This window comes from Oncorhynchus gorbuscha, linkage group LG08 (genome assembly GCF_021184085.1).
Source record: "Oncorhynchus gorbuscha isolate QuinsamMale2020 ecotype Even-year linkage group LG08, OgorEven_v1.0, whole genome shotgun sequence".
Taxonomy (NCBI): Eukaryota; Metazoa; Chordata; class Actinopteri; order Salmoniformes; family Salmonidae; genus Oncorhynchus; species Oncorhynchus gorbuscha.
In genome coordinates, this window is record NC_060180.1 from 30,574,994 (window position 1) to 30,818,786 (window position 243,793).

Genomic DNA, 243,793 nt, shown 5'->3' on the forward strand with positions numbered 1-243,793 from the left:
CTTATTAGGTTCTTTCCCTCTTTCTATCCCTCTCTCTCCCCCTCCCTCTCTCGCTCTCTCGCTCTCTCTCTCTATCGTTCCGTTCCTGCTCCCAGCTGTTCCTCATTCTCCTAACTACCTCATTTACTCTTTCACACCTGTCCCCTATTTTGCCCTCTGATTAGAGTCCCTATTTCTCCCTCTGTTTGCCGCTTCTGTCCTTGTCGGATCCTTGTTTGATGTTCGCTGTTCTTGTCCTCGTTCCGTCCTGTCATGTTTTTTGCCTTCTTCAGATGCTGCGTGTGAGCAGGTGTCTAGATCAGCTACGGCCTGCGCCTTCCCGAAGCGACCTGCAGTCTGTGGTCGCATCTTCAGTTGTTCCCCCTCTACTGTCTAGAGGGTTTCAGTATTCCTGTTTTGACTTGGAATAAACTCTGTTTCTGTAAAGTCGCTTTTGGGTCCTCATTCACCTGCATAACAGAAGGATCCGACCAAGAATGGACCCAGCGACTACGGATTCTCGCAACACTGCCGTCGAGATCCAGGGAACTATGCTCGGCAGACACGAGCAGGAATTGTCTGCTGCTCGTCATGCCGTTGAGACCCTGGCCGCTCAGGTCTCCGACCTCTCAGGACAGTTTCAGAGTCTTCGTCTCGTGCCACCAGCTACTTCCTGGTCTTCCGAGTCTCCGGAACCTAGGGTTAATAACCCACCATGTTACTCTGGGCAGCCCACTGAGTGCTGCTCCTTTCTCACCCAGTGTGATATTGTGTTCTCTCTCCAGCCCAACACATACTCTAGAGAGAGAGCTCGGATCGCCTACGTCATATCACTCCTTACTGGTCGGGCTCGGGAGTGGGGCACAGCTATCTGGGAGGCAAGGGCTGAGTGTACTGACGATTATCAGAACTTTAAAGAGGAGATTATACGGGTTTTTGATCGTTCAGTTTTTGGGAAGGAGGCTTCCAGGGCCCTGGCTTCCCTATGTCAAGGTGATCGATCCATAACGGATTACTCTATAGAGTTTCGCACTCTTGCTGCCTCCAGTGACTGGAACGAGCCGGCGTTGCTCGCTCGTTTTCTGGAGGGACTCCACGCTGAGGTTAAAGATGAGATTCTCTCCCTGGAGGTTCCTTCCAGCGTGGACTCTTTGATTGCACTCGCCATCCGCATAGAACGACGGGTAGATCTTCGTCACCGAGCTCGTGGAAGAGAGCTCGCGTTAACGGTGTTCCCCCTCTCCGCATCTCAACCATCTCCTCCCTCCGGCTCAGAGACTGAGCCCATGCAGCTGGGAGGTATTCGCATCTCGACTAAGGAGAGGGAACGGAGAATCACCAACCGCCTTTGCCTCTATTGCGGTTCTGCTGGATATTTTGTCATTTCATGTCCAGTTAAAGGCCAGAGCTCATCAGTAAGCGGAGGGCTACTGGTGAGCGCTACTACTCAGGTCTCTCCATCAAGATCCTGTACTACCTTGTCGGTCCATCTACGCTGGACCAGTTCGGCAGCTTCCTGCAGTGCCTTGATAGACTCTGGGGCTGAGGGTTGTTTTATGGACGAAGCATGGGCTCGGAAACATGACATTCCTCTCAGACAGTTAGGGGAGCCCACGCCCATGTTCGCCTTAGATGGTAGTCTTCTCCCCAGTATCAGATGTGAGACATTACCTTTAACCCTCACAGTATCTGGTAACCACAGTGAGACCATTTCCTTTTTGATTTTTCGTTCACCTTTTACACCTGTTGTTTTGGGTCATCCCTGGCTAGTATGTCATAATCCTTCTATTAATTGGTCTAGTAATTCTATCCTATCCTGGAACGTTTCTTGTCATGTGAAGTGTTTAATGTCTGCTATCCCTCCTGTTTCTTCTGTCCCCTCTTCTCAGGAGGAACCTGGTGATTTGACAGGAGTGCCGGAGGAATATCATGATCTGCGCACGGTCTTCAGTCGGTCCAGAGCCAACTCCCTTCCTCCTCACCGGTCGTATGATTGTTGTATTGATCTCCTTCCGGGGACCACTCCCCCTCGGGGTAGACTATATTCTCTGTCGGCTCCCGAACGTAAGGCTCTCGAGGATTATCTGTCTTTTTCTCTCGACGCCGGTACCGTGGTGCCTTCTTCCTCTCCCGCCGGAGCGGGGTTTTTTTTTGTTAAGAAGAAGGACGGTACTCTGCGCCCCTGCGTGGATTATCGAGGGCTGAATGACATAACGGTTAAGAATCGTTATCCGCTTCCCCTTATGTCGTCAGCCTTCGAGATTCTGCAGGGAGCCAGGTTCTTTACTAAGTTGGACCTTCGTAACGCTTACCATCTCGTGCGCATCAGAGAGGGGGACGAGTGGAAAACGGCGTTTAACACTCCGTTAGGGCATTTTGAATACCGGGTTCTGCCGTTCGGTCTCGCTAATGCTCCAGCTGTCTTTCAGGCATTAGTTAATGATGTACTGAGAGACATGCTGAACATCTTTGTTTTCGTTTACCTTGACGATATCCTGATTTTTTCTCTGTCACTCGAGATTCATGTTCAGCACGTTCGATGTGTACTCCAGCGCCTTTTAGAGAATTGTCTCTACGTGAAGGCTGAGAAGTGCGCCTTTCATGTCTCCTCTGTCACATTTCTCGGTTCTGTTATTTCCGCTGAAGGCATTCAGATGGATCCCGCTAAGGTCCAGGCTGTCAGCGATTGGCCCGTTCCTAAGTCACGTGTCGAGTTGCAGCGCTTTCTCGGTTTCGCTAATTTCTATCGGCGTTTCATTCGTAATTTCGGTCAAGTGGCTACCCCTCTCACAGCTCTTACTTCTGTCAAGACGTGCTTTAAGTGGTCCGGTTCCGCCCAGGGAGCTTTTGATCTCCTCAAGAAGCGTTTTACATCCGCTCCTATCCTTGTTACTCCTGACGTCACTAAACAATTCATTGTCGAGGTTGACGCTTCAGAGGTGGGCGTAGGAGCCATTCTGTCCCAGCGCTTCCATTCTGACGATAAGGTCCATCCTTGCGCTTATTTTTCTCATCGCCTGTCGCCATCGGAACGCAACTATGATGTGGGTAACCGCGAACTGCTCGCCATCCGCTTAGCCCTAGGCGAATGGCGACAGTGGTTGGAGGGGGCGACCGTTCCTTTTGTCGTTTGGACTGACCATAAGAACCTTGAGTACATCCGTTCTGCCAAACGACTTAATGCACGTCAAGCTCGTTGGGCGTTGTTTTTCGCTCATTTCGAGTTCGTGATTTCTTATCGCCCGGGAAATAAGAACACCAAGCCTGATGCCTTATCCCGTCTCTTTAGTTCTTCTGTGGCTTCTACCGACCCCGAGGGGATTCTCCCTGAAGGGCGTGTTGTCGGGTTGACTGTCGGGTTGACTGTCTGGGGAATTGAGAGGCAGGTAAAGCAAGCACTCACGCACACTGCGTCGCCGCGCGCTTGTCCTAGTAACCTTCTTTTCGTTCCTGTCTCTACTCATCTGGCTGTTCTTCAGTGGGCTCACTCTGCCAAGTTAGCTGGCCACCCCGGCGTTCGGGGCACGCTTGCTTCTATTCGCCAGCGGTTTTGGTGGCCTACTCAGGAGCGTGACACGCGCTGTTTCGTGGCTGCTTGTTCGGACTGCGCGCAGACTAAGTCAGGTAACTATTACACTCAACTGAACGACTTGATTAGTTTAGTGTTAGCTAGCTACATAGCTGTCTTTGCTGTCTTCGTATCATCGTATCCAAGATAATTGTGTTGTTTAGGTTTAGAGTGTGTAGTCTTAGAGTGATTATCTTAATTTACCGAGGTTAGCTAGCCAGCTATTTGTCGTCCTTAACGTAGGTGACTCTGCTAGCTAGCCAACAGCTAGCCAACGCTAGCCAACGTCTTCTGTATAGAACTCAACTACCCGGTCGCATTCACAGGTTGTATCACATTTTCACTTCATTTCATTACAGTACAACGGTTTGATTTGTTTGATCGTAGCTAGCTACTTAGCTAGCTACATAGCCGTCTTTGTATCAAAGATAATTGTGTAGTCTAGAGCGATTTTCTAGGTTCGCTAGCCATCTATTGTCGTTCTTTTAACGCAACGTAACGTAAACAACACTGCTAGCTAGCCTGCTAGCCCCCGAATAGCAACACTGCAGAAACTATTACACTCAACGGAACGACTTGATTAGTGTAGTGTCAACAACGCACCCACTGCCAGCTGGCCTACTTCAGCAGTACTGTATCATTTTAATCATTTTAGTCAATAAGATTCTTGCTACGTAGCTTAACTTTCTGAACATTCGAGACGTGTAGTCCACTTGTCATTCCAATCTCCTTTGCATTAGCGTAGCCTCTTCTGTAGCCTGTCAACTATGTGTCTGTTTATCCCTGTTCTCTCCTCTCTGCACAGACCATACAAACGCTCCTCACCGCGTGGCCGCGGCCACCCTACTCTGGTGGTCCCAGCGCGCACGACCCACGTGGAGTTCCAGGTCTCCGGTAGCCTCTGGAACTGCCAATCTGCGGTCAACAAGGCAGAGATCATCTCAGCCTATGCCTCCCTCCAGTCCCTCGACTTCTTGGCACTGACGGAAACATGGATCACCACAGACAACACTGCTACTCCTACTGCTCTCTCTTCGTCCGCCCACGTGTTCTCGCACACCCCGAGAGCGTCTGGTCAGCGGGGTGGTGGCACCGGGATCCTCATCTCTCCCAAGTGGTCATTCTCTCTTTCTCCCCTTACCCATCTGTCTATCGCCTCCTTTGAATTCCATGCTGTCACAGTTACTAGCCCTTTCAAGCTTAACATCCTTATCATTTATCGCCCTCCAGGTTCCCTCGGAGAGTTCATCAATGAGCTTGATGCCTTGATAAGCTCCTTTCCTGAGGACGGCTCACCTCTCACAGTTCTGGGCGACTTTAATCTCCCCACGTCTACCTTTGACTCTTTCCTCTCTGCCTCCTTCTTTCCACTCCTCTCCTCTTTTGACCTCACCCTCTCACCTTCCCCCTACTCACAAGGCAGGCAATACGCTCGACCTCATCTTTACTAGATGCTGTTCTTCCACTAACCTCATTGCAACTCCCCTCCAAGTCTCCGACCACTGCCTTGTATCCTTTTCCCTCTCGCTCTCATCCAACACCTCCCACACTGCCCCTACTCGGATGGTATCGCGCCGTCCCAACCTTCGCTCTCTCTCCCCCCGCTACTCTCTCCTCTTCCATCCTATCATCTCTTCCCTCCGCTCAAACCTTCTCCCACCTATCTCCTGATTCTGCCTCCTCAACCCTCCTCTCCTCCCTCTCTGCATCCCTTGACTCTCTATGTCCCCTATCCTCCAGGCCGGCTCGGTCCTCCCCTCCCGCTCCGTGGCTCGATGACTCATTGCGAGCTCACAGAACAGGGCTCCGGGCAGCCGAGCGGAAATGGAGGAAAACTCGCCTCCCTGCGGACCTGGCATCCTTTCACTCCCTCCTCTCTACATTTTCCTCCTCTGTCTCTGCTGCTAAAGCCACTTTCTACCACGCTAAATTCCAAGCATCTGCCTCTAACCCTAGGAAGCTCTTTGCCACCTTCTCCTCCCTCCTGAATCCTCCGCCCCCTCCCCCCTCCTCCCTCTCTGCAGATGACTTCGTCAACCATTTTGAAAAGAAGGTCGACGACATCCGATCCTCGTTTGCTAAGTCAAACGACACCGCTGGTTCTGCTCACACTGCCCTACCCTGTGCTCTGACCTCTTTCTCCCCTCTCTCTCCAGATGAAATCTCGCGTCTTGTGACGGCCGGCCGCCCAACAACCTGCCCGCTTGACCCTATCCCCTCCTCTCTTCTCCAGACCATTTCCGGAGACCTTCTCCCTTACCTCACCTCGCTCATCAACTCATCCCTGACCGTTGGCTACGTCCCTTCCGTCTTCAAGAGAGCGAGAGTTGCACCCCTTCTGAAAAAACCTACACTCGATCCCTCCGATGTCAACAATTACAGACCAGTATCCCTTCTTTCTTTTCTCTCCAAAACTCTTGAACGTGCCGTCCTTGGCCAGCTCTCCCGCTATCTCTCTCTGAATGACCTTCTTGATCCAAATCAGTCAGGTTTCAAGACTAGTCATTCAACTGAGACTGCTCTCCTCTGTATCACGGAGGCGCTCCGCACTGCTAAAGCTAACTCTCTCTCCTCTGCTCTCATCCTTCTAGATCTATCGGCTGCCTTCGATACTGTGAACCATCAGATCCTCCTCTCCACCCTCTCCGAGTTGGGCATCTCCGGCGCGGCCCACGCTTGGATTGCGTCCTACCTGACAGGTCGCTCCTACCAGGTGGCGTGGCGAGAATCTGTCTCCTCACCACGCGCTCTCACCACTGGTGTCCCCCAGGGCTCTGTTCTTGGCCCTCTCCTATTCTCGCTATACACCAAGTCACTTGGCTCTGTCATAACCTCACATGGTCTCTCTTATCATTGCTATGCAGACGACACACAATTAATCTTCTCCTTTCCCCCTCTGATGACCAGGTGGCGAATCGCATCTCTGCATGTCTGGCAGACATATCAGTGTGGATGACGGATCACCACCTCAAGCTGAACCTCGGCAAGACGGAGCTGCTCTTCCTCCCGGGGAAGGACTGCCCGTTCCATGATCTCGCCATCACGGTTGACAACTCCATTGTGTCCTCCTCCCAGAGCGCCAAGAACCTTGGCGTGATCCTGGACAACACCCTGTCGTTCTCAACTAACATCAAGGCGGTGGCCCGTTCCTGTAGGTTCATGCTCTACAACATCCGCAGAGTACGACCCTGCCTCACACAGGAAGCGGCGCAGGTCCTAATCCAGGCACTTGTCATCTCCCGTCTGGATTACTGCAACTCGCTGTTGGCTGGGCTCCCTGCCTGTGCCATTAAACCCTTCAACTCATCCAGAACGCCGCAGCCCGTCTGGTGTTCAACCTTCCCAAGTTCTCTCACGTCACCCCGCTCCTCCGTTCTCTCCACTGGCTTCCAGTTGAAGCTCGCATCCGCTACAAGACCATGGTGCTTGCCTACGGAGCTGTGAGGGGAACGGCACCTCAGTACCTCCAGGCTCTGATCAGGCCCTACACCCAAACAAGGGCACTGCGTTCATCCACCTCTGGCCTGCTCGCCTCCCTACCACTGAGGAAGTACAGCTCCCGCTCAGCCCAGTCAAAACTGTTCGCTGCCCTGGCCCCCAATGGTGGAACAAACTCCCTCACGACGCCAGGACAGCGGAGTCAATCACCACCTTCCGGAGACACCTGAAACCCCACCTCTTTAAGGAATACCTAGGATAGGTTAAGTAATCCCTCTCACCCCACCCCCCCTAAGTTTTAGATGCACTATTGTTAAGTGACTGTCCCACTGGATGTCATAAGGTGAATGCACCAATTTGTAAGTCGCTCTGGATAAGAGCGTCTGCTAAATTACTTAAATGTAAATGTAAATGTAGGTAACTCTCCTCCTGCCGGTCGTCTCAGACCGCTTCCCATTCCTTCTCGACCATGGTCTCACATCGCCTTAGACTTTATTACCGGTCTGCCTTCGTCTGCGGGGAAGACTGTGATTCTTACGGTTGTCGATAGGTTCTCTAAGGCGGCACATTTCATTCCCCTCGCTAAGCTTCCTTCCGCTAAGGAGACGGCACAAATCATCATTGAGAATGTGTTCAGAATTCATGGCCTCCCGTTAGACGCCGTTTCAGACAGAGGTCCGCAATTCACGTCACAGTTTTGGAGGGAGTTCTGTCGTTTGATTGGTGCTTCCGTCAGTCTCTCTTCCGGGTTTCATCCCCAGTCTAACGGTCAAGCAGAAAGGGCCAATCAGACGATTGGTCGCATATTACGCAGCCTTTCTTTTCGTAACCCTGCGTCTTGGGCAGAACAGCTCCCCTGGGCAGAATACGCTCACAACTCGCTTCCTTCGTCTGCTACCGGGCTATCTCCGTTTCAGAGTAGTCTTGGGTACCAGCCTCCTCTGTTCTCATCCCAGCTTGCCGAGTCCAGCGTTCCCTCCGCTCAGGCTTTTGTCCAACGTTGTGAGCGCACCTGGAGGAGGGTCAGGTCTGCACTTTGCCGTTACAGGGCGCAGACTGTGAGAGCCGCCAATAGACGTAGGATTAAGAGTCCTAGGTATTGTCGCGGTCAGAGAGTGTGGCTTTCCACTCGTAACCTTCCCCTTACGACAGCTTCTCGCAAGTTGACTCCGCGGTTCATTGGTCCGTTCCGTGTCTCTCAGGTCGTCAATCCTGTCGCTGTGCGACTGCTTCTTCCGCGACATCTTCGTCGCGTCCACCCTGTCTTCCATGTCTCCTGTGTCAAGCCTTTTCTTCGCGCCCCGTTCGTCTCCCCCCCCCCCCCCCCCCCCGTCCTTGTCGAGGGCGCTCCTATTTACAAGGTACGGAAGATCATGGACATGCGTTCTCGGGGACGTGGTCACCAGTACTTAGTGGATTGGGAGGGTTACGGTCCTGAGGAGAGGAGTTGGGTTCCATCTCGGGACGTGCTGGACCGTTCGTTGATTGATGATTTCCTCCGTTGCCGCCAGGGTTCCTCCTCGAGTGCGCCAGGAGGCGCTCGGTGAGTGGGGGGGGTACTGTCATGTTTTGTCATTGATTATCATGTCTTGTCCCTGTGCTTCCTCTTCTATTCGTTTCCCTTTGCTGGTCTTATTAGGTTCTTTCCCTCTTTCTATCCCTCTCTCTCCCCCTCCCTCTCTCGCTCTCTCGCTCTCTCTCTCTATCGTTCCGTTCCTGCTCCCAGCTTTTCCTCATTCTCCTAACTACCTCATTTACTCTTTCACACCTGTCCCCTATTTTGCCCTCTGATTAGAGTCCCTATTTCTCCCCCTGTTTGCCGCTTCTGTCCTTGTCGGATCCTTGTTTGATGTTCGCTGTTCTTGTCCTCGTTCCGTCCTGTCATGTTTTTTGCCTTCTTCAGATGCTGCGTGTGAGCAGGTGTCTAGATCAGCTACGGCCTGCGCCTTCCCGAAGCGACCTGCAGTCTGTGGTCGCATCTTCAGTTGTTCCCCTCTACTGTCTAGAGGGTTTCAGTATTCCTGTTTTGACTTGGAATAAACTCTGTTTCTGTAAAGTCGCTTTTGGGTCCTCATTCACCTGCATAACATAGTCCTTGCCAATGACAAGCATACCCATAACATGATGTAGCCACCACCAAGTTTGAAAATATTAAGAGTGTTGTGTTGGATTTACATTTCTGTTTTACTTTAGTGCCTTATTACAAACAAGATGCATGTTTTCGAATATCTTTATTCTGTACAGGCTTCCTTCTTTTCACTCTGTCATTTAGGTTCGTATTGTGGAGTAACTACAATGTTCATCCATCCAAAGTTTTCTATCACAGCCATTAACCTCTTACAGCTACCCCCTACTTCTTTCTATTTCCGCCTGAAGACATACCCAAATCTAACTGCCTGTAGCTCAGGCCCAGAACCAAGGATATGCATATTCTTGGTTTCATTTGAAAGAAAAGTTTGTGTAAATGTGAATTGAATGTAGGAGAATATAACACAATAGATCTGGTTTAGATAATACCATACATTTTTTCTTTTTATTGTTGTATCATCATCTTTAAAATGAACAAGACAAAACAAACATTCAGATAGGATGATGGGGACAATTTCAGTGAAAAACATAAGAGGGCAACAGTACTTGTGCAACGTTTCAGAATGATAACTTCCAAAATGAGTGTGCTACATGACATTTATCATGAAGTCACAAAGGTGTCCCACACAAGTAGCCCAAATGTACCCAAGTAGCCAAATTGGTGAAGTTATACATTTTGAATGGAATAACTATATACAAAATACCAAAATGGTATTCTAACACACCCCCCAAAAAATGGAGAAAAAACATGAAAAATAATATATACACATTTACAAAATAACACTTTCAATATTTGGAAGACCCTCAGTCCTCTAAACAATATTGTGCTGCTAATGTCAGGAGCCATAGCAGTCTCTTTCTGCTGTAAAGCAGAGGGTTACCAAGCATGTGGTGCAGGTGATGGGGGACTTTATTTTGCAAAGAACACAGCGACGCCTCCATGCCTGCAGAAATACATTTGGGCAGATGAACACCTCTTCTGGCAGGAGCAGAAGGGACAGAGGTAGAGGGGCCAGCACGTGGTACAGTGGTGCTGTGGTGCTGTTGCTAGCAAGCTCCTTGATTTTTTAAATTTTTTAATAAAATAAAAAAAATCACAAATAATATTTTAAATTATTAATTTCAAACAAAAGCATTAGCATGAGAAAAATGTACCAGTCCAAAACGATGTCCTCTCCGTTCAAAAAATATTCCTCCATTTGGGATTCAAAGCTATGCTAGGTAAATGAATCGTCCTCCAACAATCTCTGTCTCACTTTCCCAATCAATTTCTTCTAACATTGTGTGTACATCTGTATATCTAGACTTAGATTTAGCTTTCCCTGACTTAGTCACCATACTGATTGATATAGAAACAGCTGAAGATGCACTTTACCAAATAGTGCTGTGTGTAACATGCGTGGCTCCTTCCAGTATGAATTTTCAATGGCGAATGACCCTCTTTACGCCAGAGTTTACTACATGGGTTGGTCTTCCAACACATAACCATTACATATTGCTGTTTACCTCAGCTCATTGGCTATCGACCAAGCTAGATTTCAAGACGATCAGTGGTCATTGGGTTAAAATACAGTCAAAATGTTTTGTGTTAGGCTATAAAAATTGATTTTATCAAACAAAAGACAAACAGAGGAAGATCGTCAAAGGTAAACAATTAATTTTATTGCAATTTGTGATTTTGTTATGCCTGTGCTGGTTGAAATAGTTTTGGGGCTCTGTCCCAGAGCATCGTATTATTTCGCAGTAAATCCTTTTTTAAATCGGACAACGCAGTTGGATTAGCAAGATTCTAGGCCATGTGAGACACTTGTATTTTCATGAATGTTTAATACGACTATTTATGTAGCGATCACCGTATGTTGTCGAATTTAATCCCGCTAAGGGGTTCGGTGAACAGATAGGTTATTATGTTGCAGAAATGCCCAATTGACTGACCCGTTGAACTCGGGATGGCCGGGCAGTGATAGTGGTTCCTCTCCATCGCTCGTTGGTGTTGATTTAAGCCTGTCCGTTTGGTGATGGTTCATCACTGTTGAAACCTATTACAAACGGACAAAAGTCAGCCGTCAAGTCAGCATCCATCAGCCAAGAAGATAGCATTCTGACACCAAATTGATACATACTGACACCAAACCCACTTTGTCCAACACATTTAGAAGCCAACTATCACATATTTCAGAGTAGGCCCAAAATTCACAGCGCCTTCTGTTTAAAACTTATTTCGGCTGAAATCCCGCTAATAGCATCGATATGACAACAGCCAGTGAAAGTGCAGGGCGCCAAATTCAAACAACAGAAATCTCATAATTAAAATGATTTTTAAAAGTATTTTACACCATTTTAAAGATACATTTGTTGTTAATCCCACCACAGTGTCCGATTTCAAAAAGGCTTCACGACGAAAGCACACCAAACGATTATGTTAGGTCAGCACCTAGTCACAGAAAAACACAATTTTTCCAGCCAAAGAGAGGAGTCACAAAAAGCAGAAATAGAGATCAAATTAATCACTAACCTTTGATGATCTTCATCAGATGACACTCATAGGACTTCATGTTACACAATACATGTATGTTTTGTTTGATAAAGTTCATAATTTATGTCCAAATACCTCCTTTTTGTTTGCGCGTTTAGTTCACAAATCCAAATTCATGAGGCGCGAGCACTAGGTCCAGACAAAAAGTCAAAAAAGTATCATTACAGTTCATAGAAACATGTCAAACGATGTATATAATCAATCTTTAGGACGTTTTTAACATAAATCTTCCAACCGGATAATTCCTTTGTCTTTAGAAATGCAATGGAACACAGGTCGCTCTCACGGGCGCATGCGTGATCAGCTCATGGCCTTCTGCCAGACCTCTGGTTGAAACAGCTCTCATTCTCTCCTCCTTTACAATACAAGCCTCAGACAAGGTTCTAAAGACTGTTGACGTCTAGTGGAAGCCTTCGGAAGTGCAATCGGACCACATTTACACTGTATCTTGGATAGGCAAAGAGTTGAAAAACTACAAACCTCAGATTTCCCACTTCCTGGTTGATTTCTCTCTTTGTCATGCAGGTGAAAGAGGACCCAAAAGCGACTTGGCGAAAACAGAGTCTTTAATCCAGTAAAGTAAATACAAACAAAAAAACACAACTTTCACTCGAAATGACGAGGACAAACTGGAGACTCGATCTTGAACAGCAGGTGAACAGCAGGTTGCCTCGGGAAGGCACTTGAACCAGACAGACTCAGACACCTGCTCACCACGCAGCATCTGAGGAAAACACGACACGACAGGGCGATACACAAACACAGCACGGTGAATTCTAGACAAGGAACCGACAGGACAGGAACGGAACACAAAGGAAAAAATAGGGACTCTAATCAGGGAAAGGATCGGGAACAGGTGTGGGAAGACTAAATGATTGATTAGGGGAATAGGAACAGCTGGGAGCAGGAACGGAACGATAGAGAGAAGAGAGCGAGAGAGTGAGAGAGGGAGGGGGAGAGAGGGGATAGAAAGAGGAAAGAACCTAATAAGACCAGCAGAGGAAACGAATAGAATGGGAAGCACAGGGACAAGACAAGATAATAAATGACAAAACATGACAGTACCCCCCCACTCACCGAGCGCCTCCTGGCGCACTCGAGGAGGAATCCTGGCGGCAACGGAGGAAATCATCAATGAGTGAACGGTCCAGCACGTCCCGAGACGGAACCCAACTCCTCTCCTCAGGACCGTAACCCTCCCAATCCACTAAGTATTGGTGACCCCGTCCCGAGAACGCATGTCCATGATCTTATGTACCTTGTAAATAGGTGCGCTCTCGACAAGGACGGGAGGGGAGGGAAGACGAACGGGGGTGCGAAGAAAGGGCTTGACACAGGAGACATGGAAGACAGGATGGACGCGACGAAGATGTCGCGGAAGAAGCAGTCGCACAGCGACAGGATTGACGACCTGGGAGACACGGAACGGACCAATGAACCGCGGAGTCAACTTACGAGAAGCTGTCGTAAGAGGAAGGTTGCGAGTGGAAAGCCACACTCTCTGGCCGCAACAATACCTTGGACTCTTAATCCTGCGTTTATTGGCGGCTCTCACAGTCTGTGCCCTGTAACGGCAAAGTGCAGACCTCACCCTCCTCCAGGTGCGCTCACAACGTTGGACAAACGCTTGAGCGGAGGGAACGCTGGACTCGGCAAGCTGGGATGAGAACAGAGGAGGCTGGTAACCCAGACTACTCTGAAACGGAGATAACCCGGTAGCAGACGAAGGAAGCGAATTGTGAGCGTATTCTGCCCAGGGGAGCTGTTCTGCCCAAGACGCAGGGTTTCTGAAAGAAAGGCTGCGTAGTATGCGACCAATCGTCTGATTGGCCCTCTCTGCTTGACCGTTAGACTGGGGATGAAACCCGGAAGAGAGACTGACGGACGCACCAATCAAACGACAGAACTCCCTCCAAAACTGTGACGTGAATTGCGGGCCTCTGTCTGAAACGGCGTCTAACGGGAGGCCATGAATTCTGAATACATTCTCGATAATGATTTGTGCCGTCTCCTTAGCGGAAGGAAGTTTAGCGAGGGAATGAAATGTGCCGCCTTAGAGAACCTATCGACAACCGTAAGAATCACAGTCTTCCCCGCAGACAAAGGCAGACCGGTAATGAAGTCTAGGGCGATGTGAGACCATGGTCGAGAAGGAATGGGGAGCGGTCTGAGACGACCGGCAGGAGGAGAGTTACCCGACTTAGTCTGCGCGCAGTCCGAACAAGCAGCCACGAAACGGCGCGTGTCACGCTCCTGAGTCGGCCACCAAAAGCGCTGGCGAATAGACGCAAGAGTGCCTCGAACACCGGGATGACCAGCTAACTTGGCAGAGTGAGCCCACTGAAGAACAGCCAGACGAGTGGAAACAGGAACGAAAAGGAGGTTACTAGGACAAGCGCGGCGACGCAGTGTGCGTGAGTGCTTGCTTAACCTGTCTTTCAATTCCCCAGACTGTTAACCCGACAACACGCCCATAAGGAAGAATCCCCTCGGGATCAGTAGAAGCCACAGAAGAACTAAACAGACGGGATAAGGCATCAGGCTTGGTGTTCTTGCTACCCGGACGGTAAGAAATCACAAACTCGAAACGAGCGAAAAACAACGCCCAACGAGCTTGACGGGCATTAAGTCGTTTGGCAGAACGGATGTACTCAAGGTTCTTATGGTCTGTCCAAACGACAAAAGGAACGTCGCCCCCTCCAACCACTGTCGCCATTCGCCTAGGGCTAAGCGGATGGCGAGCAGTTCACGGTTACCCACATCATAGTTGCGCTCAGATGGCGACAGGCGATGAGAAAAATAAGCGCAAGGATGAACCTTATCGTCAGACTGGAAGCGCTGGGATAGAATGGCTCCCACGCCTACCTCTGAAGCGTCAACCTCGACAATGAATTGTCTAGTGACGTCAGGAGTAACGAGGATAGGAGCGGACGTAAAACGTTCTTTTAGAAGATCAAAAGCTCCCTGGGCGGAACCGGACCACTTAAAACACGTCTTGACAGAAGTAAGAGCTGTGAGAGGGGCAGCAACTTGACCGAAATTACGAATGAAACGCCGATAGAAATTAGCGAAACCTAAAAAGCGCTGCAACTCGACACGTGACCTTGGAACGGGCCAATCACTGACAGCTTGGACCTTAGCGGAATCCATCTGAATGCCTTCAGCGGAAATAACGGAACCGAGAAAAAGTAACGGAGGAGACATGAAAAGAGCACTTCTCAGACTTTACGTAGAGACAATTCTCTAAAAGGCGCTGTAGAACACGTCGAACGTGCTGAACATGAATCTCGAGTGACGGAGAAAAAATCAGGATATCGTCAAGATAGACAAAAACAAAGATGTTCAGCATGTCTCTCAGAACATCATTAACTAATGCCTGAAAAACAGCTGGCGCATTGGCGAGACCAAACGGCAGAACCCGGTACTCAAAATGCCCTAACGGAGTGTTAAACGCCGTTTTCCACTCGTCCCCCTCTCTGATGCGCACGAGATGGTAAGCGTTACGAAGGTCCAACTTAGTAAAGCACCTGGCTCCCTGCAGATTCTCGAAGGCTGATGACATAAGGGGAAGCGGATAACGATTCTTAACCGTTATGTCATTCAGCCCTCGATAATCCACGCAGGGGCGCAGAGTACCGTCCTTCTTCTTAACAAAAAGAACCCCGCCCCGGCCGGAGAGGAAGAAGGCACTATGGTACCGGCGTCAAGAGACACAGACAAATAATCCTCGAGAGCCTTACGTTCGGGAGCCGACAGAGAGTATAGTCTACCCCGAGGAGGAGTGGTCCCCGGAAGGAGATCAATACTACAATCATACGACCGGTGAGGAGGAAGGGAGTTGGCTCGGGACCGACTGAAGACCGTGCGCAGATCATGATATTCCTCCGGCACTCCTGTCAAATCGCCAGGTTCCTCCTGAGAAGTAGGGACAGAAGAAACGGGAGGGATGGCAGACATTAAACACTTCACATGACAAGAAACGTTCCAGGATAGGATAGAATTACTAGACCAATTAATAGAAGGATTATGACATACTAGCCAGGGATGACCCAAAACAACAGGTGTAAACGGTGAACGAAAAATCAAAAAAGAAATAGTCTCACTGTGGTTACCAGATACTGTGAGGGTTAAAGGTAGTGTCTCAAATCTGATACTGGGAAGATGACTACCATCTAAGGCGAACATGGGCGTAGGCTTCTCTAACTCTCTGAAAGGAATGTCATGTTTCCGAACCCATGCTTCGTCCATGAAACAACCCTCAGCCCCAGAGTCTATCAAGGCACTACATGTAGCACCGAACCGGTCCAGCGTAGATGGACCGACAAAGTAGTACAGGATTTTGATGGAGAGACTTGAGTAGTTGCACTCACCTGTAGCCCTCCGCTTACAGATGAGCTCTGGCTTTTACTGGACATGAATTAACAAAATGTCCAGCAACTCCGCAATAGAGGCACAGGCGGTTGGTGATCCTCCGTTCCCTCTCCTTAGTCGAGATGCGAATCCCTCCCAGCTGCATGGGCTCAGACTCTGAGCCAGAGGAGGGAGATGGTTGCGATGCGGAGCAGGGAAACACCGTTGATGCGAGCTCTCTTCCACGAGCCCGGTGACGAAGATCTACCCGTCGTTCTATGCGGATGGCGAGAGCAATCAAAGAGTCCACATCTGAAGGAACCTCCCGGAGAGAATCTCATCCTTAACCACTGCGTGGAGTCCCTCCAGAAAACGAGCGAGCAGCGCCGGCTCGTTCCACTCACTAGAGGCAGCAAGAGTGCGAAACTCAATAGAATAATCCGTTATGGACCGTTCACCTTGGCATAAGGAAGCCAGGGCCCTAGAAGCCTCCCTACCAAAAACTGAACGGTCAAAAACCCGAATCATCTCCTCTTTAAAGTTCTGGAACTTGTTAGAGCAATCAGCCCTTGCCTCCCAGATAGCTGTGCCCCATTCTCGAGCCCGGCCAGTAAGGAGTGAAATGACGTAAGCAACCCGAGCTCTCTCTCTAGAGTATGTGTTGGGTTGGAGAGAGAACACAATCTCACACTGCGTGAGAAAGGAGCGGCACTCAGTGGGCTGCCCGGAGTAGCAAGGTGGGTTATTAACCCTAGGTTCTGGAGGCTCGGCAGGCCAGGAAGTAACAGGTGGCACGAGACGTAGACTCTGGAACTGTCCAGAGAGGTCGGAAACCTGAGCGGCCAGGTTCTCCACGGCATGGCGAGCAGCAGACAATTCCTGCTCGTGTCTGCCGAGCATGGCTCCTTGGATCTCGACGGCAGTGTAACGAGCGTCTGAAGTCGCTGGGTCCATTCCTTGGTCGGTTCCTTCTGTCATGCAGGTGAAAGAGGACCCAAAAGCGACTTGGCGAAAACAGAGTCTTTAATCCAGTAAAGTAAATACAAACAAAAAAACACAACTTTCACTCGAAATGACGAGGACAAACTGGAGACTCGATCTTGAACAGCAGGTGAACAGCAGGTTGCCTCGGGAAGGCACTTGAACCAGACAGACTCAGACACCTGCTCACCACGCAGCATCTGAGGAAAACACGACACGACAGGGCGATACACAAACACAGCACGGTGAATTCTAGACAAGGAACCGACAGGACAGGAACGGAACACAAAGGAAAAAATAGGGACTCTAATCAGGGGAAAGGATCGGGAACAGGTGTGGGAAGACTAAATGATTGATTAGGGGAATAGGAACAGCTGGGAGCAGGAACGGAACGATAGAGAGAAGAGAGAGCGAGAGAGTGAGAGAGGGAGGGGGAGAGAGAGGGATAGAAAGAGGGAAAGAACCTAATAAGACCAGCAGAGGGAAACGAATAGAATGGGAAGCACAGGGACAAGACAAGATAATAAATGACAAAACATGACACTCTTATTAAAACAAGACCCAGATGGCAAATATAAAGACCCAGTCTATCTAAAAAAACTGGAGACCCCTTACACTTCAATGTTATTATACAAAAATACTAGCGAAATGCATAGCACTCAGAATTAAAAGGGTTTTACCAGGTATTGTTCATCCATGTCAGACAGGTTTTTTACATGGACGATACATTGGAGATAATATACGACAACTACTAGAAATAATAGAACATTACGAAACATATATGAAGCCAGGAATGGCATTTATAGCGGAAAAGCCATTTGATAAAGTAAGACTGGATTTTATTTATAAATACCTGGATTTTTTTCAATTTCGGTAATTCTCTTATAAAATGGGTAAAAATAATGTATAGCAATCCCAGGTGTAAAATAGTCAATAACGGCTACTTCTCAGAGAGTTTTGAATTGTCAAGAGGAGTTAAACAAGGGTGTCCGCTATTTGTTATAGCCATCAAAATGCTAGCTATAAAAATCAGATCCAATAACAACATTTAGAGGATTAGAAATCCAAAGCTTAAAAACAAAGGTATGCTGATGACTCAAGTTTTATATCAAGGCCACAAGCTAGATCCCTGCAATGTCTCATTGAAGATCTAGATAACTTTTCTGTACTCTCTGGACTAAAACCTAATTATGATAAGTGTACAGTATTACGTATTGGATCTTTAAAAAATACAACTTTACATTACCCTGCAGTTTACCTATAAAATGGGCTGATGGTGAAGTAGACTTACTCGGTATTCATATCACAAAATATATAAATAAGCTCTCCACAATGAATTTCAATAGAACACTTGTGAAAATAGACAAGCTCCTGCAACCATGGAGAGGTAAATACCTTTCTATTTATGGGAAAATTGCTCTGATTAACTCCTTAGTCATATCTCAGTTTACTCACTTACTTATGGCGCTGCGTACTCCTGATGATTAATTTAGCTTTATCTGGGATGCTAAACCAGACAAAATAAAACGTGCCTATCTATATCATGAATATGAATTGAGAGGGTTGAGATTATTAAATATAAAAGCACTAAACCTCTCTCTAAAAGCGTCACTCATTCAAAAGTTTTATTTGAACCCTATATGGTTCTCAAGTAGAATACTAAGAAAAGCTCATCCATTGTTTAAAAATGTCCTTTTTGCCTTTGTGCAGATTGCCATGTCTCATTTTCGATTAATTGAAAATTATACTTTTTTCAAAGTATCTGTCTTTTTCAAACAAGCATTGCAGAGCTGGCTACAATTTCTATTACATCCCCCAGAAAAGATAGAACAAATATTATGGCTGAACTTAAATGTGCTGGTTGATAAAATACCTGTATTTATGGGAAAGATGTTTGAAAAGGGTATTTTAGAATTATGTCCTTCATGAAGTTATCTGAGTTGTATGGGAAGGTCTGCTCAGTCTAACAGTACAACCAATTGATTGCAGCGTTACCCCCAAAATGGAGGAGGCAGGTGGCAGCGGGAGGAGGTAGGGAACTGGTCTGTCTGCCCAATATAAAGGATCAAAATTGGCGGAGGAATAAAAATAGCATAAATAGGAAAGTATACCAGTTTCATTTGAGGACCAGGATGTTGACAACTGTGCCATACAGATTGCAAAATAGTTGGCAAGAGATTTTTGATGTACCGATTCCATGGTACAGATTCAAGACTTCGTGCTTTTCAGCTAAAATTATTATATTGAATTCTTGCCACCAACAAAATGTTGAATATTTGGGGCATAAATACATCGAGGCTCTGCAGATTTTGTTGTGAGGATACAGAATCAAAAGACCATTTATTTTGGTATTGCCCTCAGGTAGCCTCTTTCTGGTCTCAGGTTCAGGAATGATTGAAAATGCATAGCATTAATCTAAAATTGACCCTAAAAATAGTACTGTTAGGAGATCTGGAGAGACCGGGTCAGTCAATTACTAATATACTAATACTCTTAGTAAAAATATTTATCTTCAACTTGTGGATTCTATTCGATTAGATAGATTGAAATTGTACGTTAAACATCACAGCATAGTTATAGGCTCTGATCAGGCCCTACACCCAAACAAGGGCACTGCGTTCATCCACCTTTGGCCTGCTCGCCTCCCTACCACTGAGGAAGTACAGTTCCCGCTCAGCCCAGTCAAAACTGTTCGCTGCTCTGGCCCCCCAATGGTGGAACAAACTCCCTCACGACGCCAGGACAGCGGAGTCAATCACCACCTTCCGGAGACACCTGAAACCCCACCTCTTTAAGGAATACCTAGGATAGGATAAAGTAATCCTTCTACCCCCCCCCCCTTAAAAGATTTAGATGCACTATTGTAAAGTGGCTGTTCCACTGGATGTCATAAGGTGAATGCACCAATTTGTAAGTCGCTCTGGATAAGAGCGTCTGCTAAATGACTTAAATGTAATGTAAATGTAAATGTAAATAGTTGAAAGATCTATGTTACGTAGAAACCCGAAGAGGGTGGCCAGCAGAGATAGATGGGATGGGTTGAGGGAAGCTGAGAGTCGGGATGAAGAATTAGAGACAGGTGGGAGTGGAGTTGCTGTGTGGGAGATAGAATGATGGTCAAAGAAGTTTGAATGACACTGAGGGGCAGTGTTTTTACATCTAATGCCCGTTTGCCTGAGGCTGATGCCGTGCAGGTGTTTGTACGCATGCATATAAACACACATATAAACACGCTCTCATTCAAATAAACACATACAAGAACACATACATACATGTAATAGTGCCAAACATGCACACAAACATATACAGTTGGCCTTGCTGTTATAATGTTAGTTGTTCTTGATGTCCTTTGTTTTAAATTTATTATTTTGTGTTATTATTTTTGGGGCATTGTTGTTTGCTGTTTTCTTCTATCTTTTCGTTTTCTCTTTAGTTCATTCTCTTGGTTGTTGGTGCATTGGAGGTTTCTTGGGGGTGGGGAATGGGATTAATTGTATTTTTTATTTTCCTCCCTGTGGGAGGGGTCTCGAATGGTTGAGGGACAGCTATTGGGGAACTGTGGGGTGATCTTGGAAGGTTCGGGTTCACGTTTTTTGGCCTGGTGCTAGATTTTTCAACGTGCCCTTGAGCAGGGCATTGACCCTGGATGCTTCTGTGTGTCACTCTGAATGGGAATCTGTTGGATGACTGGTATGGTGTAGTTGTTGAGCGGCTTCACTGCAAGTATATTGTATGTTTCGGGCATTCAATAATAAATTAAAAATTTAATTTAAAAAAACGTATTAAACAGCATGATCATTACACAGATGCACCCTGTGCTGTGAACAATAAAAGGCCACTCTAAAATGTGCAGTTTTGTCACACAACACAATGTCAAAGATGTCAAAAGTTTTGAGGGAGCATGCACTTGGCATGCTGACTGCAGGAATGTCCACCAGAGCTGTTGCCAGGGAATTGAATGTTCATTGCTCTACCATAAACTGCCTCCGACATTGTTTTAGAACATTTGGAAGTACTTCCAACCGGCCTCACAAACGCAGACCACGTGTAACTACGCCAGCCCAGGACATCCACACCCGGCTTCTTCAACTGCGACTAGCCCCCCGGACAGCTGATGAAACTGAGGAGTATTTCTGTCTGTAATAAAGCCCTTTTGTGGGGAAAAACAAATGCTGATTGGCTGGGCCTGGCTCCCCAGTGGGTGGGCCTGGCTCCCCAGTGGGTGGGCCTGGCTCCCAAATGGTTGAACCTATGCCCTCTCAGGCCCACCCATGGCTGCTCCCCTGCCCAGTCACGTGAAATCCATAGATTAGGGCCTAATGAATTTATTTCAATTGACTGATTTACTTATATGAACTCTAATTCAATAACATCATTGAAATTGTTGCATGTTACATTTATATTTTTGTTCAGTACAGTAACTGTAACAAATTACATTTCGAAAGTAACCCAGCCAAACCTGCAGAGAGGCATGTTTGTTCTACATAGTGTATTTCTATCTAGACGTGGCCCTTTGTAGCTCAGTTGGTAAGGCATGGCACGCGTAATGCCAGGGTAGTGGGTTTGATTCCTGCGACCACCCATATGTAAAATGTATGCATGCATGACTATATGTCTCTTTGGATAAAAGACATACTGTATATATTATTAAAATGTTGCATCCTGCTGAACGAACCCAGGGTGAAGGATAGGGAGGAATAGGTGGGGTCTAAGGGTCCATTTGGACCACTATGGTTAATCTTGTCATTATTAAAATGTTCAAACTTATTTTACTGTTGGTGTATGATGACTGTATGTATGATGTTGATTGTAATGTTTTGAAGGGTCTATGCATTCTGCTTTGCATCTCAGTGCACATTTTATACCATACAAAAACTTGACAACGAATGTGTAGACATGCTATTTATTGGAAAATATGTTATCTATTATAAAATAATAATATGTCTACACTTTTCAGTGTGTTGTTCTTTCTCTCCCCACTGTCTCGAGCTCACTCCCCCCACTATCTCGAGCTATCTCCCCCCACTGTCTGTAGCTCACTCATTACTGATGAGGCTTGTCTTTTCTCAGATTCCATACTTGGATATTAGTTACCTAGCAACGAGTTAAACAAACAACCTGTTTCCACTAGATAGCACACTCACAAAGTTAAAGTTGGCCATATCGTATATATATATATTATTTTGCTTTTTGGTCTTAATTTTAGATTAGGGTTAGTGATACGGTTATCAGTGAGGTTACGGTTAGGTTTCAAATCAGATTTTAAGAAGAGAAATTGTAGAAATGGGCGGGGTTTATGACTGTGGCTATGGTAACTAATGACGACCATCGTGGGACGCTAGCTAGCTAACGATACAGGCTAGCTGCAAATCGAAGTGCAAAGTTGTCCGATGAAGGACCGGTATACAGAATGGACAAAGAATTAAACGAAGAAATATTGCAAGACTTGTTTGCCTGGATAGACAAAATACCACTGTCCAGACCTAAGAGGAATATAACAAGAGACTTCAGCGACGGAGGTAGGATATCTAAATGAACGACGTCGTCAGAGAGGGGGAGACCCAGTAACACGAAATGAATCTGCTCTGGCTCCTACTCTGATCTCTAGTTCAACGATGGAAGGCAAATGTAGCTGGGAGGTATGGGAGGATTCTACACGGGGTAGTGATCACTCCCCAATCAAGTGTACTGTAAGAATGAGGGTGCAGTAGGAAATGGGATGAGGAGATATTTTTCAAATTATATTTTCAGGAGTTGAGGGCTGTTGCAGGTGAATTCAAATCAAATTGTATTTGTCACATGCCACTGAATACAACAGGTGTAGTAGACCTTACAGTGAAATACTTACTTACAAGCCCATAACCAAAAATGCTTTAATAAGTTAAGTAAATAAAAAAAAAGTGTTAAAGTTAAAAATAGATTTTAAAAAGTAGTAATGTGCAGGGGCACCGATTAGTTGAGGTAATTGTGGTAATATGTACATGTAGGTAGAGTTAAAGTGACTATGCATAGATTATAAACAGAGTTGCAGCCGCGCAAAAGAGGGGTCTGGGTAGCCCTTTGATAAGCTGTTCAGGAGTCTTATTGCTTGGAGGTAGAAGCTGTTAAGAAGCCTTTTGGACCTCGACTTGGCGCTCCGGTACCGCTTGAGGTACGGTAGCAGAAAGAACAGTCTATGACTAGGGTGGCTGGAGTCTTTGACAGTTTCCTCTGACACCGTCTGATATAGAGGTCCTGGATGGCAGGAAGCTTGGCCCCAGTGATGTACTGGGCCGTACGCACTACCCTTTGTAATGCCTTGCGGTCAGAGGCAGAGCAGTTGCCATACCAGGCAGCGATGCAACCATGCTCTCGATGGTGCAACTGTAGAACCTTTTGAAGAACTGGGGAACCATGCCAAATCTTTTCAGTCTTCTGAGGGGGAATAGGCTTTTTCACTTCACGACTGTCTTAGTGTGTTTGGACCATGATAGTTTGTTGGTGATGTGGACACCAAGGAACTTGAAGCTCTCAACTTGTTCCACTACAGCCCCGTCAATGAGAATGGGGGTGTGCTCGGTCCTCATTTTCCTGTGGTCCACAATAGAATTCAGTGCAGATATAGAAACAGTGAATGATGTAGTAAGAGGATCAATAGTAGGGGCTGCAAGGCAGGTGATGGGTACAGGTGGGAGAATGAGGAATGCAGTTCCCTGGTGGACTGAAGAGTGCAGAGAAGGAAGCTGTGAGTAGGAACGGTGCTTTAAGGATGTTTAAAGGGTCCTATAACTACCAGCACATGATATAGTATAAACAAGCCTAAGCTGTCGTAAGTAGGACCATTAGAACAGTTAAGAGGGAGTATTGGCGTTGGTTTTGTGGAAACATAGGCAGGACTACTCCTCTGGGAGAGGTATGGGGGATGATTAAGGGGATGAGTGGGGTCAGACGAGAATGCGATCTCCCTGTGCTGAAAAGTGGGGAGTGTTGCAGTGAAAGACATGGAGAATATATAGATATTAGCCCAGGCATTTGTGAAGGTGCACAGTTTGGTTCCGCTTTAAATGATGTTCAGCTTTTAAAGGCTTCATAAAGCCTTCACAATGCCTTCATAAGCACTACATAAATGTGTTACAACGCATCTATAACTGTATGCCATGCTTTATAAAGGATTCATAAATGTGGCATAACTGTGTCACATAATCACCAATATGACATAACCCACTACGTCAAATATGATATAATCATGTGCTTTATAAAGGGTGAAATGTTGTGCTGAAGGATGGCATACGCTCTAAAGTGATGTCATGTTAGTCACATTACACCTAATATTGTTCCCAGACACTTCTGCCCAAATGCACGGAAGATCTGGTGGACCAACGCATCAAACTTGGCCATCATTAGTTAGGGTAAGGTTTAAAATCACATTTTAAATAAAGATAAATTGTGGAAATGGGAGGGTTTATAAATAATTAAGAATTTTTGACTGTGTTAAGAAGTGACGATAACAATTTTTTAATTTTTTTTATTTCACCTTTATTTAACCAGGTAGGCTAGTTGAGAACAAGTTCTCATTTGCAACTGCAACCTGGCCAAGATAAAGCATAGCAGTGTGAACAGACAACACAGAGTTACACATGGAGTAAACAATTAACAAGTCAATAACACAGTAGAAAAAAAGGGGAGTCTATATACAATGTGTGCAAAAGGCATGAGGAGGTAGGCGAATAATTACAATTTTGCATATTAACACTGGAGTGATAAATGATCAGATGGCCATGTACAGGTAGAGATATTGGTGTGCAAAAGAGCAGAAAAGTAAATAAATAAAAACAGTGTGGGGATGAGTTAGGTGAAAATGGGTGGGCTATTTACCAATAGACTATGTACAGCTGCAGCGATCGGTTAGCTGCTCAGATAGCTGACTTTACTCAGTAAGGTCACTCCTATAGAATTCTATGGGCAACTTTGACTGGTTGATATTCCAGGCTTATATGTGCTGTGTGTGCAATAGCCTGAGGATAACGTTATCCCAGGAAACACTTACCTTGATAAAAGCCCCTAACCTAAAGAAATTGAAAGTGTCTTTCTAATGAAACCAAGTTACATATTCCTCAGTACACAAACATGCACACAACAAAAACAAGCCATACCGCACGGTGCTGGGCCAGGTTAGGTCTTTGACACATTCACCCACTCCCCAGCTGAAAGATCAGCCACAAAATGTTGGCATCATTGTAACAGGTTGTAATCAACCCCTGGTACAGTGGGTTCAGGTTGGACTACTCCCAAGTCATTTTGGTTCTGACACACAAAAACGCTTTGCGGGTCCATCAATCAATTTAAATACCTTTCACACATTACAGTAACCTTCATATTTTACCTTTATTTAACTAGGCAAGTCAGTTAAGAACAAATTCTTATTTACAATGACGGCCTAGGAACAGTGGGTTAACTGCCTTGTTCAGGGGCAGAACAATAGATTTTTACCTTGTCAGCTCGGGGATTCGATCAAGCAACCGTTCAGTTTACTGGCCCAACACTCTAACCACCTGCCGGCCCTTCATAAATCGGCAGAACGTTAGTAACCTATTTATTGACACTTTATGTATTTTCCTGTAATACGTACAGTGGTTTGTGAAAGTATTCCCCTTGGCATTCTTCCTATTTTGTTGCCTTACAACCTGGAATTAAAATTGATTTTTTGGAGGTTTGTATCATCTGATTTACACAACATGCCTACCACCTTGAAGATGCAAAATAAATACAAATTGTGAAACAAACTAGAAATAAGACAAAAAATTAAGACACTGGTATTTTTGCCCATTCTTCAAGGCAAAAAGGTCTTGGCTTTAACTAAGCCATTCCAAGATATTTAATAGTTTCCCCTGAAACCATTCGAGTGTTGCCTTAGCAGTATGCTTAGGGTCATTGTCATGCTGGAAGGTGAACCTCTGTCTCAGTCTCAAATCTCTAGAAGACTGAAACAGGTTTCCCTCAATAATTTCCCTGTATTTAGCACCATCCATCATTCCTTCAAGTCTGACCAGTTTCTCAGTCCCTGCCGATGAAAAAACTCTAGGGGTGATGAGAGGTGTTGGGTTTGTACCAGACATAGCGTATTACAAAAATATCAATTTTAATCTCATCTAACCGGTGTACCTTCTTCCATATGTTTGGGGAGTCTCCCACATGCCTTTTAGCGAAAACTAAACGTGTTTGCTTATTTTTTCTTCTAAGCAATGCCTTTTTTTCTGGCCACTCTTCTGTAAAGCCCAGCTCTGTGGAGTGTACGGCTTAAAGTGGTCCTATGGACAGATACTCTAATCTCCGCTGTGGAGCTTTGCAGCTCCTTCAGGGTTATCTTTGGTCTCTTTGTTGCTTCTCTGATTAATGCCCTCCTTGCCTGGTCCGTGAGTTTTGGTTGGTGGCTCACTCTTAGCAGGTTTGTTGTGGTGCCATATTCTTTAAATTTTTTAATCATGGATTTAATGGTGCTCTGTGGGATGTTCAAAGTTTCTGATGTTTTTGATAACCCAACCCTTATCTGTACTTCTCCACAACTCTGTCCCTGACCCGTTTGGAGAGCTCCTTGGTCTTCATGGTGCAGCTTGCTTGGTGGTGTCCCTTGCTTAATGGTGTTGCAGACTCTGGGGCCTTTCAGAACAGGTGTATATATACTGAGATCATGTGACAGATCATGTGACACTTAGATTGTACACAGGTGGACTTTATTTAACTAATTATGTGACTTGTGAAGGTAATTGGTTGCATCAGATCTTATTTAGGGGCTTCATAGCAAAGGGAGTGAATGCATGCACCACTTTTCCATTATTTTATTATTTTAAAGTTATTTTTTTCATTTCACTTCACCAATTTGGACTATTTTGTGTATGTCCATTACATGAAATACAAATAAAAAGTATATTTAAATTACAGGTTGTAATAAATAGAAATACACCAAGGGGGATGAATACTTTTGCAAGGCGCTGTAGTTTGAAGTGAGACAACTTTCGTCATTCATAACACATCCATAAAGACTATATTGCATGACCCTGTACTTACAAAAAACTCTTGCTTCTCTTCCTGCTGGAGGCATTGCATGTTGGTTCCAACATTAAAGTAACTACAAAGAAAGTTAGCAACTCTGTTAGGAAAAGCATTTGTCATACCATCTGGATAAAGGCATTTCTGTGCTGCACCAGAAACTCTAAATGGGAAGATGGGGAAACTCCGTTCAATTCATATTACTAAATTCCTCTGGGACACACAAGGCTCAACAGTACATTAAAATTGGTTGGAAAATGTCTGACTGGGAGGTGTGATCATGAGGAGATGGAGACGGTGGAACACATGTTATTTCAGTGTCAGTAATATGGGAGGGAAAGGGAGAGATTGTTATCAGATTTGAGGAGTAATGGTGTTGAAAAGCCAAGCATAGGTGAACTGCTGAGAAAATCTTCAGGGCATGTAATATTTCATTATGTATTTAGTTTCCTTAATTTCCTTGAGGAGATGAGAATAATGGATAGGAGCTATACCTTCCCTGTTTCTGGTCCACACTCCAGTCCAGTTGGTGGCGGTAAAGCATCTTAAAGTTGGTTGCAAATTGCCATGTAAAAACCACAGAAGAAGAAGCAGCAGCAGTGGAGCGAGATGGAGGCGGGGTGTGGGCTAACAATGATTAGGCCGAGGGTAGAGTTTCCTGAACTCGGTCCTCTGGACCCCAAGGGATGCACATTTTTTGCCCTAACACTACACAGCTGATTCAAATGATAAAAGCTTGATCATTAGTTGATTATTTGAATCAGCTGTGTAGTGCTAGGGCAAAAAAAACAATATATGCACCCCTTGGGGTTCTGAGGACAGAGGGAAACCCTGACCTAGGGGCTAATTTAGGTACTTGAGTTAACCAACAGCTTTGGTGCTGATCATTTATAAATGATTCATCTATTATAAATAAATTATTTATTCAATGTTTAAATGAATAACTTTTCTTTCTGTTGTCAGTTTCACTGAGCACTGTCCTGTGGTTGTCAACTAAGAAAAGTTAGTCCAGACAGAAACATGTCATAGCAGTGTTGTTTATATCGGCCCTTGTTCCAGTTATGGCTGCTGAGGTCGTCAAGTATTTCTTTCCCAAACTGGTGGAACTTCACAACTACACCCCAGCCAACTCTATACAGCAAAAACTCAGCAACTGGGGCACTCTCAACAGGCAAGTGTGTGTGTGTGTGTGTGTGTGTGTGTGTGTGTGTGTGTGTGTGTGTGTGTGTGTGTGTGTGTGTGTGTGTGTGTGTGTGTGTGTGTGTGTGTGTGTGTGTGTGTGTGTGTGTGTGTGTGTGTGTGTGTGTGTGTCAATGTACTGAGCAGGTTCCTCTGGGAATCGTAGAGAATTTGATGCTGTATTCTACTTCTAAGCAACTACACAGGGCTGTGAGAACTCCTACTCACTGACCACTGGGTTGGACCACAGCCATTTTGGATCCAGCCATATGCAGTTGAAGTTGGAAGTTTACATACACTTAGGTTGGAGTCATTAAAACTAGTTTTTCAACCACTTTTTTTGTTAACAAACTATAGTTTTGGCAAGCCGTTTAGGACATCTACTTTGTAATCTGACAGACAGATTATTTATCTTTTAATTCACTGTATCACAATTCCAGTGGGTCAGAGGTTTACATACAGTAAGTTGACTGTGCCTTTAAACAGCTTGGATAATTCCAGGAAATGATGTCATGGCTTTAGAAGCTTCTGATAGGCTAATTGACATCATTTGAGTCATTTGGAGGTGTACCTGTGGATGTATTTCAAGGCCTACCTTCAAACTCAGTGCCTCTTTGCTTGACATCATTGGAAAATCAAAAGAAATCAACCAAGACAACAACAACAAAAAAGACAACAACAACAAAAAATTGTAGACCTTCACAAGTCTGGTTCATCTGTACAAACTATAGTACGCAAGTATAAACACCATGGGACCACGCATCCGTCATACCGCTTGGGAAGGAGGCATGTTCTGTCTCCTAGACATGAACGTACTTTGGTGCGAAAAGTGCAAATACATTCCAGAACAACAGCAAAGGACCTTGTGAAAATGCTGGAGGAAACAGGTACAAAGATATCTATATGCACAGTAAAATGAGTCCTATATTGACATATCCTGAAAGGCTGCTCAGCAAGGAAGAAGCCACTGCTCCAAAACCGCCATAAAAAATCCAGACTACGGTTTGCAACTGCACATGGGGACAAAGATTTTGAGAATTGTCCTCTGGTCTGATGAAACAAAAAGAAAACTGTTTGGCCATAATGACCATTGTTATGTTTGGAGGAAAAGGGGAGGCTTGCAACCTGAAGAATACCATCCCAACCGTGAAGCACGGGGGTGGCAGCATCATGTTGTGGGGATGCTTTGCTGCATTAGGGACTGGTGCACTTCACAAAATAGATGGCATCATGAGGAAGGAAAATTATGTGGATATATTGAAGCAACATCTCAAGGCATCAGTCAAGTTAAAGCTTGGTCGTATAAATGGGTCTTCCAAATGGACAATGACCCCAAGCATAGCCTAGTGGTTAGAGCGTTGGACTAGCAACCGGAAGGTTGCGAGTTCAAACCCCTGAGCTGACAAGGTACAAATCTGTCATTCTGCCCCTGAACAGGCAGTTAACCCACTGTTCCCAGGCCGTCATTGAAAATAAGAATATGTTCTTAACTGACTTGCCTGGTTGAATAAAGGTCAAATTTTAAAAAAAATTGTGGCAAAATGGCTTAAAGACAACAAAGTCAAGGTATTGGAGTGGCCATCACAAAGCCCTGACATCAATCCTATAGAAAATTTGTGGGCAGTACCCGAAATGTTAAACAATTTAAAAGTAATGCTACCAAATACTAATTGAGTGTATGTAAACTTCTGACCCACTGGGAATGTGATGAAAGAAATAAAAGCTGAAATAAATCATTCTCTCTACTATTATTCTGACATTTAACATTCTTAAAATAAAGTGATGATCCTAACTGACCTAAGAAAGGGAATTTTTAAAATGTCAGGAATTGTGCAAAAACTGAGTTTAAATGTATTTGGCTAAGGTGTATGTAAACTTTCGACTTCAACTGTGTATCCATAGCATAGCGCTAATTGCACACATTAACATATGCTTCCTCTACTCTCGCACCGGGGGGGGTTTCCTTAGCTACAGATCTAGGTACAGCACCCCCTCCCCCAATCAAACCTAACCATTAGTGGGAGAAATACAAAACTCACCCAAAATCAGCGTGTTTCCATGTTAACAGGAAGGTGTTCTCCAAGCTGAACTTCCACATCCCAGAGGAGACAGTGAAGAGGATAGTGGTGAGCACTGCTGGAGTAATAGAGCCTGTCCTGTGTTCGCTCCGAGAAAGGATTGACGACAAGAGACAGCAATGCACTGAAGACACACTACTGGTGTGTGTGTGTGTGTGTGTGTGTGTGTGTGTGTGTGTGTGTGTGTGTGTGTGTGTGTGTGTGTGTGTGTGTGTGTGTGTGTGTGTGTGTGTGTGTGTGTGTGTGTGTGTGACCATCTAACTTTCGATCAAACAACCTTTGCTGATCAAAAATTTCATTCTCATCATGCACACATCCAGTCCCTGTTCATAGGGTAGAGCATAGAATAGAACAGAGGTGTAAAATAAAAACACACTAACTATTCTTCTGTCTCCTAGGATGTGGAATACTACAACAACAGGAACCGAGAGAAACCTCTCACCGGTACAGAAACCTGACCCCTGACCTAACACCTGACTCAGGCAGTGTGTACAGAGCTGTTGGTTTTCTCTCTGCAGTGAAGGCAAACACTTGTATAATGTGACTCAGTTCTGCATAGGGTGACTCCTCTGCTGACCCAGATATACTCAGCACCTTCAGTTAGCTGGTAGTTAGAGGAGGTGACTGAGTCAGAACTTGGTCAGCTGCACACACACACAGAGACAAAGACACACACACACACAAAAGTGGGTCAGGAGCCGCTGCGGTCAGTAATGACCTTTAAAGGGCTGAGAATGTATGGGAGCATCCAACAACATCACTGTCTCCATTAGAAGTATCCATGTAACTCTGTCTGTTGTCTGTAAGCAAACCCTAACCCCCCAGACCTCCCATTCAGTCCATAGGATGCCCAGGCTGTGTCCTCTCAGCCCAAAGCCAGTAGTCTCACTGTTCTATCTACCTTCTCCTGCTGACGTACAGATAGACACACGGATAGAGAGGCATCCTTCTACTGTTGACGGACGGGCAGACAGACAGACAGACAAGATAGACAGATTAGATTTGTGGTGCAAATGTAACATCACTCAGTGGATTGTCTCTGTTTCTCTATCTTCTGTGTCCCTCAGAGCCACCTCCCAAGAAGAAAGAGGAGAGGGCAGACGTACACCAACACACAGACAAGACTAGGTACTTCTAGCACTCACGGTGTGTCAGTCTTTAAATGTAATGGATGTGTTCCAGGTCATCCTACCGTAGTCATGCTGCACAAATTATCAGACCTCAGACATCTGGAGGAGGAACCATGTTCATTTGTTATAGTAATCCTCTGAGATGTGCAGCACAACAGCAAAAAAATATTGTACAATCTGGACTTTTCTATAATGTGTGTGTGTGTGTGTGTAGCACTGTGCTAGGTTCTCAGGTGGACCCAACCATCCGTCTTGTGCTGGAGGAGAAGGAGCAAGCTCTACTTGCCCTACAGGAGACTGTGGAGGTACACACACACACACACACTTTGGGCGGCAGGGTTACAGGTGTAATCTGGCCTCTTGAGTGACACTTTCTGAGTGTGTAGTGTAGTGGGAGTGTGTCACTATCCGTGTGTGTGTGTGTGTAGATCCTGCAGATCAAGGTGAACAGACTGGAACACTTGGTTCAGCTAAAGGACATGAGACTTGAAGACCTGACACGCCATCTGGAGAGATACAAGGCCAGGGCTAACGTGCCTTGATACACACCGAAGCGGACCCACTCAGAAACACACACTTAATTCTCAGACACAACTAGAAACAACAAACACACCTCTCCTTTTTATAAACTCAATTTTTCTAACAACAAGTGCTTGTTTTGCTATCAGCCTGTACTTTTCTATAAACTAGCACTGAATGTTTTGTGAAGCATTTTTTAAATTTGTTGCATTTATTCGATCATAACAGATGATATTGTATTGAGAATGTGTGTGTGTTTTCTTTCTATAATCTGCTAGATTGAGTGGACTACTAGACGATAAGGTTTGTTGTGTGGATCTGATGTGTGTCTTTCGCTGTGCCTTTATAACAGCCATGTGACCACTAACCTCTGAAGCTGTCTAAATAAAACACTGACAACTCAATCTGTCCAGTCTCTTTTCTGATCCATGCGTATGCTGTGTTAACAGGAGAGAAGTTAGGAGAGGGGAAATAAACTAAACTATCACTCAGTCATCTGACATGTCCAAATGTCTCATGTGGATTTAAAATCAGATTAAATTCTCACTCAATTTAATGGGTCAAATCTGACAGCAGTATTTAGTGCAGCAGATAAGTTATTTCATCAGAACGGTCGAACATCTACCCACATCCAGCCCTAGCCACACGCCACAGCCGCACACAAATTGTATCGGCTCTAGCAGTTGAGCCTGGGGAAGACGTTAGTGTGTTTTTGTGACTGGGCTCTCATAGGATTATTCATGATTCTTTGAAACTCAGGTTTATTCTAATGATTAGCAACAGTCTAAAACGGGAGAAGTGGTTGATGTGCTCCTGTAACATGCAAGGACATGAGTGTAGGGGAGCCAGTGATCTCACTCCTACCAAAGGCTAATGCTGGGAACAAGGTTAGGGGAGTCGGTAGCATTGACCATTGTCGTATAACTAACAAACTTATTCCTAGTTGAATTTTAGGGGGAGTGGAGGCAACATTGCTCATATTCACTGTTGCGAATAACTTGGTTCAGCAGGGTAGCCTAGTGGTTAGAGCGTTGGACTAGTAACCGTCAGATTCTTAAGCCTTGTTCACACTGCAGGCCTTGATCCTCCAGTCAGTTTTGGAAAAGTGACTGTCTATACAGTAAGTTACAAGTGACCAAATCGGATTTGTGTTTGTTCAGGCAGCATCCTTTGCTGAAATGGCTACACTAGTTGTCATAGTAACGATAGGTGTGTGCGCAGTGGTAGACTGAAGCTAAGATGATAACCATGCCTGCCATGGACGTTTCCAGTTGCTTTGAATGTTCAAAATCATAGTGTCAAAACCCTTTTAAAGCCTCAAAGGATAAGATGATCCAACTTTGAAAACAAGTCCTTTTTGGCTAGCCACCACAGAAGTCAACTAGCTAGCTAGGTAGCTGTTTACGCTTGCTAGCACATTCACAATTTTTTGTTGGTGTTCTTGTCAAGCTACCACATATCTTGTCAAACTGTCAACAGATTAATAATACTACTATTCCATGTGCTTTTAGTCTGTTCAGATTGCAGGAAAAAGAACAGAACCGGATTTGCAATAAACAATTATTTGAGTCATTTCAAACTGCCTGTGTGCACAAGGCTTTAGGCAGATTTTCTTCATCATCCCAGTGTTAAGATTCTGACATTTCTAGCATTCAGACTCATGAAAAAGGCGTCTTATTTTGGTTGAAATCTAATTACACTACTGACCAGTTATCTAAATGCTACTCAATTAATAGACACCAATCTATATAAACATGTGTATAGTGTTTTGGGCCATGCACCCATTGGATATAAGTCACGAGAAACATTACAATGATACAAATTGGAGTGTTTTTTTTCAGCAGGGTTTGCATGATTCAGCTTAACACTGTTGGCAAACAACAGCTGGCAGAGACGCACCAAAAGGTGTTCGTACTGTACCCAGTCAACACGCTGAATTTGGGCCTATTCCGATTGAGACTAAGGGACTCGGACTCGGGGGGGCTTCATCCTGGCCGAGCTGTTCCCGAGTCAGTAAAATGAGTCCGGCAGAATCATATCACTCTGGGCCACGGCTAATAGTACTCCACCTCAGTTTATCTGGCCCGATTAACTTTTTCAGGAGTAGGGCCATTTGAGGTTTTTAATTCGGCAGGTGATGAAATACCTATTTTAAAAATAAATGTGATATATTTAACCTCCCAAGTCATATGTCATTACAAGCAGAAAATGACCTACAGCTATCATAGAGGGTCCCTAATTTAAAGAATCTCTGATGCTATTCATGTTTGGCTTTTATTACCCAGTTAGCAAAATTACTCCGGTGCAGCTGTGGGCCACATACTTTATTTTTTCTGGCCCAGTATACACCTGGGTCCTCGGCCCAAAGCTGCTGCACATATTGCATCACCATCAGATGCACAGATCTGGCCCACACACTGCAGTCCGGTCAAATGAGAAAGTGTGGCCTAGCTCTGGCCCACACACTGCAGTCCGGTCAAATGAGAAAGTGTGGCCTAGCTCTGGCCCACACACTGCAGTCCGGTCAAATGAGAAAGTGTGGCCTAGCTCTGGCCCACACACTGCAGTCCGGTCAAATGAGAAAGTGTGGCCTAGCTCTGGCCCACATACGGTAAAATGATTCATTCTAAAAGATGTGGCCCGATCTGGGCCATAAAGTGCAAAATAATTGTAAAATAAAAATGTTTGGCCAAAGTAACAACATCGGTTACCTATAACTACAAACATAGTTATGTTTTTGTGTTTTTACATATTTATGAACTTATTTCCAGATATCTTCAGAACTTCCCACAATGCACTATTTCTCAACGTCAAATGGAGAACCGGCGCGACATAGCTAGTTCCAGCTGGCTATCATGCTAGCATGTCATTACATTCCAAACCAATTTTTGGCGCTGCGCTATGTACCATGAAGAGACCATGTAGCTAAATTCATGCGAAATCCTGCATCTGAATCCGATGGTCCTGTCGGTCCCGTTGGCCAATGTCATTGCATTGCATACCAAAAATTGTCCTCCAAAAGTTGAGCGCCAAAAATTGTCCACCAAATATGTCCACCCAATTAATCTGCCAAAAGTGGGCTGGCTAGCTAGTTAGGACAATTGGCAGCCTAGCTAGCTAATTATTTTAGCCAATTAGGTAATAACCAGAGCCATCTAGATAATAAAACGTTATTAGCGATATAAGAAATGTTATATAATATTGTATGATGTGATAAATGATAGGTAGTCTTTATAAATACATTATGTGTTAGGCTGATATATTAGTCTGTGAGATAAGATATGCTTTATTGATCCCCCAAGGAGAAAAAATGGCCTAAGCCTAAATAAAAACATTCACATTAACATAAATAAGACCATAATAAATAATATGTTTACTTTGTATTGTGCTTTTCATGAGAATGTCCAGTGAGACTATTCAAACCATCGACTCATTGATGGTTGAAGACGATGGGCGATCGGCAAATGCAGTCTGGAATCATCAATATCACTCTAATCGCAGTCAGTCAGAAAAAACTTGAGTGGAGTTATGGAAAGGCTCTGTAAGACATATTATGTATTTATTTTATTTTATTTAACCTTTATTTAACTAGGCAAGTGAGTTAAGGACAAATTCTTATTTACAATGAAGGCCTACCCCAGCCTAAACCTATAACCCGGACAACGCTGGGCCAATGGTGCACCACCCTATGGGACTCCCAATCACAGCCGGTTGTGATACAGCCTGGAATCGAACCAGGGATGGCAGTAATGCCTCTAGCACTGAGATGCAGTGCATTAGACCACTGCGCCATTCGGGAGGCCAGGTGGCGACAGCTAGTCTTACTGGGGTCCGACACATAAGGAAAAAGACATTACAGACAAAATAATTTACAATTTACATACACTACCGTTCAAAAGTTTGGGGTCACTTATAAATGTCCTTGTTTTCCATGAAAACATACATGAGATTAGTTGCAAAATGAATAGGAAATATAGTCAAGACGTAGACAAGGTTACAAATAATGTGTTTTAATTGAAATAATATTTGTGTCCTTCAAACTTAGCTTTTGTCAAAGAATCCTCCATTTGCAGCAAAAACAGCTTGCAGACCTTTGGCATTCTAGTTGTCAATTTGTTGAGGTGATCTGAAGAGATTTCACCCCATGCTTCCTGAAGCACCTCCCACAAGGTGGATTGTCTTGATAGCACTTCTTACGTACCATACGGTCAAACTGCTCCCACAACAGCTCAATAGGGTTGAGATCCGGTGACGGTGCTGGCCACTCCATTATAGACAGAATACCAGCTGACTGCTTCTTCCCTAAATATAGTTCTTGCATCGTTTGGAGCTGTGCTTCGGGTCATTGTGTTGTTGTAGGATGTAATTGGCTCAAATTAAGCGCCGTCCACAGGGTATGGCATGGCGTTGCAAAATGGAGTGATAAAAAAAGCCTTCCTTTTTCAAGATCCCTTTAACCCTGTACAAATATCCCATTTTACTTCCACCAAAGCACCTCCAGACCATCACATTGCCTCCACCATGCTTGACAGATGGCGTCAAGCACTCCTCCATGATCTTTTCATTTTTTCTGCGTCTCACAAATGTTCTTCTTTGTGATCTGAACACCTCAAACTTAGATTCGTCTGTCCATAACACTTTTTTCCAATCTTCCTCTGTCCAGTGTCTGTGATCTTTTGCCCGTCATAATCTTTCCCTTTTTATTGGCCAGTCCGAGATATGTCTTTTTCTTTGCAACTCTGCCTAGAAGGCCAGCATCCCGGCGTCGCCTTTTCACTGTTGACATTGAGACTGGCGTTTTGTGGGTACTATTTAATGAAGCGGCCAGTTAATCCATTTTAGAATAAGGCTGTAACGTAACAAAATGTGGAAATAGTCAAGGGGTCTGAATACTTTCCGAAGGCACCCTAGTCATTCTCTGCTACCGCAAGGCAAGCGGTACCGAAGCGCCAAGTCTAGGTCCAAGAGGCTTTTAAACAGCTTCTACCGCCAAGTCATAAGACTCCTGAGCACCTAATCAAATGGCTACCCGGACTATTTGCATTGCCCCTCCCTCTTTTACACCGCTGCTACTCTCTGTTGTTATCATCGATGCATAGCCACTTTAATAACTCTACCCACATGTACATATTACCTCAGCTAACCGGTGCCCCTGCACATTGACTCTCTACTGGTACCCCCCCTGTAAATATTGTTATTTACTGCTCCTCTTTAATTATTTGTTTTTCTTATCTCTGACTTTAAAAAAAAAAATTCTAGGGGGGGGGGGGGGTTTCTTAAAACTACATCGTTGGTTAAGGGCATGTATAAAGTGAGCATTTCACCTGTTGTATTCGGCGCATGTGACAAATACAATTTGATTTGATTTGATTTTATATATTTTATATACAGTATCATTCAAAAGTTTGGACACTCCTACATTTCTTCATTTTTACTATTTTCTACATTGTAAAATAATAGTGAAGACATCAAAACTATCAAATAACACACATAGAATCATGTAGTGTTAAACAAATCAAAATATATTTTATATTTGAGATTCTTCAAAGTAGCCACCCATTGTCTTGATGACAGCTTTTCACACTCTTGGCATTCTCTCAAACAAGCTTCATGAGGTAGTCACCTGGAATGCATTTCAATTAACAGGTGTACCTTGTTAAAAGTTCATTTGAGGAATTTCTTTCCTTCGTATTGCGTTTGAGCAAATCAGTTGTGTTGTGAAAAGGTAGGGGTGGTATACAGAAACATCACTTTTTTGGTAAAAGACCAAGTCCATTTATATAATATATGCCATTTAGCAGACGCTTTTATCCAAAGCGACTTACAGTCATGTGTGCATACATTCTACGTATGGGTGGTCCCGGGGATCGAACCCACTACCCTGGCGTTACAAGCGCCATGCTCTACCAACTGAGCTACAGAAGGCAAGAACAGCTCAAATAAGCAAAGAGAAACGACAGTCCTAAGACATGAAGGTCAGTCAATAGGAAAAATGTCTTCAGTGCAGTCGCAAAAACCATCTAGAGCTATGATGGAACTGGCTCTCATGAGGACCGCCACAGGAAAGGAAGACCCAGAGTTACCTCTGCTGTAGAGGATAAGTTCATTAGAGTTACCAGCCTCAGAAATTGCAGCCCAAATAAATGCTTCACAGTAAAAGACACATCTCAACATCAACTGTTCAGAGAAGACTGCATGAATCAGGCCTTCATGGTCGAATTGTGGCAAAGAAACCACTACTAAAAGACACATATAAGAAGAAGAGACTTGCTTGGGCCAAGAAACACGAGCAATGGACATTAGACCAGTGGAAATCTTTCCTTTTTGGTTCCTACTGCCATGTCATTCTGAGATGCAGAGTAGGTGAACTCCGTAGAGTAGGAGGTGTGATGGTGTGGGGGTGCTTTGATTGTGACACTGTCAGTAATTTATTTAGAATTCAAGGCACACTTAACCAGCATTGCTACCACAGTGTTCTGCAGCGATACACCATCCCATCTGATTTGCGCTTAGTTGGAAGATAATTTGTTTTTCAACAGGCCAATGGCCCAAAACACACCTCCAGGCTGTGTAAGGGAAATTTTACCAAGAAGGAGAGTGATGGAGTGCTGCATCAGATGACATGGCCTCCACAATCACCCAACCTCAACCCAATTGAGATGGTTTGGAATGAGTTGGAACGCAGAGTGGAGGAAAAGCAGCCTACAAGTGCTCAGCTTGTGTGGGAACTGCTTCAAGAATGTTGGAAAAACATTCCAGGTGAAGCTGGTTGAGAGAATGCCAACTAGAGCCCTACAGAATCAAGCTCATGTTAGCTAACTAGCTAGCTAGCTACCTTAAAATAGCTTGCAAATGAACTTTACCTAATCGATTTTGGTAGCTAGTATCAGACTACAACACAGGAGTTACAAACTCTTAATAACAATGACTTCCAAAAATATATTACAAAGAATAAAAAAGCTTGCTACTTAGCAATTAAGGAAAGACGAACTTTACAAGCCATGACAGCTAACAGCTGGGATCCATTGGGGAACATGTTTTTGTATTTAAAGAAAATATATATTATTATATATTTTTTGTACAATAATAAATAAATACAAAATAAGATGGGGAAGAATATACAAATGGGCCAGGGGGTGCATTAACACATTACACAAAGACCTTAAGGGATATACACACACATTTATAATTCTTGGTGAGAGAATGCCAAGAGTATGCAAAGCTGTCATCCAGGCAAAAGGTAGCTACTTTGAAGAATCTCAATATAAAATGTATTTGGATTTGTTCAACACTTTTTTGGTTACTACATCATTCCATATGTGTTATTTTATAGTTTTGATGTATTCACTATTATTCGGCAATGTAGAAAATAGTACAAAATAAAAGAAAGACCCTTGAATGAGTAGGTGTGTCCAAGCTTTTGACTGGTACTGTTGTGGCACGGTTCGCTGGCCCTTGACTTAATCTCGGGCCTAAATATTATCAAAATACCAGCTTCGAGGGTATTATCACTTTTATACAAGGGTTACTAGCCTTTCTCTAAATAGCCCATCCAACTACCTCATCCCCATACTGTATTTATTTATTTTTCACCCCAGTGTCTCTACTTGCACATTCATCTTCTGCACAGCTGTCGCTCCAGTGTTTAATTGCTATATTGTAATTATCTCCCACTATGGCCTATTTTATTGCCTTTACCTCCCTTATCTTACCTAATTTGCACACACTGTACATATACTTTTTTTCTCTACTGTATTATTGACTGTATGTTTGTGTCACGCCCTGGTCCAAGTATTTTGTGTTTTTCTTCATGTATTGGGTCAGGCCAGGGTGTGGCATGGAGTTTTTGTATTGTGGTGTGTTTTGTCTTGGGGTTTTGGTGTGTATGTATTTGGGATTGTAGCTAGTTGAGTTATCTAGCAAAGTCTATGGCTGTCTGGAGTGGTTCTCAATCAGAGGCAGGTGCTTATCGTTGTCTCTGATTGGGAACCATATTTAGGCAGCCATATTCTTTGAGTTTGTCGTGGGTGATTGTCCTTAGTGTCCTGATGTCCTTGGTCTGTGTTAGTTGACACAAGTATAGGCTGTTTTCGGTTTTCGTTACGTTTTTAGTGTTTTGTATTGATTCGTGTTTACGTGTGTTTTTTCCATTAAACATGGATCGCAATCTACATGCTGCATTTTGGTCCGACTCTCCTTCACCATATGAAAACCGTTAGTTTGTTTATTCCATGTGTAACTCTGTGCTGTTGTATGTGTCGAACTGCTTTGCTTTATCTTGGCCAGGTCGCATGAGAACTTGTTGTCAACTAGCCTACCTGGTTAAATAAAGGTGAAAAAATGGACTAAATATTAGGAAAGTTGATAAATAAAATGTTGGAAGCCTATAGAAAGCTGATGGAATCCTCCTATTTTTAATAGAGGCCATCAAAACTCACACAATTGCATAGCCTATAGAAATATTGCTCAACATGAGCTTATGGACACTTTATTCGATTTTTGATTACACTTACATTGATGTCAGAGTGATTAGAGGGACAACAGAGTGCTGAGTACCAGGCAGTTAGCAAGTTTGGTAGGCTACTAATGACCAGTAGCAGCATCAGAGCTTGGAGAAGCCTAATTACCATGACTAAATGGTCACATGGAATTTGACTGCCGTCATCAAATCGAATTTTATTGGTCACATACACATAATTAGCAGATGTTAATGCAAGTGTAGCGAAATGCTTGTGCTTCTCGTAATGACCATGCAGTAATATCTAACAAGCAATCTAACAATTTCACAACAACTACCTTTTACACACAAGTGTAAAGGAATGAATAAGACTATGTATATATAAATATATGGATGAGCGATGGCAGAACGGCATAGGCAAGATGCAGTAGCTGGTATAGAGTACAGTATATACATATGAGATGAGTAATGTAGGGTATGTAAACATTATATAAAGTGGCATTGTTTAATGTGACTAGTGATACGTTTATTACATCCAATGTTTAATTATTAAAGTGGCTAGAGATTTGAGTTGGCAGCAGCCACTCAATGTTAGTGATAGCTGTTTAACAGTCTGATGGCCTTGAGATAGAAGCTGTTTTTCAGTCTCTCGGTCCCAGCTTTGATGCACCTGTACTGAACTTGCCTTCTGGATGATAGCGCGGTGAACAGGCAGTGGCTCGGGTGGTTGTTGTCCTTGATGATCTTTTTGGCCTTCCTGTGACATCGGGTGGTGTAGGTGTCCTGGAGGGCAGGTAGTTTGCCCCCGGTGATGCGTTGTGCAGACCTCATTACCCTCTGGAGAGCCTTACGGTTGTGTGCGGAACAGTTGCCGTACCAGGCGGTGATACAGCGAGACAGGATGCTCTCGATTGTGCATCTGTAAAAGTTCGTGAGTGTTTTTGGTGACAAGCCAAATTTCTTCAGCCTCCTGAGGTTGAAAAGGCGCTGTTGCTCCTTCTTCACCACGCTGTCTGTGTGGGTGGACCATTTCAGTTTGTCCGTGATGTGTACGCCGAGGAACTTAAAACTTTCCACCTTCTCCTACTGTCCCGTCAATGTGGATAGGGGGGTGCTCCCTCTGCTGTTTCCTGAAGTCCACGATCATCTCCTTTGTTTTGTTGACGCTGAGTGTGAGGTTATTTTCCTAACACCACACTCCGAGGGCCCTCACCTCCTCCCTGTAGGCCGTCTCGTCATTGTTGGTAATCAAGCCTACCACTGTAGTGTCATCTGCAAACTTGATTGAGTTGGAGGCGTGCATGGCCACGCAGTTATGACCCCGTGACCTCCGGTGTATCAGTAATAGGGTCACCGTAACAGCCCTAGCAGTGACATACCCATGGGTTGGACGATACTTTTCTCGTCAATCATCTTGAATAAAATGTACACTTAAAAACATAAAATAAACCAATCCTCCATTGTTAACACAATGGAAATGTCAAATGCTTTATCATCTAAATGTTGAACGTTTGTGCATGATAGAGAGAAACATCAAAAGTGATGTGGGCGCTGGGTGTGAGCAGGTGGGTCTGGGCAGGGGCGATGTTGTGGATGTTTGTGTGTCTCTGTAGATTGTCGTTTGAATGTGTATGTTTTGTATTGTTAAAATAAAATTTAAAAAATCTTACAATTTTGTGGGGGATTTTATCATGCAGAATAAACATGACAAAATTATTATTAATCAAAACTATATTTAATTATATTTAATTAGTTCTTTTTAGCCTAACCTGCCTGCACATCACTGGCTGAGTCCAAAGTTTCTTCATAAATGTAATTGACTAGTTTTCTTTTAAAATCTGAACTTGATCAAATTTTAATGCACTGATTGTCTTCACTGCAGATCTGACCCATCACACCAAGAGGACCACTACGCTCCAGATCGTTTTCTGTGCTCAGAAGTCCTTGGTTTGTTTTTGCCATTGCTTGATCTATTTTAAATGTAAGAATATGTTGCAGATTGAAACTTTAATTGGTGCCTATGGAAACAAATAGAAATGTAATGAACGTTGTTTGCCCACCCAGAAAATCTGGAAACTTCATGAATAAGATGTCATTGTGGGAAGGGGCTGTTTTTTTAAAGGGGAATAACTACAAACAGATATCAGCTAAATCAGGCCTGAAATGTCAAGAATAAAACAAATAAAATAAATGTGATATAAAAAAGAAACATCCTCTCACTGTCAACTGCATTTATTTTCAGCAAATTTAACATGTAAATATTTGTGTGAACATAAGATTCAACTTTCCAACAGAAATGGAATAATGTGTCACTGAACAAAGGAGGGGGGGTCAAAATCAAAAGTAACAGTCAGTGGCTGGTGTGGCCACCAGCTGCATTAAGTATTGCAGTGCATCTCCTCCTCGTTGACTGCACCAGATTTGCCAGTTCTTGCTGTGAGATGTTACCCCACTCTTCCACCAAGGCACCTGCAAGTCCTCTGACATTTCTGGGGTAATTGCCCTAGCCCTCACCCTCTGATCCAACAGGTCCCAGACGTGCTCAATGGGATCTTCGCTGGCCATGGCAGAACACTGATATTCCTGTCTTGCAGGAAATCACGCACAGAACGAGCAGTATTGCTGGTGGCATTGTCATGCTGGAGGGTCATGTCAGGATGAACCTGCAGTAATTGTACCATATGAGTGAGGATGTCTTCCCTTTTTTGAGATCTGGCTGCGGACCACAGCTATGTATGAGGACACAGGTCTCGACCTCTGTAATAAATCAAATATAATAACTAATTTACAGTGTATTCAGAAAGTATTCAGACCCCTTGACCTTTTCCACATTGTTACGTTACAGCCTTATTCTAAAATGGATTACATTAATTGATTTCCTCAATCTACACATAACCCATATTAACAAAGCGAAAACAGGTTTAGAACTGTTTACAAATTATTATTTTTTAAAGTAAATAAACTGAAATACCTTATTTACATAAATATTCAGACTCTTTACTATGAGAATAGAAATTGAGCTAAGGTGCATCTTTTTCCCATTGATCATCCTTGAGATGTTTCTACAACTTGATTGAAGTCCACCTGTAGTTTTATTCAATTGACTGGACATGATTTGGAAAGAAACACACCCGTCTACAGCCGTGGCCAAAAGTTGAGAATGACACAAATATTAATTTTCAAAGTCTGCTACCTCAGTTTGTATGATGGCAATTTGCATATACTCCAGAATGTTATGAAGAGTGATCAGATGAATTGCATTTAATTGCAAAGTCCCGCTTTGCCATGCAAATGAACTGAATCCCCCAAAAACATTTCCACTGCATTTCAGCCCTGCCACAAAAGGACCAGCTGACATGTCAGTGATTCTCTCGTTAACACAGGTGTGAGTGTTGATGAGGACAAGGCTGGAGATCACTCTGTCATGCTGATTGAGTTCAAAACAGACTGGAAGCTTCAAAAGGAGGGTGGTGCTTGGAATCATTGTTCTTCCTCTGTCAGCCATGGTTACCTGCAAGGAAATACGTGCCGTCATCATTGCTTTGCACAAAAAGGGCTTCACAGGCAAGGATATTGCTGCCAGTAAGATTGCACCTAAATCAACCACTTATCGGATCACCAAGAACTTCAAGGAGAGCGGTTCAATTGTTGTGAAGAAGGCTCCAGGGCGCCCAAGAAAGTCCAGCAAGCACCAGGACCATCTCCCAAAGTTGATTCAGCAGCGGGATCGGGGCCACCACCAGTACAGAGCTTGCTCAGGAAGGGCAGCAGGCAGGTGTGAGTGCATCTGCACGCACAGTGAGGCGAAGACTTTGAGGATGGCCTGGTGGGCACCAAAGAAGCCACTTCTCGCCAGAAAAACCATCAGGGACAGACTGATGATATTCTGCAAAAGGCACAGGGATTGGACTGGGGTAAAAGTCATTTTCTCTGATGAATCCCCTTTCCAATTGTTTGGCGCATCCAGAAAAAAAGCTTGTCCGGACAAGACAAGGTGAGAGCTACAGGACTGATGTCCTGTGTCATGCCAACAGTAAAGCATCCTGAGAACATTCATGTGTGGGGTTGCTTCTCAGCCAAGGGAGTGGGCTCACTCACAATTTTGCCTAAGAACACAGCCATGAATAAAGAATGGTACCAACACATCCTCTGAGAGCAACTTCTCCCAACCATCCAGGAACAGTTTGGTGATGAACAATGCCTTTTCCAGCATGATGGAGCACCTTGCCATAAGGCAAAAGTGATAACTAAGGCTCGGGAAACAAAACATTGATATTTTGTGTCCATGGCCAGGAAACTCCCCAGACCTTAATCCAATTGAGAACATGTGGTCAATCCTCAAGAGGCGGGTAGACAAACAAAACCCCACAAATTCTGACAAACTCAAAGCATCGATTATGCAAGAATGGGCTGCCATCAGTCAGGATGTGGCCCAGAAGTCAATTGACAGCATGTCAGGGCAGATTGCAGAGGTCTTGAAAAAGAAGGGTCAACACTGCAAATATTGACTCTTTGCATCAACTTCATGTAATTGTCAATAAAAGCCTTTGACACTTATAAAATGCTTGTAATTATACTTCAGTATTCCATAGTAACATCTGACAAAAATATCTAGACACTGAAGCAGCAAACTTTGTGGGAATTAATATTCGTGTCATTCTCAAAACTTTTGGCCACGACTGTATATAAAAAGGTCCCACAGTTGACAGTGCATGTCAGAGCAAAAAACAAGCCCTGAGGTCAAAGGAATTGTCCGTAGAGCTCAGAGACAGGATTGTGTCGCGACACAGATCTGGGGAAGAAGCATTGAAGGTCCCCAAGAAAACAGTGGCCTCCATCAATTCTTAAATGGAAGAAGTTTGGAACCACCCAAACTCATTCTAGAACCGAGCCGGTTCAGGGAGGTGACCAAGAACCCGATGGTCAATCTGACAGCGCTCCATAGTTCCTCTGTGGAGATGGGAGAACCTTCCAGAAAGACAACCATCTCTGCAGCACTCCACCAATCAGGTCTTTATGGTAGACTGGCCAGACAGATGTCACTCCTCAGTAAATGGCACGACAGCCACTTGGAGTTGCTTCGGGATAAGTCTCTGAATGTTTGCGAGTGGCCCAGCCAGAACCCGGACTTTAACATCTCTGGAGAGACCTGAAAATAGCTGTGCAGCAACGCTCCCTATCCAACCTGACAGAGCTTGAGAAGGTCTGTAAAAAAAAACATTGGAGAAACTCCCCAAATACAGGTTGTCCCAAGCTTGTAGCATCAGACCAAAAGAAGACTTAAGGCTGTAATCACTGACAAAGGTGCTTCAACAAAGTACTGAATAAAGAGTCTGAATACTTATGTAAATGTGATATTTTAATACAATTGCAAAAATGTCTAAAAACCCATGTTTGCTTTATAATCATGGGGTATGGTTTGTATATTTATGGGAGGAAAAAATATTAAATCCATTTTAGAATAAAGCTGTAACAAAGTGTGGAAAGTCAAGAGGTCTCAATACTTTCAAAATTAACTGTAATTTATAAATGAAGCATTCGTGTTTCGTGAGTCCACCAGATCAGAGGCAGTAGGGATGACCAGGGATGTTCCCTTGTTAAGTGTATGAAGTGGACAATTATCCTGTCCTGCTAAGCATTCAAAATGTAATGAGTACTATTGGGTGTCAGGGAAAATGTATGGAGTAAAAAGTACATTATTTTAGTTTAGTAAAAGTTCATATACCTTCAAAAATGACTTAAGTAGTACTTTAACATTTTTACTTCACTGGCACTAGGGCACACTGTTTTTAAAATGTACAACGTAAAATGAAAACCAGCATTTTCAGGATGTAGGTTACCTCGTTTCACTCACTCCGTTTCCCGACTATTTTCATCCATTTTGTGCCTAGACAAAACCCAGCATCAGGCTGCAGTCTTAAATCACACACAGACACACATTGTGGTATCAAAATAGGTTTTATTTTACATATTCGAACATTGTCAAAACTTGAACTTTTTTTTTGCATATAAATCTTTTAAAATTAAGACAGTTCAAATTATGAAAATTGTACAAAAGTAACATTCACAAAAACGTGTTAATTATTTCCATGACAAATTGAATTTCATCCTTTTCCGCATTTTCTAATTTACACCCACCACCAATGCCATAGGAGAACGACGATTGGTGAGATCAAGTACAGTAAACAGCAGCACGGTAGCGTGATGTCACAGGGCAGGATTGAAGGAGTTCGCCAGCTAACTCCTAAATATTCTGGATTCATATGTTCAAGTTTATATACACTTGAAATTGGCACAGTAACTGACTCACTCAACATTCCAAACTACTGATAGAGTTTCTTTCTTAACAAACCAGAAATTCAAGAGCTAGCCTACATCTGAGCGTTTCTCAAAGTTCGCTGGCTAACTCTGTGAACCCACTGTGTTACACTCCTCCAGAGTAGTTTCCCTGTAAATGGTGGTTAATCTACTGAAGTGCCCGAGTAGCTTTACTGAACTGAAGTCTATCTCTGTAAGCCTGTCAATTCCTACGCCTGTCATTTCTGAGCCTGAAGGTGGCACTACAGCCATTCTGTATAAAGAACCATATAGGGATATACAAGCCATATAGTTATACACGTATATATAGATATACACGTGTGTGTGATATATATATATATATATATATATATATATATATATATATATAAATACAGTATGACGCTGTCTGCCCAAGTCACTAGTCACCTCAAGCTCTTTCCTGAGAGTTAACACTAAACGCTACCTCTCTACCTACTAAATACAAAACTAAAAACTACTGAGCTGAACTGAGTGAAGTAAAATCAAGATGTACTGAGCTGGCCTGGTTACACAACCATAGTTGTTGGCCTGGAATTATGCTGAAAACTTTGAAATGGACCATGTGAAAATAAAATATTAGAGCCAGCTCAGTTTGAACGGAACGATGGCGCAAGAAAAGCATCGGCCTTCCGCTCTACCTGTGTCAATGTAGTCGGAGCCGGTTTGTCTGGTTTTGCATTCAATAGCCACACATGGCCGACATACAGTGTAGTGGTTCCAGGCAAACCATCAACAGCCCTTGTATTAGTAGCCCTGTATTCTCTACTGGAGGTGTTTCACAGTAAACAGAAAGAAAATAAAGGGCAAGTCTAACTTCAGTGTCCTTCTGCCAGCCAGTTTAACTTATCCTAGATCATTCGTTTAACCTCAGCCTCAAACAGAGAATCAACCCATCTAACTACAACTATTCCACTGACACTAGATTCCCGACTGAAAATACACACCAAGACTACACTACCCAGAAGCCCTTTAGCTAAGAATGGCATTACAAGCCAGTCCTCTCGCAGCCCTTAGGCCCACTACAGAAAAACAACTATTTTTACTCAGGCTCAGCCCCCCCCCCATACATAAGTTCTAAGAAGAGTTCTAAGGAGTTCCACCGGGTGTTTCTGCGCTTACGAGAAGTCCAACCCATGTGTGCCGACAGACAGTCTGAAGGTTTGTAGTGTCTCATTGTCCTGGCTCAGATCTGCTCTGGGGTAAGAATGGAGTATGGGCTCACAAACAATTTCTCGTTTCCTTTCGCTCTCCCTCAGTCTCACACACACATACCCCTTTCTTGCTCTCTCACACGTGCAAACACACAAACTGTGGATGACTAGAAAGAGACCGGAGTACCAATACACCCAACCCCATTTAGAATCAGAACCAGAAACCCTTTAGTTCAGAATTAGTGTTGCCTTCTTTACATTCTAGTTAAGCTAAAAAAAATTAGACAGTAAGGCTGAACTTAATGTTCAAGTTCAATTTAAATTCATTATTTTGCATAAAGCATCAAACAACAACAACAAAAATCATACAATTCCAAAAAACAAAGCCAAGAGTTGCATCCGATGCAAAGCTGCACATGAAGAGCAGGGCGACTGAGAGCCACCTGCCTAACACTCAACCCAGGCCAGATATCAGTATTAATACCTCTACTGATCCTTCCCACCGATTGCCTGCTCAACACGGATGTAGACAGACCCGCTCGCCCTCGCCCTGCGACCCCCCCCCCCACCCCTCTCACTTTTTTCTGAATTTCTCTTTCCATGCATCTCGCTCACTCCTTCCTCTCCCCATCCTTCTTTACCAATCCCCCTTCTCCCTCCCCCTCTCTGGCCGATAGAATTAAAACTAAAGCCTTTACGCACCCCAATTAGGGGAATGACTCCTCACACATTCCTTTGTCCCTCAAACCCTTCAACTGACAGACAGACAGACAGCTAGTCTCGGATCTTAGTGTCTGGCCTGTTCAGAGGCTTTCGGGGGCTCAGGGTCCTGGGTAGGGCTGTGTCCCTCGACAAACATGTTAGGGATGTCCTGGCCGAAGTAGATCTTACTGTTGGCTGCTATCGCCTGGTACTTCATCAACTCAAGGTACTCGGGTGTTAACTTCAACTGGAAAGATGGGAGAGAGATTATGTCAGTGTGTGTGTGTGTGTGTGTGTGTGTGTGTGTGTGTGTGTGTGTGTGTGTGTGTGTGTGTGTGTGTGTGTGTGTGTGTGTGTGATATATATATATATTTATATATAGACATGTCTTACCCTGTTAGCTTCAGCAAACTTAGCGGCTGTATAATACTCTGCATCAGCCCTGGCCTTCATTTTTGCCAAGAAAGCAGTGTCTGAAATAGACACAGAGTTCATTAATATGCACACACACACCACATACCACACACACACACAACACACACACACACACACACCCTCTATTTCAGAGATCCTCTTCTCAGTCTCTTTCTCCATCACCTTCTGTTGGAAATGAATCTGTGCTACTTCAGCCACCTTCTGAGCCTCTGAGAGAAAGAGAGCGGTGTGCGGTGGGGAAAAGAAGAGTATATAGTGTTACGGTTTAGCTCTCCAGTTATTTCAGATACACAACTGGTTGTGTACTGTAAGTGTGTATACTAATGAGATGGAGTGTTGCTACGTTACCGATGACGGCTTTCTTCCTCTCAGTCTCAGCTTCTTTCTCCACAACCTTCTGAGTCTGAACTGTTACCAACAGACGAGTCTTCTCCCCCTCCCTACACACACAGTGAGAGAGAGAGAGAGGTTACACACACACACAAAGTAAGGTTTATAGAAAGAACTAAAAAATAGAGTGAGACACTGGACAAATGATAGAGAGAGAACTGAAGAGAAAAAGAAAGAGTGAGAACACTCACATGAGCTCAAAGTTTCTCCTGATGGCCTCTGGGATTTTGGGCTTGGTGACTCGGACAGCCTGGGACATAAGAGACACACTCAGTATATACAAACCTGAGCCCCGTTCAGTAGCCGAACGCAGGGCATAACATTACATTTTTGGACCACCAGCCACTCAGATTTTTAACCAGCCAAACATCCCTCCCCCTACAATTACACGAACAAAACAGGAAAGAACATGCTTTGTAATGTTTCTAAAACAATACATGTATTACTAGTAAGAAGAATTGTGGTATACTGTTTAATTTCATTTTTTGTGACTAGAGTCTTTTAACCAAAAGAACACAGAAGAGACGAAACATGGCACCTGCCCCTTTAAGGGTGGGAGATTACCATGGTAACGTGACTTGAGTCATGTCTATGCAATCTGGTTTCAGAGCTGGTCATGGGTGCACCTCAGCCACGCTCAAGGTCCTAAACGACATCATAACCGCCATCGATAAGAGACATTACTGTGCAGCCGTATTCATCGGCCTGGCCAAGGCTTTCGACTCTGTCAATCACCATATTCTTATTGGCAGACTCGACAGCCTTGGTTTCTCAAATGATTGCCTCGCCTGGTTTACCAACTACTTCTCTGATAGAGTTCAGTGTGTCAAATCGGAGGGCCTGTTGTCCGGACCTCTGGCAGTCGCTATGGGGGTGCCACAGGGTTCAATTCTCGGGCCGACTCTCTTCTCTGTATACGTCAATGATGTCGCTCTTGCTGCTGGTGATTCTCTGATCCACCTCTACGCAGACGACACCATTCTGTATACTTCTGGCCCCTCTTTGGACAGTGTTAACTTACCTCCAGACGAGGTATACAACTCTCCTTCCGTGGCCTCCAACTGCTCTTAAACGCAAGTAAAACTAAATGCATACTACTCAAATCGATCACTGCCCGCACCTGTCTATCACAGTGCCATCCGTTTTGTCACCAAAGCCCCATACACTAACCACCACTGCGACCTGTATGCTCTCGTTGGTTGGCCCTCGCTTCATACTCGTCGCCAAACCCACTGGCTACAGGTTATATACAAGTCTCTGCTAGGTAAAGCCCTGCCTTATCTCAACTCACTGGCCACCATAGCAGCACCCACTCATAGCATGCGCTCCAGCAGGTATAGCTCACTGGTCACCCCCGAAGCCAATTCCTCCTTTAGTTGTCTTTCCTTCCAGTTCTCTGTTGCCAATGACTGGAACGAACTGCAAAAATCTCTGAAGCTAGAGACTCATATCTCCCTCACTTGCTTTAAGCACCAGCTGTCAGAGCAGCTCACAGATCACTGCACCTGTACATAGCCCATCTGTAAACAGCCCATCTACCTACCTACCTCATCCCCATACTGTATTTATTTATTTATCTTGCTACTATGCAGCCCAGTATCTCTAATTGCACATTCATCTTGTGCACATCTACCATTCCAGTGTTTAATTGCTATATTGTAATTACTTCGCCATCATGGCCTATTTATTGCCTTAACTCCCTTATCTTACTTAATTTACACTCACTGTATATAGACTTTGTTTTCTTTTGTTCTACTGTATTATTGACTATGTTTTATTTAATCCATGTGTAACTCTGTGTTGTTGTATGTGTCGAACTGCTTTGCTTCATCTTGGCCAGGTCGCAGTTGCAAATGAGAACTTGTTCTCATCTAGCCTACCTGGTTAAATAAAGGTGAAATAAAAAAATACGTTTGTGCCTGTGAGAATGAGTCTGACTAGTAGCTGCTTTATCTTCTCAAATGTAAATAGCCAAGAAACACATTGACAGTCTCACTTTCGTAGACTTTCTTTTCAAGTCAATGAGACCAACTTTTATATGTGTGCAGCACTTCTAAAAATGAATATTTCACTCAGCTCTTTACATGCACACAGACCCAACCCAGGCAATGTTGCAGAGCGAGGTGGGATAGGCCATTGTAAAATTCGTACACTGAACAACATTCAACAATTTCAAATATTTTACTGATATACAGTTCATATAAAGCAACTAAGCCAATTGAAATAAATTCATTAGACCCTAATCTATGGATTTCACATGACAGGGCGGGGGTGCAGCCATGGGTGGCATGGTTACACGTAGTCTGTGGTTGTGAGGTTGGTTGGATGTACTGCCAAATTCGTTGAAGGCCGTTTACAGTAGAGAAATTAACATTCATTCAATTCTCTGGCAACAGCTCTTGTGGACATTCCTGCAGTCAGCGTGCCAATTCCACATTCTCCCTCAAAACTTGAGACATCTGTGGCATTATTTTGTGTGACAAAACTGCACCTTTTAAGGTGGCCTTTTATTGTCCCAGCACAAGGTGCACCTGTGTAATGAGCATGCTGTTTAACAAGCTTCTTGATATGCCACATCTGCCAGGTGGATGGATTAACTTGGCAAAGGAGAATTGCTCACTAACAGGGTTGTAAACAAATTTGTGCACAAAATTTGAGAGTATTGACTACCTCTATATGGTCAAAGTAGATTATATTTTTGTTCAGTGGAGTGCTTTGACTTTGTGTGATTAATTTACCAGCTATGAAACTAAAACGCCAGATACTTTGAAAACAGCTACTGCAGCATTTATTTTTGCTATAAATGTGATCATACTTGGGCACTGTGGAACACAGACCACCCGCCAACGTGGCTGGTGAAATAGAGATATTACCTGCCAATGACAAAATCTACCCGCATTTGGCAGGTGTTAATTTTAGGCCCTGATTGTCAAATGCTGCAGATAGAAGTGCCACAAATAGCAATGATGCGATTCCTTATTCTACATGTCAGAGAGGCATTATTGTTCTACATAACATATTATTAACTGAATGTTCCAAAACAGTGCTTCCTGCTGAATGCACCCGACCACTCAGGTGAGTGTGTGTTTGTGTCAGGGTTGGGGTCAATTCCCATTTAATTCAGTCAATTCAGGAAGTAAACTTGGCGCAAAGTGGTAATTTCACTTTACTTCCTGAATTGACTGACTTAAATGGGAATTGACCCCAACCCTGACACAAACTCACCTGAGTTGGAATGGAATCAACCCCAATCCTGGTGTGTGTGTACCTGTATCGTCAGTCCAGGCGCCATAGAGTTTAGGTCTTTCTGCAGAGCGATTTTCAGGTTCTCATCAATGATGTCTGACAAACCAAAAAAAATAAGAGTTATTAGACTGATGTATAGAAAGTGTCTCAGCAGATATACAAGTGAGTGAGTGAGTGCTCACCAAACAGCTCAATGTAGACCTCCTGTAAAGTGTGTACGCTGCAGAATTGGTTGAGTTCGTGGTGAATCTTGTTGAAAATTAGAGTTTTGTCATAATCAGCTGTATAGTTCTTCACTGTGTCCACCACTGTGAAGAGAGAGAGAGGTTAGTATACACTAGGAAAGTAGAAACGTCACCCCCCCCCTTTCCAACTACATAGCAACGGGGACAACGTAGGTGTCCTAGGGATCCACTCTGTTAGCTAGTAGTTCTGAAGGTCTTACCAGATGAGGGCACCAGCATGTTGACCACCTCTATACGGTCAAAGTAGATCATCACTCCCCCACTGTGGAGAGAACACATCAGAAACATGGTCACGAACATGGTCAATATCCTCCACCACACAAACACATCAGAAACATGGTCACGAACATGGTCAACATCCTCCACCACACAAACACATCAGAAACATGGTCACGAACATGGTCAACGTCCTCCACCACACAAACACACACACAAACACGCGTCTGCTAAATGGCATATTATTATTATTATTATTATTACAAACACATCAGAAACATGGTCACGAACATGGTCAACGTCCTCCACCACACAAACACATCAGAAACATGGTCACGAACATGGTCAACGTCCTCCACCACACAAACACACACACAAACACATGGTCACGAACATGGTCAACGTCCTCCACCACACAAACACATCAGAAACATGGTCACGAACATGGTCAACGTCCTCCACCACACAAACACATCAGAAACATGGTCACGAACATGGTCAATGTCCTCCACCACACAAACACATCAGAAACATGGTCACGAACATGGTCAACGTCCTCCACCACACAAGCACACACACAAACACATCAGAAACATGGTCACAAACATGGTCAACGTCCTCCACCACACACACAAACACATCAGAAACATGGTCACGAACATGGTCAACGTCCTCCACCACACAAGCACACACACAAACACATCAGAAACATGGTCACGAACATGGTCAATGTCCTCCACCACACAAACACATCAGAAACATGGTCACGAACATGGTCAACGTCCTCCACCACACAAACACATCAGAAACATGGTCACGAACATGGTCAATGTCCTCCACCACACAAACACATCAGAAACATGGTCACGAACATGGTCAATGTCCTCCACCACACAAACACATCAGAAACATGGTCACGAACATGGTCAACGTCCTCCACCACACAAACACATCAGAAACATGGTCACGAACATGGTCAACGTCCTCCACCACACAAACACACACACAAACACATCAGAAACATGGTCACGAACATGGTCAACGTCCTCCACCACACAAGCACACACACAAACACATGGTCACGAACATGGTCAACGTCCTCCACCACACAAACACATCAGAAACATGGTCACGAACACGGTCAATGTCCTCCACCACACAAACACATCAGAAACATGGTCACGAACATGGTCAACGTCCTCAACCACACAAACACATCAGAAACATGGTCACGAACATGGTCAACGTCCTCCACCACACAAGCACACACACAAACACATCAGAAACATGGTCACGAACATGGTCAACGTCCTCCACCACACAAGCACACACACAAACACATCAGAAACATGGTCACGAACATGGTCAACGTCCTCCACCACACAAGCACACACACAAACACATCAGAAACATGGTCACGAACATGGTCAATGTCCTCCACCACACAAACACATCAGAAACATGGTCACGAACATGGTCAACGTCCTCCACCACACAAACACATCAGAAACATGGTCACGAACATGGTCAATGTCCTCCACCACACAAACACATCAGAAACATGGTCACGAACATGGTCAATGTCCTCCACCACACAAGCACACACACAAACACATGGTCACGAACATGGTCAACGTCCTCCACCACACAAACACATCAGAAACATGGTCACGAACATGGTCAACGTCCACCACACAAACACATCAGAAACATGGTCACGAACATGGTCAATGTCCTCCACCACACAAACACATCAGAAACATGGTCACGAACATGGTCAATGTCCTCCACCACACAAACACATCAGAAACATGGTCACGAACATGGTCAACGTCCTCAACCACACAAACACATCAGAAACATGGTCACGAACATGGTCAACGTCCTCCACCACACAAGCACACACACAAACACATCAGAAACATGGTCACGAACATGGTCAACGTCCTCCACCACACAAGCACACACACAAACACATCAGAAACATGGTCACGAACATGGTCAACGTCCTCCACCACACAAGCACACACACAAACACATCAGAAACATGGTCACGAACATGGTCAATGTCCTCCACCACACAAACACATCAGAAACATGGTCACGAACATGGTCAACGTCCTCCACCACACAAACACATCAGAAACATGGTCACGAACATGGTCAATGTCCTCCACCACACAAACACATCAGAAACATGGTCACGAACATGGTCAATGTCCTCCACCACACAAACACATCAGAAACATGGTCACGAACATGGTCAACGTCCTCCACCACACAAGCACACACACAAACACATCAGAAACATGGTCACAAACATGGTCAACGTCCTCCACCACACACACAAACACATCAGAAACATGGTCACGAACATGGTCAACGTCCTCCACCACACAAGCACACACACAAACACATCAGAAACATGGTCACAAACATGGTCAACGTCCTCCACCACACAAACACACACACAAACACATCAGAAACATGGTCACGAACATGGTCAATGTCCTCCACCACACAAACACATCAGAAACATGGTCACGAACATGGTCAACGTCCTCCACCACACAAGCACACACACAAACACATCAGAAACATGGTCACAAACATGGTCAACGTCCTCCACCACACACACAAACACATCAGAAACATGGTCACGAACATGGTCAACGTCCTCCACCACACAAGCACACACACAAACACATCAGAAACATGGTCACGAACATGGTCAATGTCCTCCACCACACAAACACATCAGAAACATGGTCACGAACATGGTCAACGTCCTCCACCACACAAACACATCAGAAACATGGTCACGAACATGGTCAATGTCCTCCACCACACAAACACATCAGAAACATGGTCACGAACATGGTCAATGTCCTCCACCACACAAACACATCAGAAACATGGTCACGAACATGGTCAACGTCCTCCACCACACAAGCACACACACAAACACATCAGAAACATGGTCACGAACATGGTCAATGTCCTCCACCACACAAACACATCAGAAACATGGTCACGAACATGGTCAACGTCCTCCACCACACAAACACATCAGAAACATGGTCACGAACATGGTCAATGTCCTCCACCACACAAACATGGTCACGAACATGGTCAATGTCCTCCACCACACAAACACATCAGAAACATGGTCACGAACATGGTCAATGTCCTCCACCACACAAACACATCAGAAACATGGTCACGAACATGGTCAATGTCCTCCACCACACAAACACATCAGAAACATGGTCACGAACATGGTCAATGTCCTCCACCACACAAACACATCAGAAACATGGTCACGAACATGGTCAATGTCCTCCACCACACAAACACATCAGAAACATGGTCACGAACATGGTCAACGTCCTCCACCACACAAGCACGCACACAAACACATCAGAAACATGGTCACGAACATGGTCAACGTCCTCCACCACACAAGCACGCACACAAACACATCAGAAACATGCTCACGAACATGGTCAACGTCCTCCACCACACAAGCACACACACAAACACATCAGAAACATGGTCACGAACATGGTCAATGTCCTCCACCACACAAACACATCGGAAACATGGTCACGAACATGGTCAATGTCCTCCACCACACAAACACACACACAAACACATCAGAAACATGGTCACGAACATGGTCAATGTCCTCCACCACACAAACACATCAGAAACATGGTCACGAACATGGTCAACGTCCTCCACCACACAAGCACACACACAAACACATCAGAAACATGGTCACGAACATGGTCAACGTCCTCCACCACACAAGCACACACACAAACACATCAGAAACATGGTCACGAACATGGTCAACGTCCTCCACCACACAAGCACACACACAAACACATCAGAAACATGGTCACGAACATGGTCAACGTCCTCCACCACACAAGCACACACACAAACACATCAGAAACATGGTCACGAACATGGTCAATGTCCTCCACCACACAAACACATCAGAAACATGGTCACAAACATGGTCAATGTCCTCCACCACACAAACACATCAGAAACATGGTCACGAACATGGTCAATGTCCTCCACCACACAAACACATCAGAAACATGGTCACGAACATGGTCAACATCCTCCACCACACAAGCACACACACAAACACATCAGAAACATGGTCACGAACATGGTCAACGTCCTCCACCACACAAGCACACACACAAACACATCAGAAACATGGTCACGAACATGGTCAATGTCCTCCACCACACAAAAAACATCAGAAACATGGTCACGAACATGGTCAATGTCCTTCACCACACAAACACATCAGAAACATGGTCACGAACATGGTCAATGTCCTCCACCACACAAGCACACACACAAACACATCAGAAACATGGTCACGAACATGGTCAACGTCCTCAACCACACAAGCACACACACACAAACACATCAGAAACATGGTCACGAACATGGTCAACGTCCTCCACCACACAAGCACACACACAAACACATCAGAAACATGGTCACGAACATGGTCAATGTCCTCCACCACACAAACACACACACAAACACATCAGAAACATGGTCACAAACATGGTCAACGTCCTCCACCACACAAACACACACACAAACACATCAGAAACATGGTCACGAACATGGTCAATGTCCTCCACCACACAAACACATCAGAAACATGGTCACGAACATGGTCAACGTCCTCCACCACACAAGCACACACACAAACACATCAGAAACATGGTCACAAACATGGTCAACGTCCTCCACCACACACACAAACACATCAGAAACATGGTCACGAACATGGTCAACGTCCTCCACCACACAAACACATCAGAAACATGGTCACGAACATGGTCAATGTCCTCCACCACACAAACACATCAGAAACATGGTCACGAACATGGTCAATGTCCTCCACCACACAAACACATCAGAAACATGGTCACGAACATGGTCAACGTCCTCCACCACACACACAAACACATCAGAAACATGGTCACGAACATGGTCAACGTCCTCAACCACACAAGCACACACACACAAACACATCAGAAACATGGTCACGAACATGGTCAACGTCCTCCACCACACAAGCACACACACAAACACATCAGAAACATGGTCACGAACATGGTCAATGTCCTCCACCACACAAACACATCAGAAACATGGTCACAAACATGGTCAACGTCCTCCACCACACAAACACACACACAAACACATCAGAAACATGGTCACGAACATGGTCAATGTCCTCCACCACACAAACACATCAGAAACATGGTCACGAACATGGTCAACGTCCTCCACCACACAAGCACACACACAAACACATCAGAAACATGGTCACAAACATGGTCAACGTCCTCCACCACACACACAAACACATCAGAAACATGGTCACGAACATGGTCAATGTCCTCCACCACCCAAGCACACACACAAACACATCAGAAACATGGTCACGAACATGGTCAATGTCCTCCACCACACAAACACATCAGAAACATGGTCACGAACATGGTCAATGTCCTCCACCACACAAACATGGTCACGAACATGGTCAATGTCCTCCACCACACAAACACATCAGAAACATGGTCACGAACATGGTCAATGTCCTCCACCACACAAACACATCAGAAACATGGTCACGAACATGGTCAATGTCCTCCACCACACAAACACATCAGAAACATGGTCACGAACATGGTCAATGTCCTCCACCACACAAACACATCAGAAACATGGTCACGAACATGGTCAACGTCCTCCACCACACAAGCACACACACAAACACATCAGAAACATGGTCACGAACATGGTCAACGTCCTCCACCACACAAGCACGCACACAAACACATCAGAAACATGGTCACGAACATGGTCAACGTCCTCCACCACACAAGCACGCACACAAACACATCAGAAACATGCTCACGAACATGGTCAACGTCCTCCACCACACAAGCACACACACAAACACATCAGAAACATGGTCACGAACATGGTCAATGTCCTCCACCACACAAACACATCGGAAACATGGTCACGAACATGGTCAATGTCCTCCACCACACAAACACATCAGAAACATGGTCACGAACATGGTCAATGTCCTCCACCACACAAACACATCAGAAACATGGTCACGAACATGGTCAATGTCCTCCACCACACAAACACATCAGAAACATGGTCACGAACATGGTCAACGTCCTCCACCACACAAGCACACACACAAACACATCAGAAACATGGTCACGAACATGGTCAACGTCCTCCACCACACAAGCACACACACAAACACATCAGAAACATGGTCACGAACATGGTCAACGTCCTCCACCACACAAGCACACACACAAACACATCAGAAACATGGTCACGAACATGGTCAACGTCCTCCACCACACAAAAGCACGCACACAAACACATCAGAAACATGGTCACGAACATGGTCAATGTCCTCCACCACACAAGCACACACACAAACACATCAGAAACATGCTCACGAACATGGTCAATGTCCTCCACCACACAAACACATCAGAAACATGGTCACGAACATGGTCAACGTCCTCCACCACACAAGCACACACACAAACACATCAGAAACATGGTCACGAACATGGTCAATGTCCTCCACCACACAAACACATCAGAAACATGGTCACAAACATGGTCAACGTCCTCCACCACACAAACACATCAGAAACATGGTCACGAACATGGTCAATGTCCTCCACCACACAAACACGGTCAATGTCCTCCACCACACAAACACATCAGAAACATGGTCACGAACATGGTCAACGTCCTCCACCACACAAACACAGAAACATGGTCACGAACATGGTCAATGTCCTCCACCACACAAACACATCAGAAACATGGTCACGAACATGGTCAATGTCCTCCACCACACAAACACATCAGAAACATGGTCACGAACATGGTCAATGTCCTCCACCACACAAACACGGTCAATGTCCTCCACCACACAAACACATCAGAAACATGGTCACGAACATGGTCAACGTCCTCCACCACACAAGCACACACACAATCACATCAGAAACATGGTCACGGACATGGTCAACGTCCTCCACCACACAAGCACACACATACAAACACATCAGAAACATGGTCACGAACATGGTCAATGTCCTCCACCACACAAACACATCAGAAACATGGTCACGAACATGGTCAACATCCTCCACCACACAAACACATCAGAAACATGGTCACGAACATGGTCAATGTCCTCCACCACACAAACACATCAGAAACATGGTCACGAACATGGTCAATGTCCTCCACCACACAAACACATCAGAAACATGGTCACGAACATGGTCAACGTCCTCCACCACACAAGCACACACACAATCACATCAGAAACATGGTCACGAACATGGTCAACGTCCTCCACCACACAAGCACACACACAAACACATCAGAAACATAGTCACGAACATGGTCAACGTCTTCCACCACACAAACACATCAGAAACATGGTCACGAACATGGTCAACGTCCTCCACCACACAAGCACACACACAAACACATCAGAAACATAGTCACGAACATGGTCAACGTCTTCCACCACACAAGCACACACACAAACACATCAGAAACATGGTCACGAACATGGTCAACGTCATCCACCACACAAGCACGCACACATACACATCAGAAACATGGTCACGAACATGGTCAACGTCCTCCACCACACAAGCACACACACAAACACATCAGAAACATGCTCACGAACATGGTCAACGTCCTCCACCACACAAGCACACACACAAACACATCAGAAACATGGTCACGAACATGGTCAACGTCTTCCACCACACAAGCACACACACAAACACATCAGAAACATGGTCACGAACATGGTCAACGTCCTCCACCACACAAGCACACACACAAACACATCAGAAACATGGTCACGAACATGGTCAACGTCCTCCACCACACAAGCACACACACAAACACACACACAAACACATCAGAAACATGGTCACGAACATGGTCAACGTCCTCCACCACACAAGCACGCACACAAACACATCAGAAACATGCTCACGAACATGGTCAACGTCCTCCACCACACAAGCACACACACAAGCACATCAGAAACATGGTCACGAACATGGTCAATGTCCTCCACCACACAAAAAACATCAGAAACATGGTCACGAACATGGTCAATGTCCTTCACCACACAAACACATCAGAAACATGGTCACGAACATGGTCAATGTCCTCCACCACACAAGCACACACACAAACACATCAGAAACATGGTCACGAACATGGTCAACGTCATCCACCACACAAGCACGCACACATACACATCAGAAACATGGTCACGAACATGGTCAACGTCCTCCACCACACAAGCACACACACAAACACATCAGAAACATGCTCACGAACATGGTCAACGTCCTCCACCACACAAGCACACACACAAACACATCAGAAACATGGTCACGAACATGGTCAACGTCTTCCACCACACAAGCACACACACAAACACATCAGAAACATGGTCACGAACATGGTCAACATCCTCCACCACACAAGCACACACACAAACACATCAGAAACATGGTCACGAACATGGTCAACGTCCTCCACCACACAAGCACACACACAAACACATCAGAAACATGGTCATGAACATGGTCAATGTCCTCCACCACACAAACACATCAGAAACATGGTCACGAACATGGTCAACGTCCTCCACCACACAAGCACACACACAAACACATCAGAAACATGGTCACGAACATGGTCAACGTCCTCCACCACACAAAAGCACGCACACAAACACATCAGAAACATGGTCACGAACATGGTCAACGTCCTCCACCACACAAGCACACACACAAACACATCAGAAACATGCTCACGAACATGGTCAACGTCCTCCACCACACAAGCACACACACAAACACATCAGAAACATGGTCACGAACATGGTCAATGTCCTCCACCACACAAACACATCAGAAACATGGTCACAAACATGGTCAACGTCCTCCACCACACAAACACATCAGAAACATGGTCACGAACATGGTCAATGTCCTCCACCACACAAACACATCAGAAACATGGTCACGAACATGGTCAATGTCCTCCACCACACAAACACATCAGAAACATGGTCACGAACATGGTCAACGTCCTCCACCACACAAACACATCAGAAACATGGTCACGAACATGGTCAATGTCCTCCACCACACAAACACATCAGAAACATGGTCACGAACATGGTCAATGTCCTCCACCACACAAACACATCAGAAACATGGTCACGAACATGGTCAATGTCCTCCACCACACAAACACATCAGAAACATGGTCACGAACATGGTCAATGTCCTCCACCACACAAACACATCAGAAACATGGTCACGAACATGGTCAACGTCCTCCACCACACAAGCACACACACAAACACATCAGAAACATGGTCACGAACATGGTCAACGTCCTCCACCACACAAGCACACACACACAAACACATCAGAAACATGGTCACGAACATGGTCAATGTCCTCCACCACACAAACACATCAGAAACATGGTCACGAACATGGTCAACGTCCTCCACCACACAAACACATCAGAAACATGGTCACGAACATGGTCAATGTCCTCCACCACACAAACACATCAGAAACATGGTCACGAACATGGTCAATGTCCTCCACCACACAAACACATCAGAAACATGGTCACGAACATGGTCAATGTCCTCCACCACACAAACACATCAGAAACATGGTCACGAACATGGTCAATGTCCTCCACCACACAAACACATCAGAAACATGGTCACGAACATGGTCAACGTCCTCCACCACACAAGCACACACACAAACACATCAGAAACATGGTCACGAACATGGTCAACGTCCTCCACCACACAAACACATCAGAAACATGGTCACGAACATGGTCAATGTCCTCCACCACACAAACACATCAGAAACATGGTCACGAACATGGTCAACGTCCTCCACCACACAAACACATCAGAAACATGGTCACGAACATGGTCAATGTCCTCCACCACACAAACACATCAGAAACATGGTCACGAACATGGTCAATGTCCTCCACCACACAAACACATCAGAAACATGGTCACGAACATGGTCAACGTCCTCCACCACACAAGCACACACACAAACACATCAGAAACATAGTCACGAACATGGTCAACGTCTTCCACCACACAAGCACACACACAAACACATCAGAAACATGGTCACGAACATGGTCAACGTCATCCACCACACAAGCACGCACACATACACATCAGAAACATGGTCACGAACATGGTCAACGTCCTCCACCACACAAGCACACACACAAACACATCAGAAACATGCTCACGAACATGGTCAACGTCCTCCACCACACAAGCACACACACAAACACATCAGAAACATGGTCACGAACATGGTCAACGTCTTCCACCACACAAGCACACACACAAACACATCAGAAACATGGTCATGAACATGGTCAACGTCCTCCACCACACAAGCACACACACAAACACATCAGAAACATGGTCACGAACATGGTCAACGTCCTCCACCACACAAGCACACAAACAAACACATCAGAAACATGGTCACGAACATGGTCAATGTCCTCCACCACACAAAAACATCAGAAACATGGTCACGAACATGGTCAATGTCCTTCACCACACAAACACATCAGAAACATGGTCACGAACATGGTCAATGTCCTCCACCACACAAGCACACACACAAACACATCAGAAACATGGTCACGAACATGGTCAACGTCATCCACCACACAAGCACGCACACATACACATCAGAAACATGGTCACGAACATGGTCAACGTCCTCCACCACACAAGCACACACACAAACACATCAGAAACATGCTCACGAACATGGTCAACGTCCTCCACCACACAAGCACACACACAAACACATCAGAAACATGGTCACGAACATGGTCAATGTCCTCCACCACACAAACACATCAGAAACATGGTCACGAACATGGTCAACGTCCTCCACCACACAAACACATCAGAAACATGGTCACGAACATGGTCAATGTCCTCCACCACACAAACACATCAGAAACATGGTCACGAACATGGTCAATGTCCTCCACCACACAAACACATCAGAAACATGGTCATGAACATGGTCAACGTCCTCCACCACACAAGCACACACACATCAGAAACATGGTCACGAACATGGTCAACGTCCTCCACCACACAAGCACACACACACAAACACATCAGAAACATGGTCACGAACATGGTCAATGTCCTCCACCACACAAACACATCAGAAACATGGTCACGAACATGGTCAACGTCCTCCACCACACAAACACATCAGAAACATGGTCACGAACATGGTCAACGTCCTCCACCACACAAACACATCAGAAACATGGTCACGAACATGGTCAACGTCCTCCACCACACAAACACATCAGAAACATGGTCACGAACATGGTCAATGTCCTCCACCACACAAACACATCAGAAACATGGTCACGAACATGGTCAATGTCCTCCACCACACAAACACATCAGAAACATGGTCACGAACATGGTCAACGTCCTCCACCACACAAGCACACACACAAACACATCAGAAACATGGTCACGAACATGGTCAACGTCCTCCACCACACAAGCACACACACAAACACATCAGAAACATGGTCACGAACATGGTCAACGTCATCCACCACACAAGCACGCACACAAACACATCAGAAACATGGTCACGAACATGGTCAACGTCCTCCACAACACAAGCACGCACACAAACACATCAGAAACATGCTCACGAACATGGTCAACGTCCTCCACCACACAAGCACACACACAAACACATCAGAAACATGGTCACGAACATGGTCAACGTCCTCCACCACACAAACACATCAGAAACATGGTCACGAACATGGTCAATGTCCTCCACCACACAAACACATCAGAAACATGGTCACGAACATGGTCAATGTCCTCCACCACACAAACACATCAGAAACATGGTCACGAACATGGTCAATGTCCTCCACCACACAAACACATCAGAAACATGGTCACGAACATGGTCAATGTCCTCCACCACACAAACACATCAGAAACATGGTCACGAACATGGTCAACGTCCTCCACCACACAAGCACACACACAAACACATCAGAAACATGGTCACAAACATGGTCAACGTCCTCCACCACACACACAAACACATCAGAAACATGGTCACGAACATGGTCAACGTCCTCCACCACACAAGCACACACACAAACACATCAGAAACATGGTCACAAACATGGTCAATGTCCTCCACCACACAAACACATCAGAAACATGGTCACGAACATGGTCAATGTCCTCCACCACACAAACACATCAGAAACATGGTCACGAACATGGTCAATGTCCTCCACCACACAAACACATCAGAAACATGGTCACGAACATGGTCAATGTCCTCCACCACACAAACACATCAGAAACATGGTCACGAACATGGTCAACGTCCTCCACCACACAAGCACACACACAAACACATCAGAAACATGGTCACAAACATGGTCAACGTCCTCCACCACACAAACACATCAGAAACATGGTCACGAACATGGTCAATGTCCTCCACCACACAAACACATCAGAAACATGGTCACGAACATGGTCAATGTCCTCCACCACACAAACACATCAGAAACATGGTCACGAACATGGTCAATGTCCTCCACCACACAAACACATCAGAAACATGGTCACGAACATGGTCAATGTCCTCCACCACACAAACACATCAGAAACATGGTCACGAACATGGTCAACGTCCTCCACCACACAAGCACACACACAAACACATCAGAAACATAGTCACGAACATGGTCAACGTCTTCCACCACACAAGCACACACACAAACACATCAGAAACATGGTCACGAACATGGTCAACGTCATCCACCACACAAGCACGCACACATACACATCAGAAACATGGTCACGAACATGGTCAACGTCCTCCACCACACAAGCACACACACAAACACATCAGAAACATGGTCACGAACATGGTCAATGTCCTCCACCACACAAACACATCAGAAACATGGTCACGAACATGGTCAATGTCCTCCACCACACAAGCACACACACAAACACATCAGAAACATGGTCACGAACATGGTCAACGTCTTCCACCACACAAGCACACACACAAACACATCAGAAACATGGTCACGAACATGGTCAACGTCCTCCACCACACAAGCACACACACAAACACATCAGAAACATGGTCACGAACATGGTCAACGTCCTCCACCACACAAGCACACAAACAAACACATCAGAAACATGGTCACGAACATGGTCAATGTCCTCCACCACACAAAAAACATCAGAAACATGGTCACGAACATGGTCAATGTCCTTCACCACACAAACACATCAGAAACATGGTCACGAACATGGTCAATGTCCTCCACCACACAAGCACACACACAAACACATCAGAAACATGGTCACGAACATGGTCAACGTCATCCACCACACAAGCACGCACACATACACATCAGAAACATGGTCACGAACATGGTCAACGTCCTCCACCACACAAGCACACACACAAACACATCAGAAACATGCTCACGAACATGGTCAACGTCCTCCACCACACAAGCACACACACAAACACATCAGAAACATGGTCACGAACATGGTCAATGTCCTCCACCACACAAACACATCAGAAACATGGTCACGAACATGGTCAACGTCCTCCACCACACAAACACATCAGAAACATGGTCAAGAACATGGTCAATGTCCTCCACCACACAAACACATCAGAAACATGGTCACGAACATGGTCAATGTCCTCCACCACACAAACACATCAGAAACATGGTCACGAACATGGTCAACGTCCTCCACCACACAAGCACACACACAAACACATCAGAAACATGGTCACGAACATGGTCAACGTCCTCCACCACACAAGCACACACACACAAACACATCAGAAACATGGTCACGAACATGGTCAATGTCCTCCACCACACAAACACATCAGAAACATGGTCACGAACATGGTCAACGTCCTCCACCACACAAACACATCAGAAACATGGTCACGAACATGGTCAATGTCCTCCACCACACAAACACATCAGAAACATGGTCACGAACATGGTCAATGGTCAATGTCCTCCACCACACAAACACATCAGAAACATGGTCACGAACATGGTCAATGTCCTCCACCACACAAACACATCAGAAACATGGTCACGAACATGGTCAATGTCCTCCACCACACAAACACATCAGAAACATGGTCACGAACATGGTCAACGTCCTCCACCACACAAGCACACACACAAACACATCAGAAACATAGTCACGAACATGGTCAACGTCCTCCACCACACAAGCACACACACAAACACATCAGAAACATGGTCACGAACATGGTCAACGTCATCCACCACACAAGCACGCACACAAACACATCAGAAACATGGTCACGAACATGGTCAACGTCCTCCACCACACAAGCACGCACACAAACACATCAGAAACATGCTCACGAACATGGTCAACGTCCTCCACCACACAAGCACACACACAAACACATCAGAAACATGGTCACGAACATGGTCAATGTCCTCCACCACACAAGCACACACACACAAACACATCAGAAACATGGTCACGAACATGGTCAATGTCCTCCACCACACAAACACATCAGAAACATGGTCACGAACATGGTCAACGTCCTCCACCACACAAACACATCAGAAACATGGTCACGAACATGGTCAATGTCCTCCACCACACAAACACATCAGAAACATGGTCACGAACATGGTCAATGTCCTCCACCACACAAACACATCAGAAACATGGTCACGAACATGGTCAATGTCCTCCACCACACAAACACATCAGAAACATGGTCACGAACATGGTCAATGTCCTCCACCACACAAACACATCAGAAACATGGTCACGAACATGGTCAATGTCCTCCACCACACAAACACATCAGAAACATGGTCACAACATGGTCAATGTCCTCCACCACACAAACACATCAGAAACATGGTCACGAACATGGTCAATGTCCTCCACCACACAAACACATCAGAAACATGGTCACGAACATGGTCAACATGGTCCTCCACCACACAAGCACACACACAAACACATCAGAAACATGGTCACGAACATGGTCAACGTCCTCCACACACACACACAAACACATCAGAAACATGGTCACGAACATGGTCAACGTCCTCCACCACACAAGCACACACACAAACACATCAGAAACATGGTCACAAACATGGTCAACGTCCTCCACCACACAAACACACACACATCAGAAACATGGTCACGAACATGGTCAATGTCCTCCACCACACAAACACATCAGAAACATGGTCACGAACATGGTCAACGTCCTCCACCACACAAACACATCAGAAACATGGTCACGAACATGGTCAATGTCCTCCACCACACAAACACATCAGAAACATGGTCACGAACATGGTCAATGTCCTCCACCACACAAACACATCAGAAACATGGTCACGAACATGGTCAACGTCCTCCACCACACAAGCACACACACAAACACATCAGAAACATGGTCACGAACATGGTCAACGTCCTCCACCACACAAGCACACACACACAAACACATCAGAAACATGGTCACGAACATGGTCAATGTCCTCCACCACACAAACACATCAGAAACATGGTCACGAACATGGTCAACGTCCTCCACCACACAAACACATCAGAAACATGGTCACGAACATGGTCAATGTCCTCCACCACACAAACATGGTCACGAACATGGTCAATGTCCTCCACCACACAAACACATCAGAAACATGGTCACGAACATGGTCAATGTCCTCCACCACACAAACACATCAGAAACATGGTCACAACATGGTCAACGTCCTCCACCACACAAACACATCAGAAACATGGTCACGAACATGGTCAATGTCCTCCACCACACAAACACATCAGAAACATGGTCACGAACATGGTCAACGTCCTCCACCACACAAGCACACACACAAACACATCAGAAACATGGTCACGAACATGGTCAACGTCCTCCACCACACAAGCACACACACAAACACATCAGAAACATGGTCACGAACATGGTCAACGTCCTCCACCACACAAGCACGCACACAAACACATCAGAAACATGGTCACGAACATGGTCAACGTCCTCCACCACACAAGCACACACACAAACACATCAGAAACATGGTCACGAACATGGTCAATGTCCTCCACCACACAAACACATCAGAAACATGGTCACGAACATGGTCAACGTCCTCCACCACACAAACACATCAGAAACATGGTCACGAACATGGTCAATGTCCTCCACCACACAAACACATCAGAAACATGGTCACGAACATGGTCAATGTCCTCCACCACACAAACACATCAGAAACATGGTCAACGTCCTCCACCACACAAGCACACACACAAACACATCAGAAACATGGTCACGAACATGGTCAACGTCCTCCACCACACAAGCACACACACACATCAGAAACATGGTCACGAACATGGTCAATGTCCTCCACCACACAAACACATCAGAAACATGGTCACGAACATGGTCAACGTCCTCCACCACACAAACACATCAGAAACATGGTCACGAACATGGTCAATGTCCTCCACCACACAAACATGGTCACGAACATGGTCAATGACCTCCACCACACAAACACATCAGAAACATGGTCACGAACATGGTCAATGTCCTCCACCACACAAACACATCAGAAACATGGTCACGAACATGGTCAATGTCCTCCACCACACAAACACATCAGAAACATGGTCACGAACATGGTCAACGTCCTCCACCACACAAGCACACACACAAACACATCAGAAACATGGTCACGAACATGGTCAACGTCCTCCACCACACAAGCACACACACAAACACATCAGAAACATGGTCACGAACATGGTCAACGTCCTCCACCACACAAGCACACACACAAACACATCAGAAACATGGTCACGAACATGGTCAATGTCCTCCACCACACAAACACATCAGAAACATGGTCACGAACATGGTCAATGTCCTCCACCACACAAACACATCAGAAACATGGTCACGAACATGGTCAATGTCCTCCACCACACAAACACATCAGAAACATGGTCACGAACATGGTCAATGTCCTCCACCACACAAACACATCAGAAACATGGTCACGAACATGGTCAACGTCCTCCACCACACAAGCACACACACAAACACATCAGAAACATGGTCACGAACATGGTCAACGTCCTCCACCACACAAGCACACACACAAACACATCAGAAACATGGTCACGAACATGGTCAACGTCCTCCACCACACAAGCACGTACACAAACACATCAGAAACATGGTCACGAACATGGTCAACGTCCTCCACCACACAAGCACACACACAAACACATCAGAAACATGGTCACGAACATGGTCAACGTCCTCCACCACACAAGCACACACACAAACACATCAGAAACATGGTCACGAACATGGTCAACGTCCTCCACCACACAAACACATCAGAAACATGGTCAGAAACATGGTCAATGTCCTCCACCACACAAACACATCAGAAACATGGTCAAACATGGTCACCCACCACACAAAAACACATCAGAAACATGGTCACGAACATGGTCAATGTCCTCCACCACACAAACACATCAGAAACATGGTCACGAACATGGTCAACGTCCTCCACCACACAAGCACACACACAAACACATCAGAAACATGGTCACGAACATGGTCAACGTCCTCCACCACACAAGCACACACAAACACATCAGAAACATGGTCACGAACATGGTCAACGTCCTCCACCACACAAGCACACACACAAACACATCAGAAACATGGTCACGAACATGGTCAATGTCCTCCACCACACAAACACATCAGGAAACATGGTCAAACATGGTCAATGTCCTCCACCACACAAACACATCAGAAACATGGTCACGAACATGGTCAATGTCCTCCACCACACAAACACATCAGAAACATGGTCACAAACACATCAGAACATGGTCAATGTCCTCCACCACACAAACACATCAGAAACATGGTCACGAACATGGTCAACGTCCTCCACCACACAAGCACACACACAAACACATCAGAAACATGGTCACGAACATGGTCAACGTCCTCCACCACACAAGCACACACACAAACACATCAGAAACATGGTCACGAACATGGTCAACGTCCTCCACCACACAAGCACACACAAAAACACATCAGAAACATGGTCACGAACATGGTCAACGTCCTCCACCACACAAGCACACACACAAACACATCAGAAACATGGTCACGAACATGGTCAACGTCCTCCACCACACAAACACATCAGAAACATGGTCAGAAACATGGTCAACGTCCTCCACCACACAAAAACATCAGAAACATGGTCACGAACATGGTCAATGTCCTCACACACAAAACACATCAGAAACATGGTCACGAACATGGTCAATGTCCTCCACCACACAAACACATCAGAAACATGGTCACGAACATGGTCAATGTCCTCCACCACACAAACACATCAGAAACACATCAGAAATGGTCAATGTCCTCCACCACACAAACACATCAGAAACATGGTCACGAACATGGTCAACGTCCTCCACCACACAAACACATCAGAAACATGGTCACGAACATGGTCAACGTCCTCCACCACACAAGCACACACACAAACACATCAGAAACATGGTCACGAACATGGTCAACGTCCTCCACCACACAAGCACACACACAACACATCAGAAACATGGTCACGAACATGGTCAACGTCCTCCACCACACAAGCACGCACACAACACATCAGAAACATGGTCACGAACATGGTCAACGTCCTCCACCACACAAGCACACACACAAACACATCAGAAACATGGTCACGAACATGGTCAACGTCCTCCACCACACACACACACAAAACACATCAGAAACATGGTCACGAACATGGTCAACGTCCTCCACCACACAAGCACACACACAAACACATCAGAAACATGGTCACGAACATGGTCAACGTCCTCCACCACACAAGCACACACACAAACACATCAGAAACATGGTCACGAACATGGTCAATGTCCTCCACCACACAAAAAACATCAGAAACATGGTCACGAACATGGTCAATGTCCTTCACCACACAAACACATCAGAAACATGGTCACGAACATGGTCAATGTCCTCCACCACACAAGCACACACACAAACACATCAGAAACATGGTCACGAACATGGTCAACGTCCTCCACCACACAAGCACACACACAAAAACACATCAGAAACATGGTCACGAACATGGTCAACGTCCTCCACCACACAAGCACACACACAAACACATCAGAAACATGGTCACGAACATGGTCAATGTCCTCCACCACACAAACACATCAGAAACATGGTCACGAACATGGTCAACGTCCTCCACCACACAAACACATCAGAAACATGGTCACGAACATGGTCAATGTCCTCCACCACACAAACACATCAGAAACATGGTCACGAACATGGTCAATGTCCTCCACCACACAAACACATCAGAAACATGGTCACGAACATGGTCAACGTCCTCCACCACACAAGCACACACACAAAACACATCAGAAACATGGTCACGAACATGGTCAACGTCCTCCACCACACAAGCACACACACACACATCAGAAACATGGTCACGAACATGGTCAATGTCCTCCACCACACAAACACATCAGAAACATGGTCATGGTCAACGTCCTCCACCACACAAACACATCAGAAACATGGTCACGAACATGGTCAATGTCCTCCACCACACAAACACATCAGAAACATGGTCACGAACATGGTCAATGTCCTCCACCACACAAACACATCAGAAACATGGTCACGAACATGGTCAATGTCCTCCACCACACAAACACATCAGAAACATGGTCACGAACATGGTCAATGTCCCTCCACCACACAAACACATCAGAAACATGGTCACGAACATGGTCAACGTCCTCCACCACACAAGCACACACACAAACACATCAGAAACATGGTCACGAACATGGTCAACGTCCTCCACCACACAAGCACACACACAAACACATCAGAAACATGGTCACGAACATGGTCAACGTCCTCCACCACACAAGCACACACACAACACATCAGAAACATGGTCACGAACATGGTCAACGTCCTCCACCACACAAGCACACACACAAACACATCAGAAACATGGTCACGAACATGGTCAACGTCCTCCACCACACAAGCACACACACAAACACATCAGAAACATGGTCACGAACATGGTCAACGTCCTCCACCACACAAGCACACACACAAACACATCAGAAACATGGTCACGAACATGGTCAACGTCCTCCACCACACAAGCACACACACAAACACATCAGAAACATGGTCACGAACATGGTCAACGTCCTCCACCACACAAGCACACACAAAACATCAGAAACATGGTCACGAACATGGTCAACGTCCTCCACCACACAAGCACACACAAAACACATCAGAAACATGGTCACGAACATGGTCAACGTCCTCCACCACACAAGCAAACACAAACACATCAGAAATATGGTCACGAACATGGTCAATGTCCTCCACCACACAAACACATCAGAAACATGGTCACAAACATGGTCAATGTCCTCCACCACACAAACACATCAGAAACATGGTCACGAACATGGTCAACGTCCTCCACCACACAAGCACACACACAAACACATCAGAAACATGGTCACGAACATGGTCAACGTCCTCCACCACACAAGCACACACACAAACACATCAGAAACATGGTCACGAACATGGTCAACGTCCTCCACCACACAAGCACACACACAAACACATCAGAAACATGGTCACGAACATGGTCAACGTCCTCCACCACACAAGCACACACACAAACACATCAGAAACATGGTCACGAACATGGTCAACGTCCTCCACCACACAAGCACACACACAAACACATCAGAAACATGGTCACGAACATGGTCAACGTCCTCCACCACACAAGCACACACACAAACACATCAGAAACATGGTCACGAACATGGTCAACGTCCTCCACCACACAAACACATCAGAAACATGGTCACGAACATGGTCAATGTCCTCCACCACACAAACACATCAGAAACATGGTCACGAACATGGTCAATGTCCTCCACCACACAAACACACAAACACACACAAACACATCAGAAACATGGTCACGAACATGGTCAATGTCCTCCACCACACAAACACATCAGAAACATGGTCAAACATGGTCAATGTCCTCCACCACACAAACACATCAGAAACATGGTCACGAACATGGTCAACGTCCTCCACCACACAAGCACACACACAAACACATCAGAAACATGGTCACGAACATGGTCAACGTCCTCCACCACACAAGCACACACACAAACACATCAGAAACATGGTCACGAACATGGTCAACGTCATCCACCACACAAGCACGCACACAAACACATCAGAAACATGGTCACGAACATGGTCAACGTCCTCCACCACACAAGCACACACACAAACACATCAGAAACATGGTCACGAACATGGTCAACGTCCTCCACCACACAAGCACACACACAAACACATCAGAAACATGGTCACGAACATGGTCAACGTCTTCCACCACACAAGCACACACACAAACACATCAGAAACATGGTCACGAACATGGTCAACGTCCTCCACCACACAAGCACACACACAAACACATCAGAAACATGGTCACGAACATGGTCAATGTCCTCCACCACACAAAAAACATCAGAAACATGGTCACGAACATGGTCAATGTCCTTCACCACACAAACACATCAGAAACATGGTCACGAACATGGTCAATGTCCTCCACCACACAAGCACACACACAAACACATCAGAAACATGGTCACGAACATGGTCAACGTCCTCAACCACACAAGCACACACACACAAACACATCAGAAACATGGTCACGAACATGGTCAACGTCCTCCACCACACAAGCACACACACAAACACATCAGAAACATGGTCACGAACATGGTCAATGTCCTCCACCACACAAACACATCAGAAACATGGTCACGAACATGGTCAACGTCCTCCACCACACAAACACATCAGAAACATGGTCACGAACATGGTCAATGTCCTCCACCACACAAACACATCAGAAACATGGTCACGAACATGGTCAATGTCCTCCACCACACAAACACATCAGAAACATGGTCACGAACATGGTCAACGTCCTCCACCACACAAGCACACACACAAAAACATCAAAAACATGGTCACGAACATGGTCAACGTCCTCCACCACACAAGCACACACACACATCAGAAACATGGTCACGAACATGGTCAATGTCCTCCACCACACAAACACATCAGAAACATGGTCACGAACATGGTCAATGTCCTCCACCACACAAACACATCAGAAACATGGTCACGAACATGGTCAATGTCCTCCACCACACAAACACATCAGAAACATGGTCACGAACATGGTCAATGTCCCACCACAACACAAACACATCAGAAACATGGTCACGAACATGGTCAATGTCCTCCACCACACAAACACATCAGAAACATGGTCACGAACATGGTCAATGTCCTCCACCACACAAACACACACACAGAAAACATGGTCACGAACATGGTCAACGTCCTCCACCACACAAGCACACACACAAACACATCAGAAACATGTCACGAACATGGTCAACGTCCTCCACCACACAAGCACACACACAAACACATCAGAAACATGGTCACGAACATGGTCAACGTCATCCACCACACAAGCACACACACAAACACATCAGAAACATGGTCACGAACATGGTCAACGTCCTCCACCACACAAGCACACACACAAACACATCAGAAACATGGTCACGAACATGGTCAACGTCCTCCACCACACAAACACACACACAAACACATCAGAAACATGGTCACGAACATGGTCAACGTCCTCCACCACACAAGCACACACACAAACACATCAGAAACATGGTCACGAACATGGTCAACGTCCTCCACCACACAAGCACACACACAAACACATCAGAAACATGGTCACGAACATGGTCAACGTCCTCCACCACACAAACACATCAGAAACATGGTCACGAACATGGTCAACGTCCTCCACCACACAAACACACACACAATCACATCAGAAACATGGTCACGAACATGGTCAACGTCCTCCACCACACAAGCACACACACAAACACATCAGAAACATGGTCACGAACATGGTCAATGTCCTCCACCACACAAACACACACAAACACAAAAACATGGTCACGAACATGGTCAATGTCCTCCACCACACAAACACATCAGAAACATGGTCACGAACATGGTCAACGTCCTCCACCACACAAGCACACACACAAACACATCAGAAACATGGTCACGACCATGGTCAATGTCCTCCACCACACAAGCACACACACAAACATGGTCACGAACATGGTCAACGTCCTCCACCACACAAGCACACACACAAACACATCAGAAACATGGTCAATGTCCTCCACCACACAAACACATCAGAAACATGGTCACGAACATGGTCAATGTCCTCCACCACACAAAAAACATCAGAAACATGGTCACGAACATGTTCAATGTCCTTCACCACACAAACACATCAGAAACATGGTCACGAACATGGTCAACGTCCTCCACCACACAAGCACACACACAAACACATCAGAAACATGGTCACGAACATGGTCAATGTCCGCCACCACACAAGCACACACACATCAGAAACATGGTCACGAACATGGTCAACGTCCTCCACCACACAAGCACACACACAAACACATCAGAAACATGGTCACGAACATGGTCAATGTCCTCCACCACACAAACACATCAGAAACATGGTCAACGTCCTCCACCACACAAGCACACACACAAACACATCAGAAACATGGTCACGAACATGGTCAATGTCCTCCACCACACAAACACATCAGAAACATGGTCACGAACATGGTCAATGTCCTCCACCACACAAACACATCAGAAACATGGTCACGAACATGGTCAATGTCCTCCACCACACAAACACATCAGAAACATGGTCACGAACATGGTCAATGTCCTCCACCACACAAACACATCAGAAACACACACATGGTCAAACACACAAGCACACAACACATCAGAAACATGGTCACGAACATGGTCAACGTCCTCCACCACACAAGCACACACACAAACACATCAGAAACATGGTCACGAACATGGTCAACGTCCTCCACCACACAAGCACACACACAAACACATCAGAAACATGGTCACGAACATGGTCAATGTCCTCCACCACACAAACACATCAGAAACATGGTCACGAACATGGTCAATGTCCTCCACCACACAAACACATCAGAAACATCAGAAACATGTCACGAACATGGTCAACGTCCTCCACCACACAAGCACACACACAAACACATCAGAAACATGGTCACGAACATGGTCAACGTCCTCCACCTCACAAGCACACACACAAACACATCAGAAACATGGTCACGAACATGGTCAACGTCCTCCACCACACAAGCACACAGACAAACACATCAGAAACATGGTCCCGAACATGGTCAACGTCCTCCACCACACAAGCACACACACAAACACATCAGAAACATGGTCACGAACATGGTCAACGTCCTCCACCACACAAACACATCAGAAACATGGTCACGAACATGGTCAACGTCCTCCACCACATCAGAAACATGGTCACGAACATGGTCAATGTCCTCCACCACACAAACACATCAGAAACATGGTCACGAACATGGTCAATGTCCTCCACCACACAAACACATCAGAAACATGGTCACGAACATGGTCAATGTCCTCCACACACAACACACAAACACATCAGAAACATGGTCACGAACATGGTCAACGTCCTCCACCACACACAACACATCAGAAACATGGTCACGAACATGGTCAACGTCCTCCACCACACAAACACATCAGAAACATGGTCACGAACATGGTCAACGTCCTCCACCACACAAGCACACACACAAACACATCAGAAACATGGTCACGAACATGGTCAACGTCCTCCACCACACAAACAAACACATCAGAAACATGGTCACGAACATGGTCAACGTCCTCCACCACCACATGGTCAAACATGGTCAATGTCCTCCACCACACAAACACATCAGAAACATGGTCACGAACATGGTCAATGTCCTCCACCACACAAACACATCAGAAACATGGTCACGAACATGGTCAATGTCCTCCACCACACAAACACATCAGAAACATGGTCACGAACATGGTCAATGTCCTCCACCACATGGTCAAACCCATCAGAAACATGGTCACAACATGGTCAATGTCAACCACACAAACACATCAGAAACATGGTCACGAACATGGTCAACGTCCTCCACCACACAAGCACACACACAAACACATCAGAAACATGGTCACGAACATGGTCAACGTCCTCCACCACACAAGCACACACACATCAGAAACATGGTCACGAACATGGTCAACGTCCTCCACCACACAAGCACACACACAAACACATCAGAAACATGGTCACGAACATGGTCAACGTCCTCCACCACACAAGCACACACACAAACACATCAGAAACATGGTCACGAACATGGTCAACGTCCTCCACCACACAAGCACACACACAAACACATCAGAAACATGGTCACGAACATGGTCAATGTCCTCCACCACACAAGCACACACACAAACATGGTCACGAACATGGTCAACGTCCTCCACCACACAAGCACACACACAAACACATCAGAAACATGGTCACGAACATGGTCAATGTCCTCCACCACACAAGCACACACACATCAGAAACATGGTCACGAACATGGTCAACGTCCTCCACCACACAAGCACACACACAAACACATCAGAAACATGGTCACGAACATGGTCAATGTCCTCCACCACACAAACACATCAGAAACATGGTCAACATGGTCCACCCACAAGCACACACACAAACACATCAGAAACATGGTCACGAACATGGTCAATGTCCTCCACCACACAAACACATCAGAAACATGGTCACGAACATGGTCAACGTCCTCCACCACACAAACACATCAGAAACATGGTCACGAACATAGTCAATGTCCTCCACCACACAGACACATCAGAAACATGGTCACAAACATGGTCAATGTCCTCCACCACACAAACACATCAAAAACATGGTCACGAACATGGTCAATGTCCTCCACCACACAAACCCATCCACCAACATGGTCAATGTCCTCCACCACACAAACACATCAGAAACATGGTCACGAACATGGTCAACGTCCTCCACCACACAAGCACACACACAAACACATCAGAAACATGGTCCCGAACATGGTCAACGTCCTCCACCACACAAGCACACACACAAACACATCAGAAACATGGTCACAAACATGGTCAACGTCCTCCACCACACAAGCACACACACAAACACATCAGAAACATGGTCACAACATGGTCAACGTCCTCCACCACACAAGCACACACACAAACACATCAGAAACATGGTCACGAACATGGTCAACGTCCTCCACCACACAAACACATCAGAAACATGGTCACGAACATGGTCAATGTCCTCCACCACACAAACACATCAGAAACATGGTCAGAACATGGTCAACGTCCTCCACCACACAAACACATCAGAAACATGGTCACGAACATGGTCAATGTCCTCCACCACACAAACACATCAGAAACATGGTCACGAACATGGTCAATGTCCTCCACCACACAAACACATCAGAAACATGGTCACGAACATGGTCAACGTCCTCCACCACACAAGCACACACACAAACACATCAGAAACATGGTCACGAACATGGTCAACGTCCTCCACCACACAAGCACACACACAAACACATCAGAAACATGGTCACGAACAGGGTCAATGTCCTCCACCACACAAGCACACACACAAACACATCAGAAACATGGTCACGAACATGGTCAACGTCCTCCACCACACAAGCACACACACAAACACATCAGAAACATGGTCACGAACATGGTCAATGTCCTCCACCACACAAACACACACACATCAGAAACATGGTCACGAACATGGTCAACGTCCTCCACCACACAAGCACACACACAAACACATCAGAAACATGGTCACGAACATGGTCAATGTCCTCCACCACACAAACACACACACATCAGAAACATGGTCACGAACATGGTCAATGTCCTCCACCACACAAACACATCAGAAACATGGTCAACATCCTCCACCACACAAGCACACACACAAACACATCAGAAACATGGTCACGAACATGGTCAACGTCCTCCACCACACAAACACATCAGAAACATGGTCACGAACATGGTCAATGTCCTCCACCACACAAACACATCAGAAACATGGTCACGAACATGGTCAATGTCCTCCACCACACAGACACATCAGAAACATGGTCACGAACATGGTCAATGTCCTCCACCACACAAACACATCAGAAACATGGTCACGAACATGGTCAATGTCCTCCACCACACAAACCCATCAGAAACATGGTCACGAACATGGTCAATGTCCTCCACCACACAAACACATCAGAAACATGGTCACGAACATGGTCAACGTCCTCCACCACACAAGCACACACACAAACACATCAGAAACATGGTCACGAACATGGTCAACGTCCTCCACCACACAAGCACACACACAAACACATCAGAAACATGGTCACGAACATGGTCAACGTCCTCCACCACACAAGCACACACACAAACACATCAGAAACATGGTCACGAACATGGTCAACGTCCTCCACCACACAAACACATCAGAAACATGGTCACGAACATGGTCAACGTCCTCCACCACACAAGCACACACACAAACACATCAGAAACATGGTCACGAACATGGTCAATGTCCTCCACCACACAAACACATCAGAAACATGGTCACGAACATGGTCAATGTCCTCCACCACACAAACACATCAGAAACCTGGTCACGAACATGGTCAATGTCCTCCACCACACAAACACATCAGAAACATGGTCACGAACATGGTCAACGTCCTCCACCACACAATCACACACACAAACACATCAGAAACATGGTCACGAACATGGTCAACGTCCTCCACCACACAAGCACATCAGAAACATGGTCAACGTCCTCCACCACACAAGCACATCAGAAACATGGTCAACGTCCTCCACCACACAAACACATCAGAAACATGGTCAATGTCCTCCACCACACAAGCACATCAGAAACATGGTCACGAACATGGTCAATGTCCTCCACCACACACACAAACACATCAGAAACACGGTCACGAACATGGTCAACGTCCTCCACCACACAAGCAAACACCTTTCAGAAACATGGTCACGAACATGGTCAACGTCCTCCACCACACAAGCACACACACAAACACCTTTCAGAAACACCATGCAAATGTTCTAGATTTACCTAGTTCCACAAGGCACGTTCTTTATCTCATCAGTTTGAAGAGTCGTCTGGAAGAGAACGTTTTTTTTTTTTTAGAACTGACCTGTAGATCTAATAAAGGCCAGCATGATATGGTATCCAGAGTTAGAAGTCAGGGGTCAGGGTTTAGGGGTCAGATAGTACCTGTACTGATCTGTAGGTGGTAAGAAAGGGCATCATAATGTGGTATCCAGGGCCGTTGGGTGAAGTTAGCAAAGCTCCTCCTCTAAAACACAGAAATGAACCAATAATATGAATCTACTCTTCACAGTACTTTACTACCTGGTGAATGGATGACAGAGGGTTGGGGGTCATGGATCATACCTGTAGTAAACAGCTAGGTGTCCCTCCTCTATCTTGTGAATGGAGGAGTGCAGCAGGATGGCCATCACTGCAGTTACTGCACCAACTACTGCCCCCACGTGAGTCATCGTCATCCTCACCCGAACTCACCTACAACACACACACAGTTACAGAGTGAGAGGACAAAAAGCACTGAAACAGTGCTTTCCAAATATTCATTTACCAGAGGTGGGCTGCCAAATCGTTGCCACCACTACAAAAAATATATATATTACAATTTGTATTTAATTTAAAAACACAATTTTCGGGTGGTAAAACATTTTCAGTGCAAACTGTATAAATATGGAGCTATATTTTTATAATATAAGATAATCTGAGAACTAACAATCACCTAAATAAAACTAAGAGTCAGGGAAAATCTAAAATTCAAGTAATGGGGCAACGATTTAAAAAAAAATGTTTTAGTCACTCAGAATTGGAACACTGCATAAGGCATGGCAAAATGTGATGGAAATTAGCTTCAAAGCCACAAATTCTCTTAACCCCATGACAAAATGTGTAGAAATGCAGGAAATTCACATTAAAACCGTAAAATGTTGTCTCTACCCATGGCAAAATGTGTAGAATTGTCTTAAATTAGCTTTAGCTTTTTTAGGCGAAGGAGCAGTATTCGGAAGTTTGGATGAATGAGGTGCACAAAGTAAACTGCCAGTTACTAAAACCCAGAAGCTAGGATATGCATATAATTGGTAGATTTGGACAGAAAACTCTAAAGTTTCTAAAACTGTTAAAATTATGTCTGAGTATAACAGAACTGATATGGCAGGCGAAACCCCGAGGACAAACCATCCCCCAAAAAACAAAACAAGAATCAGCCTACCTCTATTTTCAATGGCTGTCACTTTGATTATAAGGCAAAGTCCTCCCAGGTTGCAGTTCCTAGGGCTTTCACTAGATGTCAACAGTCTTAGAAAGAGTTTCAGGCTGGTTTTTGGAAAAATTAGCCAGAAATTGTAGTTTTTCTAGATGGCTCTCATTTTGGCTGTAGTGTTTCCAAGCACGTGGAAGAGAGCGCGTTCTTTGGTATTTTTCTCCGGTAAAGACAATAACAATTCACAGTCTTAAATTGTAGTTTAGTAGTAAATTAAATGATAGTTTATTAGTAACATTTGGGATTCATTTTGTATGCATTTTGATGGAGGGAAACTGGGTGGATTATTGACTGAAGCAAGCCAGCTTAACTGAGTTTTTATAGATATAAAGAAGGACATTATCCAACAAAAGGACCATTTGTGATGCAACTGGGACCTTTTGGAGTGCCAACAGAAGGAGATCAAAGGTAAGGCACTTTTTATATCGCTATTTCTGACTTTCGTGTCGCACCTGCTTGGTTGAAGTATGTTTTTCATGTGTTTGTATGCGGAGCACTGTCCTCAGATAATCGCATGGTTTGCTTTCGCCATAAAGCCTTTTTGAAACACAGCGGTTGACTTAACAAGAAGTTAAGCTTCATTTTGATGTATTACACTTGTGATTTTATGAAAGTTAAATATTTATAATACCGTAGTTTGAATTGCGCCCTCTGCAATTTCTCTGGATGTTGGGCAGGTGGGACGGTAGAACGATGTATAACACTTTTTATGAAATAATATATGCCATTTAGCAGACGCTTTTTGTTTATTATGAATTTGGCGCTCTGCAATTTCACTGGATGTTGTCGAGGTCGGTCGCTATCAGCACACCTGCGCCAAACAGGTTTAAAAATTTCTCACAAGAGCCAGGCTTTTAAAATTGTCTGAGACCATACCATTGGCTACACCCACTATGCCTTGTCTGGATAGAATCTAAGTATTCTGCATGCGCCAAATCCATCTCTTCTGCACCTCCTGCAGTATAAAACAAATTGAATGGAAATCCACTAAATAAAGCCATTTAGAAACATACAATTGTAAAAAAAAAAGTACCCTATATGGTCTACTTAATCTACTTGCATGGAATATTGCATTCCGTGTAGCACGGGTGAAGCAATAGATCGATATGACATTCACACACTGCTGTAGATGATAATCAATGACCTTTCCTGCTGCTAGACCAGCCGACCTGTGTGTGGCAGTAATGAATGATTTTACTGGGAGGTGGATTTTGTGCATGCGTACTAGGTCAAAAACAATACTTTTTCCAGAAAGGGCATTTTTTCAGTTGCATGTAACTTTTTATTTTGACCTTTAGAGTATGGATGCCTTTTGTTTTTACCCCCCCAGAAAAAAAGTATAGATTCTACTCTATCCTAATAAAGAATACATTTGCGAGTACATAGAATACAGAGCTATTGAAGGTTGAATTATTTTTTAAAGGCATGGACTTTTCTCTATCCTCCCGATTCAGAATATATCATTTTCATAGTCATGTAAAACTTGGAGTTATTGGAAATGAAATCCCCCCCCCAAATGTTGTTTATAACAAATTCACGCACCAAAAAGGCATGTATTTTTCTCCATCCTCCCGATTTAGAATATATAATTTTCATAGTCATGGCACGCTTTTTTGAAGAGCTATTGAAGATTTGCATTTTCTTCAGGAGTTCAAACAAACAAAAAAGGTGTGGATTTTTCTCCATCCTCCCAATTCAGAATATATCATTTTTAGTCATGGCACGCTTTGTTAGAGAGCTATAAATATTGAAATCTGAAATCCTATTTTTTATTTGACAAAAAACAAGTGTAGATTCTTCTCCATCCACCCCTTCAAATTAGTGTATTTGGCTATTTCAGCAACACTAGTTGCTGACAGGTTTCTAAAATTGAGCCCACAACCATGCAATCTCCGTAGACAAACATTGACAGTAGAATGGCCTTCCTGAAGAACTCAGTGACTTTCAACATGCCATCATCATAGGATGCCAATTTGTAAGTCGCTCTGGATAAGAGCGTCTGCTAAATGACTTAAATGTAAATGTAAAGCCACCTTTCCAACAAGTCAGTGTCAAATTTCGTCCCTCCACGAGATGCCCCGGTCAACTGTAAATGCCGTTATTGTGAAGTGGAAACGTCTAGGAGCAACAAAGCCTCAGCCGCAAAGTGTAGGCCACACAAGGTCACAGAACAGGACCAGTGAGTGCTGAAGGGCGTAGCGAGTAAAAATAGTCTGTTCTCGGTTGCAACACTTACTAAAGAGTTCCAAACTGCTTCTGGAAGCAACGTCAGCACAAGAACTGTTCGTCGGAAGCTTCATGAAATTTTTCCATGGTCGAGCAGCCCGCACAGAAACCTAAGATCGACATGCGCAATACCAAGCATCGGCTGGAGTGGTGTAAAGCTCGCCGCTATTGAACTCTAAAATGACATTGTAGATGATTCTGTGTTTCCAACTTGTGGCAACAGTTTGGGGAAGGCCGTTTCCTGTTTCAGCATGACAAAGTGAGGTCCGTACAGAAATGGTTTGTCGAGCCCTGACCTCAACCCCGGCCATCAAACACCTTTGGGATGAATTGGAACGCTGACTGCGAGCCAGGCCTTATTGCCTAACACCAGTGCCCGACTTCACTAATGCTTTTGTGGCTGAATGGAAGCAAGTTCCCGCAGCAATGTTCCAACATCTAGTGGAAAGCCTTCTGAGAAGAGTGGAGGCTGGAATAGCAGCAAAGGGGAACCCAACTCCATATTAAATGCCCATCATTTTTGGAATGAGATGTTTATCGAGTAGGTGCCCACATTATTTTGGCCATGTAGTTTAACTTGTAGTGTTGGTCACCATCTCTAATTTGTTCCATTCCCACTTGATTTTATTATTTAGAGTAGAATAGCAGCCTACACAATAAATAACTTGTAATATTGGTAGGAACCACCTGGATGTCACAATGATACAGTCTACACTGCTCAATGTGGAGAGTTTGCAGAGCAAGCCGACAACACAAGAGGTACAGCACACGTCCTTCGACCCCGGTTGCCGTAGTAAGGGAGAGGGAAGTAGCTAGATAGTGTAGCCCAGGGGTTTACAAAGTTTCTGTCCCGCGACCCCATTTGATACTTTTTTTTGCAACCCCAACATGTAAAAAAATAAATTTAAAACGTGAGGTAATTAACACCCAATATATACATTTTTTAATTGGGGCTAGAACAATTAGTCTGACAGTACTTTTGACAGTATTCCAATCTGAAGGAAGTATGGTTTCAAGTGACAAATGCATCAGAAAAGGTATTGGGAAGTTCAGAAGATCGGGCAATAATTTTGTATTATCTGCTGTATAGAAAAGAACATCAAGGGTCTTTTTGCAAGTCTGATTTAGTGCCTGCCACTGTGTTCTAATGAGTCCCGGCCGGCTTGTGGGCATTGTAGATGGGGAAAGAAACAGAAACCGCTCCTTACAACAAATGTGGCTCTGTTAATTACAATTCCATCTAGCAACTACCGGAGACTAGTACCTTAACCCAGGTTCTATGAACCAAGTGTGTTTTTTTATTTCAGAGTTTCTCTCACGACCACATTTTAAAAGCAGGACCCCTAGTTTGGGAAATGCTAGCGTAGCCAATATCAGGCAAGGATGACAGCTAACGCACATTTCTTGTAGTGATTTTCACCAAACTACGGCATAAAAGGCTAACTCTATAAAAACAGAATGATTCTGAATACTCCCAAGTCCCAACTTCAGCAGACAAGTTTCAAATAATCGCTGAAGTTTCTAGCCACAATCATTAAACTAGCTAGCTGGGAACCAAGCTAACATTTCAAGGGAGAGAGAATGTTTTTGTAATGTTACTAATAATGTTCTGATGTTTGAGTGTCCAGTTTGCCATTAGTTATGTGAACATTCTATGTCAACAAAAACCTTCTGACAACCTATTTAGCATGTTTTGGTGTTAAGAGAACATTTCCTTAAAGCAGGAATCTGCAGGTCGTGGCCTGTTCTATGTACTGTTAATGTCGGAAGGTTACATACACCTTAGCAAATACATTTAAACAATTCCTGACATTTAATCCTAGTAAAAACTCCCTGTCTTAGGTCAGTTAGGATCACCACTATTTTAAAATGTGAAATGTCAGAATAATAGTAGAGAAGGATTTATTTAGCTTTTATTTCATTCATCACATTCCCAGTGGGTCAGAAGTTCACATACACTGAATTAGTATTTGGTAGCATTGCCTTTAAATTGATTAACTTGGGTCAAACGTTTCAGGTAGCCTTCCACAAGCTTCCGACAATAGGTTGGGTGAATTTTGGCCCATTCCTCCTGACAGAGCTGGTGTATCGGAGTGGGGCTTGTAGGCCTCATTGTTCACAAAAACTTTTTCAGTTGTGCCCACAACTTTTCTCTGTGATTGAGGTCAGGGCTGTGTGATGACCACTCAAATACCTTGACTTTGTTGTCCTTAGGCCATTTTGCCACAACTTTGGAACTATGCTTTGTGTCATAATCCATTTGGAAGACCCATTCGCAACCAAGCTTTAACTTCCTGACTGAGGTCTGAAGATGTTGCTTCAATATATCCACAATTTTCCTTCCTCATGACGCCATCTATTTTGTAAAGTGCACCAGTCTCTCCTGCAGCAAAGCACCCCCTCAACATGATGCTGCCACCCCCGTGACAGTTGGAATGGTGTTTTTCAGCTTGCAAGCCTCCCCCATTTTCCTCCTAACATAACGATGGTCAATATGGCCAAACAGTTCTATTTTTGTTTCATCAGACCAGAGGACATTTCTCCAAAAAGTACAATCTTTGTCCCCATGTGCAGTTGCAAACCATACTCTGGCTTTTTTATGGCAGTTTTGGAGCAGTGGCTTCGTTCTTTCTGAGCGGCCTTTCAGGTTATGTCGATATAGGACGCGTTTTACTGTGGATATAGATACTTTTGTACCGGTTTCCTCCAGCATCTTCACAATGTCCTTCGCTGCTGTTCTGGGATTGATTTCTGAATTCGCACCAATGTACATTCATCTCTAGGAGACAGAACACATCTCCTTCCTGAGTGGTATGAAGACTGCGTGGTCCCACAGTGTTCATACTTGCGTACTATTGTTTGTACAGATGAACGTGGTACCTTCAGGCGTTTGGAAATTGCTCCCAAGGATGAACCAGACTTTGGGAGGTCTAAAAACAAATCTGAGGTCTTGGCTGACTTTCTGTCTTGGCTTTTGATTTTGCCATGATGTCAAGCAAAGAGGCACAGAGTTTTAAGGTCGGCCTTGAAATACATCCACAGGTACACCTCCAATTGACTCAAATTATGTCAATTAACCTATCAGAAGCTTCTAAAGCCATGACATTACTTTCTGGAATTTTCCAAGCTGTTTAAAAGGCACCATCAACTTAGTGTATGTAAACTTCTGGCTCACTGGAATTGTGTTACAGTGAATTATAAGTGAAATAATCTGTAAACAATTGTTGGAAAAATTACTTAGGACATCTACTTTGCACATAACACAACTGACTTGCCAGAACTATAGTTTGTTAACAAGAAATTTGTGGAGTGGTTCAAAAACGAGTTTCAATGACGCCAACCTAAGTGTACGTGAACTTCTGACTTCAACTGTACGTGAAGGACACTTGTAACACTTATTTGGTGGTAATGTTCCAACTTAGTCAGAGAATTGATGGTTGAATTCATAAACGGTGCATACGTTTATTTATTTTTCTCCCCAATTTCATGGTATCCAATTGGTAGTTACAGTCTTGTCTCATCGCTGCAACTCCCATACAGACTCGGGAGAGGCGAAGGTCGAGAGCCGTGCGTCCTCCGAAACACAACCCAACCAAGCTGCTCTGCTTCTTGACACAATGCCCACTTAATCCGGAAGCCAGCCGCACCAATGTGTCGGAGGAAACACCGTACACCTGGTGATGTGTCAGCGGGCACTGCGCCCAGCCCGCCACAGGAGTCCCTAGCATGCGATGGGACAAGAACATGCCTGCCAGCCAAACCTCCCCTAAGCCAGACGACGCTGGGCCAATTGTGCGCGGCACCACAGGTCTCTCGGGTCACGGCCGGCTGCGACGGAGCCTGGACTCGAACCCAGACTCGTGAGGCCCGGTGCATACGTTCTAACTATAATGTACTCATATTCCATCAATATTACATTATCAAATCAAAATCAAAGCTTATTTGGCATATACACAGGATACAGTGGGGTGAATAGGAATATGACAGCATTGTACTGTTTACTATTAAAGTAACAATTTGTTTTCACACAGTGTTTTCACGTTTTCACACAGTGCCAACAACCCCCAGAGACTCAGACTTGTCCTTCCAGTTTCTCAAGGAATTCAGTGCTAAGGGCTTGGGGGGAATTTTGTTTTACTCTTTGGCGTTTTAGGCTGGGTTTCTGTACAGCACTTTGACATCAGCTGATGTAAGAAGGGCTTTATAAATACATTTGATTGAAAATACAGAATGGCAGCCATTATGCTCATTCCAAGTATATTTCAGTTATTGTCTTCAATAATAAGTGCATCGACAAAACGTCCCCACAATGACAATACGTACATATCCCAACCAGAAGCCATGGATTACAGGCAACATCTGCATTGAGTTAAAGGCTAGAGCTGCCGGTTTCAAGGACTAATCCAAATGATTGTAAGAAATCCTGCTACGCCCTCCAACGATCCATCAATCAGGCAAAGCATCAATACAGGACCAAGAACCAATCCTACTATATCTTCAGGGCCTGCAAACTATCACGGATAACAAACACAAGCCAAGCTGGGAGCTGTTCAGTCACACGAGCCAACCAGACGAGCTAAATACCTTGTATGCTCGTGCGGAGGCTAGCAACTGCGGAGGCTAGCAACACTGAACCATGCATGAGAGCATCAGCTGTTCCCAAAAACTGTGTCACGCACCATAGCCGATGTAAGTAAGACCTTTTAAAATCAGGACAGGTACACAGAGCATGTGCTAACAAGCTGGCAAGTGTCTTCACTCAATAACCCAGCATGTAATACCTACATGTTTCAAGCAGACTACCATAGTCCCTGTGCCCCAGAACACCAAGGTAACCTGTTTAAATGTCTATCACCCCATAGCACTCACATCTGTAGCCATGAAATGCTTTGTCTGTTTGGAGCTCACTGGAGTGGAAATTGAGGGCCCAGAATATTTTATACAATGTTGCAAGTTCGCTAGCTTGAGCTTCAGGCCAGACCCAAGTTAATAGTTGTTACAATGTTTCAAGTTCCTTGCAGACAAGCCATGAATAGTCAATGTGATTTATAGGATTTTTTTTTTTGAATAATTAAATCGGGATAGTTTCTATGTAGAGTATTTTTTATCTAGTTGGCAATGGCAAAATAATTTACTTAGAGAATTTTGATTAAATCACATAATTGAGATACGAAGACAAGTATAAATGAAATTGTTCCACGAAAAAGTCCATATAAAAATCAGAACTGGCACTCCAAATGGAAAAGGTTGGCAACCCCTTGTGTAGCCTATTAAGAGCATAAGAGCAGGAGCGTAACCAGGTTATCTTTAGCTCTGGCTCCCTCAAGTCATTTGTGCCTTGATAAATTCATCAGTGTGCTTAAACATCAGACAAGCTCAGTTGCCGACATACAGTTGATTTTATTAAAACACATAGGGTGTGTCTATATTAGGGAAAAATACCTGTTTAAAAACTTTGACCAATCGAAATAACAGATGACTATGTTGAACCAACATTTTTGAAGGGGTCGGGGACAGCCCTACGTTCTAAACCAGGGCTCGACAATAACGCTTGTCTGCTTGTTCAGTGCAAGTAAAAAAATTACAAATATACATTTTAAAAATATAAAAATTTTAAAAGTCAGACAACCAGAATATAGATTTCAGTTGTCCAAATTACTCTGATCAGAATTGGATCAGGCAGCTCACAGCAAGGCAGTGCATTGAGTAAATTGCCTATATTCCTATAGCCTATTTCAATAAACATGTTATATTGACACAAAGCAAGAGAACAATGTAGAAGGAGCGAAGTATGAGTCTCACCAAATCAGCGGAAAATATCTGGTCAGAAAACGGAGAAAAGAATCTCTCGAACGTTGGATGATCTGTGGCAATAGCCAATTTTTATATTTAGCGGATACTCCGTTGTCTTGTTATAGAAGCCCAAATTCTCTCTTTTTGATAAAAGAATTGGCCTACTAAGTCACTCTTTCAGTTTAATGCATACTACATGATTTCTCCTACTACACTATTTCATGATCAAACAATTAAAAGAAGCCTATAACTATCTCAAAGTTCAAAGTGTTTTTTTTAATAACCATAAAACATGGGAGGCCTAAATTAATAATGAGAAAGACAGATTAAATAGTAGCAATATATAAAAAACTAATGAGAAAATGTCAACAAACCTTATAGTTGAGCAAAGCATTAGAAGACTGAAATAATGCAGGCATGTAAGGCCAGAAAACAAATCCCTCCTTGCCATTGCGAACCAAGCAACCAAAAGCCTAATCCTACAAACTGAAATATCATAAAAGCAAATTAAGACAAATTAAAGTTAAGTATATTTTCCAAACTATTCTAATAAAGTATTTAAATGTCCTAAAGTTGCAGCTTTTAAAATGGGAATAACTATGAAAGTCAAGGTCTATGCTATTCTCATTCAGATTTTTTGAATGAAAAAAATATTGGTTGGCCAGAAAAATTGAAATTGAGCAAACAATACCTAGATGGAAAAACATAAAAAGGAGTAAAAAAATACAAATAAAACTTTGGCTACAGCTGAGAAAAGCTTTTGAAAGAAATGTAAAAATAGGCATAGGCCAACTACACATTATTCTACCAATGTGCAACCTAACTACAAAGCATTTAAACTCAGTAAAAAAAGAATCAACACTTTTTCAGGACCCTGTCTTTCAAAGATAATCCAAATAACGTCACAGATGTTCATTGTAAAGGGTTTAAACACTGTTTCCCATGCTTGTTCAATGAACCATAAACAATTACATGCACCTGTGAAACGGTCGTTAAGACACTAACAGCTTACAGACGGTAGGCAATCGAGGTCACAGTTATGAAAACTTAGGACACTAAAGAGGCCTTGCTACAGACTCTGACAATCACCAAAAGAAAGATGCCCAGGGTCCCAACTCATCTGCATGAACGTGCCTTGGGCACACTGTAAGGAGGCATGCGGACTGCAGATGTGGCCAGGGCAATAAATTGCCATGTCTGTACTGTGAGAAGCCTAAGACAGCACTACAGAGAGACAAGATGGACAGCTGATCGTCCTTGCAGTGGCAGACCACGTGTAACCCCTGCACAGGATCGGTACATCTAAACATCACACCAGGCCGACAGGTACAGGATGGCAACAACTGCCCAAGTTACACCAGGAACGCACAATCCCTCCATCAGTGCTCAGACGCTCAGCCTATTGCAGACGGAGGCTGGACTGAGGGCTTGTAGGCCTGTTGTAAGGCAGGTCTTCACCAGACATCACCGGCAACCACATTACGTATGGGCACAAACCCACCGTCGCTGGACCAGACAGGACTGGCAAAAAGTGCTCCTCACTGACGAGTCGCGGTTTTCTCACCAGGGGTCATGGTCGGATTCGCATTTATCTAAGGAATGCGAGTTACACCGAGGCCTGTACTCTGGAGCGGGATCGATTTGGAGGTGGAGGGTCCGTCATGGTCTGGGGCAGTGTGTCACAGCATCATCGGACTGAGCTTCTTGTCATTGCAGGCAATCTCAATGCTGTGCTTTACAGGGAAGACATCCTCCTCCCTCATGTGGTACCCTTCCTGCAGGCTCATCCTGACATGACCCTCCAGCATGACAATGCCACCAGCCATACTGCTTGTTCTGTGTGTGATTTCCTGCAAGACAGGAATGTCAGTGTTCTGCCATGGCCAGCAAAGAGCCCGGATCACAAACCCATTGAGCACGTCTGGGACTGTTGGATCTGAGGGTGAGGGCTAGGGCCATTCCCCCCCCAGAAATGTCCGGGAACTTGCAGGTGCCTTGGTGGAAGAGTGGGGTAACATCGCACAGCAAGAACGGGAAAATCTGGTGCAGTCCATGAAGAGGAGATGCACTGCAGTACTTAATGCAGCTGGTGGCCACACCAGATACTGACTTACTTTTAATTTTGAGCCCCCCTTTGTTCAGGGACACATGATTCCATTTCTGTTAGTCACATGTCTGTGAAACTTGTTCAGTTTGTCTCAGTTGCTGAAACTTATGTTAGTAAAAATATTTACACGTTACATTTGCTGAAAATAAATGCAGTTGACAGTGAGAGGATGTTTTTTATTGCTGAGTTTATGAGCCTAATAAGAGAGGAGGATGAGGGGGGAAAAAAATGCAATAATTATCCAGTTCTGAGAGCCCATGATTTTACACAAAACTCACTCTCTTCCACTCTTCCTATTCAAGGCTTCATCTTCTCTATCATTTATTTAATATCTCAATGTCCAAAGTTTAGCAGATTCCAAGACGCACAGCCAGTGAGGCTTGCTGACTGTGTCAGCCACTCCATCTGTACGCTTCGGCACACAGACATGCCTAGACTACTACTCGTCTTTCAGGCCACAGCTCCGCCAGTGGAATAGGCTGATCGAAAAAGATTTGGCTCCTCTCGTCCTTCCCGTAGCATGCCAGCCGCTACAGGGCGATAACATATAATTTTCAGTCACCCATTTGGTTGATGGTGTTACAGACCTTTTTCTGGGGGGGTCCGAAAGACAAATGGCAAAAAAAGTTAATGTCAAGCCCTGTAAACAACATTGGACACATGAATGTTCTTGCAACATTCCCATGAAATGTGTCTACAAAAAAATATATATATATATATTCTGAGAACACGGCAACCATGTTCTGTGTTTGTTTGGTATGATGTTGATGGGCGATTCTCCCAACTCTCAGAAAACTAACCTGGAATATTCTTGCACCGTTGCAATAAAAATGTCAGGGCTTAACATGAACTTTTTTTTGCCACTTTTACATTGGACAAGACTCATGTTTTTATTGTCCAAAAAAACAGAAGAAATGTTTTTACTTGTGTATGATGCAAGGACATAATTTTTTCTAAGGATACCCTCTGGCTTCTTCACATATTCAAGCCTGTCTCAAAATACAACACTGACCCTTTAAGGCTCTCCTGGAGAATGGTTGGCAACCCTTGGTAGCATATAAAATATTCCAACATTACAAAAACAGCCAAATACTTGTAATGGCTTTATAAAAGAATTCCCTCCAGGGCTCGAAATTACCCATTGCCCTTTGGACGATGAAAACATGTCTACGGTTCAAAACCAACTCTGGGACAGTTCTGAGATGACAGATCTAAAATTCATAAAAACGCTGTACATAAAAACAATGTTGGAAAGCAATGAAGATCATGCAACAGAGCAGACTGTTGGCTAAAAACGTCTAGTTTTATTTATTCATATTACACTGAACAAAAATATAAAATGCAACATTTAAAGTGCCATGTTTCATGAGAAAAAAAAATAAAAAATACAGCCCTTTCCTGGGGAGAAACAAATTCTGATTGGCTGGGCCTGGCTCTGCAGTATGTGGGCCTATTTTTTTATATATTTTTTTTATTTAACCTTTATTTAACCAGGCAAGTCAGTTAAGAACATATTCTTATTTTCAATGACGGCCTGGGAACCCACTGTTCCCAGGCCGTCATTGAAAATAAGAATATGTTCTTAACTGACTTGCCTGGGGCAGAACGACAGATTTGTACCTTGTCAGCTCGGGGGTTTGAACTCGCAACCTTCCGGTTACTAGTCCAACACTCTAACCACTAGGCTACGCTGCCGCCCCAATGCCCTCCAAGGCCCACCCAAGGCTGCACCCCTGCCCACTCGTGTGAAATCCTTAGATTAGGGCCTAATGAATTTATTTCAATTGACTGATTTCCATATATTAAGAATAACTCAGTCAATTATTTTTGAAATTGTTGCATATTGCGTTTATTTTTGTTCAATATATATACATACACACAGTGTATTCGGAAAGTATTCAGGTCCCTTGACTTTTTCCACCTTTTATTACATTACAGCCAAAATTGTTTACAAATTTATGAAAAATAAAAAATAAATCACAGAAGTATTCAGACCCTTTGCTATGAGACTCAAAATGTAACTCAGGTGCATCCTGTTTCCATTGAGCCTCGATGTTTTCACAACTTGGAGTCTACCTGTGGTAAATTCAATTGGTTGTACACTATTTGGAAAGGCACCCACCTGTCTGCATAAGGCCCCACAGTTGCAAAAATCAAGCCATGAGGTCAAAAGAATTGTCTGTTGAGCGCCGAGAAAGGATTGTGGCACAAAAAAAAAATGGTCTGCAGCATTGAAGGCCCCCAAGAACACAGTGGCCTCCATCATTCTTAAATGGAATAAGTTTGGTACAACCAAGACTCCCTCCTAAAGCTGGCAGCCCGGCCAAACTGAGCAATCAGGGGAAAGGGCCTTGGTCATGAAGGTGACCAAGAACCCAATGGTCACTCTGACAGAGCTCCGAAGTTCCTCTGTGGAGATAGTTGCCTTTCTGGAAGGTTCTCCCATCTCTGCAGCACTCCACCAATTAGGCCTTTATGGTAGAGTGGCCAGGTGAAAGTCACATGACAGTCTGCTTGGAGTTTGCCAATAGGCACTTAAAGACTCTCAGACCATGAGAAACAAGATTCTCTGGTCTGATGAAACCAAGATTGAACACTTTGGCCTGAATGCCAAGTCTGGAGGAAACCTGGCACCATCCCTACATCATGCTGTGGGGATGTTTTTCAGGGGCAGGGACTAAGAGACTAGTCAGGATCAAGGCAAAGATGAACGTACAAGAGAGATCCTTGATGAAAACCTGCTCCAGAGCACACAGGACCTCAAATTGAGGTGAGTGTCATATCAGGTACAATAGGACAATGACCCTAAGCACAAAGCCAAGACAACGCACGAGTGGCTTTGGGACAAGTCTCCGAATGTCCTTGAGTGGCCAAGCCAGAGCCCGGACTTGAACTTTATCGAACATCTCTGGAGAGACCTGAAAATAGCCGTGCAGCAACGCTTCTCATCCAACCTGACAGAGCTTGAAAGGATCTGCAGAGAAGAATGGGAGAAACTCCCCAAATACAGGTGTGCCAAGCTTGTATCATCATACCTAAGAACTCACATTAACACAAAATGACTAATTTTTCACACAGGGGAAAAATAATGCGTGTCAGAAATATCATGCTGTGTAAATGCAGATCTAAAATTGTAATTTCTGCTGTGATCAGACTAATTGTGCTTCAGTTGCACTTCTCCACTCAGATGAGAATTCACAAAACGGCCAATCCAACACCAGACAGCGCTCTGACTGACGTGTAGCTTTTGTCTCCAGCACTTTTGTTGGTGTAGCCAGCCTACATGTCTCTGGTAAAAAACTCAAGATTAACTTTAAGCAAAACACTAGGAAAAAAATGTAGCCAGCAACATTTCCTATGATAAACATTAGAAATACAATGGCCAAGCAACTCATTTTCGTGTGAGGCTCGCCAGCCAAACAGCGTTCCATTTCTGTTCATGAAAATGAAGCTATTTTCAGCAGAATGTGTTGCACGGATGTATTTTCTGTGAAGTGAAACTATGGTTGTAAGTCCCTGATCACAATATTGACGCAAAAAAATCCTAAACTTTCAATATAAAACGCAACCCAGGTCAATACACTACTGGACTCACCTTCTCCTGTTTTCTCCAGTAGTGGAATTTACAAACAAGCACTCAAAACCTAAACTGTTCTGGGGAAGTATAAAGCTCCATAATGTGAAAGGTGAAATGAAGAACATGATTTCTCCTTACACATTGCACAAGTTAGCTGCAAGTATTTACTTAAAAACAAGCTACAAATATTACAATTTCTTTAAAAACTAAAGTAATAGTAAACAGTGCTGAAAAACCACCCTGTGGCTATTTCCAAATACCCCGGTATAAGGTATACCGCCCAAGCCTAATAGATACGCTAGCCTACTAGCCACATTATAACTGACTTCTGATCTTTGCCCTTGCTAGTCATTGAAACAAACAGTGCATCCTGAATGGAGGCTGCAAATAAATGTACCAGGCCAGCTGTGATTTACAACCTGATAGCTATATTTTTTGAACTACCAAGAAAGTTATTGGCGAATTATATTAATCATGCATTGAACAGCATCCATCTATTCTGACAATGCCTTAATGTACATCAAGCAATGTTTATTCAAACATAACCTATTTTTAAAACATCTTATAAAGTTGGTTTAGCAGCATAAACTGGGAAATGTATATTTCACTGATTTAAGTGTGTTTCATATCAAATGAAATAGTGGCAAGGCATATTTAGCATAGGTTATTGCGGGTGTTGCGAAATGCTTGTCTTCCTCGATGTACGGTAATTCAAACGTTGTCAGTTTCCACTTTAAGGGAAAATTCTAAAGTTGTGGGAATATTTGTTGTTGGCTGGGAAAGGCTCATCAGGATGGACTCTCTGCACGACGTAACGTCATCAATTTGGGCACCTGGCGATATCGTATAGCCTCGATTGTCATACATTTACATTTAAGTCATTTAGCAGACGCTCTTATCCAGAGCGACTTACAAATTGGTGCATAGTCATGGCATGCTTGGCTCAATAGCTATCGATGATAGAAAAACCGAATATCCCAATATAAAACTTATTATACCTGATTTGACATTAAACAAAAGCCACGGGTTTAATGGAGAATCGCCATATTCAACATCCCCTGTAAAGCCGGATTCTTGTTCAGGCATGTAACCAAAGACAGGCAGAAACTGATTCTCCATTAGGAATTCCCAATCACACTTGTAGGCGATGTCATGGCGACGTTGAATAGCTAAGCGCATGCGCACAAATACGTCATCGGATCGGTCGTCTCACGCCAAACAGCGCAGGCGCACGCAGTCGAATCAAAGGCACTCCTTTGATCTAAAGTTGTTCTTGACGAAAACGTGCCAGTTTGTCACTTTCACAAGGTTGGAGTAATAACATGTTAAACTACTTAAGACATTGGCTCGAATCTAGGTTGGGTCTTTCGTTTTCGGAAAAAAATTAACTAAAATCATTATTTTCACTTCGCTCATTGCTTTCTCAAACCCAGGCCTGGTCTGTTTCGCGAACGTTCCCGGAAGTCTCGCTATTTGCGCCTCTGGATTTAGAAACTCTGATGTAACATAGTATGTGTGTATAATACCGTTATAGGTTAGAAATACTGCCTCGTCACAGCTAACGCTAACTATCAAGCCTACTCAATCAAGTTAAAAACAGCCAATAATCACTGCAATAAAAGCTATTAACCAAGTGGTCCTTCTGTAGCTCATGTAGCTCAGTTGGTAGAGCATGGCGCTTGTAACGCCAGGGTAGTGGGTTCGATCCCCGGGACCACCCATACGTAGAATGTATGCACACATGACTGTAAGTCGCTTTGGATAAAAGCGTCTGCTAAATGGCATATATTATTTTATTATTAAGTTGGCTAGCTAGGTAATTTATTATCTGATATGATTCGTGTTAGCTGGCTAGCTAGTTCAGTCCTGCTAACTTGGCAAATCGCACGTCATGCCTGAAAATAATACATACGCCAAAACTAGCTACTAGTTACAATTTAGTTCATGTGCAGACTGAAGGGCTTCATACAACCTTACCAGTGTATTGAAGCGATAGATCTTGTATTTTCATCCAGTTGACATCGACCCATCAGCACCTCGTCAGCAACACTGAAGTGCTTCCGGGTCACGGAATTGATAGTGTTCAAATTAAAGTCCTCCACGTAATAGAAAAGTGTCATTAACCTATAGTGTTTTAAACCTGTATTTATGAATAATGTATGAAAAATATTTGTCTAAACATTAACAATGATATTTGTTCATATCTAATTTACATTTGCATTAAATGTTGGTTTTAAAACATGTTCCAATGTCAAATAAATGCCCCCAATGCAAATCACTGTATATGCATGACATATTGGCTTAACCTTCAAGCCTCATATCCACTGAACTGTCCATGAAGAAGTCCGCATCGCAAGGTTGCGGTGCGTTATATGTAACACGTGTTCAATATTTTCAACTCGTGCATTGCTTGACTGGTGGTAAAAACGGAAGTTCATAAACAGTCAAGCCAGTTAGCTTGCTATCTAATAAAAAAAGCTAACCACTTTTCTAGATAGTTTAGCTAAAAAACACATGGCAAGGGGTGCATTTGGTGTACATATGGCATTATTTTAATTTAACCTTTATTTACCTGGTAGGCTAGTTGAGAACAAGTTCTCATTTACAACTGCGACCTGGCCAAGATAAAGCAAAGCAGTGCGACACAAACAACAACCCAGAGTTACACATGGAATAAACAAACATGCAGTCAATAATACAATAGAAAAAGTCTATATACAGTGTGTGCAAATGAGGTAGGATAAGGGAGGCAAGACAATAAATAGGCCATAGTGGTGAAATAATTACAATATAGCAATTTAACACTGGAGAGATAAGTGTGCAGAAGATGAGTTATAAAGAGACTGTGGTACAAATATAGCAGTGTACAGGAAAAACAATTATTTGTCCCTGTGTAAAAGGGGTTGGGATTACTTACTAGGGTCTGTAGAATATACAGTGCCTTCAGGTAGTATTCAGAACCCTTGACTTTTTCCATATTTTGTTACATTACAGCCTTATTCTAAAATTGATTAAATAAAAATGTTCCTCATCAATCTACACACTACCCCATAATGACAAAGCGAAAATAGGTTCAGAAAATGTTGCACATTTATTATAAATAAAAACAGAAATACATTTTTACATAAGTATTCAGACCCTTTACTATGAGACTTGGAAAGGGTACCAAAAAATTCTGCAGCATGAAGGTCCAAGAACACAGTGCCCTCTGTCATTCTTCAATGGAAGAAATTTGGAACCACCAAGACACATCCTAGAACTGGCCGCATGGCCAAACTGAGCAATCGGGGGAGAAGGCCCTTGGTCAGGGAGGTGACCAAATACCGATGGTCACTCTGACAGCGCTCTAGAGTTCCTCTGTGGAGATGGGAGAACCTTCCAGAAGAACAACCATCTCTGCAGCACTCCACCAATCAGGCCTAGAGTGGCCAGGCGGAAGCCATTCCTCAGTAAAAGGCACAAGACAGCCCTGGCACCATCCTTACGGTGATGCATGGTGGTGGCAGCATAATGCTGTGGAGATGTTTTTCAGCGGCAGGGTCTGGGACACTAGTCAGGATCGAGGGAAAGATGAACTGAGCAAAGTATAGAGAGCTCCTTGATCAACACTTGCTTCAGAGTGCTCAGGACCTCAGACTGGGGATGACGGTTCACCTTCCAACAGGACAACGACCATAAGCACACAGCCAAGACAACGCAGGAGTGGCTATTGTGTGTAGATTAATGAGGAGGGGAAAAAAACGAGTTATGATGCCATTTTAGAATAAGGCTGTAACATAACAAAATGTGGAAAAGGGTCTGAGTACTTTCCGATGGCATTGTATATACACACTACATGAAAAAAAGCATGTAGACACCTGCTCGTTGAAAATCTCATTCCAAAATCATGGGCATTAATATGTAGTTGGTCCCCCCTTTGCTGGTATAACAGCTTCCACTCTTCTGGGAAGGCTTTACACTAGATGTTGGAACAAGCCAGTTAGCTTGAATTTGATGTCAGGGCTCTATGTAGGCCAGTCAAGTTCTTCCACACCGATCTCAACAAACCATTTCTGTTTGTGCACGGGGCATTGTCATGCTGAAACAGGAAAGGGCCTTGAAACTGTTTCCACAAAGTTGGAGGCACAGAATCATCTAGAATTACTTTGTATGCTGTAGTGTTTAGATTTCCCGTCACTGGAACTAAGAGGCCTAGCCCGAACCATGAAAAACAGCCCCAGACCATTATTTCATTATTACAGGTTGCAATATGCATTGGGGCTTTCTCCTGTCATCCGCCGAACCCAGAATCGTCTGTCGGACTGCCTGATGGTGAAGCGTTATTCACCATCAGGGTAGGGCAGGGTAGCCTAGTGGTTAGAGCGTTGGACTAGTAACCGGAAGGTCGCAATTCAAACTCCCGAGCTGACAAGGTACAAATCTGTCGTTCTGCCCCTGAACAGGCAGTTAACCCACTGTTCCTAGGCCGTCATTGAAAATAAGAATTTGTTCTTAACTGACTTGCCTAGTTGAATAAAGGTTAAAAAAACACGTTTCCACTACTCCAGAGTCCAATGGCGGCAAGCTTTACACCACTCCAGCCAACTCTTGGCATTGTGCATGGTGATCTTAGGTTTGTGTGTGGCTGCTCGGCCATGGAAACTCATTTCATGAAGCTCCCGACGAACAGTTCTTGTGCTGATGTTGCTTTCAGAGGCAGTTTGGAACTCAGCAGTGTGTGTACTTAATGTACTTGTCCTTTTGCTCAGTTGTGCACCGGGGCCTCCCACTCCTATTTCTATTCTGGTTAGAGACCATTTGCGCTGTTCTGTGAAGGGAGTAGTGCACAGCGTTGTACGAGATCTTCAGTTTCTTGGCAATTTCTCGCATGGAATAGCCTTCATTTCTCAGAACAAGAATAGACTGATGAGTTTCAGAAGAAAGGTCTTTGTTTCTGGCCATTTTGAGCCTGCAAACGAACCCACAAATGCTGATGCTCTGGATACTCAACTAGTCTAAAGAAGGACAGTTTTATTGCCTCTATAATCATAAGAACAGTTTTTAGCTGTGCTAACATAATTGCAAAAGGGTTTTCTAATGATCAATTAGCCTTTTAAAATGATAAACTTGGATTAGCTAACACAACGTGCCATTGGAATACGGGAGTGATGGTTGCTGATAATGGGCCTCTGTATGGCCAATGTAGATATTCCATAACAAATCTGCCATTTCCAACTACAATAGTCATTTACCAATTTGTAAGTCGCTCTGGATAAGAGCGTCTGCTAAATGACTTAAATGTAAATGTGTGTGATTATATACATATACTGTACATACAGTGTGGCAAAAAGTATTTAGTCAGCCACCAATTGTGCAAGTTCTCCCACTTAAATAGATGAGAGAGGCCTGTAATTTTCATCATAGGTACACTTTAACTTTGACAGACAAAATGAGAAAAAAAATCCAGAAAATCACATTGTAGGATTTTTAATGAATTTATTTGCAAATTATGGTGGAAAATAAGTATTTGGTCACCCACAAACAAGCAAGATTTCTGGCTCTCACAGACCTGTAACTTCTTCTTTAAGAGGCTCCTCTGTCCTCAACTCGTCACCTGTATTAATGGCACCTGTTTGAACTTGTTATCAGTATAAAAGACACCTGTCCACAACCTCAAACAGTCACGCTCCAAACTCCACTATGGCCAAGACCAAAGAGCTATCAAAGGACACCAGAAACAAAATTGTAGACCTGCACCAGGCTGGGAAGACTGAATCTGCAATAGGTAAGCAGCTTGGTTTGAAGAAATCAACTGCGGGAGCAATTATTAGGAAATGGAAGACATACAAGACCACTGATAATCTCCCTCGATCTGGGGCTCCACGCAAGATTTCACCCCGTGGGGTCAAAATGATCACAAGAACGGTGAGCAAAAATCCCAGAACCACATGGGGGGACCTAGTGAATGACCTGCAGAGAGCTGGGACTAAAGTAACAAAGCCTACCATCAGTAACACACTACGCCGCCACGGATTCAAATCCTGCAGTGCCAGACGTGTCCCCCTGCTTAAGCCAGTACATGTCCAGGCCCGTATGAAGTTTGCTAGAGAGCATTTGGATGATCCAGAAGAAGATTGGGTGAATGTCATATGGTCAGATGAAACCAAAATATAACTTTTTGGTAAAAACTCAACTCGTCGTGTTTGGAGGACAAAGAATTCTGAGTTGCATCCAAAGAACACCATACCTACTGTGAAGCATGGGGGTGGAAACATCATGCTTTGGGCCTGCTTTTCTGCAAAGGGACCAGGACAACTGATCCGTGTAAAGGAAAGAATGAATGGGGCCATGTATCATGAGATTTTGAGTGAAAACCTCCTTCCATCAGTAAGGGCATTGAAGATGAAACATGGCTGGGTCTTTCAGCATGACACTGATCCCAAACACACCACCCGGGCAACGAAAGAGTGGCTTCGTAAGAAGCATTTCAAGGTCCTGGAGTGGCCTAGCCAGTCTCCAGATCTCAACCCCATAGAAAATCTTTGGAGGGAGTTGAACGTCCGTGTTGCCCAGCAACATCCCCAAAACATCACTGCTCTAGATCTGCATGGAGGAACGGGCCAAAATACCAGCAACAGTGTGTGAAAACCTTGTGAAGACTTACAGAAAACGTTTGACCTCTGTCATTGCCAACAAAGGGTATATAACAAAGTATTGAGATAAACTTTTGTTATTAACCAAATACTTATTTTCCACCATAATTTGCAAATAAATTCATTAAAAATCCTACAATGTGATTTTCTGGATTTTTTTTCTCATTTTGTCTGTCATAGTTCCCTGTGTTAGGTCAGTTAGGATCCCCACTTTATTTTAAGAATGTGAAATGTCAGAATAATAGTAGAGAAGGATTTATTTCAGCTTTTATTTCTTTCATCACATTCCCGTTCGGTCAGAAGTTTCCATACACTCAATTAGTATGTGGCAGCATTGTCTTTAAATTGTTTAACTTGTGCCAAATGTTTCAGGTAGCCTTCCACAAGCTTCTGACAATAAGTTGGGTGGATTTTGGCCCAATCCTCCTGACAGAGCTGGTGTAACTGAATCAGGTTTGTCGTCCTCCTTGCTCGCACGCACAAACTTTTTCAGTTCTGCCCAGATATTTTCTATACGATTGAGGTCAGGGCTTTGTGATGGCCTCCAATATCTTGACTTCGTTGTTCTTAAGCCATTTTGCCACAACTTTGGAAGTATGCTTGGTGTCGTTGTCCATTTGGAAGACCAATTTTTGACCAAGCTTTAACTTCCCGACTGATGTCTTGAGATGTTGCTTCAATATAGCCACATCATTTTCCTCCCTCGTGATGCCATCTATTTTCTGAAGTGCACCACTCCCTCCTGCAGCTAAGCACCCCCAACACATTATGCTGCCACCCCCGTGCTTCACGGTTGGGATGGTGTTCTTCGGCTTGCAAGCCTCCCCCTTTTTCCTCCTAACATAACGATGGTCATTAAGGCCAAACAGTTCTATTTTGTGTCATCAGACCAGAGGACATTTCTCCTAAAAGTAGATATTTGTCCCCATGTGCAGTTGCAAACCGTAGCCTGGCTTTTTTTATGGCGCTTTTGGAGCAGTGGCTTCGTTCTTTCTGCACAGCCTGTCAGGTTATGTCAATATAGGACTTCTTTGACTGTGGATAAAGATACTTTTGTACCTGTTTCCTCCAGCATCTTCACAAGGTCCTTTGCTGTTGTTGTGGGATTGATTTGCACTTTTCGCACCAAAGTACGTTCATCTCTTGGAGACAGAACGCTCCTCCTTCCTGAGCGGTATGACGGCTGCGTGGTCCCATGGTGTTTATACTTGTGTACTATTGTTTGTACAGAATGTGGTACCTCAGGCATTTGCTCCCAAGGATGAACCAGACTTCTGAAGGTCTACAATTTTTTGTTCTTGTTGAGGTCTTGGCTGATTTATTTTAATTTTCCCATGATGTCAAGCAAAGAGGCACTGAGTTTGAAGGTAGGCCTTGAAATACATCCACAGGTACACCTCCAATTGACTCAAATGATGTCAATTAGTCTATCAGAAGCTTCTAAAGCCATGACATCATTTTCTGTAATTCTCCAAGCTGTTTAAAGGCACAGTCAACTTAGTGTATGTAAACTTTTGACCCACTGGAATTGTGATACAGTGAATTATAAGTTAAAAGTAGATTACATCATCTTTCAACATGTTTTTTACAAAAGGATAGATTTGGAGTTAGATAAACTTGGATTTTTCAGAAGGTACATATGCAGGATGCTACTCTCCACAGCATGGCCTTCGCTCCAGATCAGAACTCCAAACCTACAACCTAATTTTGACCAAAATTAACAGGAGAGATAACCGCTTCCAAGGGATCCTTTTTCCAAGCTATACAGAGGGTGCTCTAGCAAACAGCAGAGACCTGAAGACACCATTCCAACCTGGAACTGAGCTCCCAGGCTTGAAAGGACAGATCAGATACAAACTAAATTACCACTAAGGTGTGAAGTAAAAGGGCTTTTGGCCCAACAAGCATCCTCTGAAGCCCCCTCCTGCTGTTCAAAGACCATTCACTGGCATTTTCTACAAGAAATCTGCCTCCAGAAATGAAAGCTTCTTCCACGTGGGTGTGACACAAACCTGCTGCACTGCTGCTTGGATTCCACCTAGCGATCTGTTCACCGTCTTACCCCTCTCTCCCGAGCTGTCGCTCACCTCCAGCACACACCCACTGATGGGGCAAGTGACTCTGAACAAAATATTGTGCATTTTGCTATTTGCCTCATGACTCCTGCATACTTTTGTTGACTACAAACTTTCTTTACCCAACCATGGGACGGACAATGTTTGTTCCCACACTCGGGACTCTCTATTGGTTACACAGACTTTTGGCCTTCCATCCTATTCTAGCCACCTCTCGCTGGCTTTGTATTCATATTACCTGATGAAATTGCTGTACAATATGATCTTGTTGCCATCTGATGCACATTCAGATGTCATAAATCAACACTGCAGAGCTCTCCCTGTCCTATGCTGTGCCTTGATGGTATTACTGTTGATTATATCTGGAAATGTGCATGTACACCCTGGCCCATCTACTGTTGCTAGCCCCAATTCTGACTTGTGCTCTGATATCTGCTTCACTGAAAAAGCCTGGGTTTTCTGCATGTTAACACGATACGCTTATTACCTAAAATGGATCAATTGAAAGTGTAGGTTCACAGCTCCAATCCAAATGTGTTGGTCATTACCGAGACGTGTTAAATCATGCAGCGCCTTGTAAATCATGCAGCGCCTTGTGTCAAGATCGCAGATTTTAGAGAAACAACAAATCTCGATACATATAAAAGTGTCTTATATCGTCTGAAAGCTTAAAATCTTGTTAATATAACCGCACTGTCTAATTTACAGTAGCTATTACTGTGAAAAAATGCCATGCTATTGTTTGGGGAGAGCTAACAACAAAACACTTTTTTTCACTGCAATGGGTTTGATAAATTCACCTCTGAAGTTGAAATGTGTACTTACATTCTGAAATCTTGCTCTGATTTATCATCCAAAGGGTCCCAGAGGTAACATCAAGTGTCATTATGTTAGATAACATACTTTTCATATCTTAAAAAGGTCCATATAGCATGTACAATCGATATTGTATTTCCACTTGTTCAATATGCAAAGAAAGTAATCTGTGAAAATCTCAGAGATCAGAGATCGTAGGACATAACAAGATTTCACTATATATCATTAGGGGTGTAGTACGTCCTATAGAACACCATATTTGGTCAGAGAGAGGTCAGAGAGTGACGCCTTCATGGCACACCAATTAACTTTGTCAAATAAGCACCAATCGGGGTCAAGCTAGCTAGATAAGCTGGGCTTTACGGGAGTATCCGGAAACCCTGTGTCTGTTGCAAAATGTAGGTGCTAACCTTTTGCGACAGCATGCCTTTTCCTTTTGGACAAAAATTATACGAATATTCAGAGTTATGAAATTATGAAAACTGGTTGTTTTGCAAATGTTGAACTAATAAAACGGCTACTAATACTGGAAAAGCTAAATCATAGTCCAAGTATACAGAATTGACGATATTCTTGCAGAAAAATGTAATATGGATGTCTCCTTCACGATTTGCCCATGTGTACCTCGGTGACTTCACACTAAATGTCATGGGGAATGATAATACTTCAAGTTATCCGTCTGAACCTTTGCACATACACTGCTGCCATCTTGTGGACACCATCGGAATTACAACCAGAGTAATGATCTGGGACCTTTCTCTTGCATTTAAAAGACGGTGATAGGAAAAAAACGGTTGTTTTTATCTTTGTATTTTCTTCTATTAGATATATTGTGCTATATTCTCCTACATTCAATTCAGATTTCCACAAACTTCAAAGTGTTTCCTGTCAAATATTATTGAGCTACAGGCAGTTAGATTTGGTATGTCATTTTAGGCGAAGAATAAACATTTAAAACAGGAGCTATCCCTAAGTTAACCTTTCTGGTTATAACCTTTTTCGGCAAGACATATCTTACAAAGGTGGGGGAGTGGCAATCTTTACCAAGGATCACTTTCAGTGCTCGGTTGTGTCTACCAAGTCTGTCCCCAAACAATTTGATTTGCTAGTTTTAAGCATTAAACTTTTAAATAGCTCTTTGTTTGACTATTACTGGGTGCTATCGTCCTCCATCAGCACCGGCCTGTACCCTACCTGCCCTAAGCTCTCTCCTGGCCCCTTACACTAAGTTTGAATTTGTCATGCTAGGTGACCTAAACTGGTACATGCTTAAATCCATGTGACCAAGTCCTAAAGCAGTTGGACTCCCTAAATATTTCTCAGATTATCACCAATCCCACAAGGTATGACACCCAGAAAGGCTAATCTCCTCGACGTTATCCTCAAAAAATCCTGATAGGTTTCAGTCTGGTGTTTTCTGTAATGACCTTAGTGATCACTGTTTTACAGAATGTGTTCTTAATGGCTGCTCAGTGAAACGACCCGTCCCGATTTGTCATAGACGCTTGCTACAAACCTTTAATGAGCAAGCCTTCCTTCATGAACTGGCCCCTGTAAAATGGTATAGAATCAGCTTGATCCCCTCTCATTAAGACGCTTGGAACTTATTTTTAGAAATTTTCAGTGGTATTGTCAACAAACATGCCCCCATGAAGAAAATTATAATTACAAACAGGTTCAGCCCCTGGTTCGAGTTACATTTACATTTACATTTAAGTCATTTAGCAGACGCTCTTATCCAGAGCGACTTACAAATTGGTGCATTCACCTTATGACATCCAGTGGAACAGCCACTTTACAATAGTGCATCTACATATTTTAAGGGGGGGTGAGAAGGATTACTTTATCCTATCCTAGGTATTCCTTAAAGAGGTGGGGTTTCAGGTGTCTCCGGAAGGTGGTGATTGACTCCGCTGTCCTGGCGTCGTGAGGGAGTTTGTTCCACCATTGGGGAGCCAGAGCAGCGAACAGTTTTGACTGGGCTGAGCGGGAACTGTACTTCCTCAGTGGTAGGGAGGCGAGCAGGCCAGAGGTGGATGAACGCAGTGCCCTTATTTGGGTGTAGGGCCTGATCAGAGCCTGGAGGTACTGAGATGCCGTTCCCCTCACAGCTCCGTAGGCAAGCACCATGGTCTTGTAGCGGATGCGAGCTTCAACTGGAAGCCAGTGGAGAGAGCGGAGGAGCGGGGTGACGTGAGAGAACTTGGGAAGGTTGAACACCAGACGGGCTGCGGCGTTCTGGATGAGTTGTAGGGGTTTAATGGCACAGGCAGGGAGCCCAGCCAACAGCGAGTTGCAGTAATCCAGACGGGAGATGACAAGTGCCTGGATTAGGACCTGTGCCGCTTCCTGTGTGAGGCAGGGTCGTACTCTGCGGATGTTGTAGAGCATGAACCTACAGGAACGGGCCACCGCCTTGATGTTAGTTGAGAACGACAGGGTGTTGTCCAGGATCACGCCAAGGTTCTTAGCGCTCTGGGAGGAGGACACAATGGAGTTGTCAACCGTGATGGCGAGATCATGGAACGGGCAGTCCTTCCCCGGGAGGAAGAGCAGCTCCGTCTTGCCGAAGTTCAGCTTGAGGTGGTGATCCGTCATCCACACTGATATGTCTGCCAGACATGCAGAGATGCGATTCGCCACCTGGTCATCAGAAGGGGGAAAGGAGAAGATTAATTGTGTGTCGTCTGCATAGCAATGATAGGAGAGACCATGTGAGGTTATGACAGAGCCAAGTGACTTGGTGTATAGCGAGAATAGGAGAGGGCCTAGAACAGAGCCCTGGGGGACACCAGTGGTGAGAGCGCATGGTGAGGAGACAGATTCTCGCCACGCCACCTGGTAGGAGCGACCTGTCAGGTAGGACGCAATCCAAGCGTGGGCCACGCCGGAGATGCCCAACTCGGAGAAGGTGGAGAGGAGTATCTGATGGTTCACAGTATCGAAGGCAGCCGATAGGTCTAGAAGGATGAGAGCAGAGGAGAGAGAGTTAGCTTTAGCGGTGCGGAGCGCCTCCGTGATACAGAGAAGAGCAGTCTCAGTTGAATGACTAGTCTTGAAACCTGACTGATTTGGATCAAGAAGGTCATTCTGAGAGAGATAGCGGGAGAGCTGACTAAGGACGGCACGTTCAAGAGTTTTGGAGAGAAAAGAAAGAAGGGATACTGGTCTGTAGTTGTTGACATCGGAGGGATCGAGTGTAGGTTTTTTCAGAAGGGGTGCAACTCTCGCTCTCTTGAAGACGGAAGGGACGTAGCCAGCGGTCAGGGATAAGTTGATGAGCGAGGTGAGGTAAGGGAGAAGGTCTCCGGAAATGGTCTGGAGAAGAGAGGAGGGGATAGGGTCACTCCACCTCAAGAATTGCATTTGGTGAAAGGCTCGGCACACGCATACTATCATGGCTATCGTCCAGGCAAATGAGAAATAAGTGCACTCAAGCGATCTGAAAGGCCAAAGTTAGTTACTTTAATTAGCAGTTCTCTCTCGGTGGGTCTAACCCCAAGAAGTTCTGGAAAACGGTTAAAGACCTGGAGAATAAACCCTCCTCCTCACAGCTGCCCATGTCCCTTAATGTTGATGATGTGGTTAATGACAAGAAGCACATGGCTGAGCTCTTTAATCACCACTTGATTAAGTCAGGATTCCTATTTGACTCAGTCATGCCTCTTTGCCCGTCCAACATGTCCTCATCTCCCACCCCTTCTAATTTGACTATCCCAATGCTTCCCCCTCTTTTCCCCCTGCCCCGCTACAAAGTTTCTCTCTGCAGGCAGTTTAAGGATCTACTTAAACTTGACCCCAAAAAAACATCTGGATCAGATGGTTTATACCATTTCTTCTTTAAGGTTGCTGCTCCTATCATCGTAACGCTTGTTTCTCCTTTCTGGGGAGGTTCCCATTGCTTGGAAGGCAGCCACAGTTCGTCCTTTATTTAAAGGGGGGATCAAGCTGATCCTAAATAATAGGCCCATTCCTATTTTGCCCTGTTTATCAAAAGTATCAAACAACTTGTCAAAAATCAACTGACTGGCTTTCTTGATGTCTATAGTATTCTCTCGGGTATGCAATCTGGTTTCCGCTCAGGTTATGGATGTGTCACTGCAACCTTTAAAAGGTCCTCAATGATGTCACAATTTCCCTCGATTCTAAACAATATTGTGCTGCTATTTTTATTGACTTGGCCAAAGCGTTTGATACGGTAGACCATTCCATTCTTGTGGGCTGGCTAAGGAGTATTGGTGTCTCTGAGGGGTCCCTGGCCTGGTTTGCTAACTACCTCTCAAAGAGTGCAGTGTATAAAGTCAGAAAATCTGCTGTCTCAGGCACTGCCTGTCACCAAGGCTCATTTCTAGGCCCCACGCTCTTTTCAATTTACATCAACAACATAGCTCAGGCAGTAGGAAGCTCTCTCATCCATTTATATGCAGATTATACAGTCTTCTACTCAGCTGGCTCCTCTCCGGATTTCATGTTAAATGCTCTACAACAAGCTTTCTTAGTGTCCAACAAGCTTTGTCTACCCTTAACCTTGTTCTGAACACCTCGAAAACAAAGGTCATGTGGTTTGGTAAGAAGAATGCGTCTCTTCCCATAGGTGTTATTACTACCTCTTAGGGTTTAGAGCTTGAGGTTGTCACCTCATACAAGCACTTGGGAGTATGGCTAGAGTGTGCACTCTCCTTCTCTCAGCATATATCAAAGCTGCAGGATAAAGTTAAATCTAGACATGGATTCCTCTATCGTAATCACGCCTGTTTCACCCCAGCTGCCAAACTAATCCTGATTCAGATGACCATCCTACCCATGCTAGCTTATGGAGACGTAATTTATAGATCGGCAGGTAAGGCTGCTCTCAAGCGGCTAGATGTTCTTTACCATTTAGATTTGCCACCAATGTTCCTTATAGGACACATCACTGCACTCTATACTCTTCTGTAAACTGGTCATCTCTGTATACCCGTCGCAAGACCCACTGGTTGATGCTTATTTATAAAACCCTCTTAGGCCTCACTCCCCCCCTATCTGAGATATCTACTGCAGTTCTCATCCTCCACATACAACACCCGTTCTGCCAGTCACATTCTGTTAAAGGTCCCCAAAGCACAAACATCCCTGGGGCGCTCCTATTTCAGCTCGCTGCAGCAGGCGAATGGAACGAGCTGCAACAAACACTCAAACTGGACAGTTTTATCTCAATCTCTTCATTCAAAGACTCAATAATTCTTACTGACAGTTGTGGCTTCTTTGTATGATGTTTTGTTGTCTCTAACTTCTTGACCTTTGTGCTGTTGACATTGCCCAATAATGTTTGTACCATGTTTTTGTGCTGCTACCATGTTGTGTTGCTACCATGTTGTTGTCGTGTTGCTACCATGCTGTGTTGTCATGTTTTGCTGTTATGTTGTTGTCTTAGGTGTCTCTTTATGTAGTGTTGTGTCGCTCATGTTCTGATGTGTGTTTTGTCCTATATTTACAGTATATAGTATTTTTTTTAAATAAAAATATCCAGGCCCCCGTTCCCATTGGAGGCCTTTTGCCTTTGGGTAGTTTGTCATTGTAAATAAGAATTTGTTCTTAACTGACTTACCTAGTTAAATAAAAAATAAATAGATCCTTCAACCGAAGTCGTGAGAGTACGACTCCCCCCATAGTATGTTGTCCCAAAGTTGACTGACTGAAAGGGAACAGCTTCAAGAAAACCAAAATCAGCAGATTCTATTCACTATTTCTGAACCAGCTTAATACAGCCAGTGGCCTCACAACCGAACCACGAGACACAAAGCCTGGTGATAATGTGGCTGAGGGCTACCTGTGTGGAGCATCTGAGCGACGTCAGGCCAACTACTCCAACCTAATGCCCTCAACATCGTTCTCAGTGGATGCCCCAGACACATCTAGAACTTGAGCTGGTGGTCCTTTCGCTGCTGAACTATAGGTAACCCAACAAAGAAAGCGCAGCAGGCCCCATGAGAATGTAAGACGCAGAGACAAGCATCCTTCGTCGCTCCACCACTGCTAACCATTCTGACCACCGCAACAATATAAGCCGCCATGACCTGAACCTCCCCACTGGATATGAAGGCCACAGAACAAAGATGGCTACATTCGATGGGACAGAGGTTTGGCAGTCCTTGCCGTTGCCATTCAAGAGACAAGCATAAATATGGATGGAGTAGTGAGGAAAGAGTGGCTAGATTGCACAAATACCTGACGGGGGTTGACATCCTCTATGTTTGATCCCTACCTGAACACATAAGCGAGGATTACTCTTTAGCTGACAGTGCTTTGTAAGGCCAAACTGCGCGTCAAAAACTTGGAGAGCTACGACAGAACAACGAGTCAACAGCAGAGTTTGTGGACGAGGTACGTCACTTGGCCACTTTCGCTTACCCTAACATGGAGTTGGCACAGCAAGACCAGCTAGCCACTGATGCATTTCACAAAAGTAGGCTACAAGGTCATGAACCAGGACCCCAGCTCACTGGTGTCGGCTCAAAAGCTAGCTGAGGCCCATGAACATACTGTAACTACCGATCCACACTGGCATGTGAGCTTGATGGGAAGAGAAGGACCAGGTGCATTGCTTGGGTGGAAGAAGGTCATGTGACCTGCAATCCACCTCCAGTAACTCGGAGAGTTGAAGCCCTGACCTATGTGACAACGGATCAGTTCGTGGTCCTCATGTAGAAGATCGAGAACATGCAGTCAAAACCCGACCTCCAGGACAGGAGAGAGAGGGGCATTAGCGATCACAGCAGGGATATACAGTGGATTCGAAAAGTATTTAGACCCCTTGACTTTTTCCACATTCTGTTATCTTACAGCCTTATTCTAAAATTGATTAAATAAATAAAGATCTCATCAATCTACACAAAATAGCCCATAATGACAAATGCTATGAGACTCAAAAAACATTTGCTCAGGTGCATCCTGTTTCCATTGATCATCCTTGAGAAGTTTCTACAACTTGATTGGAGTCCACCTGTGGTTATAATTGATTGATTGATTGGACATAATTTGGAAAAGCACACACCTGTCTATATAAGGTCCCACAGTTGTCAGTGCATGTCAGTGCATGTCAGAGCAAAAACCAAGCCATGAGGTTGAAGGAATTTTCTGTAGCGCTCTGAGACAGGATTGTGTCGAGGCACCGATCTGGGGAAAGGTACCAAAAAATGTCTGCAGCATTAAGGTCCCAAAGAACACAGTGGCCTCCATCCATCTTAAAATGGATTTAGTTTGGAACCACCATGACTCTTTCAGCCAGGGAGGTGACCAAGAACCTGATGGTCACTATGACAGAGCTCTAGAGTTCCTCTGTGAAGAAGGACAACCATCTCTGCAGCACTTCACCAATCAGGCGGTTATGGTAGAGTGGCCAGACAGAAACCACTCCTCAGTAAAAATGCACGACAGCCCGTTTGAAGTGTGCCAGAAGGCACATAAAAGACTCTCAGACCACGAGAAACAAGATTCTCTGGTCTGATGAAACCAATATTTTACTCTTTGGCCTGAATGCCAAGTGTCACGTCTGAAGGAAATATGGCACCATCCATACGGTGAAGCATGTTCAGGATCTAGTCAGGAAAGATGAACGGAGCAAAGTACTGAGAGATCCTTGATGAAAACCTGCTCCAGAGCACTCAGAAGCTCAGACTGGGGTGAAGGTTCACCTTCCAACACCTTCCAACTAAGCACAAAGCCAAGACAATGCAGGAGTGTCTTCGGGACAAGACTCTGAATGTCCTTGAGTGGCCCAGTCAGAGCCGGGACTTGAACCCGATCGAACATCTCTGGAGAGACCTGAAAATAGCTGTGCAGCAATGCTCCCCATCCAACCTGACAGAGCTTGAGAGGATCTGCAGAGAAGAATGGGAGAAACTCCCCAAATACAGGCGTGCCAAGCTTGGAGTGTCATACCCAAGAATACACAAGGCTGTAATCGCTGCCAAAGGTGTTTCAACAAAGTACTGAGTAAAGGGTCTGAACACTTGTGTAAATGTGATATTTCATTTTTTATGAATTTGCAAAAATGTTCTTGCTTTGTCATTATGGGGTATTGTGTGTAGATTGATGAGGGGAATAAAAACAATTTAATCAATTTTAGAATAAGGCTGTAACAATTTTGGGGGGAAAAGCCAAGTTTCCGAAAGCACTGTACATCAACTGAACCCTAACCAGTTCATGTAACGGTTTTCTTCTGGTGAAAGAGAGGCGGACCAAAATGCAGCGTGGTTAGTTTTGTACATCTTTAATAAAGATGAAAATACAACAATCTACAAAACAAGAAACGTGAAAAAAACGAAACAGTCCTATCTTTTTTTATATATATTTTTTATATAAAAATAACACCCATGGCACGTCATAGGCTTGTCACAATCTCTCGCCTCGTGATCCTCAGATGCACAGAATCTGCATTTTCTTGTACTGCGCGAGGCGAATATGTGACCGTAGGCCATACAGCGCCTGCAAAATGGGGGCTGACGTGCATAAAACAACGTCCCCCTGTCAGCCCCTAGGGAGAACATAGCAGGAGGATGGAGGTAGCCACCATGTCCCTTTGGGTCCTCTCTGAGGAGGGCCTGGAAGCCTCTCCTCCCATTCCAAAACCCAAGGGAGTCTTTGAGGTGCCTTGCTGAGGAGACGTTATCCATGTATCTCCCCAGAAAAGCCCTCACCTCTTTGTCCTTCACGTAAGGGTTGTAATTGTTGACAGTTACAACCCTAAAGTTATTCTTCGCCAGGCTTGTTATATCGGAATGGCACATCGGCCTCTCTGCAACTGGATCCTGGACTTCCTGACAGTCCGCGCCCAGATGGTGAGGGTAGGTAATTCTCAACTTGGGGGCCCTCAGGGGTGCGTGCTCAGTCCACTCCTGTACTCCCTGTTCAACTATGACTGCATGGCCAAGCACAACTCCAACACCAACATTAAGTTTGCCTACGATGCAACAGTGGTAGGCCTGATCACTGTCGAGACAGCCTACAGGGAGGAGGTCAGTCCTGTCAGTGTGGGGCCAGGATAACAACCTCTCTCTCTATGTGATCAAGACAAAGGAGATAATTGTGGACTACAGGAAAAGGAGGACCGAATAGTCCGGCTACCCGGACTATTTGCATTGTCCCCATTTTTACGCTGCTGCTACGCTCTGTTTATTATCTATGCATTGTCACTTTACCTCTACATATTACCTCAATTACCTCGACTAACCTGTGCCACCGCACATTGACTCTGTACCGGTACCCCCTGTATGTCGCCTCGCTACTGTTATTTATTGTTGCTTTATTGTCTATTTTCTTCTATTTATTTTTTACTTCAGTTTATTTTAGCAAATATTTGAACACTTATTTTTCTAAAAATGCATTGTTGGTTAAGGGCCTGTAAGTAAGCATATCACTGTAAGGTCTTCACCTGTTGTATTCAGTGCATGTGACAAATAACATTTGATTTAGATTTTTTAATTGACAAAGAATATAATTTCTCAAACACAAGTTAAGTGACATGGTCAGTCTGAGGCCTTCGCAGAGGTTAATCCCACGAAGGATCACAGTCATCACCTTAAAATTCCTGAGTGACGCAGCGGTCTAAGGCACTGCATCTCAGTGCAAGAGGCGTCACTATAGTACATGGTTCGAATCCAGGCTGTATCACATCTGGCTGTGATTGGGAGTCCCATAGGGCGGTGCACAATTGGCCCAGCGTCGTCCGGGTTTGGCCGGAGTAGGCTGTCATTGTAATTAAGAATTTGTTCTTATCCGACTTGCCTAGTTAATTTAAAAATAGCATTTGTACAATTTGCAGTTGCACTTAAACTGATAAACCAAATATATTTGCTCTCTGTCTCTGATACATATTTCCACCCACAACTTACTTACTTTCGCCAGGTCATGCTTTTAGCCATGGCTAAATCAAAGTTTGCAAATAACGATGCATCTCTTCTCTGTCCTCACAGCTCCCACATGCCCTTGTGTATGCCCAGGTCGACAGCACTGTTTGGTCCTGGAGAGCAGGAAGAGCAGAGGATTATGTGGAGTTTCACCTCAAGCAAAGGCTCTTTGTGCTCAATTCCCTCATAGAGCGGGTGTGTGAAGAGAAGTGGTACATTGAGGAAGATGTCTTCACTGTCAAGAAGTTATACTCACATGAGCAGGAACATCACACAGAGAAAGATTGATTTAGTCTTGGGGCAATAACTGTCCTTGTTCAGAAGGGCTTTTGGCAGGGCAGTGGCAGAAACCTTGAAGTGGAAGACATTGAGGAAGTAGATGAGGATGATGACTATTATGATGACAATGACAGCGATTACGATGGCGATATTGATTGAAGGATAGATTAATGAGGCTGAGAGTGAGGCGGGGGGGGTCTGCCTTGTCTATTTGTTGTCAGTTTTTTGTTTTATTTAACATGTCCATTCTGTTTTAATTTAGGTAATTGTATTCCTTGTTTTTGTTTAAAATGTTATGTTTTATTGCTCTTTTTCAGTTAAAAGATTAAAAGAAGCACTAAGGATCTGTGGACATTTCTGTTTAATTGTTAGATGCGATTACAGGCCATTGTTGCAAGTCATTTACCATTTATGTCATTATGAGGGGAACCTGAAGTGTGCCTGGTATATCCCAACCTGAGTCTAATGGAATAGACAGGTTTGCTTCCTCCAAGGTATTGTATTTTAAATTGACCTGTTAGTTGTGGAGTTTGTAAATATCAATTTAGATTATTTTGTAAATATTGTAATTTGAACATCTAGATCACCATTATCATCTTTAAATAAAATAACTTCTGCACCTGCAACATTTAACGGTCCCAAAATGGGTTTAGCAACTAAGGATTCTGGCTTTAAGCGTTAAGTATGTAGCCTACAGCTAAATCAAGTTAGAGATCATGCCTTGTAGACTTGTAATGTCTGATAAATTGACTTTGCTGGGGAGAGGAGACTCAAGGTCATGATGTGGTCGAAGTAGCACATTCAATAAATAGTTATTCTAAACAAACCACAAAGGGGTTAGAACTTCCGGTCTCTGCTGCAGGACACGATGCAACGTGAAACAGGCAGTTCTAGTTCTTCAAAGAAACGAGGCCATTTTTGTTTAGTAATCACAATCATGAAACACCCCTTAAACATTATACCATGTTCTCGCTACAATGTAGGACTCTTAGTGGTGAATTTTATTTTTGATAAATAGCCCTATAGGCTTTTAGCTAGGGTTGAATATGCTCATCAGTAAACTTTCTAAACAGCTTGATTGTACTACTAGACACTCTTAATGATAAGAATAAGCATTTCTATAAAAATGGATCAGATGGGTTTTTCCACATGCCAAGTCAACAGGCTCTGGGCGAGTGCTAAAAACAAAAGTTTTCACAATCTGAACGCTCTATCATTGTTTCGTTTGATTCACAACTATGTTATCATATATGGATTGTTTTAAATAATGTACAGTGGGAGAACAATATTTGTTTGATACACTGCCGATTTTGCAGGTTTTCCCACTTACAAAGCATGTAGAGGTCTGTAATTTTTATCATAGGTACGTACACTTCAACTGTGAGAGATTGAATCTAAAACAAAAATCCAGAAAATCACATTGTATGATTTTTAAGTAATTAATTTGCATGAATTACTAATGACATTGTTACAGAAACCAGAAGAGATGTGAACTACAAACATGGCACCGTTTTGTAGTTTCTCCTAAACCTATTTGTTTACAAATCATTAAAGTGTGGTTACAATTGACCTTTGGAGTCGCCACTGAGCCCCCCCAGGGTTATGGGGTTGGAAAATTCTCTCAGAATCATCCCAAAGATGTATTTGTGCCAAACCCCAAGTCTGAGCTACAAAATACAAGAAATATTAGGCTTGAGAAACACAAATAAGTATGTAAATGTATACATAAAACCAAAATTATATCGACATTAGAGCCTCAACAAACAAAAAACGCTATTTAGCCTTTATATCATATGTGTGGACATTAAACCTCCTATAGCCTATACTGGCACATTATCATAGGCCCTATGTCTATTTAGGATATTGCTTGACAATGATGCACTGAATTCATTATCATGCAAATAGAAGGCCATGATTTTTGTTTTAACTTTTGATGATGTTTGCCAAGAACAAGTAGGGCTCAAGCAGATAGGTACATGTTCTCCACCCGCATAAATGACCTATAAGCTGCAGGGCCATATGATGCAAGCAGCCTACCACCATACGTTAGAACATAGCCTATATTAAAACCATGCAAATAAGTGTGTTGCCATATAGATCGATGTCAAGTAGTAGCCTATAGAGCCCAAGCAGACATGCACCTATCGCATCCTTGCGTCTATAATAAACTCCACTATAAAGATGTGCTTATTATCGCATAGGCCGATAGCCTACGCAATAGCCTATTTGAAGGTAAGTCGGCCATATAACAACATCGACTGTTGTTCCTTGTTATGAATCGATTAAACATTTTGGCCTTAATAAAATGTGCCTAATATTATGGAAAGTGAACAACCAGTGGTTCATTCTGTACCGCAGCTCCGTGTTTTGGATGTTAGGCCTGTCACGCCTTGGTCATTGTATCTTGTGTTTTTGTTATATGTTTGGGTAGGCCAGGGTGTGACATGGGTTTATATGTTGTGTTTCGTATTGGGGTTTGTATTAATTGGGATTGTGTATTATTAGGGGTGTGTCTAGTTAGGCTTGGCTGCCTGAGGCGATTCCTAATTGGAGTCAGCTGATTCTCGTTGTCTCGGATTGGGAACCGTATTTAGGTAGCCTGAGTGCGCGTTGTATTTCGTGGGTGATTGTACCTGTCTCTGTGTTAGTCACCAGATAGGCTGTAATTAGTTTCACTCGTTTGTGGTTTTCTTCTTCTGTTATTTCATGTACCGCATTATTCTTCATTAAAAGTCATGAGTAACCTACACGCTGCATTTCGGTCTGACTCTCTTCAAACAACAGACGAACTTACAGAATCACCCAACACCATTCACAGACCGAGCAGCGTGTGAACTGGCAGGATCTAAAGGAGGACGTTATGGACGGCAGAAGCAGGGATTATACGACGTGGGAAGAAATCGACAGGTGGGCGGCCGACCCAGAGCGAGTGCAGGAGCCCGCCTGGGATTCCCTACAGCAATGCGAAGAGGGCTATACACGTATGGAATCGAAAAGGAAAGCACGGTTATACAGAGCGAAAACCGAAGGTAACGGGAAAGCGCAGAGAGAGAGTGGCTGAGTCAGGAATCAGACCTGAACTTACAGAATCACCCAACACCATTCACAGACCGAGCAGCGTGTGAACTGGCAGGATCTAAAGGAGGACGTTATGGACGGCAGAAGCAGGGATTATACGACGTGGGAAGAAATCGACAGGTGGGCGGCCGACCCAGAGCGAGTGCAGGAGCCCGCCTGGGATTCCCTACAGCAATGCGAAGAGGGCTATACACGTATGGAATCGAAAAGGAAAGCACGGTTATACAGAGCGAAAACCGAAGGTAACGGGAAAGCGCAGAGAGAGAGTGGCTGAGTCAGGAATCAGACCTGAGCCTACTCTCCCGGTTAATCGTGAAGAGCAGTTGCAATGGGAGAGACTGCATCATTTGGAGATTTGGACATGGGAGGAGGAATTAGACGGTAAAGGACCCTGGGCGCAGCCGGGAGAATATCGCCGTCCCAAGGAGGAAATAGAAGCAGCTAAAGCGGAGAGGCGCAAGTATGAGGAGGCAGCACGGCGACGCGGTTGGAAACCAGAAAGTCACCCGGCTAAAAGGGAGAATAGTTATGCCAGGTAGGAGACCTGCGCATACTCCCTGTGCTCACCATTGGGCTAGAGAGACCGGGCAGGCACCGTGTTATGCTATGGAGCGCACGGTGTTTCCAGTGCGGGTGCAGAGCCAGCTGCGACACATACCAGCCCTTCCTATTGGCCGGGCTAGAGTGGGCATTGAGCCAGGTAAGCTTGGGCAGGCTCGGTGCTCAAGAGCTCCAGTGCGCCTGCACGGTCCGGTCTATCCAGAGCCACCTCTACACACCAGTCCTCCGGTAGCAGCTCCCCGCACCAGGCTTCCTGTGCGTGTCCTCGCGCCAGTACCACCAGTTCCAGCACCACGCACCAGGCCTCCAGTGCGCCTCGCCTGTTCAGCACAGCCAGTGCTTTTCTCCCCTCCTGTGCTATCGGAGTCTCCAGCCTGTTTAGCGCAGCCAGAGCCTTTCTCTTCTCCTGCGCTGCCGGAGTCTCCTGTCTGTCCAGCGCCACCAGTGCTACCAGTCGGCCCAGCGCGTCCAGTGCGCCTCGCCTGTTCAGCGCAGCCAGAGCTTTTCTCCTCTCCTGCACTGTTGGAGTCTCCCGCCTGTTCAGCGCAGCCAGAGCCTTTCTCCTCTCCTGCGCTGCCGGAGTCTCCTGTCTGTCCAGCGCCACCAGTGCTCCCAGTCGGCCCAGCGCGTCCTGTGCGCCTCGCCTGTTTAGCGCAGCCAGAGCTTTTCTCCTCTCCTGCGCTGTTGGAGTCTCCCGCCTGTTCAGCGCAGCCAGAGCCTTTCTCCTCTCCTGCGCTGCCGGAGTCTCCTGTCTGCCCAGCGCCGCCAGTCGGCCCAGAGTCACCAGTCTGCCAGGATCCACCAGAAGTGCCAGTCTGCCAGGATCCGCCAGAAGTGCCAGTCTGCCAAGATCTTCTAGATCGGCCAGACAACCTGAATCATCCAGTTCCACCAGCCAGCCAGGATTTACCGGAGCCTACTACCTGCCTGAGCTTCCTCTCAGTACTGAGCTTCCTCTCAGTACTGAGCTTCCTCTCAGTACTGAGCTTCCTCTCAGTACTTGGCTTCCTCTCAGTACTGAGCTTCCTCTCAGTACTTGGCTTCCTCTCTGTACTGGGCTCCCTCTCAGTACCGGGCTTCCCCTCAGTACCGGGCTGCCCCTCTGTCCTGAGATGCCCCTCTGTCCTGAGCTGCCCTGCTGTCCTGAGATGCCCCTCTATCCTGAGATGCCCCTCTGTCCTGAGTTACCCCTCTGTCCTGAGTTGCCCCTCTGTCCCGAGCTGCCCCTCTGTCCCGAGCTGCCCCTCTGTCCCGAGTTCCCCTCTGTCCCGAGTTGCCCCTCTGTCCCGAGTTGCCCCTCTGTCCTGAGTTGCCCCTCTGTCCCGAGCTGCCCCTCTGTCCCGAGATGCCCCTTGGTCCCGAGCTGCCCCTCGGTCCCGAGCTGCCCCTCAATTATGTGGGGATCAGGGTGAGGACTATTAGGCCATGGTCGGCGGAGAAGGTGAATTATCTTAGGACGCGAAGGGGAGGAACTAGGACATTTATGGAGTGGGGTCCACGTCCCGAGCCAGAACCGCCACCATGGACAGACGCCCACCCGGACCCTCCCTATGCTCTTGAGGTGCATCCCGGAGTCCGCACCTTAGGGGGGGGTTCTGTCATGCCTTGGTCATTGTATCTTGTGTTTTTGTTATATGTTTGGGTAGGCCAGGGTGTGACATGGGTTTATATGTTGTGTTTCGTATTGGGGTTTGTATTAATTGGGATTGTGTATTATTAGGGGTGTGTCTAGTTAGGCTTGGCTGCCTGAGGCGATTCCTAATTGGAGTCAGCTGATTCTCGTTGTCTCGGATTGGGAACCGTATTTAGGTAGCCTGAGTGCGCGTTGTATTTCGTGGGTGATTGTACCTGTCTCTGTGTTAGTCACCAGATAGGCTGTAATTAGTTTCACTCGTTTGTTGTTTTCTTCTTCTGTTATTTATGTACCGCATTATTCTTCATTAAAAGTCATGAGTAACCTACACGCTGCATTTCGGTCTGACTCTCTTCAAACAACAGACGAACGATGTTACAAGGCCGATAATTTGTCTTTATCCTTTTTTGACGTTGCTTACTTACTGTATATTTCTCTGACTTCTTGTCTGTCGGTCATACCCATGCAAATTCATCAGGAGAACGTAATACCCCGGGAGGCGCCCGGCTGTAGCCTAGGCTTTAATGGTGCATCATTCAGCCCCTCCAAAATGCCCCAATTCATTTGACATACCCCTCACGCAGGTCCAATATCAGAATCACTATTTAAATTTCAAAATGCAACATTCTCATACATTTATGATTTTTTTCTTATTAAGAGACATTCCCTAAGAGGCTATAAGTTGTTCAGACCAATGTGCTGCGCTAACATATTAACATCATGCAATGTGACTATACTGTAGCCTACATCTATAGTCTACTGTAAAATCATATGCTGCTTTAGGCTAAATACTATAGTTTGTGTGCTTCAATAGGACAAATAGAAAGGGTACCTACTGTAATGTCCTACCATTTGAAATTGTGGTGTAGTATACTTACAATAGACTGCTTAAATGTATATGTTGGGTAACATTCCACTAAATAGGAGTGATACGGTTGGATAGGCCTTACTATTGCTGGATTTGGAAAGTCACATTTTAGAAAGGTATTATTGTAGTGTTGCAATGGACAGAAATGTCTTTATACAGCTAAATAATTTACACATACTTACGTGGATGATGTCTCCATAGTCTAGGACTGGAAGGAAAGTTGACCGAATGATCTGCTTCTACTACTTAGCGAGAGGCCATTTTCCTGCTGCTCCTATGAGCCGTTCTGGCTTGCACAAGCCAAGGCTCCTTCTTACTTACCTACATGGAGCCATTTGAACCCTGAAGCACACTCCACCACACCCTTTTCTTTATCTGGTGAGATGTTGTAGATCATCATCTACAGCCCATTAGTTAACATCCTAAATCAATGAGAAACATGCAGTTTAAAGTAATTTACCAAATGGATTGAGAAACGAAGATGCTACGTCCATCGCAATAGAGCAACACATGATTTCTATCTGGTTTATGTATCTCTAAATATATTGTGACATTTTCATTGTTCTCATAGCCCTTTAAGTAATGACATTAAGGACAGTGACCGTAATATAAGGTAGTATGCATGTGTGCTATGCTTACTGCTTCCAGAATTTATAAGAAACGTTTACAGTGAATGTCATTTTATCTGGACCATGGATGACAGCGCTGACAGTTTTAAACATATGGCTCAGTTGGTATGAGTAATACAAATACTTATATGCCAACAAAAACAAATGGGCAGATTGTATAAAAATGCTTTTCTCTTTATTAACAATATGCATACATCCTATTCATAATACTGTACATGCAACCAACTGATTGCAGCATTACTGCAAAAAAAGAAGGCAAGTGAAAAGGGGAGAAAGTAGAGAACTTGTCTGTCTACCCTATATTAACAACCAAAATACAACTAGGAAGATTTGTTATATTTGAAATGTTCATGAAGTTGGGTGATAACCCCCAGACACCCTGGTGACATTAGACATCTGTAACAAATGTATTAGGACTCATAAACAACTGCATATTTATGAAATTGACTAAAATAGTAACATGTACTGCCTTGCAGTTAAATATTATCCCACGCATAAACATGTAAACAAACAAACAATGAATTAATTAAATTCATATATCACATAAACAGCAGGTAGAATAATTATCCTCATGATGGAAGCATTTCATGTACAAAATTTGTACACTTAACTTTGGCCCATCCTACCCCTCACCTTCCCATGCATGCAAATGGGCCAAAGTTTGATGATGTAATAGAGTTTGTGTTTTCAGTCAACTTGCTTGGTAAAAGAAGGGACAATAAAGAAATACAAACTGCTGAAAGAAGTAGTAAAGGACAACATAGCTAAAAAAAAAGAACATATCAATTCCTACGTTAGACAAAATACAGCTAGGAATGCGTTCAGCCCAACGTTAGCTAATTCTTTACACGCAAATGGACTTCCAAGTGCAAATTCAAATCAAATGTGATTTGTCACATGCGCCGAATACCTTACAGTGAAATGCTTACTTACGAGCTCTCAAACGATTTCCCCTTTAAAAGCCTAATGACAAGTAGCTAGCTAACCAGATTTGATATGTCCCCTGTTGAAGGGTATTGTTGAACATAGGGAGAAGTCATTATTCAGTGGGAACAGATCAATTACATGTAGCTACAACGTGATGAGGATAGCTAGCTAATCTGTTTATAGCTAGCTCCTGTAACTAACATTATTTTGGCAATACTAGCTAATTTAGCTAGCTCACCGAGACTATAAAATAATTCAAGCATTCTTTTATAAGAATCATGCTAAACCTAAATACGATAGAATATATCATTGCCAGTGACATAATTACGTTGTAGAAAAACTTTCCCTTCCTGTAAATATTACACTGTACACCCCAGGTCAAAAGCTCAAACACAATTTCCCGCGAAACCCAGGAAAGTGACGGTAAAAACTCCCTGGAAACGTTTCGGCTTTGGGTTCTATGAAGCACACAGTACGATGGATGTGTGGTTCTGAATCACTATTAAAAGGTAACGCGAACCAAACATGTGGGGTACTATATGAATGTGATATGTACGATGATTTCCTCCTTTTAATGGGGTGATTGTCGTCTAATCAGGTGCGAGCATACACACCACTCCGGACCGCCCCACCGTTCACTCACTCAGTAACAACCAGGGGCCGGTTTCACAAAACCTTCTTAAGAAGAATTGTAATTCTTAACTGACATTTTTTCCTTAACTATAGACTTAAGAAGAAAGTTAAGCAAAGTTGTTATTCCTCAAAAATGTTGCTGGAAAGTCTCTTGCGCTATTACTTATGTTTCTCCTGAAGCAAAAAGTTTAAAATAAATTAGAATCTTGAAAATAAAGTTATTGAAAATGTTCTTAAATTCCAAGATAGCTAAACCCTTGTCTTAAACGGCTTGGCATCGCACCTCCGTCACGTGACCTGGCAGAGGTGCGACCTATGAATACACAGAAGCCTGATTTACCATGCACACTTATCCTCTCTTATCAGCACAATCAAACTTTACATAAAACCTTTCTATATATCCTACCTTGACATGAGTGAATATCTGTGTGTAATATGCACTGACCGAAGTGCGCACAACTAAGTCATCAACTTCTGACCAAAGTTCCTGTCTTTCTGGTCAGGCGCAGTCTGTGGGCAGCTATGTTTGGGCTCCGTCTGTTGATTCTAATAGCCGTTTTCCGCTCTCTGCCTCTTGATTAATATCCACGATAGCTATCTTGACTCGAGGAGGTTGCAGCGTGTTCCTTCAGAACCATGGCGTCAGGCGAACCAAGAGCGAAGAAACTCCGACTGTCAGATGAGAAAAAGAAGAAAACCCCAGAAAAGAAGACCCCAGAGAAAACTCCAGAGAGTTCAAGGAAAGCCCCGACCAAACTGGGGTAGCTATAGTTAACTCAATGCAGCTCTGCTGAGCATGGCTACTGACGACACGAGTATGGCTGCAGCTATAGCTAGTTAAATACTTTACACGTGCTTATGCTTTAGATGTTTGCCAAAACCTTGAGGCGTGGGCCTAAACCTTGAGGCGAGGGGCTTGCTTGTGAACTCTGAATCAATGAGATATCGATCAAGCATTTAAACTTAAGCATCGTTCATTCATTATTAGTCTGATCACGTCAATGAAAAGAATGTAACATCAGCTAGCTAGTTTATGCAATGCGTATATGTTTTGTCCGCTAGCTGTGTGTGGAAGCATTATTTAGTTGTGCCTTCAGAGTATGTCACACAGTATGACATACTCTGAATGACCTAAAATTAATAAATCTCATATCTTTCACAGTCAGGCCAACCCAATGTGTACTGTGCAAGAAGCAAATAGTAGGCCTACTATTGAAACTGATAAATCAGGCTGTCAACTGAGTAAGAAATTCACAGGTTTCAGATTTCCCTTTTTTTATTGTTCAGGTTTTCTCTCTTCCACGCTTTAGTTTAAAAATGGAAAGACTGAACAAACTTGGAAGTTCTACATCAGTGCTTCCCAACCAAGGGGTACTGGCACCCCTAGGGGTACTTGGCCTATCCACATGGGGTACTTCAGAAGACTCGATGAGACCATAGGCTGGTCTCTACTGCTAAAATACACTTGAGGGTACTTAAGAAATAATCCGGGCAGAGCCAAATTCAGTTGGTGGGACAATAACTGAAAACAGTAACAATGCTTAGACCACTTTTGAGGTCTGAGAAAAATGTACAAAATGTAGATTTGAGTGACCCTTTCCCTTACAGAAAAAATAAGATTATCATAAACCTTTATTATAAGAATATTATAGTACACACGCTCAGCCCTCAAATTAAGTGGACACTTTTGGCAACTTATGACGTCTGATGAGTTTACACTTGCAGAGCAAGGGGTGAGGGCGGAAGGAATACATTTTAAATGGACTGCCCTTGCCCGGAAATTCGTCACTCGTTCGTCCAGCGACGATTGTGTTTTCAGCCACCGGTAGCTTGTGGTACTCTATATGCGTCACAGTCAATTATAATTGCATGTCTACTTATATTAACTATATAATTATTAATATACGCCTACTGTATGCCAGCTAGCAAATTAATTATCTAACTAACGTTAACCTGTCTAGCTGGAACTTCTGAAGAAAGAAAATGTTTTCTTTGTAGAATTTCCAAAATCTAACCAAACAAAAACATAATTTAATACTTTTGAGAAGTGTTTGTGCATTAGTAGCACAATTTGTAACTTATTTACATTCGTTTTTAATTACACTTGTTTGTTGACTCCATGTTGAGGTTTTAAGTTTTGGCTGACTTTTCTAGCGGATGTACAATCATCGCAAATTGAATTATAGGACGTTTCAGGCCCCGACGTGAACATAATTGTACACTCGCAAACTCCAATAAAAACGCGGGCTGAGGGGCTTACGTTGCAAACTTCTCTTGCTTGGCTAATAACTTGGACCAACAACAAATATGGCTGCAGGGATTATCCCACAGGCATAAGATGAGGGTAAGTGGATGAGGGTGTGTCATTTATGAGTTTGAAACACTGCCTGGTAAGGAAAATGATGGGTTCTGAGGTAAATAATGTTAGAGTTATAAAAAAACTAAGGATATTCAGTGTCATTACAACATATTTTGTAATGGGATGTAATTGTAAGTCCTAATGACTGTTAATGCTTTCCTTACTACTCACACCTTTTTAGAATATTGACAATTTGACAGTGTCCCAGGATGCCAATCGCCTACTTTCAAACTGGGACACTCCTCTAGGCCATTTTTTTTATGCAGAAAATATATTTTGGTGGACTATGAAATACCAGTGCTGTGTATTCATGGATGCCAAGTGAAGCCAGGCTTCTCAAAAAAATGGACCAAGATAACATATCAAATAATTTATCTTTCGTCTAATTTTCCGTAAATTCCCAAGAGGCTGAATGTATCTCACCAGAGAAAGGAGCCGAATGAGAGAAACCGCATGACATTGTTGCCACCCGTAGCATTGAATGCAATTGAAGCAAGCCTCCCTTGATAAAAAATTAAGTATAAAATAATAGCCAATCAGCGTTGAGTTCAACTGTGAATGGTCCTGGAGAACCAAAAGAAAATGTCAAGGGAAGCCAGTTTGTATTTGGCATCACTCCAATCGCATCAAGAGAAATACGTTGTTGTCCTCCAGTGGCTGGCAAGCTAGCTAAAATGGTCCTTTTCCTAAATTAGCCATGAATGGAGATGGGGATTTGGACTTGTGGTAAAAGCGTGTAGGCCTATGTATGGCATAGTCATATCGTTTCGTCATCATGAAAGAGAGAAGGATGGGACTGGCGTTTCTCTACAAGTAGGGTGAGTCAACATAATTTTTTATACTTGCACTAACGCAGGCACACACAAATCAGAACTGTGGACATCCACATCATATTTGGTGTACATTGATGGGACTAAATTGCTTTTGTTTCTTTTAGTTGTTTGTCACTGTATTAGACTAAGCATAGATGATTTGATGGTGTTGAAGTTGAAATGTTGCTGGAATAGTGGAGGCAACTCCTGTGTTCTTTGCGACTTGCGGTAACTCTCAGTGGTTCTAAATCAATAGTTGTTTAGTAGTCCAAAAATTATGAACATTAACTTGCTTGACCATGCTGTAGGTCATGTAACTGGTTGTTACTTTGTGGACAACCGGACAGAGGTCGCTCCGGTTTTGTGATGGAAAAAAAAGGTGTGGTTGAATTTATTCTGCCACGGTCTTATTGTCTCGGCCTTAGGCCTATATATTCAATTCAATTCAAGGGCTTTATTGGCATGGGAAACATGTGTTAACATTGCCAAAGCAAGTGAGGTAGACAACATACAAAGTGAATATATAAAGTGAAAAACAACAAAAAATAACAGTAAACATTACACATACAGAAGTTTAAAAAAACAGTAAAGACATTACAAATGTCATATTTTATATATATATACAATGTACAAATAGTTAAATGACACAAGATAAAATGAATAAGCATAAATATGGGTTGTATTTACAATGGTGTTTGTTCTTCACTGGTTGCCCTTTTCTCGTGGCAACAGGTCACAAATCTTGCTGCTGTGATGGCACACTGTGGAATTTCACCCAAAAGATATGGGAGTTTTTCAAAATTGGATTTGTTTTCGAATTCTTTGTGGATCTGTGTAATCTGGGGGAAATATGTCTCTCTAATATGGTCATACATTGGGCAGGAGGTTAGGAAGTGCAGCTCAGTTTCCACCTCATTTTGTGGGCAGTGAGCACATAGCCTGTCTTCTCTTGAGAGCCATGTCTGCCTACGGCGGCCTTTCTCAATAGCAAGACTATGCTCACTGAGTCTGTACATAGTCAAAGCTTTCCTTAATTTTGGGTCATTCACAGTGGTCAGGTATTCTGCCGCTGTGTACTCTCTGTGTAGGGCCAAATAGCATTCTAGTTTGCTCTGTTTTTTTGTTAATTCTTTCCAATGTCTTAAGTAGTTATCTTTTTGTTTTCTCATGATTTGGTTGGGTCTGATTGTGCTGTTGTCCTGGGGCTCTGTAGGGTGTGTTTGTGTTTGTGAACAGAGCCCCAGGACCAGCTTGCTTAGGGGACTCTTCTCCAGGTTCATCTCTCTGTAGGTGATGGCTTTGTTATGGAAGGTTTGTGAATCGCTTCCTTTTAGGTGGTTGTAGAATTTAACGGCTCTTTTCTGGATTTTGATAATTAGTGGGTATCGGCCTAATTCTGCTCTGCATGCATTATTTGGTGTTTTACGTTGTACACGGAGGATATTTTTGCAGAATTCTGCGTGCAGAGTCTCAATTTGGTGTTTGTCCCATTTTGTGAAGTCTTGGTTGGTGAGCGGACCCCAGACCTCACAACCATAAAGGGCAATGGGCTCTATGACTGATTCAAGTATTTTTAGCCAAATCCTAATTGGTATGTTGAAATTTATGTTTCTTTTGATGGCATAGAATGCCCTTCTTGCCTTGTCTCTCAGATCGTTCACAGCTTTGTGGAAGTTACCTGTGGCGCTGATGTTTAGGCCAAGGTATGTATAGTTTTTTGTGTGCTCTAGGGCAACAGTGTCTAGATGGAATTTGTATTTGTGGTCCTGGTGACTGGACCTGTTTTGGAACACCATTATTTTGGTCTTACTGAGATTTACTGTCAGGGCCCAGGTCTGACAGAATCTGTGCATAAGATCTAGGTGCTGCTGTAGGCCCTCCTTGGTTGGTGACAGAAGCACCAGATCATCAGCAAACAGCAGACATTTGACTTCGGATTCTAGCAGGGGGAGGCCGGGTGCTGCAGACTTTTCTAGTGCCCGCGCCAATTCGTTGATGTATATGTTGAAGAGGGTGGGGCTTAAGCTGCATCCCTGTCTAACCCCACGACCCTGTGTGAAGAAATGTGTGTGTTTTTTGCCAATTTTAACCGCACACTTGTTGTTTGTGTACATGGATTTTATAATGTCGTATGTTTTACCCCCAACACCACTTTCCATCAGTTTGTATAGCAGACCCTCATATATATCACAGTCGCAAGGCATATGACCTAACAGGTTATAGAGCAAACAATGCAATTATCACAGCACATAGCTTCTAATATGTGACGTGTTTCAGGAAACTAGGCATAATATCACAAGTCACGACTTCACAGAAAATACATTTAAAAGTTTTTTTTTTAATCAAAATGCATTTTGAGCAGAAATGCCATCTGGAAAATGTGAATTTTCATGTGCCTTAATAACAAACTTGTCTGACATCCTGTAAATACGAATGAAATAGTTAAATTACGAGCCTTGTTGGTTAAGCCACAGAAAAAGCCGGCAACCTTCCCACTAGCCGTGTTTGGCTGAGATAATGAGTGGACTGGACATGCCAAGAGAGGAGTTCGAATTGGTCTGCCATATAAACTCAGCAAAAAAAATAACTGCGTTTATTTTCAGCAAACTTAACATGTGTAAATATTTGTATGAACATAACAAGATTCAACAATTGAGACATAAACTGAACAAGTTACACAGACATGTGACTAACAGAAATGGAATCATGTGTCCCTGAACAAAGGGGTGGAGTCAAAATCAAAAGTAAGTCAGTGTCTGGTGTGGACACCAACTGCATTAAGTACTGCAGTGCATCTCCTCCTCATGGACTGCACAAGATTTGCCAGTTCTTTCTGTGAGATGTTCCACCAAGGCACCTGCAAGTTCCCGGACATTTCTGGGGGGAATGGCCATAGCCCTCACCCTCTGATCCAACGGGTCCCAGATGTGCTCAATGGGATTGAGATCCTGGCTCTTCGCTGGCCATGGCAGAACACTGACATTCCTGTCATGCAGGCAATCACAGAACGAGCAGTATGGCTGGTGGCATTGTCATGCTGAAAGGGTACCATGTGAGGGAGGAGGATGTCATGTTCCCTGTAACGCACAGTGTTGAGATTGCCTACAATGACAACAAGCTCAGTCCAATGATGCTGTTACACACTGCCCCAGACCATGACGGACCCTCCACCTCCAAATCAATCCCGCTCCAGAGTACAGGCCTCTGTGTAACGCTCATTCCTTCGAGGATAAACGCGAATCCGACCATGACCCCTGGTGAGACAAAACCGCGACTCGTCAGTGAAGAGCACTTTTTGCCAGTCCTGTCTCGTCCAGCGACGGTGGGTTTGTGCCCATGGGCGACATTGTTGCCGGTAATGTCTGGTGAGGACCTGCCTTAAATCAGGCCTACAAGCCCTCAGTTCAGCCTATTGTCGACAGTCTGAGCACTGATGGAGGGATTGTGCGTTCCTGGTGTAACTTGGACAGTTGTTGTTGCCGCCATCCTGTACCTGTCCCGCAGATGTGATGTTAGGATGTACCAATCCTGTGCAGGTGTTACACATGGTCTGCCACTGCGACGATGCCTCCTTGCAGCATGCCTGAGGCATGTTCACACAGATGAGCTGGGACCCTGGGCATCTTTCTTTTGGTGTTTTTCAGTCGGAAGAAAGGCTTTTTCAGTGTCCTAAGTTTCATAACTGTGACCTTAATTGCCTACCGTCTGTAAGCTGTTAGTGTCTTAATGACCGTTTCACAGGTGCATGTAATTGTTTATGGTTCATTGAACAAGCATGGGAAACAGTGTTTAAACCCTTTACATTGATCTGAAGTTATTTTGATTTTTACGTTATATCTTTGAAAGATATATCTTTGAATGGGCAGTTTTTTTTTTGTTGCCGAGTTTAGAAGGCTTCTGTCTATTTGAGCTCGTAAGTCTGTGTTGGTAATCCTGTTGAACGCGTCTTTAAAAACAAATGTGTGGTGGAGCTGCATAAGTGTTGCTTTCCACATTCTGGATGATCGAGTTGAGAAATCAGTGGAATTAGAAAACACCTGTCTTGCATCTTCAAACTAAGGGCAACCTGGGCGTGGCATCTGTGACAGGGAGACACGTCCATCATGCATGATGTTGTATGCGGACGGGTAAGATAGTCTAGACTTAGCAAGCTACATTTTCAGATATTACACGTTTCTAATTTTGACAAAGTGGTTTCATTTCAAGCTAAAGTGTACTGTTAGTTAGCTGGCTAGCTCTGTAGCTAACGTTATGTGTATGACATTGTTGCAAGTTAGAGCCTAATGTTAGCTAGCTAACAAGGATGCACGATATATCGGTGAACATATCGGAATCGGCCGATATTAGCTAAAATTGCCAACATCGGTATTGGCCCGATGTCTAGTTTAATGCCAATGTGGAAAACCGATGTCAAAGCTGACGTGCATACCTATATAACGTAGTTGCATGACGTAATGACGCCACGTAAAACTTTTGCGCTACACATGCAACACAGCATTCCTAACCTAGCCCACAATGTCTGCTCTGTGGAAGTCGAGCAGTCATTTGAAAGAGTAAGAACATTTCAGCGAGACAACTCAAAGGCGAAATCCATGAACGCCAAGGTAAATGGAATTCATTGCCCTTGACAATCAACCGTTCATTGTTGTGGGTGATGTTTGCTTTCGCCGACTGGTCGAGCACCGGCACACTATTTTTCAGATGTAGCCCTACCGAAATTATACAGTAATAGCGCCACTGCTATTAGCTTCACGACATGTCGTTTGGGTCTTTGCGTGTCAAAAAAGATAAACGTCAAATAACACTTTGACGCGACAAATAAGCTTTTAATTTGACACTTCAAATAACACAGTTCTATTATAACTTCAAATAACACAGTTCTATTATAGAATGTTGTGTGCTCAGAATTTGCACATGCAAGCCAAGTGTCACCACTACTATCAGTAGCACTGTCTAAGCTGAACAAAAAAGTGCAAACACCGGCCATGAACGATGTGTTTACAATACCGCGTTGGTAATAACGCAGCATTTGTTCGACTGCAACTTCTGTGGTAGCTAGCTAGCTTTAGCTTGGTACCTAGCTAGCAGCAATACAACGAGCCTGAAAACAATGACCAGTAGAAACTGCAGTCATTTTCATTATTCTTAGCAATGATTTAGGAATCCTTGTAAGTATTAGCTAGGTAGCCACTTGTTGTTCGCCTATTGAAATTGAACTTCAGATCTGTTGCGCAAAGCTAATGTTATAAGCAGCCAGCTAGCTTCATCTGGCTAGTGAGGTTCAACCGGACCAGCTTATGTGTTGTGAAGCTAGCCACAATAAGGATTAGGCACAATAGTGGAATTTGCTGTTTGCCTTCAAAATAAAAGTACCTATTTGAAAGTTAAGGTTACAATTGGTGGAATCATGCCATATTTAGACTAGATAATGTTAAACAAGGTTGTAATGTGATGCAATGAAATGGGGTATCAGTCTACTCGGTGACACATACAACACAACTGTAAAGAGTTTACGCAAATAGCGTTGTAGCTCATCGTGGGACTGTGACTGTGAAATAACCTCTCCAGTCAGCTTATTGTGTGTGTTGATAATGCACTGAACAGCTTTACCTAAGGATTGGGGATCAATGAAATGGGGTATCAGTCTACCAACATCCTCCTCAGTTATCAGACTCCAAAACATGCAATTCTAAAGTATAATCCAGTATGATTTCAACAGATTTTTGTCAAATTAACAAATGGTCTTTTGTTGATTTTATATAACATTCCAACCATGTTTAGCATGATCTATTCAATTGTGGCGTAATTCCACCATTTATATTAATTTGCATCACTGTCAATGACCTACTTTTATTTTGAAGGCTAACTGCAAAGTCCACTATTGTGGCTAATTCTTATTGTGGCTAGCTTCACATAGATGGGTTCGGCCACCGCTAATAATATAAGAATTGTCTTATAAATTAGGGTTATTTTTTAGATAGCTAGCTAACTATATAGCTTGGTGTTAACTATAGCTACGGAAACGGGTTGTTTTGCTATGTTTTTGGGGAACAACATTGTTTGTTGGTTAGCTCCCAGCAGATTCATGCAGGGTAGTAATGATATGATTTGGCACTATGTTTATTGTTGTTTAACTAACTAACGTTACCTGGCTAGCTCGTTAGCTAATGGTACGTGACGTGTGATCTTACACGTTTACCTAGCGAGGTTCATTGTCTACCTAGCTAGCTATGTGTCTTAAACTGAAGTGTACTGTTAGCTAGCTAATTAATGTTAGCTGGCTGGCTCCCTAGCTGACGTTATTATTCGTATCCCAGAGCTCTTTGTTTTCCTAGTTAGAGCCTAATATTAGCTAGCAGATTCATGCATGGTAGTAACGATATGATTTGGCACTATGTTCATTGTTGTTTAATTGGCTGGCTGGCTGGCTCGTTAGCTAACTTTGTGACGTGTGTGTGATCTTACACGTTGTTTACCTAGCTAGGTTCATTATTTACCTAGCTAGCTACACTTACATGTCTTAAGCTAAAGTGTACAACACCAGTTGAATATGGCCGGTGTTAGTAAACGTCGGCAAAAATGCGCCATGAAATTGTTGCCAGCAGCGCTGGTTAGGCTGTTTTCATATTATCCAGAGGTAAACATCATTGACCAGAGCGTCAAGTGTGCTCTGAACGCTCTGAGAGCGAAACAATATTTGTGGGGCTTAAGAGGGTGTGATTGATGCTGAATGGGTGTACACCATTTCAAATCTTGCTACAAAATACTGAATCCAAGTGGTGAGCTTTTTTATCTCCAATTATTTTACCCACCACCGCCACTGAAATAGTGTACATGTTTTTGTAACAGAAATCCATATTTTAAATGCACTGAACAAAAATATAAACAACATGCAACAATTTCAAAGATTTTACTGAGTTACAGTTCACATAAGGAAATCAGTCAATTGAAATAAATTCATTAGGCTGTAATCTATGGATTTCATATGACTGGGAACACAGATATGCAAAAAAAAAAAGTTGGGGGGGATCAGAACCAGTCAGTATTTTTGGTCTGACCACCATTTTCGTAATGCAGCGCAACACATCTCCTTTGCATAGAGTTGATCAGGCTGTTGATTGTGGAATGTTGTCACACTCCTCTTCAAAAGCTGTGCGAAGTTGCTGGATATTTGCGGGAACTGGAACACACTGTTGTTCACTTCGATCCAGAGCATCCCAAACATGCTCAATGGGTGACATGTCTGGTGAGTATGCAGGCCATGGAAGAACTGGGACGTTTTCAGCTTCCAGGAATTGTTTTCAGATCTTTGCGACATGGGGCCGTGCATTATCATCCTGAAATATGAGGCGATAAATGGCACGACAATGAGCCTTAGGATCTCATCACGGTATCTCTGTGCATTCAAATGGCCTTCGATAAAATGCAATTGTGTTCGTTGCCTGTAGCTTATGCCAGCCCATACCATAACCCCTCCACTACCATGGGGCACGCTGTTGACATACACACGATCTGCCATACAGTTTTATTTTTTGGGGGGAAAAAATGTAACCCCTTCTCCCCAATTTCGTGGTACCCTAACCTGGATGACACTGGGCCAATTGTGCTCCACCCCATGGGTCTTCCGGGTCACAGCTGGCTGCGACAGAGCCTGGACTTGAACCCAGAATCTCTAGTGGCACGGCTAGGACTGCGATGCAGTCCCTTAGACCACTGCACCACTCGGGAAGCCTGCCTGGTACAGTTGAAACTGGGAATCAGTCGTGAAGAGCACAGTTATCCAACATGCCAGTGGCCATCGAAGGTGAGCACATGCCCACTGAAGTCGGTTACGACGCCGAACTGCAGTCAGTTCGGCGGTTTCTGACAGTTTGTGCAGAAATTCTTTGGGTGTGCTAACCCACAGTTTCATCTGCTGTCCGGAAGGCTGGTCTCAGATGATCCCGCAGGTGAAGAAGCCTAGATGGGCTGGGCTGGCGTAGTTACATGTGGTCTGCGGTTGTGAGGCCGGTTGGACATACTGCCAAATTCTCTAAAATGATGTTTGAAGTGGCTTATGGTAGAGAAATGAACATTAAATTCTCTGGCAACTGCTCTGGTGGACATTTCTGCATTTAGCATGCCAATTGCACGCTCAATCAACTTGATACATCTGTGGCATTGTGTTGTGTGACAAAACTGCACATTTTTAGAGTGGCCTTTTATTGTCCCCAGCACATGGTGCATCTGTGTAATGATCATGCTGTTTAATCAGCTTCTTGATATGCCACACCTGTCAGGTGGATGTATTATCTTGACAAAGTAGAAATGCTCGCTAACAGGGATGCAGAGCTACATTTGACTTAAAGATATTACCTCACCAACATGTTTTATTTTGCTGTATTTGAGGGGTAAGGTCTTTCTGGTTTCATTCTACAAAATATCCACTAGAGTTTAGTGTTGAGAATGTTGAGCTGATAGGCCTAGATTTATTTTATTTATAGGCTATTCGATTACATATAATTTATAATGAAATATGATGGTAATAATAAATTATAGTTATTAATGTTCCACAAAAATACCTAAAGAATGTTATAATAGATTTAATGTGTATGAATAATTGAAGTTTATCATAAAAATATAGAAATTGCTTTTATAGGCTCTAATTTATCAGTCTTTACAATAAAGAATTATGTGTCCCACTTTGCCAATCAAGGTGGCCCAATATGTCAGTATTAACTGAAAAAATGTTGTATCGGGACAATTTGGGTTTGAAGAGCCATCCATCCTGTGTGTTTTTAATATTTCTTAATTTTGTATTTTGTGTAAGAGTTCTTAAGCTATTTAGAATGTTATCATGTTGGGGGTTAAAACAATGGGATGATTCTCTTAAGGTGTACCTGAAAGCACATTTTCAGAAAGTGTCCCACTTCACCAATACTCACACTATCACTTCCTTTGTGCTCATGCTTGGGCACACGTTTATCACGCAGGCGGTAAAGAATGGAAACGTAATTCAATGATAATGCACTCAAATAACAATTCAGACCTGCCAACTTGTGTACCCGACTCCGCTATATTTCGCATTTCTTTGGCTTTCTTTTTTATTGAAGTATCCGCTTATTCGGGAACTGTGCTCTCCAGCCAAAGCAAAGATAATTTGTGGGTGAGTGGAGCCCCTTCAGTCCCCTTCAGACAATTGTTATAACTTACAGCCTACGATGACTATTAGTTAATTTGTTACATTTATTGTTAACCAAAATCATATCTTTAATTTCAAACCACATAGTTACGGTCCATGCTAAACACAATTCTTGGGGAGTTGAGCTCTTGATCTCTCCAGCCGAAGATCTGCGACAAGCGTAAGTCTAGCATAAAAAGGGAGGCATTTCACTGAACCCAGCAAACACATACAGTATCAGTCAAGTGTGGACACCTACACATTCAAGGGTTTTTCTTTGTTTACTATTTTCTACATTTGTAGAATAATAGTGAAGACATCTATGAAATAACATATATGGAATTATTTAGTAACCAAAAAAGTATATAAAAATCTAAATATATTTGTGATTCTTCAAAGTAGCCACCCTTTGCCTTGATAACAGCTCTGCACACTCTTGGCATTCTCTTAACCAGCTTCACCTGGAATGCTTTTCCAACAATCTTGAAGGAGTTCCCACATATGCTGAGCACTTGTTGGCTGCTTTTCCTTCACTCTGCGGTCCGACTCATCCCAAACCATCTCAATTGGGTTGAGGTCGGGGGATTGTGTCAAATAGCCCTTACACAGCCTGGTCCTGTTGAAAAACAAATGATAGTCCCACTAAGTCCAAACCAGATGGGATGGCGTATTGCTGTGGTAGCCATGCTGGTTAAGTGTGCCTTGAATTCTAAATGAATCACAGACAGTGTTGCCAGCAAAGCACCATCACACCACCACCTACACGCTTCACTGTGGGAACCACACATGCAGAGATCATCTGTTCATCTACGGTTCCAAATGGGCTCATCAGACCAAAGGACAGATTTCCACCGGTCTAATTTCCATTGCTTGTGTTTCTTGGCCCAAGCAAGTCTCTTCTTCTTGGTGTCCTTTAGTAGTGGTTTCTTTGCAGCAATTTGACCATGAAGGGCTGATTCACACGTCTCCTCTGAACAGTTGATGTTGAGATGTGTCTTACTTGAACTCTGTGAAGCATTTATTTGGGCTGCAATTTCTGAGGGTTGTAACTCTAATTAACTTATCTTCTGCAGCAGAGGTAACTCTGGGTTTTCCTTTCCTGTGGCGATCCTCATGAGAGCCAGTTTCATCATAGCACTTGATGGTTTTTGTGACTGCACTTGAAGAAATCTTCAAAGTTATTGACATTTTCCGCATTGACTGACCTCCATGTCTTAAAGTAATGATGGACTTGTTTCTATTTGCTTATTTGAGCTGTTCTTGCCATAATTTGGACTTGGTCTTTTACCAAATAGGTCTATCTTTTGAAAACCACCCCTACCTTGTCACAACACAACTGATTGGTTCAAACACATTAAGAAGGAAATAAATTCCACAAATTAACTTAAGGTACACCTGTTAATTGAAATGCATTCCAGGTGACTACCTCATGAACCTGGTTGAGAGAATGCCAGGAGTTCAAAGCTGTCATCAAGGAAAAGGGTTGTTACTTATATATAAAATATATTTGGATTTGTTTAACACTTTTTTTGGGGTTACTACCATGATTCCATATGTGTTATTTCATATTTTTGATGTCTTCACTACAATGTAGACAATAGTAAAAACTAAAGAAAAACCCTTGGGCAGACCTACTCATTCAATCTTTTGACTGGTACTGTATATGTCATGGGATAACAAATAGGCATACTAGCCTATATGGCTTCTACTATAAAGTGGCACAAAACAGGCTATAACAATGCAATCTAGGCCTGCTGTTTTCAAATCAACGACGGACTGACAGACTGACATGGGGTCCAGCAAAATAAAATGAGTGATGCTTGTATATGCTAGCTCTATATTAACAAAATGTTAAGTCTTTTTAGCATTGATTTAATCAGGCTTAGCCTATATTTATATCCTTTATTTATTGCTTATATCCTTGCCAGTTACAGCTATAAAACTGAAATCACTAGCCAGGTTTCCATCCAACCTTTTTATTTGAGTAAAGTGTCTGATACATTTTTTTATGAAAGGCCTGTTGGACAAATTTGCTAATTTGTCTGGGAAACTTTCCAAGTGTCGACAAAACAAAATAGGCTCGACAAGGTGTGACCTTTTTGTGTATGTCAAATTAATTATGTGAGAAATGGCTGTGGAAATACCTTTTTATGCTCAAACATTGATATAATAGCCATCATATTAAAGTAATCTTGGAGTCATGCGATATGTTGTCTTAGCCTAGGCAACCGATAGTGGATGCTAGGATTGATGTGCCCAGCCGTTAATACACTCCTGTCCCCGTGGGCCGGCTCGTACATAAAGCATCCACCATTCAGGCTGCAAAGGCATAATCTGCAAAGGCAGATTTTCTGACAATTTAGGATGTTGTGCAACATCCTAAGTTGTCTGAAAATGTTGGAGGAAAATTGTGTTTTTATTAAGATGGTACACATGTTATTGAGTATCATAATTGTGGAGAATGAGCGGAGGGGGTTGCACTGTTATTCAAAAACATTTCCCAATGTTGACAGGTCTGCTATTTGTATGTTGAAATGCATCTGTGTAGGCTACATTTTGTTGTTGGTGACCCTGCATGCAGAAAACACTATGGTAAGCTACAACTGAAAGGTCATTTCACATTCCTTATATTAAGCAAACCAGATGTCAAGATTTGCTTGTTTTTTAAAAATTAACGGATAGTCGGGCACACTCCAACACATCATTTACAAACTAAGCATTTGTGTTTGGTGAGTCCGCCAGATCAGAGGCAGTAGGGTTGATAAAAGTGTGTGAATTGGACCATTTTCCTGTCCTGCTAAGCATTCCAAATGTAAAGAGTACTTTTGGTTGTCAGGAAAAATGTATGGAGTAAAAAGTACATTCTTTCAATCAACTGTCTCATATGCATTATTAATGTAACAATTAGATCTGCCATTCACAATACTGTATGCACAATAGGATGAGGATATTAAGTTGAGTAAGATGGGTGACTGAAGCTTACCCAAATGATTTACCTTTCCCTCCCAAGCACCAAGCACCTGCACTTCTTTGAGAAGCGATGGAAGCTCCACAAAACATTGTTAGATTTAGTCATTTTAAAACTAGGGAACACATTGTATTTTGGAGGTACAAACTAATTAATCAAATATAAAAGTAGTGTGTCAGGCTACAATAATATTTTAGGAAATTCTATTTATACCACAGCATTGTTGAATACTCGTTTCTGATTAGCGAGAAGGGCGTTTTAGAATGGACATTAAAACCAGATAACGAGACAGTTGGAAAAGATACCGGGACACCTTGCAATCATGCAGAACGTATTTGCCACAAAATGACAGAAAGCTAAACCCACAACTACACAAACTGAAATTGGATACATTGCACTCAGGTCCAACGAGGAAAGAACTTTGCTTAGCTTAGATTTGTTATTCCAGACATCTGATGATTACCAAACGTGGTGAGTGATGAACACTAATTTATCTTGTCCCTACTGCTGCAGTCATGACACGTGGCACTATGCTGTCAATTTTATTTGTCACATGCGCCGAGTACAATAGGTGTAGACCTTACCGTGAAATGCTTATTTCCAAGCTCTTAACCAACAAGGCAGTTTTAAGAAAATAGGACGCCTAAAGTATCACAATAAAATAACAATAATGAGGGACCAGGTGTTTTCAGCAACATGTATTTTGTTTTGTTTGTGATATTGGCAGGTTTGCATGCAACAAACTATTTAGCTAGCTTCTAGCCTAGTGTTAGATCTCCCCATAATTAACAGTCAGTGTTGACGAGTTTCCTGACAAGAAGGCAAACTTTTCTAGCTATGCCAGACAAAATTGGGCAGTATCAGCTCATTGTTATGGATGTATCATAGTGAATGTCAATAGAAAACAGCTACTTGGCTGTTATTCTGGCAGAGGTCTTGACTGTGTTAGCCATAGCTAGATAGCTGGCTAGCTAGCTAGGAAACAATGGATAGGAATGTTGCTACCGAGCATGGCAACGGAGCATAAAAACGAACAATGGGTCAGCTCCATAAATATTGAACTAATCGAACAGACTGGGTCGCGTTTCTAGCAACCAAAATATGAGAATGTATGATTTCGTTTATATAAATATCAATAACAACAATGTGCTTAGTATTGTTTTCTTTGGCAACTGTGGTATAACCGGCTTAAACGCAACGGAATAAACTTTGCTGTTATTCTTGCTGCAGAGGTAGTGCCTGTGTAGTCGTAACAAGTTGGCTAGCTAGCAGCAAGTAAGGGATAAGATGGCAACGGAACTTGAAGAACGAACAACTGGGTCGTGTCTGTAAATATCGAACTAATCAAACAAACTATTGGGTTGCGTCTCTAGCAACCAAAAGACGAAAAAGTATGAATTAACTTACAAAAATAAATATCAACGAAAATAATTATTTCTACCAGTGAATGTGTGCTTTCATATTGTTTTCTTTGGCAACTGTGACATAAGTGGGATAAACGCCTCCGTTCTGTACATGACCATGGAAAATGAACTCTGCAAAGGGACTCTGCTCCAAGGTAATTTTATCCCTTACTTATCCACCGTAGTGATTCAAGATGAAGTGCTACATGTGCCTGACTAGGCTACTCTTATACAATTCTAAATAGCCAAAATGGCTACTAAAAACAATTGGTAAAAGGCATATCTCATCAATACATTTTCATCATGTTATTCTCAACATATCCCTACGCTCTGTGTGAACATTCATTGGAGTCCGCTCTGTTGCCATGACAGGCTAACTTGACTGGAACTAACATTAGGCGATGTTAGCTTCTATGCTAACAGAGTTTTATAAATTTAATTCAACTATGAAAATGTCATCAAAATATAACAGTATCATTCAACTCTGCTTAACTTGGTGTTTCATATCATATGCTTTATAGAGTCTTTGCTCACTGTGAAGATACGGATTAAAATTATTTGTTTATCTGGTGCTTCTCTCCAGTTTTCAGTTGGCTCTCATTCAACTGACTCGCTAGCGCGAAAGCCACTGTAGAGCGAGAGCACGTGATCCAACCACTAGAGCATGCGGCTCCCTCTGAGTGCAGAAACAAGCACACCCCTTGACCACAGATGGAACAATGAGACCGATATTTCACCGGATGTATGAATCCGGTTGGCGTTTACACTCACTACCAAATATGGTGATGAGCGGAAGCCCTGTGGCCAGCAGTGGGAGAAGATGGAGCGAGATGGATTTTAGCCAACATTCTGCAAATATTCTCATCGATGAAACATTTGATCTCCATACAGTTTTCTTTTTCCAAAACTATAATCTGTAACTGAGTGGTCTGTGTTTTTGTAGACTTTACCCTTTGCCAACATCTTTAAAAATGGTGTTTAGAAGGAGTGCAAGAGTGAATTGAGTTATTGCACACGTGCTCTTCAGAGTAGGTGTTCCCTAAAGGAAATATGCTAAAACATGCGACTAGGATCTCACTAGCTCGTGCTTGGCTCTGCCCACTATGATTTATTTGCTCCCATTGGAAACGACCGGCTCTGGTCCATCTTGGGTTAGTTATACAAATATTTGCCTTGACTATACATGATTACAGAATGCAAAATACTAGGCTACCATATCTCACATTCTCCCACATTTCTTGTTGGCATACAGGGAACCAAAACATGTGCAAAAAATGTTGTCTTTGATGTTACAAAATAGGACCAACAATAGTAGCCTAATGCCTCTGACTTTATGCCTAATAGTACGTTAGTTGAGAACAAATTCTTACTTACAATGACGGCCTACCAAAAATATAAATGTATCATTATAATACCATCCAACCTACTTTGACCTTGGTGGACTTGTTTATTTAATGCTTTATACTGCCATTGTACCATGGTAACGCACAATTAATAAAGATGGTACCATGTTTTTTTGCTACACTTTATCATAATTCTGAGGTACCATAGTAGAATGTATGGTGCAGGTTAAAACCATGGTATTTCCATGATCCACATCTTTGAAGAATAATAGTACTGCCATGCACCGAAACAATACCATGGTATTGCATCATTTATGCCATGGTATTATTTAGGTGCATGGCAGTACCATCATACCTCAAAGCTAAAACCATGGTACATTTCCATTATTCAGATCGATACCATGGTATAAGTAATGCAATACCATGGTAATATTTGAGTTGTGTAAATAGCATAGGGTCTAGCTATCTGAGATTGTTAAATAGATGTCAACTACATGTTAAACATGAGAATGATTTTGTATTTTGGTGCTATTAATATTTAAAAAAAAATATGTTTGGGTAAATTTAAATTTATGAATATCCTGACATGTTGACTGTGATGTCGCCTACTTGAATAGTTACACATGCTGTATTGAAGTAATCTAAATTGAATATGTATACACCACCAGCTACCTACCATTAGCCACACTCTTTATTTGAGTACATTTTTAAAAATGATTTGCGTTACTTAAATTCTACATAAGTCAAAGTGTGGAGTAGCTCTTCAATCCATTCAGTTGGAGTTGAGACATATTGAGACATGGGCAGTTTTCTGCGATTTTATTTAATTAACAGTGATTTTAAACGTAGATGCTCTGTATAATAAGCAGAAAAAGGCAAACAAGCTGAACTTCAAATAAGACAATGAACAACAATGTTCTTCGCTGAAAAAAGCACATTAATGATATGCATGCAAGCGTTCATAAGCAGCTGGAAGAAATACTAAACTAGAATACTATCAAAACTCACTATAGGAATACTATAGATACTATATTTTGATTAATGATAGTACTATACAAGTATAACAGAGAACATCGGACAGGAAATCCTATATGAAATCCTTTATGAATATTATAGAGGGTGAGAACTTATGGGAAACTATAGTGCCCCCACTATAGGGTACTATAGAAATCCTATAATATCCTAATAGGAGTACTGTAGTTATTTTACGTAAGGGGTCATTTAAGTTCGCAGGCACCTAGTACTGTTGTTTAGTTAGCAGTTTTTCTGTAGCACATGAGATAGAGTTAGCAAAAAAAATGCACTGGATTGATGCAAATAATCATATCATTCTGCCAGGTAGGCATGGGGTACTTTTGTAGCTAGTTAACATGTCATTTTTGGGAAAGCCTTTCCATCTACCAGAAGACTGTTAGGCCTATCATTATCACTGCTATATTTTTCCAGGTCTTTTACTTCATATAACGAGGCATGTCTTGCCTTGCTTCGAAGTAGCCTATTGCCAAAATCCCGCCTTTTATAAAAGGAAGTTTCAAAGACTTCCTCATATGCGTTCTCCTGTTCTATTGGTTTTCTTTCAACTTTGTTTAATTATCTAGCAGCCAAAGGCTTTATCCTAGTCATATTAGCAACCTATGATAGTTACTCCATCTTCAGATCTCCTCTCTCTCTAAGTTTCAAACAGATATTTCCATTTCTGTCCGTGAAACCGCTTGTATGTGCTGTGCGCATTTGAGGCGTTTTCCCGTAAATAGCATTTTAGAACATTCCTGCATAAGCCTACCACTGTGTGTGCACATTGTAGTGCCTAAAATGTCAAGAAATAAAAGTTAAACATTTTAAGCTAAACATTTTGATCTATTCCATCAACCTTATTAATTGATACAGCATATAGCCACTACACTACTTTGACACGAATCGTGGGGATTAGTGAGTAGGCCTATACACAATGCCCACTGAGAAATTTGTGGGTATACAGTGCATTTGGAAAGTATTCAGACCCCTTGACTTTTTCCACATTTGTGTTATGTTACAGCCTTATTTTAAAATTGATTCATTTTTCCCCCTTATCAATATACACACAATACCCCCATTATTACAAAGCAAAAACAGGTTTAGACATTTTTGCAGATTTATTAAAAATAAATCAATTACATTTACATACATTTTCAGACCCTTTGCTCAGTACTTTGTTGAAGCATCTTTGGCAGTGATTACAGCCTCAAGTCTTCTTGGGTATGACACTACAAGCTTTGGCACACCTGCATTTGTGGAATTTCTCCCATTCTTCTCTACAGATCATATCAAGCTCTGTCATGTTGGATGGGGAGAGTCTCTGCACAGCTATTTTCAGATCTCTCAAGAGATGTTCGATTGGGTTTAAGTCCGACTCAAGGACATTGAGACTTGTCCCGAAGCCACTCCTGCATTGTCTTGGCTGTGTGCTTAGTGTTGTTGTCCTGTTAGAAGGTGAACCTTCGCCCCAGTCTGAGTTCCTGAATGCTCTGGAGCAGGTTTTCATCAAGGATCTGTAACGGCGTTCGTCTGTTGAATGGAGTCGGACCGAAATGCAGCGTGTAGGTTACTCATGACTTTAATGAAATAAATCGCGGTACATGAAATAACTGAATACTAAATACAAAAACAACAGAACGGAACGTGAAACTAATTACAGCCTATCTGGTGACTACAACACAGAGACAGGAACAATCACCCACGAATTACAAAGTGAACTCAGGCTACCAAAATACGGTTCCCAATCGGAGACAACGAGAATCACCTGACTCCAATTGAGAACCGTCTCAGGCAGCCAAGCCTAACTAGACACACCCCTAATCATACACAATCCCAATGCTAATAAAACCCCAATACGAACCCAACACATAAACCCATGTCACACCCTGGCCTGACCAAAATATATAACGAAAACACAAAAACATATTGACCAAGGTGTGACAGGATCTCTCTCTGTACTTTGCTTCATTCATTTTCCCTCCATCCTGACTAGTCTCTGTCCCTGCCACTGAAAAACATCCCCACGGCATGATGCTGCCACCACCATTCTTCACCGTAGGGATAGTGCCAGGTTTCCTCCAGACATGGCGCTTGGCATTCTGGCCAAATAGTTCAATCTCGGTTTCGTCAGCCCACAGAATCTTGTTTCTCATGGTCTGAGAGTCCTTTAGGTGCCTTTTGGCAAACTCCAAGCGGGCTGTTGTGACTTTTTACTGAGTGGCGGCGCCAGTCTGGCCACTCTACCATAAAGCCCTGATTGGTGGAGTGCTGCAGAGATGGTTGTCCTTCTGGAAGGTTCTCCCATCTCCACAGAGGAGCTCAGGAGCTCTCTGGTCACCTCCCTGACCAAAGCCTTTCACCCCCGATTACTCAGTTTGGCTGGGTGGCCAGCTCTAGGAAGAGTCTTGGTGGTTCCAAACTTCTTCCATTTAAGATTGATGGAGGCCACTGTGTTCTTGGGGACCTTCAATGCTGCAGACATTTGTTGATACCCTTCCCCAGATCTGTGCCTCGACACAATCATGTCTCTTAGCTCTACAGACAATTCCTCCGACCTCATAGCTTGGTTTTTGCTCTGACATGCACTGTCAACTGTGGGACCTTATATAGACAGGTGTGTGCCTTCTAAGTCATCTCCAATCAATTGAATTTACCACATGTGGACTCCAATCAAGTTGTAGAAACCTCTCAAGGATGATCAATGGAAACAGGATGCACCTGAGCTCAATTTGGAGTCTCATAGCAAAGGGTCTGAATACTTATGTAAATATATAAGGTATTTCTGTTTTCGCTTTGTCTTGGGGTATTCTGTGTAAATTGATGGAAAAAATTATTGAATCTATTTTAGAATAACACTGTAACGTAACAAAATGTGTAAAAAGTCAAGGGGTCTGAATACTTTCCGAATGCACTGTACCTGCATATAGGCCTACCCTCCACTACACCACTGACATTATATATAGGTGAGGTCGCAGTGTGTTCCAATGTATAAAGCCTGCTCTGTGTGCTTACCGTTGGTGCAGACTTAAGAGTAAATCAATGTCCACAGACACTGAATGTAATAGTCCTGCGTCCCATTTTGACATAGCTACACTCCATCGGCGGGGGACACACGGCCTGAACACACACATCCCCACAATTCCCAACCAATGCATCTTCTGTTCATTTGAATGTGTTGACAGTTGGAGAAATGACTTGTGCTGAGAATCGAAAAGTATGAAAGCCAACTGACCAATAGTCTAGAACACTGCTGTACATACATGTTTTGGACTCTGATAAACCCTTTACACTTCCGCTCCACTATAACATGCTGACCACACCGCTCGCGTTGCAAAATAAATGTGCACATGTTATTCAATCATTGCACCCACACTGCTAGTGAGCGTCTCAATAGAAATTGGTTCTATTTGTGATGCTCGTCCGGCCTCTCCCATCTCCTCATTGGTTTTTAGGAGCATATACCCACGTGCCATCTCCTCATTGGTTTTTAGGAGCATATACCCACATGGGTGATTGAAAGATGAATTTAAGACTACACCGGTTGGTTGTAGTAATGCTGTAAAGTTGGTTGCAAACCGCCATATAAAGTCCAAAGAAGAAAAAGAAGCCTGAAGGAAGGAGGAGAGATGAGGAGAAACTAATTTGGTTTACCTTTTTAATCTGTGTATTGTCAGGGTAGAGGACCTTGTGCATTTCAGGTAAAATAACCCAATGTTTATATACCAGGACAAATTAGCTAGCAACAGCAAGCTAGCTATCTAAATTGCCATAAATGTTTACTGCTTTTTGACCTGTCCCCAAATTAATATAATTGGTTGAGTTTGTTTTGATATTTCAACCTGCGTGTCCTGGTCGCTTCTGGTGTGGGTGAACAAAATCAACTTGCACGTGATGGCGGTTTGGTCAGCATGTAAGCTGTTGCTTGAAGTTCTACCTGCTACACAGAGTGCGTTGTTTTGGGAGAGGAGCAGGGGGGAAGAGCATCTTTATTATATTTTCCCCTACTCTACTGTACTGTACTAAATTAATCTGTAAGTACAGTATATTTGGTCCAGTTTTCTGCAAGTACTCATTAAATTGTTGTGAGTGATTGTACTAAATTATCCTCTAATTGCACAAGTTGCATTTGTTTACATTGTGAACCTAGCTAGTCAATGTAGCTAGCTAGTAGTAGTAGTAGCTTCTTGACTTCAGAAATCTTAGTAAAATAACCAGTGGTGTATGCAACCAAAATCAATTTCATTTCTCATTATTTCAATTCACAAGATGGAATGGGAAAATGTATGGAGTAAAAAGTATTATATTTTCTTAAGGTATGTATAATAGTAAAAACAAATATGAAACCCCTCCAAAATAACGACTAAAGTACTTTACACTACTGCTAAATGTCCATGAATGTTTCTACCTGTCCCCAAATTAATGTAGTTGGTGTGGATGGACAAAATCAACATGCGCACGCGCGTGGCCGGTGTAGTTAGCGTGTGAAGTTCTCTGCGTTCATAGTAGGTTAGGGGTCAGGGGTAGGGGCTCAATGCACTTCTCACCCAAGTCTCGGTCTGTCTGTGACTCAAAGTCCTTGAAGCACCGACGAAACTAATGTTTAGTCTGAGGCAGAGTAGCGCTTTCCTCGGCATAATTTCAATGTCACTCGTGTCACGGGGAACTACCCACTCCGCTAGCTCGTCGTCTAGGCTCGCTAACGTCAGCTAATTATAATTTACAGAATGTGTTTTCTGAGTTGCTCTAATAACGACTTGAACGTTATTTAGTAAATGTAAGCATGCCACCCGCGTGTTCACAATTTAATCATTGCATCATTATTATGCGCTATTTTCTAAAGACTTGTACATTTCCCTCTAATTTAGTTAGCTATTCTGATATGTGGTGTGTTTCTATCGCGAAAGTGTCTGAATATGATCTCTGCACATTTTGTCACACACATTACGCTCTAATAATGAACGCCCGGGAGACAAAATAGTGAAGCTCGCCAATCACAGATCCAGACAGCAGTACTTTGTCACTCCCTCTTCTCGCGTAGCCTATCAGACCAGGTCGAAAGGAGGGTTCAGGCTTTCAGAAAAAAAAATCGATTCAAGCGATTCATCAAGGGAGATTTTAAACCCGAGGTTTGGGACGGAGAGTCCTTTTTGGCTGGTTTGTCTGAGGCGGCCAACAGGTCTGTTACACAGAGTGAAACTGTTACTGAGACAAAAAGACGCACACCATGCCAGCAGCACGGTAAGGACACTAGACTAGGGAGAGGACCTGATGTGCATTGTGTTATATAGTCTGTAAAGTACATGGTTCAATGCTGAGGTGTTGGGTCTATCTATACAGTGGATGGTAGGATGCTGAAATTATGGTGTAGCTGGTCTGCTGGTAGGGAAATTGGCTCACCACTCTGTAATCTTAAGCGAGCAGATGGAGAGCTTGTTCAGTAGGAACCTGTGTGTATTAAGGGTGGGGTGTCAATGAAACACTGATTAATTTATTAAGAACGGGTCAACTCCCTAGAGGCCTATTAACATAGTGTATTAATGAAGACTATATATAGTAAGTTACATTTTATTAAAGTGTCACTGCACACTGATACAATTTGAGAATACAAAATACAGAGTTTTTTTTAAACTACATTGTGGACCACTCGAGTTTTGAGACACTAAAAAACAATCATAATCAAACATGGTACATATTTCCTTTGACGTCATAATACATTTAATCCTCTATAGTGTATATATTAGTATCAGTTATTATACATTATACATTATATCATTTATAAACATGTATGCAAAACAATTAAGTACAGTAGATGAAAGGACATTTAGGCACTTATAAAGAAATGACTCCGTTGGAGGATAAGGTAGCAAGCAGGCTTAGGCGCAGGAATTTAAGTTATTGTTACCTGATACATTTTCACACTTCTACAAGGCTGTGCAGAAAGAAACGGCTGAAACGGGGAGGGAATAACCTGAACTTGTCCATCAAGAAACACTTATTTTCGTTTTGCTACGGTGTGCAGTGTGCACTAATGAATACACCCCAGATGTACAGTAGCGAGAGAGAGTTCAACAAGGTTCACCCTGACCCTGCACAGCCTGTCCCCTTTTCTTTTTCTTAAGGTTGAATATTATACCAAAGGTGTGTGTGTGAACTGAAGCCTGATTTAATATGCTTATCACTCTGGCACTGTGTCCCTCAGTGGTGTCAGTCTTTTGACCCGTAGCTGAAACTCCCTGACACTCTCCCACACACAAACGCAGGCAGTCAGGTTTGTTTGTTTAGTCTTCTGTTTTACCATTGGGTCTCGGAGGGGGAGGAGAGGTGGGTAAGGAGAGATGTTTGTTTAGAAACATGTTTGGGATAACGCTCGTCACAAGACTCTACAACTGTTACAAAATAAAGCTTTGTGTTCAACTCAGCCCTGGAAGACACACTGCTATCCTCCTGCTTGTGCTTTTTTGTGAAATATGTCATGTGATGCATGAATGAATATAGGGCTTCTATCACATCTGTGTTAACACCATCTGTGTTCACAGTCCATATTCTCACCCATTGACGTGAGACGGTTTAGGCCTACCTATAATTCTGCCGTTGCGTGAATGGTACACTTATGGACGGTCAATGGAACGCATAGACTATGTTATTCCACCATATGCATATGACATTATCTTATGGTTTGTAACAATACAAAACTAATGTTGTGACTGACAATAATTGTGTGTGTTTTACAGCCCTAATTCTCTGTTCGGGATGGGGAACCCCCTGCTAGACATCTCAGCCGTCGTGGACAAGGACTTCCTGGAGAAGTGAGTCACTGGGGAAGGGGCGTAGGTGGCTTTCACACCTAGTTCGTTAGGATTTTTTTTTTTTTTATTCTGGTGCTTTTACCCCTTATGTTTGGTTCGTTTGAACAGGTGTGAACACCATCTGGACTCTGATGTGCATTACACAAGCGCACAGTTAGTTGAGATAGTATGTACATGTAGGTAGAGTTATTACAGTGACTACACATAGATGACAAAAGAGACCTGCAGTGGTGTAAAGAGGGGGGGAGGGGGCATTGCAAATCGTTTGGGTAGCCATTTGACTAGATGTTCAGGAGTCTTATGGCTTGGGGGTAGAAGCAGTTTAGAAGCCTCTTGGACCTAGACGTGGCGTTCCAGTACCGCTTGCCTTGCGGTAGCAGAGATAAGTCTTACTTGGGTGGCTGGAGTCTTTGACAATTTTTAGGGCCTTCCTCTAACACTGCGTGGTATAGAGGTCCTGGATGGCAGGAAGCTTGGCCCCAGTGATATACTGGGTCGTTCGCCCTACCCTCTGTAGTGCCTTGCAGTCGGAGGCCGAGCAGTTGCCGTACCAGGCAGTGATGTAACCAGTCAGAATGCTCTTGATTGTGCAGCTGTAGAACCTTTTGAGGATCTGAGGACCATGCCAAATCTTCTCAGTCTCCTGAGGAAGAATAGGTTTTGTTGTGCCATCTTCACAACTGTCTTGGTGTGCTTGGACCATGTTAGTTTTTTGGTGATGTGGACACCAAGGAACTTGAAGCTCTCAACCGGCTCCACTGCAGCCCGTCAATGCTCGGCCCCATTTTTCCTGTAGTCCACAATCATCTGCTTTTTCTTGATCACGTTGAGGGAGAGGTTGTTGTCCTGGCACCACACGGCCAGGTCTCTGACCTCCTCCCTATAGGCTTTCTCGTCGTTTTCGGTGATCGGGCCTATCGTTGTGTCATCTGCAAATTTTAATGATGGTGTTGGTGTCGTGCCTGGCCATGCAGTCATAAGTGAACATGGAGTACAGGAAGGGACTGCACACGCATCCCTGATGGGCCCCTGTGTTGAGGAACAGTGTGGCGGATGTGTTGTTTCCACCTGTGGGCGGCCCGTCAGGAAGTCCAGGATCCAGTTGCAGAGGGAGGTGTTTAGTCCCAGGGTCCTTAACTTATTGATGAGCTTTGAGGGCACTATAGTGTTGAACGCTGAGCTTGGTTGAAATTGATTGTTGATCATTGATAGAGAACTGTTTTCAAGTCTTTCCATAGATTTTCAAGCAGACTTAAGTTAAAGCTCCCGAGTGGTGCAGCGGTCTAAGGCACTCTCTCAGTCCAAGAGGTGTCACTTCAGTCCCTGGTTTCGAATCCAGTCAGTATCACATCCGGCTGTGATTGGGAGTCCCATGGGGCGGCGTACAATTGGCCCAGCGTCGTCCAGGTTTGGCCGGGGTTGGCCGTCATTGTAAATTAAAAATACGTTCTTAACTGACTAGTTAAATAAAATAAAAATACTATTTAAAAAACAAACTCGGCCACTCTGGAACACTGTCTTCTTGGTAAGCAACTCCAGTGTAGATTTGGTCTTGTTTTTTAGGTTATTGTCCTGCTGAATGGTGAATTCATCTCCCAGTGTCTAGTAGAAAGCAGACTGGACCAGGTTTTCCTCTAGGATCTTTCCTGTGCCTAGCTCTATTTAGTTTCTTTTTTTATTCTACAAAATCTCCGCAGCCCTTAACGATTACAAGCATACCTATAACATGATGCAGCCACCACTATCTTTGAAAATATGGAGAGTGGTACTCAGTAATGTGTTTGGGGAAAATGCAATACAACTCCTTGTCTATAGGACAAAAAGTGGGGGGGAAGCCACATTTTTTTGCAGTATTACTTTAGTGACTTTTTGCACCAGGATGAATGTTTTGTAGTATTGTTATTCTGTGCAGGCCTCCTTCTTTTCACCCTGTCAATTAGGTTATTGTGGAGTAACTACAATGTTGTTGATTCATCCTCAGTGTTCTCCTATCACAGCCATTAAACTCTGTAACTGTTTAAAGTCACCATTGGCCTCATGGCAGTTTCCTTCCTCTCTGGCAACTGAGTTAGGAAGGACACCTGTATCTTTGTAGTGACAGGGTGTAATGACACACCATCCAAAGTGTAATTAATAACTTCACCATGCTCAAAGGGATATTCAATGTCTGCTTTTTCTATTTTTACCATCTACCAATAGGTTCCCTTATTTGTGTGGAATTGGAAAACCTCCCTGTTCTTTGTGGTTGAATCTGTGTTTGAAATTCACTGCTCAACTGAAGGACCTTAAATTGATCTGTATGTGTGGGTTACAGTGATGAGGCAGTCATAAAAAAAATAATGTTAAACACTTATTGCACACAGTGAGTCCATGCAACTTATGTGACTCCTGAACATATTTAGGCTTGCATAACAAAGGGGTTGAATACTTATTGACTCAAGATATTTCAGCTTTTCATTTTATATTAAGTTGTAGAAAAACAATTAAGTTGTAGAGAAACATCACTCCACTTAATCAATTTAAGTTCAGGCTGTAACACAACAAAATGTGGAAAAAAGTCAAGGGGTGTGAGTACCTTCTCAAAAGCACTGTATAACACACTTTTCAATGTAAATTTGGTCGGATCAACCAAAAAGTTGTTTATTGCAGCTTTTAACCATTGTATGTCAAAATAAATCATTTAGATCCAATAATAAAAACAAATAAACAGTTCTACAACTGAACATCAATAATCAAGAAAGTACCTGCCCTGCAACAAAATGCTGAGTGATACAGCGTATTTAAGCAATAAGGCCCGAGGGGGTGCGATAAATGGTCAATATACCAAGGCTAAGGGCTGTTCTTAAGCACAACGCAACGCAGAGTGCCTGGATACAACACTTAGCCGTGGTAAGCTGTTCAAGAATAAACGTTTTTGGAAGTATTCCATGCTAAAGGAGCTCCTTAAACCTGACTTTGATCTCAGATGGATTAGACCCTTTCTTCTTAAACGTTTCTGCCCCATATCATCGCAAAGCCTATCTCCAACCTTTTTAACCTTTCTCTCCTTTGGGGAGGTTCCCATTGGTTCCTTTTATTTAAATGGGGAGATCAAGCTGATCCTAACTGTTATAGGCCTATTTCTGTTATGCCCTGTTTATCAAAAGTGTTGGAAAAACTTGTCAATAATCAACTGACTGACTTTCTTGATGTCTAGTATTCTCTTGGGTATGCAATCTGGTTTCCGCTCGGGTTGTGGATGTGTCACTGCAACCTTAAAAGGTCCTCAATGATGTCACCATTGCCCTCGATTCTAAACAATATTGTGCTGCTATTTTTATTGACTTGGCCAAAGCTTTTGATACGGTTGACCATTCCATTCTTGTGGGCTAGCTAAGGAGTATTGGTGTCTCTGAGGGGTCTTTGGCCTGGTTTATTAACTACCTCAGAGTGCAGTATATCAAGTCAGAAAATCTGCTGTCTCACCCACTACCTGTCACCGAGGGAGTACCCCAAGGCTCGATCCTAGGCCCCACGCTCTTCTTAATTTACATCAACAACATGCTCAGGCAGTAGGAAGCTCTCTCATCCATTTATATGCAGATGATACAGTCTTATACTCGGCCATCATTGTAAATAAGAATCGCCTAGTCAAATAAATAAAAAATGCACAATCATGCACAATCATACGGCCTCCCGAGTGGGGCAGTGGTCTAAGGCACTGTATCGCAGTGCTAGTTGTGCCACTAGAGATTCTGGGTTAGAGTCCAGGCTCTGTAGCAGCCGGCCGCGATCGGGAGACCAATGGGGGGCGCACAATTTCCCCAGCGTCGTCCTGGTTAGGGGAGGGTTTGGCCGGCAGGGATGTCCCATCTCTACTCCTGTGGCGGGCTGGGTGCAGTGCACGCTGACACGGTCGCCGGGTGCACAGTGTTTCCTACGACACATTGGTGCGGCTGGCTTCCGGGTTAAGCAAGCATTGTGTCAAGAAGCAACTGTGGCTTGGTTGGGTTGTGTTTCGGAGGACGCACTGCTCTCGACCTTTGCCTCTCCTGAGTCTGTACGGGAGTTGCAGCGATGAGACAAGACTGTAACTACCAATTGGATAACTGGGATAAATTGGAGAGGAAAAAGGGGTAAAAAAAAACCATTAGGTGAGACAATTTCATTTGGCCTTTTAAGGGAAGGGCTGTTATGTTAACATGGTAATTTGGGCACTCCCTGGTCTGATTTTGTTTTAAATCTCAGACTGCAATGTCTTCCTAGCAGCAGACTGTTGCAACAAACTCAAACTAACATCGAAAAACAACCTAGCACGTGAACAAAATTATTTAACTGACCAAGAAACACGTCAACATTTCGTCATTTCGACCTGCTTCTTTCTAAACTTGGGCTTTGGATTATTTTTTAAAATTATTGTTCCCAAACGCTCTGTGTGACCACCTGCCAACGTGGTTGGCGGAATATACATTCATACAAAATCTACACCCTCATTTGGCTGGTGTTAATTTCCAACCATGGTGACAATATTACCAAATTGAGAATGAAGAGACTGATGATCAGCGCAGCATGCATTGACTAAGAAGGGAACAGAGTTTACCAAATAGCACTTCTTTCATATCCTCCTACAGAAGTCGATGCAGGACAGACGTTTTGATTGCTATACCCTATCGGAAAGAGAAGATTCCAAGGTTTCTAATTAACCTATTTTTGCCAAACAGCTCTACAAATTTTGCTGATGGTCTCTCTGTTTCATAACTTTTTCCAATAATAACCATGGCTCCATGCCCATGTGAGTACAGGTGACAATCAGCAACAGCTATTTGGGATTTAATTTTTCTGTTATATTCCATTATATATTTACTGTAAAGTATGTGTTGACTGTGGTAGGGCATGGCGCAGCCATAGATTTGCATGGCTCAGCCATGCACAGATAAATACAATAATGTAATCACTAATTGTGAATGAAGAACAGCGTGGGCCACATTGTATTAATATTGTCTAATTATACTCTCAAAACAGTTTACCCTTTATCAGTCCACCAAATCCAAGCAGTCTTATTAGTTTACTCTAGGTCTATTTGGAGTAGGTTACACAGTGAGCGCGTGCGTAATTTACAATGAGAAGAGCAAGACGAATGGATGAACATGCTGCATTAGCGTTACTACAAGATTTGAATGAGAACGACTTGGATAGCGGGGAAGAAATGGATTACGACATCTCTGATTATCCTTCTGATTAGTGCTGAACAGCTTTCCATATCTGGGAAAGACTCATATCGGGCAGCAGGTGAGCGAGTGTTGGATAATGTGGTGGTGATGCTTGTGGAACCTTATATTGGCAAGGGGCAAAATGTCACCATGGACAATTTCTTCACTGTCATTGGCAAACAAGCCTGGTCGGCACCATAAACAATGGAGATGGGAGCTCCCTCCCTTAGTGCAAAAATAAGGCAACTGCACAGTAGCAGTTTCCCACAACCTAGTTAAATAAAGGTTAAATAAATAAATATTCAAACAGTGCTTCGGAATTGCAAGCCAACACTCTTGAGCACCATGCATCCGACAGTCGACAGTTGCCATTGATCGGGACACAACGAGAAAACCGGAGACTATTGCACACTGCAACGAACAAAGGTATGTCACTATGACGTAATACACATCGCCATATATAGGTAAACATATGCAATGCATTATGCTCTTCTGTATCACACTTGTTGTTTTTCCTATAAGAAAATTATCCTCACCTTTTTTATTCTATTCCATAGGTCGGTGTGGATGTTTTGAATTAGATGGCACTGCTGTACTCGGTGAAAGGTGGAACTCGCCGCTGGCTTGTTGCTGTGTTCTACAACCTGCTTGACTTGGCTGCTAACAACGCACACATGGTTTTCAAGCAGTAATTTAACAAAACCATGAGCAGGAGAGACTTTATCTGGCACATGGCTACGTGAGAGATATGAGGGCCAAGGCAGCAGCAAAGATTCCACGCGGGCCATTGCGCAAGCAAAATTGCATTCAGCTCCCGGGGAAGAGAAACTGCCAGGTGGGCAGATGCACTCGGGAACAGAACCCGCGACACCCGTTTCAGCTGAAAGTGACTTGTTTGTGGGAAGTGTTGCAAGTGAAAGTGACAAAGATTTGTGTCGATTGTTAGGACAAGGGATTGTTATCCCTAAACGAGATCCAACTGTTGGGTGAAGACACACACCATACTGTAAGCACGAGCGAAGCAAAAAATGTGTCCAATATCTTGCTGACCGTGCGTCTTGGTTTGGATATTTTTATTTGTTTTGTCGTTATAAAAATGAGCTTTTACTGTGTTCCAACGTATATTTTTGATTCATAGTTGTAACAAAGGCACTCTACAAATAAAATGTATTTGACACTTGAAATTCTGTTAATTTTTTTATATATATATATTTTTTACATATAGCCAGCCTACAGTAACATAAGGAAAAGTTATGTTATTTTGAATATAAATGTTTCCGGATTGTAATGTTACCTAAGACCTTTAGAAACCCATCCAAATGATTATTTTTCCAATCGCATATATTTAATATATTTATTAGACTGTTAGAATGTTGACATCCAAAAGACGTGTCATTGGCTGCTATTGGTACTCGTCTAGGCCCTGCTATTCATACAGTCATACAGTCGTGTCATGGCTCTTTTGAGAATGAAATGCTTAAAGTTATTGTATTTTATGATATTTATCTCAAAGTACTCCTATAGTGTAAAATACACCTATTTAGGGAAAGTCGGGGACAGGTAGGTTAAAGGTTTTTATTGAAATTACTAAATTGAAAATGGTCAGATTGACCATCTTGGCCGTTTCTACTATCTTTTGGTATTTTTTCATTAGCCCATTGTTGATAAAGTCCCAAAATGTTTAGAATGTCAGCAAGTCAAGTTTTCAAGATATAGGATTTTAATTTTCACTGCGTTTTGCATCATGGCGATACAATTTTCACTATGATGTGGCAAGTGAAACTTTGCTTCTTGAAAATTCTATATCTTTAAAACTTGACTGCTGACATGCTAAACATACTGCAAGATAGTTTGAGTGGATTATTCGTTTAAGCCTACCTATCACACTGTCTACTTGAAATGAATGTAGTCCAGTAATAACCAGGCAATTGATTTAAACAATATTTATTATTCAACAGCTTATACTTTGTCAGTACAACTTTTTATATAACCATCCCAAATTAAGCAAATAGGCTAACTATGATGCTATAATTCTACATGGCTTGACCTAGCAATTTGAAAATAGGTTTGAAATACAGCTCTCCCTTTGCTTTTTTCAACAAACATAATTGTTCATGGATAGCCTCTCATAATTCAAACAATGAAAATACCAAGACACGCCTATTTTCTTCCGCCACCTATAAAAACAGGAATTTACCTCATCTCAATGTTTTGAGATGCTAACATGAATTGACTAGGTAGATAACCTCTTCCAAAGAAGTCACACATTTCTATCTTACAATTATTTGGCTACAACGCACTCTAGATTGGGAGGAATAGGCTAAGTACTGTGACAACCAGCCCCGGTCTCCCCTATTCACAGCAATCGGCGGTTATTGCGTTTCCTCCCGCATGTTGTTGCTGTCTTTTATATTAATTCCCAACCTTTTGGACAGACACCACACCCATACGCACCTGAGTGGCTGGAAGCGGCAACTGTCAGCCACTGAGCAGGTTAGGGTAACAGATGATCCATCCTCAAGGCCACAAACTGCAGTAGGTGGCCCCTTCTCTGAAATATATTTTCTTAGTTTAACAAAATGTTAAACAGTAAGCCTACATGTTACACAAACCTTTTTGGGGGGGGCAGTTTTGGAAATGCTATATTGTAAAACCGAATAAACAGAAACTGACTTGAACTGGAAGTTTGGAACAAGAACCCTTTTGGCTCACAAAAGCTACATGCTCCGCCTCAGTTGCTAGCTACCACTTACCCAGTCTACCCTGACTGAGACCATGCCCCAGTGCTCCACAGTGTGCGTGGAAGTGTCCTGTACTGACACGTAGGGCTGACCGTCGGATCATTCCAAAAGGCCAGGGCCAAACTATTTCACTGGCCTCATTTCTCCCCCACTCCTCGCCCTCTCTTCAGCCCCCTCTCCTCCCCCACCCCTGTTCTATCAGTGGCGTCTTGGCTGGCATGGGCTCAGAGATATCACATGTACACTACCGGTCAAGAATTTAGAACACCTACTCATTCAAGGGTTTGTCTTTATTTTGTACTATTTTCTACATTGTAAAATAATAGGGAAGACATCAAAACTATGAAATAACACTAATGGAATCATGTAATATTTTAGATTCTTCAAAGTAGCCATCCTTTGACTTTGATGACAGCTTTGCACATGCTTGGCATTCTCTCAACCAGCTTCATGAGGGGGGTGTATACAGAAGATAGCCCTATTTGGCAAAAGACCAAGTTCATATTATGGCAAAATAAGCTCAAATAAGCAAAGAGAAACGACAGTCCATCATTACTTTAAGACAATATGGAACATGAGTTATTTCATAGTTTTGTTGTCTTCACTATTATTCTACAGTGTAGAAAATAGTAAAACATTAAGAAAAACCCTTGAATGAGTAGGTGTTCTAAAACGTTTTACCGGTAGTGTATGTATGAGATATAGCTAGCAGGCTGGCACGGAGACGGCCATAGTAAGGGACCAGATTGCGTGTGTGTGTCACTCTGGCCTGTACCATCATGTCACAGTGCTATGAAGTTGTATGTCACCAAATGAAGAGAAAAGGGGAGAGATGATGAGTTCAGAGTGGAGGAAATGTATCTGGACTGAATCATTGGGGTTATTGGCCTGCTACACTAGACCTGTAACTCTTTCCGAGCGTGAGACGCTCCTCGATGCGCTGGTGTAGCTCCTATGTTGGGGTAGTAGCTGTATGTAGTGAGAGCATGTTAAGGGTTAGATGGGGTTTGGATAAAGTTTATATAGGTTTAATGAGTGTTTAGTAGTTGTATGTAGTGGGAGCGGATCAAAGGGCTCTGCTAGATTACAGCCCCCGAGACCAGTCTGTCTCAGACCACTTACGTAAACAATGGATTAGAACTAGAATGTGACCAAACCTCGGAACATTCTTTGGTTTTATGGAACAATCATTTTAGTCTGGACTCACATTCAACACACACACACACACACACACACACACACACACACACACACACACACACACACACACACACACACACACACACACACACACACACACACACACACACACACACAAAGCTGATAAATACAGAGAGAGCTGTGGTGTAAAGTAATCAACTAGATCCTGATCAAAGTGGAGTGGGTTTTAATCACCTTGTTGTGTGCGTATGTATATAATCAGAGGGGATTTCTGTGTGTCGTAGAAAATGACATTTAAAGGGCACACTCAGACTTTGTTCCCTGAAGCTCTCCTGTTTTTTTCATCCTCAATGACTGAAAGATACTCATCTCTTTCTTTCGTTCCCTCTCCCCCTTCCTGCCCCTTCTCTCTCATTCTCTCTCTCAGGTACGGTCTGAAGCCCAACGACCAGATCCTGGCCGAGGACAAGCATAAAGCATTGTGAGTACCTCCTACCACTCACATTAATTCAATCAATCATTCAACATCGTCCGAGATTCATCTAAAGTCTTAGTTGCCTCACATTTGCCTTATTTCTTTTTTGCATGAAGAAGTGTTTTTCCATTTTAAACTCCTGAATGTCTGTGGTCGCTGTTCAGGCATACATATAGGGTCCGTAAGTTCACACACTGAGCTGTTCTCTTTGCTGGAGTGGGCTGGACAGAACAGGCACGTTCTAGAATTCACCAGCACGAGTCTAGCCAATGATGGGGCAGGAGGTTCAGAACTAGCCAATAGAAGGGCAAGAGGCCTAACCTCCCCCACCTGGCCGGACTAAAGCAGTTTGAGGAAGAAAGTCTACATTTAATCACATAGAGATAAGAAGACAGCTGCGGTGAAGGAAAGGACCGTGGAAGTTTTCTCCGTGGTTCAGTAGGGTAAAACCAACATTGCCTTCGGATCAGATCTGTATATCATATGAATGTTGTACCATAAAACATTGAGCACTTATTTTGGCATTGGGAGATTAATTTGGCATGTAGCTAGCTAGATAAGCATTTAGCTTGCTTCGTCAGATATTAGGCTTTTGGAAAGAGCTTGACATCAGCAAGTTCTCGTCCTGGTTGTCAGTCGGACTACTGTCATCACCACTATAGATGGCAAGCAAATCAATCAATATTTGGATATAGCCATCTAGTTTATTTCCTGAAAGTTAGCTTGTTAACTACCCTACCGGTCAAAAGTTTTAGAACACCTACTGGTTGCAGGGTTATTCTTTAATTTTTTACTATTTTCTACATTGTAGAATAATAGTGAAGACATCAAAACTATGAAATCACACATATGGAATCATGTAGTAACCAAAAAAGTGTTAAACAAACATTAAGAAGGAAAGAAATTCCACAAATTAACTTTTATGTAGGCACACATGTTAATTGAAATGCATTCCAGGTGACTACCTAAGGACCTCATGAAGCTGGTTGAGAGAATGTCAAGAGTGTGCAAAGCAGTCATTAGTTCTACTTACCACTATGTGTAGCCAAATGTACAAAGTTTATACCGGTACATTGCAAAGTAAACATTATCAGCCAACAGTACATCGGCAAATGTGCCCTTCTGCTGCTTGACAGGCAGAGTCCACAAAGGATGGGAAATTAAGCTAAACCACTCATACTTGTCAGGTATAGTTAAATTTTATTTTATATCACTCAAACATCAAATTAATGGTGACTGACATCGTGAGGCTTCCCTCGCGTGTCTGAATTTACACGATCAATTGATGTTTACAGATCATGAAAAGCATGCAGTTACTTGCTGTATAACTCTGATGATAGAGCTAAATGTGAGCAATTGTTTTGCATCCAAGTAATTGGAAACGTGTAGTTCTGGCTATGCTCTTCAATAGGTGATGATATTCCAACTAAATATTTAACATTTATTTAACAATCCCTTGAAAACGACACACAGTTGTCAATAGTTTTAGTGGAGCTGGGAGTCTCCTTGCCCTCCAGCAAGCAAATTATTGATAAGGACCTACTAAGCGTCTCAGAGAAGGAGTGCTGATTTGGGATCAGTTTTGCCAATTAGATCACAATTAATATGATTACATGGACAAGGGGAACCTGATCCTAGATCAGCACTCTTAGGGGGCTTTTCACGTCAAATTGTTTTGGAGCGTTTCTTTTACAACTCTAGTGCGTTTCCCCCCTAATTCGGTTTGTTTAGACTGGTGTGAACACTATTGTACTCGAGAGCACACTAAATAATGCACTGTGGTTCACTGCAGGTGAGAACTTATGATTGGTTGCAAAATGCATGCATCATAACTTGACATGTCTGAAACATTCTGAGTAGAAGCTCATCCGATTAGGGGCGATGTGGGCTATAAGGGTTAGGGTTGGAATGGCTATTGCTCAGTTTCCTCCCACATGTTGTTGGAAGACCAAAGCGAAAGTACTATGAAGATTGGGACACGCAAGTGATGCTCACAGATGGATTTAACGTGAGCATTTTTCCAATAAACAAATGACTTGCATGGACACGTGGTTTTTGTTTAGGACTTTTTTTTAGTTTGACATTTGGCAATGTGAAACCAACCGGACCAAAAAAAAGGAATACAATGTAACAAAAAATCGGACTCTGATTCAAACTATAACTCAAAACTATGTGGGAAAGCCCTTACTCTGAGACATTTGATTCATTCTGCCCCAGAAAATCTGTACATAATTAGTATATCTGGAGCATGTCCAGACAGAGGGAGCAACAGTCTCAGCTGTGCAGAGTTTTGTTGTAGCCTTGGGAGTTTCCCTCCACTCTAATCCAGGCATTCTTATTGGTCGAGGAGAAACGTCTCACTGCAGGAGGCTTATTGAGACTAAGAAGTGTAACATTCATGACGTTGCAGATATAAATTAGTCGATTTATTCTACTCTTCAGACAATCATGTATGTTCTACACAATACATTTCTATCTGAACGTTTTGTAACTTTTTGTCATTCTGAACGGACCCCAGGTTTAGGTGTTTGAGCTGTGTCCTAGGTGTGTTGGCCCCCTTCCCCCCCCAGCCTTAGTCCATTCCTGTCCAGATGTTTGAGTTGTGACCAATACTGACATCAGCTGTTCTGTTAGCACACAACCACCCTGCTCTAGTTGAGTCAGCAGACAGACTGGGCAGTAAACAAACCACTAAGGTTGGGAAATAGCTGTGCTGGAGGGGGAAGGCCTCTGATTCACTCCTGTGCGTCTCTTTCAGCCAATGGCGCAAACAGTCTCGCAAAATCTCATCCTCACCTCCTTAGCTCTGTTCTGCTGGGCCAGCCCTATTTTAGTCCGTTTTACATGCATCCCCCCATTAATACACACGTGGACCCGCATATGTACCCACGCAAACACCTCCCTCTCTCCCCCTCTACCATCCCCTCTCCATCTCTCACACTCTCTCTGTCCGTCTGTGTGTGTTATCAGTAGGTGATAAGGCTTCTATATATAGAGAACAGAACATGTTACTTGGAGCTACTGGGGCCATAATGGTCTTTAGCTCTGTCTCAGAAGAAAAATTATTATGTTTCTCATACCATATGTACTTAATCCTGGTAAAGCTTGAAACCATACAACAAACTTCCCTGTTGTCTTAAACATTGTACGTGCATGTGTGTTGTAGGTTTGAAGAGATTGTCAAAAAGTTTAAAGTAGAGTACCATGCCGGAGGAGCTACACAGAACTCTATAAAAATCGCCCAGGTATGAGACGTACACACACACTTAGTCATTACACTATCCCACTACCTTTTTCAAAATGTGTAAAGGTCGCCCAGGTATGTCTCATTCAGACACACTGACACACACCACACGCGCTAACCTACTTAAACACACACACAGTGGATGATCCAGGATCCCCACAAGGTGTGTACGTTCTTCGGCTGTATCGGAGAGGATAAGTTTGGGGAGATTCTGAAGCAGAAGGCAGACGAGGCCCACGTGGACGCCTACTACTATGAACAGACAGAGGAGCCTACAGGGACCTGCGCCGCATGCATCACCGGAGACCACAGGTAAACACGTCACTCTCTCACTCTCATAATACACACACTCCAAGGACAACAGGTCAAGGCTCCACTCCATCTACCTACAGTGGCAAGAAAGTATGGGAACCCTTTGGAATTACCTGGATTTCTGCATAAATTGGTCATAACATTAGTCCCAACAATAAATAAACACAGTGTGCTTACACTAATAACACACTGATCATTGTATTTGTATTGTATATATTGAATTCATCATTTGAACATTCAAAGTGTAGGTTGGAAAAAGTATGTGAACCCCTAGGCTAATGACTTCTCCAAAAGCTAATTGGAGTCTGGAGTCGGCTAACCTGGAGTCCCAATCAACGAGACAAGATTGGAGATGTTGGTTAGTTGCCCTGCCCCGTAAAAAACACTCACAAAATTTGAGTTTGCTATTCACAAGAAGCAATGCCTGATGTGAACCATGCCTCGTACAAAGATACCAGAAGACCTCAGATTAAGAATTGTTGACTTGCATAAAGCTGGAAAGGGTTACCAAAGTATCTCTAAAAGCCTTGATGTTCATCAGTCCACAGGAAGACAAATTGTCTCCAAATGGAGAAATTTCAGTACTGTTGCAACTCTACCTAGGAGTTGCCGTCCTGCAAAGATGACTGCAAGAGCACAGCGCAGAATGCTCAATGAGGTTAAGAAGAATCCTAAAGTGTCAGCTAAGACTTACAGAAATCTCTGGAACATGCTAGCATCTCTGTTGACGAGTTTACAATATGTTAAAGACTAAACAAAAATGGTGTTCATGGGAGGACACCACGGAAGAAGCCACTCCTGTCTGAGGTTCGCAAAAGAGCACCTGGATGTTCTACAGCGTTTCTGGCGAAATATTCTGTGGACAGATTAAACTAAAGTTGAGTTGTTTGGAAGGAAGGAACACACAACACTATTTGTGGAGGAAAAGGCACAGCACACCAACATCAAAACCTCATCCCAAATGTAAAGTATGGTGGTGGAAGCATCATGGTTTGGGGCTGCTTTGCTGCCTCGAGGCCTGGACAGCTTGCTATCATCAACGGTTTATCAAGACATTTTGCAGGAGAATGTAAGGCTATCATCTGTCCGGCAATTGAAGCGCAACAGAAGTTTGTTGATGCAACAGGACAACGACCCAAAACGCAGAAGTAAATCAACAACAGAATGGCTTCAACAGAAGAAAATACGCTTTCTGGAGTGGCCCAGTCAGAGTCCTGAACTCAACCCAATTTAAAATGCTGTGGCATGACCTCGAGAGCGGTTCACACCAGACATCCTAAGAATATTGATGAACAGAAACAGTTTTGTAAAGATGAATGGTCCAAAATGCCTCCTGTGTAACGGTTTTCTTTAGGTGAAGTAGAGGCGGACCAAAATGCAGCGTGGTTGTTATTCATTGTACTTTAATAAAGAAACTGTACACGAATAAACTAACAAAACAACAAACGTGCAAAACACAGAGACCGGAACAATCACCCACAAACACACAGTGAAACCCAGGCTACCTAAATATGGTTCCCAATCAGAGACAATGACTAACACCTGCCTCTGATTGAGAACCATATCAGGCCAGACATAGAAATAGACTAACAAGACATAGAATGCCCACTCAGATCACACCCTGACCAACCAAAACATAGAAACATACAAAGCAAACTATGGTCAGGGTGTGACATCCTGACTGTTGTGCAAGTCTGTTCCGCAACTACAGAATATGTTTGGTTGAGGTTATTGCTTTCAAAGGAGGGTCAACCAGTTATTAAATCCAAGGGTTCACATACTTTTTCCACTCTACACTATGAATGTATTCAATAAAGACATGAAAACGTATAATTGTTTGTGTGTTATTAGTTTAAGCAGACTGTGTTTGTCTATTGTTGTGACTTGGATGGAAGATCAGATCAAATTTCATGACCAATTTGTGCAGAAATCCAGGTAATTCCAAAGGGTTCACATACTTTGTCTTACCACTGTAACTCCACTGTGTCCCTCTCATCAACTCCACTCGTTCTTCTCTTCCTTCCCCCCTTCCTCTCTCAGGTCCCTGGTAGCTAACCTAGCGGCAGCTAACTGTTATAAGAAGGACAAACATCTGGACTTGAAGGAGAACTGGAAACTGGTGGAAAAAGCCAAAGTTTACTATATCGCTGTATGTAACAAAGACCACACACACAGGCTGAGTAGCATTGGTTATAACATACTGTGTAGCATGGATTATAACAGGCTGTGAATAATTGATTATAACAGGCTTAGTAGCATGGAATAATAACATACTGTGTAGCATGGATTGTAACAGGCTGTGTAGCATTGGTTATAACTTACTGTGTAGCATGGATTATAACAGGCTGTGTAGCATTGATTATAACAGGCTGTGAATAATTGATTATAACATACTGTGTAGCATTGGTTATAACAGGCTTAGTAGCATTGGTTATAACAGGCTGTGTAGCATTGGTTATAACAATGTGGAGCATTGATTATAACATGCTGTGTAGCATTGATTTTAACAGGCTGTGAATAATTGATTATAACATACTGTGTAGCATTGATTATAACAGGCTTAGTAGCATTGGTTATAACAGGCTGTGTAGCATTTACATTACATTTAAGTCATTTAGCAGACGCTCTTATCCAGAGCGACTTACAAATTGGTGCATTCACCTTATGACATCCAGTGGGACAGTCACTTAACAATAGTGCATCTAAAACTTAGGGGGGGTGGGGTGAGAGGGATTACTTAACCTATCCTAGGTATTCCTTAAAGAGGTGGGGTTTCAGGTGTCTCCGGAAGGTGGTGATTGACTCCGCTGTCCTGGCGTTGTGAGGGAGTTTGTTCCACCATTGGGGGGCCAGGGCAGCGAACAGTTTTGACTGGGCTGAGCGGGAGCTGTACTTCCTCAGTGGTAGGGAGGCGAGCAGGCCAGAGGTGGATGAACGCAGTGCCCTTGTTTGGGTGTAGGGCCTGATCAGAGCCTGGAGGTACTGAGGTGCCGTTCCCCTCACAGCTCCGTAGGCAAGCACCATGGTCTTGTAGCGGATGCGAGCTTCAACTGGAAGCCAGTGGAGAGAACGGAGGAGCGGGGTGACGTGAGAGAACTTGGGAAGGTTGAACACCAGACGGGCTGCGGCGTTCTGGATGAGTTGAAGGGGTTTAATGGCACAGGCAGGGAGCCCAGCCAACAGCGAGTTGCAGTAATCCAGACGGGAGATGACAAGTGCCTGGATTAGGACCTGCGCCGTTTCCTGTGTGAGGCAGGGTCGTACTCTGCGGATGTTGTAGAGCATGAACCTACAGGAACGGGCCACCGCCTTGATGTTAGTAGAGAACGACAGGGTGTTGTCCAGGATCACGCCAAGGTTCTTGGCGCTCTGGGAGGAGGACACAATGGAGTTGTCGACCGTGATGGCGAGATCATGGAACGGGCAGTCCTTCCCCGGGAGGAAGAGCAGCTCCGTCTTGCCGAGGTTCAGCTTGAGGTGGTGATCCGTCATCCACACTGATATGTCTGCCAGACATGCAGAGATGCGATTCGCCACCTGGTCATCAGAAGGGGGAAAGGAGAAGATTAATTGTGTGTCGTCTGCATAGCAATGATAAGAGAGACCATGTGAGGTTATGACAGAGCCAAGTGACTTGGTGTATAGCGAGAATAGGAGAGGGCCAAGAACAGAGCCCTGGGGGACACCAGTGGTGAGAGCGCGTGGTGAGGAGACAGATTCTCGCCACGCCACCTGGTAGGAGCGACCTGTCAGGTAGGACGCAATCCAAGCGTGGGCCGCGCCGGAGATGCCCACCTCGGAGAGGGTGGAGAGGAGGATCTGATGGTTCACAGTATCGAAGGCAGCCGATAGATCTAGAAGGATGAGAGCAGAGGAGAGAGAGTTAGCTTTAGCAGTGCGGAGCGCCTCCGTGATACAGAGGAGAGCAGTCTCAGTTGAATGACTAGTCTTGAAACCTGACTGATTTGGATCAAGAAGGTCATTCAGAGAGAGATAGCGGGAGAGCTGGCCAAGGACGGCACATTCAAGAGTTTTGGAGAGAAAAGAAAGAAGGGATACTGGTCTGTAATTGTTGACATCGGAGGGATCGAGTGTAGGTTTTTTCAGAAGGGGTGCAACTCTCGCTCTCTTGAAGACGGAAGGGACGTAGCCAACGGTCAGGGATGAGTTGATGAGCGAGGTGAGGTAAGGGAGAAGGTCTCCGGAAATGGTCTGGAGAAGAGAGGAGGGGATAGGGTCAAGCGGGCAGGTTGTTGGGCGGCCGGCCGTCACAAGACGCGAGATTTCATCTGGAGAGAGAGGGGAGAAAGAGGTCAGAGCACAGGGTAGGGCAGTGTGAGCAGAACCAGCGGTATCGTTTGACTTAGCAAACGAGGATCGGATGTCGTCGACCTTCTTTTCAAAATGGTTGACGAAGTCATCTGCAGAGAGGGAGGAGGGGGGGGGGAGGATTCAGGAGGGAGGAGAAGGTGGCAAAGAGCTTCCTAGGGTTAGAGGCAGATGCTTGGAATTTAGCGTGGTAGAAAGTGGCTTTAGCAGCAGAGACAGAGGAGGAAAATGTAGAGAGGAGGGAGTGAAAGGATGCCAGGTCCGCAGGGAGGCGAGTTTTCCTCCATTTCCGCTCGGCTGCCCGGAGCCCTGTTCTGTGAGCTCGCAATGAGTCATCGAGCCACGGAGCGGGAGGGGAGGACCGAGCCGGCCTGGAGGATAGGGGACATAGAGAGTCAAGGGATGCAGAGAGGGAGGAGAGGAGGGTTGAGGAGGCAGAATCAGGAGATAGGTGGGAGAAGGTTTGAGCGGAGGGAAGAGATGATAGGATGGAAGAGGAGAGAGTAGCGGGGGAGAGAGAGCGAAGGTTGGGACGGCGCGATACCATCCGAGTAGGGGCAGTGTGGGAGGTGTTGGATGAGAGCGAGAGGGAAAAGGATACAAGGCAGTGGTCGGAGACTTGGAGGGGAGTTGCAGTGAGGTTAGTGGAAGAACAGCATCTAGTAAAGATGAGGTCGAGCGTATTGCCTGCCTTGTGAGTAGGGGGGAAGGTGAGAGGGTGAGGTCAAAAGAGGAGAGGAGTGGAATGAAGGAGGCAGAGAGGAAAGAGTCAAAGGTAGACGTGGGGAGGTTAAAGTCGCCCAGAACTGTGAGAGGTGAGCCGTCCTCAGGAAAGGAGCTTATCAAGGCATCAAGCTCATTGATGAACTCTCCGAGGGAACCTGGAGGGCGATAAATGATAAGGATGTTAAGCTTGAAAGGGCTAGTAACTGTGACAGCATGGAATTCAAAGGAGGCGATAGACAGATGGGTAAGGGGAGAAAGAGAGAATGACCACTTGGGAGAGATGAGGATCCCGGTGCCACCACCCCGCTGACCAGACGCTCTCGGGGTGTGCGAGAACACGTGGGCGGACGAAGAGAGAGCAGTAGGAGTAGCAGTGTTGTCTGTGGTGATCCATGTTTCCGTCAGTGCCAAGAAGTCGAGGGACTGGAGGGAGGCATAGGCTGAGATGAACTCTGCCTTGTTGACCGCAGATTGGCAGTTCCAGAGGCTACCGGAGACCTGGAACTCCACGTGGGTCGTGCGCGCTGGGACCACCAGAGTAGGGTGGCCGCGGCCACGCGGTGTGGAGCGTTTGTATGGTCTGTGCAGAGAGGAGAGAACAGGGATAAACAGACACATAGTTGACAGGCTACAGAAGAGGCTACGCTAATGCAAAGGAGATTGGAATGACAAGTGGACTACACGTCTCGAATGTTCAGAAAGTTAAGCTACATAGCAAGAATCTTATTGACTAAAATGATTAAAATGATACAGTACTGCTGAAGTAGGCCAGCTGGCAGTGGGTGCGTTGTTGACACTACACTAATCAAGTCGTTCCGTTGAGTGTAATAGTTACTGCAGTGTTGCTATTCGGGGCTAGCAGGCTAGCTAGCAGTGTTGTTTACGTTACGTTGCGTTAAAAGAACGACAATAGATGGCTAGCGAACCTAGAAAATCGCTCTAGACTACACAATTATCTTTGATACAAAGACGGCTATGTAGCTAGCTAAGTAGCTAGCTACGATCAAACAAATCAAACCGTTGTACTGTAATGAAATGAAGTGAAAAAGTGATACAACCTGTGAATGCGACCGGGTAGTTGAGTTCTATACAGAAGACGTTGGCTAGCGTTGGCTAGCTGTTGGCTAGCTAGCAGAGTTGGCTAGCTAGCAGAGTCACCTACGTTAAGGACGACAAATAGCTGGCTAGCTAACCTCGGTAAATTAAGATAATCACTCTAAGACTACACACTCTAAACCTAAACAACACAATTATCTTGGATACGATGATACGATGATACGAAGACAGCAAAGACAGCTATGTAGGTAGCTAACACTAAACTAATCAAGTCGTTCAGTTGAGTGTAATAGTAATAGTTTCTCAGTGCAGCTAGTCAGTGGACGTTAGCTAGCTGGCTAGTGAAGACTACGTTAGGACGGCGAAATACGATAATTACGCAATTATCTTTGATACAAAGACGGCTATGTAGCTAGCTGAGAAGAAATTGCTAAGATAAGACAAATCAAACCGTTGTGATATAATGAAATATAATGAAAAAGTTATACTACCCGTTGGAGCGACGTGCAGATGCGACCACTCGCTCCAACCGGAACCGTGCAGGCAGGCATTGGTTATAACAATGTGGAGCATTGATTATAACATGCTGTGGAGCATTGATTATAACATGCTGTGGAGCATTGATTATAACATGCTGTGGAGCATTGGTTATAACAATGTGGAGCATTGGTTATAACCATGTGGAGCGTTGGTTATAACCATGTGGAGCATTGGTTATAACCATGTGGAGCATTGGTTATAACAATGTGGAGCATTGGTTATAACCATGTGGAGCATTGGTTATAACCATGTGGAGCATTGGTTATAACCATGTGGAGCATTGGTTATAACAATGTGGAGCATTGGTTATAACAATGTGGAGCATTGGTTATAACAATGTGGAGCATTGGTTATAACAATGTGGAGCATTGGTTATAACAATGTGGAGCATTGGTTATAACAATGTGGAGCATTGGTTATAACAATGTGGAGCATTGGTTATAACAATGTGGAGCATTGGTTATAACAATGTGGAGCATTGGTTATAACAATGTGGAGCATTGGTTATAACCATGTGGAGCATTGGTTATAACCATGTGGAGCATTGGTTATAACCATGTGGAGCATTGGTTATAACCATGTGGAGCATTGGTTATAACCATGTGGAGCATTGGTTATAACCATGTGGAGCATTGGTTATAACCATGTGGAGCATTGGTTATAACCATGTGGAGCATTGGTTATAACCATGTGGAGCATTGGTTATAACCATGTGGAGCATTGGTTATAACCATGTGGAGCATTGGTTATAACCATGTGGATTGGTTATAACCATGTGGAGCATTGGTTATAACCATGTGGAGCATTGGTTATAACCATGTGGAGCATTGGTTATAACCATGTGGAGCATTGGTTATAACCATGTGGAGCATTGGTTATAACATGCCGTGGAGCATTGGTTATAACATGCCGTGGAGCATTGGTTATAACATGCTCTGTGTAGCATTACAACTGGCTGTGTAGCAGTGATAACAGGCTTTATTATCTCCTCCGTAGGGTTTCTTCCTGACTGTGTCTCTGGAGTCCATACTGAAAGTGGCCAAACACGCTTCTGAGAACAACAAGCTGTTCACTCTGAACCTCTCCGCTCCCTTCATCTCTCAGTTCTTCAAAGATGCCCTCATGGAGGTCATGCCCTATGTGGACGTGCTGTTCGGCAACGAGACGGTACACACACACCCTCATTCATTCATTTTTCCAGTATCTAGGTACTTCTGGAGAGAGAGAGAGAGCGAGACAGACAGACTGAATGGTAGAGGGACAGAGTGATGGAAAGAAAGAGACCAATGGGCAAATAGGCAGAGAAAGGGCGACAGACACAAGTAGACAGATGGGGAGCGAGAGGACGATGGAGAGAGAGACCGACAGGCAGACGAGATAGGACGACATGGAGGAATACACTGAATGTACAAAACATTAGGAACACCTTCCTTTTGCCCTCAGACTCAATTTGTCAGGGCATGGACTCTACAAGGTGTCGAAAGCGTTCCACAGGGATGCTGGCCCATGTTGTCTCCAATGTTTCCCACAGTTGTGTGAAGTTGGCTGGATGTCCTTTGAGTGGTGGACCGTTCTTGAACTGTTGAGCCTGACAAACTCAGGAGCGTTGCAGTTCATGACACCATACTCCTTTCGAAGGCACTTAAAATCTTTTGTCTTGCCCATTCACCCTCTGAATGGCACGCATAAAAATTCATGTCTCAAGGCTTAAAATTCCTTCTTTAACCTGTCTCCTCCCCTTTACCTACACTGATATGAATTGGGATTTAACAGGGGACGTCAGTAAGGGATCATAGACTGACTAGGTGAAAGTTATGTCATGAAAAGAGCAGGTGTTCCTAATATGTTTTGTACACTCCCGTGTAAATGGAAACGAATGGAATATTTCTGTTTTTCAGGAGGCGGCCACGTTTTCAAAAGAGCAAGGCTTTCAGGTGAGTGGACTGCGATTTGAAACACAAACACACACACTCTTGTATATTAGTATAGCTTGTTTGTGACTATGGTGTGTGTTTGTAGACTGAGGACATCGAAGAGATTGCTAAGAAGGCAGAGGCTCTGCCCAAAGTCAACAAGAAGAGACCGAGAATCGTTGTCTTTACTCAGGGGAAGGACGGAACCATCATGACCAAAGGTAACTACACACACACGTTGACAGACACACACACTGTCACTCGCACACTGATTTGAGTGCAGAAACTAGCCTACCTTCAGCAACTCGTTGGAATTGGCCATTATGTATAAGGCTAAATTGAAATGTTTCTTACACAAGAAATATGAAACAATATACATAACTATGGTAGCAATTGAACGGGACCAGTTTGGAGATAATGGGAAAATTATTCAACTAAAGGTGAGGACACAACAGTTCACCGGACGCAAGACTGAATCCAAACATTACACTGTTGATTTTATGTGCATTTTACATTTACCATGCTTTTCGCCACATTTGTTGATAATGAAATCTGAAAACACTGATTCAATAACATAAGACTATTCCTGAAAAATGTGTGGTAGGTGCAACATAAGACAACTAAAATTACAAGGGTTTGAGTGAGAGGACTAACTGGTGTCTTTTTTGGAGCTCTCCTAGCTGTGCCTTTGAGGAACTAGAGCAAGCACACGTAGTAATTGTTTTGTTTGGAACACAATCCTGCATCCCTGCCATCAAACAATTACTGTTGTTTACGTTATCCCAAAACGGGTCCATTATAAATCACAATCTGGGTCAGGTGGGCATCATTTGAAAGCGTGTTCTTTTGACTAGCTAAGTTATAAAATATGATCTTACAGTGTTAGGCTTTCACAAGGCAATTCAGAGAAACAGATCGTAATCTTGGTGCTCCTAGAAAGGAGTTATGAGTGCATTCAGGTGCATGTGCTGCAGTGAATTTTCTTCACAATAAACAAACATGGGCTCATTCGGTTCGGAACAACCCAGAGTATGACATCATATCATCATGTATCTGTACATCAAACATGGATCATAAACATTGACACTGTATATGACATGAGTTATTTTCGGCACAGGTATGGCTTGCTTGTATGACATCAAAGCATTACTTTATTTATAATCCTCTTATTCTCAACGTCTCATCGTTCAAAATACATTGAGTCATTGCAATTTACATCATTGCCCTCACTGACAACAAAATGAATTGTGTGCAATGCTTAAATTCAGAACGGCTGTCAGTCAACACCCATACAGATGTAGGATCTTAACTTGATCACTCTTTTGTTGCCGTGATTTTCCTGCACAGCAAGAAATGCATACTTGTATTGTATTTTAGGTTTAAAATGGCTTCTAAAGTTGGTAATTTCCACTTTAAAATGTTCAACTTGATTTGCCCAAACATGAAAATGTATTAACCCCTACAAACAATGTTTGTTAATTATAATACACATAATATTTCACAGTTCCTATTTTCCTGCAGTAGCAAATGGCTCAAATTATGATCCTATATCTGTACAGCGCTGTGAAGCGTAGAGCCAGAGTTCTGACATGTATAGCATGATACTGTACAGCCACTACATTCCAATTAAAGTGCCTATTAGTGCACAAATTTGCCATTTTCTACCTGTATACCATGTGTGTTTTGCTTTGCAATTTTCAACTGTGTGTGTGTGTGTGTGTGTGTGTGTGTGTGTGTGTGTGTGTGTGTGTGTGTGTGTGTGTGTGTGTGTGTGTGTGTGTGTGTGTGTGTGTGTGTGTGTGAAGGAGGTGACAAGGTGGAGACGTTCCCAGTGCTGAAGATTGACCAGAAGGACATTGTGGACACAAATGGAGCCGGAGATGCCTTTGTAGGAGGTACGTGTCCCTGAGTGTGTGTTTGTCTATGTGCATGAACATTTTGGGTGGCTTTCTGTAGGGATATTTGTCTGGTCCTTGGAGTTGGTCCTTGAGAAAGTTGAATAAGTGTGTGTGTGCCATGCAGGATTCCTGTCAGAGTTGGTCCAGGACAAGGAGTTGGAACAGTGTGTGAAAGCAGGACACTACGCTGCCAACGTCATCATCAGACGAGCAGGATGCACCTTCCCCGAAAAACCAGACTTCCACTGATGACCTGTAACCTTAATTGCTGACCTCTTACCCCTACCCCTAACCCATCCACCCTTACCTTCCAACTGAATGAAACCAGGTCCCCCCTGTCCTTTTTTTTCTTTCAACCATCCAATCCATGCCTTCGTCCAATCCATCCATATATCTGTCATTGCTTTCATCCCTTCTTCCCTTGTCTTTCTGCAACCAGACTTCGGTGCCTATTCTTCTTGTCCTACGCTAGAGGATGCTCTCGGGCCACACTGCCTGATACAGCAGTATCTGTTTATACTGATGTTCAACTGCCCTCCCGAAGAACTGCTGAAGTCTACTGCCCTCTGTAAACACAGTTAGACCTTAGGTACCAACGTAATACTGCCGATTCACAGTTAACTATCAGCCTCTCAATAAACTGTCATGTTTACACACACTGCAGGATGCTGCTGGAATCCGACTGCTGTCCAGTCTTCTCCTTGGAGACCGAGCTAAAGCCAAGTTAGTGAGTCAGGATTAGGTAACAGGTTAGGGACATGGTTAATGGGTTAGTTACAGATGGGTGAACACTGCGCATAGAAATTAGATAGGCGGTGTCATTGTGGTTTAGATTTGATCGTTGTTTTCATTGATTGATGTTTTATTGTGACTGGAGGCTTATTGAAGCGGAGAAGTGTTGTTGCAGGGTAGTGTTGCTGTAAAACCAAACGGATTCCTTAACCTTAAAGCGCACAGTAAAAGTGTAAAGTTCTCTGTACACTTTGTAAATGTGTAAAGGCCTCTGTGCACTTTGTAAACGTGTCAAAGCCTCTTGAGTCATTAGTGATTTTTATGGCTGTTTTACAAATTATTAATATTTAAATCATGCATTTTAAAGTGCGGGTGTAGCCTGTAGATATTGGCTAATAAACACATTTCAGTTGGTCTAAAACAAAATATCATATTAGGCTTTTTATAATTTTATAAACAGCCTGTGTATAAGTCTCATAACACTCTAGGAACCTTTGTGCGAATGTTTAGTTTGTAAATGGGGAACTTGGTCTGCAGGGGCTGTGAGGCTTAGGGCAGAAGTAAGCACCTCTCATGTGTATGGTTGTTGATATCATTGAGTCTGTGTGTGGTATTGTGACTTGCTCCTTCTACAGAATACTTCACTCATTGTCCATTGACACAGGCTAGCGATAATAAAAATAAAATAAAATCACTGTTATGATTCAGGAAAGGAGCCTATGTATCCTCGATATGAGCTGCTAACCCAAATTACCAAGGATATTTAATAACACATTTATTTTTGTCTTAATTTCCCCAGGTAAATAGAGAACACATTTATTGATAGGTGCCATCGCCATATTGCTTTCAAAATATGAATGAAATGACAATATGGTTGATTTTTTAAGAGTATTTACTGTGTAATAATTTAACATTATGGCAATATACACATTTAACAAAGTACAATGGAGTTGAACATACAAGCAGTGAGCATTCAGACGGATTATTATAGTTTATTCCATTCATGTTGTTATAGTCCATTTCCTGTTTGCTTCTCTACTGATGAATGTGTGTGTTTCAGTGTCTTAGTATGTCCTCCTGTAGTTGTATATCCAGGTCTGTCAGTTGTTGCAGGAAGCCTTGATTGGGCAGGATGTAGTGTCGACCAGTTCCCTCACTCGATCGATCATCATATACCCCAGGACCAGCTCCACTGACCCGTCACACAGTGCACCAAGATCTTGCCTGATTTACAGAATTGATATGCACTCACAGGCATAAATCTGTGTCAGAACTTTTTGCTCACTACCACTTCCCCTTAAACAACCACCTCTCTTGGTTACAGTGTCTACTGATCTCTCTCTACTCCAGGGTTCCCCAACTGGTGATTTTATTTGCTCCTGAAGTTTTCTGGACACCAGCCAATCAGCTCCAAGTCATATTAATTTGGGAAATCTGTTCCAAAGTATTCCCACGCATAATAGATCTGGTATTGTGAAAAATCACTTACGTGTATTAAAGTAGTAAAAAGATAAGTATTTTTAAATAAGAAAATAATGTTTCTAAACACTACATGAATGTGGATGCTACCATGATTAGATAATGTTGAATAATGATCAATGACAAAAGTTAGAAGCACAAATGCTTAACCTCCCGTTATTGCAATGGTGAGAGGTTAGTATGTCTTGGGGGTATATTTGTGCATTTGTAGTCTTCTTACTCATTATCCACGATTCATTCTGGATTATCCGTAATCATGGTAAACATCCACATTATTGTAGAATTATTTAAAGACATATCATTTACAATAAAAGTGCAATACATGATTTACCATTCAATTTATATTGGGCACAAAATGATCTGAAACACAAACAGCAAGCGATTTCAACAAATGTGTAGAAACACAAGCTTGATGTAGTCATTGCGTGCTAATGAATATGCGACCAAATATTTCACCTTTCACTACTTTAATACACAAGTGAATTTGTCCCAATACTTTTGGTCCCCTAAAATAGGTGGTCTATGTACAAAAAGTGTTGTAATTTCTGACCGGTTCACCCTGACAGCCAGTTGTAAACAGAAGGCTGCTGTATGGAACGTCGTTTGGTACTATATACTGCTGCAACCTATATGCATCATCCGGGACTAGCATTCATAAGCATTAAAACCACATAAGCATGGCGGTGGAAAATGGTTTCATAAAAAAAGTACACATATCTTGCCCAATATTTTTCACGATTTCTTGCCATTAAATCCAGTTAAGGAGGAAATCGACACATTTGCAGCATGAATGGAGAATGTTTTGGATACCCTCCGTGGAAAGGTTTGTAAGAGTTGGCAGCTGCAAGCAATGCGTTTGGACGGTAAAGACAAACGATTCAACATCGCCATCTGCTGGGGAAATGTGAAAGAGTACTCCTTTGCCCTGTAAACAAATCACAGATTGAACATAATGATTTGGAACATTTCTCATTCGCTGGCTATACCGATAACCAATTCAGTATATTTAAAATGAGCGGTAATTCATAACTCGCACATTCCTGAATTAACTAGTTAGTTTAATTTTGATTGTTCGTCTAAACTTGGCTAGTGGGTCAATGTCAAACGTAAACACTCGTTTCATACTTCAATGATCGAATTTTACATTCAGATCAAAGTAATTTGTTCAAAATGTTCACATAATATGTTGACAAAATAAACGTTAGTCTTCTCCCAGGAAATGGCCAAATGAAAACTATTTTTCGTCACTCCGCACGTCACGTGACACAGAATAATCACAGTTTTCTTCGATGAGATTTACCGGCGGTTGGCATCCAATATGTTGCATTACCTTATACTTTTCTTTAAAAATAAATAAACAAATATACCATGTAAATAACACTAAACTCCCTACATAAAAAATTATAATACCACCCTACTCCACTATCTATTTAGTTCTACCTCATGCCAACAACCTGAAAGGATGGGACATCACCACTTAATACACCATGGAACTCTTCTGATGTCAAATCTCACACACACAAATACTACTCTGCTTCTGCCACCACAACCACAATTTTCCGCGATTTATGTTCCATCCCTGCAGTACAGTTTATAACCATGGCTAAAATTGCAAAGAATCCAATCTTACTGAAAGATATATAACTTGTTGCCCTATCCCTCTGTACTGGTACAAATCTACTACTACATCATGTTATGGATATGCTTGTAATCATTAAGGACTGGGGAGTTTTTCAGAATAAAACAAAACAAAATGGAGTTAAGCACCGGCAAAATCCTAGAGGAAACCTGGTTCAGTCTGCTTTTCATCAGGCACTGGGAGATTAATTCACCTTTCAGCAGGACAATAACATAAAACACAAAATCAAAACTACACAGTTGCTTAGCAAGAAAACAGTGAATGTTCTTGAGTTACAGTTTTGACTTAAATCTGCTTGAAAATGGTTGTCTAGCAATGTTCAACAACCAATTTGACAGAGCTTGAAGAATTTTGAAAATAAAAATTGGCAAATATTGTACAATCCAGGTGTGCAAAAAAAGCTAATCTCATCAATGTTATTCTCACAAATAATCCTGACAGGTATCAGTCTGGTGTTTTCTGTAATGACCTTAGTGATCACTGTTTTACAGCCTGTGTTCATAATGGCTGCTCAGTGAAACGACCTGTCCTGATTTGTCGCTTGCTAAAAAACTTTAATGAGCAAGCCTTCCTTCATGAACTATCCTCTGTAAAATGGTACAGAATCACACTCTGTCGAAGTTGCTTGGACCTTATTTTTTAAATATTTTCAGTGGTATTGTTAACAAACACACCGCCATAAAGAAAATGAGAATTAAAAACAGGTTCAGCCCCTCGTTCGGCCATGATCTTGCAGAGTTACTCCACCTCAAAAATTGCATTTGGTGAAAGGCTCGGCACACGCACACTCAGGCTGACTGGCTCTTAATCACCATTTCATTAAGTCAGGGTTCCTATTTGACTCATCCATGCCTCCTTGCCTGTCCAACATTTCCTCATCTCCCACCCCTTCTAACACGACTAGCCCCGATGCTCCTCCCTCTTTTCCCCCTTTCCCCGCTACAAAGTTTCTCCCTGCAGTCCGAGGTGCTAAAGGAGCTCCCTAAACTTAATCCGCAAAAACCTTATGGTTCAGATGGTTTAGACCAGTGGTCACTAACCTTTTCTGAGTCAAGATCACATTCTGAGTCAAAATGCATGCCGAGATCTACCGCTTTATTAACATGACTTTAAAAAATGTAAGCCTATGCAACATTAACCAATGAAAAACAGTACTGTAGCAATGAGGTTTGTACAGTAAGCTACAGGCCCAATACATTATCACTGCATACTGGCTTTGCTTGAATTTACCTGCCAATGCATTGTTGTTCAGGACATGTTTTTTTTTTAAAGAGAGATTTCAAAATTTGAGGTAGGCTATATGATCACACCGGTAATAGATCAATTGTTGTATTACTTGCCGAGTGAGCATACATTTAAATAATTAGCTTTTTATTTTACTGGGCTGATGGTGCCTGCATCTGATGGTCAGTCTCAGCGGAGGGAGAGAGCAGCAGACTGAGGATCCGTCTCTCAACATCCCTCCACTCTCTCTTTCCTCCACTGACACTGACCAAAAAGGGACACCGTCATCCAGTGTTGACAGTGCTGATTAAGAAATTAAACATGAACTCAGTCATAAAAACAGCAGCTCTTTGCTGTATTCGTTGACAGTCTCTCTCTACTCATGGTTTAAACATTAGGAAATCTCACAGTATCAATTTTGCCGTAGCTTTCTTTCTTGCCTCCTACGATACTGCAGAATCAGTCAATCGGTCATGTGAGCAGTCCGATTGGCCAGCAGAGGCATAGAGCACTTGATTTCCTCTCCAGGCCCACTGGGAAGGCAGAGTTTGTACGTTCCGACACATGAAATGGCAACAGTTTGTCCTTTACTGAAAGGGGGAGATCAACCTGATCCTAACTCTTATAGGCCTATTTCTATTTTACCCTGTTTATCAAAAGTGTCAAAGAACTTGTCAATAATCAACTGACTGGCTTTCTTGATTTCTATAGTATTCTCTCTGGTATGCAATCTGGTTTCTGCTCAGGTTATGGATGTGTCACTGCAACCTTAAAGGTCCTCAATGATGTCACCACTGCCCTTGATTCTAAGCAATGTTGTGCTGCTATTTTTATTGACGTGGCCAAAGCTTTTGATACGGTAGACCATTCCATTCTTGTGGGCCGGCTATGGAGTATTGGTGTCTCTGAGGGGTCTTTGGCCTGGTTTGCTAACTATCTCTCTCAAAGAGTGCAGTGTATAAAGTCAGAACATCTGCTGTCTCAGCCACTGCCTGTCACCGAGGGTTTACCCCAAGACTCGGTCCTATGCCCCACGCTCTTCTCAATTTACACCAACAACATGCTCAGGCAGTAGGAAGCTCTCTCGTCCATTTATATGCAGATGATAGAGTCTTATACTCAGCTGGCCCGTCCCCTGATTTTGTGTCCAACAAGCTTTTCTGCCCTTAACCTGGTTCTGAACAGCTCCGAAACAAAGGTAATTTGGTTTGGTTAGAAGAATGTCCCTCTCCCCACAGGTGTGATTACTTTCGGAAAATCTGACCAGGACTCCATTTTGTTGCTCCCAGCCTATAGACAGAAACTAAAACAGGAAACGCCCGTGCTCAGGTCTGTTCAACGCTGGTCTGACTAATTGGATTCCACGCTATAAGATTGCTTCGATCACGTGGACTGGGATATGTTCCCGGATAGCCTCAGACAATAATATTGATGTATATGCTGATTTGGTGAGCGAGTTTATTAGCAAGTGCATCGGTGATGTTGTACATTTGCAATATGGAGATCCTCATCAATCATACAGGTAATGCCAGCGTCCCTTATGCTGTGTAGGTACAAGAAAAATATTTTCTGCCATGTTCACAAAAAAGTGCAGAATTATGTTTTTGAAATTCGTGACCCAGAAATGGTGTCTCCCTTCATTGAGAAACTACTGCTTTGCCGTATAGGTACTAAAAAATATATTTTCTGCCATGTTCACGAAAAAGTGCAGAAAAATACATTTCAAATTCCTAACCCAGAAACGATGTGTCCATCATGACGAACTAGCGGCATGGGGCCTAAAAAAAGATTTTCAAAAAGGGTCAGAAAATAAGTTTCAAATTCGTTTCCATACATTGTTCTAACATGCCAGAGGCTGTTCACTTTGGAGACCTGCTGTGGATATGGGTACGGCCTGGCGGGAGATTTACACCCTCTCCTCGGATTTTCAAGGGCCAGCGAAAGCTCACAATACGCCGCCGGAACCATGATGCTTTCCAGGGCTTGGGCCCCTCTCTCGGGGCGAACCCATTCCAGGGCTCCCTGTCCTTCACAAAGAAAAGAGAACTCCACCCGGGACTCCCACCAGCTTCTCCGGGATCGGTCGTTTTATCTCACTTGACACCTCGCGGCGCCCGTCTCCGCCACTCCGGATTCGGTGATTTGAACCCGACTCCCTTTCGAACGGCCGGGGGCGACGGAGGCCATCACTCCCTTCCGAACGGCGTCCGCCCATCTCTTAAGATTGACTGACCCATGTTCAACTGCTGTTCACATTGAACCCTTCTCCACTTCGGCCTTCAAAGTTCTCGTTTGAATATTTGCTATCACCAAGATCTGCACCCGCGGCGGCTCCACCCGGGCCCGTGCCCTAGGCTTCCTTGCTCACCGCGGCGGCCCTCCTACTCGTCCTGGCATAACCCTTGAGGCTCCCGTGGCCGGCGACGGCCGGGTATGGGCCCGACGATCCAGCGCCATCCATTTTCAGGGTGAGTTGATTCGGCAGGTGAGTTGTTACACACTCCTTAACGGATTCCGACTCCCAAGGCCACCATCCTGCTGTCTATATTGACCAACACCTTTCCTGGGGTCTTATGAGCATCGGCATCATGCGCCTTAATCCAGCGTTCGGTTCATCCCGTAGCGCCAGTTCTGCTTACCAAAAGTGGCCCACTGGGCTTCTTACCCATTTAAAGTTTGAGAATAGGTGGAGATCGTTTCGGCCTCAAGACCACTAATCATTCGCTTTTCCAGATAAAACTGTGAGACTTCGAGCGCCAGATATCCTGAGGGAAAATTCGGAGGGAACCAGCTACTAGATGGTTTGATTAGTCTTTCACCCCTTTACCCAGGTCGGACGACCGATTTGCAAGTCAGGACCGCTACGGACCTCCACCAGAGTGGGTTGCCGACATCGCCGCTGACCCCTGGCACCAGTTTACGTGAGCCGATCCCCGTCCTGGCGACGCAACGCGGTCGGGTGCGCACTGAGGACAGTCCGACGCGGTTGACAGTCGCTCCGGGGGCAGGTGTCCCCCGGGTTAGTTTCTTCCAAACTGGAAGTCTTCCGACTAGCTTGGAAGGACAGTACCGTGCAGTATCGAATAGTTTCTTTACTACTGCTCGATCATCCTATTTTTCCAACTGAATTGAGGAAAATAAGAACAATCCAAAATGTATTTTTGAGACTGTCGCAAAGCTAACTAAAAGCAGCATTCCCCAAGTGAGGATGGCTTTCACTTCAGCAGTAATAAATTCATGAACTTCTTTTGAGGAAAAGATCATGATTAATAGAAAGCAAATTACGGACTCCTCTTTAAATCTGCGTATTCCTTCAAAGCTCAGTTGTCCTGAGTCTGCACAACTCTGCCAGGACCTAGGATCAAGAGAGACACTCACGTGTTTTAGTACTATATCTCTTGACACAATGATGAAAATAATCATGGCCTCTAAACCTTCAAGCTGCATACTGGACCCTATTCCAACTAAACTACTGACAGAGCTGCTTCCTGTGCTTGGCCCTCCTATGTTGAACATAATAAATGTCTCTCTATCCACCGGATGTGTACCAAATTCACTAAAAGTGGCAGTAATAAAGCCTTTCTTGAAAAAGCTTGACCCAGAAAATATGAAAAAATATCGGCCAATATCGAATCTTCCATTCCTCTCAACATTTTTAGAAAAAGCTGTTGCGCAGCAACTCACTGCCTTCCTGAAGACAAACAATGTATACAAAATGCTTCAGTCTGATTTTAGACCCCATCATAGCACTGAGACTGCACTTGTGAAGGTGGTAAATTACCTTTTAATGGCATCAGACCAAGGCTCTGTATCTGTCCTCGTAATCCTAGACCTTAGTGCTGCTTTTGATACCATCGATCACCACATTCTTTTGGAGAGATTGGAAACCCAAATTGGTCTACACGGACAAGTTCTGGCCTGGTATAGAAAGTTTGCAGCCATCCACTTCCTTATGTCTGAAACACAGGCTTCTCGCGAGGGTTTCATTGAAATCTTCAGCTGTGTGTCATCCGCATAGCAGAGAAAGTTAACATTATGTTTTCGAATGACATCCCCAAGAGGTAAAATATATAGTGAAAACATTAGTGGTCCTAAAACGGAACCTTGAGGAACATCGAAATTTACAGTTGATTTGTCAGAGGACAAGCCATTCACAGAGACAAACTGATATCTTTCCGACTGTCGGGATTCCTCTGTTGACAAAGAATATTGTCTGGTGTCTCTACTCCTACTAACATTATTTATTCAATTTCACTCCTTTCTTCCACTCTCCTCAGACCTCCACATAGGAGACATGCTGGACAGTCCTTATTCGTACCACCTCTGTCTCCTTTACCCTAACTGGACAATTCAGAAATTTGGGTGCATGTTCACTACCACAATTGTAGCATTTAACCTCAGCTGGCATACGATACCCCTCCCGTCTACATACACTTGAGACTCTTCATAAAAAAACAATAGAATGGATGGATTGACATTCCTCACTCCATCCACCATGTGGGTCAGTCGGTGTGCACCAACCACTTGATCCAATTCTTCACATAGTGACTTCGGATAGTTTTATGACCCCTTGACTTTTTCCACATTTTGTTACGTTACAGCCTTATTCTAAAATGTATTAAATAGTTTTTCCCCTCATCAATCTACACACAATACCCCACAATGACAAAGCTCAACAGGTTCAGAATGTTTTGCTCATTCACTAAAAAATAAATAAATGATATCACATTTACATAAGTATTCAGACCCTTTACTCAGTACTTTGTTGAAGCACCTTTGACAGTGATTACAGCCTCTATTTGACAGCGATTACAGCCTTGAGTCTTCTTGGGAATGATGTTACAAGTTTGGCACACCTGTATTCGGGAGTTTCTCCCATTCTTCTCTGCAGATCCTTTCAAGCTCTGTCAGGTTGGATGGGGAGCGTTGCTGCAAAGCTTTTTCCCGTTCTCTCCAGAGATGTTCAATTGGGTTCAAGTCCAGGCCACTCAAGACATCAGAGTCTTGTCTCGAAGCCACTCCTGCTTTGTCTTGTCTGTGTGCTTAGGGTCGTTGTCCTGTTGGAAGGTGAACCTTCACCACAGTCTGAGGGCCTGAGTGCTCTGGAGCAGGTTTTTATCTCTGTACTTTGCTCTGTTCATCTTTCCCTCGACCCAGACTAGTCTCCCAGTCCCTGCCTCTGAAAAATATCCCCACAGCATTATGCTGTCACCACCATGCTTCACCGTAGGGATGGTGCCAGGATTCTTCCAGACGTGACGCTTGGCATTGAGGCCAAAGAGTTCCATTTTGGTTTCATCAGACCAGAGAATTTCGTTTCTCATGGACTGAGAGTCTTTAGGTGCCTTTTGGCAAACTCAAAGTGGGCTGTCATGTGCCTTTTACTGAGGAGTGGCTTCTGTCTGGTCACTCTACCATAAAGGCCTCATTTGGCCGCCTTTCGTTCCAGTTCTCTGCTGCCTGTGACTGGAACGAATTGCAAAAATTGCTGAAGTTGGAGACTTATCTCCCTCACCAACTTTAAGCATCTGCTATCTGAACAGCTAACCGATCGCTGCAGCTGTACATAGTCTATCGGTAAATAGCCCACCCATTTTTACCTACCTCATCCCCATACTGTTTTTATTTATTTACTTTTCTGCTCTTTTGCACACCAATATCTCTACCTGTACATGACCATCTGATCATCTATCACTCCAGTGTTAATCTGCAAAATTGTAATTATTCGCCTACCTCCTCATGCCTTTTGCACACAATGTACAGTGCCTTGCGAAAGTATTCGGCCCCCTTGAACTTTGCGACCTTTTGCCACATTTCAGGCTTCAAACATAAAGATATAAAACTGTATTTTTTTGTGAAGAATCAACAACAAGTGGGACACAATCATGAAGTGGAACGACATTTATTGGATATTTCAAACTTTTTTAACAAATCAAAAACTGAAAAATTGGGTGTGCAAAATTATTCAGCCCCCTTACATGCAGTTAAAAAAATATGAATCAGAATAAGAAATAAAAGTAACAAGTAGTTAAAGAGCAGCAGTAAAATAACAATAGCGAGACTATATACAGGGGGTATCGATACAGAGTCAATGTGCGGGGGCACCGGTTAGTCAAGGTAATTGAGGTAATATGTACATGTAGGTCGAGTTATTAAAGTGATATCAATAACAGAGAGTAGCAGTGGTGTAAATGAGGGAGGGCATTGCAAATAGTCTGGGTTGCCATTTCATTAAATGTTCAGGAGTCTTATGGCTTGGGGGTAGAAGCTCTTTAGCAGCCTCTTGGACCTAGCCTTGGCGCTCTGGTTACCGCTTGCCTTTCGGTAGCAGAGAGAACAGTCTATGACTAGGGTGGCTGGAGTCTTTGACAATTTTAGGGCCTCCCTCTGAAACCGCCTGGTATAGAGGTCCTGGATGGCAGGTAGTTTGGCCCCAGTGATGTACTGGATCAATCACGGCCGGATGTGATACAGTCTGGATTCGAACCAGGACTGTAGTGATGCCTCTTGCACTGAGTTGCAGTGCCTTAGTGGCGCAGCAGTCTATTAGATAGCATATAGTTAATATACTGGCAAGTTCGATGTATTTGTGGCCAACTAACGTTAGGTAGCTAGCTAACAGTACCTACTGCTGTTATGATATGCTATGCGGTTTGTACACATGTGTAGCATAACTTATTTGAAAAGTCATTACTTTATTACATTGCTCAACATTTTCTTAATATTTGTCATAATTAGTTAAAGCAATGAATTTGTATGCCCTCTTGTGGGACTTTTGCCATATTCTTCAAATCTGTTAACTTTGTGAAGCCACGCCCATTTTCGGAACATTTGCATTATGGGCCCAAAAAGCACGGAAACAGTGTCCACTGCTTGTATACTTCGTATTTTGGCGAATGTAGTACGACATCCGGGAACTTTTGGCATACTAACTCCAGTCATACTATTACCATTAAGCATACTACATGCTCAATTTACGTCACGAATAGTACGGTCTGTGCGGTTACAATGAGTATTCGAACAATGAGTATTCTGTGGGTAAAGTGCGCGAACGCCAACATACAGAAGAAGAACAATAACCCGCCCAGCAAACTGGTGAAAACAAAATATGACGTAATTTTACCCCTACGCAAAGCCTGCTGGGAGCATACGCTTTCCAGAGGACATTTTGGATTTAAAGGGACTGGTCCAGCTGTTAGTCTCAGCTCTCGGTGAGTCCAAGTTCGATATTAATTTTATTTTTCTTCAAGTCAACGTGTGACTGCCATAAACGTATATAATTAGAATAAGTCATGTCACTCAATTATTGTGGTTTGCTGGTGATTTACAGTTTATTCTCATAGGTTGTGGTGAAACCATTGTCTAGCTTGATAATGCTAGCAAACATTCATTAGAAAACGTTAGCTTTCTCTGAACCGGCGTGAAGCATTTCGCATTGTTTTTGTAGAAATCAATTTTAACGCATTATGTATCTTCTAGTAGCTACCGTTTAATCTTCATGGATAAAATAGGCTGCTAAGTGGTATAACCAAATATTGAGTCATTGTTCTAGCTGTGGTATAACTACTACAGCCACGATTGGAAGTTACTTTTTCGTAGCAGGTAAGGAGAGGTTACGCAGCAGGTTAAGATAATGAACCTAGCTAACTAGGTGAATTAGGTAAAGGTTAGGAAAAGGGTTAGCGAAAATGCTCTCCTAACCTGATACGAAGAGTCACTACCAGCCGTAGTTGTACTCAATCAATGCCCCGTTCAAAACAACTGGGAACTTGAATATCTCCGACTTAAGTGATTTGAACGGTTATCCAACTCGAACTTGGACCTATTTCTAGAGCTCCGACATCAAAATAAAGGACGTCATTATTTGACGTTGTATTTTTCCAAGATCCCTGTTGGATAACCGTTCCCTGTTCCCTGAACTGAACGCAGCTAGTGGTTGTGACTAGTGCCATTTATACATATTTTTTTCTCATTTTGTCATCAGTTTATAAACCAAGAGATGAAGCATCACAATACTTCCAGGAATGGTTAGGATTCAGGCTAAAGCCATGTTCACGTTGGCAGTTTGAAGTGACTCCAATCCTATTTATTTGCATATTGGAATCTTATTTTTCCTGCAGTCTTAACATCCAAAAAATCACATGGAATTGTATATTTCAAGCCACATTTCAAACCATCTTAATAGGAAATCTAGCCTCAGATACATATCTGATTGATTTGCCCGCAAGTGTTTTTTTATAGGTTATTTAGCATATCTTGTTGCTTGCTAGCTACTCAAATAAATTGGTATTTGTCACATGTGCCGAATACAACAACCATACCATGAAATGCTTACTTACAAGTCTTTAACCAACAACGGCAGTTTAAGAAAATATTTACAAAATAAACTAACAAAAGTTGCACCAAATAACAATACTGGGGCTATATACAGGGGTACCGGTACCGAGCCAATGTTCGGGGGTACAGGTTAGTCTGTAATTTGTACATGTAGGTTTTGCTGGGGTAAAGTGACTATGCAAAGATAAACAGCGAGTAGCAGCAGTGTAACCTTTTTGGATTAATTGGTTAAGCAGTTGTCGGTGATCAGGCCTACCACCGTTGTCGTCAACAAACTTCGTGTTGGTGTTAGAGTGCTTGCCCACACAGTCGTGGGTGAACAGGGAGTACAGGAGGGGACTAAGCACATACCCCTGAGGGGGCCCAGTGTTGAGGAGCAGCGTGGTAGATGTGCTGTTGCCTACACTTACCGCCTGTCAGGAAGTTCAGGATCCAGTTGCAGAGGGAGGTGTTTAGTCCCAGGGTCCTTAGCTTAGTGATGCGCTTAGTGGGCGCTATGGTGTTGTTGAACGCTGAGCTGTAGTCAATAAACAGCATTCTCACATAGGTGTTCCTTTTGTCCAGGTGGGAAAGAGCAGTGTGGAGGGCGATTGAGATTGTCATCTGTGGTATGCAAATTGGATTGGGTTTCCGGGATGATGGGTTTGTGAGCCATAACCAGCCTTGCAAAGCATTTCAAGGCTACTGGCGTGAGTGCTACGGGTGCGCTAGTCATTTAGGCAGGTTACATTCTCTTTATTGGGCACAGGGACTATGGTTGTATGCTTGAAACATGCAGGTATTAGACTCGGTTAGGGAGAGGTTGAACATGTCAGTGAAGACACTGTATTAGACTAAGCATAGGTGATTTGATGTTGAAATTGTGCTGGAATAGTGGAGGCAGCTCCTGTTTTCTTTACGACTTACGGTAACTCTCTTCTAAATCAATAGTTTAGTGGTCCGAAAATGTTAGGAACATTAACTTGCTTGTCCATGCTGTAAGTCATGTAACTGTCTGTTACTGTACATGCAATATGCTTTGTGGACTTCACTGGACAGAGGTTGTTATCCAGTTTTGTGATAAAACAAAGGTGTGGTAGAATTTATTCGGCCACTGTCTTATTGTGTCGGCCTTTAGACCTATATATCACGGGTCACAAGGCATATGAATTTAAAGGTTATAGAGAAAACAATATTTGCCTGTCTTCATATCTGTGCATATGAAGTCAACCATCACTATATTGTAAACAAACAATACGTGTACAGAGAAGCCAACGAATATGCTGTGCCATCTGATTTGCTGCACATCTGGCTCGCTTTAGCAATACACTTAACTATTTTGATATTTTATATGTGAGGCCACTGTCTGTACTACAGAGAGAGTACAGTGTCTACCAGCCTACATCAAACAGATCCCATCAAACCTGCCATAGGTGGAAAAAGCTTCCCTAAAGCGGTCTGGCAGGGGCTTATAGGGCAGATTATTGAATTGGAGCTGTGTCATGGGCACTTCCCTCTCAGCTGTCCCATGTCCTGCCACACCCTCCCAGTTGGCTGATGTTTCTTTGTGTCTCTGGTACCACTGGGGAGGAAGAGATGTGTGTGTGTGTGTGTGTGTGCAGTAAACAGGAAGATTGAATTATCTACTGGTGTTCAGCAGCCAGAGCATTCGGACAGGAAATGCTTCTCTGGAGAGATGGTACAGAGTTCTTGGTTTCAGTCAAACTGGCTTGTTTTCTTGTTTATTGTTCTCTCTTTTTATTGTTGTAACAAATGGTAATTTTAAGATTAATCTCATAGCCTATTGATGTTTTGGCTATACCATGGGTGGTGAGTTAGTTCAAAGCTGAGATGTCAGGCTAAAGCGTACCACACCCAAACAGCAGGGTGACATGTATTGTCAATAATCTTGCACTGGAAGCAGCTTTGCGAAGTGGCCACTAGCCGGAGTCAACCAGCCACAAAATCATAAAATAAGATTTGAAACCTAACCTTAACCACACTGCTAACCCTAATGCCTCACCTTAAATTAAGACTGAAAAGCACATTTTTAGTTTTCATACATTTTTACGATATAGCCCATTTTTTAACTTTGTAGCCGGCCCATCTGGTGGAAATCGCTCAGTTCTGACTCCAGGGCAGGATTCAAGACAGATGTCAACCTGCACCCAAACACTCACTATCAACTAAAAGTTTATTAGTTATTTTTTGCTTATGTGCTTATGTTTCTAGCTCCAACAGTGCAGTAATACCTAGCAATACACACATAATCCAAAATCGTAAAGTAAATAAATATAACAAATTCATAATGTATTAGAATAAGCAATGTTGGTCCGTAATGTACGGTACCAGTCAAAAGTTTGGTCACGCCTACTCATTCCAGAGTTTCTTTATTTTTACTATTTTTCTACATTGTAGAATAATAGTGAAGACATCAATTATGGAATAACACATGGACTCATGTAGTAACCCAAAAAAGTGTTAAACAAATCACAAATATATTCGATATTCTTCAAATTAGAGGTCGACTGATTAATCGGAAATTGGTATTTTTGGACACCGGCACTTTATTTAATCTTTATTTAACTAGGCAAGTCAGTTAAGAACACATTCTTATTTTCAATGACGGCCTAGGAACGGTGGGTTAACTGCCTCGTTCAGGGGCAGAACGACAGATTTTCACTACAACGCAATATAACGACCTGCCTCTTGTTGCACTCCAACACTTACGCGAATGCAGTAAGCCAAGGTAAGTTGCTAGCTAACATTAAACTTAACTTATAAAAAACTATCAATCAATCATAATCACTAGTTAACTACACATGGTTGATGATATTCCTAGATATTATCTAGCGTGTCATGCGTTACGTATAATCTAACTGAGCATACAAGTATCTAACTGAGCGGTGGTAGGCAGAAGCAGGCGTGTAAACATAAATTCAAACAGCACTTTCGTGCGTTTTGCCAGCAGCTCTTTGTTGTGCGTCAAGCATTGCGCTGTTTATGACTTCAAGCATATCAACTCCCGAGATTAGGCTGGTGTAACCGAAGTGAAATGGCTGGCTAGTTAGTGCGCGCTAATAGTGTTTCAAACGTCACTCACTCGCTCTATTCCTTGGAGTGGTTGTTCCTCTTGCTCTGCATGGGAAACGCTGCTTCGAGGGTGGCTGTTGTCGTTGTGTTCCTGGTTCGAGCCCAGGGAGGAGCGAGGAGAGGGACGGAAGCTATACTGTTTCACTGGCAATACTAAAGTGCCTATAAGAACATCCAATAGTCAAAGGTTAATGAAATACAAATGTTATAGAGAGAAATAATCCTATAATAACTACAACCTAAAACTTCTTACCTGGGAATATTGAAGACTCATGTTAAAAGGAACCACCAGCTTTCATATGTTCTCATGTTCTGAGAAAGGAAATTTAACATTAGCTTTCTTACATGGCAAATATTGCACTTTTACTTTCTTCTCCAACACTTTGTATTTGCATTATTTAAACCAAATTGAACATGTTTAGTTATTTATTTGAGGCTAAATTGATTTTATTGATGTTATATTAAGTTAAAGTAAGTGTTCATTCAGTATTGTTGTAATTGTCATTATTACAAATAAAATAAATTGTCCGATTAATCGGTATCGGCTTTTTTGGTCCTCCAATAATCGGTATCGGTGTTGAAAAATCATAATCCGTTGACCTCTACTTCAAATAGCCACTGTTTGCCTGGACAGCTTTGCACACACTTGGCATTTTCTCAACCGGCTTCATGAGGTGAGGAATGCATTTCAATTAACAGGTGTGCCTTGTTAATTTGTGGAATTTCTTTCCTTCTTAATGTGTTCTAGTCAATTAGTTGTGGTAAGGTAGTCCTATTTGGTAAAAGAAAAAGTCTGGATTATAGCATGAACAGCTCAAATAAGTGAATAGAAATGACAGTTCATTACTTTAAGACATGAAGGTCAGTCATTCTGGAAAATGTCATTTTTTTCAAGTGCAAACTAACAAGCGCTATGATGAGAGGACCGCCACAGGAAAGGAAGACCCAGAGTTACCTCTGCTGCGGAGGACAAGTTCATTAGGTTTACCAGCCTCAGAAGTTGACAATTAACTGCACTTCAGATTGCAGCCCAAATAAATGCTTCAGAGTTCAACATACACATCTCAACATCAACAGTTTTTTTTTGGGGGCGACCTGGCCAAGATAAAGCAAAGCAGACTGCGTGAATCAGGCCTTCATGGTCTAATTTCTGCAAAGAAACCACTACTAAAGGACATCAATAAGATGAAGAGACTTGCTTGGACCAAGAAACATGAGCAATGGACATGGTGAAATCATGACCGGTGAAATCTGTCCTTTGGTCTGAGTCCAAATGTGAGCTTTTTGCTTCCAACCACCGTCCCTTTGTGAGACGCAGAGTAGGTGAATGGATGATCTCTGCATGTGCGGTTCCCACCATGGAGCATGGAGGTGGGGGTGCTTTGCTGGTGACACTGTCAGTGATTTATTTAGAATCCAAGGAAAAAATTAACCAGCATGGCTACCACAGAATTCTGCAGCGAGACTCCAGTGACCTTGATCTGTGCAGCCAATAGCCAAAAAAAACTATCTGGGGAATTACTTTTAATGCTATATTTATATTAAATGTAGCAATTATATGACAAGGGAACAACATTCCCACTTCTTTCATTATCAATAACAAAATGTTGCCCATATTTTTATTTATTTTATTTTACCTTTATTTAACCAGGCAAGTAAGTTAAGAACAGTGGGTTAACTGCCTGTTCAGGGGCAGAACAACAGATTTGTACCATGTCAGCTCAGGGGTTTGAACTCGCAACCTTCCGGTTACTAGTCCAACGCTCTAACCACTAGGCTACGCTGCTGCCCCATATTATTGATGCAGAATGTCAAACTATAATAACCAAAATAGCACTGCCAATAGCTTTATATTGAAAATACTGTGATTGAAGAAAAAATTGTAGTTCGCCTACTGTAGCCTAGGCAATGTGTTTGTGTATTCTTTGTGGCCTGAATGTCTGTTTTTGTTAAATAGCCTGCGTTATGTCTGCATGACCTTACTCCACCTGGATAATGGTATGTGAATGTGAACTGGCGAACGTGCCCAAACCTGTGTGTGCAGATTCCCAATATTGCTAGTGTTTTGTGCATGTTGGTGGCTGCAGAGCAGAGGCAGTGTCTGCTCACTTGATCAGGACAGCTCCCCCTCCCCCTACCCCCACCAGACCTGCTCCTCTGTGAGGGTGGGGCTCCACACTCTGATGCCTGCTCCGTCACCACATGCTGAGGCTGGCTGTTCTCAGTCAGTGGGAAGGTCACAATCCTGCAGGCACAGAGCTCTCCCATCCTCCACCACAGACACACACTCCTTCCTTTCTATCCCTGCCCTGCCTAGCTGTTTCCATCCATTCAGTGATTCTCTTCCCTCATCCAAAGGAGCCTCACTCAGTCTCTTTCGGTTTGGATTAACCTTTGTCTTTCTGTGATGCTGTTGCTACGGTGACTGTGCTCGGGGTCTATTGCTGGTGACGGAGTCATTATTTCAACAGCCTGTCCTTGTGTCGAGCGATGAGGATCTGATCATCTGTTGCCGAAACGGAGGTTGGTTTTCTGATCCACCGAAGTTAGCTTTATATCAACGTTGGTAAATATATTAACGGTACAGGGACTTAATAGATTGTGTTTAGTGCCGGTGTTTAGGAATCACTCTTGGACCAGGAAATTTTGGGATGAGGTTTCTTATGAAACACATTTTCTCAGCGTTTTAAATGGTTTTCTCGGTGTCTGGTTATTTTTCTGCTGGAATGTTTAGATGTGGGCCTTTCTACGTCGTCCATGTCAAGTTAACTGAAAACACTGGGGAGATGTTTTGATAACCATATGTTTGGTTAGTGTCATGTCTAGAAAAATACTGCCAACATGTCATTTAGCCAAGTATTTTGCCTGAAGAATGTTCTGATGGAAATTATACTCACTGATTTTCTTCTGTGTGATTTAGATTAGACCTAGGTTAAAACTCGGTAAAGTTTGTTCCTAGGTTAGATGTAAGCATCAGGATAATTACGTAGGACTTGATTCAATCTAACCTTTCTTCTACAATGTAGCTACTTTGCTTGAACTGCTTGGATATCATCATTAGCACATGGGCCACCATCTCCCACTTTTCTTATCCCATCTGCTTATTAACAGAACTAGCAAGTCTTTAGCCTACTCCTGCCCATATGTAGGCTATCATGCAGGGATCTGCAGTGTGGTGTAAGGAGTGGCGCGTGATAGCCAGTGTTTTTGCTAATAGGTGTCAGCATGTCTAAGCACGCCCGCAGACTATTGTAGTAGCTACTGTGCAAACTTCATTGCCTCAGATAAACCTACAATGGAATTCCTTGGCACCCCGATAGGCATTATAGCCCTGCTCTGACTTGAGGGTGTCATTTTATATATAATGGCTAACTGCACATGGACTAACATCTTCCGCAGGTAACACCTCACAAAGCAACTGTTTTGATTATGCAGAGGTTGTTGATTCTGCTCTTCACAAGTCTTTCGCGTCACCCTGGGTGATGGAGACCCCCCCCCCCCAAAAATAAATAAAATAAAATAAAATGCGCTTAGAACAGGGCACTCCAACCCTGTTTCTGGAGAGTTATCCTCCTGTAGGTGTTCTCTCTACCCTAATCTAGTGCAACTTGATTCTAACAATTAGACATTTACATTTTTAAGTCATTTAGCAGACGCTCTTATCCAGAGCGACTTACAAATTAGCTTTTTAGCTTTTTGATAAGCTGACTCAGGTTAGTTACAACAGGGGTTGAAACAAGCCTACAGGAGGGCAGCTCTCCAGGAACAGGGTGGAGAGCCCTGCACTAGAGCCTACTTTACCATAATCACTGGAGACCCTCTGGTGCTGGTATTGAAAAAGGTAATGAACGCTACTTGCTTGTATCTATTAGACCACCTTAGTACCTGGTAATCAATGGTAATGACTAGGTCACATTGTAAACAAAAAAAATAAAACTCCCAAAAAAACACTTGTTTGGAAAGAATATATAGCCTAGGCGTAGAAATGTATTCTGGTACGTGATTGTCTAATGCTTACCCTACAAAGCAACTTACCCCCTTCCCTAACGCAGGTTGGCATTTATTGGGATGACTCCAGTACTGGAGGCAACACTGCAGTGGTCACGAGCTGGTACAGCCACAAAGTCATAACATCTGATTTTAAACGTAACCTTAACCACAGTGCTATGCCTAACCCTAACCTTAAATTATCATGTTTTCATACATTTTTATAGTATAGGCAATTTTTATTTTGCAACTGGCCAATCTAACAGAAATCGCTCAGTTCTGCCTCCTGGGAAATACTCATGACAAACTTCAACTTGCCTCCCAAACACATTTTTTTGTTGGTTATTTTGCATTTTAAATGGTTGGATTCTAGACGAGTCCTTACATACCATTATGAATTCTGTTTGAGCTTTCACAGCTCTTGATGATCTAATAGCCATTTACTGGAGTAGCTAGAAGTCCTTGCTAGAGCAATCATACCTCAAGGGGGTTTGTTCTTACACTGTTGCACAGTGATGCCTTACCGCTTAAAACAATAGCTCACGCCTTTTTTCTTGTCTGAGACCCTGGTTAGTCTGTCATTGCTATGAGCCTCTGAGACGTGTATCCTTTCATCACTAGCAGTGGAAGTCTCACAGTGAGACTTTATTAGCCCCAACAGCCTGATTTGTGAATGTATTTCCTCGTTTGAGCTCAAATAGCATAGAGATATTAGCTTGGGAAGCTTTGAGCACCACATCAACCAGAAACATAGCCTTAGCTTCTGTGGCACTGTTGTTTCATGTTTGTAATCCCTTTTTTTCCTTTCAGTGCAACCTTGATGAGAGGCTTGTAATATTCTCTCACTCTATCCAGTGTTTCTCTAAATCCCCCTTCTCCTCCGTTCACTGGATTAAAGTTTGTGTGTGTGTGTGTGTGTGTGTGTGTGTGTGTGTGTGTGTGTGTGTGTGTGTGTGTGTGTGTGTGTGTGTGTGTGTGTAGCAGTTGATTTTCAAAACCTACCCTAATCGTTTGGCTCCTCCTGGCTTAGTTTGACTGTCATTTTCTGTTCAGGTAGAAATTTGTCATATAGCCTAGGCAAGGGGAATTATACAGTCATTTTGTTTGTAAAGCAAGATGAGGCCTGTAGACTACTAGCCTATGCAAAGTTATTGTTCGCACACAGCCGCATCCTTCACTGCCACTGACGCTTTAACCTTCGATAAGAAGTCAAACTCCTGGAGTCCAGCCCACCCACTGGGGAGTCAGGTCCACCCAATCACATTGCGCAACAACAAAAAAATGTTTTTTTTTATGCTCTACTTGTCAGTGTTCCAAATGGGACATTTTATTTATTTTTTATATAAATGTGCAAACACCATCAGAATTCATAGCAGTGCACAGATTAACTTGAATGACATTCACTCTCATGGGATGGGTGGCCAAAAATAAGCTAAAAGCCACACCTGCAATAAGCCACAAACGACTGCATTAAGACATATGTTACTGTGCTTCTTTGGCTGTATGCACCATGCCACTGCCTACTTAATTTGTTCACTTAGCAAACAAAACTGCTCATAATCCATTGCCTTTATCACTGTCAACACACACCTATAATTGAACTGTAATTAGCTTTAAAACAGCACTATTTTCTCTCAGCTTCATGGCAATGTGTAGAATTGCATGAGATTAGCTATACAACTGCAAATGTTTCTCTTTGCCCAATGGCAAAGTGTGTAGAAGTCAGAGGTTCTGGCTATGCTACTGCTGGAGTCACCTGGTATTTCATAAGCCTACAGTAGTTGCAAAGAAGCAGGTTTTGCAGGTTTCTTGTCTTGAAAAGTAAACACACCTTGATGTAAGCCACCATTCTATTTCTGTACATTTTGTAGGCAATTCTAGCACTCCTAAAAACATGTTTCATTTTGAGACTTTTTAAAAACGTTGCCTGTTCATTCATGGCCCGGCCCTTCTGAGCATACCACCCTGCATACCACTGCTGGCTTGCTTCTGAAGCTAAGCAGGGTTGGTTCTGGTCAGTTCCTGGATGGGAGACCAGATGCTGCTGGAAGTGATGTTGGAGGGCCAGTAGGAGGCACTCTTTCCTCTGGTCTAAAAACAATATCCCCAGGGCAGTGATTGGGGACACTGCCCTGTAGGGTGCCGTCTTTCGGATGGGATGTTAAAACGGGTGTCCTGACTCTCTGAGGTCATTAAAGATCCCATGGCACTTATTGTAAGAGTAGGGGTGTTAACCCCGGTGTCCTGGCTAAATTTCCAATCTGGCCCGCAACCATGTTGCTGACAGGTGTATAAAGTCCAGCACACTGACTTCAACCGCATCGAACACCTTTGGGATGAATTGGAACGCTGACTGCGACCCAGGCCTACTCGCCCAACATCAGTGCCCGACTTCACTAATGCTCTTGTAGCTGAATGGAAGCATGTTCCCGCAGCAATGTTCCAACATCTAGTGGAAACTCTTCTGAGAAGAGTGGAGGCTGGAATAGAAGCAAAGGGGGACCAACTCCATATTAATGTCCATGATTTTGGAATGAGATGTTTGACAAGCTTGTGACCACATAGTTTTGGTCATGTAGTGTATGTCTAGACCGTGTCCTCTCTTTGCAATTTAACTGCATTAAACCCTTTACAGTGACGTTATTTTGATTTTTACACGATCTTTGAAAGACCTGACAAAGGGACATTTCTCTTTTTGCCGAGTTAAAAAAATATATATATATATACTATTTTTTTGTTTTTTTTTATCCCTTTTAAAACATATTATGATAGAAACATGAGATTGGGTCACTGGTTTTCTTAGATGAGTATCTACACAAACATTATTTTACCCATTGGTCAAAAGATGTTTGATTGGACACCCGACAAAGGTAAAATGTCAGAACAGGGCTACTGACATGTGGACTGTGACATTTTCTACGGTCATACTCTGCTCCTTTCTGTACTGGGCACTTTTGACAGATCAGTTAGCTCTACAACAACTATCTGCAATATGTTTAAACCGTAAGTGTGAATGTGGTCAAAACAATGTTGCAGGAACAGTGACCTCTCTTAAAGACTTTCATACATGAAACACTTTAATGCCTCACTACCAAAATCTTCTTTAATATAGCACAGTCTTATGACTGGCACCTAGTGTAGGCTAAACAGCTTGGCAAATTCCAGAAAATTATGTCATGGCTTTAGAAACTTCAGATAGTCTAAATGACACAATTTGAGTCAATTGGATGTGTACCTGTGGATCTATTTCAAGGCCTACCTTCAAACTCAGTGTCTCTTTGCTTGCCATCATGGGGAAAATCTAAATAAATAAATAAAGACACCAACAAAAAATTGTAGACCTCCACAAGTCTGGTTCATCCTTTGGAGCAATTTCCAAACGCCTGAAGGCATCACGTTCATCTGTGCAAACAATAGTACGCAAGTATAAACGCCTTGGGACCACACAGCCGTCATACCACTCAGGAAGGAGACGCGTTCCGTCTCTTAGAGATGAACGTATTTTAGTGTGAAAAGTGCAAATCAATCCCAGAACAACAGCAAAGGACCATGTGAAGATGCTGGAGGGAACGGGTACAAAAGTATCTATATCCACAGTAAAATGAGTCCTATATTAACATAACTTGAGAGGCTGCTCAGCAAGGAAGAAGCCACTGCTCCTTAACCTCCATAAAAAAGCCAGACTATGGTTTGCTATTGCACATGGGGACAACGAAAGTACTTTTTGGAAAAATGTCCTCTGGTCTGATGACACAAAAATAGAACTGTTTGGCCATAATGACCATTTATGTTGTACCAGCTCTGTCAGGAGGAATGGGCCAAAGTTCACCCAACTTATTGTGGGAAGCTTGTGGAATGCTTCCCAAAACATTTGACCCAAATGAAACAATTTAAAGGCAATGCTACCAAATACTAATTGAGTGTATGTGAACTTCTGACCCACTGGGATGTGATGAAATAAATAAAAGCTGTAATTCTCTCTACAATTATTCTGACATTTCACATTCTTAAAATAAAGTGGTGATCCTAACTGACCTAAAACAGGGGATTTAAACTAGGATTAAATGTCAGGAATTGTGAAAAACTGGGTTTTTAAATGTATTTGGTTAAGGTGTATGTAAACTTCCGACTTCAACTGTATCTGTCATTTTAAGTGACCTGACCATCCATTCCTCCAACTGCTCATGATTCATGCCGTCCACTCTGTGTCCACTATCCATGACCGAGTCAGCCAGGCAGTCATTCAGTCAGGCAGGGGGAGGCCTTCCTGAGCCTGTCACTGAAGTCCACAGCCTGGCACTAGACGGACACCCTCCATAAGGCTCCATCTGTATTAGAGGTTGACGGATTGATGATTTTTTTCAACGCCGATACCGATTTTATTGGAGGACCAAAAAAGCCGATACCAATTTAATTGGACTATTAAAATAAAAATAAAATATAAAAAATAAAAATGCATCTTTAAAAAAAAGGTGTGTGTTGTAATGACAATTACATTGCTCCCCAATGGTGGAACAAACTCCCTCACGACGCCAGGACAGCGGAGTCAATCACCACCTTCCGGAGACACCTGAAACCCCACCTCTTTAAGGAATACCTAGGATAGGAAAAAGTAATCCTTCTCACCCCCCCTTAAAATATTTAGATGCACTATTGTAAAGTGGCTGTTCCACTGGATGTCAAGGTGAATGCACCAATTTGTAAGTCGCTCTGGATAAGAGCGTCTGCTAAATGACTTAAATGTAATGTAAATGTACAACAATACTGAATGAACAATGACCACTTTTATTCTAACTTAATATAATCCATCAATTTAGTCTCAAATAAATAATGGAACATGTTCAATTTGGTTTAAATAATGCAAAAACACAGTGCAATATGTGCCGTGTAAAAAATATAAAAAATAAGCTAATGTTTAAATTCCTTGCTCAGAACATGAGAACATATAAAAGCCAGTGGTTCCTTTTTTAACACGAGTCTTCAGTATTTCCAGTTAAGGTGTTTTAGGTTGTAGTTATTATAGGAATTATGACATGTCGACTATTTCTCTATACCACTTGTATTTCATATACCTTTCACTATTGGATGTTCTAATAGGAACCTCTGTAATGCCAGCCTAATCTCGGGAGTTCATAGGCTTGAAGTCATAAACAGCGCTGTGCCTCAAGCATTGCTAAGAGCTGCTGGCAAGCGCAGTAAAGTGCTGTTTGAATGAATGCTTACAAGCCTGCTGCTGCCTACCACAGCTCAGTCAGACTGCTCTATCAAATATCAAATCATAGACTTAATTATAATAAACACACAGCAATACGAGCTTTTGGTCATTAATATGGTCAAATCTGTAAATTATCATTTCGAAAACAAAACGTTTATTCTTTCAGTGAAATACGGAACTGTTCCGTATTTTATCGAACGGGTGGCAACCTTATGTCTAAATATTGCTGTTAGTTTGCACAACCTTCAATGTTATGTCATTATGTAAGATACGGTCTTTGTTAGGAGGCCAAAACTACTGCATATACCCTGACTCTGCTTTGCACTGAACACGAGCAGTGACAATTTCTCTAGTAAATATTGCCTAAATATGCAGGTTTAAAGAAATATACTTGTTTATTGATTTTAAGAAAGGCAGTGATGTTTATGGTTTGGTACATTTGTGCAACGATTGTGCTTTTCCGCAAATGCGCTTTTGTTAAATCATCACCTTTTTGGCAAAGTTGAAGTTGACTGTGATTCGGTGATATATTAAAAGGCACCACTTTAATTATATGCAATGCAGGACAAGCTAGTTAACCTAGTAATATCATCAACCATGTGTAGTTAATTAGTGATTGTTTTTTATAAGTTTAACGCTAGCTAGCAATTTACCTTGGCTCCTTGCATCCACAAGGTCCTTTTGATCCTGCACTCGTGTAACAGGTGGTCAGCCTGCCACGCAGTCTCCTCGTGGATTGCAATGTAATCTGCATCCAAAAAGGCAGATTACCGATTGTTATGAAAACTTGATATCGGCCCTAATTAATCAGCCATGCCGATTTAAATTGGTCAACCTCTAATCTGTGTCCACAGCCGGCCAACTACAGCCCTGTCCTGCTCTGAACCTGGTGTTATTGGGATTGGCCCAAAGCATTCCCGCCTGGCAGCCTATCCACTAGAATTTGCCTATCCCATTCTCCCCCACGGCTGTTCATCATGGAAAGCAGGTCTATAGACAAGTTCACCTTCCACATACTGTAGTGTACATGAAGTCTATACAAATTATAGGAATAAGAGCAGCTGAGAAGTAAACAAGGCCAGTGTTACAGCCTACAGGCCTACAGTTTGTAAAGGATTTTTGTCTCGTCTGTTTTTGCATACAATTTTCTTAATTGTTTTGCCGTTGTAGTTATCTGTGATAAGGCTGGGTCTAACCTTCTTCTTCTATCAAGGCCACACAACGGTGAGTAATGTCTTTCATAGGGTACTCATTAAGGCTGCACTAGTGACTCACTTTGGGCAGTTAGTAGCCTAGCCTAATCCTAGTACATTTGTTAGTCATGGCATAATTTTAACAGCATACAAGTAATGACCCATCTCACTGATGAAGTCTCTGAATCCTTTCATCTCTTGTATGTCCAGAAAATCTGTCTTACGCTTACTGTGTCATGACTGGAGCAGAGAGATGACATCGTGCCTGCCTGTCACTGTGAAGGGCGGGTTCACTGAGATGTAGACGGATGTTTTGTGTTCATGTTTTTTTTTCATCTACATTAAACAAAAATATCAATGCAACATGCAACAATTTCAAATGTTTTACAGAGTTACAGTTCATATAAGGAAATTGGTCAATTGAAGTAAATGAATTAGGACTTAATCAACGGATATCACATGACTGGGAATACAGATATGCATCGGTTGGTCACAGCTTTAAAAGAGAACCAGTCAGTATCTGGTGTGACCATTTGCCTCATGCAGCGCAACACATCTCATTCGCATAGGTTTGATCAGGCTGTCGATTGTGGCCTGTGTAATGTTCTCCCACTCTTCAGTGACTGTGAGAAGTTGCTGGATATTGGCGGGAACTGGAACATGCTGTTGTACGTGTGAATCCAGAGCATCCCAAACATGCTCAATGGGTGACATGTCTGAGTATGCAGGCCATGGAAGAACTGGGATATTTTCAGCTTCCAGGAATTGTGTACAGATCTTTGCGACATGGGGCCGTGCATTATCATGCTGAAACATGAGGGGATGGCGGCGGATCTTATTTCGGGATCTCTTGTCCGTTCAAATTGACATTGATAAAATGCAATTTTGTTCGTTGTACATAGTTTATGCCTGCCCCGTACCATAACCCCACTCCCAGCATGGGACACTCTGTTCACAACAGTGACATCAGTAAACTGCTCGCCCCCACACACGCCATCTGCACAGGTATAGTTGAAACCGGGATTAATCAGTGAAGAGCTCACTTCTCCAGCGTGCCAGTGGCCGTCGACGCTGAGCATTTGCCCACTGAAGACTGTTACCATTCCGAACTGCAGTCAGGTCAAGACCTTGGTGAGGACAACGAGCATGCAGGTGAGCTTCCCTGAGACGGTTTCTGATAGTTTGTGCAGAAAGTCTTAGGTTGTGCAAACCCTCATTTTCATCAGCTGTCCAGGTGGCTGAATGTGGCTTATGGTACAATGTTGGACGCAGTTTATGGTAGAGAAATTAACACCACATTATCTGTCAACAGCTCTAGTGGACAGTCCTGCAGTCAGCATGCCAATTACATGCTCCCTCAAGTTGATACATCTGTGGTATTGTGTCGTGTGACACAACTGCACATTTTATTGTCCTATTACCCCCAGCACAAGGTGCACCTGTGTAATCATGCTGTTTGTCAGATTCTTGATATGCCACACTTGTCAGGTGGATGGATTATCTTGGCAAAGGAGAAATGCTCACTAACAGGGATGCAAAGAAGTTGAGAGAAGCTTTTTGTCAGTAAGGAACAAATTTCAGCTCATGAAACATGGGAAGAACACTTAATGTTGCGTTTTTATATTTTTGTTCAGTATAGATTTGACAGGCTCCAGCTCCACTCCTATCATACCTGACTGACACTGACTGCTGAGACGGTGCGCACTGATCAGTAGTGTGAAGATTGAATCTGTTGAGGCTTTAAAACTTTGGCATGGAAAGTGAAGGAGGTGCTGTACTTTGGCTCTGGAACTTCAATCCAATCCAGTCAAACCCTCTCCCGTCTCTCTGTGGATAGGGACTGTTAGGCTTATACGGGGCGTACACAACCTCACTTTCAAAGTCCTAACATCGCTGAGCCTCTCAATGTATTCCTCTCACATTAATAAATGTTGTACAGATGGGTCACTTAATACAAGATTCTTCACCTGGTCTTGAGGATTCTCAATACCACGCTGTCTCGCGAAAACAGTGATTTAGATTGTTTGAACTTCAGAGATGTAACAATTTGACGCTTTGGTTAAAGGCAAGTACGAAATCATACTATATACTATCATATATATAATATAAATATAATATATATATAAATATAATATAATATAGAAATATATATAATATATATAGAAATATATATAATATATATAAATGTATTAATATATTAAATATATATATAATATATTATATAATATATATATTATATAATATATAATATAATATATATATTATATAATATATTATATATATATTATATAATATATATATATAATATATTATATAATATATATAAATATATTAATATATTAAATATATATAATATATTATATAAATATATATATATATATATATATAATATATATATTATATAATATATATATATAATATATATATAATATATATATATATAATATATTATATATATATATATAATATATAATATATTATATAATATATATAAATATATTAATATATTAAATATATATCTATATATATTATATATATTTCTATATATATTATATTTATATTATATATATAATATTATATTATATATATAATATATATATATAGATCTCCTCTCTTCCAAGACTTCAACCCACCCATGTCCTCCTGTTTCCCCCTTCCTCTCCCCCAGGTCCCCCCTACGGTAGACTAGACGATGTCCACGATGGTGTACCCAAGGGAAGAGAAGCTAGAGAAGCTGTCCCAGGAGGAGATAATCTCCAACACCAAGCTGGTGATCCAGGGCCTGGAGGCACTGAAGAATGAGCACAACTCCATCCTGCACAGCCTGCTGGAGACCATCAAGTGCCTGAAGAAAGATGAGGCTAACCTGGTGCACGAGAAGTCCAGCCTTCTGCGCAAGTCTGTGGAGATGATCGAGCTGGGCCTTGGAGAAGCACAGGTATGTAAGCCTGAGGGAGGAGCTGAGTAGTTTGGTCTCATATCTATTTAATGCTGTCTTGCAAAATTTATTTGGTGTTAAAATGACCATTGGCTAGAGGTAGACAGTATAACAGATCTGGGATAAGGTTCTCTGCAAATGACTCAATTTGGTTGCTGCTTTAACTTCTGAGGGTACTTATATTACACAGCAACTTAATCTACAGTCTATTTGATTTGATTTATTAGACCAAGCTTAGGAAATCAGTCATGAGTCACCCTTAACACAGCTGTCTGTTAGGGTCTCTGTCTTTCAGAAGGCTCTCTCTGCAATTGCCTTGTTCTCTTACCTCTAATGCTATTTCTCCATCTGAGAAACCAGGGAGAACTAGGATGAAAGCGGACTGAAGAGAACCATGGACAGCTACTGATGTGCAGTGGTTTGATAACCTCCTCCCCCCTTCTCCTCAGGTGATGATGGCCCTGTCCAACCACTTAAACGCAGTGGAGTCTGAAAAGCAGAAACTGCGAGCCCAGGTGCGTCGGCTGTGCCAGGAGAACCAGTGGCTGAGGGACGAGCTGGCCAACACACAGCAGAAGCTGCAGAAGAGCGAACAGAGTGTGGCACAGCTGGAGGAGGAGAAGAAGCACCTAGAGTTCATGAACCAGCTCAAGAAGTACGACGAGGACGTCTCACCCACTGTGAGTTAACAAATGTGTGGATTCACGTATGCACGTACAATACCAGTCAAAAGTTTGGACAAACCTACTCATTCAAGAGTTTCTTTATTTTTATATTGTAGAATAATAGTAGACATAACCTATGGGATCATGTAGTAACCAAAAAAGTGTTAAACAAATCGAAATGTTTTATATTTGAGATTCTTCAAAGTAGCCACCCTTGATGACAGCTTTGCAGACTCTTGGCATTATCTCAACCAGCTTCATGACGTAGTCACCTGGAATGCATTTTAATTAACAGGTGTGCCTTAAGTTAATGTGTGGAAATTAATGTGTTTGAGCCTATCAATTGTGTTGTGAGGGGTGGGGTGGTATACAGGTACGGGTGGTATACAGAAGATGGCCCTCCTTGGTAAAAGACCAAGTCCATATTATGGCAAGAATAGCTCAAATAAGCAAAGAGAAATGAGCATCATTACTTTAAGACATGAAGGTCAGTTAATGCGGAAAATTAAGAACTTTGAAGGTTTCTTCAAGTGCACTCACAAACCATCAAGCGCTATGATGAAACTGGCTCTCATGAGGACCGCCACAGGAAAGGAAGACCCAGAGTTACCTCTGCTGCAAAGGATAAGTTCATTAGTTACATCTCAACATCAGCTGTTCATAGGAGACTGTGTGGCCTTTATGGTTGAAGTGCTGCGAAGAAACCACGACTAAAAGGACACCAATAAGAAGAAGAGACTTGTTTGGGCCAAGAAACACGAGCAATGGACACTAGACCGGCGAAAATTTAGAGATTTTTGACTCCAAACGCTGTCTTTGTGAGACGCAGAGTAGGTGAACGGATCATCTCCACTTGTGGTTCCCACCGTGAAGCATGGAAGAGGAGGTGTGATGGTGTGGGAGTGCTTTGCTGGCAACTCTAAGTTATTTAGAATTATAGGCCCACTTAACCAGCATGGCTACTACATCATTCTGCAGCGATACGCCATCCCATCTGATTTGCGCTTAGTCCCACTATCATTTGTTTTTCATTAGGACAATGACCCAAAATACACCTCCAGGCTGTGTAAGGGCTATTTGGCCAAGAAGGAGAGTGATTGAGTTCTGCATCAGATGACCTGGCCTCAACAATCACCCGACCCCAACCCAATTGAGATGGGTTTGGGTTGAGTTGGACCGCATAGTGAAGGAAAAGCAGCCTACTAGTGCTCAGCATGTGTTGGAAAAGCATTCCAGGTGAAGCTGTGTGAGAGAAGGCCAAGAGTGTGCAAGGCTGCCATCAAGGCAAAGAGTGGCTACTTTGAAGAATCTAAAATATATTTAGATTTGTTAACACTTTTTGGCTACTACATGAGTCCATGTGTTATTTCATAGTTTGCTTCACTATTATTCTACAATGTTGAAAAGTGTACAAATAAAGAAAAACCCTTGTGTGCGTGTGCGTGTGCGTGTGTGTGTGTACATACATGCATACATACATACATACATACATACAGTTGAAGTCGGAAGTTTACATACACCTTAGCCAAATACATTTAAACTCAGTTTTTCACAATTCCTGACATTTAATCGCAATAAAAATTTCCTGTCTTAGGTCAGTTAGGATCACCGCTTTATTTTAAGAATGTGAAATGTCAGAATAATAGAAGAGCGAGTGATTTTTATTTCAGCTTTTGATTCTTTCATCACATTCCCAGTGGGTCAGAAGATTACAAACACTCAATTAGCATTTGGTAGCATTGCCTTTAAATAGTTTAACTTGGGTCAAACATTTAGGGTAGCCTTCCACAAGCTTCCCACAATAAGAATTTTGGCACATTCCTCCTGACAGAGCTGGTGTACCTCAGGCGGGTTTCCTCGCTCGCACACGCCTTTTCAGTTCTGCCCACATTTTCTATAGGATTGAGGTCAGGTCTGTGATGGCCACTCCAATACCTTGACTGTTGTTCTTAAGCCATTTTATCACAACTTTGAAAGTATGCTTGGGGTCATTGTCCATTTGGAAGACTCATATGGGACCAAGCTTTAACTTCCTGACTGATGTCTTGAGATGTTGCTTCAATATATCCACATAATTTTCCTCCCTGATGAAGCCATCTATTTTGTGAAGTGCACCAGGCCCTCCTGCAGCAAAGTACCCCCACAACATGATGCTGCCACCCGGTGCTTCTTGGGTGGGATGGTGTTCTTCGGCTTGCAAGCCTCCCCCTTTGTCCTCCAAACATAACGATGGTCATTATGGCCAAACAGTTCTATTTTCGTTTCTTCAGACCAGAGGACATTTCTCCAAAAGGTACAATCTTTGTCCCCATGTGCAGTTGCAAACCGTAGTCTTCCTTTTGTATGGAGGTTTTGGAGCAGTGGTTTCTTCTTTGCTCAGTGGTCTATCAGGTTATGTTGATATAGGACTTGTTTTACTGTGGATATAGATACTTTTGTACCTGTTTCCTCCAGCCTCTTCACAAGGTCCTTTGCTGTTCTGGAATTGATTTTCACTTTTCAAACCAAAGTACTTTCATCTCTAGGAGACAGAACGCATCTCCTTCCTGAGTGGTATGATGGCTGCGTGGTCCATGGTGTTTATACTTGCGCACTATTGTTTGTACATATGAACGTCGTACCTTCAGGCGTTTTGAAATCGCTGCCAGACCTGTATACAATTTTTTTTAAATATTTATTTTTATGTTACCATGATGCCAAGCAAAGAGGCACTGAGTTTTGAAGGTAGGCCTTGAAATACATCCATAACTCAAATTATGTCAATAAGCCTAACAGAAGCTTCTAAAGCCATGACATAATTTTCTAGAATTTGCCAAGCTGTTTAAAGGCACATTCGACTTAGTGGAATTCATTCTGACTCACTGGAATTTTGATAAAGTGAATGTTAAATAATCTGTCTAAACAATTGTTGGAAAAATTACTTGTCATGCACCAAGTAGATGTCCTAACCAACTTGCCAACACTAAAGTTTGTTAACAAGAAATTTGTGGAGTGGTTGAAAAACTAGTTTCAATGACTCCAACCTAGGTGTAAGTAAACTTCCGACTTCAACTGTATATATATATATACACACACACAGGTTATGGTGTGAGATTAATGCAGCCATCACGTCTTTACCGGGAAGGGGAAATGACCTGCATGGCCTTCCTGGAAAGTGATTGGTCAGGGCCTCATTGATCCAGTGGTTGGAATGAATCCCCCTGGGTAATGTTAACTAGGGCATGCAAAGTGTTTTGCAACAAAAAATAGATGTTTCTTATTGGACAAGTCTAGGCTGTCTCTCCCTTTTTCAGTCCTTTCTTTGTCTTCTGTTTAATGCATATTGAAAATGACCCTGGCTGTATTCATGAGTCTGTTTTAGAAGGTTGCAATGTTAAGAAACATTCAGATAGTACTGCATTTTGTAGGACAGATGATTTTCTGTCATATAGAATTGGCCATTGTCAGGTTGATTCATTAAATGTATATCTGCAACGTTGTCACTGAATGTCATTGAATGCCCCGGACTTTCTCCTTAGTCAGTCACTGAAGCTGTAATGGTCCACGCAATGACTGCTGCGTAACTCTGCAGGACCCGTTCCAGATTAATCTCCTCTGGGACCACAACCCTCACCCTGCTATTTATTTTAAGGTCTTTGAAGAGGTTGCCTCACTAAGAAAATGTTTAAATGCATATGGATGTGCGATTTTCCCCATAGGGTTCTTGAAGAACGCTGACAATATAGAATTTAAAATCTCTTCTGGGTCGTGTCATTAGTTCATAAAACGTAACTGAATTTTGAAAAGGAATCAAATGGTTCAGGCCCCCCCCCCCCACTGGTCTTGAGATGACTATGAATGAAAAAATCTGAAGAATAAGTACTGATGACATTATAGTGAATGCAAGATTTTTCCAACATGGCTGGTAAAGAAACCGCATGATAGCTGCTCAGACAGACATGCCTCAGAACTGGCATTCTGTCATGCGTTCAGGACGCAGCTGTTTAGATAATTATATGAATATGCTTGTCATTCTCGGTCTCTATTCTAGTGGCACTTGACTGAATGATTGCCATGAGTGATTTTAATATTGTAGCGGGCAGGGGTGCCGGGCTGGCCCACAAGTGTGAAGTAGCACAAGCTCAGACCAAGGTGGACCTTTTCTCCAGGGAAACTACCCAGGACTTTTATTCATTAACCTGTTGCGATGAGCAATCCCGTATCCGGGATCGTAATTATAGCCTCAAGCTCATTACCATAACGCAACGTTGAAAATCGCAAATGAAATTAAATAAATATATTGGCTCTCAAGCTTAGCCTTTTGTTAACAACACTGTCATCTCTGATTTTCAAAATATGCTTTTCAACCATAGCTACACAAGTATTTGTGTAAGAGTATTGATAGCTAGCATAGCATTAAGCATAGCATTCAGCAGGCAACATTTTCACAAAAACAAGAAAAGCATTCAAATAAAATAATTTACCTTTGAAGAACTTCAGATGTTTTCAATGAGGAGACTCTCAGTTAGATAGCAAATGTTCAGTTTTTCCAAAAAGATTATTTGTGTAGGAGAAATCGCTCCGTTTTGATCACGTTTGGCTAAGAAAACCCCCCGAAAATTCAGTCATCAAAACGGCAAACTTTTTTCCTAATTAACTCCATAATATCGACAGAAACATGGCAAACGTTGTTTAGAATCAATCCTCAAGGTGTTTTTCACATCTATTCGATGATAAATCATTCGTGGCAGTTTGGTTTCTCCTCTGAATCACATGGAAAAATACATGCAGCTGGAGATTGCGCACCAATTTTGACGGAGGACACCAGGCGGACACCTGGTAAATGTAGTCTCTTCCAATGGTATGCCTACAAATACGTCACAATGCTGCAGACACCTTGGGGAAACGACAGTGAAGACTCGTTCCTGGTGCATTCACAGCCATATAAGGAGACATTGGAACACAGCGCCTCAAATCTGGCTCACTTCCTGTTTGAAGTTTCATCTTGGTTTAGCCTGTAGCATTAGTTCTGTGGCACTCAGACAATATCTTTGCAGTTTTGGAAACGTCAGTGTTTTCTTTCCAAAGCTGTCAATTATATGCATAGTCGAGCATCTTTTTGTGACAAAATATCTTGTTTAAAACGGGAACGTTTTCCATCCAAAAATGAAATGCTGCCCCCAGAGGTTCAAGAGGTTAACAGAATGTGCCATCGTGCTGGGTAACAATAAAACCAAACCAAAAACCTAGCTCTTCCTTTGAGCCTTTCTACGTGTTTTTCTGGTCCCTCTGCTACCGGACAGCTAAGCTGTTTTACCGCCATATCAAACAAAATAAAAAATGTATCTAACAGACTTCTCCTTACTGGGGTCAGGTCTACAGCCAATTAACGGCCGGTAAGTTCTTGTCCCGTTTTGGTCTGATATCCCTTTCAGCATTAGAGGGCTCAGCGTTTCAGCTCTTGCTGCTCCAGGGACACAACAGATCTGGCCAAAGCCAGGTTAAAAACAGTCTTCACCCAACTTCCAAGTGAATTATTTTCAGGTGTGTGTAACTTACCCTTTCAGGCCACCCCCTCTCCTGGCCAGCTGATGTAGCCAACGAGAAGGAATATAGTGGCCATCTCTCACACCCACCCTTTCTGGGTAGGGACGTCGTCGTCCACACATTGTTGCAGCGGGACAGTGCGTCTGCATTCCCGTATTTCGACCCAGATCTGTGGACGTGAGAGAAACCACCTGGACACTATTGATGGTCTCCTTGTTCCTGGACATCCAGACCAGAGGAGCATGGTCCGTGACCAGCGTGAGTGTCGTCCCAGGAGGTACTTTAATTTCTTCAATGCCCACAGCACCCCTAGGCATTCTTTCTCCACTGAGTATTTGGTCTCGTTGATACAGCTTCCGGCTGATTATATAGGATGGTATGCTCCTCCCTGCATATTTATCGGGACAAGCCTGCGCCCACCCATTTGTCTGAGACATCAGTCTGGACCACCTTCTCTCCCCAAAGTCCGGCATCACCAAGACTAGTCTGGAACACAGGGCCTCCTTTTGGGTTCTGGAAGGCTTCTTCCGCTTTGTCAGTCCACCTGACCAGGCTGGGCTGGGGCTTTTATGGTCAGGTCTGTGAAAGGACCAGCTACAGTTGCATAGTTTGATAGGCTAACCAGCATTCCTAAGGTTTTTACCTGAGACTTGGTTTGTGGCTGTGGCCACTGTCGGATGGCTTGAGCTTTCTTCTCTAGCAGTTTGACTTTGCCCCTCCCGATGGTGATACCAGGTACTCTCCTTACGCAAGGCCCAGCCTGCATGTTTTTGCATTGGCGGTTGGACCTGCTCTGCAAAGTACCTCCAAGACAGCGTTGAGCTGCTTCAGGTGAGATTCCCACTTTGTGTACAGCCCTATCACGTTGTCCAAATATGCTGCCGAGTACTCACTGTGGGGTCTCAGGACCCTAGCCGTTAGCCTCTGAAAAGTAGGCGAAGCTCCATGCAGGCCGAAGGGTAAAACCGTGTAATGGAACAGCACTGTATGTGTGGCAAAGGCAGTCTTCTCCCCCCTTTTTTGAGCCACGAGAACCTGCCAGTACCCCTTAGTAAGATCCAGGGTGCTGATATACTAGTCGCTGCCAAAGCGGTTAGTCAGCTCATCTACACCGGGCATAGGATAAACGTCACATTTTGATATCTTATTTAGTTTTCAGAAGTCAAAATCAAATAGCCCTTCGTACATCTGCTGATATCTCAAAGTGCTGTACAGAAACCCAGCCTAAAACCCCAAACAATGCAGGTGTAGAAGCACGGAGGCTAGAAAAAACTCCCTAGAAAGGCCAAAACCTAGGAAGAAACCTGGAGAGGAACCAGGCTATGTGGGGTGGCCTGGTTCCTCTCTAGGTATGTGGGGTGGCCAGTCCTCTTCTGGCTGTGCCGGGTGGAGACTATAACAGAACATGGCCAAGATGTTCAAATGTTCATAAATGACCAGCATGGTCAAATAATAATAATCACAGGCAGAACAGTTGAAACTGGAGCAGCAGCACGGCCAGGTGGACTGGGGACAGCAAGGAGTCACCATGTCAGGTAGTCCTGAGGCATGGTCCTAGGGCTCAGGTCCTCCGAGAGAGAATTAGAGAGAGCATACTTAAATTCACACAGGACACCGGATAGGACAGGAGAAGTACTCCAGATATAACAAACTGACCCTAGCCCCCCCGACACAACCTACTGCAGCATAAATACTGGAGGCTGAGACAGGAGGGGTCAGGAGACACTTTGGCCCCATCCGAGGACACCCCCGGATAGGGCCAAACAGGAAGGATATAACCCCACCCACTTTGCCAAAGCACAGCCCCCACACCACGAGAGGGATATCTTCAACCACCAACTTACCATCCTGAGACGAGGCCGAGTATAGCCCACAAAGATCTCCGCCACGGCACAACCCAAGGGGGGGGCGCCAACCCAGACAGGAAGATCACATCAGTGACTCAACCCACTCAAGTGACGCACCCCTTCTAGGGATGGTATGAAAGAGCCCTAGTAAGCCAGTGACTCCTGTAATAGGGTTAGAGGCAGAGAATCCCAGTGGAAAGAGAGGAACCGGCCAGGCAGAGACAGCAAGGGCGGTTCGTTGCTCAGGAGCCTTTCCATTCACCTTCACACTCCTGGGCCAGACTACACTCAATCATTTGGGGCGGCAGCGTAGCCTAGTGGTTAGAGCGTTGGACTAGTAACCGGAAGGTTGCGAGTTCAAACCCCCAAGCTGACAAGGTACAAATCTGTCGTTCTGCCCCTGAACAGGCAGTTAACCCACTGTTCCCAGGCCGGCATTGAAAATAAGAATATGTTCTTAACTGACTTGCCTGGTTAAATAAAGGTCAAATAAAATAAATATGACCCACTGAAGAGGTGAGTCTTCAGTAAAGACTTACAGGTTGAGACCGAGTTTGCGTCTCTCACATGGGTAGGCAGACCATTCCATAAAAATGGAGCTCTATAGGAGAAAGCCCTGCCTCCAGCTGTTTGCTTAGAAAATCTAGGGATAATTAGGAGGCCTGCGTCTTGTGACCGTAGCATACGTGTAGGTATGTATGGCAGGACCAAATCAGAGAGATAGGTAGGAGCAAGCCCATGTAATGCTTTGTAGGTTAGCAGTAAAACCTGGAAATCAGCCCTTGCCTTGACAGGACGCCAGTGTAAGGAGGCTAGCACTGGAGTAATATGATCAAATTTTTTGGTTCTAGTCAGGATTCTTGCAGCCGTATTTAGCACTAATTGAAGTTTATTTAGTGCTTTATCCGGGTAGCCGGAAAGTAGAGCATTGCAGTAGTCTAACCTAGAAGTGACAAAAGCGTGGATTAATTTTTCTGCATTTTTGGACAGAACCCTAACCCTAAAACGGAACCTTGAGGAACACCGAAATTTACAGTTGATTTGTCAGAGGACAAACCATTCACAGAGACAAACTGATATCTTTCCGACAGATAAGATCTAAACCAGGCCAGAACTTGTCTGTGTAGACCAATTTGGGTTTCCAATCTCTCCAAAAGAATGTGGTGATCGATGGTATCAAAAGCAGCACTAAGGTCTTGGAGCACGAGGACAGATGCAGAGCCTCGGTCCGATGCCATAAAAGGTCATTTACCACCTTCACAAATGCAGTCTCAGTGCTATGATGGGATCTAAAACCAGACTAAATCATTTCGTATACATTGTTTGTCTTCAGGAAGGCAGTGAGTTGCTGCGCAAGTCCTTGCAAAATCTTACTGACTCGTCCAGCTTCGGCACTAAGAAGATGAGGCTGCACTATTTACTCTGGGACGGCTCGATAATCCCCATTTTTAGCATCTGGTGGTCCTCCTTTTTGATGGCCTCCAGTCTGGCCTCTAGGACCCTATAAGGCCATAATGTTACCTTTCTGGGTTCTGTGTGGATGTGGTGGTGCTTCAAGGTTGTGCACCCTGGGAAGGGAGAGAGGTCCCTGCTCTGGTCCACTTGTTCCCCCATCTCTTGCCGATGTAGTTTTGTAAGCTCGTCTGAAGAACAACACCAGTTCCTTGTGCAATCCCTTTGGAGGTAATAGTTCTTATGGGAATGGCCTATGGTTAGCGGGTGGCATAGTCTAGAATCACCAGGATCTATTGGTGCCCTTTGGTGGACTTCACCAGGGGCCCCACCAGGTCCCCTTTGAGAGAATCACAACGGACATCTATAATAGGAAGAGGGATTAGAAGATGTGTGCTTTAGATGCACTGAGTTGCCATTCGGGACACAACCGACAATAGTCCACCTTACTACTCCCAGCCAGTAGAAGCGCCAGAGGATCCTGTCCTTTTGTCTTCTGGACCCCCAGATTGCCTCCAAGGACATCAGTTGTATAATTTGCAATATGGTGGGGTCATACTGCCTTTGGACCAATAACAGTTTAACTTTAGAATGGACTTATTTAGCATAATACAACAGCTGCCTCTTAATCACAAATCAAAGATATCTTAATTCGCTCACCCAAGGGATCATCTTTCCATCTACTTCAGTGACCTGGCTCCTCGCTTGGGTGAGGTTGGGGTCTTCCAGCGGAAGACAGTTGAACCGGGCCTTCTGCTTCCCAACAGTTTAGAAAGGAGGACATCTCTTCCATTAACTTTGGTTGGGAATGTGGGGGCTGGTGACTCCTCCCAACAGGTCATTAAGTGACGGGGCCTCTCCCCAACTGGGTCTGTGGTGGGCATGGGTTAATTTCTACACTCATAACTTAGGTCTGGGCTTAGCCCGAACATACGTTGTCAGGGCGACTCCGCCTCTTAGCGTGAGACAGGGGTCTCTGGTTGTTACCTTAGCTTACCCTCAGTCTTGTCTGTCTTACCAGACTTCAGCATATCCATTGTGGTCTGGTGGCTCTCCACTAGGAGGACTAGTTGGTACACGGATTGTGGATTGCCCTGGCTGGCCACCTTCTTGGCCCGTAGGAAGTGGTCCATTACCACTCTCCTCCACACTAGGCCCTGAGGGGTCACTCTGCAAACAAGCCTTCCCCAGCCACATAAGGTAGTGCATCTGGGCCCTAACTGACTGGATGGGGACAAAGGTCCATTCAAGACCTGGCTAATCAACGTGTAGCCATGCTGTGCCAGAATCACTGCCTTAACCACCTTGTTATCTTTAGCTTGATCATCTGATAGGTCATAGTAGGACCGGTGTGCATCTCTAGCCGTGTTGTGGTTCTCTGAGGCAAGAGGTAGGCTTCCACATCATCCGCCTCTGTAATGTTCAGCAGGAGCCTTCCCAGGTTGGGTCCACTGGCTGGGGTTGCCTGTGGAGCACCAGTGGTGATGGTCTGTAAATGGACCAGGAACCTAGCATTTGTAATGAACTCCCTGTGTATGACATACTGGGCCTGGCTGTCATGAGCCAGCTGCTTGAGGTTCTCCATGATATGGAATTACATCAGTCTTTTGTCACTTAGCCCTCCAAACCCATAGATTTAATTCCTGCATTCTCCACCAGTGTAGCGGTCAGGGGTGCCGGGCTGGCCCACAAGTGACGATAATGTGAAGTAGCACAAGCTTAGACCAAGGTGGACCTTTTCTCCAGGGAAACTACCCAGGACTTTTATTAATTAACAGAATATAAACCAAAAACGGAATCAAAACCGAGCCTTTCTACATGATTCCTCCGGTCTGTCTCTGCTACTGGACAGCAAAGCTGTTTGCCGGCATATAAAACAGAAATCTAGCAGTCTTGTTCTTACTGGGGTCAGGTCTACGGCCAAGTAACGTCCGGTCGGTTCTTGTCTCGTTGGGTCTGATATCCCTCTCCGCATTAGAGGGCTCAGCATTTCAGCTCTTGCTGCTCCAGGGACACATGCAGATCTGGCCAAAGCCAGGTTAAAAACAGCCACCACCCAACCTCCAAGCTAATTATATTCAGGTTTGGTTAATTAGGCTCTTACCATTCCGGGCCACCTTCTCTCCTGGCCAGCAGATGTAGCCAACAAGCAGGAATATACTGGCCATCACACACCCACCCTCACTCGATCACAATATAATATACAGATTTTACGTGGCTGTTCATGGTAGTCGAGTGCTTGTGTTAATTGGGCTGGTGATCTGTCTCTCAGCAGGAGGAGAAGGACGGCGAGCCACCAAAGGACTCTCTGGATGATCTCTTCCCCAACGATGAAGAGGAGCAAGGCCAAGGCAGTAAGAACCACTGACATAATTACTAGCCGTCCATGACATCTCTGTACTTTTTAGGATTCTTCCCAAATGTAAATGAGATGTTAATCTCAATGTGACCTCTGTGGTTAAATAAAGGTTAACAATAATGTCAGCCTACCCTCGACCCTATCAAGTGCACTACTTCTGACAAGGGCCCATAGGCTGCCATTTGGGACAGTCTTGGATATAATTGTAGATCCTTGGCTTGTAATGTATTATTGGAGTTCTGCTACTCATTTACATTACATTTAAGTCATTTAGCAGACGCTCTTATCCAGAGCGACTTACAAATTGGTGCATTCACCTTATGACATCCAGTGGAACAACCACTTTACAATAGTGCATCTAAATATTTTAAGGGGGGGGGGTGAGAAGGATTACTTTATCCTATCATAGGTATTCCTTAAAGAGGTGGGGTTTCAGGTGTCTCCGGAAGGTGGTGATTGACTCCGCTGTCCTGGCGTCGTGAGAGAGTTTGTTCCACCATTGGGGAGCCAGAGCAGCGAACAGTTTTGACTGGGCTGAGCGGGAACTGTACTTCCTCAGTGGTAGGGAGGCGAGCAGGCCAGAGGTGGATGAACGCAGTGCCCTTATTTGGGTGTAGGGCCTGATCAGAGCCTGGAGGTACTGAGGTGCCGTTCCCCTCACAGCTCCGTAGGCAAGCACCATGGTCTTGTAGCGGATGCGAGCTTCAACTGGAAGCCAGTGGAGAGAGCGGAGGTGCGGGGTGACGTGAGAGAACTTGGGAAGGTTGAACACTAGACGGGCTGCGGCGTTCTGGATGAGTTGTAGGGGTTTAATGGCACAGGCAGGGAGCCCAGCCAACAGCGAGTTGCAGTAATCCAGACGGGAGATGACAAGTGCCTGGATTAGGACCTGCGCCGCTTCCTGTGTGAGGCAGGGTCGTACTCTGCGGATGTTGTAGAGCATGAACCTACAGGAACGGGCCACCGCCTTGATGTTAGTTGAGAACGACAGGGTGTTGTCCAGGATCACGCCAAGGTTCTTAGCGCTCTGGGAGGAGGACACAATGGAGTTGTCAACCGTGATGGCGAGATCATGGAACGGGCAGTCCTTCCCCGGGAGGAAGAGCAGCTCCGTCTTGCCGAAGTTCAGCTTGAGGTGGTGATCCGTCATCCACACTGATATGTCTGCCAGACATGCAGAGATGCGATTCGCCACCTGGTCATCAGAAGGGGGAAAGGAGAAGATTAATTGTGTGTCGTCTGCATAGCAATGATGGGAGAGACCATGTGAGGTTATGACAGAGCCAAGTGACTTGGTGTATAGCGAGAATAGGAGAGGGCCTAGAACAGAGCCCTGGGGGACACCAATGGTGAGAGCGCGTGGTGAGGAGACAGATTCTCGCCACGCCACCTGGTAGGAGCGACCTGTCAGGTAGGACGCAATCCAAGCGTGGGCCGCGCCGGAGATGCCCAACTCGGAGAGGGTGGAGAGGAGGATCTGATGGTTCACAGTATCGAAGGCAGCCGATAGGTCTAGAAGGATGAGAGCAGAGGAGAGAGAGTTAGCTTTAGCGGTGCGGAGCGCCTCCGTGATACAGAGAAGAGCAGTCTCAGTTGAATGACTAGTCTTGAAACCTGACTGATTTGGATCAAGAAGGTCATTCTGAGAGAGATAGCGGGAGAGCTGACCAAGGACGGCACGTTCGAGTTTTGGAGAGAAAAAAAAGAAGGGATACTGGTCTGTAGTTGTTGACATCGGAGGGATCGAGTGTAGGTTTTTTTCAGAAGGGGTGCAACTCTCGCTCTCTTGAAGACGGAAGGGACGTAGCCAGCGGTCAGGGATAAGTTGATGAGCGAGGTGAGGTAAGGGAGAAGGTCTCCGGAAATGGTCTGGAGAAGAGAGGAGGGGAAAAAGTCGAGCGGGCAGGTTGTTGGGCGGCCGGCCGTCACAAGACGCGAGATTTCATCTGGAGAGAGAGGGGAGAAAGAGGTGAGAGCACAGGGTAGGGCAGTGTGAGCAGAACCAGCGGTGTCGTTTGACTTAGCAAACGAGGATCGGATGTCGTCGACCTTCTTTTCAAAATGGTTGACGAAGTCATCTGCAGAGAGGGAGGAGGGGGGGGAGGATTCAGGAGGGAGGAGAAGGTGGCAAAGAGCTTCCTAGGGTTAGAGGCAGATGCTTGGAATTTAGAGTGGTAGAAAGTGGCTTTAGCAGCAGAGACAGAGGAGGAAAATGTAGAGAGGAGGGAGTGAAAGGATGCCAGGTCCGCAGGGAGGCGAGTTTTCCTCCATTTCCGCTCGGCTGCCCGGAGCCCTGTTCTGTGAGCTCGCAATGAGTCATCAAGCCACGGAGCGGGAGGGGAGGACCGAGCCGGCCTGGAAGATAGGGGACATAGAGAGTAAAAGGATGCAGAAAGGGAGGAGAGGAGGGTTGAGGAGGCAGAATCAGGAGATAGGTTGGAGAAGGTTTGAGCAGAGGGAAGAGATGATAGGATGGAAGAGGAGAGAGTAGCGGGGGAGAGAGAGCGAAGGTTGGGACGGCGCGATACCGTCCGAGTAGGGGCAGTGTGGGAAGTGTTGGATGAGAGCGAGAGGGAAAAGGATACAAGGTAGTGGTCGGGGAGTTGCAATGAGGTTAGTGGAAGAACAGCATCTAGTAAAGATGAGGTCGAGCGTATTGCCTGCCTTGTGAGTAGGGGGGGAAGGTGAGAGGGTGAGGTCAAAAGAGAGGAGTGGAAAGAAGGAGGCAGAGAGGAATGAGTCAAAGGTAGACGTGGGGAGGTTAAAGTCGCCCAGAACTGTGAGAGGTGAGCCGTCCTCAGGAAAGGAGCTTATCAAGGCATCAAGCTCATTGATGAACTCTCCGAGGGGACCTGGAGGGCGATAAATGATAAGGATGTTAAGCTTGAAAGGGCTGGTAACTGTGACAGCATGAAATTCAAAGGAGGCGATAGACAGATGGGTACTCAACTACAATACAAAAAAATGCACTGTTGTAGAAAAGATTTCTCCCTCACACACACAATTACCTCTGCACCTTGCTTATTGTGGCAACATTTCAGTCTTTCACTTTCACTGCACTGTTTGTTACCAATAACAAGGTCAACCAGTGTCCTTCGTCTTCTTGTTGACATGCCCTTTGCTCTGTGTACCCTCCTTCCTTCACCCCCTCAGTGCAGCACCAGCACAACAGTGCTGCGGTGGCCGCAGCCCAACAGGGAGGCTATGAGATCCCAGCCCGCCTGAGGACCCTCCACAATCTGGTGATCCAGTATGCCTCCCAGGGGCGCTACGAGGTGGCCGTGCCCCTCTGCAAACAGGCCCTGGAGGACCTGGAGAAGACCTCCGGACACGACCACCCTGATGTCGCCACCATGCTCAATATACTGGCCCTTGTCTACAGGTGAGGCCTGGCATTCTCGTGATCTATATCAGGGTCGTGTTCATTAGGGCACCTAGCAGACAATGATTTAAAGACCCAATGCAGACATTTTTTTCTATATCAAATCATTTCTGGTTAACAATTGAAGTACCTTACTTTAAAATTAGAGTAAATAGCTTTTTAACATGACACTTCTCATGCAAGAATTTAGCTAGGACTGTCTGAGAGTAGTCCGAGTTGGGAGGGGCAAACTGAAAACTATGTTATTGGCAGTGGTTTGGAACTCTTATTGGCCTGTTAACCAATTTACCGCATGGTGATGTCACCATGGAACGCCGACACTCCTGCCCATGCAAACCTGCTGATTAGAAGGTCCTGTGTAGGTCCTGTGTAAATTTGTATTTTCAACTGGCAACTATCAAGAAATAACACTGATCAAATGTTCTCACACTTTTACTGTTAGTTTCATCAGCAGTTGTACAATATCATGCAAAACACAGGAAAGACTACATTTTGACTGCACTGGGCCTTTAAAGTGTTTTGTAACAAGTTTTTATGTTGGACAAGACTACAAAGTCCCACCCTGTTTCATTCAGGTTTCTTCTGTTTTGTTTGTGCCTAGTTTGTGCCTAGGGACAATGCTGCATGGTTTGCCTGTTATTTTGTTCAGTTTGCCTTGCTAGGTTTTCCTATTTGCAGTCTTTGTAGGATTTGTAGTATTAATCCTTCATTGCTTATATACTATTCTGGCTTAATTTCTGCATTTCAATGCATGCAATGAAGACAGCACATTATGACTTTGCGGTGTGCTTGTATGCTGAGATTATATTGGATCTCACGCTCTCTCGCTCTCGCTCTCTCTCTAGGGATCAGAACAAATACAAAGAGGCTGCCCATCTGCTCAACGACGCTCTGTCCATCCGGGAGAAGACTCTCGGCAAAGACCACCCTGCTGTAAGCAAGGACCCTCTTCATGACAAACACACTATGTGGACAGACTGACCCATGTGTGGAAGTAAAAGATTTGTCATCGGGTGTTAGTTTACAATAGCCAGAATGGCTTGGTGGGCTTTGTCACTGGGGAGCCAATAATGCACAAGCCCGCCTTACTTACCATCCCACACTACGTCTGCATATGCATTTCTTGCTTTATCCACATCAATTCCTGATATGGATTTATGTTGCTAGTCTCTTACCTGAAGGTCATCAATCACAACTGTTCAATACCCTTTCACCTAAACCCAGAGCTAATGCATTTCCAAAACAACCTCACACACAGAGAAATGGTTTATGACCACTTCATCAACATCCATGAGAATGCTCCATAACAATCGGTTGCATCCCAAATAGAACCCTATTCTCTATTTAGTACAATACTTTTGACCAGGGCCCCTAGAGTGCTTTATGTAGGGTGCTATTTGGGACAAAGACTCGTATGCTGCTGGTGTCGTCAAGAGAAAGGAAGGATGACTATGTTTTTGTTGAAGAATAAGGGTTGGAGGAAGTCAATTTGAAGCATGCGCTAGGTGCCATGCCCCTCTCTCCCCCTCTCTCTCCCTGGTCCTCTAGACAAACTAATGAAAACACTGTTGGCTATAGGAATCTCACTTATACCAGACCCAAGTGACGGATAGCTAAAACATGTTAGACTGGGCAATATCCATGTTATGATCTTGATACATCACCTGATGACATAGATGGAAATATTGATATTATATACAAATGGTTACTGGTTAGTGACAACTCCAAGTAGTCTAATCATTGTTGTGTGCGTTTGTTCCTGTCATCCAGGTTGCTGCTACACTCAACAACCTAGCCGTGCTCTATGGAAAGAGGGGCAAGTACAAGGAGGCCGAGCCACTGTGCAAGAGAGCTTTGGAGATAAGAGAAAAGGTAGATCATATCCCTGGACCTCTTATCTATTGTTAACCTGACATAATATTGCTCAGATCACCTGAAAACACACACTTATCTAGGCCTCAGATCTGATAGAAACTTTCGCAGAATGATATTCCTGTGACGTGATGATTATAATTACCAGGCAGGAGAGAGGGGTTTGGAAGAAAAGAGAGAAAGAACAGTGCGGTCGTAACGTAGCAGATACGTTCTGTGCCTCAGAGCCCCAAACAGCTCGTTCCATATTGATCTGGGTTTTATTAGATTTGCTTCTTTTGAGTGGAGAAACCTTATGTTGACTGCTGGAAGAGACTTGGGGATATTATTTAATTAAGCAGATTAGAACACAATCAAAGGTTGAGACCTACTTGAATGGTAGACAACAAAACAGTTAAGCTCTTTGCCTGCAGCACTAAGATAGTTGTATAATATGCTTAGAAAAAGCTACTGACTTGTGTTAATGTTTTGGCAATTTTTATTTGACTGTTTTATAACAGTTTTGGTTGAATTTCTGTTATTTTGCCATTTTAATTATGTGATTCGTTCATGCAACCACAGATAATTACATGGATACTGTATTGACCTTCCTGGTTGCCAGACAACATATATAAATGCATATACCTCTTATGTTTTTGTCCCTCTCAGGTGCTGGGCAAGGACCACCCAGATGTGGCTAAGCAGCTGAACAACCTGGCCCTGCTGTGTCAGAACCAGGGCAAGTATGAAGAGGTGGAGTACTACTACTGCCGCGCCCTGGAGATCTATGAGTGCAGACTGGGTCCCGACGATGCCAATGTGGCCAAGACCAAGAACAACCTGGTGAGTACTACTGGGCAACACTTGGTTCAACAGGCACCAAACCAAATAAAATTTACTGAAACAGGGAGAGGGACTACCTGGACTTGTCCAATTAGAAAACAAATGATCATGTGCATAGTCATTCACTTACAAAATCACACCCATATAAACCATGTGTGGGCTAGTTTGAATTTGCATGTTTGGTTAGAGTCAGGGTTTCTGTGTCCCTAGATTAGTTGTGTTCCTGTGGGAGTGGCTTGTAATTACAGTTGTAGATGCTTAAGATGCTTGCCCAGAGTTTTGATAGATTGTAAATAGAAGCATTACTTCACATTCAGCTGTGGAGTTTCAAAGTTCGTATTCTGAAAGACACAGAATTTGATTCAGTCAGGATGAACCATCTATATTGGATACTTTTAGAGTTTGCTTCACATTCAAAGCATGATTGACACACAGCGGCACCTTAACTACAAAGCAAATTGAACTTGTCGCTCTAAAAAAGGGGGGGAAACGGTCTCAATTAGTATGTAAAGCAAACTGGTGCACTGCACAAGGTCACCAGAGCTTTGTCTATTCTCCGCCAGCTTTGAGTCCCGTAGCTAGTCTCGTCCACCCATTCATATCTTGTCTGCTTTATGATTAATTGAGGTGTTGTATTGAGACCCAGAGGCAGGCGCAGCAGTGCTATATTATTGTTCATGAGACCCTGAACTACACTGGGGAAATATGTGGATGGATGGACTGGCCATGTTCTTTCAGGGAACACTGTGATTCAATACCCTCGTTTTGATGCAACATTGTACTTTTTTTTCTCTCCAGGCATCCTGCTTTCTCAAGCAGGGGAAATACAAAGAGGCTGAGATTCTGTACAAAGAGATTCTGACCCGTGCCCATGAGAAAGAGTTTGGATCTGTCGATGGTAAGAAGAACTGAGTTCTACTGTATGATCCAACGCATCTGATGCGTTCTGATTTGAAATATTGTTAATCATCAGGGAACCTATAGAAAGGAGGTCCACAGTCTGGTTGTTACACCAGAAGTGAATGGTTATCTGTAGGAAGGTATATGGTGGAGTCAATTAAGGTTGGATATGAGCCAAATTGCATTTCCTACATCAATGCTTTTCAATTAAGCTCTTACCTCAGAAGGGGAATATACAGGTAACTGCCCAAATAAAGGAAACGCCAACAAAGTCAATCAATCAAATGTATTTATAAAGTCGTTCTTACATCAGCTGATGTCACAAAGTGCTGTACAGAAACCCAGCCTAAAACCCCAAAGAGCAAGCAATGCAGGTGTAGAAGCACGGTGGCTAGGAAAAACTCCCTAGAAAGGCCAGAACCTAGAGAGGAACCAGGCTACGAGGGGTGGCCAGTCCTCTTCTGGCTGTGCCGGGTGGAGATTATAACAGAACATGGCCAAGATGTTCATAGATGACCAGCAGGGTCAAATAATACTAGTGTCTTAATAGGGTGTTAGGTCACCATGAGCCAGCTTAAATGCACCTTGGCATAGATTTATACAAATGTCTGGAACTCTACTGGAGGGATGCAACACTATTTTTCCATAAGAAAGTCCATAATTTGGTGTTTTGTTGATTGTGGTGGAAAACACTGTCTCAGGCACCACTCCATAATCTCCCAGAACTGTTCAGTTGGGTTGAGATCTGGTGACAGCTATGTTATATGGTTTCCACTGTGTCCATGCTCATCAAACCATTCAATGACCATCCGTGCCCTGTGGATGGGGGATTTGTGATCCTTTGGTGTCATAGTAGCTAAAATAATGGCCTGCCCTGCATTTTTATACATGACCCTAAGCATGATGGGATACTAATTGCTTAATTAACTCCGGAACCATACCTGTGTGGAAGCACCTGCTTTCAATATACTTTGTATTCCTCATTTATTCAAGTGTTTCCAATATTTTGGCATTTACCTGTAGTTTTCCATAATCAAGATATGAGCAGAACTGGTGGAGGTGGTAGGGCAGGGCTCCCTTAGAAAGATGTCATGTTTTTACAACATGCAAATCTTCTCGATATGCCTCTTGTCTTACTGCTCGTCTTTCCCCAGCTAGCAGGGTCACTGACGGACACAGGGTTAAAAAATGGACAGTGTTCTAAACAGTGACGTTGGTTCGTCAAGGCAAGGCTCGCCCACCAGTCAGGAAAGGATTTTTCAAGAGACCATTCTGAACAAAATAAAGAGGGGTTTTCCTGGTTTAACGTGAACTTTCCTTGCTCTTATTCCTTTTACAATAAACTTGGTTAAACTCTGCTATTTAATGGTCTGCCTCAAGCGATTCGATATCCTACTTTGGAATGTCGCTTTGGTACAAAAATAGAAAGAGTGCGACTTGGCACAAGGGAACATTAACGCTGACAGAGCAAAACTAAAAGAGTTTGGTGGATTCTCTAAATTGCCTCAAGGCTTGTTCATGAATTGGGACAAGGCAACTCTTTGTTTCTGTTGGTTTCGTGAAGTTCAGACAAAGTAGGTGCAGTATAACAATTTTACCATGTGTCATATATTATCTTTGTCTTTTTATTCTTAAAATGGACTATATTTGTGACCTGTGTCTCAATTTGCAAAATAACTGACTTGATTGGTCCAGTTTCAATGAGAGAAACTGTATTTAGCAGGTTACATTTAATCTCTAGGAGAAATGTTAATGGTACAGTCAATTTCTTGTGAAAGTCCCAAGTCTTGATCGTTAACAGTTCAGAATACCTATTGGTTTGAAACAATGACACTTTAAAATGACAACTTTTATTCCGTCTGAAGAGTGCTGCGTCACACACTTTAAAGAATAGAAATGAGAGGTGCACTGCCTGGTCCTCAGAGCATATACAGTTGGCATGAGGGGTCTGGAAACTTTCAGAGACTTTCTCCACATTCTGTTACGTTATAGCCTTCTCTAAAATTGATTAAATAGTTCCCCCCCTCGTCAATCTACACACACTACCCCATAATGACAAAGCAAAAATGTATTTTTAGACATTTTTGCAAATATCACATTTACTTAAGTATATTCTGACCCTTTTGTTGAAGCACGTTTTGGCAGCAATGGCAGCCTGAAGTCTTCTGGGTATGATGCTACAAGCTTGGCACACCTGTATTTGGGGAGTTTCTCACGTTCTTCTCTGCAGATCCTCTCAAGCTCTGTCAGATTGGATGGGGAGCACCGCTGCACAGCTATTTTCAGTTCTCTTCAAAGATGTTCAATCGGGTTCATGTCTGGGCTCTGGCTGGGACATTCAGAGAATTGTCCCAAAGCTTCTTCTGCGTTGTCTTGGCTTGTTGTCCTGTTGGAAGGTAAACCTTCGCCTCAGTCTGAGGTCCTGAGTGCTCTGGAGCAGGTTTTCACAAGGAATTCTCTGGACTTTGCTCCGTTCATCTTTGCCTCGCTTCTGACTAGTCTCCCAGTCCCTGCTGCTGAAAAACATTTCCACAGCATGATGGTGCCACCCCCATGCTACACCATACGAATGGTACCAGGTTTCTCCAGACGTGACGCTTGACATTAAGGCCAAAGATTTCAAGAGAATCTTGTTTCTTGTAGTCTGAGAGTCTTTAGGTGTATTTTGGCAAACTCCAAGTGGGCTATCATGTGCCTTTTACTGAGAAGTGGCTTCCGTTTGACCACTCCGCCATAAAGGCCTTATTGGTGGAGTGCTGCAGAGATGGTTGTCCTTTTGGAAAGTTCTCCCATCTCCACAAAGGAACTCTGGATCTCTGTCAGTGTCCATCGGTTCATGGCCACCTCCCCGACCAAGGCCCATCTCCCCCAATTGCTCAGTTTAGCCGGGCTTGGTAGTTCCAAACTGCTTCCATTTAAGAATGATGGGAGGCCACTGTGTTTTGGGGGACGTTCAATACAGCATAAATGTTCTGGTACCCTTCCCCAGATCTGTTCCTCGACACAATCCTGTCTCTTAGCTCAATGGACAATTCCTTCAACCTCATGGCTTGGTTTTTGCTCTGACATGCGCTATCAACTGTGGGACCTTTATATAGACAGGTGTGCTTTTCTAAATCATGTCCAATCAATTAAATTTACCACAGGTGGACTCCAAGTTGTAAGAACATCTCAATGTTGATCAATGCAAACAGGATGCACCGGAGTTCAATTTTGAGTCTCATAGCAAAGGGTCTGAACTGTGTGTGTGTAACACTGTTTTTGCTTTGTCATTATGGGGTATTGTGTGTAGATTGCTGAAGTTTTTTTATTTAAATTCTTAGGGCTGCAATCCCGTTAACGGGATTGATATGACAACAGCCAGTGAAAGTGCAGAGCGCCAAATTCAAACAACAGAAGTCTCATATGTCTCATGTGTTTTATACAATTTTAAAGGTAATCTTGTTGTTAATCTCACTAGTGTCCAATTTTCAAATAGGCTTTACAGCAAATGCACCACAAACAATGATGTTAAGTCAGAGCCAAGTCACAGAAAACACGGCCATTTTTCCAGCCAAAGAGAGGAGTCACAAAAAGCACAAATAGAGATCAAATTAATCACTAACCTTTGATCTTCATCAGATGACACTCATAGGACTTCATGTTACACAATATATGTATGTTTTGTTCGATAAGTTGCATATTTATATAAAAAAATCTCAGTATACATTGGCGCTTTATGTTCACTAGTTCCAAAAACATCCGGTGATATTGCAGAGAGCCACATTTTACAGAAATACTCATTATAAAAGTCGATGAAAATACAATTCTTGGACATGGAAATGTAGATACAATTCTTCTTAATGTAACTGCTGTGTCAGATTTCAAAAAAGCTTTATGGAAAAATCAAACCATGCAATAATCTGAGTACAGCTTTCAGACAACAAAGCAGCCAAAAAGATATCCACCATATTGGGTAGTCAACATTCATCATAAATAGCATTATAAATATTCACTTACCTTTGATCTTCATCAGAATGCACTCCCAGGAATCCCAGTTCCACGTTAAATGTTTGATTTGTTCGATAATGTCCATTTTTGTCCATAGAGCTACTTTTGTTAGCACGTTTGGTAAACAAATCCAAAGTCATGAAGCGCGTTCCCTAGTTGCAGACGAAATGTCAAAAAGTTCCGTTACTGTCCGTAGAAACATGTCAAACGATGCATGGAATCAATTTTTAGGATGTTTTTAACATAACTTCAATAATATTACAACCGGAGAATTCCTTTTGCCTTCAGAAAAGCAAAGGAACGCAGCTCCCTCATGTGAAATGTGCGTGACCAGCGCGTGACTGCTGGCAGACCTCTGACTCATTCGGTCCCACATCACAGTAGAATTCTCAAACAAGTTTCTAAAGACTGTTGACATCTAGTGGAAGCCTTAGGAAGTGCAACAACCAATATCCCACTGTGTATTCAATAGGGGCTGGGTTGAAAATCAACCAACCTCAGATTTCCCACTTCCTGTTTGGATTTCTTCTCAGGTTTTTGCCTGCCATATGAGTTCTGTTATACTCACAGACATCATTCAAACAGGTTTAGAAACTTCAGAATGTTTTCTATCCAATATCAATAATATGCATATATTTGCAACTGGGACTGAGGAGCAGGCAGTTTACTCTGGGCAACTTTCATCCAAGCTACTCAATACTGCCCCTGCAGTCATAAGAACTTAATCCATTTCAGAACAAGGCTGTAATGTAACAACATTTGGAAAAGTCCAAGTGGTCGGCGGCCAAGTCCAATCGGTCGGAAAGTATTCAGAAGGCACTGTATACGTCTGTCTGTGCTCTCTTTATCTGCAGCTGAGAACAAACCCATCTGGATGCACGCCGAAGAGAGAGAGGAGATGAGTAAGGTGGGTTTTGTGTATTTGCCTACGTTGATCTCACATGTGTACCTAAGGCCATACTAGGTGGAGCTCTATAACACCTACCTGTATAACTGCATGAATGTTATAGTTACTGTCTGAAGTTCCACTCATCTCTCGTCACTTCCATTCGTCTCTCCTTCTCCCTTTAAAGACTTCTCTTTAATTACTACACTGTTGGAGCTAGTAACATAAGCATTTCGATGCACCTGCGATATCATTGGAAAATCTGTGTATGCGACCAATAACTTTGATTTGATTCCAGGGCAAGAACCGAGACAACACTCCGTACGGCGAGTATGGAGGCTGGTACAAGGCCTGCAAAGTGAACAGGTGAGCCAAGAGCCATGAATTGGGATGACTTAGCGGAGACAACACATTGAGTCATTAGTCTTGCCCCTATTCAAACATACATTGAGAGTATGTATTTCAAAGGTTTCAATATAACAGGGCAATGTAGTTTTGTCAATTATGCATGGCGTTATTAAGAGATTAATCTCATGTTCTGAACTTTCAAAACTACGGTGTACCCTACTGAACACACACCTTTCATCATTATGAGTGACCACTGCTGTGTCTGTCGACCCTCTAGCCCGACAGTGAACACCACCTTGAGAAACCTGGGAGCTCTGTACCGCCGACAGGGCAAGCTAGAGGCCGCTGAGACCCTGGAGGAGTGTGCCATGAGGTCCCGCAAGCAGGTCAGGATAATACTTTAGCTATAAATGCTCACACAGTGTGTATAATGTACACAAATGACCACGAATGACACTGTTAACTCAGGACACTAAGGGGTTAAAATGGGTTTAATTGTATTTTTTTTGTCAACAATCTACACTAAATACGCTCTAATTCCAAAGTGGATGAAACATTTAAATATTTCTTAAAGATGAATGAAAAAATAAAACATTAATATACTTTGATTAGAAGTATTCACCCCCATGAGTCAATGCATGTTAGGAACACCTTTGGAAGCGATTACAGCTGTAAGTCTTATTGGGTCAGTCTCATAAGAGCTTTGCACACCTGTATTGTGCAATATTTGCCGATTTATTATTTTCAAAATTCTTTAAGCTCTGTCAAGGTGTTGGGATCATGGCTAGACTGCAATTTAAGGCTTGCCATAGATTTTCAAGCAGATTTTTAGTGAAAAGAGTAAATTGGCCAATCAGGAATATTCACTGTCTTATTGGTAAGAAACAGATTTGGTTTTGTTGTAGGTTGTCCTGCTGAAAGGTGAATTCCTCTCCCAGTGTCTGGTGTAAAGCAGACTGAAGCAGGGTTTCCTCTATGATTTTGCCTGTGCTTGCCTCCAAGTTTATTTGTATCCTGAAAAACTCCCCAGGCTTTGCCAATGTCAAACATACCCATACCATGATTCATCTACCACCATGCTTGAAAATACTGTAAATAGGCAGTTACTCAGTGTTGTTGGATTTGCCCCAAACCTAAAGATTTAGAAAAAGTGTATTCCTTTTCTCTGTTTTAATGCAGTATTAATTTAGTGCCTTGTTTCATACCTATGCATGTCTTGGGATATTTTGTGTTCTTTTCACTGTCATTTAGGTCATTATTTTGGAGTCACAACAATGTGTTGATCCATATTCTTTTTACTCCCATCACAGCCATTGAACTCTGTAGCTGTTTTAAAATCACCAATGGTCTCATGGTGACATCACTGATGTGTCTGGGTGGTTTAATACATCATCCACAGCATAATTATTTACTTGACCATGCTTGAAGATATATTCAATGTCGGATTTATTGTTACCCATCTACCAATCACTGCCCTTCTGAAGCTTTCGAAAAGCTCCCTGGTCTTTGTAGTTGAATGTGCTTGATATTTAAGGGACCTTTACAGTTGTTGTATGGGGGACAGAGCAAGGGTTAGTCATTCAACAATCATGTCAATCTCTATTTCACACAGTCAATACATATAACTTGTGATTTGTTAAAGGGAAATGTAAAAAAAAAAAAAAATGCCAGTTTTATATTCGTCACCTCCAGCACCACCCCAACATCAACATATGCAAAAAAAGAATTTAAGCCACATTTGACTGCTGAACTAATTTAGTCTTGTCTAAACAAAGGAGGTGAATACTTATGAAATTACTACTTAAGTTTTTTTTTAAATGAAATCACTTTGACATTATGGAGTATTTGGTGTAGATCAATGACAAAAAATTAGATTTAATTATATCTCAATCCCAAAATGTAGACTTTCTATAGTCACTGTATATGCCTAAAGCTACAATGCTTTTGTGATACTTGAATACTTGATACTTGTATGATTTGAATAAATATTTCCTCATATACCAATATACTATTAGTGCACATCTATTGCGTAAGTGTGTACAGTATGCACTACCTGCTCATAGGCTGGGCAACGAATCTCATGCTATTTTTTCCTCTCTCTACCATGCTTTGGATGCAGATCAACACAGTAAGTGGTTTAATTATAACAGGAACTGTCAATAGTCTCCATGTATCCCTACTAACATCACTCTCATGTAACTGTCATTGTAGTGTCCATGTCTCTGTAGTGGCTCCATTGTCTCCATGCACCAGCAGAATGCCTGAGGCAGTGGCACGAATATCACATAACACTCCCGTAATTCCACTCTAATTTCACAGCCTATCTGTACCAAAATGCACTAGCTAGCCATTAAATTGTTCAAGGTTAGTGATTTCTTAAAGTGTGTGTGTGTGTGTGTGTGTGTGTGTGTGTGTGTGTGTGTGTGTGTGTGTGTGTGTGTGTGTGTGTGTGTGTGTGTGTGTGTGTGTGTGTGTGTGTGTGTGTGTGTGTGTGTGTGTGTGTGTGTCTGGGGCGATTGTCTTTGGAACCTCCCCCAGGGCATAGACCCCATCCAACAGACACGTGTGGTGGAGATCTTAAAGGATGGCGAGGGGGACAGGGAGAGGCGGAGGAGCCGGGACAGTCTGTCCGGCGTCAAGTACGAGAGCGGCTCTGAGACCGTCGAGGAAGTGAGTATGGGCGTAGAGTGGAACGGGGTGAGTACAAATCCACATCAATTTATTCAGTCCCCTAAATTTCGGTGGCCTTAATGATGGACAGAGCAGTTATACACAGTACACTGCTGAGCTGATGGGCTGGTACAGGTTGCACACCCCCCGGAGCCCTAATCTTAAACACTGCACACTGCATACAGTGGTTGTGTACCAATTCTACACACTTTTCCCGGCGTGTGTACTTGCACACTACCTATCATGGATTTAAAAGCATTTGATTGGTGTGTAACCATTTTGCTGGAGGGAGTTAAATCCATGAGAGGGAGTATACCGTCGTCTGAAGCGCACATTTCGGGTGAAGCATGAAACATATTTGGGAGGCTGACAGTGTCATCAGTAGTAAAGTATGTGTGCAAGGCAATCAGGGCTGTTCACTCCTGGTCCTGGAGATGCATCTATAAGGAATTGTATTCCATATATATATATATATATATATATCTCAGCCAGCTCTCTGTATTATTGCCCTGTCCTCACCAAAGCGTCACCTGTAAATCCTTTTTGGAAAGGTGCAAAGCTGATTGAGTGCTGGCATAATCTGATATGTAACTCCTGTTCATTTTAACTGCTGGCTTTGAATGCGTTACATTTTTTGGGTGGCGCATGTTGAAGTATTTTATTTCTCCTTTTAATATCCAACGGTTTTGTTAAATGTTGCTGATGTTGCTTAAACAGGGGAGAAACAAATGGCACAGGTTCACTCTGGGGCATCCTGGGAAGGCAGAATCCCCTTTTACAGAATTCACCGGGCTATACTGTTTGTCCTACCTTACTGACACCTAGCTAATGTGTCAATCTGATAGCTCGCAGCTTGATTAGTATAGGGGTGGCAGGTAGCTTGGTGGGTAGAAGTGTTGGACCAGTAACCGAAAGGTTGTTGGATCAAATCCCCGAACTGTCAAGGTAAAAATCAGTCGTTCTGCCCCTGAGCAAGGCAGTTATCAAATTTCTTTTATTGGTCACATACACATTTAATTTTTATTTCACCGGGTAGGCCAGTTGAGAACAAGTTCTCATTTAAAACTGCGACCAGGCCAAGATGAAGCAAAGCAGTGCGACAAAAACAACACTGAGTTACACATAGGATAAACAATCGTACAGTCAATAACCTAAGCAGATGTTATTGCGGGTGTAGCAAAATGCTTGTGTTCCTAGCTCCAACAGTGCAGTATTTATTTTTGTTTAACCTTTATTTAACTAGGCTAGTCAGCTAAGAACAAATTCTTATTTTCAATGACGGCCTAGGAACCGTGGGTTAACTGCCTTGTTCAGGGGCAGAATGACAGATTTTTACCTTGTCAGCTCAAGGATTTGATCCAACAACCTTTCGGTTACTGACCCAACGCTCTAACCACTAGGCTACCTGCCACCCCTAGTAGTATCTAAACAATACACAAATCTAAAAGTAAAATCATGGAATTAAGAAATAAATATAAATATTAGGATGAGCAATGTCGCAGTGTCATTGACTAAAATACAGTAGAGTAGAATACAGTATTAACATGAGTAAAGCTGTATGTAAACATTATTCAAGTGAGTAGTGTTCCATTATGAAGTGGCCACTGATTCCATGTCTATGTATACAGGGCAGCAGTCTCTAAGGTGCAGGGTTAAGTAACGCCGAGGAATTTGAAACTTTCCACCTTCTCCTGTCGATCTGGATAGGGGCGTGCTCCCTCTGCTCTTTCCTGAAGTCCACAATCAGCTCCTTCATTTTGTCGACATTGAGGGAGAGGTTATTTTCCTGGCACCACTCTGCCAGGGCCCTCACTGTTCCCTGGGCACTGACGACTTGGATGTCGATTTAAGGCAGTCCCCCGCACATCTCTGATTCAGAGGGGTTGGGTTAAACGTGGAAGAAACATTTCAGTTGAATGCATTCAGTGACTAGGCAGAACCCCTTTCCTTTCACTCATCCTTGTTTGGGGAAGTTCCATTTCAATGCACTCAATTCAGAAAGTTGAATGGATTTAAATGCCATTGACCCCAACCCTGGAAGGGCCCAAACCTGGTTAGAATCCAAACCAATTGAGCCTGGCAGTGAAATGCCTCTGTTAGATGCTGGCTGCTTGTCCCTGTTTGGACATCTGGACTTCCAATTCTGGCGTGTGCTTTAATCCCCTTCTCACTTACTGCACTTAATGGTCTATTACTGCGCAGGCAAGTCAGGCTACAGATCTGCTGCCGATGGGCCATGACTAAACCGGTGCGGGATAGTGAGAAGGGATTCTGCCGATAGGAGCTAATAGGGAGAGTTTACTGCTAGGCTGCGTCCAAAATAGGCACTGCGACCTCAACGTTAGTGTAGGGGGGGGGGGTGTAGTAAATGGCATTGTCTCCCAAACATTTTTAGAGGCCCTCTTGGCCTCTAAAAGAGAAATGCTTTGTTTTAAAGCGAATTTCCTGCAATTATACACATTTTGCCATGGTTTAAGACCTGTTCTTATGCTATCTGAGTGACTCAAACATACAGTGGCAAGAAGAAGTATGTGAACCCTTTGGAATTACCAGGATTTCTGCATAAATTGGTCATGAAATTTGATCTGACCTTCATCTAAGTCACACTAATAGACCAACACAGTGTGCTTAAACTAATAACACATAAAGTATTGTATTTTTTTTGTCTATATTGAATACATAATTTAAACATTTCAGTGTTTGGCAGCGGCTGCCAAATGGGTATAGGGGAAACACTAGGGTGCCATTTGGGATGCCCGTTTCTGGTACTGCCCTGAGATCCCCAGTCTGAGTCTGTGCCTTCTTCTACTAGCACACCCAGCCACTCCTCACTGCAGCCCTCCCACTCCAAACGCGCATGTTCCACAACTGCTAGCCTGCGAGGCGCACTTTTTTTTTAACACAGTCCAGCAATGTTTAACGTGTTGTGTTCTGTTGGTTTGAACTGCACTACATTACCCATTAACCACCTGCTGTGCTGCGACTGATTCATGTGTCATCATAATCCTTTCTGTTATTTTATGCTGATACTCTTGTAATTATTTTCAGATCTGGAATTGATCTTCTAATGAAGGGTAGAGCATATATTTGTTGAATCGTGTATGATGGCTGAACAAATATGATGCTTGCTATCACACGGTTTAAAAATATATATTTTCCATTTGCCAAAATTCAGTCTCCTACAGGAATTGTGCGGACCTAGTACCATATCATCAGACCTTTCACATGGGTGTAATTAATGATCTTGTAAGAAGATTACAACGCTCACTCATCCACTTGAGTTCTACCAATGAGATTGCTACAAATTGATTTTGATTTATCGCACTATTAAATTGTCCAATGAGGTTCACAGCAGCCCATACATTTATTGAGGTTTGTGCCGGTCTCCTCAAGGTCAATCTTGTTTGGCGAATGCTCGCGTTTACCATCATTGTGATGGCCATAGCTGTTGAAATAATATCATGGCAATCAAGGGGGAAACTCTTCAGATTCAAGAACATGTTTCTCCATCCATCCATTGCAATGAATAGAGAATCAATATTTCATACATGTACAACTGTAAGAACATGTCAAATTTGACAAAAGGTTCCTTCTAAGCATAATTATGCTGTTTTCTTAACACATTTTGAGTATGGGATGCTCATCACTTCCATGTATAATTCTGGTGTGGTACTTACTACCAGTTCATCACCCACATTGATTTATAAACTGATGTCTTTTTCATTCAAAATCTTTTTTTGGCTCCTCTTGGGTCCATATTTCAGACGTCTTTCACTTTGAATCGTTCAAAGTGCAATACAGTTGGTTTGTTGAAACGTGAACTTCTCTTCTGGATTCTGACTCCTTTGTGCAGTTTAAAGGCCAGTGTGTGACTCACTGTGTATACAAAACATTAGGGACACCTCGTTCCATGACGTAGTTTTCACCTGGTATGTCTATGATCCCTTATTGATGTCACTTGTTAAATCCACTTCAATCAGTGTAGATAAAGGGAAGGACTTTTAAGCCTTGAGACAATTGAGACAGATTGTGTATGTGTGCCATTCAGAGGGTGAATGGGCAAGACAAAAGTGCCTTTTGAATGGGGTACGGATGTAGGTGCCAGGCGCACTACTGGTTTGTGTCAAGAACTGCAACACTGCTGGGTTTTTCACGCTCAACAGTTTCACGTGTATCAAGACTGGTCCACCACCCAAAGGACATCTAGCCAACTTGACACAACTGTGGGAAGCATTGGAGTCAACATTGGCCAGCATCCCTGTGGAACGCTTTCGACACCTTGTGGAGTCCATGCCCAGACGAATTGAGGCTGTTCTAAGGGCAAAAGAGGGGAGGTGCAACTCAATATTAGGAATGTATTCCTAATGATTGGTATACTCAGTGTATATTGAATAGCCTGTTTACTGCATTATCAGTTATGAAAAAATACAAGTATGCTGAAAACAGCATTGTTGGCACATGGTCCCTTCCCTCTTACATCCTTACTCCTTTCTCACTGTGTTGAACAAGTGTTTGAGAGGGTAGTGGGGATTTTCTGTGCAGCATGGTAGCAGGTGTTGTCTTGTGGTCGGATCCTGTAGTTATGTGGAACTTGTCTCAGTATATGTTTGCCTGTTAAAAATGCATGATTTGAATGTGCATATGTACTGTGCTTGTGATGTAGGTGCCTTTTTTTGCATCATCTATGCATGGCATCCTCTTCAAGTTCCCTTTTCTTTCTGTTTGTGCAACTATTAACCTACCCTTTTGATGATTACCCTTGCCATGGCAACCAATCAGCCTGTCCATCAAATGTTCCTCCTTCGTTCAGTGGATTGTACTCTTCCTCTTGATTCCGGCATTCTACTAAGGTTTGACCAAAGCTGGGGGGGCTGGGGCGGGGTCTTTATGTCAGAAAACAGACTACAATATCAGAGCTATTATATCTCGTGTATTATAATGTAGCCTAGTACGGGGTGTGGGTTACAATTTTGGCTGTTATATCTTAATATAGACTACCTTATGTTATTTAACATATCTATAATCAACATGTTTATTTATTTATTTTTAAGGTATGTTCATAACAATTCTGTCCTGCATTCACATTATCAGTTCTATACATATTCCTCTTGTGCCACTGCTAGTTTCTTCACAGCAGTATATCATATGTATAGAGAGATGGATAGATTTTCAGGTGAAATAGCCATCGTCAGCCTCTCAATTTGTTAGTTTGATGACTGTGCTGCTGAAGTGCTGATGCTTGCACATGCCCTTCAGTCTGCAGTGCACAGTCACTGGCTGGGCTCGGTGTGCCAAGTCCACCCTTGCTTGTCTGCCCACAGAGACGGTACAGCAAATGGCTGAGTCACAGTGACTGACTGCACACAGACACAATAGTAGCATCACTGACCAGCACTGTAGGTGGAAGGAGGCTGTAGCACCAGCCATAAACTGGCCACTGTTTATTCATTCCTCAAACAAAACACAGCTGTGATGCTGCAGGCTATTTAGGTCAGTGGATGAATTTGATGTGTTAGGAAAGGCTACTTGAATTTATTTGATTGCCAGTCATGAATTTTTTTTATTTTTATGGTGAAGCTATAAAAGTACATTGATAAACGCATAGGCCTACACATTATTTCTGAGCTTCGAATACGAAGGCAGAGCCACATCATAAGCATGCTTCCTTTCTTATTTAAACATGTATACCATGCAAATTAAGATGGATTCTATTTTAAATCAAGAGTAGATCATACTGCAGTGCAGATTTGGCCAAGATCACGTCTTTTCTCATTAGGATAATTAAGATTCCCCCACTCCAGAGCTTTTTAATCATATGTTTGTTTGTGTTTTTCCTCTTTCCTTCAGGCCTAAGCCACATCAAGATTATTCCTCCATCCTTCTCTCCTCTTCCCCAACAAATAGTAAAGGATGTTTTTGTCGATCCCCTTTGGCCTTCTCTTCTCTCCTACCACCAAATGAAAAGCTCCTCCTCTGCCGTTCCTGGTGTCCTCGGCGAGACTGCTCCCTGTTGTCACGTCTGTCCCTGTACTGACAACCGTTGGGATGTTTGGTTTCCTCTTCCCTCTGATCCCTCTTTCTTTTCACACTTTTCTTTCACTAACCTTGTCTTGCTCCATCGTCAGAAATTTCACTCCCTATTCCCATAACATGAAGTCATGCCTATCACATTCTCCTCTAAAACTGACCAACTCTCCCTCTCCACCTCAGTCTTCTTCTAACATGCATCTGTAATATTCAACTGTATTTAGTAATGGCATGATAGAAGGGGTAAGTGTTTGGAAATACGGTGGCCCGTTGGGAACACGGAGCAAAGCAGAAATGCCAGAGTGGTTTTGGACAATGACCTGCAACTGCTTCCACAGCCCTTAACATCTGCCCAAAACACCAGTCTGTTACCATGATAACGCCTGTCCTTTTGCCTTCACAACATAGTTGTGGTTTGACTGTCTGCATCTCACATCTCCCTTCAGGACTTCACTGTTGCTTTGCATTGGCCTCAGTCTGTATTTGTGTTGGAGTGGCTTTGCCTTCTAGAGCGTACAAGCATACTCCCAGGACTGTTAAGCAGCTGGCAGGTGAAAATAGTCTGTGATCAAATACAAAATGGCTTGGGGTCTGCAGTTGATTAACTTGGTGCCTGTATCGTAATAATAATTTGCTTCCTTAAAGTTAATTTCATCATTTTGAAGTGTAACCATATGCCTGAGCAGTTTTAAAAAGGTACTGTATTGTAATAAATGCGTATGACTTTGGTATATTAGGTTGGCTAACTCTGACAAACGTGGTTGATGTTGGGGTTTCAAAAGTATCCTCTTTTATATATATTTTTTCCTATTCATTTTTAATTTAGTGTGTTTTTCTTCTTATTTACAACTTTTTATTATGCTTGCTTTGTATTGACTGCCGAAGGCGGCGTGGTATGTCAACCTGTTATACTACCAATATGTGGTCTTATAGTAGCCGCTGCCTGTTTTGTCTTGATCGACTAAAACACACTGCAGCCTTTTTCAGCCTGTGTCATACAGCAGCTTTATAAGCAAACTGTCACCTTCAAAATTTCCCGAGAGCTCGAGTTCTTCTTGGCTAGACTGCTCTCCCTTCTTTGATGCATAGCATTTTACACACTGTAGGCCTATTGTTTACCGTGCATCAGTTACATTTTAAAAAGGGAATAGTGTGGCACATTATCTGGTTAAAGGCTACTGTAACAGAACCAACATGTAACGTTGCCAAAACATCCATGTCGAAGCAACAGCACATCTGTTTCCTTCAAATGAGATTTGCTAACCTCTTGAGACCCAATGGCAAGTTAGTGACCACGTGGGCTCTTCATTGCCTGCTTCATATTGCCTTTGAATGTGTTGTTGAGATTATAAGACATATTAGTGTTGCCATTTGAGGAAACGTATGAATCATTGCATGTGTGTTTTAATATGTTGCCTTCCCTACCCCTTACGTCACACAGTTCATTACAGGTGAACATTGTCCATTTTGACTAGACCTCTTTTTGAACTGCGAAACCCATAGTCAGTGCTGGTATAAGATCATTATCGTAAGTGTTTAACTAACTGAATGTACTATAATTTCCATATTATGCGTAAATGTAGTAATGATATATTTATGGATTTGATAAGGCACTCGTCACACAGGCTTTTGAAATGTCCTTTGCCATTCCTAGCCATAAAGCATACTTTCAAGAATGCAAGCAACACTGAAAAAGAGGGCGAGAAACGACAATGTTCATCATGTAATTCGGACAATATTATTGTTATAGTGGAATGCTGATTTAATGATTAAAGTTGTCTGTAATTGATGTTATATAGTGTGAACTTCTGTTTCCTAGGGCAGAAGTAAACTCCATGGCAAGCTCTATAAGCACCATCTTAGAATGCAGGACTGCATAATGTTTACCATTTCTTCTTGCATTGTGGTGATTGTTGCATCAATGCTTGTTGGTATTCCCAAATAAAGTTTTTAATTTGTGAGGTGTCATTTCTCTCTGCACATCTTCCTGATTATGAACATTTATGCAGCAGGTTAGTAGAATTAACTTAGCAGGTTACGTGACTGGGGTTAAGGGATAGCGAAAATGCTATGAAAATCACTTTATCGAAATGCCGTGAAGTGTCCAGTTAAAAAGATGCTACAAAGTCCTGTGAATGTCTGGTTTGGATCCAGAGGGACCTATTATGTAGGACAGACACGTCTGGATGAAAGTGATGCATGGATTGACAGGTGGAGCCCACTGTAGACCACTTCTATAGTGAAATAATAAACATTCATGCCTCTTCCACTTGTGTACCTTTTACCTCAATTCCATAAAGATGGCCACGAAAAAAGAAAAAAAAAGGATCCCCTGCCTACAGGAAATACTAATTGGCATATGCCTATGCCACAAGCATATTCATGTCAACTTCAATCTGAATTTGAAATTAACATAACTGATAACCCAGTAACGCCACGTCTATTTAATCAATGTGGAGTTTGGATTGGGCTTGCAGTCTCTTTTTTTTATTGTGAAAGTGCTGCCAGCTTAATGAGCTGTGGTTTTCTGCAGGTCATCTGATTTGAGCTGATTGTGTAATTTTAATATGTGTATATGTGGTCCCTGATGTGTGGTTGTCTTCGTGTTTACTGATTGGTTTGATTGTATATGTGTACAATATGTGTAGAGTCATTGATGTGTGGGTGTATCTACAGGATGGTAGTGGGGCGCTACAGCGCAGTGGTTCCCTAGGGAAGCTAAGGGACGTCCTGCGTAGAAGCAGCGAGCTACTAGTGAAAAAACTACAGGGCAATGGACCTCCAGAACCAACCAGAACCAGCACCAAGTAAGAACAACACCATCACTGTCCAGATGAATATAATTAAGAACGGAGTTGTGTTCTTTAGGGCACACAACAGAAAGCATTTTGCAATGGACATAGTCCAACATCTGTTTGGTGCCTAATGAAAATAGCTCAATGAAAGTCACGGGGCAAAAACGCGTCAGGATGCCTGGCAAAGCTGAAACACACTTTTCACATTTAACATGACAAAATCTGCTAAAGCTGGGTTAGATGGATCATAATCTGATGTCTAAAAGACTAGCAGTCACCTGCTCAAATCACAAACAACCTCTTGTGTCCTTCAGAATTGGGTTCAAATACAATTTCAATTACTTTCACATACATTTGGATATTTCTACTCTTTTTAAAATGCAAGTAGTTGAATATTTGAATGTATTTGGAAATACACAAATATTCCATGCAATTGAACCCAGGTATTTTTCGTCCTAGGGGTATTTAAAAATATATATTTGGAAACAAGTATTTGAAAGTAGTTTCTAGTACTAGGCTATTTATGGAAACTTTTACTTCTAATACTTTTTTTCTAATACTAATATACACATGATTTAAAATACAAATACTTAAACATGCATGTATTTGAACCCAGGTCTGGTGTTCTTAAAAGCCCAGTGTAGTCAAAAACATGATTTTTCTGTGTTGGAATAATACTGTGACAATGATAATGCCCTTTTAGTGTAAGTGCTGTTTGAAAAGACCACCTGGATTTTCTGCCTGTTTTGGTTGCAAGGAGTTTTGGTTTGCCAGGCGACGTCACCAATAGTAGACCATAATAATAGACCAATCAAATCAAATCAAATCAAATTTATTTATATAGCCCTTCGTACGTCAGCTGATATCTCAAAGTGCTGTACAGAAACCCAGCCTAAAACCCCAAACAGCAAACAATGCAGGTGTAAAAGCACGGTGGCTAGGAAAAACTCCCTAGAAAGGCCAAAACCTAGGAAGAAACCTAGAGAGGAACCAGGCTATGTGGGGTGGCCAGTCCTCTTCTGGCTGTACCAGGTGGAGATTATAACAGAACATGGCCAAGATGTTCAAATGTTCATAAATGACCAGCATGGTCAAATAATAATAATCACAGGCAGAACAGTTGAAACTGGAGCAGCAGCACGGCCAGGTGGACTGGGGACAGCAAGGAGTCATGTCAGGTAGTCCTGAGGCATGGTCCTAGGGCTCAGGTCCTCCGAGAGAGAGAATTAGAGAGCGCATACTTAAATTCACACAGGACACCGGATAGGACAGGAGAAGTACTCCAGATATAAAACTGACCCTAGCCCCCCGACACAAACTACTGCAGCATAATTACTGGAGGCTGAGACAGGAGGGGTCAGGAGACACTGTGGCCCCATCCGATGACCCACTGTTCCCCGGTAGGTCGTCATTGTAAATAAGTTTTTGTTCTTAACTGACTTGCCTAGTTAAATAAAGGTTACTTTAAATGTAACTTTTTGGGGGGTGTTCCAACAGCATGAAGAGAGCTGCCTCCCTGAACTACTTGAACAAGGCCAGTGACCTAGATGGTTTCCAGGTAAGAGACCCCGTCTAGTAGCTCCGTGGGATGTAGAAATGAGGGAGCCATATGACTGCTACAGTTATATGCATATATTAAGGTATGAAAGCAGTGAGGCTGAGATGTTAGGAATAAAAGTGATTCTTTGTATACTTCGCCGCCCTGCAAATGGTACCGGAGCATCTGCTCTCGGACCAACAGGCTCCGAGACAGCTTCTACACTCAAGCCATAAGACCGCTATAAATAGCCAGACTGCAAAATAGTCAACCAATGGTACCCGAACTATCTGTATACACACACACGGTCACTCCCACACATGTCCCTCACACTTTCAAACAACGCATACAGACACAACAGAAACATACATTTGCACACACACACGTTTACACATAATTTGCTGCTGCTACTCTTGTTCTTTATTTTACTCTTATCTATCCAGATGCCTAGTCACTTTACCCTGCCTTCATGTACATACACTATCTACCTCTAAGTCCCTCGTACCTCTGTACATTGATCTGATACTTCCTGTATATAGCTCCATTCATGTGTATTTTATTTTATACCTCTTATGTTAGTTAATATTTCATTTTTTCAACTCTGCATTGTTGGGAAAGGTTCGTAAACAAGCATTTCATTGTAAAGTCTACACCTGTTGTATTTGGCCCATGTGATAAATAAAATGTTATTTTATTTGTGTGGTAGCTTCTTTCCTTTAATTATGATGCATATATTGATGCCCCTCTCTCTAACTCCTCTTCTCTCTCTCTCTTTCTTTCTCAGGGTCCAGGCATCAGCAGGCTAAAGGAGAGCCGTGGCCTGAGCTCCAGCACTGTAGATCTGTACAGCGGAAACTGAGAAATGAGCAACATACTAGCACACGTTACTCCTGTCTCAGCCCACCATAATAACCACTGCCCCAAAGAAACATATACCTACTACACCAAGTCCGCTCCCAGAGCCAGAAGCCCAAAGATTCAGCGACACCTCGATCTCTGCTACCACAACCACTTCCCTAAAGACACATCCATGTTGCTCTAAAGTCTTCTGAGCCTTGAACCCATGTGGTTGCCTGTTTCTTTCAGATACTCTGGTCCCAAAAACATGCCCGCTTCTCCCTCTCAGTAATCAGGACCTCCTCCCAAAGACCCCCCTGCCACACCCTCCACCGGTGAGGGAATGTTTTCTGGGCTAGAGGTATACAGGGCATGTTGGCTATGGGACACATTCAAAACAGGGCATTTCCTGAAACAGGCGTGTGTCCCTATAGGCTATTGGGATCAGACTGGGAAACTACCCAGCAAGAAACACACCTCTTGTGAAATGTTTCCTGTATACCCGTAGTAAATAACTATAGGTGTGTGTGTGTGTACACGGTTTAGTTATATCTGGAATCTCTGTTGCCATTGCTGTGCTTTTCTGTAATTGCGATATGTTATACATCCCTGTAAAATACTTTTGTTTAATTTTGCTGAATCCTACAGTTTTGATTTAATATTCCTGTGCCGCTATTCCTTGTTTTAACATTGCAAATTGTTTTGCATTTTTACCATGTAAAACAAAAACGGACCCCCGTTTTTTGCCTATTGAGATTGCTAGGGAGACAGGGTGTTGGTAGAAAGCTTTGGATAATAGGGTGAATAAAATTAAATACTGTGTGACTAGTATAGGAGGGTGTCCTAAATGGCATCCTATTCCCTACATAGTGCTCTACTTTTGACCAGGGCCCTCCTATGGGCCTTGGTCAAAAGTAGCATACTAAATAGAGAAAAAGGGTGCCATTTGGGAAGTAACCATAGTTAACAGGGTTGATGTTAAGCACATTGCTGCCACCCACTGGTGCCATGGGTGTTCTGAAGATGCTTGAAAAGTCATTGAATTCACCAGATGGCTCCACCCAGAATGAGGTCATTGAATTTTACTGTCTGATGTTATGATCACCACCAGCAGGCACTCTCAAGATTATGGTTTAAATTGGAGTTACTTAGGATGATACATTTCTAAATGTGTATATATGATTCTTTTTTTGGGGGTGATAATTTTGCACAACTCTTGGATGGGTCTCTATTTTTTGATTTACATTTTACTAATTTACCAGATGCTCTTATCCAGAGCGACATACAGTTTTGTTTGTACATTTACATTTACATTTAAGTCATTTAGCAGACGCTCTTATCCAGAGCGACTTACAAATTGGTGCATTCACCTTATGACATCCAGTGGAACAGTCACTTTACAATAGTGCATCTAAATCTTAAGGGGGGGTGAGAAGGATTACTTATCCTATCCTAGGTATTCCTTAAAGAGGTGGGGTTTCAGGTGTCTCCGGAAGGTGGTGATTGACTCCGCTTTGTACTGGGCTCCCATGGGAATTTAACCCACAACCCTGGTGTTGGAAGTGCCACACTACCAACTGAGCCACATGGGATCAACTGTAATGTAAAGAAAATCAACATTGAACATAAATGGCATGTTATGTGATTGTAAAGGAGTTGCTTGGCTTGTTGTGTGTTTGGTCATATTCACTAGGCACAAAATGAAAGAAAGCTCCTCCCCGTTTGACTGTTATCTGAAAATGTACAAAAGGAAACACTTTTTCGTTTG

General features: G+C 43.3%; 4 protein-coding genes across 15 annotated transcripts; 3 read left to right on the forward strand and 1 right to left on the reverse strand.

Moving 5' to 3' along the window:
• The first annotated feature begins 22,263 nt into the window (after window positions 1–22,263).
• On the forward strand, window positions 22,264–32,276 carry spef1 (sperm flagellar 1). Its single transcript, XM_046357933.1, has 7 exons — window positions 22,264–22,459; window positions 28,026–28,137; window positions 30,214–30,364; window positions 30,622–30,667; window positions 31,291–31,351; window positions 31,568–31,658; window positions 31,782–32,276. Exons 1-7 carry the CDS (start codon window positions 22,351–22,353, stop codon window positions 31,893–31,895), a joined length of 684 nt encoding a protein of 227 aa, XP_046213889.1. The 5' UTR covers window positions 22,264–22,350; the 3' UTR covers window positions 31,896–32,276.
• A 13,993-nt stretch (window positions 32,277–46,269) lies between these two features.
• Window positions 46,270–98,947, reverse strand: erlin1 (ER lipid raft associated 1). Its single transcript, XM_046359116.1, has 12 exons — window positions 98,805–98,947; window positions 82,215–82,343; window positions 82,035–82,116; window positions 81,873–81,919; window positions 53,039–53,100; window positions 52,776–52,901; window positions 52,616–52,689; window positions 49,539–49,597; window positions 49,306–49,397; window positions 49,077–49,166; window positions 48,916–48,995; window positions 46,270–48,769 (listed from the first exon to the last, which is right to left on the reverse strand). The coding sequence occupies exons 2-12, from the start codon at window positions 82,325–82,327 to the stop codon at window positions 48,608–48,610; spliced, it is 987 nt and encodes a 328-aa protein (XP_046215072.1). The 5' UTR covers window positions 82,328–82,343; window positions 98,805–98,947; the 3' UTR covers window positions 46,270–48,607.
• A 26,446-nt stretch (window positions 98,948–125,393) lies between these two features.
• LOC124041487 (adenosine kinase-like) lies at window positions 125,394–175,738 on the forward strand. Of its 2 annotated transcripts, none has more exons than XM_046359118.1 (11): window positions 125,394–125,606; window positions 150,636–150,710; window positions 160,229–160,282; window positions 163,443–163,521; window positions 163,660–163,832; window positions 165,873–165,981; window positions 171,480–171,650; window positions 172,382–172,417; window positions 172,503–172,617; window positions 174,202–174,291; window positions 174,419–175,738. In XM_046359118.1, the coding sequence occupies exons 1-11, from the start codon at window positions 125,482–125,484 to the stop codon at window positions 174,541–174,543; spliced, it is 1,152 nt and encodes a 383-aa protein (XP_046215074.1). In that variant the 5' UTR covers window positions 125,394–125,481; the 3' UTR covers window positions 174,544–175,738. The 2 variants fall into 2 exon arrangements, with proteins under 2 accessions (XP_046215074.1, XP_046215075.1); XM_046359119.1 differs by lacking the exon at window positions 125,394–125,606 and adding an exon at window positions 148,987–149,142.
• A 10,684-nt stretch (window positions 175,739–186,422) lies between these two features.
• LOC124041488 (kinesin light chain 1-like) lies at window positions 186,423–243,410 on the forward strand. Of its 11 annotated transcripts, none has more exons than XM_046359120.1 (17): window positions 186,423–186,579; window positions 203,841–204,110; window positions 204,560–204,790; window positions 215,873–215,954; window positions 219,113–219,341; window positions 220,187–220,274; window positions 221,112–221,213; window positions 221,862–222,035; window positions 222,834–222,933; window positions 227,780–227,832; window positions 228,110–228,177; window positions 228,437–228,545; window positions 230,279–230,287; window positions 230,698–230,856; window positions 239,533–239,663; window positions 241,149–241,209; window positions 241,973–243,410. In XM_046359120.1, exons 2-17 carry the CDS (start codon window positions 203,865–203,867, stop codon window positions 242,045–242,047), a joined length of 1,917 nt encoding a protein of 638 aa, XP_046215076.1. In that variant the 5' UTR covers window positions 186,423–186,579; window positions 203,841–203,864; the 3' UTR covers window positions 242,048–243,410. The 11 variants fall into 11 exon arrangements, with proteins under 11 accessions (XP_046215076.1, XP_046215082.1, XP_046215079.1 ...); XM_046359126.1 differs by having other exon boundaries at window positions 230,698–230,829; XM_046359123.1 differs by having other exon boundaries at window positions 215,876–215,954.
• The last annotated feature ends 383 nt before the right edge of the window (window positions 243,411–243,793 follow it).

Bases quoted from the DNA above. Each gene is read 5' to 3' on its own strand.
- erlin1 (XM_046359116.1), bottom strand. From the start codon at position 82,327: ATGACGATGACTCACGTGGGGGCAGTAGTTGGTGCAGTAACTGCAGTG. The intron at 81,920-82,034 runs GTACTATCTGAC...GTTCTCTTCCAG, and splicing joins CCACCTACAGATCAGTACAG to ACGACTCTTCAAACTGATGA. The intron at 52,690-52,775 runs GTGAGCACTCAC...TTGGTTTGTCAG, and splicing joins GGTCTACATTGAGCTGTTTG to ACATCATTGATGAGAACCTG.
- LOC124041487 (XM_046359118.1), top strand. From the start codon at position 125,482: ATGGCGTCAGGCGAACCAAGAGCGAAGAAACTCCGACTGTCAGATGAG. The intron at 165,982-171,479 runs GTATGTAACAAA...TCTCCTCCGTAG, and splicing joins CCAAAGTTTACTATATCGCT to GGTTTCTTCCTGACTGTGTC. The intron at 171,651-172,381 runs GTACACACACAC...TCTGTTTTTCAG, and splicing joins TGCTGTTCGGCAACGAGACG to GAGGCGGCCACGTTTTCAAA.
- spef1 (XM_046357933.1), top strand. From the start codon at position 22,351: ATGGACAAAGAATTAAACGAAGAAATATTGCAAGACTTGTTTGCCTGG. The intron at 28,138-30,213 runs GCAAGTGTGTGT...CCATGTTAACAG, and splicing joins AACTGGGGCACTCTCAACAG to GAAGGTGTTCTCCAAGCTGA. The intron at 30,365-30,621 runs GTGTGTGTGTGT...TCTGTCTCCTAG, and splicing joins GCACTGAAGACACACTACTG to GATGTGGAATACTACAACAA.
- LOC124041488 (XM_046359120.1), top strand. From the start codon at position 203,865: ATGTCCACGATGGTGTACCCAAGGGAAGAGAAGCTAGAGAAGCTGTCC. The intron at 204,111-204,559 runs GTATGTAAGCCT...CCTTCTCCTCAG, and splicing joins TGGGCCTTGGAGAAGCACAG to GTGATGATGGCCCTGTCCAA. The intron at 221,214-221,861 runs GTAGATCATATC...TGTCCCTCTCAG, and splicing joins CTTTGGAGATAAGAGAAAAG to GTGCTGGGCAAGGACCACCC.